The sequence below is a fragment of the Podarcis cretensis genome (genome assembly GCF_951804945.1).
Source record: "Podarcis cretensis genome assembly, chromosome: 3".
Taxonomy (NCBI): Eukaryota; Metazoa; Chordata; class Lepidosauria; order Squamata; family Lacertidae; genus Podarcis; species Podarcis cretensis.
The window spans coordinates 123,806,365-124,079,716 of record NC_137172.1 but is presented as its reverse complement, the minus strand read 5'-3'; the positions used below and the strand labels follow the sequence as shown (position 1 = coordinate 124,079,716).

Sequence of the window (273,352 nt, the reverse complement as noted above, 5' to 3'; positions counted from 1 at the left end):
ACTTGTTATTTTCTCCTGGTATAGTTTTGCTGGAGTCCAGTGGACTCTGAATATTATTTTCTGTTGAATAAGTCTTAGTCTTAGATCCACAGAGGCTATTTCTGTTGATTTTATACTTGACTCCCATATATTATTTGTTATCTGTACCCCTAACTCTTCACTCCATTTTTGTCTATCATATTCTAAATCATATTTCTTCCTGTTGAGTAGAGTTTTATATGGTGCAAGTGTAGAGTTCTTTGTTTTTGCTGCAGAGATTAAATCTTGTAGCAGCATGGGTGTTTCCGATGCTGCTTATAGCATCAGGGCCAAACTGCCTTTCCAACATATGTTTCAATTGGATCTATTGCCATTGTGTTTCACTGGTTAATCCATACTTTACTTGCAAATTAGGCCCCCGAAACGGACTTTGGGCATGCCTGGCTTAGGCATTGCCAATAACTATATCTGACTCCTGCTCACCTTGCAGCAAGTCTGGAAGAGTAAACCACCAACAGAGGGAGCTCCATCAATGGCGACCAACTGAAACTCACCCCGGGGTTCCCGCTGGGTCCTGGCATGGCCCTAGCTTCCCAAGCAGACTTTGGACGAGATCCGGACCTGCGGATTCCTTTAGCGGAATACCCTTGTACCTGGAGGGGCAGGTGATGGCCGCTCCTCCCCCCCCCCCACACATTTCACTAAGCCAATGCCTAACCGCCAAACCTTACAAAGTTGTGACAATTGCTAAGAGGTAGACAAAAACCAAGAGGCCAGTACAAATTTGCCAAATGGAAAAAATTCCTACCCGGCCCCTGTTCCAAAACAGGCGACCAACCGAAGTCCAGAGCAAGGCCAAAGCACAAACCTAAATCGAGGGTGGATGGGCAGGTGTTTGGCAGCGCAAACCCAGGTAACCCCCCCCCCCAACGTCGCGCCGCTGCCTTTTAAAGGCCCCCCTCGATCACACCACCACTCCCAAGGAAGGGGGGCTGCACCTATGGCCTGTGCACAACGCAGATCCTCAATTAAGAGGGTCCGATATGCTGAAAGAAATCCTACTTACATGCTCTCTCTACTCTCACAAGCACAGAATGATCAAGCATAGGAGATCCCAGGCCTTCTAGAGCTCTGGCGACCAATGAGCCAGCAGAGGGAGATGTCACAATGAACCTCACACGATGCAGCACCCCTGGGCCCTGAGAAAACCAGCAGCCACAAGCCCTGCTCCTCTTAAGGGACGCGACTAAGTTTTCTTAGTCAAATTTATCCGTAGAAGCTATTATGATGATAGTAAAATATTATTGCTTTCTTTAACACATTATAAAACCAGTTCATAAAACGAAAGAAAATGAATATTGGGGATTGCTTTCTTGAAAGCATCACCACACCCAAGACGATGTGTCAGGCTCCTGGCACGGGCATAGCCAGGGAGGCGGGAGGGGAGCTGCCCCCTCCAAATCAAGCAAATCAATAAAAATACTGAACTAACTGACCAATTGTGTCACAGATAACTCGGCTCTGCCCTTAGCCTCCAAAATAAAGCCTGCCCCACAATAAATGCTGTTTGCACCCAGGAGCCATGGGTGCAAACAGCATTTGCACCCATGGCTCCTGGGTGCAAATCAGTTTTCCAAATCCAGGATGGTGCTTTCAAGGATGCAATTTCAGCCCCATTTATTTTGATCCTTATGAAGAACTGTTCCCTTTCCCCCATCCTCTTAACAGATAAATTGCCACGGTGGCAGGTTTGATCCCCAGATGGGCCAGCCATATATTCCTGCATTGCAAGGGGTTGGACTAGATGACCGGCTGGGTCCCTTCCAGCTCTACAGTTCTATGCTTCTTATGTTCTCAAGCTCCCCTGGTGCCAGCCAGGTGTGGCCAACTCAGTTTCCTCAAGTACTTGAGGAATGGCAGCCTGTCATAAGAGGATGACAGCTGATGGGCGGCAACAAGCCTCTCCTATCTGCTGGGATTGCCAGGCGGCATATGCTGTGCCTGCTCCAAGATGCCTGTTGCTTACAGCTACAGCCATCTCATTCTACTTGGCGTAAGGGAGTTTCTAGCCCAAGTATCTGCCAGGGAAATAAAGGGTCTGGAAAGGTTGCCCTCGCTTAGAGCGGCCAAGGCGGCATCACTTGGGAAGATAACACTCTTTTGTATTTCGTATCCATCTCTGACTAAACAACACAACAGGGTGTCCTTTCAACCAACTTTAGATGATAGAAGCCAAGTTTTCACCATTTATTTAGCCACTTTTGACTTTCACAAATTTAAGCAGGTGTGTTAAGCCTAAGGCCTCAGTTCTGTGTTCATTTGTTTGCAAGTGGGTTCCACACTGAATTCAGCAGAATTTACTTTAGAGTAAAAGCTTGTGTCGTATGATCCTTCTAACTTTTCATAACTCAAAAAGCTGACTGCTTTTTCAACAGCAGAAGTTTGGTGGGTCAAAAGTGTCAGATCCTCCCTTACTCCGAGTCTACATCTTATTACAGGAGTCCTGAAAATCAATAGTGCCTCTGGGGGCACCACACCTTCAGCAGCGCTTGGGAGAGCAAACAGAAAGACAGAACTCCTCCTCCCACCATAGAGAAGACAGACAGAGAGCTCTAGACAACTGCACACTTCCGGTTCTGATCAGAAAATTTCCACATGCAGGTTAAGAATGGTGGGGAAACATGGGGGAACTGTCAATAAATCAGGCCAGGTTTGCAGATGCTTCTGCATCGCTCTACATTGCACTTTTGACTATGATGATATACCAAGGGATGTTCAGTGCAAGATCCTGTTTTCGCTCTGATTGCTTGAATAGAAATGGGCGATTTTTGTTTTTTTAAATGATTTTCTGTTTCCCTCCCTGCCGCCCAAGGGTTTTAATATGATTTTTCAGGATAGAAGGAGAAAAGAGAGATTATGATTAGGGATAAATCTTTTTAAAAGATAGTAAGGGAGGTATGTTAAAAGGGAACTGTGCGAATAGCTTTGTTAAAAGGCGTTTAAAACAGGCAGAAATTCAAGCCAATTACGTATAAACACTGTATTTTAAAGCACATTGGAAGCACATTCTTTGCCTCAAAGAATTCTGGTCACTGTAGTTTTCCCCTCGCAGAACTACAATTCCCAGCAGCAGTGCCCGGAATTCTTTAAGCGGGAGAAATGGACTGGAAATGTGCTTCAAAGATATTGTTTGTACATAGCCTGAGTCTCCTCCATGGAGGTTTGAAGCTGTTCATTTTCTGTTAAACAGCCTTTAAAGGCACAAAACCTTTTCCACCAACAAAATACTAATGGAGTTTTTGCTTTCACCATTTTGGGGCTCCCAAAGTGGGGCTTGTCACTCACCCCGCACCCTGACGCTCTTAAAACCAGGCTGAAAATTGGAATGGGTTCCCAGCTCAGTCAGTAGAGCCTGAGACTCTTAATCTGAGGGTCATGCTGATGGCCATTCCAAGATCGGTTACGGCCAAATTAACCGTCAGGAGCTCAGGTGACCTGAGATGGGAGGAGCGCTTCACAGCTACTGCCAGGACAGCTGAATTCCCCAGAACTGTCAGGATGCCTGAAAGGAGGAGGAGGAAAGCAGTGTGGTTTTCAGGCATTCATAATCAGTCAACAAACCAGTGCAAGATGCAAACATCATGACCCACAGCCAGTGAATACTCTATAACTCAAGGTTTAGAAGCCATAGCAGTCTTCTTTTTTAATGAGAAGTAGGTATTTTATTCACAGGCCTTTCTCCACAATAGGTAATGTTGTGTACTGAAGTTCTCACCCTGGGCCAGCAGGGGGATACTGTAAATAGTTTTCACTCAGGTCCACATATGCAAATAAGGGATTGAAAGTGACGTTCAGTGATTAGATAGTGGTTACTGTTGCATTGTAGTGGAGCTCTATATAAGCAGGCTGGCTGAACCCTTCAGTTCAGTTCTGGCCTGTGAATAAACAAGAGCTGTTTGAAGAATCGCTGGGTCGTCTGATATGTTCACCCACAGCTTAACAGTTCCTGCCTTGCAGGGGCTGGACTAGATGACCCTCGGGTCCCTTCCAACTCTACAATTCTGTGATCCATTGCTGCATCTTCACTTATTGCGAGGTATTTCAAGGGAAAGAGTTATACAGGCACGCTTTCCCCTGAGAGGCACTCTAAGGTGAAAACCTTTCCCTTCATTTTCTGTTTTAATCTTGTGTTTTGACGCGGTTCCCTCCAAGCCTTTAAAACAAAGCGGCGCCCAACGCGGGCTCCTTCGGCTCCTGCTCCACACCTGTCGGACACGGCGCTCGGGAGCCGCTGATGTCGTCGGAAAACCCTTCGCCCGCCTCCCTTGGGCGCCGCCCCGCTCTCCGGGAGGGCGGCTGGGGCCAGGCTCTGTCGGGGGGGGGGGGGCTTTCCGGCAGAGGCCGCGGACGAGGAGCTCCAGAGGTTTCCTTGGGGCCCCTTTGGCCAGGGTTCCCCCCCCCCGGCAGCGGAAGGATTCTTTCCCGAGGAGACGCGGCCAGTTGGGCCGCCCCCGCCTCTCGCCCGCCCGGGGGGGGGGCACCATGGGCGGGGGTTCTGCACCCGGCTCTGTGGATGGAGGGGCTGCTTTCCAGGCCGAGGGCCGCCTCCGCGCCAGCCCGTGGCTCCTGCCTCCATCCCGGAGGGGAGGGCGGTGCTTTGGCTCGGGAGAAGGGAGGCGGGGGGCAGCTCCGGATTTAGGATGCCTCAGGCAGTTGCCCCACACAGGGCGCCAAGCAAAGGGCTTGCAAAATTGAGAAGATTCATTTTGGGGGCACCAAGTTTTGGCCTTGCACAGGGCACCATATTTAGGAAAGATTCTGGTCTTGACTAAGCTCCTCCTTTCTTGATATGGACTCCAATGAAAGTTGAAAGGCTTGCAAGTTCTCCCCAGAGGTGCAACACGGTATTGAAGAAAATGTATTGGTTTACCTGTTGGGTGTATCTTCTCTTCTAGCACAGCAAGAATACTCTCCCTAGAAGCCTGCCATTAGCTGGCTAGTCCAAATCAGTAGGTGACATCAGTACTGCAGTTTCAGGAGAAGCCACAACAGGCAAACTTCCTTTCCTGCATTACTGTTCATTGTAGTTTTGTTAGAATCAAGTTACCATTGCATGTGGATACATTCACTGCTTCTTTAAAATGGGGGGGGGGGGCACAGCTTGAGGAGGGCCAGTTTAGGCAGCAGTGTGAGGGCTGTTTTAGCCTTTCTCTGCCTGCCACTTCTCCATTCCTAACTACCCCCAACTGCTGCTCCCTCTGTGTGGTGCTGAATCCATGTTTGTGAGGGTGGAGTGTGAAAACAAACTGGAAATAGCTTGAGAGAAAGAAATAGAAATAGCTTGGAGAAGCAAGGTATGGAGAGAGGGGGGCTTTCCCTGCTCATTCTCTACTTAAACCACCCTCTTCCAATGGTGTTCTTTTGAAATAAGTAGTAGATGACAGCTTTTACTTTCATGCATCTGCTTGCATTGTTGATGAGACAGGCACTTGCTTGAGGTTTGGTCCCATTTGCGCTTTCTCCTCCAGCTCCAGCAGTCATTGTTTCTTCAGAACTCTGTTATGCATCCTAGTTTTTCCCCAATAGGATAAATGTATGTGTCAGCTAAGTGGAAACTTGGTTGGAGATTGCAACTTGAAATGTTTTCTGTGGTATGGTGGAATATTTATCCCTGGAACCTTCTTCCCATTTCTCTGCTTTTCCTCAAGTCTCACTTCCCAGCTGTTTTCCCAGGTTCCTCTTTCTTCCTTCCATTGCCTTGCTGCATGCTTCCACCGGCCACCTTGCCCTGGTCTCTCCACCCCTTAGTTTTAACTGTCTCCTGTGATCTCTTTCTAGTCCTCAGCCTTCCCTATAAAGCTCTGCCTCTTCCTAGGGCCTGTGTGGTGTTTTAATCTTAGCCAAAATGACAATGTTCCTTTTTAACCTACAAGTTGAACTGAAATATTCTGGCAACTATGCTCACTCAGCTCTTTGATAATAATCTGTCAGAAGTGCAGTACGATATAGTGAGTACCCCCCCCCCCCAATTTAATATATATATATATATATATATATATATATATATATATATATATATATAGGCATAGTTTCTATTTGCATTTCACTGTCTTTTTTCAGTGCAGCAATGTGCTTGAGTTGTGTTACCATTAAATACTTGGGCAGCCCAGTGACTGGTGATGTGGCAACTGCTAAACACATTATGGAGCTGTTACCATTATTGTGGTGTTAACATTGTAATCTTCTCAGGTATTTAATTACTTTTCCAAAGGCATCTATAAATTATCTTTCTAAGCAGCATGCCAACTGAGACATTAAAATACAGCTTTTCATTTAGAAAGGTTGCTGAAAAATAATTCATTCTTGTGGTTGGCTTTCTTATTTTAGTCTATTACCCCATCCTGTCTAAAACCAACATCAGTTTATTTTTAATCTGCATTAGCTATGGAGGTGTGTCGTGAATTTTAAAAAAACACACTACTTACTCAGGATAATAAATATTTTGGGTTTACGAGCACAGTATTTCAAAATAATGTGTAGGTAGTTTTCAGCCGCAGTTGCAGGTGTAAAAGCTCAGCTGCAAATGGCATGTGCTAGTTTTCTGTCATTGTACTAATGCTTCACACGGTACCTTGCTAATGCACAAAGGTTGAAAATAGTCCACATTTCTCTGGCAGATCAGGGGTTAGTGTGGATCCCATATGCTGCCTGTTCTGTCTGATGATACACTCACACCTTTGTAGTACAGCAGCTCTTCTGCCTTTGGGCAGTTGGTTCTTGGATGTGCAGATCCAGGAAACCCCGTCCACTGAGAGCATCCTGCTCTGTTTTCATAATGTTAATTTAAAGCCTTGTTCTCGGGTGGTTAAATAACAAGATGCCATATCATACTGACTACTTTTTGCACAGCTATGCAGTCAAGTTTGGATTTGTAGCCAGCTATTTCAGTTGGCGCTGTGGGTTAAAGCCTCAGCGCCTAGGACTTGCCGATCGAAAGGTCGGCGGTTCGAATCCCTGCGGCGGGGTGCGCTCCCGCTGCTCGGTCCCAGCGCCTGCCAACCTAGCAGTTCGAAAGCACCTCCGGGTGCAAGTAGATAAATAGGGACCGCTTACCAGCGGGAAGGTAAACGGCGTTTCCGTGTGCGGCTCTGGCTCGCCAGAGCAGCGATGTCACGCTGGCCACGTGACCCGGAAGTGTCTCCGGACAGCGCTGGCCCCTGGCCTCTTAAGTGAGATGGGCGCACAACCCCAGAGTCTGTCAAGACTGGCCCGTACGGGCAGGGGTACCTTTACCTTTACCTTTTATTTCAGTTACAGTGGTACCTCTAGTTACGAACTTATTTTGTTCCGGAGGTCCGTTCTTAACCTGAAAGTGTTCTTAACTAGAGACGTGCTTTCACTAATGGGGCCTCTTGTTGCCGCTGCGCCGCCGGCACACGATTTCTGTTCTCATCCTGGGGCAAAGTTCTCAACTCGAGGTAACTCTTCCAGGTTAGCGGAGTTTGTAACCTGAAGCATTTGTAACTTGAGGTACCACTGTACAAAGAATGTGGGCTTTAGAATCACATGATTCTGAAGCATCTTCCTTGAAAAGATTTTGCTAGACTAATAAGATACCTAAGGACCACATTTATGTAAACTTATTACAGTGTGGGAAACAGGGACAGATGGGATGGGAAGATGGGAATCTAGTGCATGTAATGAAAAACATGGGCTACTTTCACACACATAATATCTAAGTGTGTGTAAAATTATTATTTGCAGTGTGAACAACAAAACACAAGAAACAGTAACAATGAACTAATCTGCTGGGAAGGCCATAGATACATATTACTCCGCAGTGAACAAAATGGGTGTGTGTCATTTGTTTCAACCATAACGTGTACAAGTTGTCTATGTATGAGAAAACAAGATGGTAATCTTGCATCTTTTCACATTTTGAATTCTTCCTTGGCAACAGCAGCACAGATACCTCCATAGAATGTTTCAGATCCCCTCCCTATAATCACTTTTTAGTGTAAACAAGAGCTGAGTAGTAACAACAGCAAGAACAACAGATGGCAGCAAAGTCATGGCCCTGAGGAAAGCGATTTGCTAGTAGTGTTTGACTTGGTGCTCATTTGGCTGAGAATATATTTTTTATCAAACCAAATCGGCAACAGTGGCAGAATATTGAAAATCCCGTATTAAGAAATATAATTGAGATATGGGCGAAATATAAATGAAAACTGACACTAGCAAATTACCCACTAATTCTGGTGGTGATGATAGAAGACTTCCTAGTAAATTTAAATAAGGAAGTTGAAAAAGAAGCAAAAGAGAAGAAAATATTCAAAATAAAGGAATGGCTGGAAAAAATGAGAAGCAAAAAACAAGAGCTCTAACATGAAGTAAAATAACTTGGTTTAACTGTGTACAACTGAAGCAATGGACAAAGCAGTGGTTAAGGGAAAACAAGAAATGCAAAGAGCGTACAATTTTTAAAAAAATGATTTTAAAAGGGAGGTGAAGAAAGGGGAAACCAGTAAAATTTATAAAAAATATTAGTAGAATCGGAGGATTAACAAGATCAACTAAAAGAGGTGTGGAAAAGGAGGTAACAGGTTAGGTAAATCGTCACAGCTAGGGGAAAATATGGGAGAAATGCATTATGAAAACGATGTCTGTAAGGTTAAAAGAAAATTACAATGAGTTAATATGGGGGTGGTATTTAACACCAGCAAGATTAAATCAAATAAACAAGAAATATTCAGTGTTATGTTGCAGGGGATGGAAGGAAACTAAGACTTACGTTCACATGTGGTGGGGGTATAAATACATACAAAAATTTTGGCACAGGGTGTTTAAGGAGATAAGACAAATCACAGGGTTAAAGCTGAAAGTCCATTCATTATCAGTTTTTGACAGGGTGGAATGTACATAGGCTATGAAGGACTTGCTCACAAATTTATTAACAGTGGCATGAGTTCTTATAGCCAGGAAGTGGAAGGGGCAAGGTAGAAGAATGGTATAAAGAGGTGGGGGATATTGCTATTAATGATAAATTAAGGTAAGATGGGGAATATGGAGAAATGATTTTGAGGAGATAATGAACTTATTTGTAGAATTTGTACTGTTAAAACAGAAAGGAATCAAACCATCTCAAAAAGTGTTAAAATTTTGGGAGGTTGGATAGTTACTATGGATTGTGGTCTTGGGGGTGGGGTGCACAATTTTTACTTTTATTATTACTTTGTTTAGAATATTTTTTTTTAAGTCTACAGAAAATTTGTCAGCATTTGCACTGGTATCCAGGTCTCTTGTATGTAATCTGGTGTGAATGCTGTGGCAGCTTATTTGCATCTGTATTTGTCAACAGCAATCACAACTGAGCAACTCCATATGCTGTTAGAAGCTTAAGCTGTATCTTCTTCCGTATGTACCTTTACAGGCAGAGGAGTGGACCTATTATCCACATCCATGTTTTTCCAGGTGTTGCAAGATCCCACACTGGAATGATGCATATGCAAATACACAGGAATGCTTGTGTGCTTCCCATGGTTGGCCAGAAAACAAAATGGTGGCTTAGATGGGCCTTTGGTGTGACCCAGCAAGGCCCCTGCTTTGTTTCCATTGTTGCTATGAAAATACTTAGTTATTTAAATAAAGTAAGTATTGAAACCAACTCAAGGAACAGCCATGCTTTTTAAGAATGCACATAGACTTGTGCCCCAAATGTAAAAGTCCCAACAAATCTGATTCTGGGGTTAGCCTAAAATATTACTTGATGGATTTTACCACAGGTTCAAGAGACTTGGGAGTAATCTTTGCCTTGTGCCACTGAGAATTAACAAAAGCCTCCTACCATTGAGCATTCATGTCTACTCAGAAGTGGGTTCCACTGACTTCAGTGGGACTTACTTCCAGGTAAGTGTGTTGGTTGCAGCCCTACAGTGCAATTTTATGCCCACTTACCTGGACATGGTGAGACAGATTTCTGAGTGAACATGCATAGGTTCACACTGCACATTAGTCATACAACACAATATTATGTATGTTTACTTAGAAGTACGGTAAGTCCTACTACTGTATGTCCGATAGAACTCACATCCCAATAAAATCTGTTTAGGATTGCAGCCTACAGTGGATAATTTTATTCTTTGTCGATCTACCATTTGCTCTGGCATCTCTTATTGTAACCTCAAACCCATGAACTGAAAACCTATGGTCCTATTGGACATTTACAAGACTGTAGAGGAAACAACCAAGACTTTTTTTCTTTTACAAGTATTCTTATCAAAATTAGTATTTTTTTCTGAAATAAATGAAGGGTGATATGCAGTGAAGGTCATGAGGACCTAATGAAACCAACGAGGCTACTTCAAGGGTGACTGGTGCTGACCCAAAAGATGTAACTGTCCCAAATCCTAGAGATCAGTAGCACACCAATAATCCAAACATTTTATAGAAAACCTTTTTCTGTGTTTATTTTCAAGAATATTGTTTTTGTACTGTATAGAAATATTGTAGGATTTCTTAAGACACTATGAAGTGACACAATCAGCTCAACAATTTATACATCATGTAAATTCATCCTGACAGATTCCTACACTGAATCTAAACTGCAGTACAGAGTACAATACTCATATAAAGCTACTCTTAGAGGAAAGGGAGGGGAGGCAGAATGATCACCTGAAAACAACCTTTTGTGTTCTGATACAAACTTGAGAAGGAAGAGGGGTGGAATCAAGGAAACTGTCAAAGGTTTCCCATTTAAATTTTTGAATTGCCTCATTCTAATTACTTCTCATGGGTGTTTGCAACAGTAGCACAGCAGAACAATATTGCAAAATCACAGGGGACATGAATTATCTTGATGTCTGAGGAGTGGCAATAACATATGCAGCAGAGACAGAAATATAGCTATGCCAACAATGATAGAGGTGAAGAAGATTGAGACATCTGGGGATGTGTTTCATGCAGGCTCTGTTCTGTTCATCTCCACAGTGCAAGTGAGATTCAGTCAGGTACTTGGCCTGACATTGATTTCAAGGTGAATACTTGCATGCTTAAAAGTCTAGTCACACATTCATGCAGTTCCAGGAATTCTGGTTCAGTTCCCCCAAGTTTTTAGTGTACAAAGTGTCTAATCCACAAACTCTGTAAGGGCTGGGAGGTTTGTATCATAATCACAACATATACTACTCAATTAAAGATGCAGAACACTTTTGAATGGCTGTAAGAGTATGCAGTCACAAACCCAAATATGTACAGCTACTCTGTTCATATTCTTACATTAACTCAGATGGGGTGTGTTGTTTATCAACACAGTATTTACTGCATACAGGAGAAAGAGATATAAAATTCAGTAGATATTATGATTGAAATATATGCAGCCTGATCCTAGCCTTGTTTACCCAGAAGTAATTCTGATTTACTGCAACAGGGTCTGCTCCCAATAAGACTGCAGTGTATCGTATTGTACCCTGCTCCTATTCATGTCGGAAGTACGTACCACTGAACACTGAAGGGCTGAACCCATAGTAAATCTGCATAGGATTGTAGTCTTAAAACACAATTCTAATCATGCTGACTCGGAAATTATTCTCATAACATTCAGTGGGACCTATTACTGCTCTTGATTACTCAGTGGCTCCTTTCTGCTGTGATCCTTGCTTGAGGGGGTTCTTTGTATCCCTTTCTTATGTCCATTAAAACACAAGCAGAAAACTTATTCCATGCTATCCACTGCTGTTTCTTATAAGCCCCACCTAGCTCTGCAAGGCAAGGTGCCCCAGGAAGGGGAGGCGGATGCTGCCAACCTTAGTAGGTGAAGTAGGCAGATCTGGGGATAATGTAATGGCTTTTTTAACCTCAGACTAGCCAATCTGTCACTTGTAATAGAGCAGAACTTCAGAATATGGCACTGTAAACTTTTGCAGGGCCTGAGCAGAGGCTACACACAGGTGAATTAGCAGAATCTTCTTAGCACCACTCCAGTTTTACAGTGTGTATGAAAAATTTTGGCCCCCTCTCCTCACTAAAATGAATTCAATGTGAACTGACTAAACCTAGAACTTCTAGTACTTCACCTACTAAGATGATGGAGTGATGCAGAGGAGTGGTTAATCTTTTTTAAAAAATTATCTCAAACAAGAAGGTCCCAGCTTTGATTGATTGATTGATTGATTGATTGATTGATTGATTGATTGATTGATTTCAGCATAAGTTCATTTTGTTACCTCTTTTGGTGTTTTAAAAAATGTTACGCTACAAAAAGTCTCCATAATAAACATCTTTAAAAGTCACTATAATACATGTGTTAAAAATAAGACATGTCCATTCCTCAGATTGTAACACCCAAACGAGGCCTTGGAAACCCACTGTGAAACATTGACAGAGGGGTACATTTCATTGGGCCGTGTAATCACATGGACAATGCAGTTATATGGTAAAGGTAAAGGGCCCCTGGATGGTTAAGTTCAGTCAAAGATGACTATGGGGTTCAGCGCTCATCTCTACCACTAAGAGCTATTGCCTAGGTCAGTGGTGGCCAAACTTGACCCTCCAACTGTTTTTGGACTACAACTCCCATCATCCCTAGCTAACAGGACCAGTGGTCAGGGATGATGGGAATTGTAGTCTCAAAACAGCTGGCGGGCCAAGTTTGACCACCATTGGCCTAAGTGAAAGTATCTGATACATTATTAACTGAGCCATTTTAAAAGGCTATTTTTTGTCCTTAGATGTGCTGAGAATTCTATTCTCTCCCACACCCATGACAGTAGCCACGAAAAGTTACTAGTCTGCAGAAGACAGTTGTATCCTCAAGGTCTAACAATGCAACCCTATACATGTCAATTTAGAAATAAGTCCCACTGAGTTCAGTGGGGCTTACTCCCACCCACTTAAGTGGGTACAAAACTGCAACTGAGGCACACCAATAAACCTAGAAACTTCTGTTCCTGTGTGTGCATGGGACCCTCGTTCCCTCAAAACATCCCATCAGCTCTGACCTTATCATTTACAGCAGATTTAACAACATATTGAAAGTAGTTTCCAGTGAAGACATGTACAAACCAAGGTTCTATGAACAATGATTCCACCAAGTGCCCAAAGACAAAGGGGGCATATTTCCGAAATGATATGTTAATATTTGCCCAAAGAACACTTGTACATTCAGAAATACTTTGCCGCTCTTAAATCTCAGTTATATTGTTCAGTTTTGCAGTTAGAACATTAACACAATGGGTATCAATAAATAAACTAGAAGCTTTAAAAAATTGTATTAATATTATATTGTGCAAAAACATTTAATGACCTACATTCTATGCACATACCCTGACTATCATATGAAAGCCAAATCCAGAAGCCATTACTCAGTTTTGACCTTTCCCTGGACAACAAACTCCCCCAAATTAGAAACCACAATGGTAACTGGCTGCAATCCAATGCACAATTAAACACACCCAAGTCCACTTGATTCAATGGGATGTGTGTGTTGAGACAGGACCAGAGCCATTGTGTCTAGCTGATCACATGCCATTAGAGTCCACAGGACTTTTTGTCATTGGTGTTAAGGAGACCAGCATTAGGCACTGACTAATGACTTCCACATTTAACCCTCTTTGTGATCTGTGTTACACTTACATTAACCCACTTAAGTGCAGGAGAAATATTTCCAAAAGAAAACGACTCCCTTGTCATTTCATAATACATTTAGCACTTAAAACTGCCCTGTCAATAGCTTCTGCAGTTTATAGACAATGAAGTAACTCTTTCAGGATCCACTATAATTTGATTATCCAGCAGGCGTAGGCTATTTAGTGCCAAAGAAAAATGGGGCACGGCTCAGTCTCAAGTAATCTTCAATTGCTTCTTTCTTCATTAGGAAAAACAGTGCTTCAGTCCGTCAGTATGTTATTTGCTGCTTACGGGAGCAAAACGGTGGTGCCAGCCCCAGAGGGAAGGGGCTCAAGGGTTGCTTGTCTCTGCTCCTCCAGACAGATGTGGACGGCATCTGAGCCAATTTGGAATCTAAAATTTTGGTTTTTATCTTTATCTGATTGTTTTTGCTTTTGAATATGAAAACAAGGTCAACCAAGTTTAGTAAGTTGGAGATCCCCATTTATCTTTATCGTATCAATAGCTGACAACTTCTCAATGCGATGGTAAAAATCGAAAAGCTGGTGTCCATCCACGAATATTCTAAAACGAGGGTGTTCACAAAGTATTTCAACCTGTAAGAAAGAAATGTTATCAACCAGAATCACAGTTGGAACTGGGAGGAGCATTTCATAGAACTTAAATATCACCATTATGGGAACCATAGTCAATTTTATACTGCTTAGAGCATCTGTGGGGTTAGGTCATTGCTTTACAGAATAGTTTAAATCCAGTCAATAAACACCCAGTTATGGATGAAAATCACTATAATCCAGTGCATTTAATGTGGATCTGAGAACACTGCTCAGAGGACCAGTGGGTGACACTTGGCCAAGACATTTTCTCAGCTCCAGACCCAGGTCTGCAGTTTTAGAATGAGCATAGCCTCATAAAGCTACTGTGACAATGTACTAAATGACTAGATAGAATGGCTACAGCAAAATGATTTGTGAATTGAAAGTACATTCTGAATGATGAATACTGACTCAAACAAACAATGGATGAATTATCACAAATCCTAGGAGCATTACTCTGCCAGGCGTAGTGATATTGCTGAATGCATAGTACAGTCACAAAAATTCCATGACACAATGACAATGCAAATAATAGTACAGAAATAATGAAAGTCAGTGTGAGGTTGCGAATCTGAAGTTACTTTACAGCTGTGCACAGTCCACATATCATTTATGTTCACAACACCAGCATCCAGGGCCAGCCCACCCACAGGCCAAGGAAAGTGACTGCCTCAGGCGGCAGGGTTCACAGGGGCAGCAGATCCAGCCTCCAAGGAATGTACCACCCTCTGCTGCGGCACATGCCTTCGTGGCTGGATCTGCCCCCACCATGCTGCCTCTGCAATGGCCTTTTGGTCAATAGGAGAAGCTGCTGGTCTCCCACCCTTGTTCCCAGTGTAGATCATTACAGCAGCATCCAACATCACTACAGCTTATCTGGACAAGTCCTGGGAGGGATCAAGGCTGGGGTTGCACAGCAGCAGCGCCAGACTGGCTAAGTGTCTGCAAAGCCCAGCTTCACAGCAGGCCTGTGCAAGTAAGCTGTAATGACCATTGCTGTCAACTTCCCTTTTCTTGCGAGGAATCCTATTCGAAATAAGGGAATTTCCCTTTAAAAAAGGGGAAACGTTGACAGCTATGGTAATGACACCAATGACCAAAGGGTTGTTCTCCAGGTCTGCCTCACTACACCAACTGCTACCACATCAACAAAAGAAACAATATATTGTATGGAGTTTTGAACAATATTGGTTGACTTGCACTGAATTACCAAAACAAACAGTGCTAATCCCCCACTCTGGTCCTTGTCTAGCAAGGACAAACATTGGCTTTCCTGGTCCAAAGTGAGATGAATCTACACTGGAAATATAAAAATTCTACAGTTCTCTGTGAATGAATAGAACACACACACATAAAATTTCATTACCCATAAAAGCCCAGGGGCCCAGAGCCAACTCTATTTAAGACAACAGTAGAAGTTCTACAATTCTTCACTTAAAATAGGACTACAGGACTGTATTCTTCTAAGGCACTTAGAAGGATCACAGTATACATAGTATACACAGTATACATAGAATCATAACATTCTAGAGTTGGATGGGTCGGATGGGACCCTGAGGATCATCTAGCCCTGCAATGCAGAAATGTACTGTTGTCCCATGTGGGGATCAAACCTGCAACCTTGGCATTATCAGCACCAACCAACTGAGCCATGTTGCCAACAAAAATACACAGTTCAGTCCCCAAGCATCAATGTAACGGGGGGGGGGGGGGGGTGTCCTGTCCATCTGATCCTAAGATTGTGTTCTAAAAAAGAATCAACCCATGTTTTGAAGAAATGTATTTCTAGGAATTTTGGAAGGGAAGAAGCTCAAAGGTCTAAAATCCCAGTCACCCAAGTTCTCTAGCACCTTTGACATGAACTGGCTTATTGTGATATTGAATTCAGTAGGCAAAATGCACCTCAAGAAGTGGAGTGTAGCATGAAAAGCCCACAGTCCAGCTCGGTCTTGTTCACATTCCAGATTTCTTTGGTGTGTGACGAAACATAAGGTAAAGGTAAAGGTAAAGGTACCCCTGCCCGTACGGGCCAGTCTTGACAGACTCTGGGGTTGTGCGCCCATCTCACTTAAGAGGTCAGGGGCCAGCGCTGTCCGGAGACACTTCCGGGTCACGTGGTCAGCGTGACATCGCTGCTCTGGCGAGCCAGAGCCGCACACGGAAACGCCGTTTACCTTCCCGCTGGTAAGCGGTCCCTATTTATCTACTTGCACCTGGAGGTGCTTTCGAACTGCTAGGTTGGCAGGCGCTGGGACCGAGCAGCGGGAGCGCACCCCGCCGCAGGGACTCGAACCGCCGACCTTTCGATCGGCAAGTCCTAGGTGCTGAGGCTTTAACCCACAGCGCCACCTGCGTCCCTACGTGACGAAACATAAGATCACATATATATTGGCTACTGATGACCTCTACATTCTCAGAAGCACAATATTCCAGTTTCTGAGGCCAAAGAGGTTCCCAATGAGCACCTCACTCCTATCTCAAGCCTAGCTACCCACTGCCTCTTCCACCTTCACCTATGGCAACAAGATGCAAAAGAGGGATGGGATCCTGCACCTTTAACAGTCACTCAGCAGAGAGAATGTCATCAGGTGCAGCTTGGATGACAAACTACAGCCGAAATTCCCCCTTCTAGAAAACAATTGAAGGTGATGGACCTCTTTGGCATCTATCCACCTTAGCTTTACCCCCACCAGTTAGTTGTGGGAAGTTTGTGACCCTCCAGATGTTGCTGGCTGATCTACAACTCCCATCATCCGTGGCCATGGCCATGCCTGGTGAGGGCGATGGGAGCTGACGTCCAGCTACATCTGAAGGGCCAAACGTTCTGCACCCCTGAAGTACTCTACATCACAAAACGGCTGTCCGGATTATTGAAATGTGCTGTTAAATGCTAATTGGGGTGTATGGCATGTGGGGGAGGGGTAGTGGGAGACATGTCCTGCTCCTTCTGGGGTAGTTTGTTCACCTTTGGTCCCCACCCTGCCCTCAGCTCTCACCTGCGGCTCCTAGAAGCTGTCAGCACGTGACAGCAGCCACATCCCGGCAACGGTTTTGACTGGCTGGCTAAACCAGGTGAGTTAGGGACTTCCCCTGCATGCAAAGTCAGGCTCTGGAGGACTGAGGGGACAAGACCAACAGTGGGCCCAATGGTCAAAAAGGCAGTTTCTGCACGTGCTGTGGGGGGCCAGATGGGGTTTGTCAACCTGGGAAGGTAGCCCGTCTGGGAGAAGGAAAAACTGAGGAGTAAACCTTACACAAATCCAAAGTGCGCTCCCTAAGTTGGTTGGATGGCGCCTTGTACGCCTCCTTCCGGCAATCCCTGCAGCCAAGCTGGTGCCAAACGTATTGCCCTGCTTTCTTTTGGACCACATCAGCGAGGCCAAGGGGGTGGGTCTTGTCATCTACACAGCCCAGGACCTCCACAAGCACTGCCCAGGTTTGTGCCCCACGGAGGTCATTTCAGTGCACTCCATTGCCTCTTGAGAAAGACAGATGCCACCAACAACATTATTATTATTATTATTATTATTATTATTATTATTGAAAAACCTGTGCTCTACCACTGAGGTATGGGTCTTCCCCATAAAGGCATTTTCAGATAATGAAATGTCTGTGATGAGAATACAACATTGGCCACATTCAGCACCAGTAAATTGCATCCTCACATCTAAAAAGGGGCATGAAGAGCCCTTGATGCAGAGGAAAAGACAGGTCTTCTAAAAAGGTACTGATACAGATGTGTATTATATCAGGAACACACACTTTCCGAAGGGAACAGCCCCCCCCCCCCCGCAACCTGCAATAAAAAGGGTACATTAAATGCAGCAGCATGTTAACAGGGTGGAGAGGCAGTGGTACAACTACTGCTTGCTGGGATGGGGCAGAGCAAAGCAGCAGAAAAGTCAGCGAAACTCAGAGCTATCGGCATCTCACAGGTTTGTGCTCACCTGTGGATGCCTTTGATGCCAACTCAGAGCTCCCATGACCTCACCACTGTCTCACTGCATCCTTGAGAATGAAGTGTTGCTGCTGCTGGGACAACGCCACTGCCACTCTACACACACACACACACACACACACACACACACACAGCCATCCTGCTGTTGATTAAATGGCAGAATATTTAACTATCTCAAAACTTGCAGGGCACAATCCCTTGTTGCAAATCATGTTATAAGCACTTGTTGGGACAATTTGTGACCCATCATACCTAACACAGCCCACCAAACGTGTAAAGTGGCTCACTAAACCCTTCTTTTTGCTACCAGTCCACAGAATAGGTGCAGCTGTGGGGCAGGGATGTATTTTTCCAGCAACTCTATTCTGCACTTTGGGTTTCATTCAACTGACTGTTACTCAGAGTAAACCTATTAAAATTAAGGAACCCAAGTTAGTATGGGCCATTTGTTTCAATGGGTCTACTGTGAGTAAAGGTTAGTTGAATACAACCAGTAGGCTTTGGGAAATATGCTTGTAGAGTAGGGAAAGGTTTTCTGGGTCACTGCAACCAATGAAAAGAAAATACAATTTCTCAAGTGAAAATAAGATGTTTTCATTGCAACTTGTTTAGACTACTTACTGCAGTGAGCAGTTAGCTGCCTTTGGAGACTGATCAGACATTGCAGATATGTTAGCTGAGGCTAGCCGGGTGGAAGAGCAGCTACAATGACTATGAATGATTTTCCAAGCACAGTGCAAGGTGCTAGTTTTAACCTAAAAGTGCTAAAATGTTTGGAACCAGGGTATCTAATGGACCATCTTTTCCCACATGAACTTGTCTGGCCATCAAGACTGGCTTTAGAGGCCCTGCTCTTCTGCCAACTGAAATTACACAATTGGGGACAGGAGGCAGGCTGTTTCAACACTGTGTTCATTTTTACATTAGATTTTAATTGCCTGCTGTATTTTCATTTATTGTTGTTGATTAGATTGTTATTACTTTACTGTATTGTTATGTTTTCCATCCTATGTTTTTGCCATGGTTAAAGACTGGCTACTAAATATGTTGAACAAACAAATCAATCTATCAATCTGCAAAGAGCCTGAGTGGGGATTTATTCCTGATTCTCCCTCATACAAATCCAGCATTCTAGCCATCCCACAGAAACAAAACAAAACAAGAAATTGAATGGTGGCTAAAACTAATTTAACACAAGGTCATGGTGCAATTGGATTGTCTTTAAGCCCAGTAAACAATATACTGGAGGACAAACGTTCCCAGCCTTAGTATCTCAAAGTGCACAAAACACAGTGCTTTGTATGCCTGGCATATGCACAGCATTGCTTCCAAACTCCAAAGCGCCAGAGAAAACTCATGCAGGATGTGCCTGTGGCCTGGATAGATGGACTCAGATAAGCTTTATCCTGATTTGACCTCAAAAGCTGACTGCCATTTACCCTGCAATTTAAATCACACTTCGTAAAGGATGCATTACAACAATAAGCATCAATGCTAAGTATCACTTTAAATATGTCTTTCTCACAAGTTTTCCTCTGGACACTCTCTTATTCCTAAGGAAAAGGTAATAAATGTGGCCTACAGTAGAATGAATTGTCTGCTGCCTCCTCAAACTGGCTAGAAATCCCATAATCCCAGGCTGCACTGTTCATGTAATTTACTTTCCCTACTGCTATTCAAGACAAAGGAATCCAGCTGCAGATTGTAAACATAAACTTATAACCACTATACTAGAAATGCTCTTCCCTGCCCTGCCCTGCTTTCCATCATGTCCTGGACGGGATACTACTGCCTATTCACAAAGTGGGTGTCCAATTTGTGAGTACTTTAGACACCAAAACAATAAAGTAATCGCAGGGTGAGAGCCTGAATAGGACCCTGCATAGTGGGAAGGCTCACTCAAATGTGCAGAAAAATCTTGGATTTTTTTTACAAAATAAATAATAAAACGGGGAGAGGGAGAACTGTATGCCACCTAGAGCTCCTTCCAGGAAAGGTGGAATATAAATTGAATAAACATTTTTTTAAGGCAAATATATTTTCCCCACACACACCAGCCACTCTTCAAAAACTACAAAAAATTAGGTCTGTGCCGATGTTCAGACCTCTGGTTGCCTAGAAACAAAGAGTAGCACACCGATGATCAGAAGAGAGATTTAGAGCCAAGATTAATATTATCTGTGATTGCATTTAACACGTCTGTTGCTATTGTTCTTTTAAGTAGCAGCTGCAAGGTGGCAGGTAGGTAGAACCAGGACTAAAGTGTACATGGAGGGTTGTTTAACCTTTTAACCGCATGTACCAATGAAAGTTGTCCCATCTCTAATTCCTATTTGCACCGAGTAGAGAAGATGCTATTGGGGGATGATTTGGGGGAAAGTGTACTGGAGCATGAAGAGAAAAGGTTAAAAACTTCTCCCCACACAGTGAAGTCATGATCCTGAATGGATCTTGGGACAAATGTTTTTGTTTTTTAGAAATGCATTACATTCAGTGCAGTTATGCATTTAACACACAACTTGTTGTTTGACCATTTGGCTGAAGTAAAGCAAGTAGCCTGCAAATCACTTTCCCTATACAGGGAGGACCTGGGGTCAAAGAACAGCCCCTTTAAAGTTTAGATGCCTCGGATAATACCTTCAGACACTCATTTTCTGAGTCCAAATTCTCCCCTGCCCACACAATCCTTTAAACTGCTAGAAGACTCTTCTTACAGTTTAAAGGATGGTTGCAAACTGGCCTCAGAAGCATGCCCCCATTCCCTGCCTTATAGAAGCCTCTGTGAAGGCCAAAGGGGAAAGAAAACAAGCTCCCACACTGATCTCAACGCTGTTGGAGCATTATTTGCTTTGCTGATGTCTGGACCCAAGACAACCCCTCACGAGGCCAAAGTGGTTTCTGATGTATTGTGACACTGTCCTTTAAAAGTGATGGACTGCAAACAGATGTGCTCCGATGCTCCAAACCCAACGCATAACATCCAAACTTGCAAGTCTGCTTCTGCCCGTAAGTTGTCTTAGCTCAAATGTTACTAAAAACCCACTCTCTTTTTTATAGTAAAAATGGAGGTGGCATGAAGCAGAAAAAAGATGAAGAACTTTTCATGGAGCTGCATTTGTTTATTCATTAGTCCTGTGCCTGCTATGGACATAATAAGCAGCAGTCAGCCAGGGAGAAACTCAGCTGGATTGTATGAACATTCATCAGCTAATTTTGTGTGTGTGCATGTGCGCGCATGTGCCTACACAGGAGGCATGGAAGCAGTAGCATGAATTATATAGTAGCCATTTCAAACTGAGGCATAATTTTAGAGTGCTTTTAACTTATGGTTGTAATTACCAAACCCAGAAAGTTTGCTATACCACTAAATATTACCATCTTTAATATTACCATCTGGGGTTTCTTGACTGTTCAGATGAGTTGCCATGCATGACACACAAACTAGCATAACATCAAATTTGTATGCATAGATTAAATCAGTAGCTTTGAATCTGTGCCTTTCTAAAATACTCAGATGGGCAGAGATTTTTGTGGCTCAATGTTCTTTTCAATATGCAAATAGAGTATTATTATTTTTAAAAATAAACACCAAAAGCACTTCCATCAATTACACACAACTATTTTATAAATTTTATAAAGTACTCACCCTAAAGGGCTGGTCTGGAATAAATGGAAAGTAAGGAAGAGATGATTGTTCTTCTCCCCATTCACCAGATACACAAGAATTCCTGAGAAACTGTCTGTCCGAGAATATGGCTTTCAGTTCAATAGCTACGTCAGCAGGAGGATCCTCTGAGTCCCCACATGTGAGACTGATGTCAAAACTGTAATGGGAACAGTAGCCCACTCATTCACCCAAAATAAAGCAATAAAATCCAGGATGTAGCACACTTGGCTTCTAAGCCTGTACAAATACATTTTACTGGTACTGACAACAGCTGGCACATAGGTATAGTATGTGTGTAGGCAAGTTTTTCTGCTAGGCTCCCTAATCTTTTTTTTACAGTCACTTTGTATATTATATGCTTCTCCTGCCGGGGTGCCGACTTGAATAAAATATGGCGGGGGTGAGGGAGTAGGTAAGCCCCACCCTGCATCACATGACATGGTGCATGCACACTATTTGAATGGCAATGCCCATCAACATTGCAGGGGTTGGCCCCCTGAAATATTTTATGGGAGGCAAAGACCCCTCCCCCCAGAAGTTGGCTCCTATGTCTCCTGCCCCCCCCCAAAAAAAAAACCCTCATGGAGATGATCTCCACTTAGAAAACATATCATGCGTGAAGCAGCCCTTACAGAGGCCTCATGAAATTTTGGGAAACAATGACCTCCTTTTATATAAATACATCTGCTGCCATGGGTCAAAGGAGAAAACCGCATTCTATATTTACATTGCAGATAAAAATAGCTTGTCTTGAGAAATGATGGGTGTTTGGCAAGCACATTCTTTTTATTTTTATGTAAACACAGCTTTTCTTGCAGACCTTAGATAGAATGAAGACAGAAACTGGGCCAGTGGAAAACAAAAGCCTTCCGTCTTGTCTTATTACCTCTCTGGGTTGAGATCCACAATGCCCATTACCAAGATCTTCTTGCCCGGCCTCATTCCTCCTTTGATGTGCCCACAGAATGGGACAATCTGGAAAAGGATTGCAAGGATTCAGAAAGAACAGCCTCTGATACCATCGGGGCAGAAAGGGCTAAATCACAATACAGGGAAAGGGAAGAAGGGAGGAGAAGGCATCAAAAAAAGGAAAAGGGGGGAAAACATTACCAGGCGTGGAAAATACACTTCTGCTTGCACCGGAGATCCCAATGAGTTGTTCAAATGCCCGTCTTCTATTTTCTGGAGACAAAAACAAGCGCGCACTCAAGAAGCAGAAGGCCCCCTTTGTATTCCGCACCCGGGGAGAGAGAAGGGGGCACCCGGGGAGCAAGAGAGAGCGCCAATTTCATTTCATGTCGGAGCGAGAATCCCTTTGCAAAACAAAGGGTGTCGCCTGCTTCTCGCGATTTCCCAGCAAGTGCTCCAGGTAGTAGAGAGATCCATGCTGCCAAGATCGCCCCGATCTGGCGCCCAGAGAGAGATCGCACCTGCAGGCTGGGAGGGGAGGAAGAAGGGCCAAAGCCCCCCCCCCCCCGGGGCCCTTTCCCCTGTAACGTGGGGAAGCTCTCACGCGCTTTGCGGGCGCGGGGGGATCCTCCCGGCCCCCCTTCAAGCGCCCACCTGGCGCCGGGCGGGACGGAGGGATCCCGGCGAGAGGCCTCCCCCCCCCCGCCCGCCCGCCCCTGCCGAGCCCCGGAGCCCGACCAGGGGCCACTCACCACCGCGTCCCTCTCGGCCACCGATCCCGCCATCTTGTGGGAAGCCCGGCCCGGACGGGAGGAGCTCCTCGGCGAGGCTCGCTCGACGGCAGCGCGGCGCGCAGAGATGGAGCGGCGGCGGCGGCGGCGGCGGCGAGGAGGAGGAGGAGGAGGAGGAGGAGGAAGGCGGGCGGGCGGGCGGGCGGGCGAAGCGAGGCTGCTCCTGGGTGCCAGGCGGGAGGCGGCCCGGCAAGCCCTTCCCGGCGGCGGCGCAGGGCATGGAGCGGGAGGCGAGGCGCCCAGCCTGCTGGCCTGGCCGGGCTGCCTTGGCGGGCCCCGGGGGCTGGAGGGAGAGAGCGCGGCCCGGGGTTTGGCCCCCGGGGGCCGCCAGAGGCCTCCCAGCCCGAACCCCGCGGAGTCCAGATGCAGAGCGCGCCCCGGCCAGGGGCATCGCCCAAGGTGCTTTTCCTCGGCTACTCGCTGCCTTTCCAAAAAAAAGAATTTTGCCCCGCTTGTAAAGCTAAGTTGCAAGCGCGTCAGTTGCGGGCTGACTGTGACATATCCCCTGTTTGTTAGTTTGTCCTGTATTTGTTCCTTTTTAATTCCACGGCTGGCGCAGCACCCGGAAATAATCAAGAAATTGTTGTGCTTTCTAGTATCTTATTTCTGTCCCATTTTAAAAAATAAAAGGCAACCCATGTTCCTTAGGCTTCCCAAAAAATCATGCTAGCAGTGGCTCCTCTGTATGAGGTTTGTTTGTACACTTGGGAGATTTGAGAAAGTGGGCCTGTTGTCTGAGTTTTCCATCCTTGGAACAGCTTTCTGTGTCATGATGATCATTTTCACTCTCAAATCCAGGGGGCTCAAAGATTTCCCACCCTGAACAATTAACATACACCACTGTCTTGTGCCTCTGCAGGCGTTCCTACAGACTTGGGCCGGCCCTACCATTAGGGAGAATGAGACTACTGTCACTTGGCCCCACATAAGCTCACTTGACAGCTTGGATCTGCCACATAATATTCACTGTGCACTTGTAAGAAATCAATCTTTTCGTGTGGAAGCACCTATACGTTGGAACTCCCTGCAGGTGTTTTCACTGTACTGTTTTCAGTGCCCATTAAAACATGGTGCCTTCTTACATAATTCTAGGCACCAGGCAAAAACATTTCTCTTCCCCCAGGCAGTTAGTTGGCTGACTAAACCATCTATGGCCTTTTAAATGTGTTGGGGGTATTGTTGGTGGTGGTATGTTTGCTTATCATGTTATGTGTTTTGTGTTTTTATATTACAAACTACCCTGTGATATTTGGATGAAGGGATAAATTTCATTAATAATAATAATAATTGTTTAGACAGTTCTAGCAAATGTGTTTTATTTCTTTCTAAACTAGAGTAGGGACGCAGGTGGCACTGTGCTTTAAACCACTGAGTCTCTTGGGCTTGCTGATCATAAGTCCAGCAGTTCAAATCAGTGTGACGGGATCTGCTCTTGTTGCTTTCTTCCAGCTCCTGCCAACCCAGCAGTTTGAAAGCATACCAGTGCAAGTAGGTAAGGTAAGGTAAGGTGAATGGTGTTTCCGTGCGTTCTGGCACTTATCACAGTGTCCCATTGAACCAGTAGCAACTTAGTTCTGCTTGCCACATGATCCAGAAAACTGTCTGCGGACCAACGCCGGCTCCCTCAGCAGGAAAAGCAGAGATGAGCACCCCACCCCATAGTCAAATTCAACTGAACTTAACCGTCCAGGGGTCCTTTACCTTTTTTTACCTTAGCTAGAGTTAATTTGCAGGACGTGGGTGGTGCTGTTAGCCTAGGGCTTGCTGATTAGAAGGTCAGCGGTTCGAATCCCCATGATGGGGTGAGCTCCCGTTGCTCGGTCCCAACTCCTGCCAACCTAGCAGGGGAAGGTAAACGGTATTTCCGTGCGCTGCTCTGGTCTTGCCAGAAGCAGCTTAGTCATGCTGGCCACATGACCCGGAAAAACTGTCTGCGGATAAATGTTGGCTCCCTCGGCCAGTAAAGTGAGATGAGCACTGCAACCCCAGAGTTGTCTGTGATTGGACTTAACTGTCAGGGGTCCTTTACCTTTACCTTTTAGAGTTGATTTGAGTAATCTTTTAAATATATTAAATACCTGTTTTTAACTGTTCCCCACCCCCTGATAATTTTAGTGTTGGATTTTATATTGCCTAGAGAGTGATTTTTTCCCAAACTCTCAAGTGTTATATTTTCATTAATTAATGAAATAAATAAATGCAGGGAGCGGGGCATCCTCCTGAACCCCATGGGCATGTTCCATGTGCTGCACCGCCAGTAGTAGTCTGCTGCCCTCAGGAGTGGGGAGGATGCTGTCCCACAATGAAGTGAGATTCCACTCACAGTCCGGTCAGCTTTGTTTGTGGAATGAGGGCAGGAAGGAGAGAGGCACCATCTTGTCCTTCATCTCAGGCAGCTATATATTATTATCAGAAAGCTTACTGGAGAACCTTAGGACAGCATTACTCAATCTATTCTAGCCTAACTTGCAAAGGACTGGATACAAATGGTAAAGTAACGAATTTCTGTGCATTTTAATAAGTAATTTTAAAAAATTGTTTAGGACCTGCATGTGAGAGGTGGGTGCTGCCAAAGCCAGCATAGATAAGACTCCAGGCTCGCCACCAGTTACTGTCTTTTAGATTTATTTATACAGTTCAAAAAGGTTTCCAGAGCTTCAAAGTCTGCTTAGATGCCTCGAATAGCTTTTTTTTCTTACTTCCCCTTCCCCAGCAGGCTAATCGGCGGAAACCCCGCCTCCTATCTCCTCTGTTCAAAGGACAGCTAGTTCTAGGCTGAGCATCCCCCCTCCCTGCCTCTTCTTCGCTGTCAGAAGGTAAAGGTACCCCTGCCCTTGCGGGCCAGTCGTGTCCGACTCTAGGGTTGTGCGCCCATCTCACTTAAGAGTCCGGGGGCCAGCGCTGTCCAGAGACACTTCCGGACACGTGGCCAGCATGACGAAGCTGCTCTGGCGAGCCGGCACCAGCACAGCACACGGAAACGCCGTTTACCTTCCCGCTATAAAGCGGTACCTATTTATCTACTTGCACTTAGGGGTGCTTTCGAACTGCTAGGTGGACAGGAGCTGGGACCGAAAGACGGGAGCTCACCCCGCTGCGGGGATTCGAACCGCCGACCATGCGATCGGCAAGTCCTAGGCGCTGAGGTTTTACCCTCAGCGCCACCCGCGTCCCTTCGCTGTCAGAAGAGAGGCTGGTAATTAGCTCTTTCGGCTCTCTATAAGTCCTCCTCTCCCCCCTTGGGTCTTTTGCCGTGTGCATTTCCCTGACGCTGCATACCTTAGGATGGCCTTGTGCTCCCAACAGCCTCCCAGAGCTGGTATCTTCTGCATGACTGGCAAAGCATGTAGAGGGGCATTCCTGGTGGCTCTTCTCCAGCTTTAGAACTCCCTTCCAATGGAAGTCTTTAAAAGGTATGGGAGAGGCTTAGAAAACTATTTCAAGACCCTGAACGCTGTCAGGCAGCCATTGCCTGTCAGGTGTAAGCAAGAGGTTCTCTTAACAATGGGTTTTTAAGCTTCCATTAGCTTATGGGTTAGGGTGGAGGAATATATTTCACAGAAACTGGAATAAATGTAGGCACTTGTTCTTGGGAGATTGGTTTCCAACAACTTGCACCAAGGCTGGAATTTCACCAAGAAACTCCCAGTTGTATAAAACAGAAACTAGGGTTCAATACTCATTGCTTTGACTTTCTGTGGGGATTTCTTTGGGGGGGGGTGAGAAACATAAATATTCATGGTTATATTTATTAGAGAAAAGCACTTTTTTACAAGTAGTAACACACAATGATTGAGGAGCCACTCTTCAGATATGATATATTACACTTCAATATTCTTTGAAGATTGTGCTTAACCTTTTTCATAAACAAAAGGGCATCCCGTGGTTTTAAAGAAAACTATTAAAGTTTTTTGGGTTAAAAAAGTACATACATTATCTATTTTCCAGTCTCAGTCTTTTCTACTGATCAGTTACATTCAATGTGAGACATTAACGTATACAGTATACGGTTGGGGAGGAAAGGGGGAAAGAGGTGTGGTAAATTTACATTATTGTACTTAGTGTATGTGTGAGGTTTTTGTGTCAGCATCACTTGGGTAGGTTCTCTTTCTGTTCATTTATTATTTTTCTTGGCAGTGAGAGAGGTGGGGGGGCAGGGCATGGTTGGTTGCCTTTAGTTGACTGCAGTGAGATTTGTTTGCATGGTGAGTAGGGAGGAATTGTTGGGTCAAGGTAGCCATATTGATTCGTATTCTGTTAGTAGGTTGCCTTGTTGGGCTGTGTGTAATAAAGGGGAGCCATATCAGGTGAAGGCATCCTCTTTTATTTGTCTCTGGGTCAGTTTCAGTCTGTTGGTTAACTTTTCTAGTAAGGCTTTGGTACCAGTGTTCCATGCTCACTTCTGACAGGTCTCTACAGTGCCTAGCTATGATGCTTGTGGCTGCTCTTTATAGTAGTAGTAGCTCTTTATGGTGTGAGTGAGCATTAGTGTCTTGGAAAATATTCAATAAGGCCAGTTATGAGGTGGCTTCCAATACCTTTTTAGTTATTTTGCATATTTCTTGTATGTAAGAAACTGCCGTCAAAAGAGGTTGGATTTTGGGGCATTCCCACCACATGTGGAGGTATGTGTCTGTAGAGGTGCAGCATCTTCATCATTTTGGTGAGGTTCCTGGGTGTATCAGTGCCACTTTCCCTGGTGCTGGGTAGAATCTGTAGGTAAGTTTCAAAGTAAGTTCCCTTCTTATGGCTGAGATGTATTTAAAGGGAGCTTAAGACCACATTCTAGTCCATTGGGTAAGGTTTATTTTGTAGCCTATGTTGTGCTCCCATTTTGTTTTGTTTTGTTTTTGCGTCTAGGGGGTTTGTGGGATTCTGAAGCAGTATTTTGTATATTGTGGATACCACCCCCTTGCCATGTCCCTCTGCTGTCAGGAGAAGGTTTTTGAAGGTGGTCAAGAGCCTAGTGGCTGCTGATTTTACTGCAGGATTGTTTAAGAAGACCAGTAGTTGGTGGTGTGTTAGCAAGAGTATTTAGTGTCCTCCAGTTTGTCTTGTACGTATTTCTTGTGTTGATATGGGTTTGTTATTTTTACCGAAGTCTACTAGGCAGTATAGGCCTTTGGAAGTTTTGTGCTGTGTGATGGAATAGTGGGGGCATTCAGTGGTTTTGAACTCATTTCAGCTTCGGCTGGGGAGGGCAGGATATAAATAAAATTTTGTTGTTGTTGTTGTTGTTATTATCATTATTACTGAAGTGTTTGATTCCACTCTCAATGACTGAGACAAAATTAAGGGCCTCAGTTTCACTCCTGACTAAAGAAGTTGAAGTACATTTTTGTGAGTACCCCTGCACAATGTATAGCCACATAGGGGGTTTTTTCAGACAGAACTCACTGGAACTCAATTCTAGCACCTCTCAATTGGGCGCCATTGCCATTATAACAGAACAAGGGGGAAATAGTACTGGCTACCCACAGAGCGAAGACCACTCTCGCAGATACTCAGTCACAGAAAGAAAGAAAACATTTTAATAAGTAGCATTTTGCACAGAAAGTTCAAAAATATTTTTACATTCTTTTATCTATGTCATAAAGACCAACTTAGACAGCAAATGGATTGTCCATACAGTGGTACTTCAGGTTACAGACGCTTTGGGTTACAAACTCCGCTAACCAAGAAGTGGTTGCTCCAGGTTAAGAACTTTGCTCCAGGATAAGAATGGAAATTGTGCACCAGCGGCACAGCGTTAGATGTAGTCCCCATTAGTGAAAGCCCGCCTCAGGTTAAGAACTGTTTCAGGTTAAGAACGGACCTCTGGAAGGAATTAAATTCTTAACCCAAGGTACCACTGTACTAGTATTCTCTTTGGTCATTCAAGAGTTTTGTTTGGTTTCTGGCTGCCATTTACGAAAAAGGAATGTAGCCTGATCAGGATTTTGGTGTGGCATAATTACACTGGATGTATTACACCATAGCAGTCTGATATTGTGTGCTATGCTTAGACTCATTTGCATTGCCTATCATGTCTTTTGTTGTAATGATGTGACAGTTTGCAGGTTCCACAATGAGTCCCTTTAGTTTCAGGGTGGAAAGATGTAACAGCAATCTGGAAAAGATGAGCAACAAGTAAGAAGAAAGTCTGGCAAGAGTTTGAGTCATCTGAACAAACAAGTGCCAAGCCAAAATTTCTTGAATATGGAAAATTCTAGAGAAATAAACATTTACAAAAGCATCTCCTGGCATTTAGTGAATTACCGCCCACTATTCCTGTTTTGATGGCAATTAATAATTCAAACAGTACCATAGTTGGACCTGAAAACCAGTGCCAAATTAAGGATGAACAACCAATTAAAATTTTGTGTGAGTACATAAGGTCAAAGATTGTCTAGGCCCTTTTGGTTATGCTGAAAGTTTGGGAGTGGCCCACGGCCATTTCTCCCTTATGACCATGGCCAGGCACTCTTCAATCTCTTGTATTCAATGAAAGAAACACTGTAAATCTCAACAGTTTTCTTAGAACTGCCACAACTAAGCTTCCCAGCTCAGGTCCCTTAATGACAGTATGGCAGAGAAAACTTTAGAAGTGAGGAAAGTGTAGAAAACATTGGCAATGTCCACATTTGTTTTTTCTCAAGTTAAGCAGAGCTCAGTCTGGCTGCTTAGCAAATAAATAATGTTCTTACTAAGGCTTCCTGATCTTTAAGGTGATTAGCAGAGGCCAAGGAAGAATCAAATGGTGATGTTTCATGAAGTTCCATAATAACAAAGGAGATATAGCAATGCCTCATCAAAATATGAAACTGGAGGTGTTGTCTGGCCCAGGAGGGTTGGCACCTGAACTTGTGGACCACATACCATCTGACATGCTCACAGAAACACACCCGCTGCACAACCACCCACTCACTCTTGATCATCATGCGCATGGCGTAGCGTCAGCACAACTGAAGCAAGAAGGCAATTAACGTGTCTGTGCAATGTGACAGGAGTTCTGTGAAGGGAAATATGAACTTTTGCCTAGGGACAGGTGTGGCCCTACTGTGATGTGACCTCAATAATGCCTCGCCCAGTGAAGCTCTGAAACGGGTTTGTCTCATTGTTGATTTCTCTTGATCCAGAAACACTTAGCCCATCTTCTTTTCTTCCCCTTGCCCAAATTAAATTTATTACAAAACATACAAGAAGATAAAAGGAAGAAACTACTTTCCGAAACTTCTGTGCAGTTTACAGACTTGAAAGAGACCTTCAGCAGAAAACAGATCAATATAAACAAATGAGAAAAATGAACAAGCATAGTCTGGAAAGCAAACCTTATGAGGAGCTTGGTATGTTATTTATGTGTACATTATTTATATATAAATTCCATTCTCGCCCTTCCTCCCAAAGGAGCTCAAAGTGACAATAAAAACAGGAAAATAAAGCAATAAAATAAACAGGTTTTATAGCATCTGAAAACATTTTAAAATGTTTTAACATCTGGACACATTCATAGACAATTTACTCAAACAAAATTTAAAAACCAGCCTATCTATTTGCTTTCAGTCTCATAAGACTTTGAGTCATGACTTCTCTATTTGCAACCACCGCCAACAAGTATTTAAATCTCCTGTCATTACAAAAGGTTTCATTTACATTTTTATAGTGTGCATTTGCTCCTTACAAACTATGTCAACCACAAAGTCACAAACAATTGCCCCATTTTTGGATAGTATACAGGGCAGGCTCCATTTTTTACATAAACGTGCAGCTGAAGTAATGACAGCCATTTTGAGCAGATCCCAAAGCAGGCAGCTCCAGAAGGAGTTTTGTTAAGGCACAGCAATGGCCCACTGTGATTTTGCAGTGGCAGCTGGGGATTTGCTTGCACCTATTACTTGGCTTTTGTATTCTCCTAATTTCTAGATGCCCAAAGTTTTTACTAGTGCATTGGGTCCTTCCTTCACAGGTGGTCAACAACTTAGCTTGCACTTTATACAGAACATTCATGCCTACCTATTCACAGCTATATTTGAATTTTAGAAGTACAATTAATAATTGACCTAATTACCAGTAGACTATGCTCAGAACCAATTACATGTCCTTTATCTTTTGGTGATGTAACCTGAATGGGTGTGTCCAGTCTGGTTTGCATTTAATAAGATGTTCATTTCTAACTTGATCATAGTTGCATTTCAGTTAATAAGTGCACTAAACTTAATAACAGTGAATAATAACATGTTTCTGAAAATGGTTGTTTACCCCTGCTGAAGCTCATTCTCCTGTGTAATGTTCTTCTGTTTCTAATTGGTACTTAGTCCTATCCAACAATCTTACCTTATAACCAAAGTATCCTGTGCCATCTCATTACCTTTGTGGGTGTGACGGAGGAAAAATGCATTTTAACAGGTTAATAACTTGAACACAAATGATTCTTATACATGGGAAATACCTAGACAAATACAACCAACTTGCATTTATACCTAATTAAAACTATTGATAGGGACGTGGGTGGCGCTGTGGTCTAAACCACTGAGCCACTTGGGCTTGCCGATCAGAAGGTTGGCAGTTCAAATTCCCGCGACGGGATGAGCTCCCGTTGCTCTGTCCTGGCTTCTGCCAATGTTGTAGTTCGAAAGCACGTCAATGTGCAAGTAGATAAACAGGTACCGCTCCGGCGGGAAGGTAAACTGTGTTTCTGTGCGCCGCTCTGGTTTCTCCAGAAGCGGCTTAGTCATGCTGACCACATGACCCGGAAAAACTGTCTGCGGACAAATGTTGGCTGCCTCGGCCAGTAAAGCGAGATGAGCGCTGCAACTCCAGAGTCGTCTGCAACGACTTAACTTTCAGGGGTCCTTTACCTTTACTTTACCTTTAAAATTATCGATAGCAATGGAGCCCATCTGAATTAAATGCAAGTCTTCACGTTTAAGAGGTCTGTTGCTAGCAACCATGGACTTCTGAAGTTCTTAGTGGTTCACAGTTTGCATGGTTTTCTAAATATCTAGAGCAAGGCCCGAAACAGATGCAACATGTTTCCTTAAAAGCAAGTAGCAGTCAGCTGGGTCCCTGTTGCAACGCAGGACACTGGTGCAGGGTAGGGGACCTATAACCCTTTGCTGCCACCAAGATCCCACTCCAGAAATTCTAGTTGACAGTGGCGGTACGAGGGGAGGAAACAGAAATCACGTGTATGCAAATGCACAGGAGCTGGAGACAAGGTTGCTGCTGATTGCATGTACAGAGGCTAGGTGTGTACAGTTTTGTTTTGTTTTAATATCCTGCTCTTGAGGAAACACTTTCAGTGTGGTTCACAACAAGCTGGATCTGGACTTCATCCTGCTTCAGGTGGACCCATTGAAAACCATGAGCCAATCGTTATTATTTCAGGGCGTCTGCTGCTCTAAGCATGACCCACTTTGGCTACAAACCACTATTTAAAATTATTAAAAATACAAATCTAAATAAAATACAATTTACTGCAGCCATAGCAACAGAGCATAAAACCTTCATGGTACCTCAGTAACAAATGACTGGGTGAACAAAAGGGTCTTCAAAGAAAAGCAAAAATCTTACGGGTTGTATCCAATGCAATCATTCTGCTTGAACAGTAGACTTCTCCCTCCTCTTCTCTCCTCTCCCACATATCCCACACCCTCCAAATTCACTCCAGAGGGTTCGGGGACTTTCCAGTACAGATTATGGAATTGTGTGGGGCAGGGGCAGATTTAGGTTTGATGAGGCCCTAAGCTACTGAAGGTAATGGAGCCCTTTATATGTCCAGCTGTCATTTGTCAACAACAAATTGTTGCTGTTTTTTGTGTTGAATATATGCTATATGGTAATTTCTGGACCTAATAGGCATCGAAACCTATTTGCATATAACAAAATATGTATTTTATCAAAGTAATTTTTTTATCTTATATTTTGGAAATGTACATCCAGGTCTTTTCCCTTTAAAAAATTTTGGGGCCCCCGAGAGAGTGGGGCCCTAAACTATAACTTGTTTGGCTCGTACGTAAATCTGGCACTGATGTGGAAGAAGAAGAAGAAGAAGAAGAGTTTGGATTTGATATCCCGCCTTTCACTCCCTTTAAGGAGTCTCAAAGCGGCTAACATTCTCCTTTCCCTTCCTCCCCCACAACAAACACTCTGTGAGGTGAGTGGGGCTGAGAGACTTCAGAGAAGTGTGACTGGCCCAAGGTCACCCAGCAGCTGCAGGTGGAGGAGCGGAGACGCGAACCCGGTTCCCCAGATTACGAGACTACCGCTCTTAACCACTACACCAAACTGGGAAGAAGGGAAGTTCTGTTGCATAAGTGGAAATCTGCATACACAGCATTGGATATAACCCTATGAACTGGCCCCTTGTACATATACTGTATGCAGATGAATCTTCCACCCTTTGTGTCCTCCCTGCATAGCAATAAATAATGTGTGGCTGTTGTTTATGCATTGTACTTGTGGTTAGAGAACCGTGCCTTTTAGTAAAAATTCAAATTTTACTGCCAGTGTGACAGAAACTGTCCTATGCTGGTAGAAACCCCATAATTGAACCTGAAGAGTCCTGCTTCTCTTTTTATTGAAAACTTTAGGCTTTTAAATGTTAAATATGCTATTAAAATGTAAAGAGACCTTTCAAATATTGCCGGTGTTGGCCTTTACAAAAATGTATTTGAAGGTTATTCTCCCACTTTCAGGGACTCCTAAGTTGGGCAAATGTTTCAGCTAATTCTGTTCCTCTCCTTTAAAATTCAAACATTCTTGTGCAATGAGCAATGCAGATTCCATTCTGCATCTTTAGCTAGAATTTAGCAATGGCTAAGGACAGTGCTTTTTTCTAGAAAAAGATGCCGTTACTCACCATGAAGTTGTTACAGTAAGTGCCACACTTTTTAACAACAACACACAAGAGGTGCCGGTACTGCGCATCCTTAAGTACCCCCAGAAAAAAAGCACTGGTTGAGGGTGATGACTGTGCTAGTAAAAGACACTCACTGACTGTGCTTTGAAAAAAGGCCTAAAGAACCTCATGCTTCAGGGTGGAGGTGAACCAATCATAATGACCGCCCTTGGGGACCAAAACAAAATTAAAATAATGTGAAGAAGGAGGCTGGGTCAAAAGCTATTAATGCAATACAGGACCATTGTTGTGTTGAACCTCATTCGAGGAACTTGCATTGAGGTTTTTATTAGTGAAGAAGCATATAAATATTATGAAGCAAGCAAGCAAATAATAAAGCAACCAGCTATCTTCTCCGTGAGTTAAGAAGTTGAGCAAACATGTCTACACTACAAAATGAAGCTGAACCAGTTGTCATGGTTTGCCCTCCAAGAAAGCATTTCAATCAATCAATCACTCAATCAAGGACTTGTAATTCTGTAATAATCTAACACCACAATAATGTTGTGCAGAACCTCTTGCCTCATTGCTGATTATGCATGTTTGCCAGGCACTGCCAATGCCAGTGACATGGAAAGTCAAAGATACATAGTGGACCTGCCACAGAATGCTGCAGCATGGAGTGCTTTTTCAGAAAACTCCATTCCATTGCCTGCCTGTTCCCTACCTTAACCGTCAGGAAGCACTTTGTGGCACTGAGCATGTTCAGACCAGTGTGACATGACATGGAGTTGAGTCTGAACTGCATGCCCCCTAATGTCATTGGAATAGATGGATTTGACATCGTAGCTAAGTCTGTCATTTAGTGTTTGCCATTTCAAAAATAGAAGCTCATACCTTGAGGGTATGTTATGTAGTCAATATTAATAAAGTGATGCACTGAGAGAGAGAGAAAACAAACCACATACTGTACGATATATCAATATTCATCAAACTGTGTGGTCAGCCATACATGTTTGCTTTGTCACGGGGAATCATATTTAAAACTGCAGTCCTGGACACAAGGCCACTGAACACAGCAGGACTTGGGGAACATGGTACACTTGCCCTGCATTTGGCAGATACTGCCGTCAAGTGAAAATGCCTCCTTATAGATTTCAGTGTGGAACACTTGGACTAGTCCATAAGTTTGGGGGGGGTAGTTTCTCATTTTTCCAATCTTAAATTTGATTTGTCCCATTTCTGCATAGTTTTGCATTTTTATATAAAAAGGCCTTGTGAAAATTTGTACACCTTTTGCATGCACTTTATACCAATATGCACATTTTTATTCATTCTTGTATTGCAGAACTGCATTGCAAAAGTCAGAGAAACACAAAGTTCAGGAGAGCTGTCTTTGGGGTTCATATATTGCTTCAGATTTGTTAGGCTCACATTAAAATGCAGACGAAATAATTTTTTGTCCTATGTCTACCCTGAGTATGACTTGCGAGTAGTATGATATCGCCAAAGTCTTTACATTTTTTTCAGAGCTACATCCTCCAGGTATATCCTTTCTTACCAATTTAAATGAAAGAAGTATGTCTGCCTTTTGAAAATGATAACTGATTTCAGAGTATTTGTCTTGACTTACGATCTTCACAAAGTGTTCTTCCAGAACTCCTGAGATTTCTAGACTTAATTTCCAGTTTACATCTGTATAATTCAATCCAGATTTGACAGCTGTTATCCACAGGGAACGGCCTTTGTTTATGTCTCTTTGTTAAAAAAGGAAGTAATAACAAGTTCTTAACTCTACTGAAGGTCAAATTTTACCCTTTGCTTTAAAAAATTATTAAATATAAAAAGAATAGATTACCACAAAAGACAACACCAATAGCAAATAATTGTTACTTAAAAATTATATATTGGTAGTGAAATGGTACAAGGACATATCAAAATTAAGCTTTTATTTATTTTTTATTTAATACAATTTGAGCACTGCTTGATTGTAAAAAAGTTTACAGAAGTGGTTTACAGAAAGATAAGACAATAAAATCGAGAAAAATGTTCAACCCTACTTTTGCAGTGTGAATGCACTAAATTGTCACACCTTTCTTGCAGCTTATGTCTTACATCCTTTTTTCATTATTTGGAAGTGTTTTGAAGAGATATTTTCCATATTTGAAGGTTGAAAGGAGAAGATAAGATTCTGGAAATTTATAAATCACTAGTACTAATTGCAGTTGTTCTAAGGGATTGTACAGGGTCTCCAATAGTGATTAGCTAAGATTCTGGGATATCATGGAATGTTCACAAGCATTAGCTTAAAAATAATTGCAGTTAAAATGTTTCTTACTCCAAAGTGATCACAAAAATGTGTACTATGAAGGCTCCTTAACTGCAATCTCAGAAAAGTGTCTCCATTTGTTTTTATGTTGGCTATCTTGCATTTTTCTTTGCAATAAAAGTCAACATGTCATGATAGAGGACATATAAAGGAAAGAATAACAAAGTATTTGAAAAAGCACATTCTAAATTCTTAATCTGAAATGACATAATATGTAGATTTTGATCACTCATTCTGTTTCTGCTTCTATTGGCAGATTAAGCATAAAACAAAAATCTTTCCTTCCTGGCTGGATTACAAATCCTTCACTCTCCTATCCCAGGCCAAAAGCAGTACAGTAACTAATTTAAACAACCTACTTTCTTGCTCTTGTAAAGTATATAGCTGGCAACATGTCACTGCTCTTTTCACAGGAAAACAGGAAGAAGAATTATGTCTTATTGCTACATTTTAGTCAACACACTCAGTTCAGAATATGAACACAAGGTTTGGTAGAGCAAATCCAGTGAGTTTTCATCAGGCATCCTTTTAGAAAGGATTTTGTTGGGTTGTATTTTCTTTCCTTCAGATTTCTTTCCATGTGCCCAGAAGACAGAATATATTCACATCCAGCCATGATAAATATAAACCAGCTCCTGTTTTATGCCACCAAAACTAAATCTAACAGGATCTAGGTAACCTAGATTCACTAAACTCCGCGTCCTGCCCTTGCCAGCAAGCCAACTCCAATCTCATCTCATGCAGCCAAGAAAGATCTTAATCTGTGTCACTAAAAGCACCAAGATTAACTGAGTGCAGGATTAATGCTGAGCTGTTTTTAGAGGCTAAGGCCATGGAATTTTGAACTTGCTGTCAAAATTATTGGAGGCTAGAACACTAACATGAGGACTTATCACCCTTTGTTGATGTTTGTGCAATGACTTAACAATTAGCAAACCTAGTCATCCTCACAGGTCTTTTAAAATTATGTGTTAGTCCCCGGAACTGATTGCCTTGCTGAGTTTATGCTGCTGTACTGGGTTTTATGTGGCTAACTAAATGGACAGTAATGTTTTAACATTTAATGCAGAGATGTAGAAACTTTTTCAGCCAAAGCGCAACTCGTAGGGGATCCTCATGCCAGCGGTGGGCATGCCAGAGGCAACGATAATTGGAGCAACAGACATGGTGTCTAGCTTTGCACTGTAGGCTACATCCCACCCACACAAAAGCCAGAGGTTTCTACACACAGAGAGACACCATCTCTCCATCGGCCATGTGAGCAAGCAAGAGGCATTATCACAGTCCAAGGAGACCTTCCAGACAGACAATGCACTTGAAGAGGGGGCATGGCCTGGGGAGGGGGCTGCATCCAGGGTAATGGGGTGTGGCCTAGGGAGGGTCCCAAGGGCCACACTGAGAGCCCTGGGGCCGGCATTTGCCCCCTGGGACTGAGGTTCCCTATCTCTGTTTTATTCTTTGTTGATGGACATTGAATAGTGTTTAACGTAAGTACATTTCCACAGCAGACTCCCATGACTGCCCATCTGGAATGCATAATTTTTTAAGAAATTAAAGTTATCTGAGGCAGTAAGCTATATGAACTAGTTTCTTTTGAAAGGCAAGCTTGCTGACAGATTAAGTCAGATTACGAATTCTGAACAGTGATTCCATCTCACACAATGAGCAACTGATATTTCTTCCTTCTCCTCCTAGTCCAAGGGCTCGAAAGAAAAGGGGGGGGGGGTTAAAAAGCTGGAATTAAGTGGTTTAGACCAGGGACACGGGTGGTGCTGTGGTCTAAACCACAGAGCCTAGGGCTTGCCAATCAGAAGGTCAGCGGTTCGAATCCCCGTGACGGGGTGAGCTCCGGTTGCTCCATCCCTGCTCCTGTCAACCTAGCAGTTCGAAAGCACATCAAAGTGCAAGTAGATAAATAGGTACCGCTCCGGCTGGAAAGCAAACAGCATTTCCGTGTGCTGCTCTGGTTCGCCAGAAGTGGCTTAGTCATGCTGGCCACATGACCTGGAAGCGCTACGCCGGCTCCCTCGGGCAATAAAGCGAGATAAACCCCAGAGTCGGTCACGACTGGACCTAACAGTCAGGGGTCCCTTTACCTTTACCTTAAGACTGTTTCAGAACTCATACGGGTCTTATCTCAACAGGATGCTTGGCTTGTGCTGAGGAACTGACCTTTTAAAACTCTAACACTGAAAGTAAAAGCACCATTCAAAGGAAGAACTTGTGGAATATGGGCTATGTAGACTGAGTTCCTGAGGAAGGGAAATGATTCTGAGAGAGACTATTACTGTCACTGTTCTTTATTTCTGTATCTTTATACAGTCAAATAACAAAACCAGAGAATTTTAACACTGAAGATATGTGAGATGTTCTTGTTGATGCCTGATTGTTGTTAAATTTTGAAATCAAACTTCATGTTTAAAAATATTGCCTTTGCGGAACAGGAACCCTGTGGCTGAACTTTATTAAATATTTTCTTTGGTTACAAAACAACATGCTTTGTCTTTTTTTCAAGTCATAGAGTCTTCTGCAGGTCAGTTACATTCTATGTGAGACATTCATGTTGTACAGTCAAACCTCGGTTGTCGAGTATAATCTGTTCTGGAAACCCGTTCGGCTTCCAAAATGCTCAGCAAACTGAGGCGCGGCTTCCGATTGGCTGAAGGAGCTTCCTGCACACGTCGGACGTTTCGCTTCCGGAAAACATTTGAAAACTGGAACACTTACTTTTGGGGTTCGGGAGCCAAAACGTTCCAAAACAGAGACGTTTGGGAACCAAGGTTTGACTGTATACAGCATAAAGTAGGGGGAGAGGGAGTTGGGTTGGTAAAACTTACATTATTTTACTCAGTGTCTGTGTGGGGCTTGTGTGTCAGCGTCCCTTGGGTAGGTTCTCTTTCTGGTCCTTTATTATTTTTCCCTGGCGGGGGGCGGCAGGGGCATGCTTGGTTGCCTGAGGATGATTCAGCAGTTAGCTCCGGAAGCATCAAGGTCCATGATACGAGCTGATCTAAGATATTCAAAGCTGAAAATGATAACAGGTGGAGATGGATGGCTTAGTACATTTCCATGCCATGTCATTGTCATATTTCTTTCCATCCTGTTTCTGTGATTTACAAAAAGATGTCTGTATGGAGAAAAAAATAACAAATACACACCTGAATGCATATTTTGCCTCAACACATTTTTAAATACATCTTATTCTAAAATATGCATTTCAGTGCACTATGTTTTTGTTGTTTTAACCAAGAACTGTATTGAAAATTTTGACAACTGTGAAATCCAAAGGATAATTCAGTCATTCACTTAAAAGCCAGATCGACTTTCCCACTCTCTCCCCCCACCTGTCTTCTCCCCCAACCTTAAAGTGTACAACACTGAAATCTCACATCAAATATAGCTGCTCTGTAAAAAGGACTTAGTAATCTGAATGTGGAGACGTTGTATGTACTTCTATAACCCAAGAAAACCTTTAATAAAAACAACTTTTTAAAAAATCAAATAAACTTAAATCTGTATTAAGTGAGTTTGCTTGAAAATCAATCACTTAAAGATCAGATCAAGTGGAATTCACAGTAGATCATGATCTCAATCAGGAAACTGAAGAGAACACCAAAGGCTTAAAGGCCTGGAATCCCAGCCAAAATCCAGGATCAGAAATCAAGGCCAAGTAGAAAGAATGAAAGACTCAGATTAGGCAGTTTATCCCATGAGGGCAAAAGAACAATAAGGCTTAAAGAACGTGCAGCAAGGCTAAGTCATCAAGGAGACATGCTGAAGCACAGATTCCTTATGTGGGTAGACCATGGTTTTCACAAGTGCTTCAGTCCTAAAATAACTTAAGGAGGTTCACGCAAGGAAAGTTTACCACCCTTTCCTGTCAGTGTCAAGGACTTGCTTCCCTTGAGAAGTCCATCTAGACTATTGCGGCACCTGACTGAACAGTGTGGGATTGGGCGCAGGGAGTTGCTGAGGGAGTGAAGAACCATCCAAAGCCAGTCTTGGGCCCTAAAATAAATTAACTAAGGAAGTTAGCAGAAGAAGAGGCAATGCCATCCCTTCCTCCCCACTTCAGCCCTCTGCGCCCCACAGATTAACAGTAATAGGTGCAGCAGGTAACTAAAGAAAACTGGCTAGATATCATATAAAGAGCAATCAAATACCATTAAACACACAAGAAAAGGATTTAGTTAACCTGCTGTCTCACAGACAGTAAACAAGGTGCCAGGAGAACATGCCAAGGGTTGGAGTTCCACAGTTGGTGGGCCACCACTGAGGTGGTCTGCTCTCTTTAGCAGAAACCCCAGCATGATAAGTGATACCCACAAACAGCTGACTCAATGCAATTAGAATTTAAGTTCCTTTGCTTGGATGAATCACAGACAAGCATGGGAAATTGATAGATTAAGGAGGAGCATTTTGCTTCCATGATGGAGCAGTTTTATGATTCTACAAAAATCAGCAGAAATGGTTTTTCCCAAATGGGATTTCCTGGGGTGGGTGTGGGTGGGTGTGTTACTACCCTATAAAAGACACAATCAGCTGCACAAAAAGGAATAGGAATGGGATCTGGAAAAATCTATTTGCAGCAAGAACATAATGTTCCTTTCAATATTTTTATAGGAACAAAAATGCAGAATGCCACTGGGGAAATGACAAAAAGATGCTTAAAAACTGGATTTTGGAATCGAACATAAAAATACAGATGTTGACAATAATTCAGGTTGTCCTTTTTTATCTTTTCCTATAAAAGTCAGCTGGTCAAAAGTGATCGGATCCTAGTTCCTTTCACAGCAGCATTTAACTATGACAATCATAAAAGAAGAGACATTCTGCACACTGTGTGCTCCTGGCTACTATCCCTGCTTGCGACGGGATTTCAGAAGCTGTGGGCTGAATAAGCTGTTGCTTCCCAGTTACTCCAGCCAATCAGAGGTTCCAATAAATACAGTGTACTGAACAAGCTATTTAATAACAAATAACTATCTAAGGAATGGGTTTCCAGCACTGCATCCATTTTTCTATGTGCAAAATTCTAAGAAGCACATCTTCTAGAGTTCAAATGCAAAGTCAATCTGGAAAATAATTCAATCAATGCAGAAAGATATTTCTGAAAGATATTAGGCGTTAAAGGAATAGTGTAAGTAACATTTAAAGCTCTGGAAAATGTAATGGATGTGATCTTCAAAAATGTTGGAATACGGTATATGTTTTTTGGTAGAAAAAAAATTCCTAGGAGAGGAGAGGGGATATTGTGCAATGAAGTTTCATTTGTGATAGGAAATCATATTTACTTTCATTTTCTACATTTACTGACTTCCTCAGCGTGTTTTTGTGAAAAACAATAACCAAATCTTTCAAATATGCTGCAGCCAAGTTTGGGCAGGTCAGGGATCCCCATCCCACATTTACAGTTGTAGATTCATGCAGAATACCTTTGCTGGAGTAACATGAATGACAGCAAATTAGAGTCTTTGACTTGGAGTGAAGGGGACTGAACATAAAAGGGCATTTGACATTAAAGAACGATTTAACAAAACCACACTGTTGTTGCATTGAGGCGGAAAACCAGCCCTCCTCTCCATTTTCCTATGTTGTTAAATCCAGGAACAAAGCACAGAGACACCATTCATTGATGTGTAAACAACAGACATTCATTCTTTCAGGCCAGATCAGTTCACAAACGGCCCCATCAATTTGATGCAGATAAATTAAGCTTTGTTCAGTATTCATTTTTTAAAAGGGTTTTCTGAGGAAATTTAAGTTCTTTAAGAATTTCTGGAGCAATTTGATTTATTTCTTTAAAATATCTCACTTCCACAGGAGAGTCGACAAGATGTTTGTGTGTGTTTATTTACATGTATCCATTCATAAATTTGTTCCATCTCATTTCTGTATCAATCTGAAACCAAAAAAGCATGAAAATTCATGATTTTTGTACACATTTTGTTCTGAAATATTCATTGTTGCAGTGACACCTTATAAAAAACTGAGATAAGTGCAAAAATGGGGGGGGGTGGAATCCACAAATTAATATGAATCAGGTCAAGTGGCTAAATAATTGTAGATTGAATGAAATCTTTGGGTATCCCAAATATACATACATATATAATAGCCATACTTATGTGTGTGTGTGTGTGTGTGTGTGTGTGTGTGCTCCTTCACGGATCACTGCCTTGCCATGGCGAAGGGGCTTGAATAACTCAGAGAAGCTATGAGCTATGCCATGCAGGGCCACCCAAGATGGACAGGTCATAGTGGAGAGTTTTGACTAAATGTGATCCACCTGGAGCAGGAACTGGCAAGCCACTCCAGTATCCCTGCCAAGAAAACTCCATGGACAAAGACAACAGGCATATAAAAGTTATGACACTGGAAGATGAGCCCCTCAGGTTGGAAGGTGTCCAACATGCTACTGAGGAAGAGCAGAGGACAAGTACAAGTAGATTAAGAGCTGATGAAGCGGCTGGGCCAAAGCTGAAAGGATGCTCAGTTGTGGATATGCCTGGAAGCGAAAGGAAAGTCCAATGCTGTAAAGAAAAATATTGCATAGGAGCCAGGAATGTAAGAACCACGAACCTTGGTAAGCTGGATTTGGTCAAAAATGAGATGGCAAGAATAAATATTGACATCCCGGGCATCAGTGAACTAAAATGGATGGGAATGGGCGAATTCAGTTTGGATGACCATCGTATCTAGTACTGTGTGCAAGAATCCTGTAAAAGAAATGGAGTGGCCCTCATAGTCAACAAAAGAGTGGCAAAAGCTGTACTGGGATGCAGTCTCAAAAATGATAGAATGATCTCGATACGAATCCAAGGCAGACCTTTTAACATCACAGTAATCCAAGTTTATGCACCAACTACTGGTGCTGAAGAAACTGAAATTGACCAATTCTATCAAAACTTACAACACCTTATAGAAATGACACCAAAGAAGGATGTTCTTCTCATTATAGGGGATTGGAATGCTAAAGTAGGGAGTCAAGAGATAAAAGGAACAACTGGCAAGTTTGGCCTTGGAGTTCAAAATGAAGCAGGGCAAAGGCTAATAGAGTTCTGTCAAGAGAACAAACTGCTCATCACAAACACTCTTTTCCAACAACACAAGAGACGACTCTACACATGGACATCACCAGATGGGCAGCATCGAAATCCGATTGATTATATTCTCTGGATCCAAAGATGTAGAAGCTCTATGCAGTCAGCAAAAACAAGACCTGGAGCTGACTGATCATCAGCATCTTATAGCAAAATTCAAGCTCAAACCGAAGAAAGTAGGAAAAACCACTGGGCCGGTAAGATACAATCTAAATCAAATCCCTTATGAATACACAGTGGAAGTGAGGAACAGGTTTAAGGATTTAGATTTGGTGGACAGAGTGCCTGAAGAACTATGGATGGAGGCTCGTAACATTATACAGGAGGCAGCAACGAAAACCATCGCAATGAAAAGGAAATGCAAGAAAGCAAAGTGGCTGTCCAACGAGGCCTTACAAATAGCAGGGGGGGGGAGAAGGCAAGCAAAATGCGAGGGAGATAGTGAAAGATACAGGAAATTGAATGCAGATTTCCAAAAAATAGCAAGGAGAGACAAAAAGGCCTTAAACGAGCAATGCAAAGAAATAGAGGAAAACAACAGAATGGGAAAAATCAGAGATCTGTTCAAGAAAATTGGAGATATGAAAGGAACATTTCATGCAAAGATTACCATAATAAAGGACAAAAGTGGTAAGGACCTAACAGAAGCAGAAGACATCAAGAAGAGGTGGCAAGAATACACAGAGGAATTATACCAGAAAGATATGGATGGCTCGTACACCCCAGGTAGTGTGGCTGCTGACCTTGAGCCAGACATCCTGGAGAGTGATGTCAAAAGGGCCTTAGAAAGCACTGCTAATAACAAGGCCAGTGGAAGTGATGATATTCCAGCTGAACTATTTAAAATTTTAAAAGATGATGCTGTTAAGCTGCTACACTCAATATGCCAGCAAGTTTGGAAAACTCAGCAGTGGCCAGAGGATTGGAGAAGATCAGTCTACATCCCAATCCCAAAGAAGGGCAGTACCAAAGAATGCTCCAGCTGCTGCACAATTGTGCTCATTTCACACGCTAGCAAGGTTATGCTTAAAATTCTACAAGGCAGGCTTAAGCAGTATGTGGACCGAGAACTCCCAGAAGTGCAAGCTGGATTTCGAAGGGGCAGAGGAACCAGAGATCAAATTGCAAACATGTGCTGGATTATGGAGAAAGCTAGAGAGTTCCAGAAAGACATCTACTTCTGCTTCATTGACTATGCAAAAGCCTTTGACTGTGTTGACCACAGCAAACTATGGCAAGTTCTTAAAGAAATGGGAGTGCCTGATCACCTCATTTGTCTCCTGAGAAATCTCTATGTGGGTCAAGAAGCTACAGTTAGAACTGGATATGGAACAACTGATTGGTTCAAAATTGCCCAACCAGTTGTGACAATTGCTATGAGGTAGACAAAACCACCAGGTTGGAGCCAATTAGCCCGGTGGACAAATTCCTACCCAGTCCCATGAAACGGTGACCACTGTAGCCACAGCAAAGTCCTTAACCATCAGCTTGAACCAAGAGAGGGAGGGTGGGAATCCCGACAAGAGAAAAGCAGGTAGGGCCTCAGGTGAGGGCTTCTTAAAAGGCCAGGAAGTGGTCCCGAGAGAAGCCTTCCTGCTCTGTCAGCTCCACCCCATGGCCCAGCCCGTGCCCTAGCCTGCATCCCCATGCCTCTGCACAGTACATGCTGGGGCTCAAGAGTGGACTATTGCACCCACAACCTGGGGTCACCTGTGTGGAAGCACTTGGTTCTCACCCCCTCAAAAATTGTGTGCCTGGGGCTCCAGCCCCCCAGCACCCCCACGCTACACCCCTGCCCAGCCAGCATGGCTCAGAAGCATCGGAGGTTGGAGCTGTAGTCATCTGGAGTACCACAGCTTAGCCCTACATTACACTGAGTCTCCTGTGTGAAGAATCATGGCCTTTGTGTGTTAAAATGTCCTTGCTGAAGTCTTGGGGAATTAATATAGCAGGGCAGTTCTAAGCAGAGATTCCCCATATGGACTCCTGCCGGCTTCCTCTTCCAGGCACTGCAGCCTGGTGTGTCCTGCTGCTTCTCACTCCGACCAGTTCTGTTGCTCTCCTCACGTCACACTGAGCTTTGCACCCTCACATACTTTGGTTACTGAAGTATAGCAAAGCAGACCTCTGGCTGATCCGGTTTTGGTATGATTTTTATATATATATATATATTAATTATGAAAGTTTGAATCTAGGGAGACAGAAATGAGGTGTAATATGGCATGCCCAATAATGAACAAAGTTATTACGGTAAGTCATAATTGACATTTATTTCACTTCTACATTTAGGCAGATTTTCAGTAGCCTGGGCAGTCAGTGGACTTGCAAACTAATTTTCCTTAAGAAGAAAATGTTTGACTTGGGCTTTAATCAATGTGCTATGGTTGCTTCTCTTCACTTTCATTTTCCACATTAACTTCTATGTATGGCAGGTGCAAAATGAAATCACAGTTTATGCCGCATGGACCACAATAGCCACCCTCCTGAACTTTACATTTGTGTTGATCTACAGTATGAATGTGCCCAATATGACGGCAACAGTGACCTCTCTATGCATCCTTTTCTTTGCGCTTATAGTATAGTGAGTAGCGCTGCCAGGCGAGGCCCATGTGATCCATTAGATTCCTATTCCTAATGAACTGATATCATGTAACAACCTGGAAAATTAATCCGCCCTTCATTTTGCTCCTGCCTTGCAACAAGAACAACAAAAATAGTGACTTCACTGACACAATTGTCAGATATTAACATATCTCCGGATATAACAACAGTTAGAGCACTAGGACCCTAAAGCACCAACAGCACTGAGGTTGTCAAGGACCAAACCATGAAGGCAAGACTTAGCTTAGTGAGAGACCATGAAGGCCTTATTCAGGTTCAGGAAACAGCCGTGTGCAACTTGCTTCCACACAGGTGAAGGGTTTATCTGTTCTTGACATATTCTGCAGTGGTTTCCCATGATTGGCTCAGTGTCTCTTCATAATAAATGGGCACTGTCAAGGGATATCTTTTTCTTTAACCCATGCTAAATACAAATCTGTATTTCTGGGTAGTATTTTTATATAGAGATAGAGCCCTCAGCCTCTCCCAGTTAGTCTGTGGCCCATTCATGACAAAAGGAAGTGATCCAGGGATTTGAATGGAATGAAGCCAAAACTCAGAGCCTTTGTTGATGGTACTTCTGTTCAGATACAGGGCTGAGACATTTGAGTAGCACAGAAGCTCCGGGGACTCACCTGGACTCACCCATGTCTCGGACTCACCCATTAGGAAGATGCCTGTGCCTGCAGCCAATTTTCTCTCTCATTCCTTAAACTGGGCTTCCAGGAAGCAAAATTAGAAATGTGATTTCATAAGTTGCCATTATTCAGAGTTTATAGCTTGATGGTCTTATAGAAGTTTGGATTGCACACTAAACTCACCCTTTTCTCTAGAATGCCGTTTTTGTTCACCCCCTTTTTAACAGAGAAACTAGCTGATGGCTTTGTTAGATCTCCTAGGATCTTAGATACAATTGCTCACAAGTGAAAACAAAGACCATAACCCTGCTTCCCACAGTGCCCAATCAAGCCCCAAAACAGCCCCATTAGACTTGCTGCTGGGGGGGGGGGGGGAGAGTGAGAGCTTGCCTAGTTTTTATGACCTTCTAGTGAGTTGCTAGAAAATCAAATGAAAAAGTCCGTCACTGTCCTCCCCCGCAAAATATCACTATATGTAACTATGTTGTTTATTAAGAAGTCTTCAGGCACAACAGGGAATCCATGATGGCAGGGCAAGGGATCCTGTGATGAGGATGAGGTTCTGAGGCCCAGACCAAGCACTTTAGAACATGGTGTACCAGGTGGCCATATCTGACTTAACCTGCTTCAGCTTAACATGAATCAGAAGAAAAACAACACTTTGCAAATGACTGGAAACAAGCACACCCACTTTACCTAATTGATATAAGTAATGCATGTAGCAGCTTACACAAGATAGCATCTAGCTTTCATAAACAAGAATGTCTTGTTTAACAGCAAGTCTCCAACAAAACTCTCAAAATGATGACGGAATGTAGTTGACAAGGCTGAGAAAATATCTGGAGAAAACAGAAGAGGAACAAATAAACGCTAGAGTTACACATTGGGTGATTGCCAGCACCATAAATATCTTCAATTCAAATTGTGTTTCAGTAGTTTCTCCCCCCATCATGTGCTGTTCATTCAATGTGTAACATCTTCTTTGTGAACCGATCATAAATGTATAGGTTTTTGGGTTTTTTCACAGTGGCCACTCTGCTTCTTGGCACCAGGTGCTGAGAGAAGGAAAATCCACTTCCAAGATGCTAAGAGATCAAGCAGTCTGTTCAGTGACCTGACCCAAACCAGAAACCTGACCAAGGTTCCCATGGCTTGCAGTGGGAGAGGATGTCAGGGGCTGTCAGGAAGGCAGGTTCATCCACGGCTCAAAAGGAAGACTCGAGACTCAAAGTACAGTCAGCCTGTCCTGGGCGAAGATGTTGCTAGGACTAGCATCTGGCCCCTCCCTGTCTAGCCCTATTCCTCTGGACTCTTCCCAAGCAGACGTAAGTTACAGCGAGAAGGAGGAACACCCTCTCTGGGACTGTCTGGCCCATTGCTCAGCCATGTGCAAGGATCTTCATGATCTTGGTGTGAGGAGGGCAGTAGAGCTCACTCTAGAGGAACCAGCCCGCTGCTGTGAAACTGAAGCAGCGTCCAGCTCCCCCTGTCCTCTCTTTCAGATTCTGTGCTCAAACTGAGAGCCTTAGCACCCAGCCCTGTCCTGGAATGGCTGCTCCCCGGGTCCAGCGGTGGGTGGCCTTTGCAGCAGGGTGTGCAGCTTCCCCATCCTCCTGAAGCCACACTCTTCCACCAGCCATTGCTCCGCCTGTCCACGGCAGCCGTTGGAGCAGGCTTCACTCCAGTCCGCTCCAGAAGCATTAAAAAGGGGCCAGAGCTGATGCTGGTAGCGCAGTTGGCCCCAGAGCCAACGTCAAGGGACATCAGAAGAAGAAGACCCAGAGAAAGGATCTTTGCTGGATCATTAGCCTTTTTTCATCCGGCTTTTCCGGGCAGAACACGCAGTCTGCCTGAGCGGTGCGCCAGAGCCAGTTATAGAAGAGCTGAAGGCACTAAGTTGGCTTAGCCTTTCAAGCTCCTACCGCAGCTGTAGCCAAAAGCTCTGATAGATAGGGCTCCCACCTCGGGCCTTAACTGGAAAATCAGCTGTTGTTTTTTGGAGGAGTGCCCAGATAGGCAACCAAGATCGCTGGATCTTGGTTGAGGGGGTAAGTATAGCACCTTTAATGGAAACAATCTGTGTTCAGCACCATAATTTGGCAATCGGGTCTGCCTTAATTGTCAAAATGGTTCTGACAATCCATAACTTTTTATTAGTACCGGAAAAGGCATATTAATGGGCTAACTGCCCCATGTTTGAACTAGCATTCAGTCCTCAGAGAGGGCAAAGACTATTAGGTGGGGCATTTAAGGCACGGATGGTGGAGATGGTTTTTCGGTTTGAGCATGTTGCTGATAATACCAAGGTTGCAGGTTTTGGTCCCCATACAGGACTGGTGCACATCCCTGCATGCCGGGGGGTTGGGCTAGATGACCCAGGCTCTTTCCCAGTTCTGATGCTGCACTCCTTTGGTACGTCAGTTCGTATTGTCATGGTTTATTATATACGCTTATGTGCATGGTGGGCATGTGGTTTGCATATATGCATACATGTGTGCGTACATGTGTATGCATGTGCTGTGTATGTGTATGCAGTATGCACATTCATAGCTGTGTGTGAGAGTGTATGTGTGATCATAAATAGAAGAAATAATAACAATAATAATAATAATAACAATTTTAAAAATGCTTTGCATATATATTCTGAATGAATTGAGTACTGTAAGTTAAACTTAGTGTTTGCGCACAATGAATTCTGAGCTATTTAATAGCTATTTAATTCTTCATGGGATGATAATTAGCCAAAGAGGGCTTGGTACTGTATATCCCAACAGTGTTTCTCCCCATGCAGGGCCAGGTTGGCTACTGAAGATGCCTCAAACTCCCTTGGCAACCTGATTGTGGGATAATCCATGTGGTAACAGCATTCTGTTTTATTTTGCAGCTTTCCTTAAGTGCATGCTTATCTTTTGTGGCTCTGTAGTTTCTCCTTATAACTCTTTGCTATATCACTCCCTTGTTCTTTACAGTTCTGTCCAGTAATAATATAATTAGCCAATAATAATAATAACAACAAAAGCAAACAAACAGAGAGAAACCCAATATCAACCTCACACACTCCCTAAAGTGGCAGCATGCCACCTGCCAGCACAACTGAACCCAGGAAATTGTTTTCTCCACCCCACACAAGTAAGGGCACAGCAAGGGGAGCTCCCAGCCAAGCTGTGCAGGTCGCAAAAAAGATCAAGAATGGGGCACTATCGGTGGGAGGAAGCACACCACCACCGCCCGTAGCTGGAGGCAAGAACTCGGCAGTGGGGCATCTCCCCACTTCTAGGAGCCTGGCAACCGCCAAGCATTGCACAACCAAGCGACCTGCACTTTCTTCCAGGCGCTGGGTGAGTCCTCCCTCCGCCTTTCCCCTGATTACTCTTCTTCAAGTGAATATTGATCCTGCTCAGTCTCTAGGGACAGTAGGGACAGAACTGTCGCCTGCCTGCGGCAGCATCTGAAATGGGCAAAGGCTTGCATGGCTAGATCATGTTCCCCCTACCGCCATTCATGGATGGGTAGGCACGATAGTAGGTCTCCTTTCCCCTGTAACCTATCAGGCTGTTCTCTGAGCCCTGAACCGCATAGGTCACAGCGCAAGAGACAAAGATCCCGCAGAACCAAGAGAAGAGGACCTAAGTCCAGACGGGACTCTTTGGATTCACGGGATACCTCAGGTTGGTCTGACTCCTCAGATAATGACTATGAGGACCAAATTTGTGGGATATGTTACATCAGTACAGTCAATTACAACATGCTTTACTTCCTGTAGTGGACAGAGACAGGGGTGTGTAACTTTCTGTTCCTGCTGTAAGTGACTCAACAGGTGAGTGTGACTCTATAAAAGCAGAGTCACACAGTCATTTTGGCTCTGTTCAATTCAACACTCAGTTAAGTCTCATCCATTTTGTTGTCTGCTGGCTCTCAGACCCATCCTCACAAAGGATGTAAGCCACGTTATATGTATGTAACCTGAAGAGTAAAGCCTGCCTTCTAAGATGTGTACTGTGAACAACTTCTAAGCAAACTTATTGTTGTACTTTTAAAGACAGACTCATGAGTCTTTATTGTATTTTAAGAGGCAGAAAAGGGGGCACCAGAGATAATCCATCTGGGCAAGCCAGATTGGTCACTTTGTAGAGATTCAAACAAATCTATCAACTAGCTTCCATGAATATAGAGGGGATTTGCTCTGCTACATCACTCACTAGTGTGAGTGAAGGAAGGATAATACTTAACAAATATTCCTTGCCTATTATCCTGAACATCCCCACAAGATTAATAGGTACTAGGTCACAACAGCTAAATCACCTGGACTCCCAAAATGGGTCTGGAGAAGGAGAAAGAAGAGGCACAGGAGTGGCAATGGTACCCTAGCCCCTCGCACTGAGCAGGGCTTAGACTCCAGGAGACGCATTAGAGAGTCTAATTTCAAATGTACGGATCAGCCTCCTGGGATTTGCTTGCACGAAAAAATATTTGAGCGCATCCTCAATGGGCAGTTTATAGACATGTTTTCCTTGCTGTCCCTGGCCTCATCTTGTAGTATAAAATCAAAACCTGCCAAGCAGCAAAAGAAGGAAAAGAAGATAACTATGGGATGTAACTTCCACAATTGGATGACTGGGTTCTCCATTTTTGTGGGAGTCGTATCTTCTGCTTACCCAGATAGGGGATGGCACCTGTAAAACTATCAGCATATCATCCTCAAGGCCGATGAGCATTGCAGCGGTTCTCACTCCCGTTCAAAATGTTTTCATGCCAGGACCCTTTTTTTTTTTTTTTTTTTTGCAGCTCCAGGAATTCAGGACCCACATATGGAAAGAAGGATTTTAGAGTGACAGCCGGAACTTTGGGCTCCCAGACAGCAGAAGGACCCGCCCGAAAATATCCTGCTTTTCTCTCTAGCCCTCTCTTCAGTCTCTTGCAGCTATGAGACCATTCTTGTGCACATACCCCAACATGGAGGCAGCAAGATACCTGGAGGAGGGATTTTGTGATGGTTTTTGTATCCCTGCTGAAAGTGGTACTCCGATTCCGACTAACCCACCCAAGCAGAAGTCAGTGAGGGAAATGCCACACATTGCCCAGAAGAAGATTCAAAAGGACCGCGACCTTGACGGGGTTGTGGTTCCTTTCCCATGCCTGTCCTTTAAGAAATTTATAGTGTCACCTCTAGGAATAGTCCCCCAAAAGGTCCCAGGCGAATTCCACATGATTCACAACTTGTCTTACCCCAAAGGTGGCTCGGTAAACAATGCCCTCTCACAGGAGAAGTGTTCAGTTAAATATGCATCACTGGATCATGCAATTAAAATGATTAAGGAGTGTGGCCCTGGTGTCCTCCTGGAAAAGTGTGACATTGAATCTGCATTCTGCCTACTTCCAGATCACCTGGATGAACCTGGATGACTTCTGGTTGGTGGGTTTCAAGTTCCAGGATCATTGGTACTTCAATAAAGCCATGCCCATAGGATGCTCCATAGCTTGTGCCGCTTTTGAGACCTTTAGCACATTCAAGGAGTGGTGATATCAGGGTACAGCATTAGAAGGGTATTGAGGGGAGTCTCTGTCCACAAGAGCACAACAAGTGGGCCATAAAGCTCCCCCCAGTAACGTGGGAGGGAGCCAGTTGCGTAAAGACACGTTTTGCAGTGGTCCCATCTTCCTGTTCGACCCTGACTTGCTTCAGACCCCCAGCGGGGGGCTGAGAGGGATACACAACCAATGCCTATGGCAAGGTTTTTCTACATCTGAAATTCAATAAAGTTGTGGCCATTTTAATCCCAAAGGTGTTGTTGTGTCTCCCATTTGATCCCGAGGTCTGACTCCTGGAGGGGGGGGGGACTGCGCCTGGGCACGCAATGGCTATCTTCTGAATCCCCATGTTCACATTCCTGCTTCTACCACCTCTCAGCTTGTTCCCTCTTTCAACCTGTCTCCTGTATCCCATCGCCAGTGTCCTGGGTCTAAGTCTTCTTCCTCTGAGTGGGGTGGTCTTGGGCGGGCAGCACCCACCAGTCTTCCTCATCCTGCCAGTCCCTAACAAAGGATAAGTTGTATAGTCTCTTTGGGGGTGGTTTCCCATGCTCATGGTGCACAATTGTCTGTGAGAAGGGGAAGTCTCCTGCTTTTCCCTGAGATACGCCATATAGGCCTTGACAGATTTCAGACACTGCCAGTGGTGAAATGGAAAACTTAATTGAAAAACTTTTGCCAAATCTGTCTCCTGTATTCCAGACCAGAAGCATGGGACTGAGTAAGGGGGAGGGAGGTGCAAGTAATGTTTAAAAAGGAATCACTTTGTTTGGTCAATATTTAATTGAAAACCTCAATAAACATTTTTTTTAAAGAAGAAGCTGCTGCATTGGGCACCCTTAGATTCAGTGTGTTGGAAGTATATCTACGCTTAGCTTTTTGGGTCAAGATCTGGGCTGGGCAAATGGGGAAGTGTCTTTTTTACAGTAGTGTGATGACATTTAAAGTATGAAAGGTCTAACCTTGGTACCGTATAATGCACATGAACTAAAGCAAGGCAAAATTCCAGAATAAGCCCCCAAGTGCTTGAAACCACACTGTGTGTATTTAGCTGTGCTCTAAAGCCAAACTAGGTGGCAAAACACCAAGTACTCTAAGCAAGAGAAAAGGCAGTGTGCTACTTAATGTGACTGAAACGTCCATTTATACTACCGAGGGAGCCTCTCAGAGATGCATTGGGAAGGCTTAGGCATATTATAGAGAATTCAGCAAGGAAACCATCTTGTTGACCTACTTGAGCCACACTACAGAAAAAGAAAAAGGGAAATCCTATTAATGCCTCATGTCAAGAAAAGGTGTGCAGGATCCTCTTGTCAAGAAAGACAAGGACAACACAGAGGGAGATGTATTAAAATGAGCAGGGGGTACACTGCCAGAGCATGGGAAACCATTTAAAGTTATTAATAGAGATACCTAAAAATACACACAGAGTCTCAATGCTGTCTGTGCATGCATATGTAAATAATTCATATGAGCATTTTTTAAAAGGTTAAAACCACAAAGTTATTAAAAGCCATTGCCGTTAAACTCCCAATAGACCAGCAGAAGCAAGGCTGAACTGATGCATCTTCCATCCATTCCTAAAGATCACCAACTCAAGGCTGACGAAAGCATGCAAGTTTCCCAAGACAGAACTCCTAAGCGCAGAATGCTGTGCCTCAGGCTTCCCAGCAATGACATTTTAGAACCGTTGGCACCAGCACTTGGGATGCTCTTAACTCCCACAAAGCTGCACAGGGGGAATTGTCTCTGCTACAGTCAACTCAGCCTCCACCTGGAGACAAAGAAGAAATCAAGGAATACCAGAAAAAGGTCTAATTTGGCATTAAACAGTCTTCCTCTGCACCCATGGCTTTGCTGTTTCAGCAACTCTTTCAGTTTATGTATTTGTATTTCAGCCGCCTCACATCTTGGGTTCTCACCTTGCTAAGCTGTGCACTGATACTCCCCACCCCCCATTAAACTGAGATCATTAAACTCAGTGGTACTTAATCCTGAGGAAACGTGATTCAGATTTCATTAAAACACCTTGAACTTCCAAGGTACAGAATAGCACGGAAGGAGAGAAGCTCTTTTGGCTTTGAGGAATCATAGTAATGTTGTTGGAGATAGAAGAGAGTTAATTCCTAGGCAAGCAATTCCTGCTCTATTAAAGATGACGTTTTTCAAGAAACTAAATTTTTCTCCTGGACTTGAAATTTGAAGATCAAACATAAAGTGGAAACTATGTTCAAAAATCCTAGCGTGGGCTTCCCTACTTGCCAGCATGAACATGGGGGGGGGGGGAGTGGTGAAGAACTGTCTGCCTCCAGGCACTGGAAATCCCTCCCATGGTATCGAGGATTGACCATGGAGACTGACTGTCAGGTGAGACATCCATGGCAGTGACCAGAGGAGAAATCGCCGCTGGGAGAAGCACAGAGAGAAGAAGCGCCATGGTGCATCTGCAGCAGTACAGCCAGACACCTTCATCTGCCCCAGCTGCAACAAAACATCTCTCTCCCTTTTTCACCTCTGCAGCCACAGCAGGTGCAGTGATACCTCTACTTACGTGCCCCTCTGGTTATGTATCCTTTGGGATACGAACGCGGCAAACATGGAAGTATATTTCCAGGTTTCGCCGCACAAGCATGCACAGTAGCACTGTATCACACTGCGCACATGCACAGAACAGGCACCTCTGGTTGCGGAAACCTCGGGATCTGACCGGGATCTGATCGGAATGGATTCTGCCCGCAACCGGAGGTACTACTGTACTGTAACTCTCCAAAGCAGAGCTTTCCAAACTTTTCATGATGACACCCTTTTTAGACATGCATCATTTCACAACCCAGTAATTCAATTAAACAAGTTACCCCTTTCCAGCCCCAGAAAGAGTGCAGGGAGCGTTCCTGTGACACACATGCACAACGCTGTTGACACACTAATGTGTCGCAACACACAGTTTGGAAAGCTCTGCTCGAAAGGTTTGACCTTCCACCCAAAGGCACACTCCTCCATTGCATTCTGAGAAAGACAGATGCCAATCAACCAGGAGATCTGTTTCAAGTGCTGCTGTGGCACCGACTGTTTGGAGAGCTCTCCTGTCACACATCAGTAGCGCACCATCCACAAGACCTTCTGGCCCCATCTACATCTGTATTGGGTTTGAAATCATTTTCATATATGCAATTACTTCAATTGCTTTTATAGAATTTGCTAAGATAGAACAGATGAATGAAGCTCTTGTAGTTAAACCAAGATGTATCAAAGGATGTGGCCATAAATGGGTTTTAAAAAAGAAAAGAAAGGCTGTCCGTGTCCCTGATTTTCCTGGCTTCCATCTCCCCCCCTTCCCCTCTACTGCCTCCCATGTAAAATACACAAAATTCCATACCTTTTAATAACAAAATTTGTACAATAACCTGTAAAAGTTGAAATCAGAGCATTTTCAAAGTTGATTGAAGTTTTGAGTAATAAAAATGTTTACTCAGAAGGAAGAACCACTATGAGTAAATGTGCATAAAATTGCAGACAGGCACCACAATCTCAACTGTTTGATGCTAGAGCACGGTGGCGTTAACACTGCGTCCCCAGTCTGGCCGCTCATGGCGGCGGCAGCAGAAGGTGGGGCGCGCAGCTTGAGCTTCAGGCTGGGGCAGCAGTTAGGCCTGGATCAGACCCAGTGCTGCTCAGTGCCGGCTGGGAGAGCAGGCAATTCAGAATGGTTTGTCATTAGTGGATGGAAACAGTTTTAGCCTCTACCCTGATAATGTCATTCCATACTTGTGTGGAATTGATCTTTCAGCATGACGGCACCTGCCCTGTGGAACTCCCTGCCCCTTGATATGAGAGGCAGGCACCTCCACTGTATTGTTTTCAGCTCCTGATAAAAACTTGCTACTTTAGGCAAGCTTGTCCAGGTATGTAGCATGGGCATATATTTTAATATGTACTTTTATTATATATAGAATCATAGAATCATAGAGTTGGAAGAGACCACAAGAGCCATCGAGTCCAACCCCCTGCCAAGCAGGAAACACCATCAGAGCACTCCTGACATATGGTTGTCAAGCCTCTGCTTAAAGACCTCCAAAGAAGGAGACTCCACCACACTCCTTGGCAGCAAATTCCACTGTCGAACAGCTCTTACTGTCAGGAAGTTCTTCCTAATGTTTAGGTGGAATCTTCTTTCTTGTAGTTTGGAACCATTGCTCCGTGTCCGCTTCTCTGGAGCAGCAGAAAACAACCTTTCTCCCTCCTCTATGTGACATCCTTTTATATATTTGAACATGGCTATCATATCACCCCTTAACCTCCTCTTCTCCAGGCTAAACATGCCCAGCTCCCTTAGCCGTTCCTCATAAGGCATCGTTTCCAGGCCTTGGACCATTTTGGTTGCCCTCCTCTGGACACGTTCCAGTTTGTCAGTGTCCTTCTTGAACTGTGGTGCCCAGAACTGGACACAGTACTCCAGGTGAGGTCTGACCAGAGCAGAATACAGTGGCACTATTACTTCCCTTGATCTAGATGCTATACTCCTATTGATGCAGCCCAGAATTGCATTGGCTTTTTTAGCTGCCACGTCACACTGTTGGCTCATGTCAAGTTTGTGGTCAACCAAGACTCCTAGATCCTTTTCACATGTACTGCTCTCAAGCCAGGTGTCACCCATCTTGTATTTGTGCCTCTCATTTTTTTTGCCCAAGTGCAATACTTTACATTTCTCCCTGTTAAAATTCATCTTGTTTGTTTTGGCCCAGTTCTCTAATCTGTCAAGGTCGTTTTGAAGTGTGGTCCTGTCCTCTGGGGTGTTAGCCACCCCTCCCAGTTTGGTGTCATCTGCAAATTTGATCAGGATGCCCTTGAGTCCACCATCCAAGTCATTGATAAAGATGTTGAATAAGACCGGGCCCAAGACAGAACCCTGTGGCACCCCACTAGTCACTCTTCTCCAGGATGAAGAGGAACCATTGATGAGCACCCTTTGGGTTCGGTCAGTCAGCCAGTTACAAATCCACTGAGTGGTAGCATAGTCAAGTCCGCATTTTACCAGCTTCTTTACAAGAATATCATGGGGCACCTTGTCAAATGCCTTGCTGAAATCAAGGTAGGCTACATCCACTGCGTTCCCTTCATCTACCAGGCTTGTAATTCTGTCAAAAAACGAGATCAGGTTAGTCTGACATGACTTATTTTTCAGAAATCCATGCTGACTATTGGTGATCACAGTATTCCTTTCTAGGTGCTCACAGACTGTTTGCTTAATGATCTGCTCCAGAATCTTCCCTGGTATTGATGTCAGACTGACTGGGCGGTAATTATTTGGGTCCTCTCTTTTCCCCTTTTTGAAAATAGGGACAACATTTGCCCTCCTCCAGTCTGCCGGGACTTCGCCTGTTCTCCAGGAATTCTCAAAGATGACTGCCAGTGGTTCTGAGATCACATCTGCCAGTTCTTTTAATACTCTTGGATGCAGTTCATCTGGCCCTGGAGACTTGAATACATCTAAAGTAGCCAAGTATTCTTGTACTATCTCCTTAGTTATTCTGGGCTGTGTTTCCACTGCTGAATCATTTGCTCCAAATTCTTCAGGTCGGGCATTGTTTTCTTTATCGGAGAAGACTGAGGCAAAGAAGGCATTGAGGAGTTCAGCCCTTTCTGTGTCCCCTGTTTGCATTTCACCATCTTCTCCTCTGAGTGACCCCACTGTTTCTTTGTTCTTCCTTTTGCTACGAACATACCCATAAAAGCCTTTTTTGTTGCTTTTAACCTCTCTAGCAAGCCTGAGTTCATTCTGTGCTTTAGCTTTTCTGACTTTGTGTCTACACGTGCTGGCTATTTGTTTGAATTCCTCTTTGGTGGTTTCCCCCCTTTTCCATTTTTTGTACACATCCTTTTTTAATCTTAACTCAGTTAAAAGTTCTTTAGATAGCCACCCTGGCTTCTTTAGGCACCTTCCATGTTTCCGTCTCATTGGTATTGCCTGAAGTTGTGCTTTTACTATCTCCCTCTTAACAAACTCCCAGCCATCATGAACTCCCTTTCCTTTTAGTATTACTGTCCATGGGATCTCACCCAGCACTTCCCTAAGTTTTATGAAGTTGGCTTTCTTAAAGTCAAGAAATTGAGTCCTAGTATGCTTGGCTGCTCCTTTCTGCTGTATAGTAAACTTCAGAAGAGCATGATCACTCGCGCCTAATGATCCTTCCACTTCTACCCCACTAACCAGGTCATCAACATTGGTTAGGACCAGATCTAAAATGGCTGTTCCTCTTGTTGCTTCTCCCACTTTCTGGACAATGAAGTTGTCTGCAAGGCCAGTGAGGAATCTGTTTGACCTTATGCTCTTGGCTGAGTTTGACATCCAACAAATATCCGGGTAATTGAAGTCCCCCATTACTACTATCTCCCTTCCTTTTGCATGCTTGGCCATCTGTTCCAGGAAGGCATCATCTATGTCCTCCGTTTGGCATGGGGATCTATAGTAAACTCCCACAATGAGATCCCTGTTATTCTTCTCGCCCTTAATTTTGACCCAAATGCTCTCACTTTGGCTTTGAGGTTCTAAATCTTGGATCTCTTCACAGGTATACATATCCCTGACATATAACGCCACTCCTCCTCCTTTCTTGTCTGGTCTGTTTCTCTGAAATAGATTGTATCCCTCCATTATTACATTCCAGTCGTGGGACTTATCCCACCAGGTTTCAGTGATGCCTATTATGTCATATTTAGTTTGCTGTACCAAGAGCTCAAGCTCATATTGTTTATTTCCCATGCTTTGCGCATTAGTGTACAGACACTGAAGTCCATTAATCATTCCCCCGTGTCTCTTATTTAAGGATTTTTTCCTCCCACCACTAGGTCTGCGTGCTGTTTGCTCCATTCGGTCTATGACATTTGGATGATCATCTTCATCAATTGATAGACTCCTGCCTTCAGGAGCACTGTCTCCCTCCCCCACATTAGTCAGTTTAAAGCCCTCCTGATGAGGTTTCTGAGATTTTTGGCAAAAACATTCCTCCCAACCGTTTTGAGGTGCAGCCCATCGCTTGCCAGAAGTCCATCTTCAAGAAACTGCAGTCCGTGATCTAAGAATCCAAACCGTTCCTGTTTACACCATTTGCGAAGCCAGCTGTTCACTTCCACTATTTTCCCCTCTCTCCCTGGGCCACGTCGTTCAACTGGGAGGACAGATGAGATGACAATTTGTGCATTTAATTGTTTCAATTTCCTGCCCAGAGCCTCATAGTCTCTTTTGATCTTCTGGAGGCTATTGCTTGCAGTGTCATTGGTTCCCACATGAACCAAGAGGAAGGGGTATTTGTCAGTGGGTTTTATGATTCCTTGCAGTCGTTCAGTTACATCTTGGATCTTAGCCCCGGGGAGACAGCACACTTCCCGAGACATCTTGTCAGGCCCACAGATCACTGCTTCTGTTCCCCTCAGTAGAGAATCCCCTATCACCACTACACGCCTCTTCTTAGGTTTGGTTGGGGTTCTTCCGTGAGCTGTCCATTCCAAGGTCGCCTGCACATCCCCTGAGGACTGACTTTGCTGCTCGTCTTCATATACCTGATCGACTGTAATGAGGGAGAGATCCTCAAATGGAGTCTGCTCTTCGTCTTCCATGCTAGGGGAGAGGACCTCAAAGCGATTGTGTATTTCTAAACAATCAGAGCGAACCCTGGGCCTCCTACTTCTTTGAGTCACGTTTCTCCATATATCTGGCTCCTGTGTTGGTGAACTAGCCTCCTTCTCAGGGGAGTCCCCTGTCTCCTCTTTGGTGGAGACGGTGTGCTCTGTTGCTTCCAAAAAGAGCTCCAGCTCTCTAATTCTTTGGAGCGTAGCTACACGTTCCTCCAGTTGCTGGACTTTGTCTTTTAAGAGGGCAACCAACATGCAATTGCTGCAGGTAAAGCTGCCTGCAACCTTTGGCAAGATGGCAAACATTGTGCAGGAACCACAGGCGACTGCAGCTGTTCCCTCACCCTCCATCTTGAGAACGTGTCGTTGGGGGTGGCTACAGCGGTCCTCCATCATAAGAAGCGTGCAGACAGGACAAATAACTCCCCCCAAAAAACCCTAGGTCTCCCCCAACAAACGTTTGAGACTAGCTCCCCTAAATCTAAGAGATGGATTAAACTGCAAGCTCTGATAAGCTCCTCCCACAGCTAATCACCTACCTCAACAGAAACCCTGCCCCCTCTGACCTTTGCACTGGGAGAGCAACTAATCAGCCACAAGAAACACACACAAGAAAACCCTTTTTGCTCCTTCTTCAGCTGCTGCCCTGCAAGCTATATATAAATATATATTTATATATAAGCTATATATAAATATATATAAGCTATATAAAAATATATATAAGCTATATAAAAATATATATAAATATATATTTAACTGCTGGTTTTATTTATATGGGAGGGAATCAGAGCAACTTGTTTTTAACTTCTGGCTTTTACTGATACATTCAAATTATTTAAACCGCGTGGAGATTTGTACAATTAAACAGTATACAAATTATGTTAAATAAAATATATAATATTCCTGGATCCTTTGAATTGACAAGAGGTTGCGGTGTGGAGGTCTCCTTCCATGCTTATTATTGGTCCCACAAGCAGGGGCAGACTTTGGTCTTTCAAATTTCAGCAGTGCCTTGTGCGAGGCCAAATTTTGGTGCCTCCCCCCCTTGCCTTCCACTTTGTGCATGCACTATGTCATAGTTGTGACGCCCTGTGATGCCCCCCCCCTCGGCTCAGCACCCAGTGAAGTGCTGCCCTAAATCCCCTTCTGCTCACAGTACAAGGCCAGACATACCTGCCATAATGGTGAACAGTTGATTAATAATCACATGACACATGTACAGTTAATAGTGTTTCGCACTTCTTACAACAATTTGGGAAAGTGGTCTAGTTTGCCATTTTGATTAAAAGAGAATTAATATGATCATCGGTACAAAGTCTCTGTTTGAAGATGCCTTCGTCAAGTGTCCTTTGCTTGATGGCGTCATTTACTTAATGGCGTAATTTAAAGGACCATTTACTGCTTGTGAGGAGTGAAAACTGATGCTACAATTCTCAGGATTCTTTGTGACATTTCAAAGATGTTTTCAGAAGAAATAAAATGTTACTTTTGTTGTTGTTTAGTCGTTTAGTCGTGTCCGACTCTTCGTGACCCCATGGACCAGAGAACGCCAGGCACTCCTGTCCTCCACTGCCCCCCGCAGCTTGGTCAGACTCATGCTGGTAACCTCGAAAACACTATCCAACCATCTCGTCCTCTGTCGCCCCCTTCTCCTTGTGCCCTCCATCTTTCCCAACATCAGGGTCTTCTCCAGGGAGTCTTCTCTTCTCATGAGGTGGCCAAAGTACTAGAGCCTCAGCTTCACAATCTGTCCTTCCAGTGAGCACTCAGGGCTGATTGCCTTCAGAATGGAGAGGTTTGATCTTCTTGCAGTCCATGGGACTCTCAAGAGTCTCCTCCAGCACCATAATTCAAAAGCATCAATTCTTCGGCGATCAGCCTTCTTTATGGTCCAGCTCTCACTTCCATACATCACTACTGGGAAAACCATAGCTTTAACTATACGGACCTTTGTTGGCAAGATGATGTCTCTACTTCTCAAGATGCTGTCTAGGCCTGTCATTGCCCTTCTCCCAAGAAGCAGGCGTCTTTTAATTTCGTGGCTGCTGTCACCATCTGCAGTGATCATGGAGCCCAAGAAAGTAAAATCTCTCACTGCCTCCATTTCTTCCCCTTCTATTTCTATGTTACTTTAGCACCACCTAGCGAATATTGTGATATATGAACAAAAAAAATGGAACCTTTTTCTTACCGTGAATTTCAGTTTCCAGATTTTTTGGGGTGGGGGTGATATTACTGATAGGGATGACTCCCCCTACTGGAGACAGGCAGGGTCTTCAACTTGCAACGTCCTCTCCAGAGGGGAGGAGTCATCCTGTCTCTCCAGACCGAGTAGCAGCGTGGAATAACACCTCAGCCCTTAAACAGGTGCCTGAACACCAGCTGAATCACTGGAGCAGAGTCCTAGAAGGGAAGGACACTCATACACAAAGCATATGGTTAGACAGCAACGCCAGCGGTAATGATGATAATAATAATAATAATAATAATAATAATAATAATAATAATAATCTATTATTTGTACCCCACCCATCTGACTGGGTTTCTCCAGCCACTCTGGGTGGCTTCCAACAAAGATCCAACATTAAAATGTCACACATTAAAAACTTCCCTAAACCGGGCTGCCTTCCAATTCATTCCCTTATCAGTCTATAAACCCAGAGGCGACAAATGCTGCAATGCATTGAACCAGAGGAAGATAGAAGAGGGTGGAATGACATCCCCCCAATCTGTAAACTGAAATTCACAGTAAGAAAAAAATCTGTTTTTACCAGATGAATCGGGATGCCATTCCTGATAGGGAAATAGCCGAGCAGAATCCCAGCGCTGGGGAGGGCTTCCTCTGCCTCCAGATCACTGTGGATCACTACTCTCTGCAGCACCTTGCAACCAAAGGCTGCATCAGAAGAAGCAATGGACTCAGCTTTGCAATTTTGTAATGGGAGAGGCCCATGTTGCAGCCCTACAAACATCTGTTATTGGAAAACCTCCCTTACATGCCACTGAGGCTGCTGCCCCATGCAAGGAATGAGCAGTAATCCCTAAAGGGGGGATTTGTCAATTGCTTGATAAGCATGAAAAATGGTCCGATGGCGAGGGAGAGGTGAAGACTTTATTATCCTACGATGCACCATCAAAGGAAACAAGCAGCACCTCTGCTGGGGAGGGGCTTTCATAGTTTTGGGCTTCCTATCAGTTTTAGTTCTTATATGTTAGTTTTAGTTTTTGTGTTGCTGGTGGTTTTGCTTCCTTTATATTCGTTTTGATTGGTTTTTGCATTTCTGGTGATTTTGCTTCTTTTCAGGTGAAGGTTTTTTAGTTTCTGGTGGTTTCAAAAATAATAGAAAAGAAGCCATTTGTGGGGCTTCTTAAAATGCAGGGTTTTCACTGCAAAACCTTTGCCAAACTTTGACATCAGTTTCAATGGGATCCCAGATTTGGGTTTTGTCGTTATTGAAGCTCCAGTAATGGATAAGTGATGACTTACTCCAGACCAACCTGGCATTCACCAGTGATCCTTCCAGCCTAGAGGGCTGGCTGGCCTGGCAGCTCTGATCCTGAAGGCAGGGCGCTGATGCAGAAATGAAAATCATTGTTGGCTCTTAGTGGTCTTGTTATGTACTGAGTCGAATAGGATCCAAACTGCAGCAGTCTGATTGGTCCTAGAACAATAGGATTCAAAATGCAGCAGTCTGATTGGTCCTAGAACAATGCAGCAGTATGATTGGTTGGCAGGAACCATCCAATCATGCTCCAGATTGAAGTGAATCCACAACCTGATTGGCTTACAGTAGAATTCCGGAATTAGCCAATCATGTGCAGCCCATTGTGTAAATAATGTATATAAAGCAGATACTTTGAGGGGACTTTCATTCATTCCTCCTCACCACCATGAGCTGAATAAAGAGCATGAAATCACTTTGTGAGAGCCAGTGTGGTGTAGTGGTTAAGAGCGGTAGTCTGCTAATCTGGGGAACCGGGTTCGCGTCTCCGCTCCTCCACATGCAGCTGCTGGGTGACCTTGGGCCAGTCACACTTCTTTAAAGTCTCTCAGCCCCACTCACCTCACAGAGTGTTTGTCGTGGGGGAGGAAGGGAAAGGAGAATGTTAGCCGCTTTGAGACTCCTTAAAGGGAGTGAAAGGCGGGATATCAAATCCAAACTCTTCTTCTTCTTCTTCTTTGTGACTCTGAGTATATTTCACTGGTGACGAGGATGGGATCCCGCTGAGCTAACTGCCACACACAGCACCGCAGCACCGGCACCTGCCGCACCGCTGCCTCGCACCGTGTATCCAGGCTTCAGCTCCGGGACACAAGGAACTCAGAATGGCAACCGACAGCAACTTCTCGCCGTTCAACCCAGCATCTGGAGACTGGGAAGTGTACGCCTCCCGTTTCACCTTCCTCCTAGAAGCCAAAGGGGTCACCGATGAAGAAGACGCCAAGAAGAGGGCAATATTCTTCAGCGTCTGCGGAGAGGAGACGTTTGAAATCGCCCGGGCTCTCCTTGCGCCTGAAGACGTTGCTACTGTTCCATACAAAACAATAATGGAACAGCTGAAGGGGCACTTTTCGCCACAGCCCTCAGTGGTGGCTCGTCGAAATGCCTTCTACGCAAAGCGGCAAGCCCCTGGGGAAACCATAACTGGGTTTGTGACCTCTCTCCGCCAAGCCGCCCGGTTCTGCAACTTCTCAGAGCTGGAGAACATGCTTCGTGACCGCCTCGTCGGTGGTCTGAAGGATGAGAAGCTGCAACGACGCCTCTACGCTAAGAAGAACCTAACATTCCAGGTCGCTCTGGAGGAGGCCCTGGCAACGGAAGCTGCCGAGAGGTCAACGCAAGAGGCACGGCCGAGCCAGCCGTCCCAACCGAGGGTCCACCACGAAGACCTCACCGACGACTCAGGATCTGACAGGGAGGAGGTGCACCGAGTACAGCAGCGCACTCAAGCAGCCCACATACCACAGCTGCCTCGACGAGAAGGAGGGAACTGCGCAAGCTGTGGAGAAAGTCACGAGAGGAGGACCTGCCGTTTCCGCAACACAGAGTGCAGGCAGTGCAGAAAATCGGGACACATCGCCCGGGTATGTCGGGCTCGGCCCACCCGACGCCAGGCATCAGATGACCAATCCAAGAGCCCCAGGTCCCGGGGCCCAACGCACCAAGGCAACTCGACGGAGCTCACGGACTTCCAGGTATACCAGTTGCCCCACCCCAACGTAGAGAAAATTTATGTAGAGGTACAGATAGAGAGGGCCCCATGCCGCATGGAGCTTGACACGGGTTCAACTCTATCCATAATCTCGGCAAGGACCTTAAGGAAACTGTGTCCTACTGGGAGTCCCAAACTCAGGCCGGCCCCATTCACCCTCTGGGACTTCCAGAAACGTAAGGTCCCCACAATGGGGATGGGGACCTTCAGGGTGCAATACCGAGGGCGGACGCGGCAACTGGACTTGCTTGTGGTCAAGGGCCCCTACATTAGCTTACTGGGATTGGCACGGTTTGGACCACTGGGGCTAGCTGTCACCGGGGTGAACCACACTAGCTTACAAGTGGACGTGGACGCCATATGCAAGGAATTTCCGGGGGGGTTTTGATGGGAAATTGGGACAGTATACGGGCCCCCCCATTGCTCTACAGCTTGACCCCGCAGTACGACCGGTCAGGCTCAAGGCCCGCCGGGTCCCGTTCGCCCTGAAACCCCGTATAGACGAGGAATTGGACCGACTCATGGAGCAAGGAGTGCTGGAACCGGTGCCTAATGCCCCCTGGGAAACCCCAATCGTCACACCTGTCAAGCCCAATGGTTTAGTCCGCATCTGCGCAGACTACAAATGTACCATAAACAAGGCCCTCACGGCCCACGCATACCCAGTGCCAGTGGTCAGCCATGTCCTTGCCACCCTGGCTGGGTCAAAAAATTTTGGCAAGCTGGACTTGGCCCAAGCATATCAACAGCTGCCAGTAGATGAGGCCACAGCAGGGGCACAGACGATTGTGACGCACAGAGGAGCATTCAGGGTAAAGCGGCTGCAATTCGGTGTCAGCGTGGCACCAGGCATATTCCAGAATCTAATGGACTCTCTCCTTAAAGGGATTCCTGGCCTCACCCCCTTCTTCGATGATGTGTTGATTGCCGGGCCCACACCAGAGGAGTTTGAGGACCGCCTCCGCACCGTTCTGCACCGTTTCCAGACAGCGGTTCTCAAGGTGAAGCGGGAAAAAATGTCTACTAAGAGTGCCCCAGGTGGACTTTCTGGAATTTATGGTGGACGCAGAAGGGGTCCACCCGACTGGGGACAAGGTACGGGCCATTTGCGATGCCCCAGCGCCCAAGAACAAGACTGAACTCCAGGCCTTCTTGGGACTATTGAACTTTTACCATTCCTTCCTTCCCCACAAGGCGGCGGTAGCGGAGCCCCTACACAGACTCCTGGACAAGCGGGCCCCTTGGGTGTGGGGCCAGCGCCAGGAGGCCGCATTCCAGACAGTCAAGGACTTGCTTGTCTCAAACTCGGTCTTGGCACACTTCGATGAGAGGCTGCCGGTGGTGTTAGCATGCGACGCCTCGCCCTATGGCATTGGCGCTGTCCTGGGACACCAACTCCCAGATGGAAGAGAGGTACCGGTGGCATACTTTTCCCAGACACTCAACGCAACCGAGCGGAACTACTCACAAATCGACAAGGAGGGTCTGGCAATCGTGAAGGGAGTAAAAAAATTCCATTATTTCTTGTACGGGTGGCCCTTCACCGTGGTGACTGACCACAAACCATTGCTTGGCTTGTTTGCCCCCGAAAAGCAGACCCCCCAAGTGCTGTCTCCTCGCGTCCTCAGGTGGTCAATTTTCCTTGCCAGCTACCAGTATGCACTGATTCACCGCCCGGGGAAGGCGATGGGCCATGCGGACGCCCTCAGCAGGCTACCACTACCGGAAACAGGCCCCGACCCAGCACCTGCACAAGAGGTTATGAGCCTGGAGCTGCTTCCCGACCGCCCCATTCAGGCACAAGAAGTTGCACACCATTCCAAGAAAGATAGGGTCATCTCCCGGGTCCTGGACTGGGTGTGGAGGGGATGGCCCAGCAGCAGCCCCGGGCCAGAATTCGCCAGCTACACAACCCGCAAACATGAACTGTCAGCCCACAAGGGGTGCCTGTTATGGGGAAGCAGGGTCGTTGTTCCCCAGCCCCTCCGCAAAAGGGTCCTCACAGCCCTACATGAGACACACCCAGGGGTAGTAAGAATGAAGCCCTTGCCAGGAGTTATGTGTGGTGGCCGGGGATCGACGGAGAGATAGAGGCCTGGGTCAAACACTGCCAGGCCTGCCAAGAATCCCGCCCAGATCCCCCAAGGGCCCCAGTCCAGTCCTGGGAGTCCGCCCGAGCACCATGGTCACGCCTGCATGTGGACTTCGCTGGCCCCTTTCAGGGGAAAACATTCTTCAGTGATGGACTCCTATACCAAATGGCTGGAAGTCGCACTGGTACCGTCCACTTCTACGGCCGCAGCCATCCGGGTACTATGCAGGCTGCTTGCAACCCACGGGCTCCCTGACACTCTCGTCTCAGACAACGGGACTGCATTTACGTCAGGAGAATTCCAAATCTTCACAGCGCAGAACGCCATCCGCCACATCCGTTTGGCGCCATTCCACCCTGCCACCAATGGCCAAGCAGAACACATGGTGCGGACCACCAAGGACACCCTTCGCCGCATGACGCAAAGGGATTGGGAGTACCGCCTTGCCACATTCCTTCTAGCACAGCACAGCACCCCCAGCTCAACGACTGGCCGGAGCCCCGCTGAACTACTAATGGGTCGGCGCCTTGCAATCAGATTGGACCGCCTTCACCCCGATAGAGCTCAGGATGAGGCAGTGGTGGGGGAAGGCAAGAACCCCCGGACCTTCGAGGCTCAGGACCCAGTGTACGCAAAGAATTTTGGGGCAGGCCCAGCATGGGTACCCGCCACAGTCACCAGGGTCACTGGCCCCGTGTCGTACGAGGTGCTAACAGATGGGGGGCAATGCTGGCGCCGCCACTGCGACCAGATACGGCGACGATTCCCGGGAGAAAACCAGGAGGAGGAGGACAGGTCAGAGGAGTCCCAAGGGAACAGTGGGGCAGTGAGGCCCATAGAGCAGAAGGGGCCAGCAGGAGAGGCAGAATCAGTAAATACAGAGAGGACCCGTGAGGCGGAAGGGACACCGGAACGAGAACCACGACTGAGCGAGCTGGTTGCGCCAGACCAAACAGCCCCATCACAGTCAGCATCCTTGGAACACGAGCCAGAACCTGAACCCCGGACCAGGGAACACCCCAGGCCGCAACGCACACGTAGGCCGCCAGCGTACCTTGAGGACTATGAATGCGACCTCCCGGGCAGGACTGGAACTTAGAGGGGAGGGGTGTTATGTACTGAGTCGAATAGGATCCAAACTGCAGCAGTCTGATTGGTCCTAGAACAATAGGATCCAAAAGGCAGCAGTCTGATTGGTCCTAGAACAATGCAGCAGTATGATTGGTTGGCAGGAACCACCCAATCATGCTCCAGATTGAAGTGAATCCACAACCTGATTGGCTTACAGTAGAATTCCGGAATTAGCCAATCATGTGCAGCCCATTGTGTAAATAATGTATATAAAGCAGATACTTTGAGGGGACTTTCATTCATTCCTCCTCACCACTATGAGCTGAATAAAGAGCATGAAATCACTTTGCGACTCTGAGTATATTTCAGGTCTCTTAACCATAGCTGACCCAAATGCTGCTTGTTCTGCCAATAGTTTTCTGTATGCAAATCTACTGTATGTTTTTGCTTCTGAGGACAGCATTTGAACTTCAGAGGGTGCTCTTCAGCAAAAGCTCTTCAGGTCCCACTTGACCCCGTCTCTGGGTGAAAAGATACCCATGTAACACGGCTGACCCACTGATTGTGCTGGAAGGTAACACAAATGATGAAGCCATTAATCAGACAGGAAAGGAGCCAGAGCAAGCATTTGCTGACTGACCTTTTAATACTTAACTGTCATCTATTTTCACTGCTGCACCACATCTTTTAAAAGATAATGTAATCATTAAGTACTGCCAGCTCCTTCTATGTGCCAAATTAATTTAGGTACTCGGGGGATGAATCCAAGTTTTGTTAGAAACCCTGCTGCTTTTTTCTACCATTTCAGCAGCATCCATGGATGACTCATTCAAAACATATACCTCACATTATGCATAAGCATTTATAAATGACTAAGCAATCTGGGAAATTATCACTGTGTCTCCGATTGTTAATCGAATGGTGTCCTCTCATCTCAGCATCGCCCACCTCCATGTTATGTGTGGGGGAGATTGAGAGAAGATGCTAATCTTGAAAAGCAGACAGCCACCATTTTGTTCTCACCCTTTGTCCTATGTGCAATCCTGCTCTATTCATCCTTTGCATTTAAATAAAGAGAATGATAACAGAATCAGTTGCAAATAAAGCGAAGATCTTCTGGTAGTCCTAACTCATGTGCAAGGGCATAAAATATCACAGAGCAGTTAAAATATTTCTATGCAAAGGTACAACTGGAAAAACCCTGGTGCAAAGTGCAATTTAACATCTTGGCCAGGACAGGATAGGCAAAAAACAGTGCAACAAAGTGTTATCTCCACTGCAGACTCAAAGGTCCAGTTCAAACTATATAGTGGCTTATTAAGCAAAGATATTCACTAGCCTTTTGCTCTCTTCCCTTTGCTGTGAAGAGCGATCAACCCTAGAAATATCCAACTATAGTTTCCTGTTACATTCAAATAGGAAAATTGGGGTTACCAGCTTTCTTATAATCAAGGATCTAAAACCATAGAAAGCCAATAATTTGATTTTTGTATATTTAAGTAACATGTGATGTCATTAGTATGTAGAAATTAAGGGTGGGAAATCTACTTTCCAACTCCTCCCATCTAATCTGATTAGTTGATGGATTTATATTGACTAATGGGGCATATATTTTCACTGACAATGCCATCCTAAAGGACCAATCCTCCCACATAATCACCCCTGCTCCACCAATAACAGAAAGCGGGGCCTTCTCAGTGGCAGCTCCCCTCTTGTGGAGCTGATTCCAGCAGCAGACGAGATGGAAGAAGGGCAGGGAAACCCACAGCACCTATTTCCATACTAGGGAAAATGTGTGCCACTTATGAACTATGGTAGTAGTTTCACGGCTGAAATTGGGAACTATCACTGTTAAGCTCTTGCCAAAGCCAATCAACGCAGGGCTCCCTTTGCCATGCTTTGCATTGTCTCTGCCTAGTCAATTGCTCCCTCTTCTTCCTCTGACCCCTCTCCTGGCTCTGAGCCTTCGTCTCCTGGGGGTCCCCAGCTGGTGCCTCCCACCATTCCTTTGCATCCAGCCAGTCCATGACACAGTGTCAGGAGAAAAGGTGCCTCTGAATACCAGTCACTGGGAATCACAAGTGGCAGAAGTGCTGTTTCACCCAGGTCCTACTTGTGAGCTTCCCGTAGGTGAACAGAATGCTAGGCTAAATGGACCTTTGGTAGGGCTCTCCTTTTCTTAATGATCCGCTGTCTGCATCCTCCTCCTCTAGTCACCACTGCAGTTTGGAGGTGGGAAGGTCTGGTCTTTTTATATCAAAATATGGACTTCGTTAGGAATTCAGCCTGGGTTTTGTGGTTTGATTAATTAGAATGTGTTTTCTCTCTCAAGCATTAAGGAGACGTACCTGCCTTGTCCTTAATAGATGCAGAGAGAACTTCAGGAGTCAGCATCATAAAAGGGAGTTCTTTGGAAACTGTGTGGGAGGACTTGCATCCAATATGCAAATTTGAGTGTGGCACGACAAACTGGAGGTGGCAGGGAAAGCTGAGTGGTGCGATCTCTAGCACTTAATCTGAAGTAACAATTACAGCACATTTCCATCAGTTCTGCCTGCAGCTGAGTGATACCACCACCCCCCCCTTGTACCTTGTGAGAATCCAACCCACCTGCAGAATCATGCGGTCCTCTGTTTTGTCTAGCAGACTATTAATAAACTGGTGTTTTCTACAACTCGGGATTACTGAACAGGAAAGGCAACTTTAGGCTGCAAGGGCTGCTACCTGGGTGTGTTCAAACTGCTGACTTGTCAGGTATTTGCCTTGATTATGGTGGGAATTTAAGGTGAATAATCCACCTAGCATCTGCAGGAGGCACAGACGCACTTTAAACAAAAACTGGAGTGAATAGGATTGCATCTTTTCAACATACACAACAAGGTACATATGTGCAGATGGAAGTCTCTCATCAGCTCACAGGGAATAGTTCGCAGAAGATACTTTATTCATGCAAGTGTAGCCCCAGATATCCTCATGCACACATTCATGTGGACAAATATATTGTGCAGAATCACATGTTGAGATTCCTGCATGGCAGAGGGCAAGGGCCCTCGGGGACCCAAATTCTACAGTTCTATGGTTCTGTTATTCTAAGTGTCCATGGAGATGGCTGACTGACTGCAATTCTCAGGACAGTGCAGATGGAAGACATCGCCAAGGTTTTCTGGGCCCCCAGGCAATGAATCCCTGTTAGCTTCCTCTTTCCAGAGAAAAGAATCCATTACAGCAGTGGCTCCCAATTAGCTAATTACTGAGGACCGCTATGGCGTTCGTACAGAGCCCCCGGTCGTTTCACGGACTATTGACCTGTACACCGCTGCTTTATTCTTCTGCTGCCACCAACCAGGTTTCTTCTGGTGTGATACTGAGTCTCAGTCAGGTTGTGAAGCAACAACAAAGATTAAAGTTTAGTGAAGAACAAACAAGTTTTAAATATATTCAGAACGGTTTCTCAAGTGCGCGCCCATAACTAGACGTGGCACTATCTTTTTTTAAAAAAAATATATTTATTACTTTTAAACCTTACAAAAAAAGAAGAAAAAGAAAAGAAAAAAAGAAGACGCAAAAGAAAGAAAAAACAATACAATACAATATATAAACAATACACAACACAACATTGACACATTAGACTAAACAAAACAGAGCAAAAACAATTTAAAAACATACATCATACCATTTCGATGCCTTATCTTCCATTCCCTTGTTTCATCGACCTCCTCTCACCTCCCTTTTTGTATTCCACTTCTATTCATTGTTTCAGCAATTCCTTTCCATCTTTCTCTATTTTCTGTCATATAATTATCTTAACTTATTTTGACCTTATTTTCCATTAATACTATAATACTTATTTATGCTTAACTCCTTATAACATTTCTACTAAAGCCATATAATTTCATTCCAACATTTTTCTGACACTCATTAATTTTACAGTATTTCTATAAATAAACTTTAAACTTTTTCCAATCTTCTTCCACCGTCTCTTCTCCCTGGTCTAGGATTCTGCCAGTCATTTTCGTCAATTCCATATAGTCCATGAACCTGGTGATCTTCTTTCTGAGGCTCTTAACTCCTTTACGTTACAGCCGCATCTGCTCCAATTCTACAGACAGAGACTCTCACCTATGAGATCTACAGCAAACCTTTTTAGAACTAAAATACCCAGCAGATGAAGTTAGACAACAGATCAACAGAGCCAGACTGATACCCAGAGAGAACTTGCTGCAAGACAGACCCAAAAAAGAAAATAACAGAACACCTCTAGTCATCACATACAGCTCCCAAGTTAAAACAGTACAACGCATCATCAGAGATCTACAACCTCTCCTGGACAATGACAATTCTCTTTCTCAAGCTCTGGGAGGAAGACCTTTCATTGCCTACAGACAGCCACCCAATCTTAAACAACTCCTAACCCACAATAATACTACAACCAGACTTAACACGGACACTGGCACCAGAGCCTGCAATAAACCCAGATGCCAACTTTGCTGCTACATACACCTGGACAACACCATTACTGGCCCCAACAACATCACACATACCATCTCGGGACTATTTAATTGCTCATCGTCTAACATTGTGTATGCCATCAAATGCCAACAGTGTCCTTCAGCTCTCTATATTGGACAAACAGGCCAAACCTTACGCCAAAGAATAAATGGACATAAATCCGACATCAGGAACCACAAGACAGAGAAACCAGTAGGAGAACACTTCAATCTCCCAGGACATTCTATACAAGATCTCAAAGTAGCTGTTCTATTACAAAGGAATTTCAGAAATAGACTGGAAAGAGAAGCTGCTGAACTGCAACTTATTACCAAACTTAAAACCATGGAGAGACCTGGTCTGAACAAAGACATTGGATTCTTATCTCATTATACATGACAAAGCCATTTTTCAGCTTCTCACCCCTTGCTTTTTCCTGTAAGACCTATTGCAGTCGTTAAGAGTCGTCAACAGGCTCATCACAGCTATCTGCCAATCACCCAATCCCACTACCCTTCTGAGTAATACCCCTCCCCACCTTCTCACTATATAGAAGGGTCTGGTGACTTCTGTTTCAGTGTATCTGAAGAAGTGTGCATGCACACGAAAGCTCATACCAAGAACTAACTTAGTTGGTCTTTAAGGTGCTACTGGAAGGAATTTTTTTATTTTGTTTTGACTAAGAAACTGTGTCAGAGGTTTGTGCCCAATCCCAGCTCCCTTGCCACCCAGCAACCCTTTCGCAGGCACTGGTCGCAAGCAGAGACGGGATGATCGGTGGAAGGCTTTCACTGTGCAATTAACAAGGTAAGTGAGTCCCCCAGCAAGAGATGGTGCTGCACACCCTCTGTGTGTATCCTGTGGACCCCCAGGGGTCCCTGGACCCCTAACTGGGAGCCACAAGTGGCAGGCTTCTCCACTTGCTTCAGTGCATCCTTCCTGTCCTTTCTTACCCAGGCTCTCGTCCATAATGCAAACTCTGTCTCTCCACTGCTCCCTCGGATCCAGGCAAACTAGAAAGAAGCAGCATTAGGATTCATATTTGTCAGTGTTTGTAAAAAGCAAAAAAGGAGGAAAAGGTTCTGACCTCCCTTTGTCTCCTCAGCCTGGTCCTCAGACCCTTGTCAGCATAAAAGAGTCCAGAAGAATATCCTTGCAGGGTTTTATTCTTAAAAGTCTTTGTGCAAAACACGACTGAATAACTATACACACCAGCACCAACCAACCCAAACACCAGCCTCAGCCTCAGCAACAAACTAACATTTCTCACTTATATATACAACTTGGTGCAGACCGCTGAGTCATGCTGACCCAGCTTTATTCGCATTAAAGAAACAGCGGCCATTTTAGCCGTGACAATATTGACCAGCTAGGGAGCATCAGGGGTGCTGACTTGGGGCCCAGATTATGGCACCCATGACGTAACGTAAAGTCAAGTTACCTCGGCGGTGCTTCCAGGACCTCGCAAGACCTCCAACACGACTTCCAGTTTGTACCTGAAGTAGTTTCCCAGGTTTCCCAGGCCTTGGACATTGCCTCTGAGGTTGCATCGGGCCTCCAGCATGACTTTCAGTAGAAACCAGGTGGATAGCCGTGTTGATCTGTCATAGTCATAATAAATAACAAGATGAAAGATGAAAAAATCTTTTTTAATAATTCCAGTGGCACCTTCAAGATCAACTACATATAAGCTTTCAAGGCATGAGCTTTCGTGTGTAATACACACTTTGTCAGATAATCTGTTTTGTATCTGACTATAAGGCCACTCTATGTCAATGTATCTGCTGTGTAATTTTGACAGCACAACTCCTAGCCATTATTCTGTAGGATTAACCTTTTTGTCATAAAGTGCTTGAAACTCTCTTTTGGGACACTGGCATTTTTCTTCGCCCTTCTTGAACCCCATTACCTCCAGCTGGGATCCTGCTGCTGAGCTTCAACCAATCAAGCTGGAATTCTTTTATGACTCACCCTGGTAACTTTGCAGTAAGTTAACAGCACAGGAATAGCCGTCTCTGTCTCTGTCTCTCTCTGCCAATTGCATTCTTGCACACTTGAAAAATCCCATAGCAACACATGGCAGTGGTAAAGCAGCATCTATCACGTTTCTAAAGCAATCAGAAAGCTGTTCTTATACAATACTTCCTCCTCATTAAATGTTTTTAAAGTCACAGTGAGTGACAAAATTTCAAAAGCATAATAGGACCCTGCAATTGAGCAATATCTGTTCAGAAAACCCTAAATAGCTATTCACCGTAATGGCATACACACTCCAATCTCCAAGCAGTGAGAGACTTCGGGGGGGGGGACATACCCCACATCTGGTTTTCTGGGAATATAGGTCACTGGAGACTGTGGTTAACTCCATGGTATATTGTTTATTTACGCACCTACACATATATATCCAGGCTGTGCACAAGATGGAAAGGTTCATAGCACTGGCACTCCAACAGATCTTGCTACCCCATTAGGTTGGGGGGGGGGGTTCCCCAAAGTAATAACTTTGGTTTCAAGAACAGAGAGCAAGTGAAACCTAGCTCCTCACCTATTCTTCTCCAGTCCCTGGGATGACGTGCCCTCTAGCAAGGGGGGGTCTGCCCCATCCTTCTGGATGCATCTGTAGCTAATATGGCAGCATACCTGCAGTTGGTCACCTCTTTAGTCATGTGTAAAGTTACGTTAAATGTGACCTGGCTAGGGCTAGCAATGCCACAATTCCTCTTCTTAGTCCTGTAATATACAGTTTGTGATAATTTACTGGTGTATGTGTGTCAGGCAAAATATGACACCAAATTGCATCAGTTTTAAAAGCTTAAGGGCCTTTTGCTCTTATACTGTGTACCTCATAAAATAGTAACATTCTGAAATAATTATGAAATAAACATATTTAGTAATAGGGAAGGAGCTTAATGTTTATGGCTAATCAATGCTAATCACTGCCTTTTATTTAATAAAGTCACATTTAAATTAATGGAACTGGTGCATAGATGTGCAATCAATGCCTTTAGTAAGGTTAAGTACTACATTTGTTAGAAAGCTTCTTGATCAAGGAAGCAGACTTTGAAATGTGGATTAGAATCAAGATGAGACATCAGGCTAACATGCTTTGAATGTCTAAAACAACTCATTGCTATAGGCAATTGCCATTCCCTTGTTAATTCAGATAGCCTCCATAAATTACGGGGGATGGGATGGGACGGGACGGACAGACGACAAATAAATAATGAAAGCTGACTTAATACTTGTGAGTGTTTTCATGTGATTTATTGGATTGCCTTCCCAAGGCAAGACTGAAGCTACTCCATAGCTTCAACTTACATTAGAATGCATTTTTAAGAACTACAACAACCACAATAACATGTAAGCTCAGCCTCTGAAGCTCTTCTTAGTGTCTCAGCTCCATGTGCATATCAAAGTTCCCTTAGTAAAAAAAATTGAGCCAAGTTCATGCCTTGTAGTATGTTGACCATGTGTACCCAACACTTCAGCCTAAAAGACTCCCAGAGCAATTTACATACAATCAAAACAAGACCGTTCCTATCTACAGCTTACCATCCTAAAAAAAGAAAACCAAAAAAAACCATGACACACAGGGAAATGGACAGGAAGAGAAGAGGAAAATCAAAATCAAGCAGTACCAGATTCTAATCAGATGTTCCTGTGTTGAGCAGCTGGCACAGTTCAGGGCCAAGAGGTGCTGGATGGAGCTGGACCTCTATCAGAACTGATGAAATGTGACCTGGCTGCTTCCTGTCTTGCCCACTGAGGCAGCCGGGTGGAATGGCTGTCCCCAGATGACAGCTAGGCTGAGATCAGTTTGGATCCAATCACTGTTTCAGCTGTCAGAATACTCTCTGTCTTATTTGGAAACCAGATCTGACACAGTGAATTTTGAAATTCCCAAGCTGACAAAAAGGTGTGCATGTCAAAATAGTACAAAGTTAATATATTAATACCACACGTGCCACCATCCTTCATGGAAGTGGCAATTGGCTCACTCACTATAGTGTACCTGTTTTATTGAATCATCAAGGTATGCATATTACAGCTGAAGTAAGACATGAAGGCAATGGCTTCCTTTATCTTTTTACCATATAGTCAGAGATATAAACATAAAATAAAATTAAAATAAAATAAATGTGCCTCCAAATGTGGAGGCCCAATTCAGCTTCCATGGCCAACAGCTGCTGTGAGGCCTAGTCTAAGTGAATTTGTCTCATTCTTTTAAAAGCCATCTAACAAACCAGGAACATTCACTGCATCATTGTTTCACTGAATTTCATAACCATATATTGTGTGTAACAGGATAAAGGATAACGGCTCTGCAGATAGACATTGCACAACCACTTCCATTGTAATCACATACTATGGTATATCATGGTATATTATGCCTTCTATATCCATAAAGGATAACATTATTGCTTTTAACCTGTTTTTCACCTTAAGGTATCAGAGTGGGTTACAATAATTTAAAATATGTTCCAAACAGTTCTAAACAGTTTACAATGGCAAAAATCAGATTGGTCCTAAAACTACACACCTCAAAGGCCAGGGTAAAGAGGCGCAAACAGTATAGTGAAGATGCCAGACACACCTCTTTGGAGATGGACTTCCACAACGTAGATGCTGCCACGCAGAATGCCTCTCCAAGAGCTTCTGGGGGTGCAGGAACTATGAAGAGGAGCCACCATGCTGATCTTACCACCACATAAGTTATGCAGGAAAGAAGGTGGACTTCCAGATATTTGGGTACAAGCTCAATAACTGCTGAGTGTCTTCTAAAAGTATATTTTTTAAATAAACTACATGTTCTGATTCTCTGTTCCTTTTACACTGAAAAAGATTCTGAATCATTTTTGAACACGCAAAAGGAAGTGGAAAGGGGGGAATAGGGAGAGATGGACACCTCAATATATATCTGAGGATTGTGTAAAACGCCAAATTGTTATTCTGAGTCCAAATCTTAATTTTAAGCAAGTCTGTTCCTTTTTTTTGACATGCATAGTAAAAGGAAGAAATAACTTGCTAGGGAGAACTGACCTATCTTGAGGCAAAGATATCTCTGCTTTTAGAAAGTGTTGCCTGAAAATCAAGTCAGGTTCAACACTGTAAAGCATAAGCAAGCAAGGCATGCAGTTCTGGAATAGCAGGCTGGATGCAAGAAGCTATTGCTGAAACTGTTAGATGTTCCAGTAATTGCACCCTTATGTCTAAAGTAATGCATATGAGTCTCTGTTGACTTCATGAATTGCTAAATGGGCCTTCACGCAAATCAATGAACTCTAATAACTTGTATTTAGGGAGCTGAGCCTCTGATGTTGGGGGGGGGGTATTTATTTTGAACATTCCGTTCAGTCAGTTACCTAATAGCAAAGTCCTCAAATCAGCAAAATTCAAAGACCATATGAAGCTCAGAAGAAATAATAGTTTTTAAAGCAGCATTAAAACAATGTTGCTGCTTGACTTTGCCCTTGAAAGTGTTTAAAATGATTATAAACATATCAGTGCACATGGATACAGTCTCCATGGCAGCATGGCAACAGTTAAGGGCTCTTTCTAAACATATCCAAAAGGAAACTAAAAATAGTGTGACGGTGTCAAAATATGTATATATATTTGGATACCAGTACACAAAAAGAAGAGTTTGTCTGCCTACCTCAGGATGGTGTAATTTATTTTTATGGCAGCCACTGAATTTAGCAATTAATAAACTCTGTTGTTTTGCTTCTCATAAACTGCATAGCCAATTTGTTAACACAGAGGTTTTCAACCTTTTTGAGTCCACGGCTCCCTTGACCAACTCCATTCTTCCTGCGGCTCCCCTGGGGGGCTCAGGAGCCCAGTTATGTCCCCCCTTGCCTGCAGAGCTGGCAGCCTCTCACCCTTTTTCAAAGACCCTCCCCTGTGGAGGGTTCCCTCAGCCTCCTTTCCTTTCCTCTCCCCTCTCCTTGGGAGCCCTCTGGGCAGCCGCTGCTGCTACCCCTGGTCTTTGAGCTGCCCCCCCCCATAGAGAGGTGTCTCCTCACACTGCCCCACACATCCTGACTAGCCCCAGAGGCACCATTTGCCTGAGGAGCTTGTAGGCAAGGCAGCTGCAGTAAAATGCTGTGCCAGCCTTTGGGAGGCAGAGGCGCAAGAGGGCATCAGAGGAGGGAGGAAAGGAAAGAGGGACAGAGGCTAGTATTGCCCATGGCACCCCTGACCCAGGGTGCCATGGCACACTGGTTGAAAACCACTTTGTTAACTCCTAGGGGCCCCAACTCCTAGGAGCTTAAATATTTTAAATATTTGTGGAGGCTTAAATATTTGAGGGGGCTGGGCTCCCACAAAGTTGATGGATATTCCCATTCAAATACAGTGGTATCTCAGGTTAAGTACTTAATTCGTTCTGGAGGTCGGTTCTTAACCTGAAACTGTTCTTAACCTGAAGCACCACTTTAACTAATGGGGCCTCCTGCTGTTGCTGTGCCGCCGGAGCACGATTTCTGTTCTCATCCTGAAGCAAAGTTCTTAACCTGAGGTACTATTTCTGGGTTAGTGGATCTGTAACCTGAAGCGTATGTAACCCGAGGTACCACTGTAGAGTGTGTGCACTGTGTCATGTGATTGATTATGCAGGGAGGGCCTTACATGGGCCCCCACAAAATGTTTTACTCAAGTTGGCACCCCTGGAAAGGAAGGACATTATACAGCAAGCTGTAACTTTAGTCAAGATAAACTATCACCTTTTCCACATACCTCCTGTTTCTCTGAACTTCTGCTTTGAGCTTCCTGAACTTAAGAATGGAAGTTCTGTGTGAAGTGAAACAAGTCTTTGCACTCTTTCACATGTTAGTTTGTTCTTTGATTGTGTGTCTGCTTCTTGTTTAGTAATCTAGTTTGACTGCAGTAGCAGTCAAGTTGGAAGTAACCCTTATATGGAAAACATACCTAAGATTTCCAGTTCAGCTCTAAAACTCTCCCCTGCCTTCCAGATCCAGTGCTGGCCTGCGGACAACTCTCATTCAAATGATGCACCACTTGTCTCAAGAGCAGAAGATTTGCTTTATTTATTTATTGCATTTTTATCCACCTTTTCCTCCAAGGACCTCAAAGTAGTGTACATTGGTCTTCTCCCCCAGTGACTAGCCCAAGGTTACCTGGTGGGACGCGGGTGGCACTGTGGGTAAAACCTCAGTGCCTAGGACTTGCTGATCGTAAGGTTGGTGGTTCGAATCCCCGCAGCAGGGTAAGCTCCCGTCGTTCAGTCCCAGCTCCTGCCCACCTAGCAGTTCGAAAGCACCCCTAAGTGCAAGTAGATAAATAGGTACCGCTTTATAGTGGGAAGGTAAGCGGCATTTCCGTGTGCGGCACTGGTGCTGGCTCGCCAGTTGCAGCTTCGTCACGCTGGCCACGTGACCTGGAAGTGTCTTCGGACGGCGCCGGCTCCCGGCCTCTTGAGCGAGATGAGCGCACAACCTTAGAGTCGGTCACGACTGGCCCGTACGGGCAGGGGTACCTTTACCTTTACCTAGTGAGCTACCTGGCTGAGTGGGAATTTGAACCCTGGTTTCCCAGGTCCTAGTCCAACACTCTAACCACTATGCCACGCTGGCTCTCAGCACCCCTTTCTGCATCGCCCTGGCCTAAGCACATGGCTATTCAGTCACACTCAAAGTGATTCTGCTGTGGCTTCTCCTGCCCACCAACACACAAGAGCATGCAGCTGCAGACTAGGCTGCAGGACTTTAAAATATTGCAAGCAGCTCGGGGGGGGGGGGAAAGAGAGACTGGAAGGGCTTGAACTTTTAAAGACTTCGGATGACCCTAATCCTGTGCTGATGCACACTCAGCCAGCGGAGTCCAGCGGGAGCTGCTCAGAATCTGGCCCTGACATGACCTCTTCTGACCTTTTTGCCTTGTCTTGCCTTGCCTTGCCCTGCCTCTGGACCAGACTGGTAAAAGCTCTGGTATTCATGACCACTTTCCCTGAGGGCTCTAAGCCCCAGAGACGCAGGGTTTCTGTCTCTCAGCCTAACATTCTGGAACTTGTTGTTTCTTTGAGCTCCTTGAGGGAAGGATGCAAACAAGCAGAGCAATATATATGGGTTAGCTCAGTATATTGACCGTGCCCTATTATCAGAGGGACAAGCATTCAAAGCAGTGGCTTGCATCATCTTCTCCAGGCCATGTAATTAATTAATTAATTTGGAGAGCTTGGGTCCAAAGGAGAGAGAGAGCATGTATATCTCCCTCCCTCCCTCCCTCCCACCCAATATTAGTCAAACCAATGTCAATGGTTCTGATTCCTAGAAAATTCAGCTAGCGCAGTTTCTTGCTTCTATACTTAGCTTAGAATAACATAATATAAGAGCCCTGCTAGATCAGACCAAAGCCTGCCTAGTCTTAACAACCTGCTTCCCATAGTTGTCAGATGCTTCTGGACAGCTCCCAAGCAGGACATATGAGGACAGTCTCTACTGCTGTTGCTCCCAAGTGACTGGCATTCATAGCCATAGTGCCTTTGATTTTGGAGGTAGTGTACTGTTGTCTTGAGAGACAAGGACATGTGTGGGAGTAAAACCACAGCATTAGCAGGACCAAAATGACTCCCCCGGGGTGCAACCCTGGACAGTGTGTCTGGGGGTCCGGGGCCACCCAGATGACAAGACCCCCTCTCAGCCTCGCTGATGTGGTCCAAAGGAAAGCAGAGCAAAACGTTTGGCACCAGCTGGGCTGTGGAAGCTGCTGGAAGGTGGTCTTCTAGATGCCATCTGACCATCTTAGAGACTTCACTCCAGATTTGTGTAGGGTTTACTCCTTAGCCCTTTCTTCTTCCATATATATCCCACAAAGCAGTGGAGGTTTGGATCAGATTCTAGAGGGGCTACCTTCCCAGGTTGATGAGATGGTATATCACCTCCAATACTAGTAGCCATTGCTAACCATATATATTTTATTTTTATTATTTATTGAAATTGTATACTGCATCCGTAGATCTCAGAGTGGTTCACAACATAAAATTACAATATAAAATTACATTTCCTCCATGGGTTTGTGTAATCCCCTTTTAAACGGGTGGCGCTGTGGGTAAAAGCCTCAGCGCCTAGGGCTTGCCGATCGAAAGGTCGGCGGTTCGAATCCCCACAGCGGGGTGCGCTCCCGCTGCTCGGTCCCAGCGCCTGCCAACCTAGCAGTTCGAAAGCACCTCCGGGTGCAAGTAGATAAATAGGGACCGCTTACCAGCGGGAAGGTAAACGGCGTTTCCGTGTGCGGCTCTGGCTCGCCAGAGCAACGATGTCACGCTGGCCACGTGACCCGGAAGTGTCTCCGGACAGCGCTGGCCCCCGGCCTCTTAAGTGAGATGGGCGCACAACCCCAGAGTCTGTCAAGACTGGCCTGTATGGGCAGGGGTACCTTTACCTTTACCTAAGGGTGTGTACACACCATACATTTAAAACACATGTCTTTACCCTAAGAATCCTGGGAACCGTAGTTTACCCCTCACAGAGCTGCAATTCTCAGCAGCCTTATCAAACTACAGCTCCCAAAATTCTTTGGGTGAAGCACAACAATACCTGTTGGTGCAGTGGGACTTCCTCCCTCTCCTCCTCCCACATGTCCCCCCCCCCCCCGTCTGCTCTGGAGGGTCAGGAGATGATTTTGCTGAGAAAGCAAAAATGCTTGGGCTGACAGAATGACCTTCTTAGAGCCTCTTTTAATGTGCATATGCAACTAAAGCTATTGGCCATCTCTACATCTTGTGGGAGAGATTTCAATAGTTTAACTGTGCACCAAGTGAAAAAGTGTTTACTTTCCTTTGTACTGAATTTCCCATAGTTTAGCTTCATTCTTCTCTTGTAATTAATATGAAACAACTTAACATTTTGCCTGGGATGGCTGTTATGAGAACTAATTAATTACCTCTCGACTGGTTTGACTATGCAGTAAAACCCTGTCCATAGGTACACCAGAGAAACCCACAAGCAATAGCTCACATCTCTGTCATAAGCTCCTGAATACCAGAACCACGCTGGCAGTTAAATTTTGTGGTTCTTCCCACCCAAATGCTTTGCCCTCCCTCCCAGGAGACAATCAGGGGGAAAGGACCAAATGCAACTCTGTCCCCCATTGGTCCTTAGGCTCATAACAGAGTTCTTAAGACAGGGAATGGTTCTCATGATGCCACCAATCAGTGAGAATTGAATCTAAGAAAAATCATGTTGGCAAGATGCAGGCAATATACCTTGGCATATACTCCATGTCTGCTAGAGACGCAAACCTAGAACAGATTCCTGCCCCCGTGTGCCCTTCCTCCCAGTTTCATGCAGTTTTTACAGCCACCTCCTTTGAAACTTCCTGTGCTCCATTCCTGTGGCATTGGCAGGATGCAGCAGCACGTATCCAAGTGAACACACCAAATGCACAGTGTGCCACTGCTAGAATGACGCCATCTGTGAGCCGGCACACGGAAGCTTGTGATATTGTAGCAATATAACAATCATGCTCAGTACTCACTGAACTGCAACAATTTGTTTTCAAAGCACTGTGGATACATTAGCTATATTTGAGCTAAAAGTGGAGAGTGAAAATGAACAAAGGGGGTGCAGTGGATCCCACTGCTCTTTACACCAATTGTGACGGATCCAAACTACATACACTACACATCCTATAATATACTGTATATGCTCAACCACCCAGGTGGAGGCTGCCGGAGAGGGCGAGGGGGAGAGGCTGCTGCCTCGGAGGCCTTGCGAAAGGCAGAGGGCAGGGCCAGGAAGAAAGGGGGAGGGGAGCAAGGAATCTTGATTATTTTAAAAAATGCTTTGTGTGTCCATGTCTCTCTTGTCCCTTAAAAAAAAATTTTTTTTTTGGTGTGCCTTTTTCTCTTTGTAAATCTATCACATTCTTTGTAAATCTATCTATTCTGATAGGAAATGCTTGGGGGGGGGACACAAAAATGGGAGTCTGAGGAGCGTCAGTTCCTCAGCACTGGGCATTGACAAAAGTCTTTATTTTAATCTGAGGAATGTTGGAGGGTATGAGGCTCCTCACCAGGGTGAGACAGTTTCCGCATAGAACACCAATCCTGTCCCAAACCTGCTGGTTGCCAATTAGTTTGGTTGCCACCAATCTGGGCCCAATTCAATATGTCAGAACCACAGAACCTCAAAGGCCACCTCTCCCCCTATGAACTGACAGGACCCTGCAATCATCATCTGAGGCCCTCCTTCGTATGCCCCTTCCGTGAGAGGTGGCAACACAAGAATGGCACCTTCATCTTTAGGTGCCAGGCAAAAACTTTTCTCTATACTAACCAGGCCCTTGGCCTTTAACTATCTGTGGCCTTTAGAAGTAGGTGAGATTTTTTAATGCATTTCCCCCACTGTTGGTTTTAATATATTTATGGGGGGTGGTGTTTCTAAGTTGCTTTGGGTTGCCCTGAGCAAGATAAAAAAGTAACAAATTTAAGAAATATAACAAAATGAAGGAAGGAAGGAAGGAAGCTGGGTTGTTATGGTGCCTGAGGCTCATATATTGTACATCTCCCTGTGATTTCTCTATGCAAACATTACCTGGGAATGCTCAATGTGGCCCATGGCACAGATGTAAACCTAAACCTGTTTGGCAGCCTTGTGGTCAGAGAAGCTTCAGCACTGGTTCTGAATCACTTTTCTATATTAGAATGAATTAGGTGTGAAGTGGTTCTGACGTATGTCGATCATCTGATGAGACAAGCATGGGAAAGAAACCTTGCCCTTAGATAAGGTCCACATACTAGAAAACCAAAAGTTCGCAAGGTTTGAAATAGTAATCTTTAGGGCCAAAGGCAGGGTTTATTACCTCCTCAGTTTCAAGAGATTATTGGCTCCATCTGTTAGGTGCCTTCCATTATCATTCAGCTGTCTAGGATGGTCCTAATGCATAACATGCTTTTGACTGGGGCACTCACTACAGTCACAAGGAGAACGCCACTGAATCTGGCTTCTCTATAAGAACTACACCTGCCTGGCCACAGAGTGCGTGGAGACTCATAACATTGTTTCCAAGAGCTGTGTCAGCCTTCCCCAACCTGCTGCCCCCAGATATTTTGGACTACAACTCCTATCACCTCCAGCCAGCACAGGAGGATGGGAGTTGTGGTCAGGCGCCCATCCCTTTTTGCCACCTGAGGCAAAATGGGAATATGCCCCTCTCCACTGAAGACTCACTTGTTATCAGAGCTGGGTCAGATGCAGGTCAGCACACAAGACGCAGAGCTAAGCATTGTAGTTAATTCTTTCTTCAAGAAAGCAGCATACAGCTCAGCAATAGCTCCCAATAGGACTTGCCCCTATGCAGCAGTTGCCAGGACTGATGGTCCCTGCCTCTAAGTCTCCTCTGCTACCAGGCATTGCCCAAGCAGCCTCAAACTACGGTGGCCCACCCGCAATCTCTGTCCAGCTCTATGCAATCCCTGTGTGCCCTTGGAGACATGGGGGGAGAGGAACTTGTCACAGCAGCAGAGTAAGACTCCTGGGATTGCGCTTCACCCTCTGATTCTGAGCTGCTCCCTGTCACAGGTTCTCCTTACTCAATAAAGCCTGTTGCTTCTTCAGCATCCAACCATTCCTCCCCCCATTCTCCCTCTGGCCTTTCCTAAGTGTCCCACCCCCAATCCTCGGGCTCAGAGCCTTCCTCCTCTGGGGCTTCCCTCGGGGGTTCCCTAGCTCCTTGTCATCTTAAGAGCCCAGCAGAGATCATGGTGAGGGCAACACTGGCTTTGATGCTTCGTTGCTATTTCTAGGAGTTCTTTTATAATGTGACCACAATCCAGATATTTTAACATGAATCCAATAGGTTGTCTTCCAAGGGAGAGAGTTATATAGCCTGGTTGTCATAACAGAAATGGCCTTGCCCAACATACCCATGAGCTGTCTACTATTGATGGAACAGGGGGCTTGGTTGAAGTGGGCAGATTAATGTGGGAAAAGGGGGACCCAATAAAATCCATGGCCCCAAACTATGTAGGACTTTAAACAATCATTGTTTTCAATTGTGCTTCAAATTAATCCAGAGGCCAGTGAAAATGGTAGAATATTGGAGTCACGTGATCTGACATACAATACAGACACACACCCATTCAAAATGCTGGCTGTTACATTTTGCAAAAGCTGTCACAAGCCCTTTGGTTCCTTCAGAATCTGGCATTGTTTGGTTGCTCCAGACAGAGCAGGAGGGGGAGGCAGGGGGGAGCTGGAACCCAGGGTTGGAGAAGAGAGGCTGTCTCAATGTCTCTCAATGTCAGGGAAGAAAGATCTGTTGTCTCTCTCCTCTGTGCCTCCTGTGTAGAGCCTCTTTAAGGAGGGAGAGAGCCAACTAAATATGAGGATGTGGTGGCAAAGCTGGAGGCAGAGAGCCAGGTGCCACCTTCACAGGTGGGTTCAGATGCATCCACCCCTACTGAGAGCATGTGCATGCATACAACAGATTCATGGGCGAGCTCACCCCCACCTCATCTTTAAAACCTTAGCAGGAGAGGCATGACAATTGTTGGAGCATCTTTGTAGCTTCCGTTCAGTTATGAACCTTTTACCATGGAATCTTGTCTTATGGACTTTATGCTGGCTACTGAGCCCATATTGCTATTTGCCTTAATAAATATCTCTTCCTTAAGGTAAAGGTAAAGGGACCCCTGCCCGTACGGGCCAGTCTTGACAGACTCTGGGGTTGTGCGCCCATCTCACTCAAGAGGCCGGGGGCCAGCGCTGTCCGGAGACACTTCCGGGTCACATGGCCAGCATGACATCGCTGCTCTGGCGAGCCAGAGCCACACACGGAAACGCCGTTTACCTTCCCGCTGGTAAGCGGTCCCTATTTATCTACTTGCACCCAGAGGTGCTTTCGAACTGCTAGGTTGGCAGGCGCTGGGACCGAGCAGCGGGAGCGCACCCCGCCGCAGGGATTCGAACTGCCGACCTTTCGATCGGCAAGTCCTAGGCGCTGAGGCTTTAACCCACAGCGCCACCTGCGTCTCTTCCTTACTTACAAGTAAAAGTTGCTGTTGTAGTGTTTTGGGACAGGAGTTTGACCAAAGCTGAAGTTCCCTAACTATTTTCAAAGACAGTCCCATGTACGTACCTTTATCCAGCCTGGACCCAACCAATGTATATGTGTAGTGGGAAGATCTGCCTTCTCTGGGAGAGGGTGCAGTTGGTGCACCATGTCCAAAGTGACATAGGCACTACCTGGCTATCTGGAAGCAAAGACAGTACCAGAAGCACTTTCCTACTGAGTAAAAACACTTAGGACTTTCCTGTGTTTATCCAACCCATTGTTAATCTCTGGAACTGGTTCAGGACTTCCAGCACCTCCCTGGAAACAGAGAGAAAGATGGGCACTGACAAATAACCTCCCCCAGTGGTTTCATGTTAAACAACATAGGGATAAGAGGAATCTGTGTGGCATTCGTAACTCAAGAGTAGCCACTCAGAACCAGCTACCTTCCAGCAAGGACTGATATCGCTTGAACATCTACCCCACCCAGGATAAGTGACCCAGAAGGATTTAACAGTTTGTGGAATCAAAAGCCAGTGGACTGAAAGGGTCCACTGAACCAATATGAATGTGCTCTCCCTTTTCTAGCTGCTGGTGTACTGCCCACCAGAATGATAAAGAATGGCTCAGTCCTCAATCTGGGTTAGAAACCAGAGTGAAAAGGGTATTGAATACCTGGAGTTCAGTCACTACCTTATGCTTAAGTGCCTTGCCACCCACACACCCAATTACCTTAGGATCTTTTGATGCACCTGCCTCACACTGCCCAATGGACTGGCTTTCACTGCACCCAATATAAGCAAAATAGCAGAGAATGTTGCTAAACAGGTAACAGCAGAATATTCTGTACCACTTTCTAAAATTATTGTTCCCTTTCTGCCACCATAATGGTCTTTTTTACTTCAGGCATCTACAAATATGGTTCAGAAGGTTAGATCATTATAGATCTTTAACGTTTGTTAATTAGCATGTGATAAATTGCATCTCTAACAGGTTCCAAAGAAAATAATTAAATCTACATTCAGATGGATTGCAATAATTTACACATCCATCTACTTGTCTTTAGTATATGAATGCAGTGTTTCTTAGAGGCAGTACAAAGTAAAGGGGCTGGGGCAAGCAGACGGTAACAGTAGATATTATTTCCTCAAATTTGGCATAATTTGTAGTGGGGTTTTCAATTGAATTGTTAATGGAACCAGTGAACCTTCTATGGGGTTTGGAATACATTGGCAGAGGTAGGAAGTCTACCCAGTAATTACTATAATTAAAGGGCTTCATCTTTGCTAATTGAAGCTAGTTATAACTTACATCAGCCACCACTTACATTTTAAATATCGGCTCGTATGACAACAATGATTACCCTTCCCTGAAAGTGTTTGCCTTTAACTTCTGGATTCATATTTTAATGTGGCTGGTCACCCCCCATTGATATCATTGCATATCTTCAGTGCCATCATCCAGGCAGGCATGCACTGTAAGTCTGTGATAAAACATAGCAGCAGTGGCAGCTGTTTGTAGATTATTCTTATTTTAGTACTAGGTGCCAAATGCTTCATGGAAAATTTACAGAAAAGGCAGTGGTCACAAATTGGATTGATTAAAACAACTCTGAAACAAGCAGAAGTATAGACTGGGAAAGTCTACCAGAATCTTTGACAGGTTCCTGTCCAGGTATACACTGGGGAGAGACTGAGCAAACAAAAAAACTTCCAGATTCTGGGACACCTAAAACTACTACAAAGTTATGACATGTGGAGTCAACTTCTAAACATGACAACAGGCAGGGGCACATTCTAATGCTTCATAAATATGATTCAGTATTCTATAGATGTCCTGTTTCTAAGAAGACTTCCTGCTTCTGCTAGTAACTCTTCACACCTTCTACCTTCAAATCTGGCTGTGGAGGACAGAAGAACCATGCAGAGCAGATCTGTGACCATGAACTGAAAAGGTATTGCCAAAATGCAGTTCAATTTAAGGTATGAATCCTTGGTGAACAGGTAAGCATGCGGTACATACATACCTAAACACATATCTGCATATTGTTCAAGGACTCGGGATTAGCATGTGACCATATAATGATGTCTGAAGCATCTCATTAAAAAAGAAAGAAAAAGAAAAACATTTGTAACTCATGGCTGTTTTAATGACTTCAACAGTTTCAAATATATGCTGGGAAATAATACATGTTTTCTGTAGAAAACAACACAGGCCACCACTTGTCATTTTATTCAGCATATATGACTCAGAAAATCTAGTTAGACAGAACAGAATGTGCCTGTCATGAAACAGAAATTGACTCTTGTTTAAATATCAAAGATGATTGTGGAACAGTGTTTGTCCCATGTATCAGTTCTCTAAGCTCCCTTTAATGTGTATGTTTGTCGGGGGGGGGTGACTTCTTAAACAAAATGCCATTGCAATCTTCCTGCTTTCTATCACATTTCTTATTTAGCTGTTTGCTTTAAGGTATAACCTTCTTAAGATTTAGGGCAGATTTCAACATAAAAATGGCTCTGAACACATATGTGTTGGGGTGTGCACAGAACACAGGATATTCTGTTCAGAAGTCATTTTGCCAGATGGGAAAACAGCCCATCTCTAAGTACTTTGGAGACCCTCTGATTCAAATCAGGGTCCACATCTGAGCACACTTCAGAAAAAGAGGCTTCATTTGCCCCATCATTCACTATTGCGAAATTTAAAAACTGCTTTAATTTGTTTTCTTTTTGGCAGAAGAACATGAAAATTGTTGCCTATCCAAGGCTGTGTACACACGTAGCCTTTGAAATACACAGGGACTGTTTTCTCACAATTATTTTAGTACATAGCGATTTGCAATTGTACACACCTTCAAGCATTAACATAACCCAAAGAGATAGATACTCTCAGTGTTTTCCATATAGTGGTACCTTGGGATGCGAACAGGATCCGTTCCGGAGCCCCGTTCACATCCTGAATTGAACGCAAGACGTGATGGTGCATCTGCGTGTGCGCGGGTCACGTTTCGCTGCTACCGCGCATGCGCATGATGTGATTTTGAGCATCTGTGCATCCGTTACTTCCGGGTTTTGCCACAGAGCGCAACTCGAACGCGCTCAACCCGAAGCTCATTCAATTTGAGGTATGACTGTACACACAGGGTCTTTTCATACAATGGTCTTCTCCAGTGCCAGAACTCACCATGAATGCCTCCCTGGTTCTCTTATAATGGGAATGTTACCCACCCGAGAGGTGCTGGAACTGAGTCTACTCTACTCCATTCCATTTGATGAGTATTTCCACTTCCTTTAAAAAAAATTAAAAATCCTTCTGCAGTCTTTTTGAAAGAAAGCAGCTGGTGTATTGATTTGCAGAACCACTTGCAGTGTGCTCTACCCCCGTGGGCAAAGACATGAGGTATAACAGATGGAATAAACAAAAATGACAACTTTGTGGGATTAAGATTTGGCCTCCGCTTTATTGATTACAAATGTAGGTAAGCTTTGGCTTAGGCATTGGGTATGTATCACATATCACCTTCCCAGGGGAAGGTTGAGGCTAGGACAGGTGTCATGTCTGGGTTATGGGTGCAGATCAACTAGGAGGGATACGTTAAGTAATAGGTTTTAATGCTGAATGTGTAAATGTATGTCTAGGGACAATGTTTAAAACAAACACCATTAACTTTACTGCTGGATAAGTGTGTAATGGTTACTGGATATGTATTTGCTTAAAAACCAACAAAAAAGTGTGTCTTTTAGTAAAAAGACACAGATCAACTAAGCTGACCCTCCCCATGCCGCGACTGGGAGTTCCATGGCCCTTTTGTTCCCTGTTTGGCTTCAAAACAGAAACTTCCATTCAAATCCCTTTACTGGGGTACCCTGAGAACCCACCTACATGAGGTTGAGATGATGCCCCAAATCACCCCAGACCCAGAATTGGACTCAGGATTGCACTCAATGCCTTATCTGCCTCAAGTTGTGGTGATTGCTATGCGGAAGGCAAAAAACCCCAATGGGCCCAACAACAACAACAACAACAACAACAATGTTTTAAATAATCTTTTATTTGTACTCTTCCCATCTGACTGGGTTGACTCAGCCACTATGGGCGGGTTCCAGCAAAAACTTAATAAAACATTTAACATGTTAAACATTCCTATATAGGGCTCCCTTCAGATGTTGTATAATGATTTAATAATAATCATTTTATTATTATTTGTTTGCAGACAAATTACTTCTCAGCCCTAAATACAGTAACTATTTGTAAACCACAGCAAAGTCATTATACAAGTCAACTAAACAGCAACATGTGGGCTGGGCGGGCTGATTGCTCTTCTGCCGATTGGGGTGACGGTCCCCAGCACAGCCAGCTTTTATTCTCCAGTGGCCAATTGGAGTGAAAAGCCGTTCTTCCTCCGGTCCACCACCAAAGCTCTGCTCCCCTCCAAGGCCTTGGTGGGGCCAAAATTCAAAATTTGGCAGGCAATCCCAGGAGCCATTACGGCCAGCCACAGAGAAGCCCAATGGCCGACTCCAAGGAGATTAATTCGCCCCCCGCCCCCCAGGGCACAGGAGGGCGAGAGGCCTCAACCAGCATCCACCCCAATGTATCTCAATACATGTCCTCTTTTGCTTGTTTTATTCATAAGCAAGGCAAATACGTTGAAGGGGAGGGGCACAACCCTGAGGCATCAGCAAGTGTCTCCCAATAGGAAATGCCCTGAGAAAGTGCTCTCTGTGCAGCAAGTGCTGGAGAAGGGCATTCTTGGCACAAAATGGGTTATAATTGTTCCCAGGGGCAGATCCCAGGGGCGAAACTTCAGGTCCCCTAATCCTGGAAGCGCCCCAAAAGTGACTTTGTCCACATTTGCTTTTGAAATATACTCAGAGTCGCAAAGTGATTTCATGCTCTTTATTCAGCTCATAGGGGTGAGGAGGAATGAATGAATGTCCCCTCAAAGTATCTGCTTTATATACATTATTTACACAATGGGCTGCACATGATTGGCTAATTCTGGAATTCTACTGTAAGCCAATCAGGTTGTGGATTCACTTATATCTGGAGCATGATTGGGTGGTTCCTGCCAGCCAATCATACTGCTGCATTCTTCTAGGACCAATCAGACTGCTGCATTCTGAATCCTATTGTTCTAGGACCAATCAGACTGCTGCAGTTTGGATCCTGTTCAACTCAGTACATAACAGCTTTAAAAAGTGCATCATGCGCATATGTAACATTTCCCTAATTTCCCCTAATTTTCATGCCTCCATAGCTCAAAAACTATAAGGCATAGGACATTTTTATTCACAACAGTGTCTTTGACATGTGAGCTAATCTAGTACAGCAATTTCAATCAAAATCTGAAGTGTAGTAGCTATTAAAAAAATAAAATAATGTGGTGGTTTCTTGTGGAACAACCTCATTGAAGAAGATAGCAGTGGTTACCCAGACCTAATTGCTGGTTGTGAAGAGGCCCCATATCAGTTCAAGCCTCAGGGCTCCAAAAATGTAGGTCCACCACTGATTGTTTCAGCAGAATGTGCTTTGGATTGACAAACAGTGTAGGACAGGGATGATATGGGGATGTAATTGTATGTACAGCATCCCCAAAATGGCACCTGCTTCCTGCACTGAATGCCAGTGTGCACTCACTTGAAGCTGCTTCTGCTTCCTGAGAGAGTAGAAGCTCGACAGCAAAAGGAACTTCTTAGACTGTGTGCCATGCCCACTCCCATTCATTCTGCAGCCAGTGCACTCCCACCAGTGGTTTGGGAAGTGGTATACACACAACTTGAGTCACAATCCATATCAATCCTGTATTTATCCCATTCTTCCTTATGAAACTCTACATTTTGATGCATTCCCCCAAACCCAGTTTTGATCCAAATTGAGAAAAATAACATCTTTGCTGCATTTGGCAAGCAAGAGGGACTGGTGCCTCCTGCACAGGTGCAAGGTGGGCTGCTGCTGGTGTAGTGCCCCTTCCCCCTGTTCAGCTGCTTCCTGCAATGAAGGCAGATGGTAAAACCAACTCAAAGTGATCCCAGGCTACACTCTGCTGCTTTCTTCCACTACTGGCACAGCCAGCTTCCTCGGCGGGAGGGGGAGCAGTGAAGGTGTTTTGAGTTTGGTGACAAAAGAGCTAAAATGGCCAATGCTACTGCTACCTATACTATTGCTTCCAACTGTACCCCAGGGGGTCCCATACAATACAGAATCCAAAAACTCCTAACCTAGCTGAGATTTTACCATTGCCTTCACTTTCAACCAAACTTCACTTGGATATCAGTAACTACCTGATTCCTCATTGTCTTTTCAGCAGTTATGAAATGAAATTATAAATCAATTTAACAAATGCTTTGAGTGCAATGAATTAGGTAATGATGGACAATGGTATAAACATCCACTACATTATATAAATATATTAGCAATTTTCATTGGCCTTATAACACGAGCATATGACAAATGCTAATGCACAACTTGTCTGAAACTTCTGAACCTTTAATCATCCTGTCTGGAGAAATGTGATCTCCAGTGCAAATTTTAAAAACACACATTTTGACTAAGTCTGTGTTAACAGTCTTAATTTCTCCTTCCCATATCACAGCTTGCACTGGGTGAATTTTGCAGACTTTTGTGTACATCCTCTTACTTGATTGCACTCCATATGCACAAAAGTGTGCTGAATGCGACAATGAGGAGGCTCTCTGTATGTCCCCCTAAAAATAGTCTGAGGTCAGTTTTAACTGCTCTGATTACCTGTTGTTTTTTAGGTCCAGTTTCCTGAACAGGTGAACTAGTGTTAGCGCTAACTGCATGTGACTACAGTGGTACCTCTGGATCTGTTCCAGAGCCCCATTTGCATCCAGAGCAGAACGTAACCCGTGTCTGCACGTGCTGTGATTCGCCACTTCCGTGCATGCACATGACGTGCATGATCGTCTGTGCATGCGTGAGCAGCGAAACCTGGAAGCAACGCGTTCCATTACTTCCGGGTCGCTCAACCCAAAGCTACCGTATTTTTTGCTCCATAAGGCACACCTGACCATAAGCCGCACCTACTTTTTTTTGGGGGGGGGGGAATTCAAGGGGGAAAAATATGATTCAAAGGGAGCGCTGAGCAGAGCCCATCACTGACGGGCTGCCCTTCTCCCTCCTCGGGGAAAAGCCCCCAAGAGCCACACACACACTCCACACTCCACGCAGCTCTTTAAAGGGAGTTTTGCAGGAGATGGGGGCTTGGGGCTTTGCTGCTCTTGGGGGCTTTTGCGGGAGATGGGGGAAGTGAGAGAGCCTCACTCTGTCCCTTCCCCCACCTCCCGCAAAAGCCAGGGATAGCCAGCCGCGTGAAGTCTCCACAGGACAACGGGATGAAGGCTCCCCGCTGCCCTGCGGAGGCTTTGCGCCACTAAGGCAGAAGGTAAAAGAGCTAGAAGGAGCACTGCGCAGCACTCTCTCTGGCTGTTCTGGCTTCTGGGGTAGGCCGCAAAGCCTCCGCAGGGCAGCAGGGAGCCTTCATCCCGCTGCCCTGCGGAGGCTTCACTGGCAACCCCAGAGCTGCTCAGGAGCTTGTTGGGGCTGGAGGGGGAAGCCCGGGTCCCCCCCCCCCCCCGCCCCAGGGACCACACATTCTCTCCGTAAGATGCACAGACATTTCCCCTTAGATTTTAAGAGGGGGAAAATTTTAAGAGGGGAATATTTTGGAGGGGGGAAATTGTCAAATTCCTATGCCCCACAAATAACCCAGAGATGCATTTTAAATAAAAGTAAAAACATGCTGATTCCCGGACCATCCGCGGGCCAGATTTAGAAGGCAATTGGGCCAGATTCAGCCCCCAGGCCTTAGGTTGCCTACCCATGTCCTATTAGCTTCCTGATCACATACTTCCTGGCTCCAATCTGCATTATACATTTCAGGTTCCCCCCAAAGAATCCTGGGAACTGTAGCTTATTAAGGGGTGCTGGGAGACCCCTGTTCCCTTCACAGAACTACATTTTTCAGAGTGGGAAGGGGATAGACAGTTAAACCACTCTGAGAAAAGTTACAGAATGCTGCAGCACCTTAGAATCACAGAATTGTAGTGCTGGAAGGGAACCCTAGAGTCATCTAGTCCAACCCCTTGGAATGCAGGAATCTCAGCTAAAGCATCCACAAGAGATGGCCATCTAACCTCTGATTAAAAACCTCCAAGGAAGGAGAGTCCACCACCTGCTAAGGGTGTCCGTTCCACTGCCAAACAGCCCTTGCCATCAGAAAGTTCTTCCTCAGAGGCATAGCAAGTCCTGATAGTGCTGGGGGGGGGGGCGGTCTGCAGGGGCATGCCATGAGGGTTGGGGGTGCCACCAGAGTGACTGCTTCCTTCCCGGGCATCCTCCACTTTGAGGGTGGCAGGGGGGGTATGCAGCAGTTCAGGCGCGCTGCAAGCCCAGGTCCATGCTGCTTTTGCAAGTGGCGCACTGGGCTCTCAGGGTACAGGCATGCCGCCCCCAAAAGGAAGTGCAGCTCCTGTTCTTCCTGGTGTTCAGTGGTGTTATGTACTGGGTTGAATAGGATCCAAACTGCAGCAGTCTGATTGGCCCTAGAACAATAGGATCCAAAAGGCAGCAGCCTGATTGGTCCTAGAACAATAGGATTCAGAATGCAGCAGTCTGATTGGTCCTAGAACAATGCAGCAGTATGATTGGTTGGCAGGAACTACCCAATCATGCTCCAGATAGAAGTGAATCCACAACCTGATTGGCTTACAGTAGAATTCCGGAATTAGCCAATCATGTGCAGCCCATTGTGTAAATAATGTATATAAAGCAGATACCTTGAGGGGACTTTCATTCATTCCTCCTCACCACTATGAGCTGAATAAAGAGCATGAAATCACTTTGCGACTTTGAGTATATTTCACTGGCGACGAGGGTGGGATCCCGCTGAGCTGACTGCCACACACAGCACCGCAGCACCGCCACCTGCCGCATCGCTGCCTCGCACCGTGTATCCAGGCTTCAGCTCCGGGACACAAGGAACTCAGAATGGCAACCAACAGCAGCTTTTCGCCATTCAACCCAGCATCTGGAGACTGGGAAGCATACGCCTCCCGTTTCACCTTCCTCCTAGAAGCCAAAGGGGTCACCGATGATGCCAAGAAGAGGGCAATATTCTTCAGCGTCTGCGGAGAGGAGACGTTTGAAATCGCCCGGGCTCTCCTTGCGCCTGAAGACGTCACTACTGTTCCATACAAAACAATAATGGAACAGCTGAAGGGGCACTTTTCGCCGCAGCCCTCAGTGGTGGCTCGTCGAAATGCCTTCTACGCAAAGCGGCAAGCCCCTGGGGAAACCATAACTGGGTTTGTGACCTCTCTCCGCCAAGCCGCCCGGTTCTGCAACTTCTCAGAGCTGGAGAACATGCTTCGTGACCGCCTCGTCGGTGGCCTGAGGGATGAGAAGCTGCAACGACGCCTCTACGCTAAGAAGGACCTAACGTTCCAGGTCGCTCTGGAGGAGGCCCTGGCAACGGAAGCTGCCGAGAGGTCGACGCAAGAGGCACGGCCGAGCCAGCCATCCCAACCGAGGGTCCACCATGAAGACCTCACCGACGACTCAGGATCCAACAGGGAGGAGGTGCACCGAGTACAGCAGCGCACTCAAGCAGCCCACATACCACAGCTGCCTCGACGAGAAGGAGGGAACTGCGCAAGCTGCGGAGAAAGTCACGAGAGGAGGACCTGCCGTTTCCGCAATGCAGAGTGCAGGCAGTGCAGAAAATCGGGACACATCGCCCGGGTGTGTCGGGCTCGGCCCACCCGACGGCAGGCATCAGATGACCAATCCAAGAGCCCCAGGTCCCGGGGCCCAACGCACCAAGGCAACTCGACTGAGCTCACGGACTTCCAGGTATACCAGTTGCCCCACCCCAACGTAGAGAAAATTTATGTTGACGTACAGATAGAGGGGGCCCCATGCCGCATGGAGCTTGACACAGGTTCAACTCTATCCATAATCTCGGCAAGGACCTTAAGGAAACTGTGTCCTACTGGGGGTCCCAAACTCAGGCCGGCCCCATTCACCCTCCGGGACTTCCAGAAACGTAAGGTCCCCACAATGGGGGTGGGGACCTTCAGGGTGCAATACCGAGGGCGGACGCGGCAACTGGAATTGCTGGTGGTCAAGGGCCCCTACATTAGCTTACTGGGATTGTCATGGTTTGGACCACTGGGGCTAGCCGTCACCGGGGTGAACCACACTAGCTTACAAGTGGACGTGGACGCCATATGCAAGGAATTTCCGGGGGTTTTTGATGGGAAATTGGGACAGTATACGGGCCCCCCCATTGCTCTACAGCTTGACCCCGCAGTACGACCGGTCAGGCTCAAGGCCCGCCCGGTCCCGTTCGCCCTGAAACCCCGTATAGACGAGGAATTGGACCGGCTTGTGGAGCAAGGAGTGCTGGAGCCGGTGCCTAATGCCCCCTGGGAAACCCCAATTGTCACACCCGTCAAGCCTAATGGTTCGGTCCGCATCTGCGCAGACTACAAATGTACCATAAACAAGGCCCTTACGGCCCATGCATACCCAGTGCCAGTGGTCAGCCATGTTCTTGCCACCCTGGCTGGGTCGAAAATTTTTGGCAAGCTGGACTTGGCCCAAGCATATCAACAGCTGCCAGTAGATGAGGCCACAGCAGAGGCACAGACGATTGTGACGCACAGAGGAGCATTCAGGGTAAAGCGGCTGCAATTCGGTATCAGCGTGGCACCAGGCATATTCCAGAATCTAATGGACTCTCTACTTAAAGGGATTCCTGGCGTCACCCCCTTCTTCGATGATGTGTTGATTGCCGGGCCCACACCAGAGGAGTTTGAGGACCGCCTCCGCACCGTTCTGCACCGTTTCCAGACGGCGGGTCTCAAGGTGAAGCGGGAAAAATGTCTACTAGGAGTGCCGCAGGTGGACTTTCTGGGATTTATGGTGGACGCAGAAGGGGTCCACCCGACTGGGGACAAGGTACGGGCCATTTGTGATGCCCCAGCGCCCAAGAACAAGACTGAACTTCAGGCCTTCTTGGGACTATTGAACTTTTACCATTCCTTCCTTCCCCACAAGGCGGCGGTAGCGGAGCCCCTACACAGACTCCTGGACAAGCGGGCCCCTTGGGTGTGGGGCCAGCGCCAGGAGGCCGCATTCCAGGCAGTCAAGGACTTGCTTGTCTCAAACTCGGTCTTGGCACACTTCGACGAGAGGCTGCCGGTGGTGCTAGCATGCGACGCCTCGCCCTATGGAATTGGCGCTGTCCTGGGACACCAACTCCCGGATGGAAGAGAGGTACCAGTGGCATACTTTTCCCAGACACTCAACGCAACCGAGCGGAACTACTCGCAAATCGACAAGGAGGGTCTGGCAATCGTGAAGGGAGTAAAAAAATTCCATGATTTCTTGTACGGGCGGCCCTTCACCGTGGTGACTGACCACAAGCCGTTGCTTGGCTTGTTTGCCCCTGAAAAGCAGACCCCCCAAGTGCTGTCTCCTCGCGTCCTCAGGTGGTCAATTTTCCTTGCCAGCTACCAGTATGCACTGATTCACCGTCCGGGGAAGGCAATGGGCCATGCGGACGCCCTCAGCAGGCTACCACTACCGGAAACAGGCCCCGACCCAGCACCTGCACAAGAGGTTATGAGCCTGGAGCTGCTTCCTGACCGCCCCATTCAGGCACAAGAAGTTGCACACCATTCCAAGAAAGATAGGGTCATCTCCCGGGTCCTGGACTGGGTGTGGAGGGGATGGCCCAGCAGCAGCCCCGGGCCAGAATTCGCCGGCTACACAACCCGCAAACATGAACTGTCGGCCCACAAGGGGTGCCTGTTATGGGGAAGCAGGGTCGTTGTTCCCCAGCCCCTCCGCAAAAGGGTCCTCACAGCCCTACACGAGACACACCCAGGGGTAGTAAGAATGAAGGCCCTTGCCAGGAGTTATGTGTGGTGGCCAGGGATCGACGGAGAGATAGAGGCCTGGGTCAAACACTGCCAGGCCTGCCAAGAATCCCGCCCAGATCCCCCAAGGGCCCCAGTCCAGTCCTGGGAGTCCGCCCGAGCACCATGGTCACGCCTGCATGTGGACTTCGCTGGCCCCTTTCAGGGGAAAACATTCTTCATAGTGGTGGACTCCTACACCAAATGGCTGGAAGTCGCACTGGTACCGTCCACTTCTACGTCTGCAGCCATCCGGGTACTACGCAGGCTGTTTGCAACCCACGGGCTCCCTGACACTCTTGTCTCAGACAACGGGACTGCATTTACGTCAGGAGAATTCCAAACCTTCACAACGCAGAACGCCATCCGCCACATCCGTTCGGCGCCATTCCACCCTGCCACCAATGGCCAAGCAGAACGCATGGTGCGGACCACCAAGGACACCCTTCGCCGTATGACACAAGGGGATTGGGAGTACCGCCTTGCCACATTCCTTCTAGCACAGCACAGCACCCCCAGCTCAACGACTGGCCGGAGCCCCGCTGAACTACTAATGGGTCGGCGCCTTGCAATCAGATTGGACCGCCTTCACCCCGATAGAGCTCAGGATGAGGCAGTGGTGGGGGAAGGCAAGAACCCCCGGACCTTCGAGGCTCAGGACCCAGTGTACGCAAAGAATTTTGGGGCAGGCCCAGCATGGGTACCCGCCACAGTCACCAGGGTCACTGGCCCCGTGTCGTATGAGGTGCTAACGGATGGGGGGCAATGCTGGCGCTGCCACTGCGACCAGATACGGCGACGATTCCCAGGAGAAAACCAGGAGGAGGAAAGGGCAGAGGAGTCCCAAGGGAACAGAGGGGCAGTGAGGCCCATAGAGCACGAGGGGCCAGCAGGAGAGGCAGAATCAGTAAATACAGAGAGGACCTGCGAGGCCGAAAGGACACCGGAACCAGAACCACGACTGAGTGAGCCGGTTGCGCCAGACCAAACAGTCCCATCACAGCCAGCATCCTTGGAACACGAGCCAGAACCTGAACCCCGGACCAGGGGACACCCCAGGCCGCAACGCACACGTAGGCCGCCGGCGTACCTCGAGGACTATGAATGCGACCTCCCGGGCAGGACTGGAACTTAGAGGGGAGGGGTGTTATGTACTGGGTTGAATAGGATCCAAACTGCAGCAGTCTGATTGGCCCTAGAACAATAGGATCCAAAAGGCAGCAGCCTGATTGGTCCTAGAACAATAGGATTCAGAATGCAGCAGTCTGATTGGTCCTAGAACAATGCAGCAGTATGATTGGTTGGCAGGAACTACCCAATCATGCTCCAGATAGAAGTGAATCCACAACCTGATTGGCTTACAGTAGAATTCCGGAATTAGCCAATCATGTGCAGCCCATTGTGTAAATAATGTATATAAAGCAGATACCTTGAGGGGACTTTCATTCATTCCTCCTCACCACTATGAGCTGAATAAAGAGCATGAAATCACTTTGCGACTTTGAGTATATTTCAAGTCGGAATGTCCTTTCTCGTAACTTGAATCCATTGCTTGGGTCCTACACTCCGGAGCAGGAGAAAACAAGCTTGCTTGAAACAAAGGCTGGATCTCAACACATCAAAGAAGTGTTTCTGCTAAACGCTTTGCAAACTTTGTATGAGAAATCGGGTCAGCAAAAACGCAACTCCACACACCATCTGGTGTCACACTGTTAGAATGCATAAACAACACATATAAAGCGCTTTTTCTTTGTCAATGAAGCTGAGTCCTAAGATGTTTCTTTGTGTCACCTCTGTTTGGCCAGCAGCCTATGCATTTGCTCACCTTCATCCCTCTTCTCCTTCTGTTGGCTATCTATCTCACAGTCAAAACAGAGACTGTAAGCTCCTTGGAGGGCAAGACCTTTTCATTCTTGTTTATATTATTCCATAAAGCACCCATATGCATTAACGGTGCTGCCTAAACAGTAAATAACAGCAACAAACTACAACATGGCTACTCTCTTGGATTTCATCTATGTGCAACCCCCCACTCCTTCAATAACTCACAAACATCTTATTCATGTTTTGTTCACATGCCCTGACATGAGCCATGACAAAGAAGCATGCTCAGTGAGTATTAACAGGAACTTTGTCATGCAACAACCTTAAGACAGAATTTGTGACTCACAGGAAATGAAGAAACAAGCTGTTAAAAAGGCTTCTTGCCATGTTTGAAAAAGGCTGAGACCAAACAAAATACAGGATCACAAAAATACAGGGCTATGCCAGCTGCATTCATCTATCATTCCCACACCCATATTTCCTAGTAGATTCAACTGTGGTAAAACTGGAAGCTAAGAGTAGTCAAAGTGATTAAGATACATCATGGATAATTCTTGGCCTTTCTTAAAGGCCATTCAAACATGCCTCTCTTACATTCAACCTTCGGGCAAAACAGTGTCTAAATACATTTTTAAGGCCAAATGCATTATTAAGACGGCAAAATAAAGGAAAAAACATCTGAAGCAGCAGAATAAGTGGATGGACTTCCTTTTGCACTCATCCAGAAAGTGTCCCCCTAATTAGAAATGCAAAATAACAATTTAAGTTCAGGGTGAAGGGCATAATGGGAGGGACGTGGCAGCTCAGGTGCCCTGCAGGTCCAACCAAGTCATACTCAGAAGAGGCCACTGGCATCAATGGGCAGGATGAAGGGTTCATCCATACTTACCATTTGCCCTACTCTTTCAAAGCATGGTCTGCACTTTAAAGCTCCATGTCCAAGTGCCCCCCCCGCTCCCTTTTTGCTCCAGAGCAAATGGCAATACAGGTTTTCCGCGGATTGCCATTTGCTCTGATTCAGCTTTAAAGAGCAGGTTTTCATGGAGAAGACCCTGGAGAAGGAAAAATGGTGCTTGGATAGGGAGCTTTAAAGGATAGACTGTGCCTGGAAAGTGCAAAGGAAAGGGAAGTGTGGATAAGCCCTAAGTTAAGAACATTGATTTCAATGGGTGTGCTGACTTAAGTTGGATCTAACTCAGCGTCTGTTACTCAGGTCTCTGTTTTGGAGTGCACAAAAATGAATAGGAACTTTGAACTGACCATTTTTCTAATTGCAGCCCAGGCAAAAGTCCTTGGCGAGAAGCAAAATTCCTCCTGCAAGTCTAAGGTTGGAGACATTTTTTTCAGAAAATTGAAAGTATTTATGAGAGTTGGATCACTGATTGTGGTATGAGCTCTCTTTTGTATGATTGCAAACAACTGAAAAACCTGTTAGTCCAGAAGTGAAGGTGGAACAACAAAAACAAAAAGCAGACACTAGGGGAAGTGAGGCCTCTTTCACAACATTTTCAACTCTGTTAAAAAGTGTTATTGACAGACTATGTCCCTTGGTGCTAAGTAAACCCCTTGGCTTGACTAGAAACATGCCCTTTAATTTTTCAGGAAAAGCTATGGCTTAACATATTTTGACTGCTTCTGTAATTCCAGAATATAGCTGCAACCTGACAGCTGCTGCAAAGGAAAACACAGATCTCCTTTGAACATGTAGCTCTGTCAGCTCTGCCTGCATTGGTGATCAGATATTTTTCATAGCAGCTAAAGTATTTGATATTTTATTTTTAATTCAAAATGATTTTATGTTTAGCTGGTATTGCCGTTTGGAGGCCCAGGGCAAAAAAGAATTTGCTTTGCTTCTCACAACATAAAGGAGCTAAATAAAGTTACCAAATTTCATCTCTATTGCCCACTTCTTCAAAACCAGTTGTGGGCTTGATCTGATTGTGGAATTCACTCCTCATCATTCACAATTTGTGAGAGCTCACATCCAGCACTATTGATTTTACAGAAATCACCACCACCTCGCCTTTTCATCTTCAAATCATTTGTCACCTCCTCAACTTTCTCTTGAAGAGAACTTCTACACTCATAAGACATTGTTTGCTCTTGTAGTTTCTTCTTGCCTCTAAGCATGCAGATTTTTTTTTTTTAATGTTTCTGCTGCGTTGTGAGTTGTCCTGTACTGAATGGCCTGTTTGCAAGATTGTTGGCTTTGTACTTGAAGTGCATACAAAATAACAAGTCTTTATGCCAGGAAGCATGTGCCTTAGGCTCAATATTTTGAAAGAATTTGTCATTTACATCCAGAACAGCAAAGATGTTATTTGTAAATGTTGTCTAAGCCTTTCTGTATTGGGGAACCCTCCAGTGGTCCTGCTCTTACATGGTGATGGTGGAGTTAGATTTCAGAAAGTAATGCTGGGGGCGGCGATAGTTCTGCTCCTTGGTGTTTGTGTGCTATTTAATGTCTGCATTGCAGGTGGGCTGCAGGTGGTCTCAGGTTCCAGGACATGATCTGAAGGCATGTGACGTTATAGTCACATTGCTGCAGTTAAGCAGATCTGGGTACTGATCTCGATGTCTCTGTTGGAAACAACTTGACATTTTAATATAGGACTAAATAAATGCACCTCTGGCCTCATTTTATGTGCTCCTGAAGTTACCCAATTCTTCCATTCCATCAGAGTTCCTTCTTTGCTTAACATGTCTTCTTTATATTTATTGGCTTTTAAAAGTGTTCTCCCTCATTCTATTTAATTTCAGAACAAAATTAATTGATGTATGTGGTTAATTTCTTTTTAAAAAACTGGACAGGCTGTCTGTCTGTCTGTCTGTCTGTCTGTCTGTCTGGTGCAATCACTTTATTCCAAAGTGTCACAGGAACCACCTTTTTGAAAGGCACCTGGCTGACCAAGATGGCAGAGAAGTAGCCAAACTAGATCACACACTCTAGCAGGTATCATGTGTGTGTACATGTACTCTGCACACATGACATATGTTGTCTGCACACATGACACATGGCATTTCCATTCCTGCATTGCAACATTTGTTTGTTCAAGCAGCAGACAGGTGCAGGTAGTGCAGTGAACAAGTCAGGCCAAAGTTTTGGAAGACAGAGCTGTGCGTGCCATACAGATTACCTTCATCTGGCCTGCTGTCTTTACGTGCAGTAGAGGATGTTGCTTCATCACCAGAGTTGGAGCAAGGTTAAACCGCTGGTCCAGTTAACTTCCACATGTGAACTAAGGGACTTACCATCTTGTCCTTTCTTCCCAGACAGCAAACTGTCCTAGATCAGCCCTGGGCTCAAAGACACATGTACATGGCTGTGGTCCTTCTGTTACTTGTTTGATATATGGGATACCTTTAAAATTATCAGCATATTATCATCTGGCGCTCCTATAGAAGTAGAGTTTATATAATTGTATAATTCTGCCACAGAAGCCTGCTGTCCTTGAGTCACCTAGCAGCAGACATCAGGATGTGAGGGGGAGAAGGGAAGCAGGGCTATTCCATGGGCTTTGCTGAAAGACCAGGGCTGCCCACCCATGAGACAAGGGGAGGAAACTACCTCAGGCAGAAAGATTCCCTGGGGCAGCAGTTCCCAATGTCAATCTTTCTTTCCCCTTTGTCCCTGATGTGTAGATATTCCCTCCCCTCTTCCTCCCTGGCAGGGAGGGGCATCAGTATCTTGGGGTCTGTTCTTAGGTGCCAAAATATCTTGGGCCAGCCCTGTGAAAGGCCAACTGTTTTTGGCCCTTCTCCTGCCCTTTATCCCTGTTGTTGTTTATTTTGACATTGGAAATATTGTTACAGAATATAAGGGAAAATAGGGAAATTAAAGGCATTTGCTGACGATGTGGTATTAACATTGGAACAACCAATAGAGAGTGTCCCCAAGGCATTAGAAGAAGTGGAAGGCCTTAAAAGAAACACAGAAAAGACTAAAATGTTGGTTAAAAACATGGACGACCAGTCAAAAAAGGTTTTGGAAATGGTAAGTGGCTTAAAAATAGGTAAGAAATACCTAGGGATTTGCCTGACAGTGAGAAAACTCAATTTATTTCAATATGATTATATTAAACTGTAGAAAGATTAAAAAGATGGAGATTTGGGGAAGGATGAAACTCTCCCTATTAGGTAGAATCTCAGCCATTAAAATGAATTTACTGCCTTAAAATGTTGTCAATCCCGGTTGTTCAGTCAATCCCAATTGTTAATAACTTAAGTTGTTTCAAGGAAAGGAAAATATATATTTCTAAATTCGTCTGGCAGGGGAAATTAAACATAAAATTTTGATAGATACAAAAGAAAGAGGGGGATTTGCCCAGCCAGACCTAGAATTGTATTATGAGGCAGCTTGTTTGTGTTGGCTAAGGGAATGGATTGTATTGGAAAATGCACACATTTTAGATTTGGAAGGCCACAATACGAAATTCAGCTGGCATATATGCCTTTGGTATGAGAAAGCTAAAATTTATAAGCATTTCATGAACCATTAGGATAAATTTTTATGGTGTCTGGGAGAAATACAAAAACTTGATGGAAAGGAAAACACCCCATTGATTATTGCCAACTGAAGCAATCATAATCAAGAGACTCAATGGTGGGCGACCTATAGAGACGTGCTGGACTTTTCAGGGAGTGAACTCAGATTGAAACCAATGAAAGAAATAAGGAGACAAGTTACTGATTGATTACAGTATCATCAACATATGATAGGTTTAAATTAGATAAGAAAAATGGATTTTGGAACCAAAGCTCACAATTTGAAAGAGAGTACAGAATAAGGAAAAAAATTATCATCATTATCATCTAAAATGTATAAACTATTACAGTGGTTAGGGACGCAGGTGGCGCTGTGGGTTAAAGCCTCAGCGCCTAGGGCTTGTCGATCGAAAGGTCGGCGGTTCGAATCCCTGCAGCGGGGTGCGCTCCCGCTGCTCGGTCCCAGCGCCTGCCAACCTAGCAGTTCGAAAGCACCTCTGGGTGCAAGTAGATAAATAGGGACTGCTTACCAGCGGGAAGGTAAACGGCGTTTCCGTGTGCGGCTCTGGCTCGCCAGAGCAGCGATGTCACGCTGGCCACGTGACCCGGAAGTGTCTCCGGACAGCGCTGGCCCCTGGCCTCTTAAGTGAGATGGGCGCACCAACCCCAGAGTCTGTCAAGACTGGCCCGTACGGGCAGGGGTACCTTTACCTTTACCTTTTAAACCTCTGGGAGAAACTTTGGGAAAAAGATTTGAAATTGACAGTATGCTACACATTGAAAGAGAATTACATTAACATGATTCATAGATGGTTTTTAACTCCAAGTAGATTGACTAGGATGTATAAAGCGGAATCCAATTTGTGTTGAAAATGTAAAGAAATGGAAGGACCTTTTTCCATATGTGGTGGGCATGCAAAAAAGTTAAAGAATATTGGGAAATGATATATAATGAGATGGGAAAATGTTTAAAACAACTCCGCCCCCCCTGCAAACCAGAGGCATTTCTGTTAGGAATTGTCCAGACAAAGGTTCCTAGGTGTCAGAAAAACCTATTTATGTATGCTACAACGGCAGCTTGGATTTTGTTAGCCCCAAAATAGGTGAGGGAGGTCCCTAGCAAGGAGGACTGGCAACTCAGGATGATAGAATATGCAGAGTTAGCTGGTCTTACAAGTAGAGTAAGAGAACAAGAAAAACAGGTATTTAAAGAGGAGTGGAAAATTTTCATTGAGTATGTAGAAAATAATTGTGCACAGTTGAAAACCCTAGCAGTATTAAGGTAAATTCAATAGCATAACATATTTAAAAGTGATGCAAGATAGGAGAACTGAAGTAGATGGATATATTAAAATATGCAGGAATGGTAGATAATCTAATAGAACCTTGGAAGGGGAGGAAGGGAAGTCATTGAATGTATGGTATGAAATATCTTTAATTTGAAATGTAAAATATGAAAATTATATCTATATATGATTATATATAGATATTATAGATAGATAGATTAGATATGTGTGTGTGTATGTGTGTGTGTGTATATATATATATATATATATATATATATGAATGAGAGATTCTTTGGGGGACTGTTAAAGTGGTTTAAGAGGGCTTTAAATAATGCTTTAGTTAAAATTCCTGCATTGCGGGGGTTTGGACTAAATGACCCTCAGGATCCCTTCCAACTCTACAATTCTAAGATTCTATGAATGCCTATGGACAACAGGTGAATTCTTTTTAAAATGTCTCAAATATGTGACAAGAAAAGATGTAATGCTAGTGGTTGGATGAACTTGTCTGACTGTGACGCACATGTGAGAGAGAGGGAGAGAGAGAAAGAGAGAATGAATTGGCATTAGCAGGTATGTGGAAAGAGATGTTAGAAGCCAAGTTTTGTTTGGAAAAGAAATAGAATTTGTTGCTATCTCCACCTCTTTCTTTCTTTGGCTGGGTTTCTACATTTGCCATTCTTTTGACAGGTAGAAATTCAGCAGCTGGGGGAGGATGTGAGTCATTGAAATGAATGTGCGTTGCTAACTTAGGGCCGTATGTTTCCTTGGGTCTACTCTAGGAGTCTGGCCATTGTAATGGATAGCAATCATTGGAAGTCATTGGAAGTCATTTCATTCTGCACCGGGTCAAGAAATTTTTAGCCGCCCAGTTCCCCGCCTCCCCCCCCCCCGCCGCCCATGTTCCTTCTTTTGCCGGACCGAGGGCGGCAACGCTCATTCCAGGGATCGCGCCTAAGGCCGAATTTGCGCACAATCCAAACAGACTGGAAGCGGGGGGGGGGGGGGCTTGCCAAAGTCTTTTTCCCTAGACGCCCCCCGCCCCCCTTTTAACTTTCTAAAAAGCCAAGGGCGAAAGCCGAATGCACACAAGTTCAACGCGCGCAAGTTGCGGGTTTACTGTGCTATTAATCTGAGCTGTTGGAATGATTTAAAACCTTGTTCGTAACAAATAAGCAAACAAGTGAAGGCGGTGCTTCAAAAAACAAAACAAAGCCCCGTCCAAGGACTCAGGGCGGCGCCCATGTTGGCGGACGGGGCTTCCTTCAGGAGCGCCTCCCTCTCCGGAGGACTACAGTTCCCGTCATCCTCCGCGGGGCGGCGCGCTCTTATGAGGTCACCGCCTCCCCGCCCGCTTCCCGGGCTATATGGGTCTGTGCGCCGGAGCGGCCGCCGCTGCTGCTGCTGCTGCTTCTGCTTCTTGTTGTTGTGCCGCCGCTGCTGCCCCGGAGGCTCCGCTCGGCTTCTGGCCCGCCGCCCTCGCCGTCTTCCTCGCAGGCCGCGGAGGCGCTGGGTGTTTCTGAGGGGCTTCCAGCCGGGAGGAAGGCGCCGAGGGTCCTGCAGGCGCGGGGTGAGTAGCCCGCCTTTCTCCTCACCATTTCTCGGGTCTGGCCGGGACGCGAGGAAACTGTGAAGGGGGGGGGAGGGGGAGGCAGTTTTTATGAAGAATTAAACTGCAAAAGGAAGAAACGGTCAAAGGAAGAAAATAATAAATTCGCGTTTACCCCCCGAATGTGTGCATGCGCGTGTGCGTGTGTCCCGGGCTTGTTTTCCGCCTCTCGCGTCGCTCGCTGTCTGGAGGTTTGCGGGCTCCTCTTTGTCCTCCTGGAAAGGGAAATTGCACAGGCGGCCGAGCTCGGCAGCTCCACGTCCTTTGCCTCTTCCTCGGGCAAAAACCTGGCTATGGTTGTAGTCCTTTTATTTTGGGGTGGCGGGGGGGGGGTGCCTTTGTCATGGAGCTTTTCTAGGGGAAATCTCTCCTTTTTAGGGGGAGCCCGAAGCGTTTCCTAAAGCTGGGTTTGCCCAGGACAAACTAAAGTACAGTAGTCCTGGACGTTAGCTGAATAATAAAAAAGGCAGAACAAAGTAAGTAGTATTCCTTTGTGCTAATGTGTAAAAGCTTTTTTTTCTCCTTTGGTGGGGACATAAGAACACAGGATTTCCCACCTCTAAAAGGAAACATAAGTTTTTGGTGTGGTGTTTATCCTTTTAAAGTTTGCTTTTAAAAATTGGCCTTGTGTCCTCAGTCTCAATTAACCCTAGTGTGATGTATTTGTAGCAAAGTTATTTTCCTTCTCCAGTTTCCTTTAAAGGGGTAAAATCAAGGAGGAGGTGTCGTTTAATTTCTTATTTGTTTTTATCAAAAGAGGAGTACAGTGATTTGCGATAGTGAGGGTTTTGATGTTGTCATCTTTGTGATTTAGTTATGATTTGGTTCGATCTGTCAGTGTGTCATCTCTTAAAGAGAAATCTTTTACACCTGCTCCTACTAATTTGAAGTTCTGTGTTATACTGTTTTGTTTAAAAACCTGCATGACATAGTTCCATGAGTCTTGGCTTATGACATTGTACTTTTCTGTGAAGTGTTTTATCACATTACCTTTTAAAAGGCTACGTGTTTTATATTGGCTGGGAGTCAATCATTGTGATTCCTCTTCTTGGCTTTCTATCAGCTGAATTCCAGTTTTATCTGTTCTGAATCTGAGCTGTCCAGCAATGGAATTATTTTTTTCTATGCTTAACTTCTAAGGGGGAAGGAAAGTGGAGTGGCCAGAAGTGAGAGTGAAGCTAAGTTTCCTGTTTTCTATTTTGTATCTCACAAAGCATATTATAATGAAGGGTATAGTAGCATGCTGGATGTTTATATTAGATGTGCTGCTAGGGTCTAGGGTGTTTTTGCCTGTTTGCTATACTTTGGGTTTAATATCTCTTATATAAATTGATACTTCCTGTAAACTGTCAGTATTACCCAAACATTTGGTCCACTGACAAGATAGATTTTCATGCTTGTGTTCCCAGTTTGATATTCGGAGAACATATTTTAAGAGAACTAATATTGATACTAATACTAAAAAGTGCTCCTGAGGTTTTGGCCATATTAAATAAATGCAGCATTGCTGTTGATCTTTGGAATTATTGACTGATGACTATGGAAAAACTATGAATACACCAAGGCCAACTACTACATACATTGACTTGGAAGTAGTTTCAAATGAATCCAAGTGCCTTGTTTCAAAATGTATTATATTTGAGGCACAAGATCAAATGCACCACTTTTGAAGTCTGAGCTGTCAGCAGGTTTTATTACCACCCGTGCACTTCAATGGTTTTTAAAAAAAGTTTTGTTATTTGTGAGCTTATGTGAGAGATTCTTGGAAAACTTGTTTAAATGGTTTAGAGACCTCGGTGTGGTCAGGGTTTTTTCTTCTTAATAGAGTTTTTAAAAAAATCTAAACTGGCAAATAAAGGTACAAAGAGGCTCTACCCCTAATTTCAGCATGTGTAGCCTTGACTTGTCTCTCCTCCCTCCCCACTCCCCCCACTCCCAGGGTGGAGAATATATTGATTTTGCTTTATAGGTGGTCCTACTTGCTCCTTGTACACGCTTCATCTTCAGATATAATCAATTATGACTGTTTTAAGCCTAATGTGGATATGCCTGGTCTTAATGGTGATCACTCTTTGACTGACCGGACAGGAAAGGGATTTGGAGGCTGTGGTGGATTAGTCAGTGAAAAAAATCAGAAAAAAATAAAAATAAAAAACAAGCTTAAACAGATATTTATCTTCAAACTTTATCTGAAAAATAATAATTGCGGTTTAAACTCTGTTGTAGCGTTCAAATAATTTTCAGTAGCAGTTTCAAGTATGATGTAAAATTTAAGTTAGACTAAAGATTACTAAATTTTAATATCATTTGTTATGTTATGTCAGTGAATAACTGATGAGAAATTGAAGTAAGGAGTGGACGGGAAGTTGGGTCTATTGAAAAAGACCATCGTTAATTTAAAGTTTTGAGATTTTCAGTTAATGTATTAATGTTCTTTTTGTTTTGTGTTGATGGATATTTTCTTTTTGGTGTGTTAAAGTACATAATTGAAAGAAAAGAAAAATAAATGTTGATTCAGTGATGGCTACAAACTAGGATAGCTTTAGAAAATGTTTAGACAAATTTATGGAGGATAAGGCTATCAATGGGTATTTGTCTACAGGATCAGAGGCAGTGCCCTAGTCACTGAGAATATTAGTTGCTGAGGAGCAACAGCAGAAGAGGGCTATTATTGCCCTCATGTCCTAGTTGTGGGCTTCTCAGAGGCATCTGATTTGCCATTGCAGAAACAGGATGTTGGGGCAGATTGGCCTTGGGTCTGATCTAGCAGAGCTCTCAGGACCCTCCTCCTTGCTCCAATTTTGAATGATTGCAGTTGCATGTATTGGACCGAGTGTGGATGTGTAGTGCAACCAGACCTGCATGAAGTAAAGTCATAGGCCTAACCAAAAGTTTGTTGCGGACAATACATGGATTCAACACAAGTAGAGTCACCTTTGAGTGGAGTTTTTGTTGTGATGCACAAATGCCAAGGCTTAGTAGGTGAAGCTGCTTCAATTCAAATGCTGTTGGGTTCCCACTTCACTCCCCATCCCCCGCCCCCAGCAATAATTCTGGTTTCCCTGTACTGAACTCCAACAGCATGTCGGGAAAAGTGTGAGTTTGCATGTCCAGAGCTGGTAAATATAAAGGGATTTTATATCAGCCTTTAGATACAGTGGCAGAACTGTATAGCTTGTGAAGGGAAAGTAGTATCTTCAAAATGACAGAATTTATTTTCATAAGCTTGATGATACAGACCTAAATTCCTAAAGCTATTGGAAGTCTAATACAGCTTCATTCTCAGAAATAAGGTAGAGGCTATGTTTAATTCATATATTATGCCACCAATTAATGTTGATGAAATTGAGCACAACCAGGGACTTCCGGGTTAGCGCCTCCGGCAATGGCGGAATTCCTCTGATCGGGAGGAATTTGCTTCGTAGAATTCAGGGTCTGGCCGCCACGGCGAAGGCGGAGACCCATTAAAAATCGCAGGCGGGAGAAGCCTGTGAACGTGGGATTCGGCCAGCACCTTTTGCGCCTCCCCTACTCGCGGGTTTCGGGGATCCGGAGCGATGTGGGGTGAGCGGCGCGGTGCTTCGAATTGACTGCTTCTTTCACGGTGTGAAGCCACATTGCTGTTGCCGGAGAGCGCTGACTTTTTTCCAGTGGACAATTTGATTCTAAACAACTACCCGTGAGTAGAACGGAAAATTGGATTTTTAAACGTCTTAATTTGGCACCGAAACGGGGAGGTTTCAAACAGGAAGTCCGCCTTCCCCTTTTGTAAATAGATTGAAGCAAAGAATTTGCAAGCTAAAGTCCTGAAAAGTCCTATGTAAAGGATTAAACTTCCATCGGCTAAAATCATTAAACCCCCCTTGGAGGCAGGAGAAGAGGGGGGAATTTTTGGATCGTGTAAGCCTGCAGGAGAGAGTGAAGAAAGTTGGATCACCACCGCTCTGAACCTGGAAACGGACTGCTAGTAAGACTGACTGAAGTTCATTGACTGTGACAGTTAGTTAAATAAGAGAAATACATTGTTTCCATTGTCTCCTTCTGCGCTTAAAAAGGAGTAAAAGTACTTGAAAATTGAAACTAATCTTACTGCTTGAACTGTGCTTAAAAGGATTGATACAAACAGGAATTGTTTCCTCTAGAGGGAGCCTTTCAAATTGTTATAAGAGTTGGGCTGGTGGAATCTCCAGCTGCAAGAGTAAACCGTGAGATTGACCTTGGATCGCTTGAGAATGTCGACAGAAGAAGCCTTAGTGATTGCACTAGGCAAGATAAGTGAGTCATTGGAACAGCTCCACAAGAAGACGGATGTGATGAATATTAAAATTGATATTTTGGGACAAAAAGCAACTAATTTGGGACAAAAAGTGAACATCTATCCTGAAACTATTCGGGAATCGATACAGGAATCTACTTTGACATGCCAAATGGTGGAGAAAGCGAGGGAGAAAGTTGTGGTTGTTGAACCTAAAGTAATACAAGTGGAGAGGGAGAGAGCCCCAGCCTTACAGAGGCAATTTGATGACTACAAGTTGTTGCCATCTATGATTGAATTCAGAGAAAGTCAGACTGGAACCCTGCTTGGACTGGAGAAGGAGAGTCGGATAGATCATCTCATGCAGGGATTTACTGACCTTTGGGATCTGGACTTGGGTCAGGAGGAAATTGGAGTTGTGGGGACCTTCAGATTTGGAGGGATTTTGAAACATGTCCTGAAATATCTTTCTGATTTTAGTTTTAACCACGGAGATGTGGATGACATGTTGAGAAGGAATAAAAACATTGCTAGGTTGGAGCTCCCCCGAGACCTACTCTTCAGCATCAAAGGAAGGAAATTAACAACAAGATCAGCAGAAGACAAAGTATACGAAGAAGACTTGCAGAAGGGACCTGGAAAAGAGTTAAGAGCCTCGGATAGAAGATCACCAGGTTCATGGACTATATGGATTTGACGGAAATGACTGGCAGAATCCGAGACCAGGGAGAAGAGACGGTGGAAGAAGATTGGAAAAAGTTTAAAGTTTATTTATAGAAATACGGTAAAATTAATGAGTGTTAGAAAAATGTTGGAATGAAATTATATGGCTTTAAGTAGAAGTGTTATAAGGAGTTAAGCATAAATAAGTATTATAGTATTAATGGAATATAAGGTTAAAATAAGTTAAGATATTTATATGACAGAAACTAGTGAAAGATGGAAAGGAATTGCTGAAACAATTAATAGAAGTGGAATACAAAAAGGGAGGTGAGAGGTCGATGAAACAAGGGAATGAAAGATAAGGCATTGAAATGGTATGATGTATGTTTTTAAATTGTTTTTGTTCTGTTTTGTTTAGTTTAATGTGTTAATGTTGTGTGGTGTATTGTTTATATATTGTATTGCATTGTTTTTTCTTTCTTTTGTTTTTTCTTTCCCCCCTTTTCTTTTTCTTCTTGTTTGTAAGGTTTAAAAGCAATAAATATTATTTTAAAAAAATAAAAAAGAAATTGAGCACAACCAGAGTTAAAGCACTTAAAAACCCCCCATTGCTATATAAAAAGGAATGTGATAGTCAAACTACAGTAGTTTACTACACAGATGTTCTGCTATTTAGATTGGTAAGATTTTAAATGGATATTATGCTAGCTAGGGTGTAGAATTGGAGGTTTTCACTCTTTGCAGGAAATCAGATGAATCCACCTTCATATCTGTACTGTAATCAGGCAAATACTGAATCACAGAATTGTAGAGTTGATCCTGTGGATCATGTAGTCCAACTCCCTGTAATGGAGGAATCTTAACTGAAGCATCCATGACAGATGGCCATCTGCTTAAAAACCTTGCATGATTAAGAAGTGGGAGTCTCTTAAGAAAGGAGTCAGAAAGTTCTTCCAGATGTTTAGTTGGAATCTCCTTTCTTGTAGCTTGAAGCCATTGGTTCAGATTCTGGCCTCCAGAGCAGGAGAAAACAAGCTTTCTCCATCTTCCATGTGATGGCCCTTGAAGATATTTGAAGATGTATTCTCTTCTCCTGACCTGCTTTCTTTAAAAGGTGACCAAAAAAGGAACTGTGTAGCTCTGCTTGATTCTCTGTTTGTTGATCATAGTTTTGAGGATGAAAATATGCAAAGATCTACTCCCTTTAGCTTGTCCTTGTTACAGCTTTTGAGGCATTTCCTATTTTTGGAAGACATCAAAGGACAGACTCAGTAGGTTCCCATTGAGAGGCAGATCTCCAGCTACACAATTCTGGATTCTGTGTAATTAGGAAAGGAGGAAGGAAAAATTAAAAATCTGATTCCTTTTGTGCTTCTCAACCTGTCTTTAGGTCTGTACACCAAAACATGCAAGAGATGCAACACTGGCATTATTTCATCTGTGTTGTATTTCTTTCAGTGTTAGAAACTGGCATAGGATGGTAGCAGCCAAGCTGCTCCTGGGACCTAGGTTATGGGTGGCAAAACAAAATGTCTAGGCACATTTTTTTCCCTGCCCTTCCACCAGACCAGGCAGCCTCACAGCAAAAATAAAAAAGCTGCCTGGTGAATCAGGTGGTCTGTAGAGTAGTGGTAGGAAAAAGAGGCTTTTGCAACTGCAGAAAAGACATGTCTTTTGCTGCTGCAGTGATGGAGAAATCAGGTGTTTGGTGGGGGTAGCGCAGCAGCAAAACAGGCATGTCATTTGCTTCCGTTGTGCCTGACAGACCAGCTGACTGCAGCTAGGCAGGGGGAGATGCAAGGCACCAATAGTGTCGCCTGGACATTTCCATCCAGTCACAAATGGCCGGTTGCAAAATGCGCCTGGCCCTTGGCTAATTTTGAATGCTGGTTCTTACCCAGGAACAAAGCTCAAGTGTGATGTCCTAGATCAGAGGTCATCAAACTAAGGCCCGCGGGCCTGATACGGCCCACCGGGCTTGTTAATCTGGTGTGCAAACCTTACAGACCCTGCCACCCGCTCGGTCAGTCCCCGCGCTGAACAGGCGCAGCGCAGAGGCCTCGCCACGCAGACACTGACTTCTGCGACGTGGCACGGCTTGGCTTCTGATTGGCTGCAGGAAGCTCCAGCAGCCAATTAAAAGCCGTGGATGCGTCTGGGCGGGCAGCGACACTGGCATGGCTTCTGATTGGCTTCCTTCTCACTGAGGCGGTTGAGCAGGAGGAAGCGGCGGCGTGGAGGCTGCCCAGGCCAGCGGCAGCTGGGCGTCGCCCCTTCCTTCCTCCTGAGGCGGCCGAGCGGGAAGGAAGCAGCAGCAGCGTGGAGGCTGCCTCCGCCGCCCAGGCCAGCAGCATGGGCTCTGTGCCCCGCCAAGACAGAGGACGCTCCCAAAGTCGAGGCAGCATCAGTGGCTGTGGCACGAGTGGCATAGGCGGGGATGTGCTTTCAGGAGGCGGTGGGTCCGGCCCCCGACAAGGTCTGAGGGACAGTGGACCCTCCTGAAAAAGTTTGTAGACCCCTGTCCTAGATCTCCCTAATGTGCTTTTAGGCATCATAAATATGTGCTGTTCAGCAACATAGTAAGTTTCTAGATTGTAAGGCATAGGCATGGGCTTGCCATAGTGTGTGTGTGTGTGTGTGCGCGCGCGCGCGCACACACACACACACACACACACATATATATATATATATAGGCTAGTAAAATATCAGGCACATTACTAATAATTTTTGAGTTAACAATCTGGTGATTTGGCATTTTTCAATTTAACATTTCATGGTCCAGTATACCTGAAAGAGCGTCTCCACCTCCATTGTTCTGCCCAGACGCTGAGGTCCAGCGCCGAGGGCCTTCTGCTAGAACAGGGGTCAGCAAACTTTTCCAGCAGGGGGACGGTCCACTGTCCCTCAGACATTGGGGGGGGCGGCTATATTTTGTGGGGGGAAATGAATGAATTCCTATGCCCCACAAATAACCCAGCGGTGCATTTTAAATAAAAGCACACATTCTACTCATGCAGAAACATGCTTCTTTTCTCGTCCCTCCATGGTCACAAGAGCCTCCTTCCTGGTGTAGACAGGAAGAAAGCTATAGTGTGAGCTGAAAATGTGGTGCTTTTGTTGGACTGTATCAGTCCTTGTGTGCATCTGACTCTTAACAGCTATGATCTGAATATGCATCAGATTCCAATGAAGATATGGGAACATTAGACTTAAAAGTCACCAGCATTATGTAATGATGGGTAGGAGGAGGAAAGGGCCGTGGGCTGGGCCTGGTCAAGTATACGGTTGTAATTGTGGGAAGAGCAAGGAGAAAGGTCTTCCATTGCCTCTTGCAGTGCCTTTCCTTGCCACCTACAACTTTGCCATCCGCAGGCAAGTGAGGTGAGGCTTCTCTCCCACATCTCAGGCAGCATCAGTAAACTCAGATCAGTGTTCACAGAGCTAAAGTGTGTAATGGGTGATTCTGCATGCAGCTTGCAGGTGCAGTTGTTCCTTATATGGTATGCACTCTCAAGCAATGGCTCACATTTGTAAATGAGCTGTTACAGGTTAAAAACCGGCAATCAAGCTTTCATATTGCCTGATGTCACCTAACTTTACAACAGAGTCTGTTCTAAAGTTCAGTTGTGAGTCAAATAATATGTCCCAGCCCCTTGGTTTCTCTTAGATCCAGGAAGACACAGGTTACCTTCAATGCCAAACCATTGCATTTAGGTGTGTGACTGTTTGAACTGCTATATAAGTGAATGATAACAATTTGGTAGGTAAGGAGAACATACAGTTGAAACAGCATGGAGCTAAGCTACATGGCTTGTATGTGATTAGCAAAAAAAATCTGAAATTCATTACATATGTAGCCTTTCTATAATGTAAATATATTCCTTTCAGAGAAAGTCATAGCTCATTCCACTTCTGTAATGTACCACTAGGGATATGTTGCTAATTCTAAAAATATGTCAATTCCTCAGTTTCCCACCATCTGCTGCAAACTTTGCTCCACCCTCTTTTTTGGCTGTTGTGTACATGCAGGTTTTCCTCTGCAGAATGAGAAAAAACAAATGTAGTTAGAGTTTCCGTGGTTACTTCTTTGATTCCAGGAAATAAAAGGAAATGGCTTAAAGCTTGTCTAGTAAACTTGGGGAACAAGCATAAAATTAGGCATCTTATGTGTGCTGTTGACTTTTATTTATTTTAGTTTTCGTGCAGTCTAAACCTTTGCATTTTATTTTCCTATTCTGTTAAAGTGAAAATAGCATTTGTCCATAGTTTTGTGACTTCTTCATAGACCAGATCCCCTTGAATCTGTATAGGGAGAAATAAATGCATTCTTTTGCTAGCGTATCAGATTGCCTAACCAAAGGCAAACTGCACTGTACCTGTATATCAGAAATTAAGATTGTAGCTATGGTTTGGTCATGTGCATTACAATGTTCACAAGGTGCTGTGTATAAACAAATGTAGATCACGAGAAGCATGTAAATAATAATTCATTCAATTATTAGTCAGTTTGATGAGTTGTACTTATTAAATCATTTAAAATACTTTGGCTCTTGCGGTGTTTCAGCTCACTGATCTCTGTAGCACAGTTCATGTGGCAGCTGCCTGAGTAAGCCAGCTGAATGGCATTGTATATTGTTTCTATGAGGCAACTTACATGATGGGGTTTAGCAGCTTTTCATAACCTGTGCTACTATTTAAAATGGCAGATATTGGTCCTCTGCCAAGCCATGTGCAGCATTTAGTCGTGCTTTGCCAGTTAACTCTAATATTTCCTTCGGAGATCACCTTGATGGGTATTTTAAAAGGGCGGTGGGGGGGTGGGGGGCTTCAAGTGGAAATGATTAGCAAGTTCTGCTTTTGTTCTTCAAAGCCATAGCTGCTATATTCCTGGCTCTTGGCAGACTCTGCCTGCAAGTACTTCGTGTTCTGCAGGACTTGTGCCTGATTTAGAGCATTGCCTGTACTGAAAGCTCCCAAACCAGATTTTGTTCAGTTTTGTACTCTGCATCTAGTTTTATTAAATTCCCCTTGAGTCTCGCTTTTCATGGAGGATTTTAGGCTTCACCAGTCAATACTGGCGCATGGAAATAATAATAAATAGCCTTCTTCATTCAAAGGAGTATCTTTGGATTGAGCTACTTCATGGTGTAAATCACAAGTAAGAGGCTCTGATTAAACTTGTCAGGTTTGTTTGTTGTTAATATCTTAACATCATGATGCAGTTATTCCCCAGGCGGTTTAAAAAGCTGAGACAATTAGTTCTGTGAAACTTTTGGCTAGCCTATAGTTTTACTTGTTTCAGGTAGCCAGTAAGGCTACGTTTCCATGTAATGCTAAACTTAGGTTTAGCAAGCTCTGTGGTGCACACAGCTCAAGCCCTTCTGCTCTGCTCCTGCCTTCACACAAGTGGGTAAACTGGGAAGGGAATAACTTAATATGTCTAGGGCTGTGCTATAAATCGATATACTGTATCGTCTGATAGCAAATTTTAAATCAAATCATAACTTTTTTTAAAAAAAATGACCCTGCAATATATTGCAAATGGTGTGTGAGGTATTCAAAAAGCACAATATTGGAATAACTGGCAAGCCGATGCTTCTTCCTGTGTGTTCAGCCCTTGCTAACTCCGCCTCAGTCAGCTCTTCCCTGCCATCGGGAACTCCCCCCCCATGCTTGACTTGCAAGTTGCTTCAGAATAAAAGAGGGGGACCCCCTGTGTTTGTTGTGTGCGCCTTTCTTGGGGGGCAGAAGCAGCCCATAGGTTTCTTAATTACCCTAGCATATGAAGCTCCTGAATCCAAGCAGGAGGTAAATACTCTTGAGATGCTTGTTGGCTTGCAAGTTGCATCAGAGTAAAAGAAGAAGAGCACCCTGCTCTGTTGTTTGAACCTCTTCTATCCCCCCATCGGCATCTGTGTCTCTCCCCATTTTCTCCTCCAGTCCCACTCCCTACCCAAGAACTCTTCTCAGTTCTCCTCTTGCCCCTTTGATATCTCATATTTGTAGCCTCTGTGTGACCCAGCGTTCTGAATGCCTGGATTTCTTGGAGGCTCCTGAGGCTGTCGGACAGGATGCCATAAAGATGATGACAGGCTGCATGGAAATCTGTGTGCTGCTTCTGCAGAGCCAAATACTCACCATGCTCCAACCACAAAAAAAAGTGGAGGACCTGGCACTGGCAGATGATGGATTAAAAGCAGAAAAAAAGCTAAAAGATATGTCTATTTGCCAACAGTGAACACTGAAGAATGCCCTTTGACATGGTGGAAGAGACATGAGGCATCCTTCCCAATGTTGAAGGTGCTTGCAACTAGGTTTTGGGCTATCTGAGGAACATGTGTGCCATCTGAAAGTGTGTTCAGAATGGCTGGCAATGTTCTTCAAAGACAAATGGCGTCTGTATTGCCAGAGAATGCTGATACGCAAATTTTCCTTGCAAAACATATACCGTATTTTTCGCTCTATAATATGCACCCGACCATAACACGCACGTAGTTTTTAGAGGAGGAAAATCCGTAGGCATGCCACCCGTAGGCATTCCCTCCATAACACGCACAGACATTTCCCCTTACTTTTTAGGAGGAAAAAAGTGAGTGTTATGGTGCAAAAAATACGGTAAATTTCATTTAATTTTTTTTGTTCTGTAAAATTTTACCCATTCCTTCTGGTTTGGCCTGGATTATAAAAGAAATTTTTTTTCTGGCAATATGAATATATTGTTTAACAATCTTTTGTTCTGTTCAAATTTATCCATTCCATTCTTACTATTTTGGTCTGGTTCAGAAAAGAAAATAACTGAGGTTGTAGGATGTATAAGACTCAGTAGTGAATTACATTTGAATATCTAAAATTGTGACACTGAATTGACTTTTCTTATTTAGTAATGTAAATAAATTTTTAGGGAACATTCTCTCACCTTACTTTTGATATCTATTCTACTGATTACATCTACTTCTATTATCAGTATGGTAGTACATAGCAGTTGTAACAATATGTTAAAGTAAAAATTTATCCATTTTATAATAAGACCCATAAGTAGTAGCTCTCCAGAGCATTGCCACTTTCATTTCTGCATAGATCCAGCACTCTACTCCTCTTGTTAAACTCCTTAACATATTGTCTCTCCTTAAGAAGAAGAAGAAGAAGAAGAGTTTGGATTTGATATCCCGCTTTATCACTCCCCTTCAGGAGTCTCAAAGCGGCTAACAATCTCCTTTCCCTTCCTCCCCCACAACAAACACCTTGTGAGATGAGTGGGGCTGAGAGACTTCAGAGAAGTGTGACTAGCCCAAGGTCACCCAGCAGCTGCATGTGGAGGAGCGGAGACGCGAACCCGGTTCACCAGATTACAAATCTACCGCTCTTAACCACTACACCACACTGGCTCTCTTAACATATACTTTGAGGCTTCAAAGCACACACACTTCAGTAATCCTTGTGATCGCCCTGTAAGGCAGACCAGTATCACACTGATTGTTAATACCGATGTTATTGTTTTTGTATTGTGTTTTCCTGCTGTGTAATTAACCATGAAGATAATCGGGGAACCAGAAACGCCCCAGGCTTTGCAGCAGTAGCAGCACTTCCTGCAGGATCCGTTAGCTGTCCCACCAGTGTGTCAGACTGGCATGGTGCCCGCTTCTTGGTTCCTGGGCTGGGCTGCAGCTGGCTGCTTCCTCGAAGGTGGTCTCGTGTTTCCACCGGGACAGAGCACGTGCAAAGTGCACAGCTGGCCTAGCCAAGGCACGGGAGCAGAGGAGAAACGGCACTTCATGGGGCCAGCAGCTGCTTACTCAGGGTTCGGGCGGGGACGCAGAGGCGGCAGATGTATTCAGTTGCCACACAGTGGCACCAAGACTTTTTGAAGTGCTCGCAATACACTTTTTAAATGCATCTGAAGCAGGAACATAGCCATATTACTAGATTGTAAAGAGGTGGGGGAGATAAGTGACTGGAAAATATGTATTGTTAAACTTGGATGTGGGTGGCTTCCGTGATCTCTCATGAAAAATGAAAAATGAGAGGCACAAATACAAGATGGGTGACACCTGGCTTGAGAGCAGTACATGTGAAAAGGATCTAGGAGTCTTGGTTGACCACAAACTTGACATGAGCCAACAGTGTGACGTGGCAGCTAAAAAAGCCAATGCAATTCTGGGCTGCATCAATAGGAGTATAGCATCTAGATCAAGGGAAGTAATAGTGCCACTGTATTCTGCTCTGGTCAGACCTCACCTGGAGTACTGTGTCCAGTTCTGGGCACCACAGTTCAAGAAGGACACTGACAAACTGGAACGTGTCCAGAGGAGGGCAACCAAAATGGTCAAAGGCCTGGAAACGATGCCTTATGAGGAACGGCTAGGGGAGCTGGGCATGTTTAGCCTGGAGAAGAGGAGGTTAAGGGGTGATATGATAGCCATGTTCAAATATATAAAAGGATGTCACATAGAGGAGGGAGAAAGGTTGTTTTCTGCTGCTCCAGAGAAGCGGACACGGAGCAATGGATCCAAACTACAAGAAAGAAGATTCCACCTAAACATTAGGAAGAACTTCCTGACAGTAAGAGCTGTTTGACAGTGGAATTTGCTGCCAAGGAGTGTGGTGGAGTCTCCTTTTTTGGAGGTCTTTAAGCAGAGGCTTGACAACCATATGTCAGGAGTGCTCTGATGGTGTTTCCTGCTTGGCAGGGGGTTGGACTCGATGGCCCTTGTGGTCTCTTCCAATTCTATGATTCTATTCTATGATTCTATGCTCCATAATTTAGCTGTCCAAGCTGGTCACCAACTGACATCCTCAAGTGGTGATGGCAGAGCCAGCCTGTACCCTATAAGCCACTGGGGTGACCTAGTTATAAAGAACAAGTCCTCATTTGAGTACCTGCAAGTTAGGGATTCTGATTTCAAACCCTAAACTTGCATCTGGGAGCTGGGCAAAGACCTTGTCACAGAGAATAGTACCATTTTGTAGATGAACTCTGAAGCAGAAAGAGGAGAAGTTAGCCATTAAATCTGTGGTACGCCCCTACCCACCACATTTTATGGCTGGGAAACATTGAGGCACAATCTTTGTTTTGGAGGTCTATAAGGTAGTTACTAAAAATTGCCTCATGTCACATTTTATTCCTCAGAATAATTGCAGGTGGTCTGAAATACCAGGGGTGGCATTTTGAGATGGAGAGTTTGGAGGCAAGTTTCACAGCAAGGCTCAAAGGCAGTGTTTGAAAGTAGCCAGGCGCATGTTGCACCAGGATGGCACCTGAGCAGGAGCAGTGAACAATGTTATAGTTAATTATTGTAGCTCGTCTTCACTTACCCAGGCCCAGTGCCCTGCTCACAGTTGTGAAGAGCATTGTATGAATGATCCATGTCACCATTAAGAAAAAGAGGTAGGAATAGGCCAATATAGATATATATATAGACTGTCGCTGGATCAAGTGACTTTTTTTCTTTCAGTTCTCAGATTCTTAATGTAGCTCAAGGTTGTCAAATGTGCTAGCCAGATGATTAACTGATAATCAATTACAGTCAGGCCATCATTTGTGAAAAATAAGTCTTTAGAGCCGTCTATCCCAAATATGGCAACTAGACATTCTGTTTTAGCGACTGTAACATTGGCTTAAGGAGCCATTTGACGCCTAGCTTATATATCTGAGTTTCTAACACTGCTCAAAAGTCTGCTATTGAATATATTCAGTAGTAACGTGCAAAAAAAGCTGATTTAGTTTTCATAGGGTGGAGTTGAACATTGTGCTAAGATGAATGTTCCATCTGTGCAAGCACCTAACTTTGCCAGATGGAATTTCCCCCCTTCTCTTCCCTGTCCCACTGTTCTAGGCAATGTTCTGACCCTCAACAAAGATCCCAAGCACTTTGGCCCCTGGACAGATATCATCTTGCTTGTTGATGCATCTGCCATACCTGCAGGCACGTATTCATTTACCTTGGCTGCTCAGGCCCACATTCAGCAGCAGTTCCACCTGGCCATTATTGAGAGTTCCTTTAGCTTGGCATCACCTCCACTGGCTGAAAGCAATGTTGGCCACTGGAGTGACTGGTTAAAGGGCTTGTCCACACTTCTGCGTGTCCCATGCCTAGAAAGCAGAGGTCTGCGTGGTTTTCTACTTGCCCTGTGCTTTCTAGGCATTGGGCCTGAGTGGTCTTGCCTTTTCCCTGTTGCTTTTCCCCAGGAAACCCGTTCTTTAGTGCTAAATCAGAACAAATGGCAATTTGCAGAAAACTTGATTGCAGTTTGTTCCGATTCACTGTTAAACTGTGGGTTTTCCTGGGGGAAAGTGGAAGGGCAAACAGTTGATAATAAGATAATAATAATTTTATTATTTATACCCTGCCCATCTGGCTGGGTTTCCCCAGCCACTCTGTGAGACATGAACATAGTAAAATATCAAACATTAAAAACCTGCTGATACAGGGCTGCCTTCAGATGCCTTCTAAAAGTTGTGTAGTTCTTTATCTCCTCGAATGGGAGGGCGTTCCACAGGGAGGGTGCCACTACATAGAAGCCCCTCCATCTGGTTCCCTGTAATTTCACTTCCTGCAGGAGGGAACTGCCAGAAGACCCTTGGCAGAAGGGCCTTAGTGTCTGGGCTGAGCGATGGGTGTGGAGACACTCCTTCAGGTATACTGGGCCAAGGCCATTTAGGGCTTTTAAAGGTCAGCACCAACAATTTGAATTGTGCTCAGAAACGTACTGGGAACCAGTGAAGATCTTTTAGGACCAGTGTTATATGGTCCCGGCGGCTGCTCCCAGTCACTAGCTGCTTTCTGGATTAGTTGTAGCCCCATGTAGAGTGCATTGCAGTAGTCCAAGCGGGAGATAACTAGAGCATGCACCACTCTGGCAAGACAGTCTGCAAGCAGGTAGGATCTCAGCCAGCATACCAGGTACAGCTGGTAGACAGCTGCCCTGGACACAGAATTGACCTGCACCTCCATGGACAGCTGTGAGTCCAAAATGATTCCTAGGCTGCACACCTGGTCCTTCAGAGGCACAGTTACCCTGTTCAGGACCAGGGAATACCCCCCACACACCCGCCCCCATCCCCCCAAAACAATACTTCTGGTCAGGATTCAACCTCAATCCGTTAGCTGCCATCCATCCTCCAACCACCTCCAGATTCTCACACAGGACATTCACTGCCTTCACTAGTTCTGATTTAACAGAGAGGTAGAGCTGCATATTGATGAACACCCAACCCAACCTCTCCCAGCGGGTTCATAAAGATGTTGAAAAGCATGGGGGAGAGGACAGCTCTGAGGCACCCCACAAGTGAGCGCCCAGGGGTCTGAACACTCACCTCCCAACACCATTTTCTGGACACGGCTCAGGAAGGAGTGGAATCAGACAGTCCAGAAGGATACCATGGTCAATGGTCAATGGTATCAAAAGCCACTGAGGGATCCAGCAGAACTAGGAAACAGCTTTGTTGTGGGTAGCAGCAACCAGGGTCTGCATCAGGTGAGGGGCGTGTTGGGATGGTAGTAAAATGGCTATTGTAATGGCTGTGGTAGTTGTAAAATGGAGTGGGGAACCTCAGGCTCTGGGTGCAGCCACTGGAAACCTACCAGCAGTTGAACTGTGGACTGCATTCAAGATTGTACCTGCCTCTTGTTTTAAGATGTGGTGTTTTAACTGCTTCTTTATTCAAGTGATCTTGTGATGAGATAACCAAGTTTGCAGAGAGTTATTTATTTGTAAGGTTTCAAACCAAGGAAGCTCTCCAGACTAGGAAAGAGAATGGCAGGTCAAATGTAATGTAAGTCAAGGCCCAGTTCTAACTTCAGGTATGTATTAATGACAAGTTGGTAGTGGAGAAAAGCAACTTGAGTGTAAACTTAACTCTGCCACCCCAAACGTTGCTCTATAAAGAAAGGTCTTCGTGTTTTGAAAAGATGTTCAAAGGTTGTGTAGAACCTGCTCTACGTTTGGAGCCAAGGCAGCTGCTGATCATTATTCTGTCAAAATGCACTTATTATGAGGAATGGTTGCATTTCCAAAATGTATTCATAATCATGGTTTTAGAAGATTTTTGTGGAGAGGGTTCTTTTTTTAAAAAAAAAGTATCCTTCCACTAGCACAAGCTTCCAGCATGATCCAATAAAATAGTCCTTGAACCTCACCACACACATTATCTCTTTTAATTCATCAAAAGTGTGAGATAAATATTAGCCTCCTATAATCAGCATGCTTAGCTCTAGTAAGTGCATGAACGGGTTAAGACTATAGAGTAAAGAGTCCTGCCAGACTCAACTAAGTCACACACCCTCACCTAGAGAGGGTTACCAAAAGCCATTACTCTTTCACCGTGTGAATCATACCAGAAAGGACATCTGGACTAATTGCTCCAAGTAACCCAAGGTGTTTGTAACCTGAGGTACCACTGTATTAACTCTAAAATTTATGGAGAGTAGAAAAGGGATTGGACATGGGTTTTTTGTTCTGCTAATAGACACTACACAGGGACGCAGGTGGCGCTGTGGGTTAAAGCCTCAGCGCCTAGGACTTGCCGATCGAAAGGTCGGCGGTTCGAATCCCTGCGGCGGGGTGCGCTCCCGCTGCTCGGTCCCAGCGCCTGCCAACCTAGCAGTTCGAAAGCACCTCCGGGTGCAAGTAGATAAATAGGGACCGCTTACCAGCGGGAAGGTAAACGGCGTTTCCGTGTGCGGCTCTGGCTCTGGCTCTGGCCAGAGCAGCGATATCACGCTGGCCACGTGACCCGGAAGTGTCTCCGGACAGCGCTGGCCCCTGGCCTCTTAAGTGAGATGGGCGCACAACCCCAGAGTCTCTCAAGACTGGCCCGTACGGGCAGGGGTACCTTTACCTTTACCTTTTAATAGACACTACAGTGGTACCTCGGGTTACATCCGCTTCAGGTTACAGACTCCTCTAACCCAGAAATAGTATCTGAGTTAAGAACTTTGCTTCAGGATGAGAACAGAAATCACGCGGCAGCAGCAGGAGGCCCCATTAGCTAAAATGGTACCTCGGTTTAAGAACAGTTTCAGGTTAAGAACGGACCTCCAGAACGAATTAAGTTCTTAAGCTGAGGTACCACTGTATTTCATTAAGTTACCAATTAACTTTTTTATTTGCTTAAAAGCTTTAGGACAGCTTTCCCCATCCTGGTGCATTCAAGATGTTTTGGACTTTAACTCCCCTCAGCCCTGACCATTGGCTATGCTGGCTGGGAATCATGTGGATTGCAGTCCAAAATTCCTAAAAAGCACCAGGCTGTTTTTTTTCATTACAGACTAATTGGTAGTATAACATTGCTGCTAAAAGCTTTCGGGACTACGGTAAGTAGGCTGAAAATGAGTAAGGCCGCACCTGCCTTGCCTTGCCTTCTCTGTGGTGAAACATCATTCAGAGTATCTAGTTGTCCTGAGTCATAGGAACATGACAAAATTAAGCAGGTAGTTTTGCTTATTGCATTGTTTTATTGGAGACTATTGAAACCTTCAAAAGTCTGGAGATCAATGACTATCCCTGCCACAACTTTGGAGGACAGTTTTTGTTTCAAGCCTGAGTATATTTTGTGTGTGTTTCTTTCAGGTATGACAACTTATGCACTGGGTTTCTTTGCCCATTAAACATCTGAGGGCTTTTTTCAGATCCTGGAGGGGTACATCTGTAAATATAGAAAAAAAATATAATGTTGGTTACAACTGTAACCTGCTTATTATCTGGTTATTTGCCTCCTGGAAGCACAAGGAGTCAGTTCAGATGTAAACATGCAACATACTTACTCTCCTGATCCATGGTTTGGAGAATCAGGAACATGCTACTTTGGTTTGTTTGCTTTTTATTACCTTTTAGGACAAAATTTCCCCTTCAAGGTGGTGGTTAAGATGTCCAAAAAATGCAACTAAACCATGGTCTGGAAGATCTGAGATGAGTTGTACTTGTGCAGCCACCTCCCACCCCGTTCTCCTTGTGCCCTTGGCTTAATAGAACACTTCCTGGTTTGTCCAGCCACAGTTCCCAGTGACTTCCAGTCTGGCTTGTGTGCTCTCCCTCAACTGCGACTGCATGCCAATTATTTTTCCTTAGGTTTTTGTTTTATCTGCGTAAGTGATTGGGAGACATTGGCTATGCTCCTGCCTCTTCCAACAATCAGCAAAGAAATCACTTGAAACATGTTGACTGATGGATGTAGTAGGACTAAGCTTGTTGCAGGCTGAGGTGGTAAAATGGGTTTGTGTCGCTTCAGAATGCAGATGGAAGATTAGTCTTTTAATGCTACCATGCATTCAAATGGAAAGTGAACAAAACTGGGAACCATAGAAGATGACTCATTCTCCCAGCTGAGGGGAGTGGGGTGACTAAGCTGGGTGTGCATGTCAGGGAACCACCCTGAGATCTTTTGGTGAAGGGTGGTATAGAAATTTAATAAATAAAATAAAATTTCCTTGCACATAAGAAATAGCAGGGCAGGGGAAGAGCAGACTTACCTCTTGATATGCCAGTTTTCTGCCTGCATGCTTTTTTGTGGTATTCAAAATTGGGAGGTACGGTCTATTTTGCCACATCATTCCCGTCTCATTCTGTGTAAATAAAGTCAGTCTTATGCCACTGTGTTAATTACATATGTCATCTCAGGACTACCTTGTAATATTCTAATTAATCTACTTCTAAAATCCGAAACTTTCAGGATTTTCATGGCTTTCATGGAAGTGTGAGCTCTGACTGACAGAACGCTGGATGTGGTTTTAGAGAATAAACTGTTTTGGAAGTATTTTGTCTCTTGTTTGTTTTAAGCAAGATTTCCAATAAATGGTTCTAAGTATTTCAGCCCTTGGTAGCTAAAATGTATGGCATTCTATGACGACTTTCCCCCCTGAAATGTGTGTTTAACAAATCTTGGCATAGACAGTAGTGCTAACATGGAACACATATTGGAATAAGTTTCTGTGCCCATTTCAGAACACTGTGTGTACTGTACTTTGTTCATCTTTCAGTATAATTTCAATAAAAACTAGAAAAGGGGTTTGTATTAATAAAAGCTAATATTTTTATTTTTCAAAATCTGGGCTTGAGATGTAGAAAACATTCGGGCAAACATGCTGCATATCCCAGCCTAATTCAATGAAATCTGCTGTGTACTGGTTATTGGCTGCTGGTTCTTTGGCTAGTAGAACCTGGAAATCCTTAATTGCACAATATGGTTTGCAATTAGGTGTATTGGACCTATGCTTTTATTTTCATTTTATGGTGGAGTTTATGTTGTTGGTTCCCCCTAAATAGTTTTCCTCCTTATCAAAAAGGAAGGTTTTTTAAAACATTTAAAGGAGACTATCTTCTTGCTTGCCCTCCCTTTGATAAAAACAGAAAGATTGGTGGCATGGGGGCTTTGGGGGGGGGGCCCTTCGGGGGGTGAAGGGGAGAAGATTTAGCTGGCTGCCTTAGGCTGAAATGGGAGAAGGTTGAGTACCATGTGAGAATGATGGGAAATGTGTGTTTTTTTGTAAGCAGCTCAAGCAAATGCACGCCTACAGTGGTACTTCGGGTTACATACGCTTCAGGTTTATTTAATATATTTTTAAATCTACTACTCCTTAAGGCCCTCCACCGCTGCAGGGAGCCTCAAGGCCCTTGGCTGCTGTGGGGAAGCATGGCACACCCTCACCTGCCACGGGGAGGTGCAGAGGGACCTCTGCTGCCGCCACAGGAAGGCCTGGCAAGACTGTCCGCCCTTGTAGATATACATATTGTGATATTTAGCTGGTGATATATCGTGATGTTTGTGTCACTTCAGAATGCAGACTAGAAACCCATTATTATGGCAGTTGTTAGGCTACCAGTACCTGCATGCAGCAAACTCACTCTCTATTTTGTAACTGTAATGAGGCATGGAAGTCATATCTTGCTCTCAATTTCGCCTCTCTTCCAGAAATAGTCTTCAGTTATACAGAGGTTCAAATACCTTAACCTTGTGCCTCCAATAAGAAATGCAGGCAAATGTACCTCAAAAATGTACAGACATTTTTACCCTGTTCAGACCATTTTAGTCACAGATTGTCCTAAATAGTGTGGAGAACCTCCATGGAGTAGAGGAGGATCCCTGTGTCGCATGGAAAGTTGAGTGCCCAAGTGGGGGCTCTGGCTAGTACCTGCCTCTGCTCTCCCTCGTATGTTTGCATACATCTGAAGACATGAACATCAGAATAGGGGTATAGTATTGTAACATATTTAAGAAACCTAGAAATTTAATGATACTGGGTTTGTACCAAGGAGCTCAATATATTGCCTCTGTAGTTCAATATCAAGAGAATCTAAACTACTTCATTGAAAGTAAATTTCTAATGTTCATGGTTGCTGGGAGAACTCTCAAGAACATGCTGGTGGACCTTGTAAAATGTTGACAGTACAGTGAATTGGTATCTATGACTTCGCTACTTAGCATGCGTTTCAGCATGAATGCCCTCTGCATATTCATAGCCATTGATATATGCTGGTTGTTGTTGTTGTTGTTGTTGTTGTTATTATTATTATTATTATTATTATTATTATTATTATTATTATTTCTTGAATTTATATACCGCCCTATACCTGCAGGTCTCAGGGTGGTTCACAGAATAACATCAGAATATAAAACCATAAAATAGTCAAAATAAAAACAGCAACCCAATAACCCCCCAACACATTTTAAAAGGGCATAGGATGTCAATCAAATCAACCAAAGGCCTGATTAAAAAGGAATGTTTTTGTCTGGCACCTAAAGGTGAATTTCCCTGGCAGAGCATTCCTCAGATGGGGAGCCACTGCAGAAAAGGCTCTTTCTCATGTTGCCACCCTCTGGACCTCTCGAGGAGGAGGCACACAAAGAAGGGCCTCTGAAGATCATCTCAGGGTCCCGGTAGGTTTAAATGGAAAGAGGTGGTCCTTGAGGTATTGCAGTCCTGAGCTGTTTAAGGCTATATAGGTCAAAACCAACACTTTGAATGGGGCCTGGAAACTAATTGGTAGCCAGTGCAGTCAGACCAGGATTGGTGTAATATACTCAAACCGTCTGGCTCCGGTGAGCAACCTGGCCGCTGAATTCTGCACTAGCTGAAGTTTCTGAACCGTCTTCAGAGGCAGTAATCTAACCCTCTCTTACCACTCTGTTTCAAAGATTCTAAATTTGCAAAAGAGGAGAAAACCACAAGTACAATTAAAACTGAGAAGCACTTAGTAAAGCTTCTGTCAGACTGAATTACTATTGTAGAAAATGAGACAATATCAACTCACTTGTAACAGTTCTACTTAAATATTTAAGACTCCTTCTTGTGCCTTGGTATAATCTTGCCCAATGGCTGTGTTTGGATGTAACACTAAACCATAGTTTAGTGGTGTGTGAATGAGCCTCTGGCTCCTACATTCCCCCCTTCCCTTTTTTCCAGTGATGTGGTCAGGTAGGAGGAGATTGGAAGAGTCTCCATTTTCAGCTAACCAGAGTTTGTCATTTCTATGGCCAGTCCCTAGATTACGTGTTGGCATAAGAGTTCTAGAGAGTACGTTTATTATTTTTTTTCATATGTTGTGCAAGTAGCAGAGATGGGAAGCCGAGGCCCAGACCTTTCACCAGGCATCAGGAATGAGTGAGAGTTGGGTTCTTCTGCACAGTCTTGAAGCAGGTGGTGTGTAGGCCTTGCCTCCTGGGCAGTTGCTGAAGAAGGAGTAGGTGGTGAAAGCCTGGTGGAGTAAGAATTGTGGGGGCTGATGATCCACACACTGCATTGGATCATTTACACTGCAAGTGATTGCAGGTTGTTAGAATCTCTCATAAGGTCAAATGTGAAAATAGTCTAGTGCTGGCCATTGTAGGAAGCTTAGACAGAACTAGGCATACTTATGATTATGATTATTTGATTGATTTTATATACCACCCTATACCCGTAGGTCTCAGGACACTCTTTAGCATCCTTATTCTCTTTGCTTTTAGTCCCAACTCAAGTGCTCTTAAAAATATGAACTTGTGGTTTGGTCACTTGGAGGTGCAAAATTTGTGTACTGCCATTTAAGAATAAATTTGCTGCTTTTGTACTGACCCTTTTACAGCCAAATAGTGTTAACATCTCATATTTGTTTGGTTACAACTATAAAAGAAACAAGTAGATTTGCCCTGTCTTTGCATATAAACCATGAGATCACTAGCTTAGAGTGTTTTTAACCGTTTCTAGAATACTTTCTAGAAAATTTTGTATTATTGATACATTTGTAGCCCTGGAATCCTTTAGCAGAAAGGGCGGGATATACAGTGGTACCTTGGTTTAAGAACAGCTTAGTTTATGAACAACTTGGGTTAAGAACGCTGCAAACCCGGAAGTAGGTGTTTTGGTTTGTGAACTTTGCCTTGGAATAAGAACATGTTTCGCTTCTTGTTGAGTGTGTTCCATTTGCAAATTGAGTCCCCCGCTGCTATGGGAAAGCACGCCTTGGTTTAAGAACGCTTTGGTTTAAGAACGGACTTCCAGAATGGGTTAAGTTCGTAAACCAAGGTACCACTGTAAACAGAATTATTAGTAATGAAATGAAATTGTTAATTAATTTACATTCATAACCTGGAGTACATGCTTAGTTCAACCCTGATGTTTTAAAATGGTGGTCCTACTGGATCAAATTCCCAGCAGGTAAAATCCTAGGGAGCCAAACTAGTGCCATATCAGGGACTAATAGGAGCTCAAGAGGCAGATGCCTAGTTGCCTGTGGTCTCCATTGGAATATAAGAACTGGGATCAAAGTTGACATTCCATATTAGACGAATAGCACTACATTTTATTGCACAGTGAAGCTTGCTGAACTGGTACCTGACTATGTATTGCAAATCATATAATTTGTTTTCAAGTAATGCTGGTTAGGCTTGTTGAGCAGTGGGTCAGCATTGCAGAGGGTGTTAGCAGAGAAGGCAACATAGCAGCCTGTTTTTGTAGTTAGCTAGGTCATAGATGATAGGTTTAAGGAGGTTTTTAAGCTGCTCTGCTGAGAAGGTGAATGCTGCTGGACACCGTGTAACATAACTTCCTAGCAAATGAAACAGATTTGCACTGAGGGTTTTAGAAGAGAATAGGAAAGAGGATAGCCAGTGCATGAAGGATCCTCTTGTCAGATTCCTGGATACTTTGGCATTCTTAATGGATATCTAAATTTCCACCTCTCGTTACAAAAAAGCTTGAGGAATACAGTGGTACCTTGGTTCTCAAACTTAATCCGTTCCGGAAGTCTGTTTCAAAACCAAAGCGTTCCAAAACCAAGGTGCGCTTTCCCATAGAAAGTAATGCAAAATGGATTAATCCATTCAAGACTTTTAAAAACAACCCCTAAAACAGCAATTTAACATGAATTTTACTATCTATCGAGAGCATTGATCCATAAAATGAAAGCAATAAACTGCAATCTACCCAGTATCAAAAACTGGCAGTGATCTACCCATTGTCATTGGAGGGATGAGGAGTGCATGCGGGCTGCGTGTGTGGAAGGAGGTGGCTAACTGGACGTGGGAGTGGAGAGTTTAAAGGGGGGGAGGAAAGGGAAGCAAAAGTTCTCCCCCCACCCCCCAAAGCAGCTCTCCCCCCACTCAAGCCAGCCCTTCTGGATCCCCCACCCACCCAGCGCCCTTCTTCACCTTCTTCAGGGCTGGCATGAGCAGCCCCTGCCACTTGGGCACGTTCTCCTCTGTGAAGAACTTGTACTGCAGTGGCGGCGCCTGCATCCTGCCCACGCAGTCCCATGCCCTGTGAGGGGAAGTGGCAGCAGTCACTGCTGAGGCCGAGCCACTTGCCATTGATCCAGGACCTGGAGCGGCAGCCGCGGGTGACATCCGGAACTGGAGGGGGGCAGAGGCAGCAGGAGTTGCTGGGGGTGGTTGCTGCTACAGTGGTGGTGGTGGAGGAGGGACGCAGCGTTGGGGAGATGGCGACCGTGACATCCCTTGCCCGCATGCTTGCTGCCCAGCCCAGCCTTCCCTCACTCAGCGCCGGGGCTGGCCTGGGACACGGCACCGCCGGGCATCCTTTCCCTTGCCCTGACTGAATGCGGCAAGCAGGGCAGAGGGTGGCCGAAAGGGCGACGAGGGGAAGCTTTGAATTCTTGGTTGGCGCAAGCGGGGGGGGGGGCTGTTTTCCCCTTGCCCTGACAATTACAACTGCTGGCAAGTGGCACTAAAAACTGAAGTGTAGCACTAAAAACAGAAGTGTGGCACTCAAACAGGAGCATGTTTGGCTTCTGAAAAAAAGTTTGCAAACCAGAACACTTACTTCCAGGTTTGTGGTGTTTGGGTTCCAAAGCCGTTCAAGAACCAAGGTACCACTGTAGAAAAGCTTTGGAAGAGAGTTAAAATAGTATTTGTTTGTTTTGAAAGATTTGTATATTCAAATGGATTTCATTTTTCTTTTGGAAGGCTGTCTTTCAGTTAACAATTCCAGGGTAAGGACATCATGTATTAAAGACTGCCTACATTTCTGCTGTAGATGATGATGATGATGATGATGATGAATAATTTTATTATTTGTGCATCAGGAAAAGCTGTCTGACAGTAAGGACTTCCTCAGGAGGTTGTTGACTCTCCTTCCTTCCTTTTAAGCAGAGGTTGGATAGCCTTCTGTCATGAATGCTTTAGCTGAGATTCCTCCATTGCAACTCATCTAACTAGGTTGCTTCAGCCACTCTGGGCTCCTTAGTCTCAATGTTGCTCTTCTCAGGGCTGGGCGATAACTGCTTTCCAACATCGTAATGTACCACCAACTAAACACCACAATATGGTGGTATATCACAATGTCAGAAAGGAGCCCAAGTCAAAGCAGCAGCAGCAGCAGATGAGGCAGGTATGCGAACACTCTGTTCATAAGCTTGCCTCATCTGCTGCCTTTCCCTCCCCAGGAGGAAGAAGCAGGCAAGTGGGACTGGCGAGGCTCAGCTGGGGGTAGGAGGGCTTTTTTGAGCCTTCTTGCCCCCTGGCTGAGCAAGCCCCATGTCCCACTGGTGTGCATGAGCTGGAGGGACTGGGGGTGGGGAGGTCCTTGTTGAAGCAGAGAGAGGAACAAGCTGTATTGCGCCTTGCCAATCCAGCTTGTTTCTGCCTCTGCAGCAGTATGAGGGCAGACTGTGATGGCAGTTTCACTCAGCAGTATGTTGCTGGTGAAACTTCCACTGCTTCTGAGTCCCTCTGCCTCCAGGGCTGGCTGCAGCTTGTTTTTCCCTCAGCGCCCTGGGCCCTGGGAGCAGAGGGACTCAGGAGGCGGTGGTTTCACCAGCAATGTACCACTGATTGAAGCAGCCATCAAAGTCTGCCCCTAATGCTGGTCCTGGGTGATATATGGATATGTTGCCCAGGCCTACTCGCTATTGAGGAGGACCAAACCAGCAGCCACCACACTTCTTAGCATATTAGAATAGTGTTGCAGTACAAAAACATACCTACCAGATGTGCTCTTGTGGCTCCTCACTGTTTTACAAGGCAGCCATTGGTGCTGATCAAGTTGTTTTGATTTATTCCAGCCATTTTGCAGTTCTAGGACTCTAGGTGAAATGTTTGGTTCCAAACCTTCCTTTATTCATTTATTTGGCAAGCCTCAGTCACGTGTGGTGGTCTCTGGCAATTTTCTGGTGCCAGGACCAAGATTTTCCCTTTGAAAAACCTCACTGATTTAGCCTGACAGAGAACTAAATTGCTTTTGAATGTAAGTTTCAGAAGACTATCACAGAAAACACACACATTGCATAATACGCCATTCACTGCATGACATTAACGTCTGCAGTAGGATAGTGCCACATGAAACCTTCCTCTGTGGCTCTCCAGATGCTGTTGGGCTCCCAGCACCCATCAGCCCCTGCCAGCATGGTCAGTCACGCGGGATGATGGAAGTTGTAGTCCAGAGGGCTGCAAGCTACACATCCTGGTTGGAGCAGTGTATTCATAATGCACAAGTATATTAAACATGAAAGTACAATATGGAATAGTGAGTGGCTGCAAAAACGTTTTATATACTAGTGAGCCAGAACCCAGAAACTGGAGCCAAAAGCCCAAATTTTGTCACATCAAATTGCTGTTTACAATAAACTTCATAAATCATGGAAATTTGTATTCTAATCAGACAAATTTTATTTATCAGGCACAGGTGGTAGTTGGCATCAGCAGAATCATAAACTTCATTTTGGTGGCTGCTTGCTATCTTACTTGCAAGATGGTGCAATATTAGAGCAAATAGAGGAATGGGGCTTTATGGATTAGCAGCAAGGATATATGAAGACTAGTAAAATACATTTTAGGCTTACCTAAAACTTGCTGCCCTCAACTTTTAAGACTTGATTCTACAAGCTGCCCCCTCCCCCAAAAAACAAGTCTCATATGGAGACAGTCACTCACAGACACCCAAGTCTAGCACTCAGGATATAATGAATGTGGTACTTGCAAGAGAACTAGAAACTTACTACAGTCAATGTCCATTTTGTGTGGGGGTTCTATTCCTGGCCCCTGCACACATCAGTGGAGCCCCACCCCAGTTAGGGCTCCTCTTTTAGTGATGCCCTTTTAGTGATTCTTTCGGGTAACTTGGGTTCAGCGCTGCATGCATGTACAATCGTACGTCATTCAGATGCGTGTTAATCAGTCATTGCCTGTAGTTTTTTGGAATGTGTTTGATTTGGAAGTTCAAGCAAAAATAACTGATGTGAGTGTTAGAGTGATTTTACTTACAGGAACACCTTTGAAAGTTTACTCTGCTCCAAGCATGTCTAGTGCATTGGTGCAAGACCATTCAAGGTGGAGTCAGATTTGGCTGCATTTCTTTGTTCTATCAAACACATGAAAATTAAATGCTGATAAGATGGAACAAGCCAAGAATGATGTGGTAAAGTCCTATGGAGAGTAGGGTTGTATGCCTATTTGAAGTTGCAGGTAACTTTCCTTTTGTGAGCATGAGTCATGGTTGTAAAACTCCTATTTTTTTTATAAATATAGGGGTTTGTGGCGGTGACGGCAGTTGAGAGCAGATCTATGGAAGTTCTTACCAGTTTTTTGTCTTCTTCCTACCTGGTGATAGCAGAGTTTTCATCAGAAGTCTCTGAAGGTTCCTGGTCAGTATCGGTTTATCATATGTTGAGATTTCTGCATTGCAAGGGTTGGACTAAATGACCCTTGGGATCCCTTCCAACTCTACAATTCTGTGATTCTAGTAGCTTTTTCTCTCCACTTTTTGTTTTGGGGGGGGGGGCCTTGACAAATCAGATTATAGCAAGTCCACATTTTGCTGTTACCTTGGTTACAGTGTGCCTAACTCACCAGTGCTTTTTCTCTGGTGTCTTGTGAATCTTTTGTGAAACAGAAGCTGCTTAGATCAAAATAGGGCACTTGCTTCAAGGTCAGCACTGATTCCTAACTTGGTTCCAAGTGATGATTTTATCTTAAATTCTTAAGCCTTAAAATGTAGGCCTTGCATATTTTTGAGAACTGGGCATCTGGATATAGGGCAAGATGTAGCCCAAATGTCATACTACCAATCTCTGAAAGCAGTTTCAACTGACCATCCCTGCCCTAAGAACATAAAGCATAAGGAGAGGCAGCTGGATCCGCCAGTGGCCCATCTAGTTCAGTGTCTTGTTCTCACATTGGCCACCCAGATGCCCATGGGAAAACCTGCACAGCACTTGCGACTGGTATTCAGAAACATTGCCTTTAGGGGTGGCACCCTCAAGTCAGGTGTTTCTCTCTAAAAGCGGGTGGCCACAGCGTGTGCCTGTTTGCTGCAAGTCGTGTTGTAGCTCTGTTTCAAACCTGCCTGTGCTCGAGGCGTTTCTAACTGCTGCTGTTCTAATACCTCCTGCATGAGAAAGTCACCGGTGATGTAGGAGGTGAAGAAAGCTAGTTGGTCTGGTAAATGCTAATTTTAAAAAAGCCCCATAGTGTACCATATATTGGTACAGTTATGTAACACAGGCTGACGAGGAAATAGAACAGTCTCTCTGTCTCCCTCCCTCCAAACCTGACAAGCTGTTGGGAATTCAGTATGTCTTTTCAGGGTGGAGAAGAGTGTATTCCACACCCTCCCTCCACTTCCTTTTCTTCCTTTTGGAGTTTCTAGATTCATTTTGGGAAGGTAAGCAAGAGGCTAGCTCTGACTCCAGCCAATAGGATTGGGCTTCTGCCAAGTGCTTACCTCTTTTGCGTAACTTGGGCCCAGCCTCCTTTGCAAGTGGCGTGTATAACTCCAGTGACCAAAGTAAAGAACACGGAGAGCGGAGAGCGAGGCAGGCGCACTCTAGCTTGGGAGCCAGCCAGCCGAGTACCTGTGGATTGTGTGGAATTCACACTTCTCTTCCTTTCCCCTTCTTAATTTGGAGAGGTTGGCTTTCTCTCTCTTGTTTCTGCTGGCATATTGTGAATGTCTCTCTGTGTGGAGGAGGCTGGGCAAACAGCACAAAGAACAGCGAGGCTCGCTGGTAAGTGTTTCAGTCCAAGTCTCTTTGTTGTAATATCTTGTTTCTGTCTCCCGAAGATATCTTTTTTTTAATGCACAAAGGATAGCTTAAACATATATTGTAAGATTAGCTAAAAGGTGACCTGACAACAGATACCTGTTTAATGTGTGCGTCTCCCCCCTCCCCCCTTCTTGTCTTTACCAGAACAAAATGTTTTGTATGTGGTTGGCTACACAATCCTGGCATGTTTTGAAAACTAAATCCCATCAAAATCAATAAAATTGGGCCATGGATTCTAAGTGGATTTAGGTTTCGTGATTTCTATCTCATTTCTCATGTATGAGTGAGATTTCTAGCAGGGGAAAGCAATTTTCTAATAAAATGATTGCATACTGTAAGCTTGTTAGTACTCAGTAGCTTTTGGGGGAAAAGCATGTTTTAAAAATTGATTACTTTAGAAAAGGGTGCTCTTAATATGTTTGTAAGAGAATCTGCTGTTACTGGTGAATTGGGAAGTATATAGCAGTTCTTTGTCTAGGCTGGTTATTTCAAAGGAATTTAAAAATGAATAAACCTTGATGACAGGGAAACAAAGCAAATTGAGAACCATCATGTTACAGAAACTGTGAGATGTAATTCAGATATTACACCAGGTTCTTTTCTCTCTTTGAAGTTTACATTCCAGATCAAGCCTTGTACTCAGCATTTGAAGCATCTGCCTCTTTTTTACCCCAGAATGAATGTCTGACTAAATAGAATCATAGAATTGTAGAGTTGGAAGGGACCACAAGCATCATCTAGCCCAACCCCCTGCAATGCAATGCAGGAATCTTTTGCCCAACGTGGGGCTCAGACTCACAAACCTGAGATTAAGAGTCTCATATTCTTTCCCAGTTTCTGGTAACTTCCCTTTCTCAACAGAATTGATGACTTTGCCACTGAATCCCTGTAGCATTTCAAAAATCTAGGATAGTGAATGCCTAGCTTTGAAATAGGCAGTATTTTGTGAGGGTGGAGTTTGAGAGAAGGGGAGGTGCCAAGATAAGTGGATAGGAAAAACTGAGGAAGAATGGCAGAGGAGTATAAAATTGCTTGTTTTGTTTTAACAGCAGAGGCAGGATAGCATTGTGTGTGTGTCTAAGATGTTAACCAAAGATGGTTACACTCTTTGGAACTGGAGCTTTGAGTGATTTTACTTAGAGGGGATTGCAATAACAATTGAGTCATTTTCAGTCATCAACCCTGCTAACAATCATCTCAGAAACCCTTGTGTCACTGCCATAAATGTTACACCTCATTTGTAAGGCACCCATTTCAGGTAATTAGGTGACGGGAGCACAAGAACCACAAACATATTTGCACATGTAGAGAGAGAAGGCAGAATAAAAATCTGGCAGATTTAAAAATCTAGCTTTTGGCTGTGGGGGTTGTAATATATGTTAATAGTGCACAATGTTTGGGTTTGTTAGCTGCCATGACTTTCTTTTGAAAATTGGGCAGGATGTAAGTTGTTGGTTTTTTTAAATTGTTTTAGCACTATGTAGTCATATCATATTCTGTTGAAATATGACTTATTCCTGTGGTACAGTTAGGGAAGTGATCTGATTGATTGGGTTTATTATATTTCTATGGCACTTTTCATTCAAATGAATTTCAAATGAATTTCATTCAAAAGGTAAAGGTCAAGGGACCCCTGACCGTTAGGTCCAGTTGTGGATGACTCTGGGGTTGCGGCGCTCATCTTGCTTTATTGGCCAAGGGAGCTGGCGTTCGGCTTCCGGGTCATGTGGCCGCTTCTGGCAAACCAGAGCAGCACACGGAAATGCCATTTAGCTCCATAAAGGTAAAGGAGCCCTGACAGTTGAGTCCAGTCGCACACGACTCTGGGGTTGCAGCGCTCATCTTGCTTTACTGGCCGAGGGAACTGACATTTGTCCGCAGACAGTTTTTCCGGGTCATGTGGCCAGCATGACTAAGCCGCTTCTGGAGAAACCAAAGCAGTGCACGGAAACGCCGTTTACCTTCCCGCCAGAGTGGTACCTATTTATGTACTTGCACTTTGACGTGCTTTCGAACTGCTAGGTGGGCAGGAGCAGGGACCGAGCAACGGGAGCTCACCCCATTGCGGGGATTCAAACTGCCGACCTTCCGATTGGCAAGCCCTAGGCTCAGTGGTTTAGACCACAGCGCCACCCATGTCCATAGCTACTGATAAACCCATCCTCCATGAATGTTTTAACCCTTCTTTAAAAGGGTATGCATACACCCCCATATATACACACTAGCACCACAATCCCTGAAAAAAAAATGTTTTGCATTTATATCCTACTTTTTTCTCCAACGATCTCAAGGTAGCAGACATGGTTCTTGCACTCCTCAATTTATTCTCACAACAGCCCTGCAAGGTAGGTTAGGCTGAGAGATTGTGGCTGGTCACCCAATGAGTTTAATGGCTGAAGGGGGGATTTGAACTGTGGTATCTCTGGTCCTAGTCCAGCACTCTAACCGCTACACAACACTGTTAAGAACTCGTTGTACATATAGAGATATATATGCCAGCGAGGGTTCCTTTTGCTTTCCATGCCTATATCTGCACACACAGAGCTTTTTCTGACATTTTCTAAGTGGAAGTTCATTGAAGTATGGTAGCGGTGCATGTGGCTAGTGACCAGCATGTGCCAACTTCAAACTGGGGACTCAGGAGTTTCAGTGTAACAAGTGTCATCCCTATTGATGTTTAGTATAGCCTATGTATGTACAGTTGTACGTTGGAAGTCGAACAGAAACCATTCTGGAAGTCCGTTCGACTTCCAAAATGTTCAGAAACTAAAGCACAGCTTCTGATTGGCAGCAGGAAGTTTCTGCAGCCAATTTGAAGCCGCGGAAGCCCTGTCAGACATTCGGCTTCCAAAAATAGTTCACAAACTATTCCAAACACTTCCACAGTGAAGGCTGAGGGAAAGGATTCATTTAGCTTCTCTGCCATCTCCCTGTTCTCCTTCAATACTTCATTCAGACTTTTACGTTCTAAAAATCCTGCCTCCTTGACTGATTTCCTGCTTTTCATATATTTAAAGGAATATTCATTGATTCTGCACCTTCTATGATATGCTCCTAAAATTCCTGACTTGGTCATATTATTATCCAACTTACACCCCCCCCCCCAGTTTATTATCCTTTTTCAATTTCCCCGTTTCACAAGTCTGACATCTTTTATTGCTTCCTTCACACGGCTATTTAGCCACACTGGCATCCATTTGGACTTGTGTGAAACTTTCCTAATCTGAGCCTCTGTTATAGTGGTTTTAAATAGTGTTATAGACAGGACAAACATAGAAATTAATAAATGCTATGATTTTTGTTATTTGTGGTATGGAGGGAGAATGCAAGCTGCAAATGAATTCCTGGGCTGAGTTATGCAATCGAGCTTGGCTGGCTGAGGGAGGAGCAGACCTGCTAGCACTACAAAATGGTGCTGATGGGCCACAGAAGGGTCATTTGGCCTGGGGAGTGAGATGTCACAAAGGTTTTCCAGGGTAACTGTGTGTTTGAGAGGGACAGGAAAAGGGGAGTGTTGAAACCGGGGCTTCTGGGCAGAAGAAGGAGGAGGTAAGGCTGAGATCCATCTTGGAGGAGGAGATGATAGGTTGCTTGCAATGCCATGGGTCATGCTGTGAGCTCTGGACTCCCTCCATGCAGACTGAAGGTGTAAAAGGTGAATAAACCATATTTATTAAGGCACGACAGTCTCCGCCATGTCTTCTATTCTCTAAAGGGACACAGATCCTGTGTGTGTGCCTGTGACTCCATGCGCTCTTGCCACCACTTGGCAAAGAGAGGGACAGGCATCAGGGTTTTGTAACAATGCTTTCTGAACATCTTAAAAATATATTATCTTCCTAACTTTCTCCTTCAACTTGCTTTAAATTAAAACTCTCGTATATTCCCTCCCAAAACTAAATGTGTTGATGTGTTTTCCAGACAGCTTTCCACTCTTTACATTCATTTTTTTGTTTTGTTTTGTTATTTCAAAGTGGGTAAACAACAATTACATCACTATAACATGGGCCTGGAGGGATGCGGGTGGCGCTGTGGGTAAAACCTCAGCGCCTAGGACTTGCCGATCGCATGGTCGGCGGTTCGAATCCCCACGGTGGGGTGCGCTCCCATCGTTCGGTCCCAGCGCCTGCCAACCTAGCAGTTCGAAAGCACCCCCGGGTACAAGTAGATAAATAGGGACCGCTTACCAGCGGGAAGGTAAACGGCGTTCCATGTGCTGCGTTGGCTTGCCAGATGCAGCTTGTCACACTGGCCACGTGACCCGGAAGTGTCTGCGGACAGCGCTGGCTCCCGGCCTATAGAGTGAGATGAGCGCACAACCCTAGAGTCTGTCAAGACTGGCCCGTACGGGCAGGGGTACCTTTACCTTTACCTTTAACATGGGCCTGGATACCACTCAGTATTAAATCAAGTACTACCTTTCCTTTTGCTGGCTCTAAGACCAAGTAGTTTAAAGCTCAGTCATTTATTACATGAGAAATGTCTCCCCACTGTGACCTGATCAATGAGTGTGATAATAAACACTTTTAAAAAGGTGTCCATTATCACAATACTTTGGTTATGAGAATCCACAGATCCACTAACTGGAGCCAGTTGCAAAAAGCACACGTGTAAAATTATAAGAAGTCTGAACCCAGGAATTTATTTTGAGTACTGAAACGGAATGGAAATCCCTGAATCAATCCTCCGTCCTCAATTTTCTTAACTTCAGCACAGTTTCTGTTGTTGCAATCATATTGGTGTTGCCCTTGTCACTTCTACTTTAATCCCCCCCCCCTTTATATTTTACCAAAAGATACTATCTTAAAAACAAGACACTCGACCACGCAAAACTTGGCAACAGTGGGGGCGGAGGGATAGAAGAAGCAGTGTTTTTGCTACTGAATCCTACCCATGTTTGAACACCCATGACATTCCATGACACACGCAGGGGAAGCATGCTAAAGAGCTCCCCAAGTTGGTGGATATAATGTCCGTGCATAAAGAGTTTCAGAATAATGCTTTCCACAGATCTTGAACAACAGGAATTTGCTTCAAGACCATATTTGGCCTATTTGCAAAGTAAAGTGGCATCACCACACAACAGTATCCATACACCTACATGAAGAACCAAAGTAGCACATGTGCCCCTTACACTAACTTGGCAAATATTCGCACAGAGCACACAAGGGGGAATTAAGAACGTAAGGAGAGCCCTGTTGGATCAGGTCAAAACAGGAGGGCCACACAAGCAGGACCTGAGGGCAACAGCATTCTTCTCACTTGTGATACCCAGCAGCTGGTATTCAGAAGCAGACTTCTGGAGTGAAGCTTTGCGCTCAAATCACTGAACAGAGTGAAAGGTTATGAGTCTTGGGGGTGGGGAGAGTCTGTGTATGAACTCAGCAGTGCTCGGTTTATTTTTTGGTTGCTATTTTGTTCATGTTGTTGGTTTTCTGTAGATTATAAATGTTACAGTACCTTTGTGAATCCTATAATTTATCATTTGTAATTGTGCTGTTTAGCTTTTTTTTATAGTTGTTTTGCTGATGGTGCTTTATGGATTGTAATTGCTTTACTGACGATTTGTTAATTGTTCTGTATGATTTGTGCTGTATTTGTGATGGTCTGTTCTGTTATTGTTATTTACTGTTTGTAAGCCAGGGTCGCGGGTGGCGCTGTGGTCTAAACCACTGAGCCCCTTGGGCTTGCCGATCAGAAGGTCGGCGGTTCGAATCCCTGCCATGACAGGGTGAGCTCCCGTTGCTCAGTCCCTGCTCCTGCCAACCTAGCAGTTCGAAAGCACGTCAAAGTGCAAGTAGATAAATAGGCAGGAAGGTAAATAGCGTTTCCGTGTGCTGCTCTGGTTTCTCCAGAAGCGGCTTAGTCATGCTGGCCACATGACCCGGAAAAACTGTCTGCGGACAAATGTCGGCTCCCTCGGCCAGTAAAGCAAGATGAGCGCTGCAACCCCAGAGTCGTTTGCGACTGGACTCAACTGTCAGGGCTCCTTTACCTTTATGGAGCTAAAAGCAAACTGCCGCTTGAAAAGTACTTTATTGGGATTTTAATAACAGTAACAATAAACAATAGTGGAAATAAGAGAGGTTAGAACAAGAATTAAAATGAAAGTACAACAGTTCTGAAAAGTAGACATATCATGTATAAAACTAATTGGAACAAAACATACTTCTAATAACTTATGTCTATCTCAGTTGCACTTTTGGTCTCTAGATTATAGACAATTCTGTATGTATTTTCAGTGAGTAAGTTGGAAAGTAATGTCAAAATGTTGAGGGAAGGGATAGAAAGGAATGTTTTTCCATGCCAGTTTGCCAGGGATTTGCTAAATCAGATGTTCAGACTCTGGGGCCATGAAGCAGAGGAAGACTGCTGCCTTCATGCCCTGATGGCAGGCTGGCCGCCAAGGAGCCAGGGTGTTTTGAAATCAGGTTTTCCAGCTGCAAAATTCCCTGTGAGACACGCCCTCCCCCCAAGTCAAATGAACACAACGCATGTTTTGCTCCCTGCTTACAGTCTGTGTCAGTGGTGGTTTCTCCATAGGAACCAGTAGTTCTTATCTACAATACTGTAACTAACAGGACAATCCAACGGCTTTGCAATGGTGTAAATCTTAACTCAATGACACAATGGTGGAAGGTCCATTGGATCATCCCATCCTGATATCTATTCCTGCTGCCTGATGAAAATTGTGTGGCCAAAATTGGTACCTCTCAAGCACTGGACTTCTCCAGTTTTCACCAAGTTTACCTGTTGATCTCAACTTGGCTGGTTGCTTAAGATGCTTCGTTTACACTGCAGTCAATAGCGCTTGTAGTACAGACTCTTAGTACTGACTACTGTTAGCTCACAGAGGAAGGAGAACATCTCCTGCTGCCATGTGGTATTATTATTGTTTGGTTGTTTGTGGTTTTAGGGCATACACATGGCTTTAAAAAAAGGAATAGAAAGCAGGATAACTACCCCCCCTCCTGATTGAAAACGTCCCTGTGCTGTGCCAAACGGGTTTGTGCTTCTCCTAGCCAGCAAGGAATCTCCAAAAGCTACAGTTCTCTGTCCTTAAGTGGCCTCTTGCTCAATCTGCATCCCTGGTGTTGCTAAATTCTTACACTGAGATTCAGTGTTAGTTCTCTCTATTTAGGAAAATACCACAAGACAGGCCCAATCTTCATTGCCTGCAAGGTCTTCCCTTCTCTCAATTTATAGCAGCTGCAGCACAATCTGCAAGGGTTGTGCTCAAAAGTAAAAGCAGGGTCCAATTGCCCGTGGAAACAGAAATTTTGCATCCATTGTAATGTGTTAGCATGGGTGACAAAGCATTAGCTGCCTGAGGGTGAAGTAGAGGTGGCCCTAGCCCCAAATAAGGTGTGCTAATATAGTTTGGGCAGTTTAAGTATGTAAACGGAGCACATTCAGCCTTTGTGTAATTTGTGTCCATACTGTCCCTGACATTGCCTGTCATTTAAGTGCTTTTTAACACATACACCTAATGTGTCTCATTCTCCCCCACCCCAGTTGATCCATCTGCACTTCCTTCCCACCCAACTGCAAATTTGTGCCCAACTGCACCTGCCGCCCCCCCACCCCCGGCAAGGAACTATGTAGGTAGAAGTGCCACAGAGGCACACTCTCAGTTAAAGGTATATGGTAATAGCACACTGCTGACTTTAAAATAGCCACCTTGTGCAAAAAGATACATGTAATTCTGTGACATTGTGTGTGGGAAGCTGAGAACATCACAGATAATACGTAGGATGGTGTTGTGATTTCCTCAGAGTAGGATCATCTGTTGCTTTTGCATAACAGCAAAATGTTCCCGGGTTAATAGACTTTATATAGGTTTTGTGTTTGGCCTCAACCTCTAAACCAGGGGTGAATAATAGGATCTGGCCAACCCTCCATAGGCCACTTTAACAGGAGAGTGGGACTGCCCACCTGTCAGTCATGGGGCATCTTTTAATGTCGGGAGATTCAAGCTGCAAACTCTGTCTGCAAAGGAGGAATCAGTAGCACTCGCTCACACATGTGCTCCCTTTCTTCTTTTCCTCCTTTGCAATGGAAAAACACAAATCAATGTCAAACTAGGATGAATAGAATTCCAACTTGCTTCTGGGCCCCTTTATGTTGTTTAGGTGCCTCTTTTGTATCAGTGGGATAAACTAATGCAAGTTGATCTATATAAACCAGGCTAAAGTTGCATGCTGGTGTTTGAATCCCTGGTGAGTGGTTTGACATGCACACACATTGTCTGGCAAACTTTGTTCAGTGCATGGACCTAATGTAGGCTCCATTGAGAGAGAGAGATTCCCTCAATTTGTCAGGCCATTCCCTACTTTTGAAACTGTTTTATGAGATGGCACTTTGCAGACACTATGAGAGAGAAAGGAAACCTGCTTCACCAGAGTCATTACTGTGATTTTTAAATACAAGTGCAGCAGTTCTGTTTGAGTTAACCTCTTGCTCCAGCTACCTCAGCATTCCTGTATGCTCTGCAGTGGTGGCCATGCGCTAATAAACAGATCAAGTAGGCCATTGTGTGATAGAGTAACCACTTGGACCAGTTAGCCTGGATGTTACAGATTTCTCTCAGGTCCATGAATTTCCCAAAACAGGTTGAACAGATTTAGCAGGAACAACCCTTAATGTAACAAACTGGCAATGGCAGCCCTTTGCATAGGTTTTGGGGGGGGAGGGTTGTTCCCCAGCAAAAGGAGCACCTCAGTCCCAGTGCATTGCTTGTTGCTTCGGGAGCTTGGCCAAGTGGTGTACGCTCACAATTGTAATGAAGAACAAACACACTTGCAAAGGAGCTGCCAAGTCTTACAGGCTGTCTTGTTGCTATGCTAGGGCTTTGCATTCTTTTCTTGCCCCCTCATATGTGTGTGCTCAGAGTCTGCCAGATTCTGAATTAAGCAGCAGAATTGTACTGAATTATCAACTTTTAAAAAACAACAGCGTGGAAACTCAGTGTTGTCCATTAGGAATTAGTAATTCCTTTTAGTAATTCCTTTAAATAGATATGTGATTGAATTTCCCCTTGGCATATTGTTTTTGGCTGACAAAAGTGGGCCATGGGAGACTTTTTAGGTTCTAAGGATTTCAAATTAGTATGCTTCCAAAGGGAAGAGAGGGTGAATTTGTGCTACTGGTGTCAAAGTTATACTTTCACTTCCACCTACTGCTGCTATCTTTTTAAACCTTGCCTACACTAGGTGAATTGAGGATGTTTCAACCTGAACTGTACAAGAGGAATGTAACTTTAAAGCTATGCCATACAAAGGCTTCTGAGGTGAGAACATGCAGGATGCTTCTAAACAAAAGGGAGTGTGTGTGTGTTAGTGTGTGTGTGTTAGTGTGTGTGTTAGAGGAGAGGAGGAGAGAGAGTTTAAAAGAGAAGGACTTTCCAGGGCAGTGTTATGTGAACCAGATAATCAAAGAAGTAGAAATGCTTGGTACAAGTGTCCAGTGTTGTGTAGTTCCATAAGCCAACCTCTCTTATCAAAGTGAAACCCTTGCATGTTGCATGTTTAGTTCTTACGCAGTCAAATAGAATTATGTGAGTGGAGTTAAGCCCAGTAGCAAAACATGTTCTTAAACCATTTAATAGCTTTTTAAGGAGGCAAAGCACCAGTAAACAAGATAACCAATTCACTAAATAATATCCTATACATTTGTCATGCACAATAAGTGCATGCTCAGGATTAGTGCAAGAAAACTGTGTGCATATACTTATAACTATTTTACAAATGTGTACCTCCTTACATTCCATTTTGAAGAGCTATAGCTTTGTATCAGCAAAGGGGGGCGGAATGCAGCTTCCTAGAAGCTGGGTTTTTCCATGCTGTATCTTCCTCCTACCCCCCTCCTTTTGTTGCATCTAGTAAAAATGGCTGACTTTACTAGTTTTAAAACAACATAAAGCAATGGTTAAGAGTGTTAGAGTTTTGGATTTGGGAAGCCGAGATTCAAATCCTTGCTTACTTGTGAAGCTCCCTGGGCTTACCTTGGGCAAGTCACTTAGCCCAAACAACCTGTTAAGAAAGTTGTAAAATTGAAAATGTGACTTTGAACTCTCCTAGGACAACTATGGTTGTTATAACTAAGATGGCCATTGAAGTGCTTCTGTATGCTTCAAGAATAACCACTATCAGGATAACTCAATATGGAAAGACTTATCCACATTTTTGGTGCATGGGAGGCACCCTGTTGAAGGGTGTGGTGGGGAGACTGTGTGTTAGCAGGGTATAGCTTTTTCCTCAGAAAAGAAGTTGCTTGGCCAGTGGCTTGAAATTTATTTGGCTGTATTCAGACAGTTCTTTATTCCATCTTCCTGATACTTCCTCATGTGTTAATTTTGGAAAAATTGGAGTCCAAATTCCCCATCATTGATCTGCTAATTACCATGCAAGGGTGGTTAAAGACAATTTCGAGCTTGCGAGAGAGATGGGCTTTGACACCCAGGATCCCCTGTCTGAGCTTCTCTCTGGCCTGCAACATTCCAAAGACACTCCTATAAATGATGCTGAAGTTTGCCTTGCCAAGTTGTGTGTGTGTTTTGACAGGGTGAACCTTAATGGTTCATTACCAGGTGACCTGCCAGGGGAGTTCACGTTTGTTTCCTGGCGAGGAAATAGTGTGTTCGACTACATCTTAGGGTCCTCAGCACTGATAAGTCAGTTTGAAACAGTTCAGGTGGTAGACCACATCATGAGCGGTTGCCTCTCTGTGATCTTAACTATCAACTCCCCCTTTCCCATGTGCCCCCTTCAGGAACCCCCTGTCAATGGAAGTGACTCAGCTTGAGCCATGAACTTTGCCATGAGCGACCACACCACTAGCGATTATTCATCTTTGACCTTGGCCACCAAGTTTGACAGTCCCACGCTTGCGCCTCTGCCTCTGATCCCTGATGCAAGCAAAGATTTTCTGCTTAGGATCCCTTGGACCACAGACTCACCTTACAAACTTCTCCAACAGTTCCAAAGTGAGACCATGTTGGAATACAGAGCTTCTATAATTAACTCAGTAAACCCCCAAGAACCTATTGAAACATTTGAAATCCTATTAAGATCTCTAAATGAGTTTTCAAAACAACAATTCAAGACGCAGAAACAATCCAGGGAGCCCTTTGCTGCTGTCTGGTTTGATAAAGAATGCAGAGCACTCAGAGCACACATCCGGAATATCTATTGACACCTTCATAAGGAAGAGGCAACCGCCCTATCCCCTTAATATTTCAGGTGTTAAAATTTGTTGCAGCATCTTATTTAAAAAAGAGATCTGAAGATGCCAACAAACAATAGGAACAGCTCCTTTATACCATAACCTCAAACAAGTAAAGGAGATTCTGGTCCTTAGTTTTGGGGGCATTCAATGCTACTTACCTCTCCTCTCTACCCATTTTGCCTAGTGGTTCGTACCACTACTTTCCAGGTGTCCTGCACGAGGAACATTCCTGTGGAGTGACTTGTCATCATTCTATGCAAATGGATGCCCCTGAGTGGCCCCAAGTTTCATCAGATGAAATAAAAATGTTAATAGGCCAGTTAAAGCAAGGGAAAGCCACTGGCCCAGATGGGATAGGCCCCAATGTTCTTAAACTACACCCTGACTGGTGGGGCCCCTTGCTGGCCAACCTGTTCACATGGGTAGATATGACTGGACTTATGCCAGAGGCATGGACAAGCACAATTATCATTTCAATATACAATAAGGGAGAGTGCACATTACAGTGGTGCCCCGCAAGACGAACGCCTCGCAAGACGGAAAACCCGCTAGACGAAAGGGTTTTCCGTTTTGGAGGCGCTTCGCAAAACGAATTTCCCTATGGGCTTGCTTCGCAAGACGAAATGTCTTGCGAGTTTTTCCGACTTTTTTCCCCTCCCCCCCTTTTTCTAAGCTGCTAAGCGGCTTATCAGCTGATCCACTAAGCTGATAAGCCGCTAAAAGCCGCTAATAGCGCTAAGCCATCAATGGGCTTGCTTCGCAAGGCGAAAAAACCGCTAGACGAAGAGAATCGCGGAACGGATTCTTTTCGTCTTGCGGGGCACCACTGTACCACCTAACTATAGACCATTAAGCCTCCTCTCTATAGTGGGGAAGCTATATGCTAAACATCTCTTGGGAAAGCTTACCCAGTGGATGTCTCAATTTGCCTCACCAGGCTCTGAGCCGTTGGGTTTATGTCAAGGAAAAACTACCTTGGATCATTGTGTCATACTTTCTCACCTAGTGGACAAATACTCTAGGGTTCCTAATCAAAAACTTTATACCGTCTTTTTGAATCTAAAAAGCCTTTGACTCAATCCCAAGGGAGTTGCTCTGGAATAAACTGTCCAAAATGAACATCCACTTAAAGGTTACTTTTTCTCATTAGAAAACTACATGTAAAATAATTTGTTCGTTCCCACCCCACTACAAAAAAGCATGGTTAAGAGGAAGAATGCAACGCCTTGTTCCCATTTACTGATTGATTATTAGTGATCAGGGAGCATTAGATCTGTACCAGTTCTATATGTTAAGTGCAGTTTCTGTATCACTTTATGTAAGATGGAGATTATTCTGACAAGTGGCTCTTAAATAGGTTTCTGTATTTTCCACCTCTGTACTTCAAATGTAACATGTACACTCAATTCAAAACTGAATCTTCTACTTTCTATTCCTTTAGCACGATTCAGAAGCAGGATACTATAGCTAAAAATGCATCTCTAAACATTGATTGTGAAAGTGGTCCTCAAGTAGTTATTTTCTTTAAGCCCCTTAGACTACATAATAATGTAAATATCATTTCATCTTCCAAGCTAGTTTCCTTTATCATACCCAACTTGCGTTCCAGACGTTGCTGCCTATAGAAGACAGCAGAATATTGTGGTTTCCACTTAAAACTTGTTTTCACCATGATATTTGCAGTCTGTAGGCATTGCCACAAGGGGCTAAGGGGGCACAGACGTCCACATACTGCCTTGCCCACATTCCACACACCCATTCACCAAAGCTGCCAGAGTGTTTTGGCAAGTGTATTCTCAGCCATTGCTGCTTGTCCTGACTTGGGGTGGGGTGAAGAAAAAGAAGCACGAATCAATGGTCACAGGGAGGGGAAAGCCTCAGCAGCTGCCAGTACAATAGGCCTAAAATGAGTCTCAAGGAACTCTCCACTCCCCTTTCCCTGGCTGCAGCTGCTGTTTCAAGATCCATTCTCTCATTTTGGCACACTGTCTTTTCTGTCTTTTGACATTTCTGCCTTTTGGGCTGGAAAGTTCTAGAGCCCCCAACTCTCCAAGGCAATTCAGATTCCACCCAGGTTTGAATAGGGAGGAACTGAAAGAGTAATGTGGCTCATAGGCCCATGATTCCAGGCTGAATATAGAATAGCAGAGTATGCAATATCCATATTTGGTTATAAATCTGTTACCTACTTCAGAATAAATATGCTTATGATTAAAACATTGTGGGTGTGGGTGTAGGTTTTACTTTGTGGACTACCTAGCCATACTGGCTGGGGCTGATGAGATCTGTAGCCGCAAAAGACTGAGGGGGAATGCCCCTTTATCCATCTATCTACCTACCTATCCACCTACCTATCATGTTACTGACACTGTTGTTAAGATTACTCCAGCGTGTACCTTAACAGCATTTATTTATAATTACATTTCTGTCCCACTTTTCCTGCAGTGAGCTCAAAGTGGCATTCATGGTTTTCCACCTCCCCATTTGATCCTCACAATAACCCCATGTGGTTAGGGTATGATAGGCTAAGAGATGGTGGCAGGACTAAGGTCACCCAATAAGTTTAATATCTGAATCAGAATTTGAACCCCAGTCTCTCAATTCTTAGCAAAGCACAGTAACCACTACAGCACACTGTCTCTCTGTAAGTGTGGCAAATGTCATCATTATTAATGATATCCAAGGCAACCTGTGAAATGGGAGGCTTGGGCAATATACAGGATCCTTTTTGCACAAGTGGGCTCAACAGCAAATGAAAGAAAGCTAGTTGTTGTCATTTCTTTTTGTAATACAGTCGTACCTCATGTTACATTTGCTTCATGTTACGTTTCTTCAGGTTGCGTCCCGCAGCGACCCAGAAGTACCGGAAAGTTACTTCCGGGTTTTGATGCTTGCGCATGCGCAGTAGTGCTAAATCGCGCTTCGCACATGTGCACAAGCACCAAATTGCGCCGCATACCTGCGCAGATACAGTGCTTCAGGTTGCGGGCTTTTCACATTGCAAACGGGCCTCGGGAACGGATCCTGTTCGCAACCAGAGGTACCACCGTACATGACTCTAGTTAGTTTTCAACCCCCAGAGAAAAGCTGAGCAAAGAAAAAAGGGCACCCTATAGCTCCTGTAATGAATGAAGTAGGCCTGGAAGGTGAACAATATACTGTTGGTCAGTCTGCAGTACTTGGCAAAACTGATAGGTGAAACTAATTTCTCCTAAGCCACTCCAATTTATGTCTTAACTTCTCCACTCTCCTCAGGAAATAATGAAAAAAGTTTGCCAAGGTTCTTGATCAGAGAAGTGGACTTTGAGATAAAGGAACTAACTAGGCTCATGTTTTCGCCTGATCAAGAAAACCATCCGTCAAAAGCACCAGTGAAATATGGTGAACTGATTGTGTTGGGGTAAGTATTTCTTATTAAAATGCGACCCAGTGAAAATGCATTTAACTCTGTGAAGAAAAGCAGTTTTGCTTGTCACTATATGCAATGCAATCTGGACCTGTGAAGATTTATTTACACTGCCATTTTCTTCTTGTACCCTGACTTCAAGCTAAAGCCATCATACTAATGTTGGACGACATGGTTAGTTAGAATATGCCCTTATGATCTTACTGTTGTTCATGACTTTGGACATGATCCAGCCACCACTAAACATTTCTAAGCTCCATCAGTTCCAGCAGGAGAGATTTAATATATATGTAAGCTTCTCACTGAAATCAATAGGGCTTAATGTTGGCTGTATTGTGTCATTTATTTTGAAGGTATTTGGTTTATGGTACATTAGGCTATAAGTAACAGACCTGTTAGCAAGAGAGAGCATCTGTTCTTATAGGCTACCCTTCAGTGTATCTGAGTTGACAGTTTCACATAAATTTTACATTTCTGCAATGATTTTTAGAAGGACGTCAGTGGACTTGTAATACTATCTCTAGGGGTGTTTTATATGTATATATTTAAATCATTTGCACCCCTTATCATTCAAATGCACAAGTAGACGTAACAAAAAAAACATACTATAAATTAACAATTTAAAAATCAGTTACAAAATAATTAAAACACTAAAGCAACAGTAGGTAAATAGCACTAAACAGCCAAATATCAGTAATACAGCAGCAGTAAAAATTATTCCAAATATACAAAGACTTTTATTTTGGGTTGAGCATGAGACTCTTAATCGTGGGTCGTGGGTTCCAGCCCCATGCTGAGCAAAGGATTCCTGCGTTGCAGGGGGCTGGACTAGATGACCCTCGTGGTTCCTCCAATTCTACAATTCTATGATTCTGAGTAGCCAGGATATCTCCACCTGCCCTGCTTCCACTGGCCATTCATTTGGCAAACAATCAGTTGCAAACCGAATGCCTTCTTAAAAAGGAAGGTTCTTACTAGCTTTCAGAATGCCATTAAAGAGACGATAAGGTGTTCCTTTCTTGGGAGGGAATTTCAGCCACAGGGAGGGGAGAGCCCCTCTTTTTAGTCCTAACCAAGTATACTGCAAGGGATTCTGGGTCACACAGAAGGGCCTTTGATGGTGATCATGTTATACAGGACAGAAGGAGGTCCTTCAGATATCCCAGTCCTAAACCATTAAGGATTTTAAAGGGAATCAACGGCACTTTGAATTGTTCCTGGAAACAAATTGGAAGCTACTGCAGCTGTTTAGGTTTGAAAAGCACATGCTCAATTTTAACAACTTGGCCATGGACTCTTCAAAGGCAGCTCCATGTATAGAACGTTGCAGTAATCCAGATGTAATGCAGCTGGTGCCATGGCCAGCTGTGCATCTCCAGGAATGCGCACGGTTGGTGCCCAAGTCTCAGCTGGGCAAAGACACTTCTGGCCTCGGCAGACACCTGGGCAACCAGGGTCAAGGCCACATACAGAAAAATCCCCATACTACACACCTGCATTTTCAAGGGGAGTGTAGCTACATCCAACACAGGTTAAACCCCAAGAACTGAGTCAGTTCTACTGACTGTGAACCACCGTGTCAGGATTAAGCTTCAGTTTGTTTGCCCACATCAGTTCATTTCAGCCATAAAGGCATAGATCATCACCACACTCAGTGTATCTACTTGAGTGATGCACAACTTTTTTATAATAAAAAACTACACTTTTTTAAAAAAAGATCTTTAATTCCACAGGTTTGTGGTAATGTGTCCAAATTAATTCAGAGGCAACCCACCCACAAATACCCTCTGTAATGTCTTCATTCACCCTTTTTCCACAGGTACAATGGCTCTCTGCCAAATGGAGATCGAGGAAGAAGAAAAAGCAGATTTGCTTTATTTAAAAGAGCCAAAGCAAATGGGGTGAAACCGAGCACTGTGCACATTGCCTGTACGCCTCAGGCAGCAAAGGTAAGCTTGACTAATGAGCTTTCGTCTCCAAAGGCCAGCATTTGTTTCGTTATATAGCAGTGGCACTTGCAGCACATTCTGATAATTAAGTTCACTGAAGTATTCCAATGCAAAGCCAGTTCTTCTGAAAAAGCTAATCTTGCTCATGGAAATGAAGACATTTTCAATAATATTATTTACACTTGCATCCTGTCCTTCTCCACTGAAGTCATGGAAGTGTCCATGTATGTGAATCCTGGACTTGGTCCTTGCAGCCACCCTGCCAAAGTTGGTTGGGCTGAGAACAGGAGTGTCCTGAGATCCACCTCGTGAGCTTCAGAGGTAGAGCATCTGCTTTGCATGTAGAGGTCCCGGGTTCAATGCTTGGCATCTCCAGGCAGTGCTGGGAAAACGCTCCTGTCTGAAACTCCTGGAGAGATTTGAATCTGAAGCTGGCCAAAATCCAAAGCTTTAACCTCTGCCTCTTGAAAACGTTCACTCTTAAGAGTAAACATTTTCTCAAGCAGCACTGCTCACTATTTCCCACATTCATGTAACACTTGTGGTGGGTACTGTATGGGAAATGCAACAAGGCAGCTCCTATTTTGAAGGGGTTCTGTCAGTGTTTAAACTGGTACTGAGGTTAGGATAAGGCAATATTAGCAGGTAGTTTATTTGCTTGGTCAGTCTCTGGCCTTTGGCACTTGAGATGTGTTTTTTTCAGGACCCACCTTGTTTCTGTGCCTGTAGTTTGTTTTAACCGTTTTTAATTTCTGAATTTTGAATTCTTGTAACCACCCCTGGAACTCTTCCCCTCCCTCTTCTGGGCCACTTGTAGTTCCCCATCCCTGGCTGCCCATGTTTTCCTAGGTCCTCCTATCTGGTGCGAAAGCAGCTCAGCTAACCACCACAAAATAAATGTTGTAATGCATATGACTTTTTATAATCAGCCAGTGGAAAATATGATTTATTCATTTAATCAGACTATAGCTTATACAGCAGCACCTGTGGAAAAAGCAAATTCTGTGTTAGGGATAATAAGAAAAGGGCTAGGAAATAAAAATACCAGTACCAAAATGTCATTATATCAATATTTGTTGCGACTGCACTCAGACTGCTGTGTTCATTTCTGGTCAGCAAGCCTGAAAAAAGATCTCACAAGTGCAGAAAAGGACAACCAAAATGATCAAGAGATTGGAGCAATTCGCATGTGAAGAAAGCTTTTTAGTTTAGAAAAAAAGGTGACTAAGATGAGAAAATATGATAGAGGTGTATAAAATTATGCATGGTTTGGAGAGAATGGATAGGGAGAATCTTTCCCTCTTTAGATGCTGCAACTTGGGGCCATCCAGTGAAGCTGGAAGAGTCAGAGAAAGGAATGTCCTTCACACAGCCCATTCATTAACCTCTGGAATTCACTTCCACAAAGGGTAGTGATGGCCACCAACAGATTGAGGCTGAATACCGACAAGACAGAAATATTGTTTCTGGGAGTCATTTTGGACTCACAGCTGTCCGTGGAGTCACAGGTTAATTCTGTATCCAGGGCAGCTGTTTACCAGCTCCATCTGGTACATCGGCTGAGACCCTACCTGCCTGTGCACTGCCTCACCAGAGTGACAATGCACTCTAAGGTGACTTGGAAACTTAAAGTAATCCAGAATGCAGCAGCTAGACTGGTGACTAGGAGCAGCCCTAAAGGATCTTCTCTGGCTCCCAGTACGTTTCTGAGCACAATTCAGATTGTTGGTGCTGACATTTAAAGCCCTAAATGGCCTCGGCCCAGTATACCTGAAGGAGCATCTCCACCCCCATCGTTCAGCCTGGACACTGAGACCCAGCATGTAGGGCCTTCTGGCGGTTCCCACACTGCGAGAAGTAAAGCTACAGGGAACGAGATGGAGGACCTTCTTGGTAGTGGTGCCCTCCCTGTGGAATGCCCTCCCATTAGATGTCAAGTAATGGCTAGGTAGTCCACAAAGTAAAACCTACACCCACACCCACAATGTTTTAATCATAAGCATATTTATTCTGAAGTAGGTAACAGATTTATAACCAAATATGGATATTGCATATCTTTTAGGAGACATCTGAAGGCAGCCCTGTATAGGGAAGCTTTTTAGGTTTAATGTTTTACTATGTTTTAATATACAGTATGCTGGAAGCCGCCCAGAGTGGCTGGGGCAACCCAGTCAGATAGGAGGAGTACTAATAATAAAGTAGTAGTTGTCATCGTCATCTTTGTCTAGCAGACTACCACTGTAATGGTGCCAGGAGAGCATTCCAGAAATGAGGTGCTGAAACGAGCGGTACAGTTAGATGGAGGGGAGCACCCAGAGGAGGACCGCTAAAGAAAATACCCTTCTCAGGAGGGCTGGACGATAACTGGTTTTCAATATTGCAATATATCACTAGCTAAACATAGAAATATATCGATATATCACAATATCTGAAATAAGAAGGAACTACGCATAGGCAAACAGGACAAATGTCCTGGCAACTGCTACTACTAAAGAGTCTAAAATTGATAAATGATGATATTATCAGTCACCTCATAGTCACTTTCATCAGCGGTCAAGCCAACAAACGCATCTAAATGAGACTTTTGGTTTGGGGCTTGGCTACCAAATGGGGCATTCAGGACAATCCAAAGTACGGTGCTCATAGTGAATACAAATCATCTGCACCTGTCGGACTGCCAGCAGGTCTGCTTTGCGGTAGCAGCCTGGTGGTGGCAGAATCAACCATGACGGGGAAGGGGGAGAAGCAGTGGCAGCCTGGCAGCAGCGGTACAATAATCAGCAGCCTGCGAAGCTTTGCTGTGGCAGTGGGTGTCGGCAGCAGAAGCTGCGGCCTGGGAGGCCTTGTCGTGGTGTCGTCAGTAGTGGTGGCCTGCAAGGCCTTGTGGCAAAAGTGGCGACGGCCTGCAAGGCCTTGCCATGGCGGTGGCAGTAGTAGCGGCCTGCAAGGCCTCCGAAGGTGGCAGGAGACAGTAGCAGAAGCAGGGGTGGCCTGCAAGGCCTTGCTAAGGGAGGCTGCCACAGCTTCTGCTACCACCTCCCACTGCCCCAGGAGGACTTGCAGACCGCTGCCACTTCTTGCCATCATGGCGAGGCCTTGCAAGCCCCACTACTTGTGTTGCATGAGGCCTTGCAGGCTGCCATTACCATTGCCGTCTCTATCACCGCCGCGAGGCCTAGCAGGCTGCCACCGCTATTGCCGCCAGCTCCCAGCGCCGCTGTGAGGCCTCACAAGTCTCCACTGCTTGTTCCTCCGCTGCAAGGCCTTCCAGGATGCCACTGCTACTGCTGCCCCCTCCCGTTGCCTCCACGAGGACTCGCGGGCCACCACTGATTGTGCCACCACCGTCAGGCCTTGCAGGTTGTCACTGCTACTGCTGACGAGTACCGCGGTCATGGCAAACTGTTTCTGCCACTGCTGCTTCTGCCTCCTAGCAGGCCTGCTGGCAGTCTGGCAGTCCCAGATTATTTGTATTCACTATGATTCATTGCCATACTTTGGATTATCCTGAATACCACCATTTGGTAGCCAAGCCCAAAACCAAAAGTCCTATTGGGATGCATTTTTTGCTTGCCTGCTGATGAAACTGTGTGATGATTGATAATTTTGTTGCTTATCCATTTTGTACCCTTAAGTAGTAGCAGTTGCCAGGACGTTGTCCTATTTGCCCCTGTATGGTTCCACCCTTATTTCAGACATTGTGTTGGATTGCAATGTTTAGTAGGTGATATTGTGAGGTTTAGCTGCTGATAACGTTGTGGTGTTTAGCTGGTTAGTTATCACAATGTTGAAAACCAGATATCACCTAGCCCTTACACACATTGTTTTTAGTGGTATATTGCCAGCTCAAATATTATGAAACAATTATCACAATGTAAACTTCAAACTGGTTTGGGATGATATATCACCCAGCCCTACTGCTCAGTCACTCCTACTAACCTCCATGAGTGAGGGAGCTTTGATGGTCGTTTTAGCAAGTGTGGCTCCTTTGCATATAGACCAGGAGTGAGGAAACTGTGGGACTTCCCACTCCCATCCTCCCCAATCTTGGTTAAGTCTGATGGGAGTCAGAGTTTTGCAATATCTAAAGGGCCACCCACCCCTGATACAGACAATGCTGGTATTCTCCTTAGAAAGCTGACTGATCTGACTGCTGAAATGGCAGGAGCAGGTTTGTTTCCAACCACTCTTGCCAAGGAGTGTGGTGGAGTCTCCTTCTTTGGAGGTCTTTAAGCAGAGCTTGACAACCATATGTCAGGAGTGCTCTGATGGTGTTTCCTGCTTGGCAGGGGGTTGGACTCGATGGCCCTTGTGGTCTCTTCCAACTCTATGATTCTATGATTCACTCACTGAGATAGAGTGAAAGATGAACTGGAAAGAGTCAGAATTGCTTTGTACATGTAGTCCTTGAAGGAGGAAGGGTCTTTCATGCTCCCTAGCTTGAAGCTCTCACAGTGGTCTGTGTCTGATCAGTTATAGACAACCAGGCATTATCTTGCAAAACAAGTTACCATCTATTTCCTTTTGTTTTCTAGCGTCTCCCATTTTGTCCAAGTGACTTACTAATCACCACAGGGTATTTAAGTATTAAGTATTTTGATAAACCCCACTTTTCTTCCCCATGTCCCCAGTGGTAATAGCTGGAAGGATGGGGGAGGAAGTTTTGTCAGCCATCACCATTTGTGTCTCATCCTTTGTGACACTTAATCATCCTTAGGATCTTAATCACTCAGGGTGTCTAGGCCAGCATATGGCTAACAGTAGGCATGACTAATATGCTTGTTCCATAGCAACATGTGATCTGTTGTGAAGCAGTAAGTGGGACCAGTTGGGTCTGTTTTGTTGGATAGATCAGTCATGCAGTTAAAAAAAAAAGGTTTGTAATTCATAGTTGTGAAGTGACACACCTGCATCTAATTAGCATCTCTTGAGTTCAGGCTTTCAGTGAACTCAACAGGAGGCTGCTAATGCTGGCTTCTGAATGTATGCTTTATATCTCTGTGCTGGTAGTGATGGAAGTATCTCCACAGCATCTCCAGAAAGAGCTGGAACGTCTAGCAATAAAATAAAAGCAATATGTGTAGAGCACTCTTATGAATCTGTTTTCTCTGTTCTTCGTGTTCCAAAGCTGTGCTAAGGGAGGTGGGTGGGTTTTGTGCAGGGAGGATAGCAGCATTTCATTCCATAGTTGCTCAAAATGGACTTACCTTGCAGCATTTCACCAGCACTCATTAAAACAGGGAATGCAGAACCTGCCGCTCTCCTTTATTGGGTGGAGGGGCTAGGCTACAACTCCCATCATCCCTAACTATTGACCATGTTGCCTGTGACTGCTGGAAGGGGGACTCCAACAACATCAGGGGGTAGCAGGTTATGAAACTATCAAGAACAAGGCCTTCAGGATGGTTAGAGTTCACGGCCTAGATTCTCTCTTTCTTCTTCTTCTTCTTCTTCTTCTTCTTCTTCTTCTTCTTCTTCTTCTTCTTCTTCTTCTTCCTCTTCTTCCTCCTCCTCCTCCTCCTCTTCTATCACTGGTAGCTGAGTGAGATTGTCTGCCCGTGAACATGGTCATAACAGCAAGTCCGTAAGTGACTGTAGAGGCCAGTTCTGGATCCACACGCCCTTCCACAGTGGGGACATAGGTTTCTGGGTGGGAGTTGATCACAGTGAGGATTTGCCAAACATGCCTTCCTCTTAGCATGTTTCTCCCTTTTGTCCTGAGTTTGAGCGTCTTCAAAGTCCATGACACCTTTGGTAAAGGCTGTTCTCCAACTGGAGCACTCGCAGGCCAGTGTTTCCCAGTTGTCTGTGTTTATACTACATTTTTTTTAGATTTGCCTTGAGAGAGTCTTTAAAACTCTTTTGTTGTATTTTGCTTTCCATTCTTGAGAATAGAGTAGTTGCTTTGGAAGACAATCAGGCATCTGAACAATATGGCCAGTCCAATGAAGTTGATGTTGAAGAATCATTGCTTCCACTGGTGATCTTTCCTTTTTTCAGTACACTGGCATTAGTTTGCCTTTCTTCCCAAATGTAAAATATGTAAAATTTGAAGACTTTGGCAGGTATCCTATCAGGTCCCCTGGCGTTGTTTCTCATTTGCTTAATAGCTGTACACAACTCTCCCAGATTTGGAGATATTGCAAGCTCATCTCTAATATGTTTTTGCGGAATTTATGGGAGGACCTCAGCAGCTACGGGGGAATTGTGGTTAAGGAGATGCTGGTAATGTTCTTTCCAGAGCAGTGCAATAGCTTTTTTATCTTTTAGAAGTGTGGTACCATCTGCTGAGCATAGGGGGCATGTGCCATGATTTATTGGCCCATAGATGGTCTTTGTGGCTTTAAAGAAACTCTGTACATCATGAATGTCAGCTCAGTGCTGGATCTCTTGAGCTTTTTTTTTATTCACCAGTTGTTCTTTAGTTCTCTGGTTCTTCTTTGAACCTCAGCATTGTCATAGGTTTTTTTCTTAGTAGCGCAGTTTCTATCTCTTTGCCAGATCTGAAAGCTCTTCCTTTTCTTGTGAATAATGTGTTCAATCTCACTGGCCTTCTCATCAAACCAGTCCTGGTATTTCTTGGTTTGGTATCCAGTGGTTTGTTCACAGGCTGAAGTAAAGGATGTTTTTAGCTTGGTCCAGTGTTCCTTGATGTTATAGGGAACTCTGAAAGCAGATGGTCCTTAAGAATCGTTGGGAAGCAATCCTGCTTAATGGGATCTTGAAGGGCTCGAGTGTTCATTTTGCGCCTTAGTTTCCTTCCTTGAAACCTGCGTTGAGGTATAGTATGTGATGTTGAGTACGTCTGAACTCTCATCTGTGTGTCATCTTCAGTTAACTTAGGGTTGTGCTCATTGCTGTTTTAAGAAAGTAACCAAGAAATGTGCTTAACATACTCAGAATGGTAGAGCTAAGGTGACTTTAAAGCACTGCATTGTTTGAGCTGTCTATTTGTACCCTTTCTTTGAACAGTTGGTTTTCAAAGATTACAAGAAAACCAAAGTAAATGTTAAGCATGGTACAGAGCAGAGGACATGTGGACTTTCTCCACCAATAGCCCTTGCCTTCATTAATTTATTTAAAATATTTATTAACATGTTGGCTTTTTCACTAAAAAGAGAAAATGCAAAGCAGCTCACAAAAACACATGTGATAATATTAATAGGTAAATTGCATCAAAGTATTTTTAAAAATACAGTGCCAAAAAATAATCGGGAGACTGAAGGCTGCTGCCACAATGATCAGTATAACAGCAATTGGTAACATAATGATTTAACTGTCATTGAAGCAGATGAATTCTCTGAGGTTAGCAGTGTGCTTCCACCCCTTATACTGTAAAAGCAAACCTCCTGCTTGTTTTGCTTGGCTGTGCTGGAGCAGGATGCTGCCATGTGCAGCAATTTAACGTAGCATGAGCCTAGCCCTCTTCTCTGATACAAAGTGTAAGGAGAGGGGTGTGTCATGGTCTTCCTGGATGGTAGCAGCAATGACAAAAGGTTTGGGTAGCGATGAAAGTAAGGCTTGCATTAGAGGTGGGAAATTTTGGCTCCAGCTCTTGATGGACTACAACTCCTGTAGTCCCTGATAGGAATTGGAATCCCACAACATCTGTGGGGCCTCTGCTTCTCCAGCCCTGGTTCAAATGAATACAGTATGGGCCATCTTCCCATGGTTGCTCCAGAATATCAGCTGCCTCCATTACAGACAAAAGGAAGAGGAGTCATGGTCATGCTGAGACATATCATTGGTCGGGTGATATTGCAGAATCACTGCCATGGCAGGCTGCGTGTGTGTGAGTAAGTGAGATAAAATGCTGGTAATAAGCATGAAATTAAAAGAGAAGTATGCAGTTAGCATGTGTTAAGAAAGTCGTGACATTACTATTTATTATTTAATGTCAGAGCTCTTGGCCAAAAATCATAGAAAATCATTATGGAAAATCATAACTGTGTGTGTGTTTGAACCTTTTTTTATTGCCCTATCAACAAAGTCCTCTATGTAGTTCACACAGTATTAAAACAATAGACATTTAAAATGTTAACTATTAACCATTCAAAATTCTGCCTTAAAACCAGCCTTATTCTAGCAGGAATGTGCTTTGTTAGGATGAAGAATTGCTCTTGCTAATCTATTTTAGAATCATAGAATCATAGAGTTGGAAGAGACCACAAGGGCCATCGAGTCCAACCCCCTGCCAAGCAGGAAACACCATCAGAGCACTCCTGACATATGGTTGTCAAGCCTCTGCTTAAAGACCTCCAAAGAAGGAGACTCCACCACACTCCTTGGCAGCAAATTCCACCGTCGAACAGCTCTTACTGTCAGGAAGTTCTTCCTAATGTTTAGGTGGAATCTTCTTTCTTGTAGTTTGGAACCATTGCTCCGTGTCCGCTTCTCTGGAGCAGCAGAAAACAACCTTTCTCCCTCCTCTATGTGACATCCTTTTATATATTTTATATATTTTATCTGTCCGGTTTATCATAATCAAAAATACACTTTTTCTTTTCCACAGGCAATAAGCAACAAGGACCAGCATAGTATATCCTACACCTTATCTCGAGTTCAAACAGTGGTGGTTGAATACACACATGACAGCAACACAGACATGTTTCAGGTATGTAAAGTATGCTTGACTTACAGATCACCCCGGGATTAAGACTGCTGGGGCCATCAGAACTTGTTCTTGTGTTGAAAGAAGCAACTACAGTTGCAGTAGCGTGAAAAAATAAGGTTTTTTATTTTGCTTGCCCAGGCCATTAACACTAATAACATCAGCAACTCAACAACCCTGAGAAAAGTAAAACTAGAAAAGACCTTTGGGGGTTTATTGGCTAATGGAGATGGGAAGGAAGTCCCTGTAAAGAGCCAGGGGATCAGGGCTTTGTTCTCTTCTTGTCCACAGGCAGCCAGAGTAAACATTTTTTAGGGCCATGTAATTTGATCTTTCTCTTCCTTTCTTGTGTATCACCCTCCACCCCCCTTCTATAAAGGAACTTCCTTCACAAGCAAATTTTGAAGTTTGTCTCAGCTGAAAACAATCACTACACGTTAATGAAAAGCTGTCTTGCTGGGTACAGTGAACTATTTCTAGAGAGAGAATGCTCTTCAGATTTGAGTTTTGTTCTGATTTCTGATCTGGATTAAACTTAATGATTTTTGCTCAAAGTTCTATTAATATTCTATTACTATAATGACACCCAAAATATACTATTCTTCTGTCTTACCTTCCTAGGACTTTTACATTGCAGATTTTGTAAGTTATAATGTGGACTACAGGCACTTTTAAATTCAGATCCAAGAAAAATAGCTGCGGCAGGGAGAGGGCAAAAAGTACTGTGTTGGTTCAAACTGTCCTATTGTGGCATGAATCTTCATAGGTAATAGCCTCTATCCAATGTGCCAGATTTCCCCAAGCTGGTGCCCTCCAGATGTTGTGTTGCCCCACTGGCCCCAGCCAGTAATCTGGGAAGATGGAAGCTGTAGTCCAAAACATCTGAAAGACATCATGTTGAGGAAAGCTGAGCTGTGAGGTGTCTGGAGAAGGCCCTGGCCTGTCACAGGACCACAAAATTAAGTAGCTGCTGTCAGTGCATTCTCATGAAATACACTGGCAAGCCACATACCTGATCCTGGTGAGAATTTTTTTTGTCAAGCAGGGAACACAAAAGAAACACACTATAAGCAATCTGAAGAATCAAAGTGGTAAAGCTTTCCCTCTGAAATTTACCAGTTTAGCCTGCAAGTGGCAGCTGCATGCCTCAAATGATCCCCTACAAGAAAATCAGATAGAAAATGAGCACACCAAGGAATTCTAGTCCAGCCTTCACCCCATCATAATCCATTTTTATCTGTAGGAACTTTAATCTTTTGGAAAGCCTTCCAACATATCATAGCCTGAAACAAAGCAGCCTTGTAAAAAGCATTGCTGCTTGAAGCGCTTCATCTCAGTGGCTTGCAGAAGGTCTCAAGTTTGTCTGAAACTGGAGAGTCGCTGTCATCCAGTGTAGACAGTACTGAGCTAAGTGGACCAATGATTTTACTCAGTCTAAAGGAGCTTCTTTTGTCCGTATGTTGATAACTTTTGATAGCATAAATTGGCCCAGGAATACAGTCCAGGTGAGTGGCCAAAGGTTATCACAGTAGCAGGAGAGGTCTGCAGTTGCTGAGGGTGTCAAAACACTTTGCCTGTGATCCTTCGGGTGTGGACCAACGTGTAGAACCTCTTGGCTCTTGATCACTTCAAAACAGGGCAAATAAAAGTGCCATCTTTGGTGCTTTCGAAATGGGGGTAGGTTTGACAGAAATGAGGCTGTCACTTTGACTGAGGGTGGTTAAAAAACACAACATTTAAGATGTGCTGGTTCCAATAGCTGCTCAAACAATTTATTTTTATTTATTTATTAAACCTGTTCATTGCCCAAGGCAACCCAAAGTGACTTACAAACAAGCAAACCAACAAACAAAACAATAAAGCCCACATAGATACATTAAAGCCCATTTGGACCCATTTCAGTAACTACTCAACAGCTATCCTGGGGGAGAATCTGCTGTGCTACATCCTTGCAATACCCCCCCCCCCCTTTTAAGGGGCATTAATGTTTTGGTTTTGCAGAAGCTTTTGATAAAACCTGAAAAGTGTTGCTTGCTTTACCTAATAGGGGATTCTTGGATTGCAGCCAAGAGCAGCTGGCAACCCATTGTTTTCAGCCATTAAAAAAGGTGCGAGGCTATCTGTGTTCATGTTGAACTGAGTAGCTTATCTGTGTTCTGACCATATGCATGTGGAAAGAACATTCCTAATTTCAGGCTACCATTTCCCCAGCCACGTGGCGGGGATGTGTCCAGGGTCTCAGACTGAACAATACATGTGCTCTCTGATTCACCACAGCAAGGGCATTAATTGAAGAACTGCTGCTGGAATGTAGCTTTGGATTCACAACCCAGTACAAAAAAAATTAATCTTGAACTTGAGAATACATACTACTGTTCTATAACTTTGATGCAAGATATCAGTCTTAGGTCAGTTCTTCTGCTGAAGTGGAACCTTTTTCAGGGGGCACCTCCCCTCCCCTACAGTTTTTGGCAGTAGTTCTCAGCCATATTAGAATGCCTGCATTGGGAATTTCTGCATGCTTTCTTCAATGAATAGATGGATAGTATTATTTCCCATTGCTCCAAAGATCCCAAGGGGCTGTTCTTTGAGTCTGCATTACAGTACTAAAGCACTAAAAGTCAAATGATTGAGATAGTGTAGCATGCTTGAGACTTAGCTAGGGCAGGGATGAAATATTAATTGTTGACTTTCACTAGAGTGCTTTGTATCTAAATCTATTATCCATTTTGTTTTTGTCAGATTGGACGATCAACAGAGAGCCCTATAGACTTCGTAGTGACAGATACTGTTCCCGGAAGCCAGAGCAATTCAGAGACTCAGTCTGTTCAGAGCACTATCTCAAGGTTTGCTTGCAGAATCATATGTGAACGAAATCCTCCTTTCACAGCAAGAATATATGCCGCTGGCTTTGACTCCTCCAAAAACATCTTTCTAGGGGTAAGTGGTTGCTTCCTTCTGCTTCTCAATGCAGGTTTTAACATATTAGCATGCTTTTCAACTGATCTGCAAAGAACCAATGAATGAAAGCTATCTTGTTGATGTTTTCCCCATAGGAGAAAGCTGCCAAGTGGAAGACTTTGGATGGGCAAATGGATGGGTTAACCACAAATGGGGTTCTTGTTATGCATCCGCGCAATGGATTCACTGAAGACTCCAAGCCCGGAGTATGGAGGGAGATATCTGTATGTGGGAATGTGTTCAGTCTTCGTGAAACAAGATCTGCTCAGCAGAGGGGGAAAATGGTAAGTCTGAGAAAATAGCAAGTTTGCCAGACAGCTGTAAACAGCGTCCGTGAAGATGTCATGCTACATTTGGAGTACATTGCCCTATTTCCACGAGCATCTAATCCGCTACTAGATATTTGCAGGATGAGGATCTATGTTAGTATGAGCACCTGGTACCTCGGGTTAAGAACTTAATTCCTTCTGGAGGTCCGTTCTTAACCTGAAACTGTTCTTAACCCGAGGTACCACTTTAGCTAATGGGGCTTCCCTCTGCTGCTGCTGCACCACCACCGCGCGATTTCTGTTCTCATCCTAAAGTTCTTAACCTGAGGAACTATTTCTGGGTTAGCAGAGTCTGTAACCTGAGGTATCACTGGTAGTCCAAAACATCTGGAGGGCCGAGTTTGCCTGTGCCTGTTTTAAATTAAATGCCTCAGCGTTAAATATTAAGTAAGTCATTAAGTATTAAGTCATCGTTTGTGAAATTTGTATTTGTGTTCTCTTCCAGGTTGAAAATGAAACAAACCAACTTCAGGATGGTTCGTTGATTGACCTCTGTGGAGCAACATTACTGTGGCGCACTGCAGAAGGCCTTTCGCGCACTCCCACCGTGAAGCACTTGGAAGCTCTAAGACAGGAAATAAATGCCGCTAGACCTCAGTGCCCTGTGGGCTTTAACACACTAGCCTTTCCTAGTATGAAGAGGAAAGACGTTGTAGATGAAAAGCAACCCTGGGTTTACCTGAACTGTGGCCACGTCCATGGCTACCACAACTGGGGGAACAAAGAAGAGAGAGATGGGAAGGACCGGGAATGCCCCATGTGCCGATCTGTTGGCCCTTATGTGCCGCTCTGGCTTGGATGTGAAGCTGGATTTTATGTGGATGCTGGCCCTCCAACTCACGCATTCAGCCCATGTGGACATGTGTGCTCAGAAAAGACAACTGCCTATTGGTCCCAAATACCTCTTCCTCATGGTACCCACACTTTTCATGCAGCCTGTCCGTTCTGCGCACATCAGCTTTCTGGTGAACAAGGCTACATCAGACTTATTTTCCAAGGACCGCTTGACTAACTCGTGTTATCTGAGAACTGCATTTAAATACATAAGCTAAAAGATTCTAATTTCAAATGAACTGCCGTCTTAAATTTAACTATATTTCATTCTCTGGGCTTTGACAGTTTACTTTGAGATGAAGAATACTTATTATTTAAGTGGTGAATTCCTCTGTAGATAATGGATGAAGCTGGTTATGTAGGAAAGATTGGTGGTGGATAGCTGGAGCAGACTGAAGGTAGTTCCTAGCCCATCATTTTTGAGATGGAAAAGATAACATTCTTTGCCTTCAATGTAAATGATTTGAATAACATGCCTTTAATATCTAAAATTTGTCTTTTTAAAAAGTATATAATTGAGGGGTGAAAGTGATCAGTTCAAAAGGATATGAGTTTACAGCTTGGATACAAACATGTAAGATAGAGCAACATGTATAGTAACTCCTTTTTCTATTTATCTTTGCTATGAAAAATTATCCTAGGTGACTTGGATAGAGTAGCATGGTAGTTGTGTGTTGCATCCATTGACTGGATGTGTAGATTAGTTCTGGATCAGGAAAGGGTAGGAGATGGGAATATGATAGATGAGCTTTCTTTATTTTGTAAAAGACTAAATCAATATTGAGTTGGTAGAAAAGCAGCAGGTTTTAAAACATAACTAAAGCAAATTAAATTGATGTGCTTTTTGAAGTGCTTAACTACATGTTGGATTACTTGATAAAATCCTTGTTTTTTCTTTCTCTTTCTCTGTCTGGTAGAACTGTAACAAAATGAACTGGTCACATAACATTTACCTGATACTTGGAATATGCAATTTGCCCTCAATGAAGTTCTTTTCTCCCTCCATGTTATATATTATGTATTGGTTTGTTTTTTGTTGCCTTGTTTTTTGCATTTGCAGCACTGAAGGGTTTATGCTTATTTAAATAAAAAAGAAAACACCAAGGTATACAAGGTGTTCAGTTTTCTTCCTCTACTGGGAGAAACAAAAGAGAGCCAGGAAGTGAGTTAGGCAGTGAGTTAAGTGATTAGATTAGGAACTGATACTGGAGCACATTAGGATACCATGGAGACGTATTTTTGTACATGTTCATACATACTGTACCATTGCAAAAGGCCATGGTCAATTCATTTTCCCTCCCTAAAATGGAAATTACTTGAGGTGTCTGTATTACAGCATTTTATGGGAAGAAAAATATAACCCAGGATGATTATTCCCATGTTGCAATACAAATTCATCTCTGTGCATTTATACGTATGTATGCATGCATGCATGTATTTAAATATTTATAAAACATGCATTCACAAAAATATAGCAAGGTAGTATACATCATACACAATTACAGTATCAATAAATACAGTGGTACCTTGGGTTACAGATGCTTCAGGTTACAGATGCTTCAGGTTACAGATGCTTCAGGTTACAGACTCCGCTAACCCAGAAGTAGTACCTTGGGTTAAGAACTTTGCTTCAGGATGAGAACAGAAATCGTGCAGCGGCAGCGGGAGGCCCCATTAGCTAAAGTGGTACCTCAGGTTAAGAACAGTTTCAGGTTAAGTACGGACCTCCGGAACAAATTAAGTTCTTAACCAGAGGCACCACTGTACTGGTTGGTAAAACGAATTCAAATAGCAAAGGCCTATCTGAATAACACATAAGATTTCTGCATTGCAATATATTTGCATTCAAAGTATTTAAGATGTGGCTAGAAACCATGTGAGTAGCCTTGCCAGAAGGTTCACAAGAGCCCCCAGCCTTCCCAAAAACAAACAAATAGGAGCTGGCCTACATAAGCTTTTAGGCTTGTCTCCAGTGCAGCACTGAGCAAGCAAGCTTCCCTTCAGGGAGGAAAGTCGCACTGAACAAGAGTCAGCCCTTTCACTTAACAGGGCACTTACTTAGAGTTGCAGTGAATACAAGTCAAAACCCACTTCTGTTTTTTTCAAACATTTCTGTGACTTCAGAAAATGAGTAAAAAACAGCTGCACTGGAATTACATTCAAACCAAAGCAAAAGAAATAAAAATAAATGTGGCAACTTATTTTCCCACCATGGTTTAACTTTCAAGGTACACAAAGGGACACACAGAAAAATCATGGCTACAGTTGCATAGAATCCTTTTTACCCTTGACTCCCCTTCATAGATCCTACCTATCCAATAAGCAGCCTTGCAAAATCTTCTAATAAATCTAATGCAAAAGCAGTTTCCCAGTTGTTTTCTCCTAAGGGCTCTGCAGCAAATGCACCTTCCAAGAATGCAGTACCACTAAATTGTCTTAAAAACTGGCTGAGTAATCAAGGCAAAAATGATGCCCGCGGAGAGCTCTTTGCAAAATAAAACAGGAATAATAATAATAATAATAATAATAATAATAATAATAATAATTTATTATTTATTTAAACTCACTCATCTGGCTGGGTTCCCCAGCTACTCTATTCTTCTAAGTCCAATTAGTACTAGATTTTTTTACCAACTAAAGGGCTAGGGAGTGTGCTGTGAATGATGAGACACTTTTCCCCCTCCAAAAATTCAGGGGAAATGTGCGTGCGTCTTATGGAGCAAATGCAGGCTCCATGGCTTCAGCGAAAGCAATGCAAAGCGTACAAAGCGCAGCAGGAGCACTCCTGTCGTGCTCCGGAGGCTTCGTGTTTCTTTCGCTGAAGCCTGGAGAGTGAGAGGGGTCGGTGCGCACTGATCCCTGTTGCTCTCCTGGCTTTGCTTCGCTGAAGGGGCACTGTGCAGAGAGGGAGAGAGGTTTTTTTTCTTGTTCTCCCCCTCTAAAACTAGGTGTGTCCTATAGAGTGAGAAATACGGTACCCATCAGCTGGGCACACATTCCAGTTACCAATGGCAACCAGATAACTTAATAACAATCCTGGCTGAATGTAACTCAAATATATGATCTTTGCCACAGGTGGATCTGGATGATATAGCAATTCAGGGGTTGAGCTATTAATGAAATGAATATATCTTGCACCACAAAGTGTGAAATCATACACCCTGCTTCTCCTTTTATAGTTAATGCAATTTGCCATCAGAACAATGAAACATGCATATTGAAATGTTTTTAGAAGAAAAACAGCCTTTAAAAAGAGGTGTTAATTTACTTTGTGAAAAGCAGGCAGAATCCTTTTCAGAGAAGTCTACACAACCAAGCAGAGTCATGTTCCACACTGGTACGTCTTCATTTGTGATTAAATATTATCCAAATTAGTGTTTCCTAAACTTGGATCTCCAGCTGTTTTTGGACCACAACTCCAATTATCCCTAGTTAGTAGGACCAGTGGTCAGAGATTATGGGGATTGTAGTCCAAAAACAGCTGGAAACCCAAGTTTAGGAAACACTGATTTAGAGACTGAGGTCAGTTGAAAGTCTAAGCATTTGTAAAGGGCTCATATGGAACGGCCTAATAAAAAATGAGCAGAAGGCACATGATCCATTTATGCTATTAAAAGGCCAAGGGACCCCTGACCATTAGGTCCAGTCGTGGCCGACTCTGGGGTTGCAGCGCTCATCTCGCTTTATTGGCCGAGGGAGCCGGCGTACAGCTTGCGGGTCATGTGGCCAGCATGACTAAGCCGCTTCTGGTGAACCAGAGCAGCACACGGAAAAGTGGTTTACCTTCCCACCAGAGTGGTACCTATTTATCTACTTGCACTTTGACGTGCTTTTGAACTGCTAGGTTGGCAGGAACTGGCACCAAGCAACGGGAGCTCACCCCGTTGCGGGGATTCGAACCGCCGACCTTCTGATCGGCAAGTCCTAGGCTCTGTGGTTTAACCCACAGCGCCACCCGCGTCCCATTTATGCTATTAAAGCTAAGCAAAAACATGCATGAAAAGGCCAGTTTGAAAATTCAATTAGTAGTGTATTCAGCATCAAGTGCTAATGAGCAAAAACCAGACTGAGTAGGTTTCCAAATGCACCCTTCATCAGTGTATATACCATTTGCTGTATACACAAAACACACAAACCAATAATATCAGTTCAATATACCATCTATAAATATTTTTAAACCATAAGACTATGCTGATATAAATAATTCCATGAGTACAATAAAAGTTATATCAAAATACTCCAAAAGCTACTATAGCCATAATTTAATCACTTGAAATAATAAAACACATAAATAATTGTTTCTTATCAGTCTTATGATCATACAAACCTCACTGAAAAAAATAGTTCGTGGTGCCCTGATTTTAATGCCAAATCCTACTGTATCTCAGTTATGCTAGCACACAAAGTTAATTGGTTGCACCTGAGACATATCTTAAAGGTATAATATTGCCATTCATACTAAGAATGTTGTCAAATACTGCATCACCAAGACGTTACTATGCAAATACCCATGGCTGGAGCTGGGCATGTTTAGCCTGGAGAAGAGGAGGTTCAGGGGTGATATGATAACCCAGCAGAGATTTAAATTCACAAAATATGCAGCAAAATAAAGCATGAAAACAGGCTCTTTGTTGTTGTTTAGTCGTGTCCAACTCTTCGTGAACTCATGGACCAGAGCACGCCAGGCACTCTTGTCTTCCACTGCCTCTCGCAGTTTGGTCAAACTCATGTTAGTAGCTTTGAGAACCCTGTCCAACCATCTCGTCCTCTGTCGTCCCCTTCTCCTTGTGCCCTCCATCTTTCCCAACATTAGGGTCTTTTCCAGGGAGTATTCTCTTCTCATGAGGTGGCCAAAGTATTGGAACCTCAGCTTCAGGATCTGTCCTTCCAGTGAGAACTCAGGGCTGATTTCCTTCAGAATGGAGAGGTTTGCTCTTCTTGCAGTCCATGGGATTCTCAAGAGTCTCCTCCAGCACCATAATTCAAAAGCATCCATTCTTTGGCAATCAGCCTTCTTTATGGTCCAGCTCTCACTTCCATATATCACTACTGGGAAAACCATAGCTTTAACTTACAGACCTTTGTTGGCAAGGTGATGTCTCTGCTTTTTAAGATGCTGTTTACGTTTGTCATTGCTTTTCTCCCAAGAAGCAGGTGTCTTTTAATTTTGTGACTGCTGTTACCATCTGCAGTGATCATGACTGTTAGATCTTTAAAATATGCCCTTCCAAATTTTCCTACTTCCCCTAGCATAGAAAAAGACCACACATTTGGTAAGTTTACTATGGTTTACTTACAAACTCTCCAAAGGTCAGGTTCACATGCTTTTCCATATAGCATTCAGAAAATGCTGCATAGGCAATAAACTTGGCTAGGTTACAGTGATGAAATTTCCTAAATTCTTGGTATGGGAACACGAGAATGGCTTGAAAGAGCCATGCAGTCTGAGCTGCAGCAACCAGCTCAAAACTTCTCGGTACACAGAGTGAGGTGTACCAATAGGCTTGATTACCTTCATCCCAAGGTGAGGGGGAGAGACCTAGGCTAAGTATGGCAGGACAGCTTACTCTATGGTTTTAACCTCTTCAACTTAAGTTTGTGGGTTATCCTAGACTAGTTAACCCACACTTTTAACATCTGGGGGGGACGGTGTTCTCACAGTACTGGAACTCTTGTTCATCAATGAAATTGATTGGCAGCTTGATTTAGGACAAGCAAAGAACTAACTGTCTATCGCAGACAAAAGTACAAAAGCTCTGTCCTCTTGTATCTGGCCACCCTAACTGAACGATTATATTAAACCTCAGTCACAGAAACCTAGACTGGGGTGACAAGTACCGTAATCAATAGTTCTACACCAGCATGGGCTACAGTCGAACCTGATTTGAAGGCTACCTATGAACAAAAAAGTGTGGAATATTCTAACAATGTTTCAAATTTAATTTTCCACTCACAGGTGCCTGGTGCACAGGCTTAACAGTCTGCTTAGCTGTTTGCAACAGACGTTGATGGGAAAACTAGCCAGAGAATAAAAATTAGGCACATGTAATGAGTTAAGCTAAGAATAAGGAGGCAGGGGCTTTTTACAAATCCCAACTTTCCAGCTGAAGAAACCAACAAACACAAAAATAGGTAGAATACCACCAGGGATTTGTGGGTGAGGGAGTATACAGAGAGGTCCCATCTAGGGGTAATTTTTCATTTTTATTTGCTTCTTTAGATAATTGGTTGGTACAAGAAAATATTATTATGCTTGTACACTGAATCACAGACTTTTTAGACTCTTCTTTTGCTGAACCGTTAATCAAGTATTGCTCTACCCACCCGTCTCACTTATCACTCATCACTGAATGTTGCTGAGCTTGGGTATGTTTGGGGTAAAAAGCTGCTTGTCACAATTTTTAAGCATTTCTGCACCTTTTGACAATATGGCCTTATTGATTACATGGACTGTAGTCCTGATTGCAGCCAGTGCTGCTGTAGAAAACAAGCAGCAATGTTGCAGAAAAGAGGCCTTCTACCTTCTTTTTCAAATATGGTGTTGGGCTGCCATCTGCTGCAATAATGGAAAGTTACTGCAGACAACTGCTTTTGTCCTACGACGATTTCTTAATAGTGCACTATAAACAAGGAACACTTAAGGGATGAATATGCTTTATTAGCTAGGGAAATGGGGGGAACCTGAAGGAATATATACAATCCCCACACAGACATGTTTTACAGCACTGTAAAGAGGCAGGTAGTGAAAATGCAGTTAAACCAGTGCTCAAATCTGTTCTCAGTTTCAGGTTTCAGTCCTGGTATTAGAGAAATTGAAGAAGGAATAATCTCTGAGCATGTCCAGTGTGCATTGTTTTCAGAGCACTGCCCCATTGAAAACAGTCCAGATTCCACCCTCCACCTCTTGCACCTGTGGATCAGCTAGACATGTAAATAAATCAGTAGAGTTATCTGCACCTATGCTGAGTCTAAATTCAGCTGTCAGATTTCAGACAACATACCATGATTAAAAATAAACAAATCATGTTTTTATTGTTGCACAACAACAAGAAGAAAGCAGCTAACCGTGGATAAGGTACTATTAAAATAATGCAAAAAGTCAAAAAAGCACAGAGTTAAAAAAGAAAGGAATAAATAAATAAAACCAAATACAGTACTGTATTAGAAAAGGCTGTTTGCAGAAGAAACTCAGGAGAAGGAAATCTCATCCGGCAAACTGATTAAAATGCCCTGAAGTGAGAATGATTCATGGATGGGGCCTTCCATAAAACTGGTGGCATAAAAAAGCCCTGCACCTTGTGGTCACCTGTAATAAATGGGAATGTGGGTGCGTTACAGTAATTAATCACATGTTTCAATGGCCAGAAGCTTTTCTTCTTTTTGTAGATATAAAATAATTCACAGTTAAAACGTTGTAAAGGAAACAACATTAGTTTTAATTTATTAGCAGGGCTGGCCTTGCAATGGCAGAGGAAGCCACTGGGGCACCCATGGGGGGGCACCGTGGGGCCTTGGGGATCTGCCTTCCTCCTCCCACTCAGCCACCCCACAGGTGGGCGGAGGCAGTGGGGGGACTGTTTGGGCAGAGCGGAGCCTGCACACACTCAAGCCATGCGTCTCAGGCCCCGCGGTGAGTGCCATCCGACATTTTGTCACCCCCACTCAGTAGAGACACTCGGGGCGGCCCATACCTACCGCACCCCCCTTCCTCCACCCCTGCTCAGGTGGCAGGTGCTGGGAAGTGGTAAGGTTCTGGAGCACTGGCGCTGGCTATTGGGGGTGCTTGGGGCTCCACCCCCTCAATATTTGAATCAATATTGAAGGGGCTGGCATTCCCTGCCACCGCAAGGTGCCCTCCTTGTGCTGCAGCTCCCACCCAGGAGCCAGGAGGGGGCTGGGACCAGCGAGGGCAAAGATCACCCTCTGCACATCCCGCCCCCAGCGCATGCTGTGGGGAGGATGAGGGGGAGCGCAAAGCAGCACCACGCTCTGCCTCCACCTCCCCACATGGCATCGGGTGGAGAGGAGGAGGAGGAGGAGGAGGAGGAGAATAGCGCTGCTTTGCTCGACTTCCTCCCCGCAGTATGTCCCACTGGGCATGACACATCACGTGTTGCACCCCCCTTAATGTGGGGGCACTTGGTGCCCCTGTTCTGGAGGAAAGACTTGTGTGTATCCTATGGCTTGCTCTGCAACTCCCTAAGCCAGCCTGATGCCCTTGTGTTTGCACAAGGAAAGGTCCAGTCAACATTCTTGGAGCATGATTCAGCTGCCAATCTGGTTTTTCCGGCCTAAGTGCAGAACCTTACATTTGTGTCTACTGAAATTCATTTTGTTAAGCTTGCGCCCAGGTCTTCAATCTGCTAAGGTCATTTTGAGTCATGATTTTGCCTTCTGCAGCATTAGCCAGCCCTCCCAGTTTGGTGTCATCTGCAAATTTGATGAGCATCCCCTCAATTCCTTCATTTAAATAATTTATAAAGATGTTGAACAACAGCAGGCCCAGCATGGGCATAGCCAAGGGGGAGCAGAGAGGGGCAGCTGCCCCCCATCAATAAAAATAAATATAATACATTAACTGAGGTTGCGCTCCCCTCCCCAACAATTGGCCTGCCCCTGTAACAAAAATTCTGGCTATGCCCCTGGGGCCCAGGACAGAGCCCTGTGTCACCCCACTTATCACTTTTTCCCAGAATGATGAAGAACCATTTATGAGTACTCTTTGGGTTCTGTCAGTCAACCAGCTACAAATCCACCTAACAGTTACTTCATTCAACCAACATTTTACCAGCTTCCTCACAAAATATCATGGGGGACTTTGTCAAAATCAAGCCTTACAATCCTAGGTCCACGGCGTTTCCCAGATCCACCAAGCTTGTAACTCCATCCAAAAGAGAGAAAGAGAGAGAGAGAGTCCTCTGGCATGACTTGTTTTTGAGAAACCCATGCTGGGTCTTGGTAATCGCATCCTTTAACTAAGTGCTCACAGACGACTGTTGAATTCTCCTTTCTAGGACCTTTCCTGGAATCGATTTCAACCCAGGTTGGTAGTTACCTGGGTTTTATTTTTTCCCCTCCCCCCCTTTTGAAGATGGGGACAACATATGTCCACCTCCAGTCTGCAGGGACCTCACCAAGAATTATCAAGGATTATAGACAAAGGCTCTTCTTATAGAGAAAAGCTCTTTTTGGACCCTTGTGTACTAGTCAATTTCTGCTGCTGCTGCTGCCTCATAAGGACTGCTGGACTCTGCTGACCAAGGCATAACACAGTGGTACTATGACTTCCCTTGATAGTATACTATAGTGTACAATTACACTACTGTTGATGCAGCCTAGAATCACATTAGCTTCTTTTGCTTCTGCATCACACTGTTGACTCATGTTAAGCTTCTGGTCCACCAAGACCCCAAGATCCTTTTCACATGTTCTGTTAGTAAGCCAATGTCCCCCATCCTATAGTTGTGATTCAACTGCCAATCTGGCTCTTCCTGCCTAAGTACAGAACCTTACATTTGTCCTTATTGAAATTAATTTTGTTAGCTTGGACCTAGTTCTCCAATCTGTTAAGGTCATTTTTGTTAGGGTGTGAAACCTAAGACGCTGGCAAGTTAGCAATGTCATGTCACTTTAAGTAGTGAAGCTCGTTATGTTGTTAAGTTGCTCAGTATATAAAGAGTGTTTGTTTTCTCTGCCTCTGGGGCGTGAAGCAAAATGTCTGAAAGCTCCGGAGGTGTTTCTGTTATCTTTCTGCAATAAACCTGTCTTTGGAAAGACAGGCTTCCCTATGTCGTTATTTCCTTGCTGCTGAGACTCTGAAGCTTGTACTGCAACAAGAATCTCTGCACTGGACTTAATTAATGCTCTGCAAAGAGAACTGTTGCTGGTTGCGCAGCGGAAGCGTTTACTGGACCAGTACACAGACTCTCTTAATTTTGAATTCTGAATCTGTTCTCTGTGACATTAGCTACAACTCCTAGTTTGGTGTCACCTGCAAATTTGATTAGCACCCCCTCAGTTTCTTAATGCAAGACATTGAACAACAATGGGTCCAGGACAGAATCTTGAGGCACCCCACCTATCACTCATTTTCAAGGAACCATTTTTTAGCACTCTTTGGGTTTGGTCATCTGCTCATCTGGCTGCGCTTCCCCAGCCACTCTGGGCAGCTCCCAACAGAATAGTAAAAACACAATAAAACATTTGCATGCCACAACAGCAGGAAGACTACTCCTCGCACAGAGATAGAAACAACAGGATATTCTGACAATTGAAGAATGGCGACAGAAAGTATTGGAGTATGCGGAAATAGCAAACCTAACTGGAAGAATCCGACAGCAGGACGATGAGAAATTCCAAAAAGAATGGTCCAAATTTATAGTATACTTAGAGAAAACTGTACATAAATAAAGACACTTAAATAAAACTCATAACGTTTATTGTAAACATTTGGTTAGACCATAAGATTTAATGCTGTAATATAGTAAGGATTGTATGTTTAAAGTATAACACAAAAACTTATTAAGGAATTATAGACATTTATAGAATGTATATATAGTAAACACGCTTAAGTAAGAGCAATATAGAGAAGCCAGAAGAGGGGTGGAGGAAAGTTAACTTGGATAAGATATAGATTTTAAAGAGAATAATATTGTTAAGCTGTATTGTGTTTAAGATATTTGAAGAAAATCAACATTTCCCCCCCCCTTACGTGCACTGAGGGTGGGTGGGCTTACCTGGCTACAAGCTGGGGGTGGGGCAAGGGTCAGTAAAGGGCTGATTCCCTTTGGCCAGGGTCACTTTTTTTCCTTGCCAGGCCAGGTTCTTCTCTGGACTTCTTCAGGTTAGTTCCCCGGCGGGGTTTGGGGCTGCAGTGCGCCCTGCGGTGCCTCTTGCAGGCAGCGCCTCTTCCACAGCTTTGGGGGTGGGATGGGGGCCCTCTCCCCGGGAGCAAAGGCCTCAGCGCTGCTCCACAGCTGGCAGGGTGAGCTCTGGGCTGCCGGCAAGGCCTCTGTTCATATCTAGAGGAAAGTTCATAAGTCGAAGCACCTGCTGAAGGTCGTAACTGGAATCGTACGTATGTCGAGGTTCCACTACAATGAAATGCCATGGGTCCACCAATTTGTCCCCAGACAAAATATCAATATCTGTGCCACTAATTAGGTAAATAATGCATGCATTGTCATTTAGAACAAAATGACTGCTATAACTCAAAGGTGAGGGACGTACAAATATCATGCTCCTGCTTTCCTTTCTTGATTAATGCATGAGGGAGATTTTGTTGGATAACATCCTTTCCCAATGTATTTTCACTGCAGAAATTGACTCCAAGACTGGAAAGTGCTAGCACTTTCATTCTTACAAAAATCAGTAAAATACAGCCTGTATATTTTATCTTTCTGTAAGTATAAAAGCTAAAGATTTAAATTCTAAAAAATTAAACCTGAAAATTAAAGCAAGGTGTACGGACAGTAAACTACTCTTCCTTGAACTTTTGAATAACATGTAGAACTGAATACAGGACCTTGGATTCAAATTATAAAGAGAACTACAGTATCACTTGGGGAAATGATTGTCAATAAAAACTACTTTAAAAGGCCACCGTTACACTAGGGCCATTAATCCTGACTTCTGTAGTCATCTATTTACTTATTTGGAAATAAGCTTATTTTATTATATTTCACTGCAGCTTACTTCCTCACATATGTGCACATAGGGCAAGTAGCCTTTATTAACTGATAATTCAGTGCATGCTATTTATGTCACTGACATATCTTTGAAATAAGGAATTTTGACTCAGAGTTCACCTGGGTGAGAGATATGTAGATACCAAGAGCCCAGTTTTGCAAGGTAATAATCTGACAACTATTTCACACTTGAGTCACGTTCTTACGGATTGGCCTTTGATGGATTTATTTGCTGCCATCTGTTTCATCAAGAAAATTGTTTGTGGCATGCCAGACGGTAAGTGAGAACAGAACAGCAATGTAGGCAGCCTAAGCACATTCAGAAGCAATTCATAACATTAGCCACTATTTCACAATTAGTGGGAGGTGGAGCCAAGTTTACAAGACTAATCAGCATATACAATGGCCTGGACCTGAATTTAGAAGAGTGTTTATTTGCATATCTAAATATACTCTTTAATATGCAGCCATTTATTTATTTATTTGTTTATTTATTGTTAACAAAAAAATACTCTATTTATAGCTTTTCCTTAAAGAGTCCTTAATAAGGGAACATTCTCAAAATAATTCAGTATCTTAGGCTGTATTCCTAGTCTCACTTAGGATCACCTTGTAATTTAATCCTTGAATTTAATGGGACTTTTAAGTACAGTGGTACCTTGGTTTACAACCATAATCCATTCCGGAGGTCTGGTTGTAAACCAAAACAGATTGTAACCCAAGGCACGCTTTCACCAATGGGGCTTCCCCCCCCCCAAAAAAGGGATTATAATCCAAAAATAAAGGGGGGTTGTAATAAAAAAAGGGACACGCACTTCCGGGTTTGATGTGATTGTAATCCAAAACGGTTGTAATGCAAAATGGTTGCAAACTAAGGTACCACTGTAGACATCATTATGACAGTGCTGTTACTGAACTGATTTTATTAATGGTTACGTATTGGTAAAAAGGTATAATTTCTCCACCTTCCAAAGCCTTTAAAAATACTGCTCTGCTAGTGAGGGTTGGGAGCAACTCCAGACCAACCAAATGATTAATGGTGTGGAAGATGCCAGATCACAGTTTAGTATTATTTTAGCTGATAATTGTTCCATTGCCAATGCACAAAATCTTTGAGAAAATTCACAAAGATGGTGTGATTTGAACAGAGTGATCTGTGACAATGAGTGACTATAGTCCTGTATGACCCCCACCCTTTCCATTGTTACTGAGCTGGTTTTAGTTCACTTCATAAAGGCCAAAACACATCCTTCCATTTTCAAGAGCTGACAGACCATGTCCCCAATTAATGGAGAAACTGGCAATTTTAGTAAAATATAATGTGCAACTGAGTTTTATTTAAATAGCTTCTTCAGGAGGTTGATAATAGCAAAACAGGGTCACACTCTTCCTATCCATCTCCCAATACCAGTCATCAACCTAAACAACCAGTCTTTTCAACAGTGCCAGAACAAGGTCTTGAGCCAGATTGAAATGGCTATAATCTATGACCTGCTTATACTTAAGGTCACTTGTACAGTGTGCTACCCTGTACAGTGGTACCTTGGGTTAAGAACTTAATTTGTTCTGGAGGTCCATTCTTAACCTGAAACTGTTCTTAACCTGAAGCACCACTTTAGCTAATGGGGCCTCCTGCTGCTGCTGCGCTGCCAGAGCACGATTTCTGTTCTCATCCTGAAGCAAAGTTCTTAACCTGAGGTACTATTTCTGGGTTAGCAGTCTGTAACCTGAAGTGTCTGTAACTCGAGGTACCACTGTAATGAGTTTTACCAACCCTCTTCCAGGTTAAAAAGGGCTGCCTGCTCTACATTGGTGGTCCACAATTTGGGGGACCTTCAAGCAAGGATCTCTCAACAATAGTTCCCTTAATCTGGAAGAAACTCTAATCTACCCCTCCTGCTCTTCTAATGTTCTCTATGAAAACTAAGGATGATGTAGCAGAATGAGTCTTTCCCCATTCTGGGCCCTGGCCATTCCTGGGAGCCAGCAGGGCAACACAGAAGAGGGTTGTTGGACAAATTCTGTCCCAAGGGATCTTTACCCAGAGGATGTCAATTTACTCTGTGTAAAAAAGGAGACTACACCACAATCAGGCATAGCCAGATTTATTGTTGTAATAGCACTGCATGGGCAACCCCTCAGCTCATGCTATAAAGGAGCTTACATCACACATAATTTATAACCTAAGGTAAAGGTAAAGGTACCCCTGCCCGTAGGGGCCAGTCTTGACAGACTCTGGGGTTGTGCGCCCATCTCACTTAAGAGGCCAGGGGCCAGCGCTGTCCGGAGACACTTCCGGGTCACGTGGCCAGCGTGACATCGCTGCTCTGGCCAGAGCCAGAGCCAGAGCCGCACACGGAAACGCCGTTTACCTTCCCGCTGGTAAGCGGTCCCTATTTATCTACTTGCACCCGGAGGTGCTTTCGAACTGCTAGGTTGGCAGGCGCTGGGACCGAGCAGCGGGAGCGCACCCCGCCGCAGGGATTCGAACCGCCGACCTTTCGATCGGCAAGTCCTAGGCGCTGAGGCTTTAACCCACAGCGCCACCTGCGTCCCTAATTTATAACCTAAAACCATTCAAATATCCCTCCTACAATTCCTATTGGTTAAGAAATTGCAGTTTACAGGCTTCCCGATCTGCCTACATTGTATGTCCCTCTAATATGTACCCCCACCAATAACATACATCCCATGTCCATTCAAATTAGCCGTTTCTCCAACAGGGGTGTGTTCTATAATATTCATGAAGCGTTTGAGCATGTGTAATAGTTCTTAAACTATCACCTGCTATTTCTCCTTGTTCTCTTGAGTCACCTCTAAACTATAAATCTATCCCTCTTTCAAGGCTAACAATCTACTTTTAACACATTCTTTACTTAATTGTAACACTAGCAAGGAAAGGAGCCTCTTTGGGAGTATTCTAGCTTGTCAAGTCCAACATCTACTTTATCTCGTTTGCAGTTTCTCCAGCAACTCAAGTTGTAAGACATAAACAACTCAGGTTGTAGATAAAGTTCTCCGAAGGGGCCCCTCCTTTGGGCTGTTGGAGAACCTTTGAGATGGTCATTTTTACTATTTCTTCCTTATTTATTCCACAAGGGTCTTCTCTGCAGTAGTGTTGCATCTGTGGAACTTTATTCCCTGAGAGACTGGCCTGGCGCCTACTTCATTCTATTTTTAGTGCTTGGTGCGGCAAGAACCAGGCTTTTAATCATTTAAGATGAACCTGCTGGATCAAGCATTCTGTTCTAACAGTGGCCAACCAGATACCTATGGACCCAAATACAAGAATACTCTCCCTTCCTGTGTTTTCCAGTAACTTTTCAGCAGCCCTCCTGCCTCCCACTGTAGAGGCAGAGCAGCTAAAGGAGCCCTGGACTGTTAATTCCAGTCCAAGGTGACTCTGGGCTGCGGGGCTCATCGCGCTTCAGGCCAAGAGAGCCGCTCTTTGTCCACAGACAACTTTTGGGGTCCTTTTATTGTAAACTACCCGGATAATTTCTGTTTATAACATAAGTAAATAAGACAATAAAATGATATTGCATCTTTTTTTAAAGGTATGCAAACTGGAATAAAACCATGTAATATTTATGACAAGAGAACAGTTACCTATAATTTACCATTTTATTTCAAAATACTTTAAAAATCCATTAAAGTAAATGCACGAAAGCTTTGCCTTTCTCTAAGACAGAAAATGGGAAAGGGAGATGCTACACTTTCTGAAAATGTTTGCAGGTGTGACAGGGAGACGGAGAATGGAGGATGAAATGGGGAGAGGAAGGGAGCTGGGGAGTGGAAACGTCCCATCCAGAGCATGTTGATTGAGAGCAAGTCCCATTGATTTCTTCCTTATCCCAGTTGAGGTGTTATTCTTATTTGGACATTTCAGTCTCTCCGGCGTCTTCAGGATGCCGCCCAGCGGTCTGCGCCTTCTCCGCCTGGCTCCCCTGCAAGGCTCTCTCTCGGCCGGGAGGCAGAGCGGGCTCTCTTGGCCGCAGAAACACGGCTCCAGCCCCGAGGAGCATTCGGGAGAGGAACTTGTAGCTGCGCTCCTGCAGCTGTGGGTTTGTTTTGCTGAGGTGGTTTCCCCCTCTTCGCCCTTCTCTATTTTGGCTTCCGATTTGAATGTTTTGCTATGAGCAGCCTGGGCGCAGTTTTATACGCCGAGGGCGAGACGTGTAAGCATTTGGAAAGAAAGCGGCGCTGACCCCCAACTTAGGCAGCTGATTCCTGAGGTAAAATGTTGGTTCTTATTTCCTAGAGGGCGGCTGTGTTTTGCTGACAGGGCGGGAGGTGGGTGGCGATGCTCTCTCCGGGGCCGAGAAGGGGGCGGAAGAGGCGGCGGCTCCCCGGGCGCCTCCGGGCCCGGCAGCAGCTGCGGCGGCGGCGGCTCCTCCTCCTCCCGGTCGGGGCTGCAGGAGAGGCGGCGCTTGCCGGGGCCGCTCTGCTCGCTGCCGCATCGCCGCCGAGCGCGCCGCCCGCCCGGGGCCCAGCCGGCAGCCCGGAGAGCCGCTCCATGGTGGCGCCGTGTCGCTTGGGAGGCGCTAGGCCGCGGCGCTTCTTCCCGCAGGTACGGAGGGGCCGGGGAGGCGGGCGGCGGGCGGAGGAGGCCTCCTCGTCGGCCCCGCCATGGCTGCCAGGCCCCGAAGGGGCTGGATCCCGGAACTGCGCTCCTGCTCCCTCGAAAGCAGCAGCAGCAGCCGCCGCCGGATCCGACCCCTCAGGAAAGGCGTAGGTGAGAGAGAGGAAGCGGGTGCTCGGGTCCCAGCGGCAGCCCAAGGGAGCAGGCCACCGGACTCTGGCCGGCAGGAGCCCCGCACATTTCTTCCGTAGCGCGCTTGGCAGGAGATACTCTCCTCCTCCTGCAGCTCGGGCTGCCTTCGTGGCAGGAGTGCCGCTTTGGCCCGGCGAGGGGGGGGCTCGGGCACCCAGGGAGTTCTCGGATGAAAATAGGGACGTCCCATTCCATAATGGTCATTTTACTATTTATACTCCACACATCTTACTGGGCTGCCCCAGCCACTCTGGGCAGCTTCCGACATATATAAAAACATCATGAAAAAATTAAACATTAAAAAAACTTCCCTATACAGAATTGCCTTCAGACGGCTTGGAGGTCAATAACTCCATAGCCTCCAACATTTCTCCAATGAAAATAGGGACGTCCTAAGGAAAAGTGGGATTTTCCGGGATCAAATCAGAAACTGGCATGGCTTCTCTAAATCAGGGCCATCCCTGGAAAATAGGGACACTTTGAGGGTCTGCCATGCTCTGTCATAACCCCTTTCCTCTCCCTTTCCCCCACCCTCCCCAAATTGGCATGAGCTGTGACCCCATAGCTTTAATTCTTCTTATACAAATACCTTCCACCCCTTTTAAGCCATAGGGCGCTGTTTGCAGGCAATCCTTTCCGCCCACAATTTTTCTCCCTTGCCCTTTCTTTCCACGGAAGGTTGTATCCTGCAAACCCCACAGAGGGCAAGTAGGTTCCACGAACTGACCTCTCTAGACTGACCAGCATCATCAGTCCATTTTATCAGATGCACAAAGTGTTATCATGAATACAGTGGTGCCCCGCAAGACGAATGCCTCACAAGACGAAAAACCCGCTAGACGAAAGGGTTTTCCGTTTTTCAAGGCGCTTCGCAAGACGAATTTCTCTATGGGCTTGCTTCGCAAGACGAAAACATCTTGCAAGTCTTGTGATTTTTTTCGCTTTCCCCCCTTTTTCTAAGCCGCTAATAGCCGCTAATCTGCTAATCCACTAATAGGGTTGCTTCGCAAGAGGAAAAAACTGCTAGACGAAGAGAATTGCGGAACGGATTCTTTTCGTCTTGCGAGGCACCACTGTAATTTTATAGACAGACAGATATATGGAAGGTGGCAGGGTGGAGTGGAGTTATAAACATTGAGGTCGGAAGGAATGAAATTGAGAACAGACAGAAACACTGATATGTTAACAGCAGCCATTCACACGAAAAAGTTGTTAATAACATAGACTTCTTTAGTGTGGTTTTTAAAAAACCCACTTTTGTCCCAATTCAGTGTACAAGTTACTGACCCTCGTGAGGACTTGTAAGCTATTAAAATAATATTAAAAGGCTACCTTTCCACCAGTAAGATTAATTGGCAAGGAATGGCCAGTGAAGTCCTACCCAACCTTAGGCACCAATTTACTCCATCAAAGCTTTTTTAAAAAAACCCAAGTGGTTTCAAATTTGTGACATAAATCCATTTAGAGAGTGGCATCTTGTATTTTGAACAGGAAAATATCTGATAAAAAGACAAGCCGTGTTGAGATCCTTCCAAAGCTCAGGGGTCAGCAAACTTTTTCAGCAGGAGGCCGGTCCACTGTCCCTCAGACCCTGTGGTGGGAAGGACTATATTTTGAAATAATTATATGAACGAATTCCTATGCCCCACAAATAACCCAGAGATGCATTTAAATAAAAGGACACATTCCACTCATGTAAAAACATGCTGATTCCTGGACCGTCTACGGGTCCGATTTAGAAGGCGATTGGGCCGGATCCGACCCCTGGGACTTAGTTTGCTTACCCATGTCCTAGGTTATATCCAAGATAAAGTACTATTCATATATTATGATTCTTTTGATCTTCAGGTATATTTCACCTGCAGAATGAGAAATGAGACAAAAATGCTGATGGCAAAATCAGGGAATACTATTCGGAAGTAAAAGTGATTCACTGGTTGTTTCAATATTAAATTATTTTGGTCAATTGCTTCTAAACTCTGAAAAAGACAAATAGGAAAAGAAACATATAAGAAGATCCAGCTGGGACAGACTAGTGGAAGGGTTTTGTTTATTACTATGTTACCCAGCCAGATTGGCAAGGCATTACTACTGTGTACTACTACTACTTTTTGTGGTTTTTTTATATTGAAAACTGCCCTGTGATCCTCGGATGAAGGGTGTATATTTTGAAGGGTTATATATACACTTTGCCTTCACAGCTGCCTCCATCTGTCCTTCCATGCTAATATGTGCTTAGCATATTAAATGCACCTGATAGCTGGTACTTGGAAAGTGCCACCACTGAGCTTTTCCTTTGACAGTCTGTATTGAGATGCCTTCCTACATTGTTTTTGTTATGTTTTCCCAGCATTATATGCTTCCATTCTGGCATATATATAATTAGAATAAGAATGTGTCATGTATTCATGGGTTTACAACATAACTTCAAATGATACCCGAGGAAGTATCATGTCTTAATGTCAGACATATGTGTGTAAAGTGCATTTCATGCATATACATACACCAGAGTAACCATCCTATCCTCAAACTAAAAAGTTCTGAGTTGGGACACATTCATGTTTATAAATGAGTTCCCTTACTCTGTACCAAAAAGTCACCTGGTGTTATTGTACATGGTGTCTTCTGTCCATTCACCTCTTTTTATCAACATTTGAAATCAGTGGGTTTATCACACATTATAATGTTTATTCTGTTTTTATTAAATGTGTTTAATCTTTTATTTAGGACTTGAAAATAGCCGTGTGTGTTACAATCTCAAAGGTTGTTTTTAAACTGATGGAACTGGAAGAGATATGAGGTCTCCTTACTGGGCTTTCTTGGACTTTCCTCATTAAGGCATGCAAACTTAATATTGTTATACTAAATCATATGTAGAATAGTTGCAGAGTGCAGTGTGTTGGAAAACGCCCAGGGGTGCCTGCTAACCCCCAGAACTCCGAGCATCCTCTGGTATGCGCAACGCTGGAAGAGGCATCTCCCCGCTCATCCAGTGTGCTTAGCGACATAAACCAGCTTGATTGATGCACACTAATCATCTAGCATAACACAGCAAGAAGCCTGAAACATTGTGGTCTAATCTACTATTTATAACGAAGTAAAAGCAGAAGTACATTACAAAGTACATACAGTGGAAGAGAGATAAGGCTGTTTTCCATTCCCACAGTCTGCTCAGACAGGCATGTGAATTATACCAATCACATAATGCAGCATTGGAGGAGTGAAATTGCTAACATCTTGTTGATACTAGTAGAGACTACTAACATTGATATGTCCTGTATGAACAAAAGCTTAGTTAGCAATACAGTGGGATTTTACTCTGCTCTTGACATCAAGGCACCCACCCCCCACCCATATATATATATTGTCCAACACAAGAGGTGCTCATCTTGGTGCACGCATATATATATATATATATATATATATATATATATGCGTGCACCAAGATGAGCACCTCTTGTGTTGGACAATCCAAGTTATATAAGTGGTTACATATAAATTTAACCTTGGATTGAGTTTACATTATTTTCTGTGATCCATTATTTTCATTGGAGTGAAATGGGGGCTACTAGAACCCTCTAATTCTATTCCATGGGTAGGCAAACTAAGGCCCAGGGGCCGGATGTGGCCCAATCGCCTTCTCAATCCGGTCTGTAGACGGTCCAGGAATTGGAGTGTTTTTACATGAGTAGAATGTGTGCTTTTATTTAAAATGCCTCTCTGGGTTATTTGTGAGGCATAGTAATTCATTCATTTCCCTCCCCCAAAAATATAGCCCGGCCCCCCACAAGGTCTGAGGGACAGTGGACCAGTGCCCTGCTGAAAAAGTTTGCTGACCCCTGCTCTATTCTATCTGCCAAACCCAGATAACTCCTCCCAGAAAATTAAATTAAATTAAATTAAAAATCTGATTGAATCCATTTTGAAAATCAACTAGAGTCCAAGCCTATATGTTTAAAGTTTTAACAGGGGTAGCTAACCACCAGTTCAGGGGCCTGATCTAGTCTCTCAAGCATTTTTTTCCCTGTTTCCTAACACCCTGCCAGTTTTGGAGAGGGCAATGTGTATACCGTATTTTTCGCTCTATAGGATGCACTTTTTCCCCTTCAAAAATGAAGGGGAAATGTGTGTGCGTCCTATGGAGCGAAGACGCCATAGCCCCGTGACCCTCTCCCGGCTGGAGAGGTGATGCGCAGCTATGGCAGGAGCCTCTATAGCCGCGCACCACCTCTCCAGCTGGTAGAGCGCGTGCGGGGCTAAAGAAGCCATAGCCCTGTGACCCTCTCCCAGCTGGAGAGGTGACGCGCGACTATGGCAGCAGCCTCTGCGCTGCGCCTTTCCGCTGCTCCCTGACCTGCTCTTTAGGGCTGGTGGTGGGCTTCCCTCCGCCAGCCCCAAAGAGCAGGTCGAAAGGAACCTGAAGCCTGGAGAGCTCTCCAGGCTTCCAAGGTAGCCAGCTGAACGCACCTTAAATGGCACCTTGTTTTAGAGCGGGAAAACAAGAGGGGGAAAATTCTCCCCCTCTCTGCACAGCGCCTCCTGCCACTTCGCTGAAGGGGCGCTGGGCAGAGAGGGGGAAATTTTTTTTTTCTTGTTCTCCCCCTCTAAAACAAGGTGCGTCCTATTGTCTGGTGCGTCCTATGGTGCGAAAAATATGGTATATTTCTCCAATATTTGGGGTTCTATCCAGCATGAGAACACATTTGTCTTGTTTCCTAGTCACCCTTTTTGGTACTCACCTCCTGAGTTTGCTATTACAGTACAGTGGTACCTCGGGTTACATACGCTTCAGGTTATATATGCTTCAGGTTACAGACTTCACTAACCCAGAAATATTACCTCAGGTTAATAACTTTGCTTCAGGATGAGAACAGAAGTTGTGCTCCTGCGGCACGGCGGCAGCGGGAGGCCCCATTAGCTAAAGTGGTGCTTCAGGTAAGAACAGTTTCAGGTTAAGTACAGACCTCCGGAACGAATTAAGTACTTAACCTGAGGTACCACTGTATCTGGGTCAGAAATGTAGCAAAGACTTGAGTACTTTCTTTCATTTGTGGTGGCTCTCACCTGCACAAAATATGATTTATTGAGAAAGCAATCAAAACCTTCAGTGTGCCATGCTGGGTGGCATTTTGATGAGGCAGGATTATCCCTCTCCCTGACTTTTCTCAGTTTCTGCACTTACTTCCAAGTAAGCGTGCATATGATTGTGCTAGTAATACTTTTATTGACCTGTTATGAGCTGTAATCCTAAATAGTACGTGTAGCTAGGGTCTTAACTGCTAAGTACTGAAGGTCAGAAAAGGTTCCTAGCTTATTTGGAAGTGAATAAGGGACATGTTTTTGCAAAACTAATATAGTATGCCGAGTTTCAGCCTACTATTTCCCCATTTGGGTGTGGGGCTCCCTGCACCTTAACTCTGGGAGTTAGGTTTCCTCTCAGCACAATCCCAGTGAGCTCACTGCTGCCAGCTAAGCGTATATAGGATTGCAGCTTTAATCATTCCATTTTGCCAAGTTGGAAAAGTTGAATGTTGCAGACCAATGAAGGGCTTATTTATCCAGAGGTTACTATTTCACATTTGCTACCCCCCATCTCAGTGAAATACATATTCCAGCCTTCCACAACTTTCCAATTTATCAACATTCATTGACTATGATCATTGATGGATTGAGAGATCTGAGTCAAGAAGACCTTCTGACCAGCCAAAAGCAATTATTATTACTTAGTTTGATTTAGCTTCTGTTCTATTTGACATGTAAGCATACCAGACCCTGCAATGAATTCAAACAAACAACAAACAAACAAATGAGTAATCCTGCAGGTTAAATTTAGGAACTTCTGTCTTAACTTGTATACTGTTCATATATACTTTATAAAGAGTTTAAATTAAGCAGTATGGAGAACTTTCAGGGTAAAACACTTTGGCTTCAGCTCAGAGCTCTTTGGAAGTTTGGATGTGCAGACAGCTCTTACTTGCTTTCTTGACTTGTTTATTGACTTGGACAAGGGCAATCATTGCATTTACTGAAACTGTGTGCTTTGGAATAAGCAAGGAGTCCCTGAATTTCAGGGAATTTATTTGGGATTATTTATGTATATTTGCCTATGGATTCCAGATGCTTTGCTTGCAATAACTGCAATGTGTTTCATTAAGACATAGCTTAGATCAGTATTAGGTTAATTGAATTGATCTAAAATTTGACAGACTACTTTTATTACATCAGTGAGAGAAGTAATATCAACATGAATCATTTTCAGGCACTGAAATGTGAGGTTTTAAAAAGATCTTCCAAATGTTAAAACTGGAACATTTGTATGTTAACCTTGCCAGTGAAAATGTAATGACAGGTGGAGATATAATAAAAATAAATGTTCAACAAAGTTTATTATATGAGCTGTGATTAATCCAGGTTCATATTTTAGTTTCTGGAGCCATATCAATGCCTACCTTAAGCATGGACATAGCCAAAGGGGGGCAGGGGGGCAGTTCCCTCTCCAAATCAATAAAAACCAATACAAATCTGCCCCCCTAACAAAAGCCTTTCCCCCCAACAAAGCCTGCCCCCCCAGGCTATGCCAATGAATGTAAGCTATAGTTTCTGCATCTAAGCAGAAGTACAGTGGAGTCTCGTGTTATGGATGGGATCCATTCCGGAGGCCTGTCCGTAACACGGAACTGGCGCAAGTTGAAGCGCTGTGTCTGTGCAGGCGCATGGCGTGATTTAGCGCTTCTGTGCAGGTGCAAGTGGCGAAACCCAGAAGTAACCCGTTTCGGTACTTCCGGGTTGCTGCGGGGCACAAGATGAAAACACGTAACCTGAAGCGGACGCAACATGAGGTATGACTGCAGGATACAATTGCAGTCTAATGTAGGAGTGCAATTAAAGTATTTTCTGTTGGTGATACTTCAGATTTTCTTGTGAGGTTTTGTTTTGTGTTCATTTCATTTCTACTTTGTGATGAGATTTGAATTGGAAGGCTTGTGCATTGCTGCATATTTGAAAAAAAAATTCACTAAATTCAGAAGGATGCTGTTGTTATCTAAATTAGAAAACTTAACATTTCAATATGAGGAAGCATCTTAGTTAATAAGCTGGGGCCATTCTTCACAAATAGTTTGAATGTACTGCACAGGTCTAAAATGTAACGGAAATGATTTTCACCACGTAATTGCTAATTATGGAGCACACTTTGATATTTTCCCTTTTGATACTATTTTACTAGAGCAATTAGGAATTGTGACATTTTGTTCTTTTTGTTGTTGTATGAATAGACTGGTGTGTACAGTGGCTTGCCGAGGTTAGTTATTTATAAGATCATAGAATCATAGAATTGTAGAGTTGGAAGGGACCCAGAGGATCATCTAGTCCAATTCCCTGCAATGCAGGAATATTCAGCTGTCCTTTATAGGGATCAGACCTGCAACCTTGGTGTTCTCAGCACCAGGCTCTAACCAACTGATGCTAAATTTATGACTATACTCAAATAGCTGTTAGCTGTGAATAATTTAGTGTGGCATCATCTTGCTGCTGATTTAGGACTGGTTTATTGGTCTAGTGAGATGACTTCAACTAGAAACATTTACTCTTCCTGTTATGTTTCTGTTTTGTTACTGAAATTAAGCTTTTCACCTTTGGCAGGGAATAAGGTGATTGTGCATGGTAGAAGGGAGAGGAGGAAGATGACGACGAGGAAGTTGAAAGCAAAAGCATTATACTTTTTCCAGAATATCTTACAAAGCCTGCTTATCCCACCTGTCTCTTCCCTAGCATGTTGGTATCTCTGTACAGTAATCACAAATTGATGATTTATGTTCAATTAATCAGCATTTGCATCTGAGAAAATTCTACAGGAAGGTAGAACCTGGTTGCATTCAGGGAACTAGATGAAGACTAGCTGAAGAAAAAGGGTTAATGGAGGTTTATATCCTTGCTCTCTTTTCTTACTGTACTGGTAGATATAGTTGCACAAGAATGTGAAATCATCAATATAAGAAAACAAATAGTCCATTGACTTCAGTGGCATTAAGCCATGAGTTTATTGTTAGCATGTACTCAAAACTTTTCCTAGAAAGAAAAAAGCCCCATGGGTATCATTTGTTAGCCAGTGGGCTGTTATGACAATTGTTAAATGGAAGTAATAGGTATCTGGTATATTTGATTTGATCTTGGCCATTTGTTTTCAATAACTTATCTAAAAACTGCTCTAGCCTTATTTGTATGTATCTTAATGGACTGATAGTCCCATATTTGATAATAGTTATTAATATACCACACATAATGCATAACAATTATGTATACCGGTATTTCTAAAAGAGAGTCTACTTAAGGTCACCAGTGACACATAGTGGATAAATACTGCAATTAAATCACTTGAAAATACCACACTATTCTTCCAAATACAGTGGTATGTCGGTTTTTGAATGTCTCCGTTGATGAACATTTCAGTTTCCGAATGCCATAAACCTGGAAGTAAATGCTTCGGTTTTTGAACATGCCTTAGAAGTCGAACAGAAACGCGGCTTCCGCTGAGTGCAAGATCCTAAGGCCTAGCTGTCGGCTATTGAGTTTTCGGTTTTTGAATGTTTCAGAACTTGAATGGTCTTCTGGAATGGATTATGTTCGAAAACCGAGGTACCGTTGTATTCCTTAAACATAAAGAAGACTGTATGGTGTTGTCTCATTACATTTTTCTAAACCATTTTATCTCCTTTTTTACCTTAACTTTCAGTTTCTATAACTGGGTTGTCATTATATAATTGCCATCAGCCTGCCATAATATCTAAAAAGATGTTTATGAATACATGTTATCTCTTTTTAATTTAGTACTTAACCAGTGGTGACTATATGCAATGGCCTCAAGCCACCGGTCTTCACCAGTGCCTCCATCAAAGAGCAGTGATACTTTCATTAAAAGGGAAGTGGATTCTGCCAAACGCTTTCGACCAGTGCAGTCGCTGCCAGATGTATGTCCCAAGGAACCAACAGGTAAGTGTCTTTAACAAAATTGGCTTAACTTTTTTCCAGACTAAGTGCCACGTTACCCCATTGAAAAGCTGTTGAGTGCCACATTACAGTATGTATGTATGTATGTATTAAATTTGTATACAAACAGCATAAAAACAATATAAAGAAACAAGAACAAAACCAAAACACACCAATAACCCCCCTCTCACAAACACATTTAAAAGGACATAGAATGTTAATCAACCAAAGGGCTGGTTAAAGAGGAACATTTTTTCCTGGCACCTAAAGATGCATAATGAAGAGCCAGGTGGGATCTCAAAGTTACTAGGTCTAGACCCTTACCCTTAACACTCTCTCTCTCTCTCTCTCTCTCTCTCTCTCCCCCCCCCTCTCCCTCTCTCCCTCTCCCCATACATACACCATATCTCATGGAAACTGAGATCTATGTTTGATACATGTGTGTCCCCACTTAAATGAGGGTTATGTTCCCAGGTACCACAAGTACACATGAAATCATGTATAGTGGGGAACACCATCTAAAAAGCCAAACACCAGCACAATTGCTCCCTCCAAACCTCTTTTCTCAAACTCCAACTCTCCACACGCCTCCCCGTTCACACACGCGTAAGTGGAGAGACGCCTGTCATTAGCAGGGTAGGCATGGTAAAGTTTATGCTGTTAAACATACACATTGTGTACCTGTTGAACTCTGTAGACGTGACAAACTACATTCTAGTGATTTCAGGGGATCTCTTCTGAGTGTGACTTAGACAGATACAATCCTTAAATAGTGAATTGACATTAGTTTGTTTATTGCACAGTTGCATATTACTACAGACATAAAAAAACAGTAAATGTTTAAATTTTGGATATTTGCATTAAACTTGATAGCCTATGTGAGCTTGAATGAAAAGAACATGCTGGATGAGTAATAAATCAATTTCAATAAGATTGTTTTTATAGCAAAAACAATTAAAATCAATTTCAGGGTTATGTAACTCTTGAAATGCTGCATTGCCTTCTAATTCTTCTCTTAATTATACTCTTAGGTTCTGCTATTTTAAATTTTTTTTGTACCTTTGAAAGGAGCAAACAATGGTAAATTACATGATGACTGTTTCAATGTGTAGAAGATTTGTATGTCTGTCATTGTAAGGCTTTGCAAAATGTACAAAGATAACAATTGTTAATACGCTTCATTTCTCTGATATCTGAAATTACCTGCTGCGTGGAGATTTGTATCTGCTACCTCACTGCCAACATTGGAGGGTTCAGAGTTTTCTGTTCTACCCTGAATGCTAAAAGGAATATTAAGATAAGATGGATATATTTCAGTCTAAACACAAAGGTGCAGAGCAGTCCTGCAGTACATAATTAGAGTGTAATATCTCCTTAAGATATTTATTTGTATGGTTAATTCTTAAATTATGCTACAGATTTTATCTTGTCATTGCTGGAAAAAATGCATGCCTCTTTCAAGTTACTGTTTTGTCTTTCAGGTGATCCTAATAGTTTATGTGACAGTCCATCTTTAGTTGCTGATCAACATAGATGGACTATTTATCATTCCAAAGTAAATCTCCCAGCAGCACTAAATGATCCTCGGTTAACAAAAAGGGAATCTGATTTCTTTACAAAAACATGGGGACAGGATTTTGTGGACATTGAAGTTGTGCCTTCGCTCTACCTCCCACAGATCAGCAAGGAACTTTTTGTAACATACCAACAGGAAATAGTTCAGGTAAAAGAGAAATCCTATGATAGACCTGTCTATTTCTGATGTTCAGGCTGTGAGTGCTGTTGCTTTTGTAGCAAATAAGGGCAGAAAAAGGAGAGTTGGGGGGAACCCAAAGCTAGAAGGAAAGAAAGAAAGAAAGAAAGAAAGAAAGAAAGAAAGAAAGAAAGAAAGAAAGAAAGAAAGAAAGAAACCCCATAGTTCCTCAAAACAGCCTAATGTGGATTGAGTGTGCTCAGTGGCCATGGAATGCTGACTGACCTTTTTTGCGTATTCTGTGCAGTTTAATTTGCTACCTCACAGAAGATGATAAAAATGTATTTGTCTCTTTAAGTTCTTTCACTGTTTATTTTTCTTCTTGCAAGCTGGCTTAGGACCTAAATTGCCTGGTTGGTGAGGGACTGATAGTGAGGAGGTGAGCGGGAAAAGGAATCTGCTGCCAAACCAGGCAGGCAGAGGATGAGCACAGTTCATGCTAAATAATTTTTTTTTAAGTTAATGCTAACTTAGAATCATAGAGTTGGAAGAGACCACAAGGGCCATCGAGTCCAACCCCCTACCAAGCAGGAAACACCATCAGAGCACTCCTGTCAACCAAAGCCAGCTTTGAGCTAGTGTTTCAGATCCTGTTTTGTTAGCCTCATAGAAAACCATGAGGATGTACAAGCAAACCATAGTTTAGCTACACAAAACTGTGGTTTCCTGTTACATCTGAAGTGTCCCACACTTAATGGAAATTTTTACATTTGTTGCACACACACAGTTATATATGAACATTTTTTTAAAGATTCCATATGCTGGGAGAAGAAACACGACTTTCTCATTTAAACAGTTTTTCCTATTTTTAAACAGCGTGATGAAAGAAGTACAAGCTCTCTGTGCACAAAGGCTGGAAGTTTGGAACAGTTACTCTCCTCTCCTCTGAATGTGTCTGCACACACTCTACCTAGCCCTTCTCAGTTTGAGCAGCAAGGTCTGAAGAGGACTTCAAGATGCATTTGACTGAATGAACTTGGAAGCTTCCTTGCAGTAGGAAACCAATTATCCAGAGTTCCTGATCATGGGGAGGCTTCTAAGTCTGTCCAGTTGAATTTGCATAGAAGACCCCTTCATGCTAAGCACACTAAGATGGAGAGTGGAGGGTTGGTGCTGCTGTACACACAAAAGTTGTGGGACACACGGACACTTAGTCCCCTGCACTCCCCCCCCCTTGCATGTTCAGGATGAAGGCCTGAAGAGTACTTTAGTGCTAAACCTTACAAAGAAGCCTTAGGCCCTCAGGTGCTTTGGGACGATATATCCCACCAACCATGGAGATAATGGGGTTTGCAGTCCAACAGCATATGTGGACCTAAGGTTGGGGAAGTCTACTTCAGAGGATAGCCCAGTCCTATGCATGCCTACTCAGAAATAAGAGCTATTGTAGGCATTATTCCCAGGTATGTGCGCATAGGATGTCAGCTTTAGTTAAAGGTATAAGAAAAATTGGCCTTGATATATATATTTTTAATCTTTAATATATTTTATTAATAGGAATGCAGTCCTCAATTACACCATTGCATTATAATAGATTTAATTTGTCAGTCAATTTTCATTTTGCATAGGAAACTTAAATAATGTGCTGTGGAAAAAAAATGTTTCAAACCTGGAATTTTCTTCACCTTTTGTAGAGAGAAAAGATTCATGAGAGATGCAAGACCATTTGTCCTCCTAAAGATACTTTTGATAGGACACTGTTACATACTCATGGTAGGTTACAGGTTTTCTTGTAGCTGCTTAGTCATCCTCTTTAATTTACTAGGGCTGCCATACGAGTCCCTGAGTGGGGAACAATGAAGTAAGGTAGTCATAAAATATGCAGGAAAAAGATAACAATATACAGAAATGACAGAGTATGTAGGGCCAATAAATGAACAAAACAACAGCTTCACCATATAGCAAGCAAAGATAAATTACACTGAAGACAGCAATTAGAATTTCTAATTTCACCCAATACCTGGGTAAATAAAATATGACATCTAGCTGACTGAAATATTTCAAATTGTCTGCCCTGAATCTTCGAAAATACAGCTTCATTTAATGTCCCCAAATTCTAGTATTTATGAGAGAGAGAGAGAGAGAGAGAGAGAGAGAAACATTTCTGTATTCACTTTCTCTATGCCATGCATAATTTTATACACCTCTCTCATATTCCCTGTCTTTTCATCTCTCCAATGGCTAGAGAGTGAAAGAGGTGAATAACTGCCTCCCCACTGCCTGCTGAGATGGTTCTTCAATCTACAAAGGAGAATATTTGCTTTAATAATATTTTCTTCTATTTATCTAAAATGACTGAGTTCAGATTTTTCTTACTTGTGTATATTCAATCTGAAACCAAATCCAGAAACATTCCAAAGTTTAATAAGGGCCTGTATTTTTCATAAAATTGAAAATGAATGAGCAACTGGAGTTTACTGTGAAAATATGTAATTTGAATCTTCTATTTGTTGCGGCATTTTATTTTTAGATAAATCCAGGACAGATCTGGAGCAAGTACCTAAGGTATGATGGAAATTTTCATAGCTGTAAGAAGAAATGCTTTGCTCGTGTCTTTTGCTTATTAATTTATTTGGGCTGTATGTATTATTTATTGAATTTATATACCGCTCTATACTCGCAGGTCTCAGGGCGGTGTACAGAATAGAGATACATTTTTAAGCATAGCTTATCCTACTCTTATATGTGACAATGCATGCAGAATTTAGGCAACTTATCAAAATGCATCATTTCCAGTTGTTTTCACCAATCTTCCTCTTTTTGAAGTTGTTTCTTTTGCTAGATTCTGAAGATTAACTATTCACACTAACACTATAGTCACATTTTATTTTATTTTTGTCCTTTGCTGCAATAATCCGTACATATTTGACACATACGTAGGCCCAATGCAATAATGTCCCACAGCAAGCTTCAGATTTGTGTGATCTCTCCTTCTTTCCTCCTTACTCCACAAGGTTGAGGAATAGGGTTTTATTTGTGGTTTAGAACAAAATGTAGTTTTAATAATAATAATAATAATAATAATAATAATAATAATAATAATATATTTTATTTACCTCCCACCCATCTGGCTGAGTTTCCCAAGATGGAAATATTATGTTATATAAAAATATAATGAAACAACAAACATTTAAATACAGAATATCTTATACAGACTATAAATAAACCAATAGATAATAAATAGTAGTAGTAGTAGATAGTGGTAGTAATCATCATAATATTAAACACTATGTCCAAATACAGAAGGGAGTGGAACTTCAGACCTGATTTCCTAGCATGTTTCCCCGCTTACACAAAGAGAAGCAAAGCAGCTTCAAGTGAATGCCACGGAATTGTTCATATCTCTACTTATTAATGCAGTCATTCTTTCTCAGATTGAGTTTCTATATGGCAGTTTGGAAAATATAAAAGAGGCCATAAATATAAAACAAAAATATAATATAAATATAATAAATAATAAGTATAAGAATGTAAGCCTAACTAGTTTTGGAAGCTGTGTGTTTCCCTTTCTGCAATTCAGAGAAAGTGAAATATGCTTAAGTAGCACTGAAGTGGGAATTAAGCAGATGGGTCATACTGATTTTAACAGGATAGAAACTCAGTTAACTTTTGGTGTGATCCCATACCACACTGATGTGCCCTTCTCTTTGTCAGACACCTGGTTTTCAGCACATGTAGCATGAATATGTCTCTTCATAATATGGGCTTGTCTTCTTCTTTGGCGATCACTCATAGCCGAGTAAGATTGTCTTCCATGAACATGGTCTTAACAGTGTGTGTGTCTGTAAGTGACTGTGATAATACAACCGTTGGTAATACAATAGCTTTGTAAACAAGCATTTGATTTCCCTTCAAATTTCCCAGTCCTCAAACACTCTGCACTTCAGTCAGGAGAAAACTGCACTTGCAGAGCTCAGGCAATGCTGGATTTTGACATTAATGTCGGCCGTTGTGAAAAGATGACTGCCCAAGTAGGAGAAGTGATTGGCATTTTCCAATGTTGCACCATTGAGTTGGAGTTGTGGCACTGCAGAGGGGTTGTTTTGTGCTTGTTAGTGCAGCACTTTAGTTTTTTTTGGATGTTGAGCAATAGCCCAAGTTTTCCGAAAGCATCTGCAAAGATATTTAGGATGGTTTGGAGATCATCCTCTGAGTGTGCACACACTACGTTGTCATCAGCATACTACGTTGTCATCAGCTCTATGACGGCAGTTATGGTAACCTTACTCTTTGCTTTTAGTCTACTCAGATTAAAGAGCTTTCCAACTGTTCGATACATGATTTCTACTCCAGTAGGGAGTTTCCCTTCGACAAAGTGTAGGATCATGGCAATGAAAATAATAGAGTTGGGGAGATAACACAACCCTGTTTAACACCTGATCCCACTGTGAATGGTTCATTTTGAGAGCCATTGTTATCTGCGATTGTTGCTGTCATATTATCATGGAGGAGCCAAATGATGTTCACAAATTTATCTGGACAGCCAATTTTCAGATGCCCCCACAGGGCATTTCAATTTGCAGTGTCAAAGGCCTTAGGTCAATAAATACATGGGTTGGGTTTGCTCTCTGCATTTTTCTTGAAGCTGTCAAGCACTGAAAATCATGTCCGTTGTTGCCATAGAAGGTCCAAAACCATTTTGGGATTCAGGAAGGGTAGCCTCGGATATTATTAGGTGATTGTTTGCTAAGATCAGGGGTCTGCAACCTGCGGCCCATGGGCCAAAAGCAGCCCACAGGGGTCGTTTAAACAGCCCCCGAGCTGCCCACTCGGCGAGTCCCTGCGCACTATGCTAAACTAGTGCAGCACGGAGCGGGGACTCGCTTTTGCAGCGCCAGAAATTGCGTCGACGCAGACGTGATCCAGCCCACGAAGCGATCTCTATGGCAGTGAACTGGCCCAGGCGAGGTAAACCTTGCCGACCCCTGACTAAGATCCTTGCAAGAATTTTGCTGGCTGCAGTTAATAAAAAGATGCCTCAATAGTTTCCGCAATCTGTTCTATGACCTTTTTAAAAGAGATTGATAATTTTGGCATCCCTAAAGTCTGCTGGGATCTCCTCTCTCTCCCAGATTTTTTGATGAGCTTGTGAAGTTGTTGTGTAAGTTGAATTCCACCCACTTTGAAGAATTTGGCAGGTATCCCATCAGGTCCGCTGGCTTTATTGTTTTTCGTTTGCTTAATAGCTGTACACAACTCTCCCAGATTTGGAGATACAGTGGTGCCCCGCAAGACGAACACCTCGCAAGACGGAAAACCCGCTAGACGAAAGGGTTTTCCGTTTTGGAGGCGCTTCGCAAAACGAATTTCCCTATGGGCTTGCTTCGCAAGACGAAAATGTCTTGCGAGTTCCTGCGGGGTTTTTCCCCTCCCCCCCCTTTTCCTAAGCCCTAAGCCGTTTATCAGCTGATCCGCTGATAAGCCGCTTATCAGCTGATCCGCTAAAAGCCGCTAATAGCGCTAATCCGCTAAGCTGTCAATGGGCTTGCTTCGCAAGACGAAAAAACCGCTATACGAAGAGCCTCACGGAACGGATTAATTCCGTCTTGCGAGGCACCACTGTACTGCAAGCTCATCTCTAATTTGTTTTTGCGGAATTTGTGAGAGGACCTTCGCAGCTATGAGGGAGTTGCGGTTAAGGAGATGCTGGTAATGTTCTTTCCAGTGCAGTGGAATAGCTTCTTTATCTTTTAGAAGTGTGGTACTGTCTGCTGAGCGTAGGGGGCATATGCCATGATTTATTGGCCCATAGATGGTCTTTGTGGTTTTAAGGAAACTATGCATCGTGAGTGTTGACTAAGTGCTGGATCTCTTAGGCTTTTTTTATCCACCAGGTTTTCTATAGTTCTCTGGTTCTTATTTGAACCTCAGCCTCAGCGTTGGCATAGGTTTTTTTCTTAGTGGCATAGTTATCTCTTAGCCAGATCTGAAAGGCCTTCCTTTTCTTGCGAATAATGTGTTCAATCTCACTGTCATTCTCATCAAACCAGTCCTGGTCTTTCTTGGTTTGGTATCCAATGGTTTGTTCACAGGCTGCAATAATGGATGTTCTCAGCTTGGTACAGTGTTCCTCGATGTTGTCAGGGAATTCCGAAAGCAGATGGTCCTTAAGAGTCGTTTGGTAGCAGTCCCACTTAATAGGATCTTGAAGGGCTTGAGTGTTCATTTTGCACCTTGGTTTCCTTTCTTGAAGCCTGTGTTGAGGTATAATCTTGATGGCCATTGTGGAATATATTAATCGGTGATCTGTTCAGCACTCGTTAGCACTCGTCATAGCTCTGGTAAGGAGCACATCACGGCGATCTTCAGTTCAGAAAATTACATAGTCAAACAGGTGCCAGTGGTTTGACACAGGGTGCCTCCATGATGTCTTAAATTTATTTTTTTGTTGAAAGAATGTGTTGGTAATAACAAAGTTGTACACATATTGTCAAAAGTAAGATTCCGTTCTGGTTGCTGTTGCCAATTCCTTCTTTCCCAATAGTCCCAGGCCACAGATCGAATGAGCTTTCTTGGGAAGAGTTCCACTAATGAGGCACCACAGCCAAAAAGGTCCTCTGCTGTCCTTGTATCGGGGGGGTGGGTATACCAGTGTATCATGTTGGCACATGGAGGGGAAAAGGAGCCATTTGTGATAGCTTAGAGATCTATGTACTAAAAGAGGGCACCCCAAAAATAAATAGGCCCAAAAATGTGTGTATATGACTTGGGTGAATTTCTTGAGATAGCAGTCATGGCTAGCCTCAGTGTGCCTGGTAAGAGACAAAATGCAAGGGGCTGGCAAGCATTTGCCTGATGTCTGCATTTATTAAATAGAAATAAGTATGTGGACCAGCAAATGCAACATTTCCTTGTGGTGGACCTTAAAAGACTTGGTTTAGATTGAATAACAGTGGTACCTTGGCTTAAGTACTTAATTCATTCTGGAGGTCTGTTCTTAACCTGAAGCACCACTTGAGCTAATGGGGCCTCCCGCTGCCGCCATGCCGCCGGAGCGCGATTTCTGTTCTCATCCTGAAGCAAAGTTCTTAACCCAAGGTACTATTTTTGGGTTAGCAGAGTCTGTAACCTGAAGCGTATGTAGCCTGAAGCGTATGTAACCTCAGGTACCACTGTATAGGAATTTCAAGTTGTGTTGCTAGCTGCTAGCTAAAGGAGAACAGAAGATGGGAAGGAATAGCTGTTGGCCCTTTCTTTGCACTGCAACCATTGCATTATTGTTGGACGTAGCACAGTTGCTCAAGGGCCTTTGGGTAATGTAGCCCTTGTGATTGAATCTGACCAGGTTGGCCAGAGTTAACTTTGCATGCTTATTAACACAGTTCTCCAGGTGTTTTCTGTCTGTTACTGCTGCACAGAAGAAATGTGAAAGAGGTATTGAGTTTGATGCCTCCTATGCCTCTTCCAGTGAGTTGGCTAGAGATTATTAGGGAAGGGATTGAAAATAAAATTGTAATGTTATGCCCTCATACAGATCTGTGGTTCACACTGTGCCATGCTTGACACATGCTTATGCAGTTATAATTTTTTCAGCTCAAAATTGTTCAGTGTAGAAAAGGGCAACCAGAAGTTAAACCTAGCAACATAGTAGATTTACTATTGACCATCTGCAATTACTGAAGCCAGGAACACAAGTAGTCGTCATCAGTGGCAAAGGTTTCATATTGCTAGACTGTAGGCGTCACAGAGTGCCTCCTCCATGCTCTGTTACTCTATTTTATTTCTATTTCTATTTTCTTCATTTTGCCAGTTTTGTCCGGCCCTAGTATTCTGTGAAAAAACCCAGAAAAGTTCAGTGAATTTCTCAGATTTATAGAAACCTTACCTAACATCATTAAACATTATGATGAAACATTTTTAAAAGCATTATTTCATGGTGACAGTTATATTTGTTTTCATAATTAGTATAAGGATGAAGCATGTTGATGATTACAATATGCTTGTTCTAGTAAAATTAATCTATTAAAAAAACCTAAACTATTATTTGACCAGTCAGTTGGACAAATATTTATTGATTATTCAAATATCCAACCTCAAGTCTAAAGCATTAAATGATGGTATAAAAACTTAGGCTTACTTATTTGAGAGTAAGGCCAACTGAACTCAGTGGGACTTATTTCTGAGAGATGGTTGTAGAGTTCCACTGTTAAGCAGTATTTTAGATTACCTATATGCATATACTGTAAAAGTACTGCTCTGAATCACATTTACAAGTTGATGTACACCCCAAATAGAGAAATTGATATGAAGTCTAAGTGATATTCACCACCAGGCCTGCTTATAAATGGATTCATCAAGTCTGCACTATACAGGTAAAGGTGGGAACATTAGTGATGTGTGGTAATGAGATGTGATTGACTTGTTTTTTCAGATTTTTTTAAAACCAGATTTTGCCTTGGAAGATCCCCTAACATTTAATGCAGTATTACCTTGGTCTCATTTTAATACTACTGGAGGCAAAGGAAATCGTGATGCAGCTTCCTCAAAGTTGCTTCAAGAAAAGGTAAACAAACTCCGTGCTTTTCTCCCCCAGGGGTTACTCAAGGGGACATAGAACCAGCACCTCTTTTTGTTCTTGTTAAAAAACACTGACATTTACTGTAACAACTTCATGGTGAGTACTAGCACCCATTTTTCTAGGGAAAAAAAGCACTGAATAAACTTTCCATAGCAGGTATTTGATCAGTGCAATGGAAGTTTCTTTATTAAGATGCTAACTGTGCCTATTTTCTTGGCTTGTGTAATTCTGGTTGAGCTCTTTCAGAATAAAATGTTTGTTTGTTTGTAGCCTGCCCATCTGACTGGGTTGCCCCAGCCACTCTATAATATATAGATATTATAAAGGACTGTTGGTTGCTTCTGTTGGAAGGTTAAGAACATTAAACCGTAAAAATGGATTGTGGCATAAGCATTTAAGGCAAGCCACTTTATCAACATTTGAAGTGTGGGTTATCCTTGCTTGATACTGATATCATTTCTGATATCAAAGGCTCTTAATCTGCCATTACCCCATTTAGGATGGATACACAATTTATTATTTATTTATGTTTATTCCATCTCTATCCTGTCTTTCCTCAAAATGGCTCAAGGTGGGATTTGTGATTCTGCCTTCCTCCCATTTATCTTCACAACAACCTTATGAAGTAGGTTAGTCAGCGAGTCTGATGTCAGAGTGAAAATTTGAACAAAGTCTCCATAATCCTTGTCTGACACCCTAACCACTATATCGGTTGACTATCAGCACTAATTGAGCCCAGATTCTTTCTGTTTCAAAGAGAAGCCAGCTGGGCAGAGTGCTGATTGGATAGTCGTAGATTCTGAAAACTCTTCCTGCCTCCAGTAAAAAAAAGGAGGTGTTCGAAAAAAAGATTGTTGCTTTCTAAAAGGCACTGAACACACATTGAGGTGGATTAACATGTCAGACACCTGAAAATACATTTAAATTTGAAAGCCTACATGAAGCATAGGTAGGAGGCAAAAATGAACAACTTTGTTTCAATAAAGGAGCAAAAATGGGGAAGCATTCTTTGTTCAGCAGTAGAAAACCCACACCAGTTTTGCCGTGGGAAATAGTCTGACGCACATCAGAGATATAATTGAGTGCAGCCCAAAGAATGGTGGGTGACAGTGAGAAGTTCTTATTACATAGTGAGACCAGAAGGCAGTGCAAAAAATTAAGAATGCCACATTACAATTTAGAGTGTAAGTGAGCATGATATGTAAGTGAACTGAGCTGTTCAACTGTGGAATGGACTCCCTGGGAAGGTGGTAGATTCTCCTTCCTTGAAGGTTTTTAAGCAGAGGTCTGTCCTGGATGCTTTAGTTAGGATTCCTGCATTGCAGGGCGTTAGACTAGAGCAGTGTTTCCCAACCTTGGGCCTCCAGCTGTTTTTGAACTACCATTCCCATCATCCCTGACCACTGGTCTTGCTAGCTAGGGATGATGGGAGTTGTAGTCCAAAAACAGCTGGAGGCCCAAGGTTGGGAAACACTGGACTAGATGATCCTTGGGGTCCCTTCCATCTCTACAATTCTATGATTCTACAATATATTAACAGGAAAGTGGGTATTCATTACTCAAACTTGTAATGAATCGGCAAAAGCAAGTTAAATAGGGTATATGAACTTAATGGAAGATAATATTGTGGTGCACAAGACACTTCCAGTCATTATTGATCTGAAAGTATCAAATCTGCAAATTAATTCCAACTTAGTCAGTTCATGCTGAAGTCTCATTTTGAAACTTTCCTCCTTGAAGAATGGCCGCTTTCAAGCCTGTTCTTAAACGTCCAGGAAGATTGAAATACACCTCCAGTGTCATGCTGTATACTTTTTTCTTGTTTTTCTTTGTTTAATTTTAAATCCAGCGTTCATTAAATATGGGCTGTGTTCCTGGGTATGTGCACGTGTGATTTGTAAAGGCAGCGTGCCCATTTTACTTGAGTTAAATGTCTGGTATTGTGACACTGATTGTGGTAGATTAAGAGCACAAATGTTACAATATTGATTTCTCTTTCTTCCCTTAAGCTGAGCCACTATCTGGATATTGTGGAAGTAAATATCGCTCATCAAATCTCTCTCCGCTCAGAAGCATTTTTTCATGCCATGACCTCCCAGCATGAGCTGCAAGACTACCTCAGGAAAACCTCCCAGGCTGTAAAAATGCTTCGAGATAAAATAGGCCAAATTGATAAAGTAATGTGTGAAGGATCTCTTAAAGTTTTAAGATTATCATTGACTAGAAATAACTGTATAAAAGCATATAATAAACTGAAGTTAATGGCAACAGTGCACCAAACACAACCTACTGTACAACTATTACTGTCTACTTCTGAATTTGTTGGAGCGTTAGACTTGATAGCAACAACACAAGAGGTGCTACAGCAGGAGCTCCAGGGCATTCACAGTTTCCGGTAGGTGACATCTGACATTCCAATAGAAATTCATAATCACATATAAAATTATTATGATCAGTTTCAAGGGATACCTAGTTCATGCAGATCTAAGTTGGTATTCAACTAATTTTAACTCAGAGTAGAGCTGTTGAAATTAATGGATACAACTAAGTGAGTAAAGCTTGGCTGCATACCACCTATAACTGGTATCTTTATATATGTTATTGAGTTGTACTAATTTACTATATTGTTAATTATATTATTAATTATATTACAGTATATTAGTGTCCAGTGAGAATGTAATTAGTCAGTTTTTTTAAAAGGCCCTAAAAGTATCCTTGATATAGTGTGAATTCTTATTTACATTAATAGTTGTACACCACATAAATGCAAAGGTAAAGGGTCTTCAGGCTGCCCTTCCTCTCTGTCCTAAATATAGGCCAGTCAAGATCAGTGGGTGAGTACAGGTCACCTAGTATTATGAGAGTAGGTGGAAAGTTGTCTTTGTCTATTTTCCTCCACACCATCCATATTTAATAAAGCACTGTCACACTCCCCCCCCCCTCAAAAAAATCTTGTTTTCTAGACTAAAAGGCTCTTTATATTTTAGTCCAGGGTTTCCCAAAGTGGTCGATAATGACTCCTGGGCTTTATGGGGCTGTGCAAGGAGTGAATAAAGACCTATGGCTCAAAATGAATTAGGGGTGGAAAAGAAGCTTGCAGCATAGGGCATGTCATGCGCAGAGTGAACGTCCCATGGCAGTGAGGAACCTCTGTATTTAACAAGATGATTCCACAATACGACCATATTCTCAGACCGTGCTGCTTTGCTGCTAAAAAAATTGTCTGTAGGTGCTTTTCCTCACTTTATTCATTTACATTGGGTCAATGACAACTTCATAAGCTCATCCAGGGTTCAGGTGTTGGAGAAACCCTGTTTTTAAGCCTTTCTTAGAGTGAAGATAGTCATCCTTTTTGAGATACGTTGAACAGAAATCAATCTAGTGCTCTAGATGTTTCTTTCCCTTAGATTTGTGTCAGGGTGTGAAATGCTTTTCTAATAGTCATTGAATGGAGCTCAGCTTTTTTATTCCCGTGATGCTCTCTTGCTGGACTAACCATTGTACTCCTTTAGATTTGTTCTCCATGCATTGGTTCTTATTTACCTTTTTGTTTTCTGTTTGCCCAGATTTTAGAAATCCTTTTAGATCTCCTTGCATTCTACAAACTTGGTCTTCTCACTGCCCCTTCTGACTCCATCTCTTTATTGAAAAAATAGATAGCTCTCACCTCAATAAATATATTTGGGGAAGCATTACTGCATGCATACCTCCACTGTTAGAAGTCAGTTTACTCTTGCCCTCTATTTCCTGTTTTTTAGCCAGTTACTGATCCCTAAGAGGACCTGTCAACATCTCCCAAGACTGCTGAGTTCTCAAGAGTCTTTGGCTACTCATGAAGTGTGTAATTAGAATGCATATATGTCTGACATTAATGTCACAGTGGAATTTAAAAGTGTGTTTTTTTCTTTTGCTGCAAAGGAAGACATAACGTAAATAAACTGTATTCAGTGTCCTTTATAGTATTATTTATTGTGTAGAAATTACCGTATTTTTCGCTCTGTAAGACGCACCTAGTTTTTGGAGGAGGAAAACAAGAAAAAAATATTCTGAATCCCAGAAGCCAGAACAGCAAGAGGGATCGCTGCGCAGCGAAAGCAGCGATCCCTCTTGCTGTTCTGGCTTCTGGGATAGCTGCGCAGCCTGCATTCGCTCCATAAGACACACACACATTTCCCCTTACTTTTTAGGAGGGGAAAAGTGAGTCTTATAGAGCAAAAAATACGGTACCCAGATGATAGTTATACATCCCCATATTTCCCTGATATTGAGATAATGGCACTTTCATGCTCCCTCTCATAATTATTTTAACTTTTTCACACATTTTTTTCTTGAACAGGCATCTTGGATCACAGCTATGTGAATTAGAAAAACTCATAGATAAAATGATGATTGCAGAGTTTTCTACCTATGCTCACAGTGACTTAAATAGACCTCTGGAAGAAGAATGTCAGATTCTGGAAGAGGTACAGTACTCCCCATTTAGAAGGCTTTTTGCGGTCTAATTGCCTCTCAGGACATAGAACAGAATACACTGCTGTCAATGCCTATTCCATTCACTTTTCTTCTACAAAATGAGTTTTCACCAACACATCTTGAATCCTCTCAGTGATTTGAAAGCATTAATTCTGGCATTTTCCATTCAATTCTTTTTTATTTCTCAGCTGTGTCATTATGCATACCACTTGTCCACTCCTCCACAAATACGCACCCTGTATTGTCCTTAGCAGAACTAGCTTCTGTGTATAGTATGTGGGGATGAACGCAAAGTATACGTCTGTAGCACATGGCTTCTACAGCAGCCAATAATTTCTGGCGGGCCAGAATCAAACCTTGACCTTAATAGTATAGAGACTAACTCCTATTGTACTTTTCACCAGATTTGCTATTTAGCATGTTAATTTATCTGCACTAGTTAGGTTCTAATTTGCCATTTGAGTTCTGATTACCTTTCTTTCACATGTGATCTTTATTCTTGTTTTTTTTTTTCTAAATAGGAAAGGCTTGTATCTTTAGTGTTTGGACTTCTAAAACAAAGGAAATTGAATTTTTTTGAAATATATGGAGATGAAATTATTGTAACGGCAAAAAATATAATTAAACAGGTAATTTATTTTTGAGGGATTTTTACCTTTCACATATATTTTAGTTAAATGTTTTGTGCAGTGCTTTTTTTCTAAAAAAATATTTAGGGATACTGTCATTTTGACTCAAGAAAATCACCATTTTATAGTTCAAATTGGGAAAAGTAAATACAGGAAATGGAAAAAAGTACATAGTTTCACAAAATGTTTAGGGGTATTCGTCCCCCCAGAAAAAAAGCACTGGTTTTATGTATGTACTTTTCAGGTCTTCTGATATTTCCAGGTATCTAAACCGGTTTTCTCATGTATCATGAGTTAGACAAAGCCCAAAGAATGGATATACTTTGTTGATTTATCATATGTTTTGCTTATTGATTGTTGTTTGAAACAATAATCTAGATTTTAAAAATAGATGTATTTTTTATAAGCTGTAAATAATGGAGTACCATAATCGCTGACCATTGGCCTTCTGACTGGGGATGATGGGAGCTGTCGTCCAACAGCTTTGGGGGACCCAAGGTGAGGAAGGCTGCTCTAAAATACCACCGTTGCAACTATACCAATCTGGATTGGGCTTCCTGCACCTGCCATTTATTGCTCTCCTCTTTAGTTTAGCTCTGCCCAATCCTCCTTGAATTTTCTGTGCTGTTTTGGGAAAAGAGACATCATCTTAATCCTAGTATTGAAAATATTTTATATTCTTTGGGTTCTAAACACACTGGCTTATTTTGAGTTACAGATAGGTAGCCGTGTTGGTCTGCCATAGTCAAAACAAAATAAAAAAATTCCTTCCAGTAGCACCTTAAAGACCAACTAAGTTAGTTCTTGGTATGAGCTTTCGTGTGCATGCACACTTCTTCAGATACACACCTCTGTATCTGAAGAAGTGTGCATGCACACGAATACCTCTGTGTATCTGAAGATACCTCTGTGTATCAGAAGAAGTGTGCATGCACAAGAAAGCTCATACCAAGAACTAACTTAGTTGGTCTTTAAGGTGCTACTGGAAGGAATTTTTTTATTTTGTTTTGGCTTATTTTGGACAGTCTTTTCAGGCTTAGCATAAACTAGAAATGAAGCAAAGAAGGAGAAGTTTTGAAAGGCCATAGGCAAGGGGTCAGCAACCTTTTTCAACAGGGGGCTGGTCCACCGTCCCTCAGACCATGTGGTGGGCTGGGCTATTGGGGGCGGGGGCGGGGAATGAACAAATTCCTATGCCCCCCAAATAACCCAGAGATGCATTTTAAATAAAAGCACACATTCTACTCATGTAAAAACATGCTGGTTTCCGGACCATCCGCGGGCCAGATTGAGAAGGCGATTGGGCCGCATCCGGCCCACGGGCCTTAGGTTGCCTACCCCTGCTGTAGGCAATACTTGGTGCATTTCAGGGTGTCATTATCTTTCCTTTTTTACTGCACACGTAAGATTTTTACACATACACTTAAAATGATTGTGACACACATGAATTACACTTAAAACGTGAATGTGTAACATACAGTGCTCTCATAGTAATGTATGAATAAGCACTCAGAATAATGTTTGAAGGGTACAAAAATGGCATTCAGGACAACTTATCAAATGTTTTAAAAAGATATTTGGAAACCATAGGCAGGACTGAGTGAACATTTTCAATGGCCTGGGCTTCAGTCCTTAAACCTGGACTTCAGTTTCCTGCATCATTCTTCACACATCACAATAAGTAGCAGGAGGAAAATAAAGCTGAATAAGGTGATCTGTGAGCAGCCTTGCTTAATGCATGTGTGGTCCAATTTCATTTTCCATTGTGAATTTTTATTATTTCAGCTCTGAATATTAGGATAATCAGGAAATGTCTGATTCAGGGGTAGAAAGCTTTCTCTCCAAATTTAATTCTAAGACATATCTTTCTTATATCTTTGCAGTGTGTGGTTAATACAGTGTCACAAATAGAAGAAATAGACACAGATGTGGTTGTTAAGTAAGTATAAAGTATAAAGCTTTGAGTTGCTATGAACTGGATTTACCAGTTGCTTCTCTATCTGTGAATTGCCTACCAATTTTGTCCATATGCTTTTTACTTCTTTTTGGCATCTGTGCTTTTAGCATAATTCCTATAACTTTGAAAGAGTGAATGTGTGATCATGTGCAAACACCAGATGTGAAAATGGCAGGTCACGCAAGATACACTAAGGCTGCAATCCTATACATCAGTGGTTCCCAATTAGCTAGTATTTCAAAAGCCAAGCGATGGACCCCATACTTTTGAAAATGTTGATAACTCCATGGTAGTTTTCTGTACAGATGATTTTTTAAAAAGAAAGTGTGGGGTAGCGCCTAATAAGGAAAGGATTTTAGGTATACCAAATAAGAGACTATAAAATTTTTGATATTACCATGCAAAAAAGACAAAGATTTAGTTGGAGGGAAGACAGATTTAATTTTATAAACATATAGTACAAGTGAACAAATTATGACATGTCTAGCAGCTACTAAACATAAATAATAATGAACTTACTTACTTACTTACTTGCAACCCATCTGGCTAGGTTGCCCAGCCACTCTGGGCAGTTCCCAACAAAATGTTAAAAACGCTGTCAGGTCTGCAGGTGGTTGCTCGCAAGTAAACAGCCAGGACTCCGACTTGTCTTTTAATAATAATAATAATAATAATAATAATAATAATAATAATAATTTTTATTTATACCCCGCCCTCCCCAGCCAAGGCCGGGCTCAGAGCGGCTTACAAGCAATAATAAAAACAAGTTAAATGATTACAACTTAAAAACAAAATTAAAAAATACAACATTAAAATATTGAAACATTAAAATATTAAAATGTAGCCTCATCGCAGGAGAAGGAAAAGAAAAAAGAAAGAGAGGGAGGGAATCAAACTGGCTCCAAGCCAAAGGCCAGGCGGAACAACTCTGTCTTACAGGCCCTGCGGAAAAAAATCAGATCCTGCAGGGCCCTGGTCTCATAAGGCAGAGCGTTTCACCAGGCCGGAGCCAGAGCTGGAAAGGCCCTGGCTCTGGTTGAAGCCAATCTAACTTCCTTAGGGCCCGGAACCACAAGGGTGTTGCTATTTATGGACCTTGAGGCTCTCCGTGGGGCATACCAGGAGAGGCGGTCCCGTAGGTACGAGGGTCCTAGGCCGTGAAGGGCTTTAAAGGTCAAAAGCAGCACCTTAAATCTGACCCTGTACTCCACCGGGAGCCAGTGCAGCTTGAAAAGCACTGGGTGAATATGCTCCCATGGCAGAGACCCCGTGAGGAGCCTCGCTGCAGCATTCTGCACCCGCTGGAGCTTCTGGGACAGCTTCAAGGGCAGCCTCGCGTAGAGTAAATTACAGTAGTCAAGCCTGGAGATGACCGTCACATGGATCAGGTTTTACAGGTTTTATTGAGTTCAAACTATGTATAGTTCAGAAGTCCAAAGTTCACGTCTGTCTCAGTCACGTGCAGGTTCCGGGAGTAGCTTTTTCTGGTCTCCCCCCCCCCCCAGCATAAGAACTTAGACACCCCTCCGAATCTCCGTCTCCCCTCCTTACGTTTGATGCCTCTGCGCAAACTGGGCGACGGAAGCGGCATGATTGTTTTGCTACCAGCCTGGCTGAGAGAGGTGCTTGGGCTCAGCTCTCTGTGAGCTTTTGCCTCGCTTCTCCCCTCCTTCCCCCCTCTGCTTTGCCGGAGGCGTGACTCTCTCCACTCCCTGACGAAGTGCTACTGCTCATACTGCTCATCGATGCTGGAGGCTCCCTGTAATCTTCTGCCCTCCTCCCCCTTTCTATGGCAGTACCCTGACACACGTTAAACCTAAATGGGATGGGGGAAAATCATGCCTCTTTTTGTTTCGAACAATCCCTTTCACATCTGGTTCATTTTTTCCTACTTTTATTCTCAAACCTGGTTCAACATCAAGCCAATTCTGTGCTTGTTCTTCATATAACAAAATGTTGAAAATATTTGTTCACAAAGATATGTGGAACAAAAGGGAATTAGACATTTCAAAGCTTTTACACCTAACTTCTTATAATCAGCAAAAACCCAAAATTGGTCCAGTCTACATTCTTTGGAAAATGATTTCAGTGATTCATCACAAGTCACGTCAACAAGTGCATCTTGCTCTTCCACACATAGAGAATCAAAAGGATTCCTTATCCATGAGTTTTCAGGATTTGGTGAAGGAAATAATCTCTGAAGCTAGTTGCTAAATCACACAGGTGCTCAGTAATGTAATGTTTTATTTCTGGTATCAATTCTACGTCAGTGGCCTCCAGAAATGTGTCCAGTGTTAGGGTGTTAGTTATTTTCAGCTAAAAAGTAGAGAGCAAGGGGAATTTTTAAAAATGTGAATCCTCCCTGTGGAGCAAGGGTTTGCACTCCTCCTATCTCCCCCTCTCTCTGCCCCCTCCAAGTGAATGCCCTGACAGAGGATGGTGCCACAGAGCCCCGGTCCCTGGACCCCTGACTGGGTACCACTGCTATACAGTCTTACCTGGAATAATATCCACAGAATTCCATGGCACTTACCTCTGAGTACACATATATGTCTTCAGTCCTTTGCATATCTACTCAGAAGTAAGTTCAAGTGTATCTAATGGGGCATACTTCAAAATAAGTGAGTATAGAATTGCAGTTTAAGCATCAAAACCTCAGGCATAACTAGGAGATCAGGCAGGCAAATTCTTCCAAAGCAAAGAATGTTGTATGACGCTAAAAAGGCCAGTGCTAATATTTTAAACACATATTTGCAATCCACTCCCATTGATCCTTTTTTGCTGGGAAAAGAAAAAGCTGCTCCAGTTTCTAATTTGTAGCTAGAGGGCAATTCAGTTTTGAAAATGTATTCCACTTGGTTAATCTCAAAAACTCAGAAGATTTTAGCTATAATTCTGTTGAAAGACTAATTGTTTGACTGTCCATTTACTTCTCAGGATTTCCTTCTTTTTTCAATTACAGATTTAAAAACATTGTGTCATGTAATTGTTTATCATTCTAGAAGTGTGTTTTGGCAATACTAGAAAAACTGATTAAATTTTAGCATTTTCCCTTGGCAGGAAAAAAACACAATAAATGCACAATCCTGTGAATGTCAGCTCAGAAGTAAGATCCATTGAGTTAATGGTCTTACTGCCAGGTTTGTGTGTTGTGTTGCAGCCTAACCTTAGTTACTTTTTCTCCTTGAGAGCTATAATTATTGCTTTCATAGGAATTGAAACAAATTAACATGTTCCATTTTTAAAGGAACAAGTTTTAAATCTTAACCAACCCATTCTCTGTTCTGACACTATTAGCTGTGCTGGACATAATGATAAATCAAATTTTATCATGGTGGAAATGATTTGCAATAAGGCTTGGATTACATGCTGCCTCCTACCTGCTCCTCTTCTGGCACAGCTGTGAGGCCCTAGGAAAAATTGGCAACTTTCATTTTTGTGTTTGATTAACCACAGTATGCCATTTTTTCAAAGTCCAACTAACTGGTCAATCTTAAGAATGGTTTGTTGAAAGAAGTGAACTCAAGCAACAAGCTGTGAAACTGGCTTGTTTCAACAAACCATAGTTAAGATTAGCTGCTGTTTAGGATTCAGATGTAATGATAAACTCCAGTTAATCAAAAATAGAAGTGAAAGCTTTAAATCTCCTCCTGGACGAGAGGGGAGGGAGAAGTGTGGGAGCTGAGACCACCTGCTGCTTATTCTCATCAGGATAAACCATAATTTAATCCCCGCAATGGACGGGGTGAGCTCCCATTGCTCAGTCCCTGCTCCTGCCAACCTAGCAGTTCGAAAGCATGTCAAAGTGCAAGTAGATCAATAGGTACCGCTCCGGCGGGAAGGTAAACGGCGTTTCCGTGCGCTGCTCTGGTTTCGCCAGAAGTGGCTTAGTCATGCTGGCCACATGATCTGGAAGCTGTCTGCGGACAAACGCCAGCTCCCTTAGCCAGTAAAGTGAGATGAGCGCCGCAACCCCAGAGTCGGCCACGACTGGACCTAATGGTCAGGGGCCCCTTTACCTTTACCTTTACATGTACTACAGAATTATCTGCAAAGTTCCTTAAAGTCTTCAGTTTCTGAAACCTCAGAATACAAATTTTGCTACAGAAATTATGTAAACATAATTTAATGTTGATCTTCTTCATCATTTTTATTATGCATTCCCCCCCCCCCCCGAGGTGTACTGTTAGTCTTTGTATCATTCACCATAATAATAGCACTGTGAGGTAGATCTTAATATACCTTTTTAGAGATAGGAAGCTGAGCCTGAGAAGCTGAAGACAGAACTGGCAGGGATGTACCCAAGGCCACCTTACAGGATGAGAGTTAAACTGAGTTTAAATGAAATTGTAATTATTGTTTTATGGTATTCTTCATAGACTTGCAGATCAAATGAGGATGATGAATTTTCCACAGTGGTTTGATTTACTGAAAGATATATTTTCTAATTTTATTTTATTTCTCAAGAGAATTAAGGTAAGAAGTGTACTTTAAAGACTTTATATTGTTATTAAGCCAATTGAATTTTGATACATTTGGACTTGGGTCTCTTGCATCAGCTGAGTGAGTTTTCATGAAAGGCATTGGAGAGTCCTCTGCCATTATCCAAAAGCAGGGAGGCTGCATCTCAGGCAATACTTCACTGCCCCTTGCTCAGAGCATAATCCCTTTGGCACGTTAATTGTTCTTCAAAGCTGAATCACTGACATCCTGGGGCCTCTTATGAGAATCACATTTTAAATTGAGAGATCAAGCCTTAAGGCTCCTGCGTATAAGTTACCCAGAGGTATTGCTTCAGCTGAATGTTAATTTTTACCCTCCTTTGTTAGATTTACAATACACTTCTGAATGAATTGTATCCTTGTATGGCATTATAATCTATTTGTACAGCTGGAAATGGAAGTGGAAATTACCACAATTCACATGTTCCTCTGAGGTCAGGAATGGAAATCATACAAGCAAATACAGGGTTGCAAACATGATCTGAGCGGGATGCACATTCGCAACCCGCAGCGTTCGCAACCCACGTCTGCACACGCGCGGGTTGCAATTTGACGCTTCCTCGCATGCACAAAGCACGATTTAGCGCTTCTGCATATGCACGACTGCCAAAACCTGGAAGTAACCAGTTCTGGTACTTCCGGGTTTCGGCAGTCCACAACCCGAAAAAACGCAACCTGAAGCGGCTGTAACCCAGGGTATGACTGTATAAGCAGTATTCACAATCTTTTTACTGTGCGAATATTACATGATTGCATTATTTTCTACATTTTTTAATGTCTCCCTTCCATTGAAATTTATTGGTGTTAATTACGCAATTAACTACACTAGTTTCAGACATAGCAGATAGCGAGATGAATAATGTAGATTTTAGGAGAAGCTAAACAGCAGTGGAACAAGAAATGGTGCTGATTGTGAGAACCCAGGGTGGTGCGGATATCACTGTTTCCTTCCATCCCTGGCTCTACAGTGTAACAAAACTAGATTCAACATTGTGGTGTGGGGAAATATTGTGAATTTCTTCATCAATTAAATCTCTGTATGTGCTGATAATTCTAGAACATCTGCCTCTGAAATTGATACCGTACCTTAGATCAAGCCCTGAAAGAGAACACTATCATTATTAATGTTTCATGTTTTATCCTTTTAAAAAAATATTTGGGGAAATGGCCTAATGGCGTAAATGGCATAAATTTATTGGCCTTAGTTTTAAAATTCTGCCAGTCACTTTTTGCAGAATTCATATGAACCACCATGATTATTGCATTTAGCAAGTGACAGAAGATGTTATGGGGCAGCATATATGATGTAAACATAGTGGATATGAATCATTCTGTTGTGTTCAGATATTGCAGTATTTAAAATAGAAACATTCTTGCTAAAAGATGTACTCTTCAAGGAATTCAGCACTGTCTCAATTTTTTTAACCAGCACTTATTTTATCTTAGGCAACACTAAATGTTATCAGAAGAGTGGTTCTCTTGGTTCTAGACAAGAACCAGAGGAGCAAGGAACTGGGTGATACTTCTGCTCAGAAGAACTCTGCAAAGGACAGTACCATAGACGCAGAACTGGTGTATCTGGCGCATGAGGGCATGTTCATAAGTGATGCCTTCAGTGAAGGAGACCTCCCATCTGCAGCAGCTTATTCTGCCTCTCAGAGAAACCTTTCCCCAGACAGTGAACCCAGCAGCAGTGACTCTGTATCTGAGCCAGAATGTACCACTGACTCCTCATCTAGCAAGGAACAGACTTCGTCCAGTATTACACCAGGTGGAATTGACATCATGTAGGTAGTAAAAAAAAAAAGCAGGATTCAGTCCCCGCTGCAGCTAAACAAATTAACGAAATTAGCACAAATTCACTGCTTTTAAATTTGAAATTGAAAGTAAACTTTCCCACAAGCTCTAAAAAATGTGAGCCTAAAACTCAGTTTCACGTTTAATGCATATTCTGCCCATGTTGGCTTCTCAACCCTTGAATCTAACACCTTCAGTTTCATAGCATTCTGTAGGTTGTACCCAACAGGGTGTTATGGGGACACTGCAGAGAAGATTTTAGAAGCAGGAAGGCTGCAGGGGAGAAGAGAAGAAGGGGAAGTCATAGTGTGTGAATGGAAGACTGCGCATTCAGCCTCAGCCATTAACTTGGTTTCTCTTTTGAATTTGATGATATAAATTTATGACTACACTCTATGATATGATAATAAATTGTCCCTCCCATTTTCATTTCAGATCTAATATGATATAAGCATTCCAAATTTTGAAGCCCTTTGTTTTTAGTTGCAGTTAATTACACCTGAAGAGCTTTGCAGATTCTTTCTTCTTTTCTTACCTTTACTTTTCTCTGGTCTATGTTTGCCCTGTTTAAGAGCCCTAGCTGTGTTCCCTGACCCTACACCCATATGAGTTAGGAATGGGTTTCAGTCCTCCTTTTTGGCTTCACTGATGCACCATATGGACATAGAATTTCCTGTGTTTGAGAGTAGATATTATACAGAGAGCAAGGCATAGACGCCACAACAGTGAGGTTACCAGCCATCCACAGCCTTTCCCTGTCATTATATTTGGTAAAATCTTGGACCAGCCTTAGTTGGAGAACACTTGTGGCCACTCAACAAGTCAAAAGGCAGATCTTTAATATTTTTCCCCATTTCATTTCTATACAGCCTCATATTTTTAGGGAAAAACCTCAATGCAGTTTACAGCACATTAAAGTATTAAATAAAACATTACTGAAGAAAGTCAAATATAAAATATACATTCAAAGCAACATGATTAACAGGAAACTAAAATATTATCTTAAAGATGTCAGAAAAAAACATTACAAAGGAGATAAACTATGGGGTGCCCATTTAACACAGCAAGTAAAGCAAAACAGACATCTTACACATTTAAAAAGAAAACATTGCTAAAGGAAATAAAATATAAAATGCACATTTAAAATGGCATAAATAACGAGAGAATAAAATATTATCATAAGCATAGAACATATCTGCAGCTATTGCTGCCAGTCCTGCCAATGGTGGTTCATGGCGGGTGGCAGCTAGAAGCTGCCAATATACTTCCCTCTCTGGAAATAGCATGTTGGAAAGACTCAGGTTAGTGTATACTATGTTAAACAAAAATGTGTTCTAGTGGAATGGTGTGTAAATAATGTAAACACGGTGTAAAAGACTTAAATGATCAGTAATTGGCCATCAATTGCTTGGTTTTTTGTTTTTTAGTTTTGGTCTTTTGGTATTTATTATTTGTCACTTCACTTGCTGCTGCTATCTATTGGACAGTCGAAAAGTCAATTCTGCTCCAGTTCAGAGATTGTTATTGACATCAAAATGCAAAGTTCTCATTGTCTATGTAGCTGCATGTGAATCATTTTCTGGTGGGGCACTGGATTGTTTCAGCTGAAAATTACGTGTCAACAAAGGCTTCCTTCTATTTATTTCAGGATTGGTGAGGACATAAAGCTCTCGGAACTGGAACTAGGTAGATTAGCAAACAATATCCAGGACCTACTTTACAGTGCCTCTGATATTTGCCATGATCGTTCCGTCAAGTTCCTAATGGCTAGAGCAAAAGTAAGTTCCATGTATATACCTGCGTCCCAGAAGAGGTCCAGCTAGGGTCATTAATGTAATCATGTCCTTCCACCTGGACCCAACACAGTCAACGGGACTGAAAGTTGGAAAGGGCTTTGCTTTATATTTGAGATGATATTCATACAATAGCCCAGGGTGAGGAACTGTTGGCGGTTCAGGTCACTCACCTGTCAATCACCTGATGACAAAAAGATATCAGATAGTCCATGCTGATGGCGCTTTCCTTACTGCATAGCCTTTTCAGTCTTTATAATGGGGTAGGATAACAATGAAAATAGTTATGATGCTGTTACATCACCTTTTTCATTTAGGATGGGTTCCTGGAGAAATTGAACTCTACAGAGTTTGTTGCTCTTTCGCGACTGATGGAAACTTTCATCTTGGATACAGAACAAATCTGTGGTAGGAAGAGTATGTCATTGCGTGGTGCACTTCAGAGTCAAGCTAACAGATTTGTAAACAGATTCCATGAGGAAAGAAAGACCAAACTCAGGTATCTTTCTGTGATTATGTACATGTGTGCTTCAAGGCTCCTTAATGCAACAGCTCCTGAAGCTTCCCACTGCCACCACCTTTCATAATGAAAGGGCAAAAGGTGGGAGAAATGTGCTCCATAAGAGCCATCTGCCTCAGGGTTGGGTAGTTTAGCACACCTCAGTTTCTGAGACAGTGCCATTTCTGTTGCTTATAGCTCCTTCCCATTCCTGCCTATATTTGGTATCAGGTTATATGGCATTGTTCACTTAGCTCAGAGCAAAGTCAGGTGGCTAAATTGTTTGGCTAAAGTGTGTCGTCTGATCTGAGGAACCAGGGTTCAAATCCCCTTTCATGAAGCTCACAGGGTGACCTTGGACCAGTCACCAACACTCAGCCTAACCTGCCTGCCCTACAGGGTTATTGTGAGGATAACTGAGGATGGGGGGAAGAGTCATGGGCACCACCTGGAGCTCCTTAGAGGTGGGATATAAATGCAATAAGAAACCGTCAAAGAAAAAAACAACCCGGTAGTTTAATCTGAGGCCCAGTGTACACATAAGCAGTAACAACTTTCTGCGCATTGCATCATGTGAAAAGTGAGGAGCTGCTTCCCATAAGGTTACCCAGTTTTGGTGTTACAGTTAACAGAGGTGGTTTAGTTGAAGTTGTCCAAACTGTATGGAAACTCACTTCACACAAATGCCTTTCCACATCTTACTGATGGCCACACATGTGGCTCACTGGATGCATGAGTTGGAATTAAATCTCTTGATGGTCAGACTGCCTCATGAATTTTCATTCTCATTTATTTCCAGTACGGGCCACATGTTCTCCTGCAATGATTTTGCAAAGTTTTTTTGCAGATAAAATCGCTCAGATTTGGGAAGAAGTAGACTCCACCGTGGGAGCAGGACCGGGGCGGGAGAGTGCTAGAGTTCTGTCTAGTCAAGTTGAGTGGGATCAATTCCAATCTGTTACCTCCGAGGATGTGGACAGGCTGCTTGGACGAGTGAAACCAACCACCTGTCTCCTGGTTCCTTGCCCATCCTGGCTTATAAAAGCTAGCCGGGAAGGACTGGGCGATGGGCTTCGTGGGGTGGTGAATGCTTCCCTCCGTGAGGGAGCCTTCCCAGACCCGCTGAAAGAGGCGGTTATTAAACCGCTTCTTAAAAAACCATCTTTAGATGCGGCCACGATGGCCAACTACCGCCCAGTCTCAAACCTTCCATTCTTGGGCAAGGTGATTGAGCGAGCAGTTGCCGAACAACTCCAGGCACGCCTGGAAGAAGCGGACCATTTGGATCCCTTCCAGTCGGGATTCAGGCCTCATCATGGGACTGAAACTGCCTTGGTCGCACTGGTTGATGATCTCCGGCGGGCTAGGGACAAAGGTGAGAGCTGTTTCCTAGTTCTGCTGGATCTCTCAGCGGCGTTTGATACCATCGACCATAACATCCTTCTGGACCGTCTTGAGGGGCTGGGAGCTGGGGGCACTGTCATACAGTGGTTCCGCTCCTTCCTCCTGGGCCGTGTTCAGAAAGTGGTGGTGGGGGATGAGTGTTCAGACCCCTGGGCTCTCACTTGTGGGGTGCCTCAGGGTTCTGTCCTCTCCCCCATGCTTTTCAACATCTACATGCAGCCGCTGGGAGAGATCATCAGGAGGTTTGGGCTGGGTGTTCATCAGTATGCGGATGATACCCAGCTCTACCTCTCTTTTAAATCAGAACCAGTGAAGGCGGTGAAGGTCCTGTGTGAGTGTCTGGAGGCGGTTGGAGGATGGATGGCGGCTAACAGATTGAGGTTGAATCCTGGCAAGACAGAAGTACTGTTTTTGGGGGACAGGAGGCGGGCAGGTGTGGAGGATTCCCTGGTCCTGAATGGGGTAACTGTGCCCCTGAAGGACCAGGTGCGCAGCCTGGGAGTCATTTTGGACTCACAGCTGTCCATGGAAGCACAGGTCAAATCTGTGTCCAGGGCAGCTGTTTACCAGCTCCATCTGGTACGTAGGCTGAGACCCTATCTGCCTGCAGACTGTCTCGCCAGAGTGGTGCATGCTCTGGTTATCTGCCGCTTGGACTACTGCAATGCACTCTACATGGGGCTACCTTTGAAGGTGACTCGGAAACTACAACTAATCCAGAATGCGGCAGCTAGACTGGTGACTGGGAGCGGCCGCCGAGACCATATAACACCGGTCTTGAAAGACCTACATTGGCTCCCAGTATGTTTCCGAGCACAATTCAAAGTGTTGGTGCTGACCTTTAAAGCCCTAAACGGCCTCGGTCCAGTATACCTGAAGGAGCGTCTCCACCCCCATCATTCTGCCCGGACGCTGAGGTCCAGCGCCGAGGGCCTTCTGGCGGTTCCCTCATTGCGAGAAGCAAAGCTACAGGGAACCAGGCAGAGGGCCTTCTCGGTAGTGGCGCCCGCCCTGTGGAACGCCCTTCCAGCAGATGTCAAAGTGATAAACAACTACCTGACATTCAGAAGACATCTTAAGGCAGCCCTGTTCAGGGAAGTTTTTAACGTGTGATATTTTACTGTATTTTTGGTTTTCATGTAAGCCACCCAGAGTGGCTGGGGAGGCCCAGCCAGATGGGCGGGGTATAAATAATAAAATATTATTATTATTATAAGGCTTTTGCCAGTACAGCTTTCTTTAGTCTGCCTGCCACTGATTAGTATTTGAATCAATTGACTATTTCATGATTTCATCCTGGTAAGAAATTTGAAATCAGTACGGACACAGCTCTTCAAGGCAATGTGTTCTAATTTTTGAACTCCCCCTTCCTTTATGTGTATAAATAGCCTCCTGCTAGATAACGAGCGCTGGAAGCAAGCTGATGTTCCGGCAGAGTTTCAGGATCTTGTGGATTCTATATCAGATGGCAGAATTGCTTTACCAGAAAAAAAAACAGGAGGTGAGTTTCTTGGCTCCTTGTTACTTTAGTAATTTCCATGTGGACATGATGCTGCAAAATGTCGACAGGCAAATTTTATGTTTCCGGAGCAGTAGACCATTTTTAAAGGGTTAATTTACTTTGAAGCACAGTAGCAAACTGAAGATGTTCAACCAAATTAAAAGAAGAGAAAAGGCAAAGGCCGGAGGGAGGGAGTTGGGAAGGTTTGTCATACCTTGCAGGGCTGTCTCCTCAGGGTTGCCACCCATGTCCCAGCCACCCACTCCTGCACTCTTGCTCCTTCCCTCCCATCTCAGGGGAAGGTTCAGGACAAGGAAGGGGATTCTTCCACCCTAGAATCTATCCTGGCTCTCTTAATGCTAGCAGCTGGAGCAGCCCAAAACAAAATAAACCTTCATACGGCTGGAGCTCACATGTCAGCCCACTTGCAGCATGCTCATTGGTCAGAAAAGCACTGCCTGCCAGTCCACGGGACAGGAATTCCCTTTACCAACACTACCACTTCCTTCTATTTCTTTCTTTTTCTGTGCTTTATCAGTGGAGAAGACATTCAAAGCTTCAGAAAACAAACCAAAGCAAGGTTCCACTTCGATCCAAATGGAAGCAAAGTGCCAGTCCAAAGTTCTGAACCAAAATAAGCCATCTGGATTTGGTTTTCCCTGTGCACACTCTCTCTCCCACCCACTTTGTTGGCTTCCCTGCAACCTTCTCCACCATCCAAGGCTGCTGTGTCCTCCCTCCCTGACTCTTCTTAGCTACATATCCCTTCAAACTTGGCTGTTTCACCCTCCTGAGTAGGAAGAAAGGGGTCGCTGGGAATTCAGTCCAACAGAAGTGGCTGGAAGTTAAGGATCCCCCCCCAAAATTCCCAGTTTTTGCTGGTGTGGATAGTTGAGAGCAGCAGGCGCCTGAAGGGAACATGGACCCCCCGATGTTTGTGAGAGAATCCTGTGTGCTACAAGTTGCGTGGGCGGTGCATGCTCAGACATGGAGGGAAGCAGGTTCTTCAGCCAAGCCCCTGTGCATTGTAAAGAAACTGTACTTTCTGACTAAGAGCATGCCTTGCACCTGTGCATTGTAAAGTACATAGAGGGACTCTGTTGAAGAACCTGCTTCCCTCTGCAGCTGAGCATGCGCCCGGGGGACTAAGCTAGTCCCTCCGGTTCACAGACTGCATGCCAGTGTTATAAAGTGGAAATGGAGGAGTAAAGTACAGGGTCATTTTCATCCCTGGGCCTTTTTTTAAAGAGACAGTTGCAATGTTATTTGTGTTGTTTTTAATTTTAGATTCCCCCCCCCTTTTTTTGTTCAATTGTTTTAGCACCTGAAGAAAGAAAGCCAACTGACTTCCTTGTTGTTGATGGACAAAAATATGCTGTAGTTGGGTAAGACATGTGTGTTCCCCGTCATGGCAAGTTCACTTTTGAATATTAAAATATTTATTAGTTTTTGTGAAAGTTGAGGAAAACTCCTGAGTAAGTCTCCTGCATATAATTCCCTTTTTAAAATCCTCAGCAAATTTCAGTCAAATGCTTGTTTTCTTTCTTTTGATCTTACCAGGTGATAATTTGGGTTTCTTCAAAATCAGTACATACCACACCAGTATTTCTGTTTTAAGTCACTGCTGTGAGCTCTGAACTTAATGTTTAGGAAATGCTAGTAAAAAGAAAGATTCAAAAGTAAGAATTTTTCAAAAAAGTTTTTCATCTAATTGATGTTGCTGCTCTGACCCCAATGTACAGTTGGGATAGCAATAATTAAGTAAGAGTAGGAATATTTAAAAGAAGAAGAAGTGAATTTATATGATTTCTCTGAAAGTGAATTGATCAACAAATGAAAGTGGTTCAGTAACTTTGATGCCTGTTTTTTTTCTGGGTTGAGCCTCTAGAATATAAAACAAGAGAAACTGGTATGCATTAGTATTTTTATGTTTTAGCTGAAGATTGTACTGTTAATGCTGGATTCCCTTTGTATATTGTTATATTTATGTCCCGCTCTTCCTTCCAAGTTACTCAAGGTGGTGTATATGTAAGGTAGGTTATGCTAAGAGACTGTGACTGACCCAAGATCAATCAGTGGAATTAATGTCCGAGTGAGGACTTGAACCCTGCTCTCCCAGTTCCTAGTCCGACACTCTAACCACTCCACCAATCTACTGTATATTTTGAAATTTTGTTTGTCTATCTAAACACTTATGCATTCAGTCATCACTTAAGATATCTTAACCAAATTTGGCAGGATGGTTCTAGAGGTCATAGAGGAGTGCTTTTGTCTATTTTGGATAAGTTGCTATTGGCTTCTTAGAATTGCTGAGCACTCCGTGTGTGTGTGTGTGTGTGTGTGTGTGTTCGGATCTTTTACCATTTTGCTGCAGAAAATTGCACCCTCCTACTCTGTCAAAAACACATTGGTAGTTGGTATTTGTGACTTTCCCTAAAATGCACCATCTCTTTCACTGACCATAAGCTAGCTCTACTGAAGCCAGTGAGAATTTCCCCATTTAATTCAATGGCATATGAGCTGAACTCACCTGGAAAGTAAAATTCAGGAGCCACAGTAGAAATTGGCAGGCAGTGGTGTTGGCTAATAGCAAAAGATGAGAAGGAAAAGGTTGAAGTGTGTTTTTAAAGATGTTTTGTTGACTTGCAACTGTCATATGGTCTGAGTGTGTCTGTTTGATTCTTTGTCTTGCAGGACAGTGTTGTTGTTAATTAGAATCATCCTTGAATACTGCCAGTGTGTGGATAGCATCCCCTCAATAGCTACTGACATGCTCACTCGTCTGTCTGATTTACTAAAGGTACAGCTCCCTCAGATCTTTCCTAAAATGCAGGGGATGTACCTTACTTTTTAAAATATATTTTTATGAAATGGCTTTATGAAAATAAATAGGTATGGTCAAGGAAAATGTGGGGGGAAATAGCTTAACTGTTAACATCAGAAAACTTGTGTAGGACTTTGAACTCTTTTTGATGCACACCAAAGTTTGTAAGAGAGCCGTCTGTTCATTTTTTCACCTTGTGGGATGCAAAGCAACTCCCAGTGTTGACTTTGATATTTAAGCCATATGCCTTCCCTCCGTCCTGTTGAATGTCATCATTAATTTTTCTGCTGCTCCTAACTCAACGGCCAGCTGGATCAGCTTCAGACACTGAGATTAAACCACAAATTAGTAAAACAAAGAATAACTTAATCTATAACTGAACAAATTCAAAGGCCTTGCCTTGTGCTTTGAAAGACCATTTGACTTAATGCTGCTGATAAAGGCCAGTATTTTCAGTTTCTTGGAAGAGTTGTTCGTTTCTTTTTTAGCACTAAGGTGCTGATTTTTGCAAGTATCTAGCTGGAATAAAATAAGTACTGTGCCATTGCATGTCTCAGAAAAACTAAGAACTTGGTAATTGTCTTAAAGGAAGTGAGAATCATAAATGTTGGAAGGGATCCCAGAGTTCATCTAGTGTGTCCCCCCCCCACACACACATTGTACAATACAGAATCTGCACTAAGAATGTTAGAACAACAGGAGGCAGTTCATGGAAAGAGGCTTTTCAAGCTCACGTCTCTCCTCCACACTCCTAGAACCCTCTCCAGAGGCTCTGGGGGACGTAGTCCAGCTGAGTCAGACTAAAGCACTTTCCAGTCAAGCAGCAACCTGTTTTTCACCATGCCCTCTCCTCTCCCACTCTTTCCCCCCAGCAACCGGTGTTTGGAGACATGCTACCTCAGATGCTGAGATGGTGAACAGCTATCATAACTTAGCCTTATCTTCCATGAATTTGTCTATAAGATCATGAGATAACTACAACATGACTCCCAGTTCCCATCAGCCACTGTGTTACTGTTTACCTTCCTCTCTTTCTCAGTATTTCAACTCAAGAAGTTGTCAGCTAGTGCTTGGAGCAGGCGCCCTGCAAGTGGTTGGCTTGAAAACAATAACTACAAAAAATTTAGGTATGGATTTGGCTTAAACTTTCTATGGTCATGTAAATTCCCTTTTCAATTTTCTAAAGAAACTTTGAGTAAGCATATTTTCCAGAACATATTTTTGTGGTTGTAATGTGGTTGTATTGCAAATTCTTTTATGGACAGTATGTGAAGGAGCTAGCATGTAATAGATATTTTAAAATTCAGTTCATGAAAAAGAGCTGCCTTCTGATTAACTTTTGTGTACTGGCACAGTAAGCCAACATGCTGTTGGTGAATTTCTAAAATAAAAGTAGTATTTCCTCATGCTGAATGCTGTGCATATTTTCTTTATTGCAGTTTGCATAGGAAAAGATCACATAGTAATAGCTCTTCTGTGTTGTTTTGTTCTGTTTTCTTCTCTGTCTTCACAGCCCTCTCATCACGCTGCCTACAGCTCATAGTGCACTACATTCCTGTTATCAGAGCTCACTTTGAAGCTCGCCTGCAACCCAAACAGTTCAGCATGCTTAGGCATTTTGACCACATTACCAAGGTATTTTTCTAATAATTTTCTGGATTGAAATACCTTGTTACTATTGTTGTTATTAGGTAAGAAAAACCTGCATGCATTTTACATTCCCTGCATGGGCAGTCGTTTTGGTGGTTCCAACCTAGAGGTGTGCATTACTATGGTTGCATAGTAATAACCTCAGTGCAATGTGAATGTCCATTTGCTCATCTGCCTTTGTTCATTGACAGTGCTGGGAATAGATGCTATAGGATCTCATAAACCTTTTCCTTTTCTTCTGAATAAGTTCACATCCATAATACCAATTCCAGCAACTTCCAACAGATTCCCTTTGTGCTGCAGTCCCACCTGCTCTTGCTTCCTTTCTCTAAACTCCCATCTTCCATACTCCATTGTACATGAGAGGAAAAAACTGTCTTTTAAGCATCTAGAACAGTGGTTCCCAATTAGGGGCCTGGGGACCCCTGGGGGTCTGCGGAACACACTCAGGGGGTCCATGGCACCGTCCCCTGCCCGGGACTTGCTTATCTTGTTAACTGCACAGTGAAAGCCTTCCAGGGGTTATCCAGCCTCTGCTCACAACCAGCACCTGCTTGCTGGGAGGGGAAAAACTTGTGAAAGAGTTGGGGGATGGCAAGTAAACTGGGATTGGGCAAAAACCTCTGACACAGTTTCATAGGGAGGGGGGGAAGAGAGTGCAAACAGCTCACATGCTTATCATTTTTTAAAAATGTAAGGGATCCCTCCCCCCTTGCTCTCTACTTTTTCACTGAAAAGAACTTCTAATTTCTTTCAACAACTAGCAAGTTTAGAGGACTCTCCCACTGCATGTACTACGGTTTTCAGTTAATCTTGCCTTATGAGTTTGGGATTCATGTCTCATCTTGGAAGTCCAACAGGGGAAATAGCTAAGCAAATTGCCACTGTGATTACCACAGCAGCTCAACCTCTGATGATTTAGTTTAGTGCTACGGCTGGGCAATACTTTCTTTTCAACATTGTGATATATCAGTAGCTAATAGAGCCTAGGACTTGCCGATCAGAAGGTTGGCGGTTCAAATCCCCGTGACGGGGTGAGCTCCCGTTGCTCAGTCCCTGCTCCTGCCAACCTAGCAGTTCGAAAGCACGTCAAAGTGCAAGCAGATAAATAGGTACCGCTCCGATGCTCCGTGCACTGTTCTGCTTTGCCAGAAGTGGCTTAGTCATGCTGGCCACATGACTTGGAAGCTGTACGCCGGTTCCCTCGGCCAATAAAGCGAGATGAGCGCCGCAACCCCAGAGTTGGTCACGACTGGATCTTCCTTTGTTCATTGGTCATGGGTCCCTTTACCTTTACCTTAAATATATGCTGATATATTACTATGTCTGGAATTTATCTTGGCTGCTTCTTCCCACTTTAGGGAAGTAAGAAGCAGCTGAGAAACATGGCCCACCCCTACACAGTGAGCGAGTTCCGATGCCTCTCAGGCTTATGTTTGATTCGAGGAGCATTGGGGCTTTGCTGAAATGCTCAGCTGGGGGTGGAAGAGGCCTCTCGTCCCCCAGCTGAATGAGCCAGAGGGGGGCTGGAAGCTCCATTAACTGCACGGCTGAGGGGAGCGGCAACCGTGCACCTTTCAGTGGAGCAGTTTCATTGAGCCCCCACCTTGCCACCAGCTCATGTGAGCCCAGGGCAAATCAGAGGCTCCGTAAAACTGCTTGGCTGAGGCAAGGGCAGCTGCGTGCTCCTCCGTCGAGCAGTTTAAAGAAGTGGAGGGAGGAAGAAGCTGTATTGTGCCTGGCCAACGCAGCTTGTTTCTGCCTCTGTCGGTGTGAGGGCAGAGTGGGATGGTGGCTTCACTCGGTGGTAGATCGCTGGTGAAACTGCTGCAGCTCCTGAGTTCCTCTGCTACCAGTGCCAGCTGGAGGGAGCCAAGAGCTCAAAGAGATTAATGAGTTGAGCACAGGAGAACTAAATAACAGTAATAAATTACTACTACTGCTACTATCAACATTCCAGCGGTTTTCCACTCAGTCTTCCCCAATACCTTATCAAGCCCTGGCCAAGCCTTCACCTATGTCTTGAAGGTGCAAGATCCCTTAGTTAGCAGAACCATATGCTGCGAAATTTTGCTAAAATGTACCATTTCAGATTAGAAGTAAGGAATAGCATGTTTGAATACTCTCTCATACAAAAAGCCTTCTGCATATAGAAAACATACAAGTTAGGGACACAATTCCTTTTTAAAAATTCAGTTGTAGTGGGGACACGTTTTTTCTGCTGTCTGGTGATAGGCAGTTTTTGGTAATATCATAAATTTTACCTAAAATCCTTTAGTAAAGCTAAAATCCCCTAGGCTACCCCACATTTTCCTCAAATAATTGCTTTGCACAGGTAACTACCACAGGTAATTTTCCTAAGTAGGGGTCTGTGGCTTGGCTTTAGAAAAATAGGGGGTCCTCAGTAATTAGCTAATTGTGAACCACTGATCTAGAAGGATTGAGGAAGACAAAGTCTTGTTTCATTTGCATGGAGATTTGGATAAGATAAGAAACTGTAATGGGCTTGAGAGAGATTTAATTTCTTCCATGCAGAAGGGAAAAAATTGCTTTTCCTCACCTTCATACTGTTGCACAAGTCAGGGAAATCTCTTGACTTTTCCCAAAACTTGCAACTGCCACAGGTGTTGGTAGTGACGACAAATGTAGACTAAACTAATTGGTCAGCCAGCATTTGTGGGCGCCTTACAAGTAAGTATTACTGATTAAAAATGTAGCAGCAGCGGCAAATGCATTGTAGTCATCTTTGTTTTTCTTCATGCCTTCTGGATAGGCTCTTTAGGACAGACTCTTGCATAAATATAAATAATAAATATTATATTCTTTTCAGGATTATCATGACCACATAGCTGAAATTTCAGCAAAGCTCGTAGCCATAATGGATAGCTTATTTGACAAGCTGCTCTCCAAGGTAAATATTTGTGGATAGAATCATGCTTCTTAACAAAGGTTTAAGTTCTTCAGCTCGTATAGAATACTCAGTGGCTACATGGACAATACTTTCCTTGTTCAGGTGCTTATTGTTTCTTAGCAGTTCAGTATGCTTAGGTATTTTGACTACATTAGCAAGGTATTTTTCTAATAATTTTCTGGTTTGAAATGTCTTATTTTTAGTATTGTTATTCTTAGCAGAGAATTATAGAGGATACCTCTAAGTTTTATCAGATAATTTCTCCAAGATGTCCCTTGTGCAGTATTTTGCTAACTTGTTACATTAGTAGTTCAGTGACAAATAAAAGAATAAATGTCCAGATATGGACCCCAAACTCACAAGGCAAGGTCAGGTGTGCCTCCCTTTATACATGAAGTATCACATTCTTAAAAAAAAATCCAGTTCCACTCCAAACCCATACTCTGCGTGTGCAGAGGTGTACATGTGAGCTCCCCGTGCAAACAGCCCCTCCCATTGCATGCTGAGCTATATTGTATGTACATAAAGTAACTATATTGTGCATATCTCTATTGTTCATTGTATTTGCATTTGCAGAAAACTTACATACCGTACTGTTCTTTGGGGCAGTTTTTCTTAACAGCTGGGAAATAAGATATTTTATGGTAGTTGTCTGATCAGAATGTTAGCACATTACAAATCATCTGTATAGCAAATCATAGTTGAGGATGAGAAACTGAACCAGTCAGCAGAAAGATTACTCCTGATGAGACTAGGGTCTCAGGGTTGGATACATTAATTTAAAATACAATGTTAAAAATAGTTTAAAGCAATCTACTTGTGGTGAACCTGGCTCCAGAATCACAAAAATAGGGTGAAACTCTTAAGAAGATATTTATCAGGTGTCAAAGACCAAGGTAAAGATGCGTGCCTTCAGCATTCACTGAAAACTACATGTTGAAGTTGCCAGACACAGCTTTGAGGAGATAGTTCTACAAACCAGGGCCTACTGCAGAGAATGCCTTTTCCTGGGCCACCACCCCAAGTTTCTGTGGACAGCAAAACTACCAAGCAGGCATCCCCTGCTGATCTGGACACCTGAGAGGGTCTGTAGGGAAGGGGGTGGTCCTTCAGATATTTGGGGCCTGAATCATTTGAGCTTAAAATGCTAACATAAGCACCTTAGATTGGGCCCAGAAATGAACTGGCAACCCATGAATTTCCAGTGTTTTTTAAAGTAGCAGCCAGAAAACAACTTTAGTGACACATTCCCTGTCTTTGTTAACAGTATGAGGTGAAAGCACCTGTTCCTTCCACCTGCTTCAGGAATATTTGTAAACAGATGGCAAAGATGCATGAAGCAATATATGACCTTCTTCCTGAGGAGCAGACACAGGTGAACCGTTTTGAGTGGTGTGTTTATTTCTGCTGTAGGAGTGTCACATATGCTCCCAATAGTTGAAGAGGCATCTGCAAATGAAGTCTACACTTGCTGATTACTCATACAAGGAGGATCACATCTCATGTTATTTAAGATCTTGGCTTAAAACGCTATGCATAAGTAAATTATTCCTTATTTTATGAAACACATAAATAGTAAATATCCAAAAAATAGAGATCAGTATTGGAATAGCTTTACCTCATTTGAAATATGGCTGCAAGTAAAGCCTTCAATTATGGAGTCTTTTAATAGCCTTGGGGAAATGGTCCACTAGGTATTTCTGTGTTGTCATGCTGAACCAGGTGGGTTGGTTCCCCCTAGCATTCAAAGGCAGGAATGTCCTCAGCTCTTAGGAACTTGTAACTAACTCGTTCCCAGAAGCGACCTCCTTCTTGTTTTTTTGCCAGGTTAGAGAAGGAAGAAATTGTGGGAGATCTGCAGTCAACCCTAACAGTATAGAGTAGCATCAGTGATGGGAGAGATGTTCTTCTCTCCCTCTTTCTCATGCTGCACACCATGGAGGCAGACACGCCTCAACATAGCTCTCTGCCTCATGTGTCTGAGGCTCCCTTTGCTGTATTTATCATCCCAAAAACAATTATCTTCATTTCTTAATGTTGCTACATGACTGTGACTTGATTTAAGTAAAGCATTTTAAAACTAACTTCAGAATGTGGTCTATTTCATTGTATGGGGTGGGGTAGAAGTGGACCAGTTGACTCAAGCAGCAGGAATGGAATCAAAAGGTTTAATAGTCCAATCCTATGCTTCTTTAATCTGCTTGATGCCAGATTTAAACTCTGCTACTGGGGCTCTTTATGTGCTAGTCCCGTGTTTTTAAAAACAGGCACCAGCCATTTCCCTATTGTTTGTTAACCCACACACATGGGTCCTCTTACCAATACCCATCAGAAGTTTACAGGATCCACACAAAGATGGAAGAAAGTTCCAGTTGCAAGCAGTGCCCAGTATTGGCTTGCCAGCAACCCACAGTAGTCTGCTGCCATCTGTGGGAATAGTGACTGAGGTTGCTTCTGGAAATGGGCTAGTTAGAAGTTCCTGAGAGGCAAGTATATTCCTGCTCTCAAGTGCTAGAGGGTGCCAAACCCACCGGGTCTAGTATGGCAGGATGGGAGAAGTAATGGACTCTTTTTATTTAAAACAAGTAACACATACTATTTAATTGCAGTTACAGATAGGTAGCCGTGTTGGTCTGCCATAGTCAAAACAAAATAAAAAAATTCCTTCCAGTAGCACCTTAAAGACCAACTAAGTTAGTTCTTGGTATGAGCTTTCGTGTGCATGCACACTTCTTCAGATACACTGAAACAGAAGTCACCAGACCCTTCTATATAGTGAGAAGGTGGGGAGGGGTATTACTCAGAAGGGTGGTGGGAATGGGTGATTGGCAGATAGCTGTGATGAGCCTGTTGACGACTCTTAACGACTGCAATAGGTCTTACAGGAAAAAGCAAGGGGCGAGAAGGTGAAAAATGGCTTTGTCATGTATAATGAGATAAGAATCCAATGTCTTTGTTCAGACCAGGTCTCTCCATGGATTGCAGATATTGTTAATTAATTAATTGCAGATATTGTTAATATTAATTGCAGATATTGTCTCATTAATTTTACTTGTAAGTTTGTGTGTGCTTGGGCAAGGAGATTCCCATGAATCAGAAAATAAGTAAACCATTTCTTGGTACTTGTTTAAATATTATGGCCCCTACGTGAAAGCTACTGACAACCATATCTCCATGGCCACACCCCAAGTGGGACTGTAGCATCTATAAGTAGCTTCACACCACCACTGTATATTATTAACCTTTGGCGCAGTCCATTAATGCAGAGTTGTTATGTGAGATGACATTATGAAAAAATATGCCATACTTAAGCATGGTTCCAGGGGAAAGTATGGAGGGTTGTTTTTTTAAAAAACAAAAATGCCTGGAACCATTATTTATGAAGTGCTCATTATTTTCTGTGCTGGCGAAAATGCACAGTGGCTCATAAATGCGAAGTTGGGTATTTATGTGAAACTGAGTACAACTCACAACTTAAGTGCATTTAACTTGTACACATATGCTTGGCAATAAAATAAAAATAAGGGGGCAGAAAGGGGGCAGACATATGGGAAAATAAGAGTTTGACAATCCTACCCACCACTGAACCCAGTGTGTTTTGACTATACACAATTTTGGCTTTACGCGCTAGCCCCAGAACATAACCTCGGCGTAAGTTGAGTCTTCTGTATTCTTCATAGTCACTCCTCAAGAGAACAAAACCTTTCACCTTCTTACTATATATTCTAAAAAGGAACATCTTCTATATTGTTCTCTAGATGTTGTTTTTAAGAATTAATGCAAGCTACAAACTTCACTTGAAGAGGCAATTGGCCCACTTAAATGTAGTCAATGACGGAGGACCTCAAAATGGGTATGTTACACAAGGTTTTTTATATAGGAGTTCAAGGGTAAGGCTGCTAAATACAGTCTATCTCCTTTAAGCATTTGATTGATACTGCTGAATGGCTCTGCACAGAAAAGGACCTAACACTATGGGAAAGAACACAAGTGTTGAGATCCAGAATATAATAAACGTTTTGAGAAAGAGAATTCTAGCAAGAGAATATGGAATTTAATGGATGCATATTTGATGTAGTTATATTATTAAACACAAAACATAGTATTTTGTGATTTTGAACATCACAGCTCTTCAGGAATTAAAAACAGTTTTACTACTACCTTACACTAATAGTAGATGGTGATATTTTCTAACTGTATTAACTATACAGGGTGGCCCAAAAGTAGGTATACAGTTGAATCAATGAAATTCATCACAACAAATTATTTGGGTACACATAGATGACACACAACAAAGTTGCAGTTAAATTTCAGGCTGGCAGTTAGAAATAATAGTGGAGTCAGATAAAAGGATTATTGTGAATGATGACGGCAAACTTGAGTCAAGTACAAAGAAAATGGATTCTAAAGCAGTATACCTACTTTTGGGCCACCGTGTATTTGTGTTGAAATGCAACACAAATACAGTACAAAGCAAAATAGATCAGGCTTAGCACACAAGACCAAGTGCACAACACTTAGCTGGAAACAAGATCTAAAATTCTTGCCTATAGATCCAGCCCTTTTGTCTCCTCAATGTGTTCATTTCTGTTTCAGATTGGTTACAGCAGATGTTGCTTTTTACACTGGAAATCTCCAAGCTTTGAAAGGGCTTCAAACCCTAGACTTGAACATGGCTGAAATCTGGGAACAGAAGAGGTGATAGTCCAGCAGAGCAGAATTGCCTCTTGGCATGGGATGGTTTCTTCTTTGTAGAAGATGAATTATTGGAACATAGAAGAGGAAGTTCCCTTGTGATGTGGTGAAAACCAACTATGGGAATGACTTTGATAGTTCTTTTGCAAGAAAAGTGATCAGTTCTCTGTGCAATTTCTTCATTCTTTCTGGAACGAGGCTCAGGTTTCTTTGGACCAAATCCAAAAGAATATATAGCTGTAACACAGCTGTAGTTTTCTAGAGAGTGCTCTGTAAATCTTTATATTAAAAAGATGCTTTGCATTTCCTCTAGTGCAATGAAATTCACATGGTGTCTCACCTTTATTTAATGATGGTAGTTTGAAAATTCTTGCTGTTGAATTATAGAAAATGTTTTCGGTATAAAACTTTACTGTTAAATTATTTTTTTACAGATGTTTCTATAAAGTCTTATCTGCGTAGATTTGGATTTGTTAGGGTGCATCCTGTTCCAAAGTATTTCTATAAATGATCTTCATACTCCCACCAGAAGATGACATTTTAAATGTTTCCCAGCTCTTGAAAGTAAAGCCCTGCAACTTATTCTGAGTATAAGGGCATGTTAATAAGATAGCTTATCATAGCCAGTAAGCTTGTCAAACTATTTGGGGGGGGGGAGGTGTTGTGTTAATTTTTTGAACACTTCTTTTAAGAACCCCTTCCATGGATTTCTAATTTGCCAACTTCCATGTAGTTTATTTACTTCCTTTCCCACCTGCCCACTCTATTTAAAATGTTAAGTGTAGTTCTGACTACACACTTAAGTGCAGCAGGAGATGAGGCATGACTAATTTATGAATACTTTTTCTAATGCTACCTTTCAGGCTGGTACCTGCCTCTCTTAAGTAATGAAGTGCCTGTGTATTTCACCTCACAGCATTTTTACCTAAACCCAGTGAGTGCCTACTCTTGTGATGATTATGTACAATGATAGTCTACCATGTTTGTGTGCCTGTGATTTCTTCAGACAGGCATGCCTATCTGTTAACATTAGCAGAAGTCATTGTCAATCAAATAAAGTTGTAAAAATGAGCTGTTTAAGAGAGCAACTTCTTTAAGAATAGGGTAAGCACAATGCCAGATTTTGTTAACAACAAAAAAGAAAATTCAGACAGGGGGCTTGATGTTATTTATTTCCGTACCTTCCAGATGTGGAATTTGTTTCCACATTTGTAACAAGCAAAACATGATTTAATTCTAAGAACATAAAGTACACTGAGGTGGTGATATTTTCCCATATTTAGAAGTACATTTAGGATTTCTTAAGAAGTAATAGCTAAAAAGTAAGAGAAGCTAGAAGATGAGGGGTGACAGTAACTGAGTAACATTCTAAGGTGTCTCTTCTTTGGGTAAACAGAGAGCAATAACTCCAGCTTTAGAGAAGGATAAAAGTGAGGTAACTGAGCAATGCTATCGTTGCTGTGATGGTACTATAGCTTGAAGGTATTAACTGTAGGAAGGAAGACAATGTTAACAGTTAAGTACTAGACATTTTAAACAGCTTATGTGCCATATTAATAAATCATCTAAGTGTTTTATCATGGGTGCCATTTATGTTTTATAAGGTGGTTGCACTTAATAGTTAACAGCATATTTCACAGCTTTTTCAGTTACAAGCCATTCAAAACTCATTGAACATCAGCATCTTAAAACATCTTACACAAGAGATGTCTGCCTTTTCTTAAGACAAACAATATTGCACTTTAGATTATATTAGCTGAATTATATATTCATTTAAAGATCTGCATCTTAAATATTCTTTCAGTTAAGAAAGTACAGAAAAATTACTTAGAAATAATACTGTTGGTACAGTGAGTGGATAGCTAAGTATAGAGACCTTCTGTGTACAAATCTAATGCCTATGGGTTCTTCCACTTGTGAAACTAGGAAATATTACCAACATCTCTATTAGTTCACTTATTGGATCAGTGATCAAGGATCCGAAGATTTCCAGAGACTATTTTGTTCTCCAATACAGCTCCTGGTGGGATATCTATCCTGTCACCATGGTTTGCAATGATGATGACGGTTCCCTACATAATAAAAGAAAAAGGGAAAAAAATTCAGATACATTTTTTTTTATTAAGGAAGAGTGTTCTGCTTGGACTTGAACTCTTTAATTAGATTTTCTTAACTCAGCTTTGGGTAACTGTTTTGAATTAATTCTAATACATTTCATACAGTGATTCATGCCAAACTTGTATGGCTGGTATAAAATAAATACATCGTAAATATTTAGCTACAGAAATTTGTAAAACTTAGTTTACATACATTATGCAACTTAGTCATATTTAATAGAGATGTAAAATATGCTAGAACTTAGAAGTTGGCAGCAAGTTCAGGACTGACAAGGAAAGGCTTCAAATAATGCACAATTAATTTTTGAAATCAAAACTGATTAAAAGCTCAGTGTTAACTCAGGTCAGTTCACCTGAGGTCAAACTGAGAAGGTATCAAGACTATTAAGCAATGGCAACCTAATGAAATGTCCATGTTTCAAGGCAGTATATGTGACACCTTGCAATTAGCAATCAAAAACCTTTTTAAAACTCAATATTTGGTTCCTGGCATGGGACACTTTTGCCCCTAGCTGTGGTTCCAGTCCAGATAGAAAGCACAGGGCACTCCATCTACGATGGTACCTCGGGTTACATATGCTTCAGGTTACACACTCCGCTAACCTAGAAAAAGTGCTTCAGGTTAAGAACTTTGCTTCAGGATAAGAACAGAAATTGGGCTCTGGCGGTGGCAGGAGACCCCATTAGCTAAAGTGGTGCTTCAGGTTAAGAACAGTTTCAGGTAAAGTACGGACCTCCAGAACAAATTAAGTACTTAGCCTGAGGTACCACTGTACATAGGAAGAAAAGCTTCTGTTACCACCAATGGGAGCTTTTCTTCCAGTGCCAATAGCAGGCATGAGAGACACAATCTGAAATGAAACTACAGCTGGGGCATATGGTCAAAGCCCCCCATGCCAGAGTCCCAATCCAGATCAGGCCCCTTTTACAACTTTTAAAAAGCCATCCACACTATTTCTAATTAAATGAGTGGTCCCTGGTTGAGTTTGGCCATTAGAGATGCCACATGTCATTTCTCTTACAGAGATTTATCCCTATATTTTCAGATGTAGTGTGATTCTTATTTTGGGTACACACACTGGGAAACAAATGGTTTTCAATAAATTTCTTGAAGGCAAATATATACTTTCTTTCACATATTACATGTTCTACATCCAATGAAAAGATGAATATTTGTATATTTAATCTTAAGGGAGGTTGACAGATCAACAATTTCTACATGTTATCAAAACACAAAGGCAATTTGTATACAGAAAATTGTATGACCTACCTTTAATGCAACATTTTTGCCAAATGTGACATCGCCTGAAACAGTCAGATGATCCAGTTCTAGCATATCTGGTATACTTTCAAACCTCTTCAGGTAATCTTGAACCTTTTCAAAAAGCAGACATTACAGAATGATGCCCCAGGTCCCCATATAAGTGTCATCATGAAAGATTTGTCTGGGAATTATTTGAAAAGTAAACAACTACATGGCCTACCTAGAACTATGCTTATTTAGTTGTTTATCATGGAATTTTATAACTTTCTTTTTTTTCCTCACCCCTTTAACTAAAGGCAATTATTATTTTCCTATAGTTTCATGCAAAATGGAAGCGATTAATGGACAGGGAATTGCAGTCATGGGGGCAGCAGTCATTTTCTAAATTCATCTAAGTTTAAAGGTTTCTGGTAGGCATCATTGTTATCCCTCTGGAAATAAAGGTAGGCGCCTGCCAACCTAGCAGTTCGAAAGCACCTCCGGGTGCAAGTAGATAAATAGGGACCGCTTACCAGCGGGAAGGTAAACGGCGTTTCCGTGTGCGGCTCTGGCTCGCCAGAGCAGCGATGTCACACTGGCCACGTGACCCGGAAGTGTCTCCGGACAGCGCTGGCCCCTGGCCTCTTAAGTAAGATGGGCGCACAACCCCAGAGTCTGTCAAGACTGGCCCGTACGGGCAGGGGTACCTTTACCTTTACCTTTACTCATAGCTTTAAGAGATGGTTACTTGAAAAAGCTGGGGTTGCAATGTTCACACCCAGGATAGAGCAAATGGGAGCTTGCTCATGCCAATTTGATGGATCAACACACCTGACTTGGATCTGGGTTAACAATGGAAAACTGAACTGAACTATAAGAGTTCTGACGACAAAAGCAGTTTAAAAATAATGTGAAAACAAGGCACATCAACCTGCTTCAATTTGCCCTTGAATACCTACCATAGTAGGTTTTCTGGTCAAATGCTGATGTGAAGGAAGTCAAGAATATCACCTGTTGCCCGAGGGATTTTCTAGTAAGGGTCAAGATTTTCCAGTTTCAAGATTTTCAAAGAAATCCACAAACCAATTGAACTGTGCCACTTTCATTTAAGTACATCTAGTTCTGCTGAAGTTAACTGAGCCTAGTATTCCCAATTTGAGCTACTCTGCCAGCAACAGTGGTAAAGACATCAGATAACACAGAGCTACTCTACGGCACGCCATCTAGAGAAGGCAGATCTGGCTAAAACAAACCACACAGCTTAGATAAAAAGAATGGCTTTTTAAATCAAACCTCTCAATTAGAAAGAGACTTAACACATTTTCTTTGTTTCCTATTATCTAAGATATATAAGCTTCTTTTGGGGTGGGAAACAAAAGACGAACAGGTGAAACCAGTACACTGGGCAAGGGATTTTAGTTATAATACAGAAATGGAAGCATGGGAAAGGTTATGAAATATGGATTTGAAATTTACAGCATGTTATACATTGAAAGAAAATTATATGAAAATGATGTATAGATAGTACTTAACACCCAGTAAATCAGCAAGAATGTATAAGTCAAAATTAGACACATGCTGGAAATGTAAATAGGAAAAGGGCACATTCTATCATAGATGGTGGTCTTGTAAGATAGCATAAGACTTCTGGGAAATTATTTATAATGAATTGAAAAAAATGTTGAAGGTAACTTCTATTAAAAAACCAGAAGCCTTTCTTTAAGGGATACTAGGGCAGGATATACTGAAAGACCAAGCAAAATGGCTTATGTATGCAACCACAGCCGCTAGGATGCTCTTTGCAGAGAGATGGAAAGAGGACACTGTCCCAACAAAGGAAGAATGGCAAGCAAAGTTAAATAAAGAATGGCAAAATTTACGGGAAGAGTAAGAAATCAAGAAGAAAGAATGGGGGAGATATGTGGATCATCTTAAAAAATATTGTAAACAAGCACACCAGCAGGATTAATTTAAAATCAAGCAATTAAAAGGTGACTTTGGAAGAAATATAGAGAGAAACAAAAGGAATTAAGGAGGAGGAGATGCAGTTTTGGAAATGTTTTTATAAGAAACCAAGGAAGGGGAAGATGGAAGTCAAAACAGGTAGGTATGTAAATGTAATTGATTATTATTATTGTCAAATTGAAAAATGAAAATAATTTAAAAATAAAACCATACAGCTTGGTCCACCACTACATGCAAAGATGGTCAATGTTTTACTGCCAAGCTATAAACAATTAAAAGGAGCTATTCTACAAGCTAGTGTGCCTAGCCCTAGGGAAACAATAAGTCGTCTCCTGGCACTAAAAAACCATCCAGTTAGGCATCAGATAAGCATGTATGTGAAGAGGATATGCCACACACAAATGCAAGTCACCATCTGAGATTAAAGGACCTATTGGTAGAAGTGGGCTCACCAGGGGAGATAGAAGGGTTCAAGCAAGCAGTGGTAGATACTAGTTGTTCAGGCAGCCATCCACCAAGCCATTTAGTGCTTTATAAGTAATACCTAACACTTTCAATTGTACCTGAAAACAGACATGCAAAACTGTTACATGCAAAAAACTGTTACATGAAAACAGACATGCAAAACTGTTACAGCCGCATCTGTTCCAATTCTACAGACAGACTCTCACCTAAGAGATCTACAGCAAACCTTTTTAGAACTAAAATACCCAGCAGATGAAGTTAGACAACAGATCAACAGAGCCAGACTGATACCCAGAGAGAACTTGCTGCAAGACAGACCCAAAAAAGAAAATAACAGAACACCTCTAGTCATCACATACAGCTCCCAAGTTAAAACAGTACAACGCATCATCAGAGATCTACAACCTCTCCTGGACAATGACAGTTCTCTTTCTCAAGCTCTGGAAGACCTTTCATTGCCTACAGACAGCCACCCAATCTTAAACAACTCCTAACCCACAATAATACTACAACCAGACTTAACACGGACACTGGCACCAGAGCCTGCAATAAACCCAGATGCCAACTTTGCTGCCACATACACCCAGACAACACCATTACTGGCCCCAACAACATCACACATACCATCTCGGGACTATTTAATTGCTCATCGTCTAACATTGTGTATGCCATCAAATGCCAACAGTGTCCTTCAGCTCTCTATATTGGACAAACAGGCCAAACCTTACGCCAAAGAATAAATGGACATAAATCCGACATCAGGAACCACAAGACAGAGAAACCAGTAGGAGAACACTTCAATCTCCCAGGACATTCTATACAAGATCTCAAAGTAGCTGTTCTATTACAAAGGAATTTCAGAAATAGACTGGAAAGAGAAGCTGCTGAACTGCAACTTATTACCAAACTTAAAACCATGGAGAGACCTGGTCTGAACAAAGACATTGGATTCTTATCTCATTATACATGACAAAGCCATTTTTCATCTTCTCACCCCTTGCTTTTTCCTGTAAGACCTATTGCAGTCGTTAAGAGTCGTCAACAGGCTCATCACAGCTATCTGCCAATCACCCATTCCCACCACCCTTCTGAGTAATACCCCTCCCCACCTTCTCACTATATAGAAGGGTCTGGTGACTTCTGTTTCAGTGTATCTGAAGAAGTGTGCATGCACACGAAAGCTCATACCAAGAACTAACTTAGTTGGTCTTTAAGGTGCTACTGGAAGGAATTTTTTTATTTTGTTTTGACTATGGCAGACCAACACGGCTACCTATCTGTAACTGTGCCTATTTAAATACTGATAAGATATACTCTATACAGCTGGTCACAATTAGTAACTTAACAGCTGTGTTTTGGAATAAATTGGAATTGCTGGGAAATATTCAAAAGGCAGTTCTCTATAAAACAAATACTAGCAACCCATTCTAGAAGCGATCAGAGCATGGATAATTGTCCCGGGCTCTCTCTGGGAGGAATCTCAGCTGTGCTTCATTCTTAGCTGGTGAAAGGCACTGCATGCCACAGATGCTGCTTGGACCTCCAGTGATGATGATGGATCTATCAGGACTCCCAGACTCTAGAATTACTCCTTTTGGGGATTGAAGCCCTATCCAGAAACCATCTTGCTGACCCACCTACCAATGGAATCTGTCTTATTTAGATTGAACTCCAGGTTTCTGTGTCTCATCCAATCCGCTACTGATCCCAAACACTAATTCAGTAAGTCTACTGGTTAACCTGACTCCAGTGAAATAGAGTAGAATTGATTGTCATTAGCATAGTGAAGGCACCTCACTCCAAATTTCCAGTTCATTCAATTTACTCTTAGGGCAGCATTCAGAAACGCAACTACAGTGGTGCCTCGCAAGACGAAATTAATCCGTTCCGCGAGTCTCTTCGTCTAGCGGTTTTTTCATCTTGCGAAGCAAGCCCATTGACGGCTTAGCGGATTAGCACGGCTTTTAGCGGCTTATCGGCTTAGTGGATCAGCTGATAAGCGGCTTAGCGGCTTAGGAAAAGGGGGGGGGGAGGAAAAAAACCCCGCAGGAACTCGCAAGACATTTTCGTCTTGCGAAGCAAGCCCATAGGGAAATTCATTTTGCGAAGCGCCTCCAAAACAGAAAACCCTTTCGTCTAGCAGGTTTTCCGTCTTGCGAGGCGTTCGTCTTGCGGGGCACCACTGTAGATTGGCTTCTAGTCAGCCATGTGAAGCAGCTTGATAAAATTGTTTACCCATCATCTGCAATTAACATTTTTCTTGTTCCTCTCATTTAAGAGCTGTGCTTACCTTGGTGAAAGAGCTTCCCAGTTTGACCAGGGGCACAGTAGGGAATTCCCTTTTCTCACTCATTGTTAAAGATCCAGCATTAAGGCTATATAGATTGGACATCACAAGTAGAAGATCAGACGTGGTCTTGACAGGCAGAAATCTGCTACGGGGTACATTTATTCCCAGAGAATTCTCAAAACTTTTAATGGCAGCACCAACAGCAGTCTCCAGCTGAATAACATTTAAACCACCATCTAATGTCTGGAAGAAAAAGCTTCATCAGTTAAGTAACTGTTCAAGAATGTTAACTGAAGTGGTAACAATGATGATGATGATTAAAATTTCTGTTATTTCTTTAAATATCACAGAGTGGTTTACAATATAAAACACAAAAACACATACCACCGCAACAAACAAAAACAATACCCCCCCCCCAGTTTAAAAGGCCAGGCTGTTTAAGTAGCCAAAGTCCTGGGAGAAGCTTTCACCTGGCTCCTAAAGATATATAACTAATAGTCGCTCCATCCAAAAAGTATAAATAAGGGGAGGAAGAGATCCCTAGCACTTCATCCTAATACCTCTTGTTAAGGTTTATTTGGTCTCCTAAGTCGCCTGACATGAAAGAGAGGACCTTTAAGGACTTGGCTGGTGATAAAAATCATAATCCCTTTTAATTTGTGTACTGCCTTTCTATACTGCTAGGCACACGGTGGTTTACAAGCTGAAGGAACAACTAAATATACAACAAAGTTTACACATCTTATAACAATACAATACAAATAAGTCACAATAAAAATATATGTTAGTCCATTTATTTATTTACATTAATTGCCAGTTCTTGATCCTTAAAACCAAAATCGATACATAATAATTACATTATATTTTCCAATTTAATTTGGATATATTCCTGTAATATCCAAAGCTTTTTATATCCAAAACTTCTGAAGAAGTGATAAAGAGAAGTATAAATACTTTCTGAAATACTTCTCCCATTACTTAATCCAAAAGGATATATTTTGGATCAGGCTTCCAATATTTCCTAAACTTGACACAAAGTTTTCAAGATTGGCATTTCTACCTTCTCTTTTCAGTTTTGTCCCTTCAGTTTCTGACCTTTTCAGATTCTTACCTTTGGATTGACAATAATTTCCATATCAATAGCATTCTGCTCCTGTAGCCGTTTAATTGCAGAGAGTGAAATCCATAGGTTGTTTGTGTTGAATATTTTGAATTTTGAAACAGACTTGAATTCATCTACATGTGGTTTTGGCACCTGAGCTATTTCCACTAGTCTCAGTTTGTTCTCATATTGTGTGAGCGTACCACCCTGGAAAAACAGAGCAAATATATGTGAAATGGAATTTTATGTGGGCACAAGCAAACATAAAAAAGCAAATTTACCTTGCTAAAACTAACTGTGACCTGTTTGCCTTTGGTTTTTAGCTTAAATTAGACAAGTGATCTTGGCAGCACTCAGCTAGAATGTTTTCACCAGTTCCATCCATGCCACCTATTACACAGTTGGACATACCAAGAGTTTTCTACTTGTTTATTAAAACAGCCATTTAATAGTGGTTTTTCTATTGTGACTTTGTTGACAGAAAGATGGTTCAATGAAGTTATAGTTTAAGGTAACCTATAACTTAAAGTATAAATAATGGATCTTGTTTTTGCTTGCATTTTAATTGTTTTGAAATTGTTAGTGTCTTGACACAGCCAAAGGAGACAAATTCTAAAAAGAAATTAAAATAGGTAGGTCATAAATAGAAAAAAGTTAGAGTCTATCCCCCGTTAGAATACTACTTGCTTTCATTCTGCAGCGCACTACAAATCTTGGGATCAGATTCAGGATTTCATCGGCTAGTGGGGAAGTAACACTTCTATGGGTCCAGTTTGTTGTATCAATTATTACATTCTCCAGTCATTTCAGTCCTTGGTATGTGACTTACAATGACAGAGACAAAGTTCTGAAATAAGTATTTGTATTTACCTTAACATCTGCCCTCGTTTTATTGGTGACCTCCATGACAAATTCACACCGTTTTCCATTTGGTGAATTCATGAGGTGGTTAAGGATGTAGAGATCAACAGTGGCACCAAGGTTATCTATGTTGGACACAAAAATATACTCCTTTCCCTCACCAATAAAATTATCTAGCAATCCAGAATTATAGAAACTTGCATAGATGTCCCCATGGCCTGGGGGATACCATGCCTCTGTATTCTCTCCTGAATAGGACACATCTTTTGCTACTGGTAGTAAAGACTCTTTATTAATCCGTGGGTACCTGTAAAAGAAAATACCCTTTAAGACACCAACATGGGCTGGAGAGCAGTTGAAGTATGGAAGGGAGATAATGGACAGTTTTACAAAATATTTATGACCTACAAGGGAACTTGGGGTAGCAGAGGATAGAGGGGCCACTGCCAGCTCAACCACTTTGCAGCAGCCACTATATCAGGCTACAGCAGAAGAAAGAAGGAATGTAGTGCAATTGCGCGCGCGCACACACACACACACACAGAGTGGAACCTCAATTTTCAAACGTAATCCGTTCTAGAAGTCCATTCGACTTCCGAAACATTCAAAAACCGAGGATCAAAGGGCTGTCAGCAAGTTCAATGTGGAAAATTGAGAAATGCGCCTCAGATGTTGTTCGACTTCCAAGGCGCATTCAAAAACAGAAGCATTCTGGGTTTTTGGCGTTCAGCTTCTGAAACATTCGGCAAACGGTCTTCAGAGGTAGCCCTATGTATAACGCATTACCGTAACCTACCCTGAGGTTACCAGAGCATAGACAACAGTCGTTAGGCTATCCCTGTCCAGACAGGGCCGTAGCTGGGCCACCAGCAGAAGCACTCTACGCCACTGAGAACACTTGAGCCCCAAGTGACAGCAAAGAATCCAGGAGTACCCCCAAGCTATGAACCTGCTCCTTCAGAGGATTGTCTAGGGAACCACCCACTAACAGGGTCTCAGTCTTATCTGGATTGAGCTTCAGTTTGTTGGCTCTCATCCAGTCCATTATCAAGGCAAGACACCAGTCCAGCACTTCCATTGCCTCACATGCAGATGTAAAGGAGAAGTAGAGCTGAGTGTCATCAGCATATTGCTGACAACATACTCCCAACTTCTGGATAACCCCACCCAGCGATTTCATGTAGATGTTGAACAGCATAGGGGATAGGATTGAGCCCTGCAGAACTCCACATGGCTGAAAAGCACTCCCCAAGTGACACCCTCTGGGAACAACAATCCAAGTAGAACTGGAACCACCTGAAACCACCCACCTCTTACTCAGACAGTTGCTCCAGAAGGGTACCATAGTCGATGGTATCAAAAGCCACTGAGAGGTTGAGGAGAATTAACAGGGACACATTTCCTCTGTCTCTCTCCCGCCAGAGGTCATCATACAGGGCGACCAAAGCGGTTTCTGTGCCAAAACGGGGTCTAAACCCCAATTCTGTCAGCACAGCTGTAGACATACATACATAATTTCATTTGTATGCCGCCTTTAAACCATGCTCAACACAGCTTACAATATGCAGGAAAAAATAATTACAAACATAACAAAAGTAGGAATAAACAATAAATAAAAAACACACACCCAAATTAAAACAATTTCCACATGAACATATAAAATTAATATACAAAATTAATACCCCCACCAACAAAAACCCCTAAAAAACAAAAGCCCAAAATACTCTTTTTGCTCCTCCTCTCATCTAATTCTTTCACCCCAGCTGGTCATTAGAAGAACTTTTAACCAAGAAGTTGTATCTGAGTTAGCTTATTTCCTCCTCTCTTCCAATTCTTTTTTCTTTTCTTTTTGCACTTTTAGATTGCAAGCCTAATGGCTGAGATATGTTTGTAGTGACCTATAAGCTGTTCTGAAAGCTTTCTTTCTTTTATCTTGCTGAAGAGTATCTTTTATCTTCTTTCTTTCTTTTATCTTGCTGAAGAGTGGGTTTTTAAATTCTTTAAATAAATTAAGTAAATTAACTCCAAACATCAGCTACAACTTAAGTTATACTACATGTGGCTATGACTTTCTGCTCACAGAAAAAGTGTGTATTTCTGAATTTGATGCCCTTTAATCTCAAAGGACAATTTAAAATCAACATATGGGGGGGGGCAAGGGCTGCTTAAAAATGCCTCTAACACTGTAGAGGGATGGTCAAGCTACATGGTGAAAAGTGATGCCAGTTCCCACAACATTGCAAGAATACAGGGGAAGAGGTAAGGGAAGAGAATGACCTCAAGCAGTTGTTTCAAATTGCCCAAATGGAAGTAAATTGGGAGGGGTTAAGATATAATGGATATACAGAGTATGCCTTTCCTGCATCTACTCATGTAGCTTTTATGACCTAAAACCAAGTGCCGTCAATACCTGCTTTGATTGAAAGTGTAGATTTTCACACGGCTGTGGCTGTACTTTTGCAAGATTTTTTTTGTGTCTTCATCAGTGTTGAATGAGTTCATTAGAACCAGAGGAACATCTGTATTGTAGGTTTTATTTAGATGCTGTAAAGAAATAAAAACATTTAGAAAGGACTACTGGATTATTATATTAATTTTGCCATCTTAAAATAACTCTCTGTATCATCCTTTACTCAAGGACCATGATCAAAGAATACATTCTTAGTTCCAATGGACAGAAGTCAGAAGAAATTAGCAGAATAGATTCCTACTGAACTGCTTAAAACACACACACACACACACGCACGCGCACACACACACACACACACAATGCCGCCGTCACCACCCAAGAGAATAACTATAGGGAAAACTGTGACACATAACAGCCACAGTTTGTTGCCCAGCTTGAGACAGAGAAATAAATACCTTTCAAAGGAAATTGAAATATCCACCTTTTAAATCTTATTTTCAATAAATGTAAAGTCTCCCCAGCTTTCCATACAAATGGTAGAAATAAAAACAAAGTTTCTGCAGGAGCTTATAAAATGCTTAAGCTAGCATTGAGAATGTTGTAACTCTAACCAGCTAAATACTTTCACATCAATCCACTGCCACACACAATTTCAATACAGCTGAAATCAATCTAAAAAGTGTGTCACACAGTTTCATTATTTACATAAGCAGTAAAATAGATACAATAGTTATAGCACACGGGAAGGTATAGCCATTGCTATTTTTCTAGAAAAAGAGATGCTGGAACTCACCATAAATGCCTCCTTTCTGCTCTTATAATGGCAATGGCGCCCAACTGAGAGGTACTGGAACTGAGTTCCCTTGACTTCCAGCCCTGGGTATATCCTAGTCCCCTACTCCATGAATACTAGAAACTAATTTAATAAGGGCCACCTGGCACAGACCGTATCATCTTTTCAGCCTCAATTCAGGCATTTGGTAGTATTTGATGGGCTGCTTATTAATTTTTGCTAGGCATCTGTCTAACTAGTAACTATGTCAATATTTTAGTGTGATTTCAGTATTATATTGTTATTGGGGGGGGGCGGTTAGACTGTTTCTGAACACAATCCAAAGGTCTGGTTATTATCTATCTTAGGGCCAGGCTATCTGAAATACTGTATTCCCTCATACAAATCTGTCCAGGTTTTGAGATCTTGGAGGGAAGCCCTTCTAATGGTCCCAGCACCCGCACAGGCATGCTTGGTGGGCACACAGGAGAGGTCCTTTTCAGTGGCTGCTCCCAGACTCTGGAACTCCCTCCCTGGAGAAGCTAGATTGGCTCCCTCATGGTTGGCCTTCTGCTGGCAGGTGAAGACTGCTTTGGGGAACTGACAGTTTTTGTTGAACAGGCTGGTGCCATGATGTTTTTATTGTAATTACTGGTATAGTTTTAGTTTCAGTAGATTTTATATGTGTTTATTGTTTTACTTCAATCCATGTTTAACAGTTTTTTTTAATGAGCTTTTTCTATGTTTTTAGCAGTTCTTATTTTTATATGCCTTGAAGTCACTATAGGAAAAAAAGGCACGGTATGTTCAGTTTGGGCCACAACTCAGTGACAGAACCTCTGCTATGCATGCAGAAGGTGCCAAGTTCAAGTTCCAATATCTCCAGGTAGGACTAGGAGAGTCGCTTATCTGAAACCCAGTCAGTGTAGACAATATTGAATGAGATGGACCAATGGTCTGACGTGGTAAAAAGCAGTTTTATATGTTTCTAGTTTTTTATTGCTGCTCCAAAGACTGAGATTGCTTCATTTTTTTAGGACTTGCATTTTGTATTTTAGTCAACTCTAAGAGCTTTGTTAAAGGGCAAGTTATAAATATTTGAAATACAGTGGTACCTCGGGATGCGAACGGGATCTGTTCCGGAGCCCTGTTTGCATCCTGAACAGAACGTAAGAAGCGACAGCGCATGCGCGCGGTTCGCCACTTCCGCGCATGACGTCATTTTGACCGTCTGCGCATGCACAAGTGGCGAAACCCAGAAGTAACGCACTCCATTACTTCCAGGTCACCACGGAGCGCAACCCAAAAGCGTTCAACCTGAAGCATATTTATCCTGAGGTATGACTGTAATGAGATCAGGTTTCTGCTTAGGCCAGCACACCAGACCGTATCATGCTGGTTCTTTATAATCTTCAATGACTTTAGACTAAAAAAAGCCCTAGAATCAAAGATTTCTCAGGAATCACCTCCTCTAATGTGAATGAGCCCAACAACTTCAATCTACTTCTGAAGACCTTCTCAGTCAGCTACTATCTATTTTGCTCTGAATTAGATCCCCATTGGGCACTTCACTGACCCTCCCTGCTGCCCTCCTCAAATGTTTCACTGTAACTACTCAGAAACATATTGTAATTGCAATGAAGAATGGAATCTCATTTTCACTGTCTTTTAATTAATGTTGCTGTTTTTACAGAACTGCTTAATTTTACACCTTTTGGGTAAGTAGTTTTAGGCACGAGAAGTTATGATGATTGGGTTTCTTAAAAACAAAGCAAGTAAAAGACACCTGGAAGGTCACATACTACAAAAAGGACATGATAGCACCCAGACTATCTCCTGCATTTCTGCCATTCTACTATGCCTTCTCAATTAATCTGGTGGTCCCCCCCCCAAAAAAAAAATTCTTAGCAGTTCTCATTCTACAACATAATACATGAAAGCTCAACTCAAAACCTATTTTGAACTGATTTGTAGAGAAGGATGAGTTTCTGCAAGCTTGCTTATATTTTGAAAGTATAAGCTACACAACTTCATGTAGCTGCTGTGACCACAGGTGGCAAAACTGTGTGCCAGAATTCTCAGTCACATACTGAAGCTTTCTAAGCCTTCATGAAACTTGTTTGTCACAAAAAACTTGCAGTTTCATTTACAGTGGCCACCAAGTACAACAGCTGAGCTCTTTGATATTATCTTATTGAAAATATGCTTCGTTTCCTTTTTGCTAACATCAAGTGTCCCACCTATTTCTGAACATGTTCCAAGTCTGAAATTAACAGAGAACAGAGTACATATAGAGTCAACAGCAAACATCTCAAATGCCTTTTGAAAAAATGCATCTGCTAAGTGATGAATAATGGCAGGAGAATATCTCTACTCCAAAAGTTTTTTTAGACTAATGTCATACATGACATAATCAATACAAACCCAAAACCTCATCATGATATGAAATCCTTCATAAAGATAAAAACAAACTCTTGGGTTAAAAATATGAATGATGAGAGTAAAAACAAATTCAGTCAATTCTGGTGATTGGCAAGACAGATTGAAACACATGGCCAAAGGATATTTCTGAATATATTTGGCAAGGGGAAAAAAACCTATAATAAAATATAAAATATTGATAGATGCAAAAGAAAGAGGTTTTCCCTGCCGGATATGAGACTATACCATGAGGAATCCTGTCTTTGTTGACTGAAGGAATGGATGACATTAGAGAATTCACATATTCTAGACTTAGGTCATGACAATATTTTTGGTTGGCACGCTTATTTATGGTATGAAGAGATGAAAGTTCATAAAGGATTTACAAATCATATAATTAGGAAAAATGTGTGTAGAGTATGGGGAAAATATGTATAGAGTATGGGAAAAATATAATAATTTATTAGAGTTAAAACACCACTTTGACTCTCACTGTTGGAAGCTATAGAGGTAAAGAAAAAAAATATGATAGAAGGGTGGACAACTTATAAAGGTAAAGGGACCCCTGACCATTAGATCCAGTTGTGACCAACTCTGGGGTTGCGGTGCTCATCTCGCTTTATTGGCCAAGGGAGCCGGCGTACAGCTTCCAGGTCATGTGGCCAGCAGGACTAAGCCGCTTCTGGCAAACCAGAGCAGCGCACGGAAACGCCATTTACCTTCCCACCGGAGTGGTACCTATTTATCTACTTGCACTTGGACGTGCTTTCGAACCGCTAGGTTGGCAGGAGCAGGGACCGAGCAACGGGAGCTCACCCCGTCACGGGGATTCGAACCGCTGACCTTCTGATCAGCAAGTCCTAGGCTCTGTAGTTTAACCCACAGCGCCACCCGCATCCCTGGACAACTTATAGAAATTTATTAAAACAAGAGGGTATCAATTAAAATAATTTAAGGAATTAACAACATGGATACAATATCATCATTTGAATGAAGTATTTAAGAAAAACAGGATACAAGGATTTGGGGAACAAATATCCCAACTGGAGAGAGATCTGTTGGAATATAATATAAAAGTGCTGTCTATAATGTGTAAAATATTATTGAAATAGGAGACAAAGGACAAGCAAGTAAAATCTTCAATGATACATTGGGCAATAGATATTGGTCATAATATAGACATGGAAGCTGTACGATTGTGGAATACGGATATAAAAATTACAGCATATTATGGTTTAAGAGAAAATTATATGAAAATGATGTATCTATGGTATCTAACACCGAGTAAACCGATTTAAATGTACAAATCTAAATCAAATAAGTGTTGGAAATGTAAAGAGAAAGAAGGTTCTTTTTATCATTTGTGGTGGTTTTGTAGTAAGGTTAAGGCTTACTGAGAAAGGATATATAATGAAAAGGGTGTTTAATATAACGTTCATAAAAAACCAGAAGCTTTTCTCTTGGGAATAATAGGGACGGAACTATCTAAAGTGTATAGAAACTTATTCATGTAGGCGACTACAGTGGCAAGAATGTTACTTGGCCTAAAATGGAAAGAAGCAGAAGTCCCAGCAAAGGAAGAATAAATACAAAAACTTATGGAATATGCAGAAATGGCGAAACTTACCAGAAAAATAAGAAATCAAGATAAGAAACTTTTTATAAAAGAATGGAAATGGTTTATTGAATATTTACAGATAAATTGTAAACAGATAAGAACATTGACAGGATTATTGTAATAACCTGCAGTTTCAAAAGAGTATATATTTAAAGAAGATGAATAAATGAGCAAATTAAGTTAATTAGGATATGCAGAAGATATTAAAAATAAATTTAAGGAACCACAGAAAGAAGGGAAAGGAAGTCAAGTTTTGAAATGTCAACATGATTGTAAAATCATTGAAATGTATAAACCTGAAAAGTATTTTAAAAAAATAAGTATATGAAACTTCAAATTTCCACAAAATTCTTCAAAATCATTTTCAGCAGCTGCCCTCCGCACCACCCTCCTTCAGAGGGGATGATTAAACTTAAGCACTAGTATAAATCCTTGTTGCTTTCCCTGATCAACAATGAACGAGAAAGTTAACAAAATACAATGACCATTGCTTTGGAAAAGGTGTATCATCAAAACAAAGAAAAAACTAGCCTTTCACTTTCAAAGCAGGCTTATCAATTTTGGTTGGACATTTGGAGGGAAATTTTCAAGATAGAGTACCAATATTTCATAAAGCATTTGTCCCAGGGAAGTAACCCTATATAACTAGCATGCTTACTGTACTATACGTAGGCCAATATTAAAAAAGGAGAGTACCGTATTTTTCGCTCTATAACACGCACCTGACCATAACACGCACGTAGTTTTTAGAGGAGGAAAATCGGTAGGCATTTCCTCCATAACACGCACAGACATTTCCCCTTACTTTCTAGGAGGAAAAAAGTGAGTGTTATGGTGCAAAAAATACGGTAAGTTTTGCTTCAAACTTTAATGGAAGCTTCCACATGCTCTGCCCACGGGCTTTTCTTATAAAGATTTAGAGTGACAATCTTAGTTACTTATGAGATTGTAGTAACAATTAAATATTTCTGAACAATGCAAAATTATAGTGCCTGCACAACTCACATTTTCTATAAAACAGAGGTAGCTCCAGCTCCCATCAGCCCCAGACAGCATGGTCAACCGTCTGGGATGATGGGAGTCAGAGATAATTCAGCAGCAACCTAAAGGCCCCTACTTTAAAGATTTATTAACGAAGAGAAAACAAAAGCAAGTTACCTCAATCTGCTGAACTGTGAGATCCAAGAAGGTATTCTCATTTCGCACACCAATAAGACTTTTGGGGCCTTTACACCCCATACTGGTGCCCAAACCACCATTCAGTTTCACTACAACCAGCTTGTTTAAGACTGAAGCAACACTATCAGGCAACCCCCTTGCTTTTATCTTCTCATACGGTTGTATCTGAAATGAAAACAATGGATTTTAAGAATTATTCATGTTATTTACATGGTTGAAATGTCTTGTATGTTTAAAAAATAATACAACAGAGTTTTAAGTTACTGTTCAGATCTGAAATTCTTTAGAAGTATTAAATCAGGAGGAGGCTCTAAACTAAAGATACTTCTAAACGCATTTTAGCTTTGCTAGCAGTATGCCATCCTAGTTAAAGTTAAAAATTCATTGCATTTTAAGCTGGGAGGAATATATTTTGAACTTCCACTCCACAAAGATAAGTTGTTTTTCCAAGTGTGTCATTTTCAATTTCTACTAGTTTCTTGGCTACTATGTGTGTTAATTATTATTCAGATACACTAACAGACATGTAAGAGTGTTGCCTGTCTGTATCATAAGCATGTTAATTTTTTAGGGTTTCATAATTTTACTCACTGTAGCTACTTCAGATTAGCCAATTCTGTTATTGAAAACTTTATAGTAAAACTTTAAAGACAAGCTTTAAAGAGTTTGTTAACAATAACATTAGATAATAGATGAAATTTTCACCCTACCCCATAGCAATTCAATCACAAAGTACCTTTCCTGGCCCCAGGCTTCAATAAAAGCAACCAATAACCATTTATTATTAAGTATAGCTTGATTTTTCACTGCAAACTTTCATGTTTTTCCATTTGTGTGACCTTCCCTTTTCTAATCTTTTAACACCTAGGCTTCTTTTTTTAAATTTTAGGTTTGTAGTAGCATTGCTGGCTTTAACTGTTCTTTTAATTTTTATTAAAATCATTTTACTGAATTATGGTGAAGGGGAGGCTATGAATCCCAACAGATAAATAAGGTCACTATGAAGCATTCAGAGCAACACAAGAACCAAACCGCGTTTCAAATGCTCTGCAGGTTTCAACTGACACACCATTTTGGCTTGTAATGCACATGATTGTGACTATCTCAAAATGAATTATAACTGGTAAAGCTCAGTGAAGCAGATCACAGCTTTTAAAATTACATGTCTGATAAAGTAGTTTCAGGCTGAAAATAAGCCATAGTTGCATATGACTTCATGGTCCATACTATTCAAATGAGGTTGAAATCCATCTATCTTTCCCACTGCCAGAATAAAGATTCAAAACAAAGTTGTTGTTTTTTAAAAAGTTAACACTGAGATTAGAGATATGCAGACATTATTCAATTGCACATGTTTGTTTTTATTTAAAGTCACATCTAAGGCACAAAATTTCATTATAACAGTACCTTTGACATACAACATAAAGGTAAAGGTAAAGAGACCCCTGACCGTTAGGTCCAGTCGTGGACGACTCTGGGGGAGCCGGCGTGCAGCTTCCGGGTCATGTGACCATCATGACTAAGCCGTTTCTAACGAACCAGAGCAGCACACAGAAACGCCATTTACCTTCCCGCTGGAGCGGTACCTATTTATCTACTTGCACTTTGACGTGCTTTCGAACTGCTAGGTTGGCAGGAGCTGGGACCGAGCAACGGGAGCTCACCCCGTCACGGGGATTGCCGACCTTCTGATCGGCAAGTCCTAGGCTCTGTGTTTAACCCACAGCGCCACCAACCAAGTTAAAGATAGAAAATTCACTGCAAACAGATGACTGCAGAAACTGAAGACTTTAAAATATTTTGTGTCCCAAAGAGACACCCATAAAATTTCATTTTTGCTATACTGTATTAGAGGAAGAAAGTAAAGGGAATCTTTGGAAGCAATGCTACACAGGGAAAAGTGTTTTCATGGATTTGAAAGGTCATACATAACCATTGTAATAATCTATTAATACTTTCATCATGCTCATAAGAAGACCAAGGCAACTAAAAACACAGACTGCAATGATGCTAAGAACATAAAGAAGCAATGCAAAGATAATTACCGTATATACTCGAGTATAAGCCAACTTTTTCAGCACATTTTTAATGCTGAAAAAGGCCCCCTTGGCTTATACTTGAGTGAGGCGGGCAGCGGTGGCGGGACGAGCGGCCTGAAAGGAGCCCTTTCTCGCTGCTGGTCCCGCCCCCGCCACCCGCCTCTCACAAGGGCAGGCACAGGAGCCGCAGTTGGGAGAGGCACTGTCAGCGGAGGAGGAGGAAAGCTTTGGAAACAATCTCCACCACCCAGGGGTCAGTTGCCAATGTTGGCTAAGATCTCTTAAGTGATGGAGACCACCTCACATCTTGAGGATAGTGAGCTGCTGGTGTGTCATGCGATTTATTGACTTCAATGTAGCATGTAGAGGAAGAACACTGGTTGGTGGGAACTTGGTTACTGGAAGGTTTTACAGCCCATTCAGCAAGCAAAGGGTGTGGAGTCACAAAACAAACAAAATCCACTGCAGTGGGGTTATTCACATAACGTTGCAACTTACAGAATCTTCTGGAGGCCTCTGGATCTTTCCCCAGTCCACAGAAGGTCCCTTTTCTTGTAAGAATCTGTGAAAGAGCTTTTTAAACCCTTCTAGATCTTTCTTGGTGTGCTGAAAAAAGACATGAGAGGGAAAGTTTTTTTAAAGTAGTATTAGCCAAGAGCACAAGTGTCTATTAACTCCAATGCAAGCCCCAGTGAAACCGAGTTTCTTTACAATTCCCATTAAATTAAACAGACCATATAATGGAAAAGAGACTGGTGGGTTCTCTTCCATCAAACTTTCAAGAAACTTTGAGACTCAGAGGTATAACCAGATTCCAATAGCTGTTGATAAACCTAACATTAATATAATTGTCTATTACTTCTTTAAAGCTATCTCACCTAGTACCCACCACATCTTTTAGGGAATTCCATGTCAATTATTAGTTTTGTCAAGAAACAAATGCTTCATTCTCACTTCTAATCTTTCATACATGTCACACCGCTCCTTTTTGATGGGAGTGCCTGAATTGTGGGACCCTCCCCCCAATGATGGTCATAGCAGACCCAACTCAGTTTTCCTTTTAGGTTGGTGGTCAAGGGGTTTTTGTTCCATTTCACATTTTGTTAATGTTTTTTAATTTTACTTAGTTATGAGAGTGGCCAACAATCTTTATACACCCATGAAAAGACCCATGCATTTTTGAGCAAGTGCCATGGGCATCGCCACATCTGGTTACTTCTCTCCCCCTCCCCAAGAGAGACAGAAAGCACGCAAATACTTTGTTTTCCCAATATAACTGGGTAAAATTTGGATCCAGCAGAATAATTCTGAGCCCTGAAAAGCACATGTAATTTAAAAGAGGAAATGAGTGTCACTCTTCCAACTTTCCCCTTTAGCTCTGGGTAGTTTTCAAGGGAGAAAAGGTCACTTTCACCACCTCATGGCAGGAGGGAGGCAGCTCACAAGACATCAAACCACTCTGTGTTTTTTTCTTAAGAGTCAAGCAGTTTATAATTTTTAAATAAAAGCAAGGGCAAATTTGTTCACTGTATTAAGGTTTGAATGCACTTCTAGGTTATGTTACAAAGGTGTTGCAAAGATTTCTTAGAATTTTTTTTAAAAAGTGTTTCTTTACTAAGTTCAAAGATGTAACTTCTCTTAGGAGTATTTTCTCTAAACTATGAAGTCGCAGCCACCTTAGCCTTTCCTGGCAAGAAAAGCTCTCTAATTCCATATTTATTTTAGATGGCCTTTATTAGCTGTACATCATCCTTTTTGAAAATACAACCAACTACCTGAACTACACATAATATACTAAATTAACTGCATCTCTGATTTGTTTAATATTCTAATACTTGCTGTTTTAATTTCCAGTCCCTTTTCTAATTTCAAATCTGGAATTTGCTTTGTTTTCACTTCAGTGAGCTTCACAGGGTAGTTACAGCTAATTTGATCCTGTGCATGTGCAGCTGGGAAATTTGTCCCCAAGGCATCAGTCTGCACTTACACTGGTTCTCATCTGCTAATTGTTGCCCATCCACCCAGTTATGCAAGTTATACATGTAGAGCTTGTAGTCATCTTGGGATTTTCCACTGTGTAACATCCAACAATGTCCTACTGGTGTCTCATAATATCCAAGCACAGATGTCTGCAATGTCAGAGTGAGGGAAATGTCCCAAGTGGCTGGGCAGGAAAAGCACACTCTGTCATCACACAGTTTGGGCAAATGTATCAGCTGATCCGGTCTTAAGACACCATTAGTTTCAACAAAATGAAAAGCAATATACTAGAGACTGTATTCTAAATACTGTAAAACTGTACTTTACTACAGTCCTGTGGACCCACATACCAAAGAACAAGAGAGTTTCTCAACAGGCCTGAGTTTTACATGATTAGCAGGTCCAAAGATGTCGGTCTATAACTTATTTCATTTATTTATTATTTATTCAATTTGTTAGCCATTTTATCTTGCCTAAGGCAACCCAAAGCAACTTAAACCAATTTAACATGAAAATGTTCATTTGCCCATATTTCAAATATTCTTCTAAATTTTTAGAAGTCATACCAAAAGCACTTCCCTCATGCACATTTAAATAATTGAAGTCCCTACCTCTACTTCATTCTGTGGTGCAGTACCAAGTATCTTGTCCAGTTCCACTTTCATGGAATATTCCAGTTCTTGTCTAATCGCTTCCTGGAATTGGGAAGTACCGGCCTGAGACATCGCTTTGCTAAAATCTTTATAAAAAACAGAGAGAGGTAGAGTGATGGGAACAAAACGCTTGTGTGGTAAAGTGTAGGTAACTAAGAATGCATTAGAAAGCAGTTTAGTATTGTTTCAGATTTCTTTTCTACAGAATTAAAAGTCACACCATGCTTCCATTTTATTAATCAATGGACTAAAGGAAGAGGATTCACTTCCATTTGTGTATGTACTGAAATAACAGACGATGTGGCCATCAATAAAAATCTAAGAACTAATAGCAATCTTGCAAGCAAGGGCATCAGGCTGTTCAATAGCCAAGCATTGCAGATTTGCCTAGCAATACAAAATATGTCATATAAAAATAGAAACCTGCTCACGAACTGTCATGCTCCATGACAGTTAGCCTCCCGTAATGTGTCTGTTATTATCTCCCTCCCTTAAAAACATCCCCTTATCCAGGTATTCAGCCATTACTAAGCAACACAAAAAGTGAATTGCTCTATCCCCCTCATCTGTATTTACTTTGTTTCTTAAAGCCACTTATTTCACACATGCAGAGAACAAAATCAGCATCTAGTATGAAGCCTTAGAGTGCTGATTCGCCTTATATTGCTTTGGTAATTTTTAAAACAAACTCCCCTTTTTAATGCATAAATGCCTTGAACATATTGGTAGTCTCAGGAAAAAACACAAGATTAATTTGGGAATGTAGCTCTAGGGGGGAAAATTGAAGTGACAAATATAAGTGAGATTCTGAAACACACATAATCTTTTGTAATAGAAATTGTGAACAAAGTTCAAAATCATCCAGATGAAAATGTCTGTTTCAACATGCAAACATTGCTTTTCATTTTACAACACTCCTGATTCAACAGAAAGGCATTTCTAGGTGTTGCAATAATTGCCCAGAGCACTTTTGTTTTATGTAGAAATAGCTCTAACATGCTTAATGGCTTTCATTATATCAGAAGGTATGTGGCACTTTCTAATTCCTCTGTTAAGCATGCAATAGCCACTTTTGTTTTTCAGGGAGGAAAGTGTTGCAATTACAGTGGTATCTCAGGTTACATACGCTTCAGGTTACAGACTCCGCTAACCCAGAAATAATACCTTGGATTAAGAACTTTGCTTCAGGATAAGAACAGAAATCGTGCTCTGGCGGCGCGGCGGCAGCGGGAGGCCCAATTAGCTAAACTGGCGCTTCAGGTTAAGAACAGTTTCAGGTTAAGAGTGGACCTCCGGAACGAATTAAGTACTTAGCCTGAGGTACCACTGTAATGTACTATAGCAGAAGACAAGGAGAGAGACTGACATTCCAAAACTTTTTGGTACAATGCAATTATGTGCACATAGTTTGGAGTGTAAATAATCATATTTGAAAAATTATCATGAAAAATTAAATGAACATAGAAAGTGTTCATTTAAAGGCTGCAAGCGAGAGAACTAGGCATTAGTTCCTGGGGCGGAAATTCAACAAGCATGGCATCATCATCGCAAAAGCCCACCAACCATTTCAACCTTAACAGACCTTGACCATGGCTTTAAAGGCCAATCGTAGCATTTGGTCACATTCTTGGGCATACATACACACAGTCCTTCATATCATCAGATTACATACCATTCTGAGGTTTACATGTCAGAATCAATACCAAATTGAACTTGAAAATAAATGGGAAAACAATGCAGCTAATGCAAAATTAGTGTGATCTGATCAAACCACCAGGCCCCCACAAGTATTTGGGATGGGGGGTTAATTCTGCACCAGTTCCCAAACTGTTGTCAAAGCAGACCTCCTATATAGAAGTCGCCTGTGCTTCCATAGGTGACAACAGACCAAGGAATACCCCAAACTTCATACCGGGGGGCAGTGTTGAAGGAAGCCTGGTCCAAAACTGACTGCAAACCTTCATCACATCAGAGGTTTCCCCACTAACTCCAAGTTGTTTGCCCTTATCCTACAACTGCATCCAAATACCTGGTTAAGGTATCTACTGCCTCCCTGGGATAAGCAGATAAAACAAAATATATTGTGTTTTCTGTATACAAAATGTGATTTCATAGAATCAGAGTTGGAAGAGACCCCGAAGATCTAGTCCAACCCCGTACAATGCAGGAATATGCAGCTGTCCTCTGCTCTAGCCCCCAAATGACCTTTCCTACCAGTTTCACTGGAATGTAAAAAAGTGTAGATGACAGGCTGGAAATCTGACTTTCTTTTTATTCCTCCATCTAGTGCCGAATTCAGCCTAGTTAGATCCAGTAATTAATCTTCTTTATGTTTCCGTCGGCTTAAATGTAGTTTTCAGAAGATCTCTGCTGCAGGGGGGGGGGGGTTTGAGGCTTCGCTCCCGCAGAGTTGCAATACTGCTATGTCTGCAGGCTCAATCACTGGTCCGTCCGTCCCCCCCCCCTCTCAGAACAGGGGTTTGAGGGTTGCAGGAGAGCCCTTTTGCAGACTGCTGGACCCTCAACACCCTGAGAACCCTCTCAAGACTTTTAAGGGGGTGCACCTCGCCTTGGTGATTCCCCCTGTATCTCCACGGGGCTCGAGTCCGTCAGATGATCGGACTAGCACTCCTTTTTGCCATTTGCAGAAACCGGAAATCAAAGTCCCATTTTGTCAAAGCATGGATACCATGGCTGATGGTATCAAAAGCTGCTGAGAGTCCAGAAGCAGTAACAGACTTGCACTCCACCATCCATCTCTTGGTGAAAATCATTCACCAGGATTTTCCAAAGTAGTTTTTGTGTTGAGTGGGCATTATTGTTTTGGAAGGGCCAGTTCTGGAGTGACGTCTAATATTTGCTTAGTTATTTTGCATATATCTTGTATGATTGATGTCCAGAAGAGTTGGATTTTAGGACATTCCCACCACATGTGGAGGTACGTGCCTGTGGAGGTGCATCCTCTCCAGCATTTTGGTGAGGTTCCTGAGCTTACAGTGGTACCTCAGGTTAAGTACTTAATTCGTTCCGGAGGTCCGTACTTAACCTAAAACTGTTCTTAACCCGAGGTACCACTTTAGCTAATGGGGCCTCCCATTCCTGCTGCGCTGCCGGAGCACAATTTCTGTTCTCATCCTGAAGCAAAGTTCTTAACTTGAAGCACTATTTCTGGGTTAGCAGAGTCTGTAACCTGAAGCGCATGTAACCTGAAGTGTATGTAACCTGAGGTACCACTGTATTAGCATTAGTTTCTGTGGTGTTAGGTACCACCTGTGAGTTTCAGATTGAGTTCTTTTCTTTTCGCCGATATGGATTTGAAAGGTTTAGACCACATTCTGGTCCATTAATGGGGTTAATCTCATAGCCTATGTCATTCCCCCATTGTTTTTTTATTACATATAGGGGGTTTGTGGGATTTTGGAGTAGTATTTTGTATACTGCAGATACCATCCCTTTGTTGTTAGGAGGTTTTCAAAGGTTGTCAAGGGCCCAGTTGCAGCTGATTTTACTACTCGAAACCTGGCAAATCAAAGGCTTATACCACCTAACAGACTTCTACAAAAATAAACCCATATTAACACAAGAAATAAAAGACAAACTAGGGGACACCCGAATGCCCAGGCTAGCACATCACCAATTACATGCCTTCCTTTTTTAAAAAATATATATTTTATTTAGGGTTTTCTTGTTTTACAGTGTGACAATTCAGAGACAGTTGTTGACTAACAATGTGATGAGTGTTATCGTTAGGCAAGTGCCATTTAAATGTTAAGTGCAAGAAGAAAGGTGGTCTCTCTCTTTTTCTAGCAATACTAATGTCCCAAATTTATATTAGGGTCACATTCTGTAAGAAGGGTTTGGTCAAACAGTTGGAAATCATGCTTATGTGAGCTAAGGCCCCAAATCTGTCCAAATAAATTGCTCATGTAAAAATTAAGTGTTATCATCTGGCTGTGAATATTGAATTTAGAGGAAGACTAGGCAAGATCCAGCCAACGTCTCATTCATTTCAGTGGGAGGGTTAAACATGCACTTAGCTCTACTTCACTGAAATCAAAAGGATATTCCATTCCTATTGATTTTTATTTCAAGACAATTTCCACTGAATTCAATGGGACCTCTTTGGGACTAGGTATGCATTGGATATTTGCTCCGTGTTTTATGGAGACTGATCTTTTAAAGCACCATACCAAATGTTTTATATGTTGCAATGAAAACCATACCTGCCCACTTCTTAGGATTTAGGACAACAGTTCTGGCATCATGTAGTTTTTGCTATGCTATTTAGTTCAGTCATTCTTTCTCCCTTGGAATTGATGGTATTTTATCATATGAATAAGGGTAAGATCCTAAATGCGTTTCCACCCATCTACCAATTATCTGCCTGAATAAATATTAAATCCAAGTGTTCAGCTGAGTTTTAATAGCTAACGGTCCATTAAATTACTTGGCCTAAATGCTTAAAATAATCCCTAAGTATGAAACTTGAAATAAAACAGAAGTCCTAAAAACAAAACAAAAAACAAGAAAAATAGTATGTTATCACAGATGGATATTTAATACCTTAAGTATAGTTTCAGCAAAGGTTTGGACCAAACCTGGCTTGCCTGAATAGAATGCGCTATACAAACTCACAGCACAGAAAGGAGTCTTGGTTACAGTTTCTTTTAAAAAACTAGTTTACAGAAATGTTAACAGGTATTACCATAGAGGAAAGTAGCCCCAAGGAGGGATTTTTAATACATGTCATACAAGATATATTTATGCAGCCAGTAACACACAGGTTTTAAGAATACTTTACTGGCTAAAGAATTAAGGCACACAGCACAAGTGTCATGTGTAGGCCATTGCCTGTTACCTCATCTGTAAACAATATGCTGTAGTAATTTGATGTTAAATAGCAATTATCTTTTTTAAAATATCAAATATAATGGGAGAACAGTGTACACTGTTCCCTACAGATCAAGCTCATTTTCTTTTGCCAACACTTACGTCTATTTAGTCTACATTTTAGCCTTCTTAAAATTAGCTCACAGCATTTTATGTATTCTACTACACCCATTCTGCATTTAAGGGAATAAAATCTGACGTACCATGAAGCAATTTCACCCAAGCATACAGTTACAAACCATTTGAGCAAAAGAAAATAGGAAGCTGTTACGCGTAAACTCCTCAGCTTCTACTGATAGTGATAGAAATCTCCAGCAGGCTGGGAAATACCATGTCAGGTTGTAAGCATAGAAGGGGACATTTTGATGTGTTTAAATGTATGCTAAAAATACAACTGTTTCGATTCCAATAAGGCAATTAAATTTACCTTTAACCTAATAAAACTGACACTTTAAGAAACATAAGCAACCTCCCCTTTTTATACACAAAATGGCCTCCTCCAGTATTGGGCTTTAAAAGTGCAATAGCACACATAAGGAGAACATTTCATCGTCCCTTGTTGCAGAGAGTTGACTGGCTGTAGGTAGATGACTTTCAGGTTCAATCAACCTTGCTCTTAGCTCTCTTATTAGTCTGCCTCCAAGCAAGACATAATCATACTGCACTCCTACACTATATATTCTACAGTATCCCCCCACCCCCCAAAAAATCAATACTTGACTTTTTATATATTCTCTCAGTTCAAAGTACTGTGTTCTGCACAATTTACACATAAGGACTGAAAATCTGATCTGTTTTCTCCAAGTAGGTAATTATAAAGTTTTTCTGGCATACAAAAGGGCACAAACTTTTAATTTAAAATAATTCACACTGTTGCAAGAATCCTTTTTTTCAAAGAAAATAAATGTATCAGTCATCAGGCTTCCTGAAACGTCTTCTTATGGACTTTCCCAAATTTCGCAATAGAAGTCTCCGAGAATTAAACCACTTACACAAAACCCGTGGAATGAGACAGCCATACCTTACCAGAAAAATCTCACGCTATAATTCACCAGAAACTATTACACCAAACCACAAGACATGTAGATAAAGGTTTAAAGACCACTGACTGTTGTGGACAGAAAGGCCAGGCAGCAAATCTGGACGGACCCAGTTAGACGCCACTTGCAATTTGCCAGATTCGAGGCAGCGGCTACAAGACACTTCAGTCCGGTTTTGCAAATTGAAAGAAGAGAAAAAGAAAGCCTACATACTCTCTCACCCAAGCTAAAGGAATCAGCTGAGAGAAAGCGGCCGTGCTCCGCTGCCCCCCGAGCAACAACCAGAAGATCTGCTTCATTAACCCTTAATTAATACTCCCTTCCAAGCCCCCTCCTTCGACCACCCATCACCAGCCTCTGCTTGTGAAAAATAGCTGTTTTATTGAAAAACACACACAGCCCCGGGCATCATGCAGCTTTAAAGGAAAACTAAGGAGTTCCTACCTTTTGCAAATGACGACATTTTAGAGCTTTATGGGGGGATACTCTTGTTTTATAAATATAGAAAATATTTAAGACACGCTTCTCCCCACAAAAATTACAAGAAACGCTCGGAAAAATAGGAAGGTTGGTTTGGGAGGTTGTTGTTGTTGTTTGTCCTTGCCGCCCTGCTTCGTGTATATCTCAGTTTAAAAGCATCGAGAATAGGTTAAAAATATATATATTAAAAACCAAAATAAGCTCCCCCACTCCCCCGCAAAAAAACCGCTAAAAGAATTTTCACGTAAATTTCCTGTCTTGCTCGATTTCCCCGATCCTTCTCTACATCCGCCCTCGGAAATAAATGAATAGGGCAAGCTGGTTAAGAGGGAAAAATCACAAAGAATTTAAATTTCCTCAATGAAAGAGGCGGGCCTAAAACTGTCTCTCGTCACCCTTTCGCCCTCCCCTTTCCCCGCCGAGCGCCCGGCGCCTCCCCAGCCTCCCCGGGGGGAATCGCCCCTTTCCTCTTCGGGGCCAGCACTAGGCAGGGGTGCCCGGCAACTCCTCCTGCCTGCCCCCGACTTGCAAGGGAAACCTTCGAAGAGCAAGCCTGCTCTTGTCCCCTTGAAGCCCGGCTTCCCTGGAAAGGAGGGAAAGGAGCTTTTAGAAGCTGCGGGGGGGGGGGTTGCGCCTGAGTAAAAGACAAGACAAAAAAATCACACGATAAAATGTCCGTCCAGCTCCCCCCCCTCTCTCCTGTATATCCTAGAGGAGTTGGACGGACATTTTATCATTTTTTTTGGGGGGGGGGGTGTCTTGTATTTACTCAGGAGCAAGCCCCGCAGATTAGAGAGATGCACGCAGAGGTTGGCGTTGTTTTACAGTGAGGCCACGTGTCCTGAATTTTCAAAAAGGCTCGACTGAAAGGCTCCTGCGAAACTGCCGCGGGCGGCCTTTGCTGAGCGGGGGCGAGCGCGCCGGCTTCCTCCCACGCCGCGGCGCGCAATGCCTTCCTGGCCAGGGCTCCCCTTTTCTCTGGCGCCCGCATCCCGGGGGCTCCCTTGAACCACCTGTGCTTACAGAAGCTGCAGAAGGCGGCACACGTGTATGGCGGGGTCGCTGTTGTGCGTTTCGGGGGGGGGACACGAGTTTCCTCCCCACGGGCAAGCGGAACGCGGCCAGCGCCATAATTGCGGAACACCAACCCCCCCCCCGCTAGAATTCCTTGGAACAGGCCAAGAGCCCTCCCCCCCCCGGCAGAACCTTCAAGGGAGGGGGCTGCCGCGGGGGTCACGCGGGACAAGCGCCACGCACAGGTCTCTCTGGCGGCCGCTTCCCGGGCCTCCCCCCAGACGGGGAATGGCGGGGGGGGCGCGGGAGCAGCCAGCCCCCCTCGCCACCCCAAAGCCCGCCCCCCCCCCCCGCCCACGCCGCCTCCTCCCCCCCCCGAAGACGGGAGCTGCGTGACGGGGAGGCGCCATCCACGGAGGGAGGGAGGGAGGGGCAATGGCGGCGGAGACCCCCCCCCCGACCCCGCTCTCCTCGAAGCCAGTAGATTCTCGTTACCTCCTTTCCGCCCCTTTTCCACGTTTGCCTTTCCCCTATTCCCGGGGGGGGGGGGCAGGCGGGCGGGGGAGGCACTGCTGGGGGGGGAGGGGAATATATTTATCTTCTATCTATACTGTATATCTCAGGGGCGTGTTTCCTAGGCAGCTCGGGGCTCCCGCGAAGGGGCTGGAGGAGGAGGAGGACGAGGAGCGGCTGAGGCAAAACAGCAGCAGCAGCAGCAGCGCGGCCTCCTCCTCCTTCTTCTTCTTCTTCTTCTCCTTCTCCGGCCCCTCGCGAACGGAAGCGCCCTCTCCGCAGGCCTTGAAGGGCAGCGCTGCCTGCGCGACGCCGCCAATCAGAAAGCAGGCCAGGCCAGGAGGGCGGGCCTTTCGGCGGCCTTGGGTTCGCTGCTGCAGAAGCCAGGAGCGTCTCCTTGGCTGCGAGCCCGCCTTTGGCTGACGTAGCTTTGGCGCCCAGGAGCGAGCAAAGACCCCGCGAGCCTTTCCCCCGCGTGGCGGTGCCGCCCTTACCAAATGGCGCCTTGGTTCTCCCGTCTTGGAGGAGGGCTTGTTTGCTTTACAGTCAAGCTGTGTATATAAATTTTACGAAACAAATAAATTATTGTCTATTATTTGTTTCACAAAATTTATACACCGCTTGGTTATTTTTTTTAAATCCTCAAAACGGTTTACAAAAAGACAAGACAACAATACTTTAAAGGGTAAAGGGACCCCTGACCATTAGGTCCAGTCATAGCCAACTCTGAGGTTGCGGTGCTCATCTCGTTTTATTGGCCCCGGGTCATGTGGCCAGCAGGAATAAGCCGCTTCTGGAGAACCAGAGCAGCGCACGGAAACGCCGTTTACCTTCCCACCGGAGCGGTACCTATTGATCTACTTGCACTTTAAAGAGTACAATAACATTTAAAATTCAAATCATCCAGCCCATTACAGTCTCCAGACACTGAACCAACATTGCTACATGCGACTCTGATAGAAAGGAGAAACTTAGCTAAATGTCATACACATATTGATGATGTAACGCAATGAACCATAAACAATAAAGCAACATTTAAAAAAATTAAGGTTGCGACTCTAAAGTACGCTTATATTGGAGTAAGGCTTTTAGGTAGCAATTCTATGCACAGGTTTATCGACAGGTTTCTTTACCGCTTCCTGGCATGTGTCCTAATGTAGCTGGGCTGCTATTAGTGGAATGGATGAGAGCGAGGGACAAGTCTGCAAGCCAGGTTGTGCTTATGCAAGATTCGTCTCTTCTGAAAGCCTTTTCTCCCCCTTTCTCTTTGGCAGTAAGACGTAGTCCAGAACCACTCTCCTTGTGTCTACTCACTGAAATAGCTGGAATGTCTTATTTATGAGACCTAAAAGCTATTCATAATATTATCACACAATATATTTATGATGTTCTTGGGCAGTGCTATGTTGCAGCAATCTTTGTGTTGGACAACAACTCTTACTGCAAACTCAAAAAATATATTTTGGGTTTTGCAATGGCAGTTAAAAGATCTCTAAACCTCTTGCCATGCCCCCCAATTCATGCTATGCTTCAGAAGAGGTGTAAACTTATTTGTTTTTTCTATAAAACAGTCCCAATCCAATGCTAATATTTAATGTTATGTTGTAGTATTTTAAAATTTCATTAAAGGTTTAGGATCAAATTAAATGGCAGCATTCCTATTTGTTTAAAACTAATATTTAATGTGTCAATTAAATTAAATTTAATGTTTCAATTATTTAAAACCAATAATTCATGTTTCAATTAATTATAAAATCACTGGGTTTACTGATGGATCCAGCTTTGTAATTGTGGTCCATGAGGCCTTTGCGGCATGTAGCACCTTCCATCAGCTAAGGCCATTGCACCAGCTACAATCCTTCCTGAACAGAGAATGCCTGACCACAATAATATGGGCCTGCTTTTGAAGATGCCTCAGGAGTTTAGACTTCAGCTAAATGAGAAACAACTTTAGAGAACATCTACCAGTCCTGAATCTGTTTTACTGGTATGTTTCCTAGCACAATTCAGACAAGTGGTGCTTACCTTAAAGTGCTTGTGTAGCCTGGTACTAGAAGGAGTGGCTTTTCTGGGTCTCTCCACCTACTGAATTTAGACAGATGGCAAGAGTTGAGGGCTCACTCCACTATGAAGTCCTGTTTATGAAACTCATTCCCCAGGGAGGCTTACCTGGCACCTGATCTTATGTCTTTCTGGTCTTTTTATTTTCCCCAAGTCTTTTTTTAAAAACCTCTCTCTCTCTCTCTCTCTCTCTCTCTCTCTCTCTCTCTCTGTGTGTGTGTGTGTGTGTGTGGTGTTGTTTTTCTGCCTCTACTGTTTTCCCCCTGCTTTATTTTTGCTGTTATTTATTGTCTAGATTGTAGTGATTTAAATTCTACCCTGAGATGGTTCTTTCCTATTGTAGAGCAGGTTACAACTTTCTTATGAATAAATGAACTGGTAAATTCTATTCAGGAATGTCATTCAGTCCATCTCCAAGGGCAGATAGCTAAACCAGATCCCCCAGCCCTGCAGAAGCTGGCCAGAAGAGCCTAAAATCTAAGCCTTGGCCAGGTAACTCTCTTCCCAGGACAACAGCCCTTCCCCGACATGTAGCTCTCATAACAATAATAATTGCACCAAGCAGGAAAACAGCCACCCTCACTAGCCTCATCCCCACCATTGTGCCCCTGTTCTCCATGTGTTGTGATTACATCCTCTGCTTTTTTCCTTGGCGGAAGCAGGGGGATGCATACCCCTAAACATCTTTGTACTTTTGCCCATTTACTGTATTTATTATTCCCAATTTGAACTATAAAATGATGATTTTCTTGAGTCAAAATGAGAGTACCCCTAAACATTTTTTAAAAGAAAAAGCACTGGTTACATCTGTAGAAGAGTCTCTTCCATGCATGTAGGCTCCCCTTGGATGTAGAGCTCTGCCATGTATGAGAAAAACCTATGAGGGCTATAAAGTTCTAAGTCACACCTAATTGATATTGAAGCCCAGCATCAGTAGCTGAGGTTCAGGGGGATTAGTGGTCTTGTGTATCACCTTTGAGTGATGCCAAAGGGCACTAAAGGGTGTGAAGCTCTGGACTGATACTCAGGACAGGCTTTTAGAGACTAGCTGGCCAATTTTCCACTCCAGAAATTTCCTTCTTCAATCAATGCTCGGTTGTCTTCAACTTTCTGTGATTCCTGTGTCTTCTTAACCCTCATTGGAAAATTCTGGCAGCATTATTTAATCTACAAAGCTTCAGCAAAACATATGTGCCTACCTGGTTATGATTCCTTATTTGACACTGTATCAGGGATGGGGGAAGTTGTGGCCTTCCCACCCATCCCAATTAGCATAGTCAGTAATCAGGAATTATGGGAGTTGTAATCCAACTATACCTGGAGGGCTGTAGGTTCCCTCATCCCTGCACTAAACTGTAGTAAAGTGGGTTGTAGCAGATGTTTCTATTAACCCCAAGCCTGTTCCATTAAGTCACAGTGATGCAGCATGTTTGTAAACCCATATTTTTCACATATGTGTGACCTGTTGTAGCCTGAAGCAGCCATTCCCATGTGCACTGTATTGATTTTGTAATTTAGGACTGTGTGAATACGCCCTCTAATTTCCTCCCTTATAAAACCTTACAACTATTCAGAGAATGGACATATGACAAATTGTTTATGCCTGTTCTTTTGGCCAGTCTACTTGATCACATCATTTTGGGATCTTGCCTGATGAGAGAAGAAGTTCCATTGAGGGAGGCTGTAAAGGGAGGAGTAGAACATTACACTGTTTACTTAGCAATTATATTTCCCAGAGAGCTAGATTCATTATGTGTGCATCTGTTTTGCCTTGCTGCAGCAATCTCAAGTGGTATATAGTATATTTATTAAGAGAATAACAAATAAAGTTTTGTGACAAATACATGTTAAAATGTAGACAAGTTCAAATTCTAGCCTGCCTTAATATTAGATCCAGAAAGCACGTGAGTGAGGCATCTCCTGCCTTCTTCTCTAGGAACAGTTAGTCCTTTCATAGCAGATTTATTGCATGGAGGGGAAGTCCACCAAAAAACCATAAATTTAAAAGCTACAAATTTCTACACTCTAAACTTGTCTGACACCTTGTTCATGTTTTCTTCCTTATTCCAGCACCAATTCTGTAATTAAATCTACACAGATCCTTATATGAATACACGGTAAAAGATAAATAAAACAGGTCATTGCTTTCAATGTATCCATGTGGCTACATCCCCTTATAATTTATCACCTTCTGTTCAGAAGACACATTCGCTTTTCCTCAGTAGATTTGCACACATCTTATTCAATACATAGTCACTTTGGGATTCAATACATGCTGCGGGAATTCACTTTTCAACACACACACACACACACCCCAATCAGTTGACTTGCTCTCTGGACATGCTGTGAATATTATACATGACTATATTGATATGTGCAAATCTACTGAAGAGACAGCATAGGTTAGCATAAATGTATTTGAAAGGTCATGTGAATCAGTCGTAACTAAACAAAGAAAGCTTTTCAGGCATTGTTTACAAAGGTCATATTGGACCCTAGCATGGTTTAAGAGCCCCAAAGAAGGACCTCCAGGAATCTGAAGAAACTTCAATAAAAGAGGAATCCACCACATTAGCTTCAGGCACCAACTATCAAGACAAGGAAAGATTTGTATAATTTAGTGTGTTAAGGAGGTGCATGGGTGTGAGAATAGGTACACACAGAGAGAGAGAGACAAGCAGGAGGCCTTGAAAAGTAAGAAAGTTATGAACTACAGAACTAAACCTAGTGCTGTTAAGTTGCCAGTGGCGTTGTACTATTTGTATTTTTAAAGGTTCTTCTCTGACATTTAACAGCTTCATATCAAGTACAAGCATTGGCTTTCATCTCAGTACATAAATTTTATTTTATATTCCCGAGCTATTCTCTGAGGAATCTCTGAGAACATCATTCTTGCAAACTAAAAATAGTGTCAAGGAACACTCAGAAGCAAGCAGCTAACCATTTACATCCAGGTTGCTTGAATGATCCAGAATCCATTACCCTTACCATAAAGCGTGGTGATTAATAATTAAAGGAAAGCCAAATGCTATTCAAGGTTTCATATTTGAATGTGCAAGTTGTGAGATGGAAAAGTATTGCGTGTGCATGTATATATGTGTGGGGGGGTGTATGTGTGTATAAAGGTTCAGTGCTCTGTTTTATAATCCTTCTCTTTTGACAGCTGAGTTAAGTGAAACACAATTTTTACACCAATAATTGACCTAAAAGTATCCACAACTATAAACAGGAATAGCATTCCTAGATGAGCCTTTATTTCTTCATACATACTGTCTGTTGTTTGAAGTAGAAATTGATTGGGATCTCTCATGTTTCTATATAACACCACTATCTAACTATATAACAGTTTAGGGATGTTGGAAGCCATCCAGACTGGCTGGGGAAACCTAGCCAGATGGGTGGGGTTTATTTATTTATTTATTTATTTATTTATTTATTTAGATGAGCTAGTCCATGCAAAGTGGACTAGAATATGAAGCGGGTGGAGAATCAGTTCTTAAGGCAGTCAAGAAAAGTTACTGAAGATGATTACAGATTGTTGAACATAGAAAAGAAAACATCAACATTTTCTGTGTAACAGAAGGGAGCCAAAATTGCCTGGGTGGGGGGAGATTCAGATTGTCAGATTTGTATACTTAACCGTACATACATTTTTATCCAAAGTTTTTAGGAATGTGGAGGTGGGGGAGAACCAAAAGTAGGCAGAAAAAATGAGGATGCTAAAAATACTCATGGCAGTTTAAGCATTTATTCATCTATTGTCAATCAGCACAGCAGCATTCCTCTGATACTTAAAAACTCCCCTCCCCGGGGCCTTTTATGGAAGTTTTCAATAGTACTATAGTACATAGGTAAAGGTAAAGGTACCCCTGCCCATACGGGCCAGTCTTGACAGACTCTGGGGTTGTGCGCCCATCTCACTTAAGAGGCCAGGGGCCAGCGCTGTCCGGAGACACTTCCGGGTCACATGGCCAGCGTGACGTCGCTGCTCTGGCCAGAGCCAGAGCCGCACACGGAAACGCCGTTTACCTTCCCGCTGGTAAGCGGTCCCTATTTATCTACTTGCACCCGGAGGTGCTTTCGAACTGCTAGGTTGGCAGGCGCTGGGACCGAGCAGCGGGAGCGCACCCCGCCGCAGGGATTCGAACCGCCGACCTTTCGATCGGCAAGTCCTAGGCGCTGAGGCTTTAACCCACAGCGCCACCTGCGTCCCTTCACTATAGTACATAGAAACAGTAAAACTTTTCCTCCAAACTATCATTGGCAAAAGTAGAGTAGGAGGCTTCAGGTATCATTTGTATCATTTTCCCTTGTGAAACTAGACATTTTCCAAAGAAAGGGGCAGCAAAATACACCCGTTTGTGCTCTCTTTAACTAGAAATGCACTTTCTCTCTATCACACACTTAAAGCTACTTAAAGCTACTCTACAGCAGTCTCTGATCAGATTAGATCAGAATTCTCCTTTTAAAGCCATGAATTTGCAAAATGAGAACAGGTTCCAGGAAGTAAAATGCATTTCTAAACTGCATATCAGTTCCTGGTTCATAGTCACCTCCTTCAAAAAGCAAATAAACACTAGTGGCAAGAGAGCAACTGAAAGGAATTTCCTCTAGTTTTATATTCCCAAGAGAGTCATTAGCACAGTTAATTAGAACCCCAAATCGGATTAAAGGGATCGAAATAAGCAGCGTGACTTTCAGAGTCTCTGAGCACAGCTGAACATGGTTTTTGTATGTTAACAAACCTGAAATATTCAGCAGTAGCAGCAGACTAAATCTGGAAGGCACTCTTGTTAAACTGGCAACTTTGTTTTGCATGGGGCTCAGTGCAATGGCACAGCTCTCTTTTCCCTACAAGTTTTCATTTTTGGTTTCACTGGCCATCATTCTGCATCCTCCACAATGAATGAGACCGAGTGTTCTGTGGCATAATAGTCACCCCCCCAAAAAAAAAATAGCAGAGAATATTATGGGGGCAGGGAATGCAAACTTTCATTTTCTTCTAGGGGGAAGGATAGGTAAGAAAATCTCTGACATTTTATTTAAAAAAATGTGGATTCACCATTAGCAAAAATTGGGAGTCATGAGGATGTGGGCTCACATGCATTTCCCTCCATTATTCAGCACTGTTTCAAAGTAAACATGTACAGTCTGGTTCTGTTAAGATTCAATAATCCTGGAACTCTAAGATAATGACTAGGTGTAGAGTCCCTGGCAACAAGATTGCCTCTTGTATCCATGGGTTTGATTTACGGAATAGCATCCTCACCATTCTGTGATTTTTCTTCCAGTTCAAACAGTTTCAGAAGGATGAAGTAGGAAGAACATTCAAATCTGACAGTGGCTGAGTACTTCAAATACACCTGGGCACTTCTGGTGCTTGGTGGGCGATGGTGATGATTGCCAAGCACTTTTGATACTAGATGTGCGTTGGCCGTGAACTCATAGTAGGAAGAGGAAGCCACAGAGAGCATCAAGAGCACTGTATGTGGGCCATGAAGATGACAGCTGTGCTTTTAAAGTTGCACAGGTGACCACAGCAGCTGGGTTTGCAACAGGACACTCAAGGACAGTGAGTTTGGTAACAGGCTATCCCCTAGGGAGAGGGGACATGGTCTGGGATGCATTAGAAAAACTGAAAGGCTGTATTTTCCCACCTCTGGTGTGAGGTGTTGAAATGGTGTTGTTTCTGCAGCAAACTACAGTGGTACCTCAGGTTACATACACTTCAGGTTACAGACTCCGCTAACCCAGAAATAGTGCTTCAGGTTAAGAACTTTGCTTCAGGATGAGAACAAAAATCGCGCTCCAGCAGCAGGAGGCCCCATTAGCTAAAGTGGTGCTTCAGATTAAGAACAGTTTCAGGTTAAGAACGGACCTCCAGAATGAATTAAGTACTTAACCTGAGGTACCACTGTACATGGGTGAGTGAGTGTGGAGAACATAAATGCCATAGATGAAGAGCCATTTTTTATGATGTCACTTTTCTGTTCAGTACATTCTTTTGTGGGATAACAAATGGACAAATCTCTGAAGAAGTGCAAATAATTCAGCTTGAGGATAGGGAGAGTAAGAAACATGAAGAATGTGGCACTAAAGTACTTGGCAGTACTACCAGGGAAGGTGGAGCCATTTCTTGGAAATGAACTCATTGGAAATGAACTCATTCATGGACTAGCAGTCAATTAAGTCAGTATTTGCAGAACAAAATATTTTTTCTTCCTCAGGGAGATATTTGTACAACAAAACCAGAGTGTACAGTAGGCATAGACCAAGGAGCTGCACTCTCTTTTTCTACTGGCCTCAGTGTTTTTAATTGAGGCAACTGAAACAAAAATAAAGTGAGGCAGAAGTTTATTTAGAAAAGGAGTTGCTGGCATTTAATTGCAACTGATTATTTGGCAAGTTGAATAATAATAATAATAATTTATAATTTATAAAAAGACAGAAACTAGGACCTGGCTTATATATGACATAGGGGTGCCAGGGTGTGGGTGGGTTGGTGTGTGAAAGGGGGCAAACAGCCTGCAGGCTCCACTCAGCTGTAGGCCTCTAATGTATTATCTGAGAGAGATGAAAAAGTCATTATAACTTGTGCTCAGTTACTCAGTGAAACCTAGCCAATGGATCTGGCCTAGAGAATAGGGCAGATTCTCAAATTTATGTATGTGTAAATAAGAGCCTTCGTAAATCCAAAGGATGAGTCCTGTTGGTGCTATAATGTGTTAGGTAGCACTTCCAGGTCTAATTTTACAACTCAGCATAGGCAATTATTTGAAAGCACCACACTCAAAAGATTTCTTCCCGCTATGTTACTTCCAGTACCAGCACTTCACAATGGTTGTGTCCAGGAAAGCACATTAAAAAATAGAAATCAATTCTGTTTATGCATTTAAAAGGCCAGCATAGATTATTTGTGGCCTGGAGACACAGGAAGAAATAGAAATGTCTTCTGCTTGTTTGCACAGTAGACTTAG

At 43.2% G+C, this 273,352-nt stretch overlaps 4 protein-coding genes and 5 long non-coding RNA genes across 10 annotated transcripts; 6 read left to right on the top strand and 3 right to left on the bottom strand.

The window, feature by feature from the left end:
• Window positions 1-10,418: 10,418 nt before the first annotated feature.
• Window positions 10,419-23,626, bottom strand: LGALSL (galectin like). 2 transcript variants are annotated; one of them, XR_013837039.1, is made up of 6 exons: window positions 23,485-23,626; window positions 22,934-23,005; window positions 22,710-22,798; window positions 21,803-21,980; window positions 12,634-14,198; window positions 10,419-12,516 (listed from the first exon to the last, which is right to left on the bottom strand). XR_013837039.1 is itself a non-coding variant. In XM_079970188.1 (5 exons), the coding sequence occupies exons 1-5, from the start codon at window positions 23,515-23,517 to the stop codon at window positions 14,055-14,057; spliced, it is 516 nt and encodes a 171-aa protein (XP_079826314.1). In that variant the 5' UTR covers window positions 23,518-23,626; the 3' UTR covers window positions 10,419-14,054. The 2 variants fall into 2 exon arrangements, 1 of the variants encoding a protein (XP_079826314.1); XM_079970188.1 differs by having other exon boundaries at window positions 10,419-14,198.
• LOC307212703 lies at window positions 15,705-20,086 on the top strand. Its single transcript, XR_013837122.1, has 2 exons — window positions 15,705-16,190; window positions 16,575-20,086. It is a non-coding gene; the product is annotated as an uncharacterized lncRNA (long non-coding RNA).
• A 381-nt stretch (window positions 23,627-24,007) lies between the features above and the next one.
• Window positions 24,008-29,758, top strand: LOC307212677. Its single transcript, XR_013837084.1, has 2 exons — window positions 24,008-25,025; window positions 29,605-29,758. It is a non-coding gene; the product is annotated as an uncharacterized lncRNA (long non-coding RNA).
• A 107,598-nt stretch (window positions 29,759-137,356) lies between these two features.
• PELI1 (pellino E3 ubiquitin protein ligase 1) lies at window positions 137,357-167,920 on the top strand. The gene is made up of 7 exons (XM_079969961.1): window positions 137,357-137,555; window positions 152,076-152,220; window positions 154,046-154,175; window positions 162,688-162,789; window positions 165,529-165,726; window positions 165,843-166,031; window positions 166,522-167,920. Exons 1-7 carry the CDS (start codon window positions 137,498-137,500, stop codon window positions 167,086-167,088), a joined length of 1,389 nt encoding a protein of 462 aa, XP_079826087.1. The 5' UTR covers window positions 137,357-137,497; the 3' UTR covers window positions 167,089-167,920.
• On the top strand, window positions 155,042-159,602 carry LOC307212766. The gene is made up of 3 exons (XR_013837194.1): window positions 155,042-155,671; window positions 157,381-158,376; window positions 158,534-159,602. It is a non-coding gene; the product is annotated as an uncharacterized lncRNA (long non-coding RNA).
• A 15,136-nt stretch (window positions 167,921-183,056) lies between the features above and the next one.
• VPS54 (VPS54 subunit of GARP complex) lies at window positions 183,057-234,333 on the top strand. The gene is made up of 23 exons (XM_079969746.1): window positions 183,057-183,150; window positions 192,196-192,359; window positions 193,838-194,079; window positions 195,744-195,822; window positions 196,580-196,614; window positions 202,481-202,612; window positions 204,637-205,022; window positions 206,964-207,090; window positions 207,622-207,729; window positions 209,613-209,668; window positions 214,066-214,162; window positions 215,635-215,975; window positions 217,634-217,763; window positions 218,096-218,277; window positions 221,070-221,182; window positions 222,504-222,567; window positions 223,877-223,982; window positions 225,046-225,133; window positions 225,520-225,641; window positions 228,487-228,567; window positions 229,835-229,942; window positions 232,326-232,420; window positions 233,164-234,333. Exons 2-23 carry the CDS (start codon window positions 192,224-192,226, stop codon window positions 233,267-233,269), a joined length of 2,934 nt encoding a protein of 977 aa, XP_079825872.1. The 5' UTR covers window positions 183,057-183,150; window positions 192,196-192,223; the 3' UTR covers window positions 233,270-234,333.
• Window positions 232,600-233,157, bottom strand: LOC307212730. The gene is made up of 2 exons (XR_013837151.1): window positions 233,027-233,157; window positions 232,600-232,943 (listed from the first exon to the last, which is right to left on the bottom strand). It is a non-coding gene; the product is annotated as an uncharacterized lncRNA (long non-coding RNA).
• Window positions 234,334-234,413: 80 nt separating the features above from the next.
• UGP2 (UDP-glucose pyrophosphorylase 2) lies at window positions 234,414-262,893 on the bottom strand. Its single transcript, XM_079969927.1, has 10 exons — window positions 262,752-262,893; window positions 256,336-256,463; window positions 254,243-254,350; window positions 251,685-251,870; window positions 245,716-245,849; window positions 243,315-243,612; window positions 242,454-242,651; window positions 241,343-241,585; window positions 236,650-236,754; window positions 234,414-235,334 (listed from the first exon to the last, which is right to left on the bottom strand). Exons 1-10 carry the CDS (start codon window positions 262,768-262,770, stop codon window positions 235,227-235,229), a joined length of 1,527 nt encoding a protein of 508 aa, XP_079826053.1. The 5' UTR covers window positions 262,771-262,893; the 3' UTR covers window positions 234,414-235,226.
• LOC307212689 lies at window positions 256,350-263,092 on the top strand. The gene is made up of 2 exons (XR_013837101.1): window positions 256,350-256,484; window positions 262,776-263,092. It is a non-coding gene; the product is annotated as an uncharacterized lncRNA (long non-coding RNA).
• Window positions 263,093-273,352: the final 10,260 nt, after the last annotated feature.

What these genes read in the sequence shown, in the direction of transcription:
- VPS54 (XM_079969746.1), top strand. Translation starts at nt 192,224, where the DNA reads ATGGCCTCAAGCCACCGGTCTTCACCAGTGCCTCCATCAAAGAGCAGT. An exon ending in ACCAACAGGAAATAGTTCAG is followed by an intron (nt 194,080 to 195,743) that starts GTAAAAGAGAAA and finishes CACCTTTTGTAG; the next exon opens with AGAGAAAAGATTCATGAGAG. An exon ending in CAGGGCATTCACAGTTTCCG is followed by an intron (nt 205,023 to 206,963) that starts GTAGGTGACATC and finishes TTTCTTGAACAG; the next exon opens with GCATCTTGGATCACAGCTAT.
- UGP2 (XM_079969927.1), bottom strand. An exon ending in AGAGGCCTCCAGAAGATTCT is followed by an intron (nt 251,871 to 254,242) that starts GTAAGTTGCAAC and finishes TTTTCATTTCAG; the next exon opens with ATACAACCGTATGAGAAGAT. An exon ending in TCACAGTTCAGCAGATTGAG is followed by an intron (nt 245,850 to 251,684) that starts GTAACTTGCTTT and finishes ATTTCTTTACAG; the next exon opens with CATCTAAATAAAACCTACAA.
- LGALSL (XM_079970188.1), bottom strand. Translation starts at nt 23,517, where the DNA reads ATGGCGGGATCGGTGGCCGAGAGGGACGCGGTG. An exon ending in AAGTGTATTTTCCACGCCTG is followed by an intron (nt 22,799 to 22,933) that starts GTAATGTTTTCC and finishes ATCCTTTTCCAG; the next exon opens with ATTGTCCCATTCTGTGGGCA. An exon ending in TTCCAGACCAGCCCTTTAGG is followed by an intron (nt 14,199 to 21,802) that starts GTGAGTACTTTA and finishes TCTTTCTTACAG; the next exon opens with GTTGAAATACTTTGTGAACA.
- PELI1 (XM_079969961.1), top strand. Translation starts at nt 137,498, where the DNA reads ATGTCTCTCTGTGTGGAGGAGGCTGGGCAAACAGCACAAAGAACAGCG. An exon ending in CCAAAAACATCTTTCTAGGG is followed by an intron (nt 165,727 to 165,842) that starts GTAAGTGGTTGC and finishes TTTTCCCCATAG; the next exon opens with GAGAAAGCTGCCAAGTGGAA. An exon ending in CTCAGCAGAGGGGGAAAATG is followed by an intron (nt 166,032 to 166,521) that starts GTAAGTCTGAGA and finishes GTTCTCTTCCAG; the next exon opens with GTTGAAAATGAAACAAACCA.